This window comes from Pleurodeles waltl, chromosome 4_1, assembly GCF_031143425.1.
Source record: "Pleurodeles waltl isolate 20211129_DDA chromosome 4_1, aPleWal1.hap1.20221129, whole genome shotgun sequence".
NCBI classification, from domain to species: domain Eukaryota; kingdom Metazoa; phylum Chordata; class Amphibia; order Caudata; family Salamandridae; genus Pleurodeles; species Pleurodeles waltl.
The window spans coordinates 108,548,227-108,836,584 of NC_090442.1; the positions used below are offsets into that span (position 1 = coordinate 108,548,227).

The 288,358-nt window shown below is 47.3% G+C and overlaps 1 long non-coding RNA gene across 1 annotated transcript; it reads right to left on the reverse strand.

Annotated features, from left to right (window-relative positions):
* Positions 1–216,855: 216,855 nt before the first annotated feature.
* LOC138287430 (uncharacterized) lies at positions 216,856–226,118 on the reverse strand. The gene is made up of 3 exons (XR_011202214.1): positions 225,773–226,118; positions 222,452–222,553; positions 216,856–218,988 (listed from the first exon to the last, which is right to left on the reverse strand). It is a non-coding gene; the product is annotated as an uncharacterized lncRNA (long non-coding RNA).
* Between the last annotated feature and the right edge of the window lie 62,240 nt (positions 226,119–288,358).

Genomic DNA, 288,358 nt, shown 5'->3' on the forward strand with positions numbered 1-288,358 from the left:
GACGAGTCCATTGGTCACAGGAGGAACCACAGATGGTCACACGGAGCCAGGGCAAAACCCCTCCAGCAAAGATCTAGTGGTAAATCTGTCCTCTAGGCCTTTGTCCTCTGATGAAATTAAGGTACTGAACAAAGGTTTGGGATATGTCCCCACTCCTAAGGAGGATCCTTTTCGCTTACAATGCGAACTTTCTCGGTTCTTTAGAAAAATACGCTTGCAATTTTTCTTTAAAGACAGACCTACCACTGATTCCCCTGAAGACTCCGGCCTTAGAAAACCTTCCAAGTTCATACCCCCTCATACATCAATGCCTTGCGAGGTCCTGGCTTTCGAGAAAGCAGTCACCTCCGACATATTAAATATACGTCCACAACACAGATTTACTAACCTGTCTAAAATTGAGAATGAGGCACTTCGAACTCTGGCAGCTGAAACTAATATCACTATAAAACCAGCAGACAAGGGAGGCGCCATCGTTGTTTTGAACACAGAGGAGTACAGACAAGAGTGTCTTCGCCTCCTTGACGATGCTACCTATTATGCTCAAATTGATCAGGACCCTACGGCCTGTTTGCAAACTGAGATACGGGGCATGTTAGAAGAAGCTGTTAACAATACTTGGATATCACAAAAAGAAGCGGATTTTTTGAATACGGAAGATCCCCGTATTCCTTACTTTTATTGTCTTCCCAAAATTCACAAGGGTATTCTACCGCCACCAGGACGCCCGATAGTCTCTGGCATTGGGTCTGTTCTTGAACCACTTTCTGAATTTTGTGACCACTTTTTACGACCTCTTGTACAACGGTCCTCTACTTATCTTAGAGACACTAAAGACGTCCTCAACCTGATCAAAACCATAAACTCAACAGTGTTTGTTGATGCCCTGATCACCCTTGATGTTGAGGCTTTATACACCAACATCCCACAAGCAGCCACACTGGATGTAGTTGAGTCAGCCCTTACATCTACCAACCTAGAATCAATGACACCTGTTCACTTTATCATGCACTGTGCCAGTCTGGCCCTGACTAAGAATTTTTTCCAGTTCGAGGATAAACTCTTCCACCAGATTCATGGCACCTCGATGGGTAGTACATTCGCCCCCAGCTTAGCATGCTTGTACATGTACAATTTTGAAAAACGCTTTATTTTGCCAGAGTCTAATCCATTCTTCACAAATATTCAGCTATGGCGTCGCTACATTGACGACATCCTTGTCATTTGGCACGGACCTTTAGCCTTGGTAGACTCTTTTTCTACATGGATAAACACTCTGGATCCTTTCCTCAAATTTACCTCCTCTGTCTCTACCACTGAGGTCCCTTTTTTAGATTTGCTAATTAGCATTGAGGAAGGTCGATTAGAGACCCGCACTTTTCAAAAAGCTACAGATCGGAATAGCCTACTATTATATGATAGTCACCATCCTAAGGCACTCAGACAAAACTTACCATTTGGACAATTCCTACGCCTTCGACGGAACTGCAGCAATCTACGACTATACAACACCCAAGCTGCTGATCTACAGATCAAACTACATGACCGTCATTACCCAGAGAGAGTTATCAATACAGCTTACAAACGAGCTAAGTACAGTGATAGAGAGTCATTATTACAACTGACTCCACAACCCACAGACCATAAACTCACCTGTGTATCAACGTTCACTCCCGTCTCAAATACGGTGAAGAAGATAATCAATAAGAGATGGTCAGTCCTCTGCAGTGGTGGTGAAGACATTCCCAAACCTGTGTTTGCGTTTAAAAGGACCACCAACATTAAAGACATGTTGGTACATACTCGACCAAAACCTACCATCACCCCTCCTAGACAGAGGACTTTATGGGACCTTCCCCCAGTCGTGGGCCATTTTCCGTGTGGAAATTGCAACATCTGTTCACTCACCAAACGTACAGACACTCTAGACCTTGAACCCTTCCTCACTTGGCAATTGAGGAAACACACTAACTGCAACACTCGGAATTGTGTGTATTTGATTACTTGCCCGTGTGAGCTACGATACGTAGGGATGACTACACGACCTGTGAAAATCAGGATAAATGAACATCGGAGTAATATCCGATGTGGACGCGCCACTACCAAACTCAGCATCCATTTCATTGAACTTAAACATACACCAGATGACATGTGGTGGGTGGTGCTACAGACTTGTAACTCGACAGGCACACATTCACTTTTTGAATTGGAACAACGCTGGGTGTATCGTTTGAATACCCACCGTCAGGGACTCAATGATGACATCCCCTGGTTCCACCTATCCAAATAGACAGTATGTTCAGTCTGACTACGTAACCCCCCTATATATACCCTTTTTTGTTTGGATAGATTCCCTATGACGACACCTTTCATGTCAGTCTTCAACTTTGTCACCCCCGTTTTTCACCATACGATGTACAAAGTTATCAGACTGTGTGATTTGATGAATGCCACGATCGATATCATTGGCATTTCTAAATGACCTGTTCTCTGTCTGGTCAATCACTGCAGACTAGGCTCACTATTAGTGGCCATTTACCATTTTAAGATGGCCGACACGAACGAGGGTTTCTCACCACCTCGTTTTTTATAGTCCATCGTCTATTTCCAGATATGGTTGCAACTCACTAGGAGGTTGCTAGGATACCGATTCCCCTAATTAAGACATACGCGCCTTTTACGCGTTATATTTAAACTCGCCGGTCCCTGGACTACGATCACATCCGGGACCGCGAACCCCAGGGTAGGTGCTACGGAGGACTTCGGCTACTTGAAAAGTAAGTGCCCTGACCCAGCCTCTCTCGATAGATTCTTTCGAGTGTCTTTGAAGACGTACTCAATCTTGATAGACGGTGCCTGTATCCACAAGTCTATGGGCCGTTTTCTTTCAGGGCGAGTGATATATAAAAATGAGCAATTTGTTTTCCTCGTACCCGGCTCTGTTATGTACTCTACTTTTGGCCAAATGAGACGCCTTACTTGTAAGAGGTGAATTTCAGAATGTGTATACCATTCTTAGATGTATCGGTGCCGTAACTTCATTTTCCTCGCATGGGCGAATTACTTTGTGATGTGTGCCACATCACATTACCTATTAGAGTAAACGATCATTTATTTTATTTTCTACCTAAATATGGTTGTACTGAACACCCTACTTCATATTCGTTTCTAAGGGTGACGTACCAGTAATAAACTATGCATTATCTTTTTCTGCTGTGTGGATATTGTTATTTGTGTGTGTTTATGAGATACTTACACACAGTTGTGAAGCATTACTTTTGAATTTTGTTTCCACGCTATGGCCTACCGATACCCAGCTACTTTGCGGAAGATCCCTTAGACTAATGCTGGACTATAACATGTGGTCCCCCATTCTGTATATATATTGTTTCTTACCAATCAGATTTTCGGTAAGCCAGGCAAGAGGCCAACGTGATCCCATGGAACCTGTTCTTTCAGTAAAGAGGGTAAGCCTCCTTATGTGTTATTAGCATGGCTTGCCTTGCACCCACCTGGTCACTGAGTGTTGCACAGTTTGTCACAATTTGTTTTCTTCATCACAAATCTATCACTCTCTAGTACTGATGGAGTGATTTTTTACAGCGCTAATTTGAGCCCTTGTTTTCCCCTGATTTAGGGTGACTAGTAGGAAAGAGAAGCCAGTCCGGCTTGACCTCAGTAAGTGACTGATGACGCCTTGACTGTGTACGATAGTCAGCAGGAGTATAGGTATATTGATATTTTGAGAGTGATTTCTTGATTTAGTAGGTCCTGAAGAAGCGTCGCTGGATCCTGTTGGACCATCACAGACGCGAAACATGTCGACCGCATACTAATGAGGAGTGGATTATTTCCACCAACCTCGTTTCTTAAATGTTTTGTGTGAGTGTCCGAGCATTACCTCTGTTTCCACTCCCTACATTTTTTTATTTTTGACCATCTCCCAATAGCAAACAATAATGCATTGAGTGAGGGATTTGAGCCAATTTTATCCTTATCTTTCTCTCTCTTGTGGATTTGTTCTTTTCTCAGATCCATATTAGGTCCCACGGCATCATCGAATATATAAAAAGATCTCCGGCAAAGAGCCCCCCCTCGGGGGGTGCCCGTCAGACATTGCAGCGCCGGTCTGACGAGGAGCTGTCCGATGATGAAGCATGACACCAACCAAGGTGTGTGAGGACCATTGCTCCTGAATTTCAGGACTCCTTTTCTTTCCTCTTATTCGGAACAGTGTACCACTTTATATTTGCATACTATTGGGAGAACGTACACTGGACCGCCCAATTCTCCTTTTTTCCCCCCCCCTTGTGTTTTGAAGTTGCCTAAATGTCACCTTGCAAATTGGAAGTCTCACAATAACCTGTACACTAATACAATGCATAAGTTTTAAGGGTTGGGATGGCCTGGGTATGTTCAATTGAACGTTTCTAATACACTTTCATGTTTCAACTCTGCATGGAACTATCATCACACCCCCAGTGAGGACACACGGACACCTGTGTCACAAGTCACAATGCAAGGGAGGGCACACTGTACTTGAGAAACCGATACATCCTGCTGACAAACAGTTAGCCAACAAACACTTGCTCAGCCAAGGAAAAAAAACAATGCCAAAGTTTCCACCAACAACCATAGGTTGTCACATTAGTACACAAAATAGTCACAGACAACACAACACAACTACTTCCATCAAAGATACGTACAACAGTGCCTCTTACATCTAATTGATACCATTCTGTGTTTCTCTTTCAGCTGATCAGGGGTATGGCATCCAGCCTTGGATAATGACACCATATGGGAACCCAAATACTGCTGCTGAGCGGGCATACAATGACGCCCACAAGAGGACACGCAGCATTGTGGAGCGGACCTTTGGGATCCTAAAGTCAAGGTTCCGCTGCCTTGACATCACTGGCGGAAGCCTACTATACTCCCCAGAGATGGTCTGTAAGATCATACTCACTTGTGCCATATTACACAATATTTGTGTAAAAAGGAACATTCCCCTCCTTGAACCGGACCCAGACATGCCTGAGGATGATGATGAGGAGGATGCTGGCCTGCAACAGGAGGGGGAACAACCTAACACGGCAGCAGGAGTGCGTAGGCGCCAACAGCTTGTGAACAATTTTTTTACTTAAGTTATTATAATCACTTGTATTCCACACTTGTAAATAAACACAGATAACAAACACCACATCATGCTTTGGCCTATTCATTTCTGACCACCTTTAGTTTGAAATAGCTGAAGATGAATGTCGTCTCATTGATCAAGAATGCCATTAAAATTCATCACACCAAAAATAAACATCACAACTGTATGCACAGAGGGTAGGATGTGACATGATACATTACCATACACAGAGCCCAACAAGAGTACAAATGTGACAATTACACATGCCGGATCCAAACAACTGAAACAGTCTCTCATCCAGCCCAAAATTGGAGATCATTTGAAAGTCACATTACACGTGTTCAGAGACTGGGTGGGACCATCCATGTGTACGTGACCATGTCATCAATGGCTTCTCTCAAGTGTGTGATATGAGCAATACACAATAGCTACAACATCAGCTGCCACTAACTCAGGAGGAGACCTTGAAGTTACAGTGACAACATACACCCAGACAGGTGATAGTGGATCCACATTCCCACACACATGTACACATATGTCATACAATCAATCTAATATTTGAAAGTAGACCATCACAGTTGTGTCCCAGTCTGAACCTAGCAGGAAGATTGTAACATGACACTAAACCAGTTTATGCAGAAAGGGACACAGACAACCAAAATATTCTTCTCATTATCACATCGGGAACGCTGAGAGTCTTGCAAACATAGTCATAGGAAAATGGTATGCAAGTTTGCTCCAATTCATCATTACTGCAAACGTCAAATGGGCTAATGAGATCAATGAATGGTCAACAGTCATTCATACCATATGGCCTTACATTAGCCCGCTGCTGCAGGTTTGCCATGATATAATAAATATACTCCATGGATACAGTAGCTATTCTGGATGGTCAAATCCTAGGGTGCTGGGGGCCTAAGTCCACCTCTACCGCCCCCAAAACATACAAAAATCATGTACTTGTGAACTAAACACATGCATAAGGCACATGTGTGGCCTCCATGTCACAAGTCCAACACAAATCTGAAACACAAAATCATAATGGGACATGCTCAGCCCCATAAAAACTGAAAGTGACTCTCCCACTCCCTGTTAGGACTACAGATAAAAGCATCACCATCATAAATGTGGACACATTTTGGAGACGGAATACATAATGGTATCCCATCCATCATTTCAAAATAGCCATCAGCAATTACACCAAATATGTCGTCAAATATGGTCAATACATTAGTTAACGTATCCCAAACATTACAGTGTGAATGCCTTCTATACATAAAACAACGGACATGTGTCATATACAAACACATATGTGTATCACATCGCACCGTTTGACCATGACAAATCCCCTTTCCAAAGCTAAAAACATGAAGACATAAGGAAAAATTTGCTCCATATTCTACGCATACAGCATGGCCGTCATAATTTGTTCACGTACATGTGTGCACACCATGCAGAGTCAAATACAAATGTATCCAAAAGTGTCTTAATATTTCGCCTTCAAAGTATAATTTACATCCACAATATTTTTGACTCTGCATCATGTGCACTACTGTACGTGTAAAAAGAATGACGCCCATGCTGTATGCGTGGTAAAATTGACGCTACATGGACAATATGTTGGTCATCTCATGTACATTATAAAATATTAATATTCATATCATATTTTTTCACTCCGCATCATGTGCACTACTGTACGTGTAAAAAAATGACGCCCATGCTGTATGCGTGGTAAAATTGACGCTACATGGACAATATGTTGGTCATCTCATGTACATTATAAAATATTAATAATCATCTCATATTTTTTCACTCCGCATCATGTGCACTGTAATGTGTCAAAAAAAAATGACGCACAACTGTGTATGCGTGAAAATATGACGCAAAACGGGAAAATAAAAACGGCGGCCATTTTCTGCAGGAAGTGATGTAATAGGATATCCTGTTTACAAAATCTGTACTGGGAGTTAACTTTCACTTTCACTTTGCAGTCGCAGATTTATCTAGACTGTGTGGTTGTGTGAAAGGTGTTGTCCTGTGTTTTACTGCTTTTGTGTCCTGTGTGCCTTGTATTTTGTCTTAGTGTCAATCTATTATTGTTGTATAACATTGTCTCAGTCTGTTTAGTGTTATTTTGTCTATACCTGTGATAGTTTGTATTGTCAGTGGGAGTCTGTTGTGGGTAGCATAGTTTGGGGGGTTAGTTGGGCTATTTTTCTCCTTCTTTTTCTTTCACACCTCTACCTTTCCCCTTTTCCCACTTTTACTTTCATATTTATTTTGTCCAGCATTAATCCTCTCAATATGTCAGGTAGGCCTCGCCTGTCCAGGATGGGTGAAGACGAATTGGGGGGGTTCCTATGGCTAGTAAGCCATTTCCTCCCACTAATGCTGGAAGCTGGGGGCCGTGTGATACAGGGGTATCACACGGAGGCAAGGAAAATCCGGTGGGAGAAGGTGCGCCATCACCTGGTCCGGGTCTACGGGAGTCTGAGAAATGTACACCAACTCAAGCACCGCTGGGCAGATCTGATCACCAGGGAACAGGACCTGCTGGACCACCTGGGACTCCGGATTGGTGGCCATGTTGGTGAGTAAAAATCTATTAAATGGGAATGATAGAAATCTTTGTGTGAACATGTGATGATTGTTAGCCAATCTGCAAAATAAGTAGCTGACTGTGTGTAATGCTAGGGAAACCTAGGCCCATGGTTATACACATAAATCCCCATATTTTGCAACACATGTACACGCAATAACAGCATTAAAATCCAACATCTATTTGTATTTTGCTAAGTCGCCCCCCTCTCTGCGTCACAAAATGTTGCAAATGCTGCGCTACCAAGGTATACATATGTGTCCTAATGTGTATTTGTTGCAGAATGTGTATGAAGACCTATGCTACCAGTCCGATGGCTAATTTTTGCAACACATACCAGATGCCTGTAGCTGCATGTAATGTAGTGTTGCGTTAGCGCAGTTTAGCGTCAAAAAGTATAAATACGGGCCTTATACTTTTTGACCCTAAACTGCGCTAACGCAGCTTAGCGTCAAAAAGTTTTGCGCCGGCTAACGCCATTCTGAAGCGCCATGCGGGCGCCGTATTTATTGAATGGCGTTAGCCGGCGCTAGCAGACCGGCGCTGCCTGTTGTGCGTGGAAAAAAACCACGTACACCAGGCGGCGCCGGCGTTGGGGAAAATGGCGTTAGGGCGTCTTAAAATGGTGCAAGTCAGGTTGACGCCAAAAAATCGCCTCCACCCGATTTGCACCATTTTTAACGACGCCCAGACGCCATTTACATGACTCCTGCCTTAGTAAAGACAGGAGTCATGCCCCCTTGCCCAATGGCCATGCCCAGGGGACTTATGTCCCCTGGGCATGGTCATTGGGCATTGAGGCATGTAGGGGGGCACAAATCAGGCCCCCCTATGCCAAAAAAAAATATTAAAAAAATAAAAAATTATACTTACCTGAACTTACCTGAATGTCCCTGGGATGGGTTCCTCCATCCTTGGGTGTCCTCCTGGGGTGGGCAAGGGTGGCAGGGGGGGTCCCTGGGGGCATGGGAGGGCAGCTGTGGGCTCATTTTGAGCCCACAGGTCCCTTAACGCCTGCCCTGACCCAGGCGCTAAAATCCGGCGCAAATGCGGGGTTTTTTGCCCCGCCCACTCCCGGGCGTGATTTTTGCCCGGAAGTATAAATACGACGCATTTGCGTCGCAGTCATTTTTTTAGACAGGAACGCCTACCTTGCATCTCATAAACGCAAGGAAGGCGTTCACGCAAAAAAATGACGCTCTTTCCTCATACTTTGGCGCTAGACGCGTCTAACGCCAAAGTATAAATATGGCGTTAGTTTTGCGCCGAATTTGCGTCGAAAAAAACGATGCAAATTCAGCGCAAACGGAGTATAAGTATGCCCCCAAATTTGAATAATGTTTCTGTAAAGCAATACCTAGTCATCTCTCAGATTGAGGGGTTGTAGCCCATTCAATTAGGGCGGCAATTGGGAATGGTATGACTCATTTGGAATACACTGGTCAATGTTAGACTTGGTCAGGGACTTGCCATCAACTGAGTCTGCATATCAGACTGACAGTCTCCCAGATAGCTTAGGCACATGGCTTTGATGACAAGTGTTTCTTCCTAGTTGAGGATGGACTGTGTACACTGTAGGTCGGATCTTCCAGGGCCATGTACTTCCACAAGGTGAACTCGAAGTGTATGTGACTTGAGTGCAATGGCCTAGGTGTTCAGTTGAAACATGTGAATGGGTGTTCTACCTCCTCTGTGTGTGTTGTTAAACATGCCTCACTAATAGTATGTTATGTTGGGCTAAGTCATATCATTTTGACATGTGTGGACCTGGGATGTGACAAGGTTGGGCTGACTACAACGTGTTGCTAGCCCTTCATAGTTGTTGTGTGTGAAGGCACATACTTGTTGAACTTTCTGTACACTCCTGGGTGTGCATTGAACATGGGATTGTTGGTTGTTCTTCCCACACCACCCACAAAGACTGGGATGTTACTGTGAAACAGGGTACCTAGGACTGTAGCAACCAGTATGTTACACGTACTTAGCACCTTTTGTGACTTGAGTTAGTACCTAGGGCCAGAGTGAGAAAAATGTCTACACGTTGCAAATGGCATAAATATATGTTTGTGATTTGCAAACGTCTGTTTCCTATTCCAAAATGTATTTGGTGGTCATGTACATATTAGGAAAATGCTTTTCAAAATGGAAATGATAAAGGGGTTTACCAGACCTACTTGCAACTCACAGTGGTAGGCAATCCCATTTGCAACCGAGTACGTGGTTGCAAAGTGAGTAGCTGTTATCATCCACTTGAAGTGGATGGTAACCAACTTGCTGACTGGAAGGGGTCCTCATTGTAAACCTTCACCTTTGTGAGTGGACCAAAATAATCCTGCACAAAACAGCCAGTGGTCTAAGGGACCAATAATTACCGTGAAAAATTCCTAGTTGAATTGTTGTGTTTTTAAACTAATTGCAGCTCATTTTCCTTTCAGGTAAACGGCCTTCACTTGGGGAAAAATTACTTGCTTCATTTAAAAGCAGTCACGTCTATGGATTTCTGCTGGTCCCAGCAGGCCTCCATCCCCGTGAGTGCCCATAGTCGCTACGGTGGGGCAACTTCGAACCCACATCATTGATGTTCATGAGGTGGGTTTTCGGGACCCCATAGCGACTCGCAGACGGTGTCTGAGACACTGTTCTGCTTTGCATAATTGCTAGTTGTTATTTCAAGATTCCTACATCTGACCCCTAGTGTGGACATATGATTCTGGGCCAGGGGTTCAATCTTAGCACACAACTAATTCCAAATGCCATTGAGTGAGGAGTGTGATTGTTATCACATAGAATGACATATGTAGTGAAGTCAGTATGCGGAAGAGCTGGTGCCATAATGTCTCATGCCTTAGGTATGATTTGGTTGAGTAATTTAGGGTGATGTCATCCATCATGTAGAGACATGTATATGCTAGGTGTGATATGCCCTTAGGTATGCAGGATTCACATGTACTTCCTCTGAGCCTTTCCGTGAACTATGTTGTAACAATTGCTGCAAAAAATACATTTCTAGTAATGGACAAATGACCCATGGTGGTATTCAACCCACTGTAAATTCAATGCTCAATATTTCCCTTTTCTCTTCACAGCTGCAAACCTGAGTGCCGCAGAGCGCAACCATTTCCAGCGCCGTGCAATGAGGTACAGCCACATCCTGCAGGTGCAGTGTGGGTATCAGAGGATGGCCGCAGATATAATTCGGATCGGGCCTCCGGGGCGTGGTATGTCACACCACAGGCTCCCCCAACGGTGCCACCAACAACCACCGCCACTACATCCACCAGGTCTGCCCAAGGGGACACAGCAACGGACCAGGCATCTTCATCCAGACCTGGACCCAGCCGTGTGTTGGGAGCAGGGCGGTCCCGTGGCCACTCCACTCCAGCAACAACCTCCACCTCCACCGGCACCCAGACCAGCACTGACCCTCCTATTGACCCTGCAGACTTCCAGGCATTGTCCAGAAAATTGGACAGGTTGATCCGCAAGGTTGACAACCTTGCGGAGGACATGAATGAGGTGAAGAAGAAGGTGCGCTCCATCCGGCGCACACTACGGAGGGCAAAGCTGTAGTCATTTTGCCCTCCTGAACTTTTACCCCTCCCCTCTCACCTCTTTCCTTTTTCATACTGTTAGTTGGGTTTGGGGGGTTAGTTATAGGATAAGTATAGGAAATTAGCTTAGTTAGTGTTAGTTAAGAGGGTCGGGGGTCCTTATTCTTTCTATCTAATATTTTTGTGTGGGAGGGTGGGTGGGGGGCAATGTTGGGATTCCTGTTTAATAAAAAAAAAAAAAAAAAGGAAACAAATTCAACAAACAAAAAAAAAATATATATATATATGTTTGTTTAGGATAGTATAGTATGTGTGTAGGTTAGTAAGTGTTGTCCTGCATGTGTCTTGTCTCTTAATGGTGGGTGGGGGGTTGATGTTTAGATCGTTTCGTTACATGTGTAGAGTAAGTTTAGCTTAGGTTAGTTAGGGACAGTTGTGGGTTAGTAGTAGTCAGGTTAGATCAGTGTAGGTTTACCTTTCCCTTAGTTGCCTCTTTTATTACTACTTTGAAATACAAATTTTGTTAACCCTTTACCTGATGCGTTAGTTGCTACCTTTTCATAGCCTTGACATCAGTGTAGCAGAAAGTTTTAGTATGACATTTGTGTTCCATGCTCGCTATCCCCAGGCTAATGAGGTTTAACATGCCAGCTACCCGTGTGCTAACTTGGTAAGTATCCACCATGTGGGAGAGCCAACATTGGTAGTGTGCATTGATCATCAAGGTTTGGGGTTGGTATGTATCCTACTTCACAAAGAGTGCTTCCCGACTTGTTATTGTAGGTAAATAGATAGGTCGGACAGCATTGTGAAGTTCTGGGAGAGCTTTGTAGATGAGGATTTGTTCACACTCTTGTCTTGTTGCTGTCATTGCTGACCTACATCATGTGTGTACTGATTCAGCATGACTTTCCTTCATGGAAGTATACGCCGTAAGGGTGATTGATGCAGTGTAATTTGCTTATCATTCCTTTCATTTTACAGCATAATTTCCAATTTTAGTATCGCATGGTGCCTACATTTCTCAGCCACCATTAGTTGTCTAGAATAGCTGTAGATGGTGCATCATTCTGTCCAACACAGCATGATTGTGTGTGCTTAGTCCCTTCATCAGTTATTTTCCTCAGTATAGTGAAGCTATGATGCAATCCTGGCCACTGCACAGATGTTTCAGTATACATGAAATCAGGACAGTAGTATAGAGAATCTACATGGTTGCCACACAGCCACTTTGGAGTTATCTACTGCACAGTTGAAGTGTGAAATGACACAGAGACACAATAGGTGTGCAAGTGATATTTATTTGTAGGTGGTGTAATGCAAAATGTCTATTCACAATGTTAGCTGAGTCCGTTCTGGTGCATTCTTACATGGTGATCCTACAGATGGGGTGTGGATGATGCTCCTGACATGCTGGGGTGAGGTCACAGACGGTGCAGAGGAACATGAATTGCCAAATGGTAGGAGAGAGACATTCACTGGCAATGGGGAGAAGTCATACAGTGGATTGCCGAACAGTCATTGAGGGTAGTTGTAGTGAGACTGGCATGTGTCAAAACGTAGGACCTTGGTCAGAGTAGGCCATGGTGCAGGGACTAGGGCTTCCGGGTACTCTTGCGTGTGAATGTTATCTGTTCCATGTCTTCTTCTTCTGATGTGTGTGTTGCCTGGTGTATCCTTGTTGTTGTTGGTTGGGAAGGGGCAACACACACCTCAGTGTTAGAAGACATGGAGGCAGACATCCCGGGGGCTGATCCCTGTCGAGTAATGAAGGGCAGTACTGCAGCAAGGAGGGCCTGCTGGTTTTTCAGAATGGCAGCCACATCCCGATGGTAGGCAGCCAGGTCGGCCCTGAGGGGTTCTATGTTGCATTCGTGCACACGTTGACTGGCTTGCAGTTGTAGTTGTTGTGTCAACTGGATGACAGCTGTGCAGATTTCCTTCTGTGTTTTTAGAAGTTCCTCCAAGAGCGATGTTCTGGCTTGCATTGCAGCTGCCTGATCAGCAGTTGACAACATGCACGAACGCACCCCCTCAAGGCTGGCTGCCATAGTTTGCATCCCCACCCGCACCTCCTTGGCCAGCTCCCGCTGGACCCCAACGACAGTTCTTTCGAAGCTGGTGCCAGTGTCGTCAGAGTCCTCAGCTGTGTTGGAGCTGGCAGGTCTTACAATTGGGGTGGCGGGTGGTTCTACTATGGTGGCTGCTTCTTCTGTGCTCCTCCTTGTGACTGAAGGTGGGGTTTGGAGGCTTGCAAGGACCATGTCAAGGGTCTCTTGTGGGAGGTTGATGGTCTCGTCATCCATGTCATCAGGGAACTCATGGACAGGCATATCGGCAGGAGATCCGTGTTCCTCTGCAATGAAACAGGGTACAATTAGTGTGTCTGTGTTGTGACAATTTTGCTTTAAGATACAAGCCTTTGGATGCCTTAACTTTGTACTCTGTGTTTGTCTTGGTATCTGCTGTCCGTCATAGGGCATTGTTGTAGGCCTATGGCCCACCTGTGTGTCACATGTATGCTATGGATCTTTCAGACATGTCTGCCAGGTCGCCTCTAGGTGTTGCTTTGTAATTATTTAGAAATAGGCGTTTTTTTGTCCTACTCCTCCCTCGGTGTTTCACTATTGTTATGGAGGGACATTTTGTTGGGTGGGCTCTCATTATCCTACATGTGATTCTTGGCTTTCTAGGCAGCAGGATAGCTAATGGTGTGGGGGACTAAGTTTGACCCACTTGTATATAACTCTGTCACCCAGATATTCAATTTAGCTCAGACTAACTAGCAGTGCCTCTGGTCTCCCACATCAAAGGAATGTTTAGACATCCGAGCGCATGACATCTTTGGAACTTCTCAGGGAAGTGGTGGTCACTCAGGTCCTACACATTTCTATCTTTTCCGGTATGTTCCCATACACAAATGACAAAGACAGTATTTGTTTGATATGAAGTTTCACCGTACAACTGACTTGTAGGAATTTAGGTGTGAGCCCCAATAACCCAAACAATACACACTGTTAGAATTGAAATAGTCCGCAGGAGACTAATACATTAGTACACAACTATCATGGTGCCTAACAGTTTCTACTCTCCCTCTCCTTGTTCTATGTATAGCACAGCATGTTAAGTTTGGAGCTTGCCTGTCTGAATCACAGGGGAGACATCGTCCCTCATATCAGAGGAATGGGCTGGGATCTGGTTGTGCATCAGCAGCAAGGCAGGCAGCATCTAGTTGTGAATTTATGTTTGGAAACTCCCCCATGCGTGTCTTGGGACAAGGAAGTGAATTTAAAAGACATATGTCATGGTGATGACAAGGTTTCCCTACGCAGGAATGCCTGACCTTCAACCCTACCACATCTATCAGCAACGTACCAGACGGTATCCTTGACTGGGGCACAGAGTGAATATGTTCTGGTAAACTCCAGTGCAGAAGTAGGCAAAACAGGGTGATTTGACTAATTAACAACACCCTAGGACTGACTATTTGCTACATTAACTGATAGGAAGGGCAATGAGAATCATTTAGTGCAAAGTGCTCTGAGGCTCTTAGATGTGAGCAAATGAGTATTAGTACATTCAGGGTAAGATGCACAAAGGCCTCCAGCCTGAGGCTAATGCGCAAAGTATACGTTTCACTTGCCACACTACACTTTGACTGACTGTGGGTGTTGTGACTGCCCTGCCAGCACACTTGCCTCTCAGGCCCTGCCCCATACACTTTTTATTCACATTGCATGAACTGTACATGTTACGTGGCATTACCTATGCATGTCAATGTTAGGATGTGGTATGGATGTAAACATTGTTGATGTTTGTATATGATGGGGTATAATGTGTGTCTTACTGGATTGGCCTGTTTATCGTATGAATGTCCTATTTTTTTGTAAGACTGTGCAGATGTGTTTCAGTGACCAGTTGCCTGTGTCCCCTCCTCAGGTGTTGTCTGAGCAGTATGACATTAGTGATGTAGCCTTGTTAGCCAGGCACGTGAGGGACCCTGACGTATGCAGCATGTGTGTGTCGTTAGTGCTGTGTGGCTCCTATTGCTGTTTACTTAGGGTTATGTATGTGTCAGTTATGGACATTCGGCATTTGAGTGTACTGGTACCTTTGTCTTATTTCTAGGAGTAATTGCAGATGTCATCCTCACCCCCTATTTTAGGTATGTATGTTCCAGGGTGGGGTTCCTGCCATTTGGTGCTATAGCTGCACAGAGATGAGAGGTGTTATTGTCAACTGTGGTGGCAGTTAAGTTGCAGTTGTTGTATTTGCTACAGCATTACAGGTAGGGACCTAGTTGATGGGGAATAGATTTTGCAAAACAAGTGCCTGGATGTGGATTTGAGGTAGTGTCCTTCCCACCTGTCACTGCTTTCCCTTGGCTCTCTTGTTGTAATTACAGGATGTCCCCGTGGGACTGTTGTGGTAGCTGTATTTTGTCGTGCCCCAGCTTCGGTCAGTACTGGGCATGCCCCCCTGCCGTGCCCCTTTCCCCATGCCACTTCATATATGTGCTGACTTACATGCATTGTGTAGTAGGTATCCCCCCCTGCTTACAATCCTCATTATTGCATTTGAATTCCCCATGCGACTTACCCTGCATGTGCGTTGTGTCGTGGTAGTCTGCGCTGTCCAGTCCTTGAATCCCTGTGACGATCTCCTCCGGGATGACGGCTGCGACCATCTCCTCCATGTGGTCCAGGGCCTCCTGTTGTGCTGGACTCCCCCCTCCAGTCTGCATTGCTGCCTTCCTGTTCCTGGCCATTTTCTCTTTGGTCCTACGTTTGCAGTCATGCCAGCATTTCTTACACTCGGTGACTGTCCGGCGTTCTTCAGCCACACTGTTAATCTTGTCCACAATTTGTTTCCAGATGGCCTCTCTCCTACTGAGTGGCAATTTTGAGGAGATGAAAAGTTGGTGCTGGTGTTCCGTCACCTCTTTCACCAGGATTTCCTGCTCCTCTGCACTGAAGCGACACTTTCTTTTTTTTTTTTTTAAATGTTCTGGGTCCTGTATGCTTCCTCCTGTCTGGTTCCTGGTCTGCTCTCATCCTCCTGGGGTCTGTTGGGGCATCTAGGATCCATTTTGGGTCTCCTCTCCTGAAAGGGCAGTTTTCGCGCAAAAATGTAACGCAATAGCGTGAAAAAAAACGGCGTTTTCACGATTGCGCTGTCGTAAATCGACCCACAGTGATGTGCGTCGCATTTACGTTGGTTTCCTTTACGACAGACCGACGCTGTGTGCGTCACGAAATAATGACTCCCACCTGTTGGTTGCGCCGCCGTACGTCAAAGTATATATTTGACGCCCGCATGGCGCTTCCAAATGGCGTTAGACGGCGCAAATTTTTTTGACGCAAAACTGGGTTGGCGCAGTTTTGCGTCAAAAAGTATAAATATGGCCCTATGTATCTGGAAAGGGTAGTTGTCAAACAATATTGGCCTGGGGCCCTTGTGGGCTGATTCAAGGTAGCAATGTCTAAGGGCCATGGGCATGTGCCTGATGAGTGTGAGGTGCCCACAATTGAACCCCAAGTGGGCCCATGGGCCTCAGTGTAGACTCATAAATGACTGAAAAGGCATTGCTGCATGTCACAAATGTAGGCATGTAGCCTTGGTGGGTTGAGTAAGGGCAGTCGTCCTGTCCACAATGCGCAAGGTGCCTGCCCACCAATTTAACCATTGGTCAATAAAGTACTGCAGAGAGCTAGCGTCACCAATTCATAGTGTGTATTTATAAAGGCCTAATTGCTAAGACCTATTTCTCAGTTGGAAAGCCATCTTTATGTAGGCCTGCCAGTGAAAATCCTACAATTGATGTGTGAAAAGTAAACTAAAAGTGTGCAAAACCAAACTATCACACCCACTGAGTCCATAGTGTTCTGGAAGAGTGGAGTAGGGTGCCCCGGCTGGGGCCTCCTCTCGGGACCTAGCACACCAGGTGAGAGTCCCTTCCTCTCCGCCCTGCAAGTCAAATAGAAAAAATGTATCACCAATTGCGGAGGACTGCTAATGCATAAACATCAAGAACATAAGTAAAACAGATGTACATTTTTTAAGTCGGCCCTTACAGATCGCAGCGGTCACGGTACGGTGGAACTGACGGCACCGGTGCCCGGACCTTGCCTCCCACCAGTGCAGAGAGCTGGGCGGAGCTCAGGCTGAAGTGTAATTGGTGCCCGCGGACTTAGAGGTGAGTGGGAGCAGGTGGGCCCTTACAGAGTACGTGGGCCTAGTAGCCCGCTCCTCACCTCTTCTGTGCCACTTGCGGAACCCATCCTGCTTAAGAGATGCAGCTGCCATAATGAAACTCTGCTGGACTGGGCGGGCTGATATTACAGATGCTCTTGTTCTACGGCCGAGGGGGGAACGGGCTGCCAACATACTTTACCCTGCAGTAAACCCTCATCCATATACAGTACATACCAACAGGGGCTGACCTTCATGCATAGCTCCAGCCATACCAATCAGGCATTCAAGAATACGGGCAAGTAAACACTAACCCAACCAACCCAGAACTGAGGAAACTACACAAATCACATTATATGATTGTCTCCACGATACAGCATCGGCTTGACTTATATCCCCCTGCACTCTGGCAAGTACCTCCCCAGATGGGCCCATATAGCACATGAGGGATCCGTCCCAACAGACTGTGTTGATGGCAGTATGACCATCACATCCATTATAAGGCCACTAAACAGCATAATCAGCACTTGCTGCACCTCATGTCTGGGTCCTGCATTACGGGACCCTACTGTAGAGTGGCGCTGTAACATTGAGGACGAGATTATACAGGCAATGCCTATATAACTGGCATTGATTGCATATAAAACAGAGCAGTGCTATACAGAAACATCATAATGAGGGTACAGCACCCTCTTGTGGCTGCTCAGTCTCCTCAATACATCAGAGCCACAATCCCAGAACCCACCACAATGAGGAGGACCAGAACTAAAAACGGCAGACATGGCTCCTGCGCTCGCTCCTGCTATTCTCCTGCAGCGTGATTTCCTCCCACACCTCGGGGAACTGCATTCCTCCCAAGGACCAAGCACCTACCCTTGATAAACTCGATCTCATCCTCCAGGAGATCCGAGACTTGTGCCTTGCCATAGAACAAAGATTAGGAGTCATCACTACAAACATGAATTTGCTCAAACATCGTAAACTGGCTGAAAAAGTAAAAACTAACGAGACGTCTATCACCTCCCTGGTGCCCGACAATGTGGACCATGCTGCACAAATTATTAAGTTAACACATCAAGTGAAGCTCCTTCAAGAGTGCGCAGAGAATGCAGAAGGATGAGCGCGTAGAAACAACATCCTCATTGTAGGCATGCCAGAGGGAACAGATGCCCCCCATGTGACGTAATACATTAAAAATTGGCTCAAAATAGCAGTGGCCCCTGTGGGACTCTCAAACTTCTTCCTCATCGAGTGGGCCCTACCAAAAAGCTAATCCTAGCAACACCGCCTACACCCATAGTGGTCAAAATATTACATTTTAAAGATGATGAGGTGCTTCTAAAAGTAGCCTGTGAGAAGGCACCAATACTCCTGGAAAACAAATATTTCTCTCTTTCCTGATTATACTGTGGCTGTAGAGCACCATCTCTCTTCTATTCAGGAGGTCACATGCAAATGTACATTTGGCTGGCCTCTCATATGCACTCTCAGAGGAGGCCGCGTCGTCGATGCGGGGTGACTGAGCCCCCAAGACCCTTGGTGGAACACTTTCCCCACAACAAGCCTTAGCAGGCCAACTTGAAGCACTCAGATCAACATACAGTTTTCAATCTAAGGTAGTACTTGACAGCTCCAGCTCATCACACAATAGTGAGCCTGACGCCTACTCCATTGGGAGCATGGCTCTGTTTCCATCCATCACTCCCCAAATGGCCAATTACCTATTACGGACAGACATGGCAGAACAAACAGGTTGGTATTAGTGGTTGTTATCAACTGGTAAAGATGACTGTGAGTGATAAAGTACATGGTTTAACTTGCTGGGATAAATTTTAATATGATGTTCCGCAGAGACTAAACACTGTAACTGTATATATGTTGCCACACTAATTGCTAACCGCAATACATTTGCTAACTGGGGGTCCTGGGCCCGGGCGGCCCCACTGTTTCACCCTACACTCTTACTAGAGTATAGTGGAAGGATATTAATTTCAGGCTACTCACGGCCACCCCAACTGCAAAGGCAATAGTTGTCTGTTAACCTCATCTTTAAGGTTTATTATACATTTTGGCTGAACAACAACGCAGCACTGTACCGAGTATTGGGAAGTTAAGTTTATTCAGTTATTGCAGTCACCCACACTGTTTCACACATTTGCTATGCTAGGTACTAGACAGACCTTATCTACCAGTTTCTAACTCATATACCATGGCTACAGTGTTGAAATAATATAATATTCTAGTGTGTGAGGATTGTGTACAATTCATAAATGCAATAGAATACTGGAACAATTGCACAAGAGGCGCAGGCAGATTTTTTATGTACAAGAAACACATCTCCCAGCCATAGAGGCCTAGAAACTCAATATGAAATGGAGAGAACAACTGTTCCATACATCCCATTCCACCTATGCTCGAGAAGCAGCGATCTGGCTCTGGACAGGGATCCCCTTTCCAGCTCAGGACACTGGTATCGATACTCCGAACCGATATGTATTTGTGAAGGGGACACTAGATGGTTCGCTCTTAGTACTTGGCTGTCTATATGCGCCCAACACAGATCAGAAGAAATATTGGTCACATTTAACAACTGTACTAGCAGACTGGGCACATTATCCCTGGATCCTAAGAGCATTAGAACGAGTGGAACAAGCGGAGGCGAGATGTGAAATAGAATTGATGTCACTGCAAACAAAAGTAATAGCACACACAGAATACCTAGAACATCTCAGGATAATAGACTGTAGAATATATCTGCAAAAAACTCACATGGAAGATGATTAATCAGATACCTTATTGGTCCTATCCCACTCCTATCAATAAACTCCCTAACACAGGGAAACATATCCACACAGTTAGATGTAAATACAGCTTTCCGACATTTCTACACTGAAATTGCACCTCCGCCTGCAGATTCAGTGTCCTTCAGCCTCCACAGAATAAAATTGCCTAGGATGACAGCAGCTGACCGCAATGCTTTAAGGTCCTCTATTACGACAGGTGAAATCAAAGGGGCCATCAAAGAAATGGCCCGCAATAAAACACCTGGCTCAGACGGGCTTCCTATTGAGTTCCACTCCACATATGCAACCAAACTGGACCCACACCTAGAAGAATTACACACAGAGTCTTTGCAGGCAGGTAGCTTTCCCCCAATACAAGGCAGCCCATAGTCACATCCCTTCTAAAACCTGGGAAACTGCATTCAGGGTTGTCTTCCTACAGACCTTTATCTTCACTAAACACTGAACATAAAATACTGAGTAAAATCCTGACACGCCGGCCGCTCCCACTCCTTCCCCGGCTAATCTACATAGACCAATGCGGCTTTGCTCCAAAGCAGAATACATTATTAAATATACACTGCTTATTTCACATAATGGACGCAGCTCGGGAGCATTATCCCTATGCTGGTTGTCTTTCATTAGATATCCGTCAGACCTTGATACGTTAAGCTGGGAATTTATTCTCAAAGTGCTAGCCCACAGCGGAGTACCAGAAACCTATATTAAGTGGGTTACACCCCTGAAGCAAACACAGGATCCCATATCTCAAAGTCCTATAAAATCTCTCTGGGAACCCATCAAGGTTGTCCTATATAACCTCTACTGTTTGTGCTGGCAATTGAAGCCATAGCACAATTGCTTCATCAAGGGGCGGCGGACTGGGGCATTCCTATAAATGGTGCAACCCAAGCTGTCTCCCTCTATTCAGATGACATGATTCTGTACTGAAGAGACCTGCGTATGGATTTTACAGTGTCGCAGTTGGACTCTTGCTCCTAGGTGAGACTGCTCATTTAGGGAAAACAGCACTTTTGTTTGAAGGCGACTGAGTAATTCCCACAATAAGTCACAACTGTCGGCCCGACCCTACTGGCTCACAAGCAGTACCTCACCAAAAACCTAAACAGTAAAAGGTGATTTCTGGCAGCCTTATGCATGGACTCCCGATAAGACCACTCAGGGAAGTTGTGGTGGAACGGAAGTTATCTTTTTCTAATGTTAGCAACAAGTCTCAGTCACACACAGGGAATGAAAGAGATGCAGGAAAGTTTTCAATATATTCATTGAAAAAAAATGCATGAGCTGCAATGATATAGGATAATGAGCAGTAAAAGAAGCATAATTATAAAGATGAGAGTTGTGAATACAAAACCCCCCACCATCTTACAATAAACATGAGATGTAAAATTAGTTGCAAAGTGAACTGAATCTCTAACCTAATGAAAGCTAGATATGATAAACCTAACCTCCATGTCCATGGGAAGTGACCCCCAACCCTCATTACCGTGGAGTGAGGTTTCTAGGTCAGACTTCGTGGTGACACAAAGACTGAGCTCTGCAGCGAGGTGATGTACAGCTTAAAAGGCATCTGGAAGGAATCCCTCTAATGACCTTGTCTGTGTGAGATGTATTTATACAGATCATGTAGGACTCCTGACGCAGGTACATTCCCAAACAACTGATATCAACGGGAAGATCAACAGTTCCTTGTCCACAGAAGGCACCGGCTGAACAGCAAAACACCCCAGTGGTAGACACTGGAAGAGGCGCCAGGTGCAATGCAAGACAGGCTGCATGCACCACAGGACTGGTCGGAATGGCAGCGATCAATAATGCTCCAGTTCTTCCAGCAACAGAGCACCAAAGGACTGTACTATGCAATTATGGCAAAGCTTGGCTGGTGGTAGTAGCTCTATTACTCCGCTTAGTTGAGAAAGCATAACCACTGCGTAGAAGGAATAGCAGCAGCAGTATCCCGCCAATCAGTGTCAAAGTCACAGGAAAGTCGCCAAACACCCTTGAAAAGAGTGAATAAATAGTTGATGGAATGGCTCTGGGCACAGTGTACGAGATGGAAACAAATCCAGACCCAACATCCTTAAAGAATTGTACAATCCCGCAGTGCTCAATATTCTAAAGACCAGTTCTCTAAAGTGCTTGGGGAAGTTGGTATTTGATATGGATTATATCTCGGCTGATGATCTCGCTATCTGGGGAGCACATGTCTCTCTGGCTAATGTCAACGTCACTTGTTTTTGGAACAGCAGTGCTGTTAGTCTGCTCAGCTTTTCTTCTACTCTTATCTCTTGTGTGTGGGGGGGGGAACATGTCCACAACAAGTTACAATTTGAGACACCAGAATTACATAGGCAATTCCTGGTCCCATTCCACAGCAGCTCCGGTCACTCAGGATCACATAATGTCCATTCAAAAGTATATGAAATGCTGGGCAAATCAAAGGGACGGGAGTCCCCTTCAGAAAGCATGCCAAGTTTGTGACCCCCGCATTGCAGAAAGCGTGAAGTGGCATCTGTATGTAGATCATTGAATGACTAACAGTAGTCTCACATTCGCTACCACTCAGAAAGACCTCTGTTTCGCCGTTCAGACATTTGACCTCGAAAGGCAACTCCCACTCTTTTTTAATATAGCTCTCTCCTAGCAGCTCGTATCTGCCCACAGCAAAATGTTTCAAACATTTTGTGAAACAAAAGGTGGAAATTGTCAGATTTATAACTCAATGTACGAGCCAAACTGTTGATGGTGTCTGTGCTACATGAAAGGCAGCTTTCTAACTTTTCTATGTTGAGCATGGTGTCACTTGCTTCCTTTTTAGACATTATCTGTTGTTCCCTGGTCAAATTAAAAGCAGCAAACGAGTCACTACTGGTGATGTATTTCCACAGGATGCTGCCATTTTTCAGAATCTGCAAAGTTCAACCCAACTGCATGATGCAGCGCAGCTGACTGCCCATGTTGTAAAAGGGACATGATCTGAATTATATCAATCGCAGAAGACATTATTGAGAGTATATATTCTGTTGGACAGAGTATTCATGCCATTATCGACAACAACTAAAACCTTTTTCATATTTTCCTTATCTATCTGCCATCAACGTGCAGCAGCTTCCATTTGAGAAAGCTTTCTGATCTCATTGTATATTGCATATAGGAATCATTTAGAGCGGGGCTTTCTTGGACCTAGCAAGAAATCCTGCAAGTCTTCTTCCTCTGATAGGAGACTTAGATGTTCTTTAACTGCTGCTAAGGTGTTAGTGCTTAACCATTGTGAGCAAAGTTTACCCACACTGTATGTGGTAACTATACCCGAGTGTTGAACAGAGACATAGCGAGGGACGGGCCTTCTAATCTTGAAACTCCCTGGGGAATTAACAAAATATGCCTGACACCCATTTGTGTCCATTGGCCACAATAATCACCCACCGGGGCTTGAAGGTGTAGAAGAGGTACCATTCTGAACTCAAGCATCCAGTTGCTCCTCTGTGACATTTAGGAATGTTTGCCAATTGGCAAATTTGGGTGGTGTGGGGATGCTGGGCGCATTCATTTCCTTTATTTTTGCTGATCCTAAGCAGGATGTTTGTTGAACTGTGTCAATTAAAAATACCGTTTGGGCAGGAATAAGGCATGCTCTAAACATAGCTTGCCTACCCTGAATTTGCCAATCTTGTGTTCCACATACACTTTTCACATCAATAGTGCTCTTTCAGTATTCATAACCTTCAACAGCAAGTCGGGAAACAAAGGAACCAGAATAGATTAATTTAGTGTCAGTCAGCAAAATCTTCTGCATTTGGGATGGCGGTAATTTGAAATACTATGACTTTTCATTTGTAGTGTCATGCCCAGAAAATTATGCAGATTTGTCTACATATGCTTTGGGGCTCCCCACTGGAGTTGCTGAACAATGTTGCCATTTTGTGTAATTAAAAACTGATCTATGCCTAGTTGCTCGGTGCAGAAAGTAATGTCCCCAATGATTATAAAAATACATTTTTCCATAATTCGCTGTGTTCATATACACATCATCACTTTTGAATACAGTGTAATCCTGGAGCTCAGCAAGCATGAAATCAACTGCTCTAACATCCCAGTCATCAGAAACAACATCAGGTGTAATTACATCAGTCATTGAAGTTTTGAATACATAAGGAATTTGGATAACCTCAGTAGGCCCATATATATAAAAGGGAACTTTATCCCACACAATCCCACATGGAATTGGTATTGCTGAAATGTTCACAAGGGACAGTCTCTTCGGACCTTATGTGAGGAAAGAAAGGGTGTTAAAACTTCATCCACATCTGTTCAGGAAGATAATGATCATTTATCAAAAAAAAATAAACAGTCACAAAACCAATCCATAACAGAAAGGCAAACAATAGCAGAAATATCCACAGATAGTACTATGGATAAACCAAATAGTTATTTTCAAGCGATATGTACAGCTTACATGTCTTTGAAACACTTTCAGTTGTTGGTGCAGATGAAGTTGAAAAAAAGTCATCAAGGTCGATGAAATAACAAGAAACAGTCTGGAAACACAGGAGCCGGAGCAATGCTGGTGGATGGATCCACTTCTGGTGGAGGTTCATGGTAGACGATGTTGTTAGTTTGTGCTGCATTGGAATTAAAAACACCCACATCTTGGACAGTTCTTGTTTGTGAAGTGGTAATAGGAATTAGGAAACGCTCAGTCTCTGCCCTCCTCATGTTTGAGGAAGCCTTTGTAGCATTGTTGTACAAGCTGGTATATTCAGAAGTGTTGATGCTTCTTCTTTGGAGAGATATATCCTGTTGGGTAGTGAGAGGGTACCAAGGACTACCCAAGGAACTCGGAGTCTACTGTGCAAGATCAGCCACATGGTGCAATTTGATGTTGTTGATGGAGACAAATCTGTTCCCTTTGGAACCTGGCAGCAGTGGTAGAATGACAGTTCTGGTACCTTGATTCCCAGGACTGGAACCGGTGCTCTGTGAAATGGGCCAAATTCCTACTTTACTGCAATCTTCTCACAAACCAGGTTTCCAACTTTAGGAATTCAGTCTGTAGATGTTGTTGGTAAATTCCTTAGAGGTGGCAGCACTGGCGGATGAATGATCATCTCGAAATTGTTGAAGCTACTGTCAGTGAGAGGTTCATTTATGTAAAAAGGTGTGTCTGCTGCCACCATACGAGGGCCATCTAGATCTGGGACATACATAGGTATCCCAAAGAGGACCTCATAAGGAATGCGTCCTGCCAAGGACTGTCTTGGCAGATTATTAAGTGCTCTCTAGATCCCATTTAGGTGATAAAACCAACTCCGGCCTGAACCTAATACTCTGGCTGTTAAGGACTGCTTTAGGTCATGATTCCTCCTCTCCATGACAAAATTACCCTCAGAATGATATTAGGAAGAGTAATGGAGTTCAACACCCATCATCCTGAATTCTCTAGAGGCAAAAGCAGGGCTCTGGTCCAAGTGGAATGCTTCAACCGCATATTTACAGATAAAGACCAGCAAGTCTTTTTTAACAGTTTGAACATCAGATCATCACTGTGGCCATACCCGCAAGAATCTAGAACAAGAATTAACAGTGACTAAGATATACTTATATACACCATCAGGTTGTAAGGGACCACAATGGTCCAGGTATACACATTGTAGTGGCCTACTGGATACTAAGAGGGATGTCTGCGGTGGGCGTTTGAGCCCTTTATCTGCTGGTAAATGTCACTACCAAGCACATATTGCTTGGTCTGGTTGTATAGACCCGGCCACCAGAAGTGTTTCTGTAAGAGTGATATTGTGCCCGTGACACCAGCATGAGCAGATGTGACACCCTCATGTGCTGCTTTGATGAGAACTAATCTCTGGTCCCGGTTGGGGATCACTTGTTCTCCCACCCCAGGAATTGTCACAAAGGCAACATTCTGTGCACTGATGTGGTAGGAATACATTTCTGGAAGAGGCTTGCCCTCAGCTAAAGTTTTTACGGCAGCCTGAATTTCATTATCCAATCTTTTGTGAGAACTAGTGACTGCAGCAACAGAAGCCGTAGCTGCTGCTGATTTGGCCGCTTCATCAGCCAAGTTGTTTCCAATAACGTGTACTCCTACATGCTGGTGGCCCAGTGCATGAACTACATGAGAATCTGGTAGCTTATCCTTAAGATCAGCCACCCTTCCTCACAGAGTTCAGTGTTTTATGGTGCTCCCTCTTGAGTCTCTAAGCCCCTTCAACCGCCAATGATTGAGATAATCATTGTAGGACTGTACACAGTAATATGAATCACACACAATCAATGTGAGCTGCCCTAGAGCTGTACATTTCAGTGCCAAGATTAGAGCTTTAAGCTCAGCTAACTGAGCGGTGCAGTTCCCCAGAGTCTGTTTGTAGGTATGCTGAGGGTGGAATACACCATCCTTCATCATTTCGCTCAGAGCTGTGCAAGCCGCTGAATATTGATGCTTTGTACCTACAGCTGGTTGTGCGGAACCATCAATGTAAATGACAGTTTGATATCTGTCAAGGGGCAAGATGCTAAGAGGAGCGGGTACTCCAGTTTGTATTGGAGAAATTCTTGTGGTGGAAGTTTTGTGTCAAAGATGTAATCAGTACCAGTCAGGGAGGTTACCCATTGAAGGCAACGTGGATGTAATACTTTAGCATTAGGAACGCTTGCTTTGGTGACAGCCTCTAAGGCCGGCACCAGGGTAACGACAATAATGCGTTTCCCTTGGGCAAGTGGCCTCTACTTAATGACAGACATCTGTACAGCAGTCAGAATTTTTTCTGTGGGTGCAAAGCGTTGTTCTGTATTTGAGCATAAATGTAATTTAAAGGTGGCATAGGTGAACCCAATGGCACCAGCAATTATTCTGATGACCAAATTTGTTTTGTTGTCATGTGCTTGTAAGTGCTTTGCTTCTAGCATGTCTTGCTGCAATCCTCTAAGGATGCATGTGTGTTCAACTGTCAAGTGTCTGCTTGAGAAATCTGGGCAAATTAAATCATAGAGTGGTTTGATGCGTTGTGCATAATCTGGAATGAAACTTCTGCCAAAGTTGAAGAAACCAAGTAAAGACTGCAGTTTCTTGATAGTGTTTGGTGGTTACAATTGCGCACATTTTTCAAAAAAGTGGGGGCCAGGCTCCTGCCCTCATTTGATAGCTCGTATCCCAGGAACAAATACATATATACAATACAATACAATACAATATAGAAAGGCTATTTTAGTTTTCTTAAAATTTAGGCCCATATTTGTACCCTGTTTGTGCAGAATTTGCGTCATTCATTTAACGCTAATTCAGCGCAAACTTAACTACATATTTATATTATGACGCTAGACACATCTAGCATCAAAATATTGGAGTTAACGTCATTTGTTGGATGCGTGAAACCTCCTTGCGTCAATGAGATGCTAGGTGGGCGTTCCTGTCCAAAAAATGACTCGAAGCCCCTAGCACCCTATTTATCCACCTGGGCTAAAAAGAGGCACGGGTGATAGGCGGAGCCAAAAAATGACTTTAAGTCTGATTTGCATCACTTTTAACACCTGGGTCAGAACAGGTGTTAAAATGAGGCATACACATCACTGCTTAAGGAAAACACACAGAAGCAACATCACAAACCCAGAGGACAAGATGGAAGTGATACTGCTCCAGCTTGCGAGAAGACACAGATGAAAGCAACAACCACAGCACCACCACAACTCGGCCCGCAAAGGCAACGATGAAGACAGGATAGGGTATTCAGAAACAGGACAACCCTCCATGGCCTCAGGGAACAAGACATCATAAGGACATACAGACTGAACCGGCAAGCCAAACTTCACCTGCTGTACCATATTGAGCCAAAAATCACAGCCAGCCTGCAGACCCCACACATCATACCGCCTGTGACAAAGCTGCTAGCTGTCTTGCATATGCTGGCAAGTGGCTCATTTCAATCAGCGGGTTCCCTGGCTGTTGGTGTGTCACAGATATCATTCTCTGTGTTCCTGCCAAAGGTGTTAGACGCAATAATCTCCCTGACACCCCACCAAATCAGGTTCCCCAATACACAGCAAAAGCAGCAGGAGATTAAACAGGGGTTCTACCAATTTCATGATTTCCTGCATGTGCATGGTGCAATTGACTGCACCCATGTCCGACTTGTGCCACCTGCAGCAGCTGAGCACACATACCAGAATCACAAGCATACACATTCCATCAATGTGCAGGCTATAGTGGACCACCAGGGACTATTCACAAACATTTTGGCCAAGTATCCTGGGAGTGTGGATGACGCCTACATATTCCGGCTCAGCAGGATCAATGAACACTTCCAGGATGGACAATATGGAAATGGCCTACTTGTGGGTAAGTCAACAAACCTAGCAATATACACACAACACACCAACCCTGTAGGACACACAAGACACACACCACTACAATAACACATGGCCAGGGTAACACAGATGTGCAGCTAACATCTCATATGCACCATGCTGAAATACAGCACAGTCAGTGCATACCAAAAACACATACACCCACATGTACGTAACACACCCACAACTTGTCAGGCACACCACGTGTAGGACAGGTGCAGAGATGTACCTTTTGCCAACAGTAGAAATACACAAACCACTACAAGTGCCCACGGGTTGCCTACTACGTACTCTTCACACACAGTACACCAAACAAAGAACAGCACAGCAATGTCAATGGCATACACCATGCTCATGTTACGTAAGTCTCACATAGCCACAGATCCCTCAAATCATGCCATGCAAGTCACTGCCAGAACAAACATCAAATGCCAGACAACTGCGGCCAATACCAACTACTTATCATCAACACATACCTGACTTACCTGTAGTGTGCATATACATCTCCCTGAAGTATTGGCTCACACACATAGGTATACAAAATGAATGCCCATTACAGACCATGTGCTAGATTTGTGAGAAGTGGCACCACACCTACTGTGGAGACCCCTCACATGCACCACTGTACATACTGACCCACAACACCATCATGTCTGTACCATAAACAATAAATGGCCCACCATGGGGCAGAGTCACTGTTAGACAGTGCACATCATGGATGGCATTGTGGGACCCTGTAGGAGTATAGAGGACATCATTGACCTTACATGCACTGTGCCAAGGGACACATTTGCTAAGTAGCTGAGCACCATCCCATAGCCTACACTCTGCATGTGTTGACAGTATAAATGCTGAATCATGTTTTGGAAGATAGGAAAGACACTGGTACTAATATTGATCATCCTGAAACAAGGGGATACACACCCTCGGATACCTGATGGTTGGCACAAACATCAGTTGCCACACAGGATCACTAAGGGACTTATGTAAAAGGCCCCGGTGCCATTGTCATGGCCTGCACTGTATGTACAAGTTTGCGTCTGCATACTGCTGCACACACCGAAAGAGCCAATTGTCCATCAAAACAGCATATGTATAGGGACGTGTCCCTTCCTGCACAGACACATCCACCTCCACAGGGTAGCTAGCCAAGCACCCTGGTGCGGGTTTGATAGTGTCAGTGCACGGCTGCATAGGAGCCACTGGCGCAGGGGACAACAGAGGGTTGCCTAGTAACATGTCACACATGGTGCATTCCTGCATATTCAAAACATTGCAGCACAGTGCTGCCAGTGTTGGAGCTGTGTTTTCCATTGTCACTTATTCATTGAAATGGGCCTAAGTGTTGCACTTCATTTGTAATGACACATGTCAAAATGGCTGGGATGTCTAGGCTCTGTAGTGCTACCATGTTGCCACCAAATCTGACCACATTGTGTTGTGAGGATGTGTCATGTCCCCTGTAGGGATAGCACACTGATAGAAAGGTGCACAACACAACACATGGTGTATACACGCTGACCATCAGTTAGGATACCAAATTATATGTCCCAGGTTCTTTAGCCAATACTCAAGATGGTCATGTCCAACAAAACAGTGCTAAGAAAACTTAGCCTAAGGCCAGGACCTCACACCATGCCACAATATGAGTCACAACCACCTCAAAATTACAACTGCCATGCTACATGACAAACCTGATGCAAGCCTTAACAACAACTTACTCCTATTATCCTTTGCCGCGGATCAGGGTTATGGCTTAAAGCCAAGGATTATGACCCCATTTGCAAACCCAAGCACAGCAGCAAAGCGTGCATACAACGAGGGACATCGTAGGACACGAAGTATCGTGGAGAGGACATTTGGCATACTGAAGTCAAGATTCAGGTGCCTGGACATCACAGGAGGCAGCCTCCTATATGCCCCACACATTGTCTGCAAAATTGTCATGACATGTGGCATCCTGCACAACATATGTGTGCAGATGAACGTCCCCATGTATGACCAGGTTGATGACCTGCCTGAGAAGGAGGAGGATGGTGGTGTAGAAATGGTGGGGAACAGCACAACACAGCTGCTGGGATATGCCGCAGACAGCACTTAGTTGAAAACATTTTTACTTAAGCACCACTTAAATCACCTTGTCAATTTTGTCAATAAACACTTCACTTATACAACCAATCCTGCTTTGGTCGCTTCAATCTCCACTACATATACCATAGGATTGTGAGTCAGACCTCAGGGAGCATGTTACAAATATGAATCTGACAAGTACTGTTGCAACATGATTTGTGATGTGTAAGACTGCACTGCCACCACCACAAACATCACTAATCACCTCATCACTGGTATGTGACAACTGAAGTACACAATCTATGGGCCAAAACATATCTTGTACAACCATGTTGCCAACTTGTTCATCAACAGCTCATCACACACAACTACATCATGTCCAAATAGGAGGTATGCAAGGGGCCCACACATAGGGTAGTGGATGACCCAAATTAGAAAGTTAGTCATGTTGGAACAGAACACTGTCACAACTCAGTGTGCGAGTTGCAGTGGCTGCATGGAACATGTGTGATAATGGGGAAACACAATTGGTAACAATGATTATCATGATTTGCCCAGGTCTAACAAGTAATGGAAGAAGTTGGCCCTGCACAGTACATCCATAGTAATCTGTCCTGACACACGGTACACATGACCTCACACATTGCATGGACATGTCTGTGGAATGCACTTCAGTATGGATGAGAACATATGCAGCCAGGGTTGCAGGTCCACCACACAAAACCAACAACCATTGCTAAATGTAATGAGTTGAATCAAACATTTGTGGTCAAAACATAACCTGGGTGGAATGTAGGCAGAGTGTGGCATACATAGTATGTACCAAAGATTTACACGTCAGACATATGTGTAGGCCACACACAAGTCACCATAAACTCCAAATCTACATACAGAGACAGTTGTCTGGTGACATTTCCTAGGTAGCATTGGTTCAGCCATCAGCAACAATGCCTGAGCTGTGTATGTCGTCTTATATATTATGCTCTGTATGACAACATCACACATTACATATGAAAGCACTATTCACAATCACAAACCAGAACTATTGAATTGTACTGACTGCCATACACATGTGGATACTCTATTGTCACACATGCATACATATGCACGACATGCAACTATTTGCATGGTGTTGACTCTGTAACACACACATCGGTGTAACAGACCAATCACACCCTCATCACATTGTTGCATGGACTACCTCATGTGGCCATACACAATATGCCACACTGCAGCACAGCCCATGTTATCTGTATGTTGATACAGGGTGCATCTAAAGACAATGGAACAAAAACACGCAATCAGTAATTGAGTCAAAAACATGTATGCAAATGCGTCTTAAACATCCGCAAAGTATATGACACATAGGCCCTTAGCGTGAATTCCACCTTCGCACTCTTCTAAAACGATGCATATGCATAATTCGTTTAATATACCCACGCAAATTTCAAATGCGCCATATAAATACATGCAAAACAGAAAACATGACACACGGGGACAGGAAGTGATATAATAGGAAATCCTGTTTACAAGCATGGTACAGTGGGTGTACTTTCAATTTTTCTTCATAGTCTGTGCCTCTTTTTACTGTGTGGTTGTGCTCTGGAGTTAGTGGTTGTGATTTCCTTGCATATTGTATCTTGTGTGTCCCTCCTGTCGTGTTTTGTTAATTATTGTCTGTATTTTGTCCCAGTGTTTGTAAATTTGTGTGTTTTTGGTGTATATTTCTATTTGTACTGTGGGGTGTCTGTCTTGGATAGTTGTTAAGTTGGGATAGTTGGGATTAGTTATTGGGCTTAAGTTTCTGTTATTTTCATTACATTTTTCTTTTCAAAGTAGTTTTGGTCAACCTTTCCAGTAATAATGTGTCTGGTAGGGGAGGTTGACCAGGATGGAAGATGAAGAGTTGGGCAGCTTTGTATGGCTGGTAGCCCACTACCTGCTGATGATGTTGGAGATGGGGGGCAGGGTTATACAAGGTTACCGGACCAAGGCGATGCGGTTGCGGTGGAGCAAAGTGTTCCACCACCTGAAGATGGTCTTTGGGAGCGTCAAGAATGAGCACCAGCTAAAGCATTGATGGGCAGATCTGGTGGCCATGGAGCAGGATCTGCTCGATCGTCTTTATGTTGAGATCAGTGGCCCTGTTGGTGAGTCTCCCATTGGCATACTATTTACTATTCACCACTCTTGAATGACAGTAGCAGATGTGTTGGAGTGCTGCATGCAATGATTGTGGACAGGTTGCATGCAACCAGAATGAGGTGTAACTGCGCTAGTCTAGACATGGATTACACATGTCCTACCATTATACCAATGCAGGTCAGATGTCTGGTGAGTCATGCACAACCATCACTAAGTCACACACTTCCGGGGCCATGGCAACATCTGTGCCCCGGCATAGTGTCATGTATGATGGGCCAAGACACCTCCAGCCTAACATATTTACCTGGATTGTGTCAACAAAGTAGTGCAATGCATGTATAGCGCTACTTTGTCATCATTTCACGCACATGATCCCTGCTATTATGTCAGCAAAGGGGACTTACCCACCTTAGGGGGTAAATGGGGCATTTGATACCATAAGACAACTTTGCCACATCAGTCATGGATTACTCAACGCATGATCGTTGCAGACTTATAATTGAGTCGCATGTCCATCACAAGGTGCCTCTGGGTGACTTGCAGGACAAGCTTGAGTACCTCAGTCAATTGTCTTGCAAAGCACCAAGGTAGTGTCATGTATTTGTTACACAACTCCCCCTCATACCATGGAGTTCCATCTTCTATAGATTGCCCGCGTATGGTTGTTGCACGGTGTAGCACTACATAAGTCTCAGGCCCAGTGTAATTATGCAGATGTGTGGCTGTCACTCACCTGAGTGTCTGTGTCATCGTTTGTTTGAAGCGGTGTGTTTGTTGCACTGTTTTACACTAGGATAACTAGCTCACTCCTCTAAAATAGTACAAACTGAAATTTGTTGTCCACTAGTAGTGACAGTGATGTGACACTAAGCATGGTTTTCCATTCATATCTTACAGTTGGACCTGTCCCTACACAATTCGCGAAGTGGTGCGATTTGAGGACCCAGATGTATCCAGTAAGTGTGACAATGTGTGTTCTGTGAAGTAATCCAGGGTTTGGTGTGAGTGAGTCATGTGTGTTACACACAATGCTAGATGTGATAAGCTCTCAAATGATCAGACATCAAAGTAGGCTGGATGGTGACAGTGTGTCCCATTGAAAGGTTCCCCATGCACCACCGGAGGGTCATATCTTGTGAGGCTCGTGGTGCTCAATGGGCAGCATCGTGTAAACAAGGTGATGACAAGCCACATGTAGGGCCATATGTGACTAAGAAGTGCAACGCTGTGAGAATATTGGCAGTGGGGCACTCCGTCATTCTCACAACACAGGGATGCACCATTTTAAACCCAATTTGGTGCATCCATGTATTGTCATGAATATGGAGGACTGGGCTGGCAATTATTGCCCAGCATGGTGCTCTGAATTTTGCGCTCCATGTACGGAACACTTATGTGGAATGTAATAGGCATGCATGCAGGTCAATGTCAAACATGTGCTGGCATGGAAATGGGTGTGTAAGGAATAGTATTGGCAGATCAGGTATTGATGGGTGTCTACACCTGGACACATGAATGTAGATGTGATAGACCTATGGATACCAGCTTCCTAGTTGACAGCCCTCTTAACATATAGTCCACTCCCTGACTCCATGTATGAGTGGGCATGCCTTGGTGGATGACCAGGACAGTTTAGATGATGAATTGCATGCCCATTCCCCCTTAGGCAAAGGGGGAGAGGAATACCAAATTTGTAGGTAGCTGTGATGCTCACAGTGTAGGTGACGGTCATATTGATCAGTCTTGGATTTGTACCGATCAGCACTGACCCCTTATGGTTACCAACTGCATCCCATCCTCCCAATAACATGTTCAAGTTGATGTATGGTTGAAAATTGTCACAGATGATGAGGAAATTTAGGCCTGATCTATGTGAAGTTTACGCTGCCTTAGGATCATTACATTTTGCACAAAAGCAATGGACACCTCATTTGGTTTGGTTCCTAATCTTGTTGTGCATCGCTTTGGTGTCAATGAAATGATGCTAAGGCAGCGTTGTCATTGAATTTATCAGGGCCATTGTCTCTTCCGGAATGTGAGTTGGAGTGCATGTGTTATTAGATAAGCCAATAATCTGTACATACCCCACACAATGATGACACTGATGGTTGCCTGTCCCAATTTTACACCTGCCAACATGAGCAATGAGGAACTGCGAGCAAATTCCAGAAAAGGGCAGTCCGCAACCGGCACGTTCTGGCAGTGGAATTTAGGTTTCGGAGGATGGCTCGCCACTATCGCACTGAGAGACCAACCGGGGAATGGCGGGCATTCACCCAAGGGGGCCCCACACTGGCAGTGGCCACACAGAAGAGCCCCAGCTCCACAGCAGTGCAGGGGGCACAGATGCCACTATGACTACAACCACAGCTGCAACACCTTCGACATCCATGTATCAGCCCACACCACCTGCTGCCATGGACCAGAAAATGCTGCAGGATTTGCAGTGGGATGTGACACTTGTTTGGAAAAGGTTGGACAGTTTGAAGAAGGAGGTGGCAGCCAATATGAAGAGACTAAAGTACATCAAGAAAACCCTCGAGAAGGCAAAGCTGTGATTGTATCTGGTACTCTTACCTCCCAGTTCTGTCCCCTCCCTCCTCATTTGTATTCATGTTTCATAGTAAGTTTTAGGGGGTTAGTGTTAGGTTAGAATAGGTAAGCAGTTTAGTTAGGATAACTGGGTTTGGGGGTAGGTTTTCTACTTTTTACATGTTACTTTGTGGGTAGGTGGGTGGGGGTAACGTTAGGGTATATATGTGTTTTGAAAAGAATTAATAATAAAAAATATATATTAAAAAAATATATATGTATATATATATTTGTTTAGATATTGTTAGTATATGAGTAGTTTAGTATATGTTGTCCTGCATGTGTCTTGTAACATAAAGGGGATGGGGGGCAATGTTTAAAGTGTGTTGTTAAATGTGGTAGGTAAGTTTACCATAGAGTAGTTAGTTTTAGTTGTTAGTTAAGTATAGTTAGAATAGGCTAGGTTAGGTTACGATAGGTTTTCTTGTTTTTTTTTATTTTAGTTTCATTTTTAATAAAAAAAAGTTTGGGTACTCCTGTCGTAGTTTGACTCTTGCTCTAGGCCAGATTGCTGGTTTAAAGGTGACAGTACTTATGTTTGTAGGCGACTATGCCAGTCCTACAACAAGTCACAACTGTTGTTCCAACCCTCCTGGCTCACAAGCAGCACCTCACCGAAAACCTAAACAGTAAAAGGTGATTTGTGGCAGCCTTAACACATGGACTCAAGAGTGTGACATCTCAGGGAGTGTCGTGGTAAAACGGAGATTACCCCTTTCTCACATGAACAACATGTCTCAATCAAACACAGGCAACAAAGGAGATGCAGTGAAGTTTTCAATAGGTTTTATTTAACAAACTGCAATCTATGATAACTTGCATGGGATGCAATGATTAGGATAATGAATAACGCAAGAAGCAGAATGGCAAAGACAAAAGTCATTAATAGAAAGACTCCCACCATCTTGCAATAACATAAAATGACATGAGATATGAAATATGTCCTAATACCCTAATGTCAGGTACCTAATATCTAACCTAAAAGAGAGCTGGGAGTGGTAAATTTAATCTGCCAATGCCATGTCCATGAGAAGAGCCCCCAACCCCTCATCACCTTGGAATGAGGTCTCTAGCTCAGACTTCGAAGGGACACGAAGACTGGGTCAGGTTCAAGGCGACGTGCAGCATCGATAGAAGCAATGACATCTGGTCGGAATCCCTCTGACTATCTATCTAAGTGAGATGCATTTATACAGATCTGCTTGGAGCCCTGACGTAGGTCTGTTCCGAAACAATAGATAACAAGATGTGCTTGGGACTTCTCGAAGGCATGAAGAGGGACAGTATCTAATGTGAAAACCTACAGTTTGTTTATCTTTGTAGTTTGATATTGACGCCTTAGCGTGGTGGCACTGATAACGTGAAACTAAAACATTGGCGTAACTAGAAATGAGGCGGCCATCTTAAAAGATATAAAACTGACCAGTGGCGATTACAGATGAGGTTAACTACCTCTGTTTCACACCAATGTGTTCTACTGGTACTCCGAGCTGACAATACTGCCCAAAGACTGTTTCACAGCCATACCTGCTGTATGTACAGGGTGAACCATACATGTGTTCTACATTTTTGAGATACTCAGTGAATTGCATGTTGAGTATGAGACCAGCATTGTCGTTTATCATGTAGGAACCTTGTGCGTAGATATGTGCACCCATATTCCCGCACTCTTGTACTGACATTCTGACATTCTGTGACTAAAGACATGGTTACACACATCACAATTCCTAAGCGTAGTTGATGTGTCACAATACACAAAGACATGCTAGTTGTGTAGGAGGTGTGTTAGAGGACGGTTCTGACCATCAGGTCTGCCCTGATTTTTCGATTTTTGACCACCTGGTTTTTGACAGTTTACTGTGAGGAAGCCTCCTATGAGGTGACTCGCGCACAATAAACACATGGTAAAATGGACTGCACGTGTTTACCGCTGGTGTCGCCGTGCTAAGGAAAGGCTGCTGTGGCACAGCAAGGCAGGAGGCCCCGGGCAGGTTACATGTGATCATGTTTGCGCATGGATGTGCACCCATGTGAGGGCTGTGGGAGGAGGATTCCTAGTGTGCGCAGCCCAAGAACTGCGCTTAGGTAGTCCTGGTGCAGGAGGAACTATGCAGAGTGGGTGGTGACCTGGAATAGGTCTCATGAGAGGGGTGTATACATGTGAGGGAGAGTCAGTGTGCTTACTGTCTTTTCACTGTAGGGACACCCAGTTCAATGCCGATGTCAGGGTGCTTGAGATATTTGCATTGGGGGGATACTCCATTAAATGTCAATGGGAAAGGAGGGCCTAGGGTGCAACTCCAGTTCTCTGGGGTCCACCGAGACCAGAGTCACACCAAAGTACACTGTAACCTGTAGAAAAGAATGATGCAGTAGGTTACAGGAGCATAGTTGTACAACTTATGGGTCATCCAGGGATGTCCTCTTTCTCTGCCTCAGCTCAGGATTAGGGCCAATTACTGCTATGACCAGTTGCTGGAGCAGGGCCTAGCATCAATCAGCCAGCTGTCATTCCGTGCCAGGAGCAGGCTGGAGAAGCCCTGCAAGGAATGTCAGGGAGGAGGGGCTGAGACTTTCAGAGCACATGTGGCAACTAACTCCAGGAGGATGCCATCTTGAGCTATCCCTGAAGACTGTGCAAGAAGGAGGGGACGGGCAAGGAAGTGATGTGGCACATCTGGATAGGCCAGAGGCGCAGACCTGCTGGACACTTCCGCCCCCACTTAAAAGGTCCTGCACAGGGGAGAGCTCGCTCTCTTGGCTGTGCTTCACTGCTGGACACTGGGACTGCGACGGGCGTCATGGACAACTGGAAGGAAGGACCTCCTGACTGCCCTTGGGGCAGGGACTCTGCCCCTGAAGGATTCCAGGCCAGCGAGGCGAATGCCAGGGCCAGGCAAGCTGGCCCCCTTACCACCCCAGAGGACCAGTTGGGGGAAGGACTGGGCTAGCGCAAGGAGAGCGCGCTGCCCAGAAGGAAAAGAGGGAACCCAGAGGAAAGATTGGCGCAGGAGTCAGTGGGACTGGCTCCCTGATGATCTGGGACCCTTCCAGGCCAGGAGGCCTAAGGAACGTGCTCCTGGTGGCAAGGGCTTGTCACCAGGAGCGGAATGACACAAGAATGATGAAAATCGGCCCTTGGGGGCCCGAGATATCACCAGACAAAGGATGACGACCTTTGACCTTTGGGAAAGCAGCTACGAAGCGCGTGGAGCTCCGCAGCTGCTTTCGACTGTGCCCCCAGGGTGGGCCAGGGCCTGGGGGCTGCCCAGGAGACAGAAGAGCAAGGAGGGTGCCTTCGCACTCCCCATCGCAGATGAGAAAGGGACCCCAGACCCCAACCCGGGGCCCCGTGAAGCCTGGTCCAGTGGAGGTTTAAGATGGGGGGGTGCCGTCGCGCACCCCCTGCCGCTGAGGGAAGGCCGGGGGCCCCATCCCGGGGCCCCCGGCGGCGAAGACAAGCCGGGGAGCGCCGTCCCGCTCCCCGCGAAGAAAGGAGTAATGGGGGGGGCCGTTGCGCACCCCCCAGCAGAAGGGAAGTCGGGGAGCGCCGTCGCGCTCCCCGTGAAGATGGTGAAATGGGGCCCCGGACCCCATCCCGGGGCCCCGAACAGAAGAGGGCCTGGGGGAGCGCCGTCGCGCTCCCCACTAAGAGGAGAGGGGCCCCGGACCCCATCCTGGGGCCCTGAGAAGAGGACAACTCCAGGGAGCGCCGTCACGCTCCCCGTAGTAAGGAGGAGGAGCCCCGGACCCCATCCCGGGGCCCCGACGATGCCAGGAGGAAGGGGGAGTGCTGCTGCACTCCCCCCGCGCGGCCCGTCCGGCCGCGAGGATCCCTGTGTCTGCCCGCTGGAGCGGGCAGACTTCCATGCAGCTGGCCGGCTCCTGCAGCAGCACCTGGAGGTGCTGGCTGCGCGGGGAGCCAGCGGGGGCGGCCAGGGGTGGGCTCCCTGGGCCGCCCTCCAATGAGGGAGCCTTGTTGTGGCGCGGAGGTGTCCGGGTGGGACCGGCACCCCCCAAGAAGATAAATCAGGAAAACGAGCACAGCGGCTCTCCCCAGCACAGCGGGAGAGCCGATCATCCATTATGCAGCCGCCCCAGCATGATTTGCGGGGCAGGGGCTGTTGTTTGAGCCCCTAAAACGCCTGTGGTGGTCCCAGGGAGATGGGGGCCACCACCAACAGAGAACTAGGAGACAGGGGGAGCTGCAGGAGCAGCGCAGCCTCCCCCCAACATCTGTTGGTGTCCTCACCCTAGGTAGGGTGGGACACCTGAGAGATAACCCCTCAAGGGTTGGATGGATATTTGAAGCACAAGCTTCAGTGAACTTTTGTTCCTGTTTGTGTAAGGGGGCTGACCATAGGTGTAGGGTGTTATGGCCCCATGTGTTCTACTGTTCTTTTATGGTTAAGTAGGAGTAATCTAAAAGTAATCCTGATGGTTAAAATGCTAGAATTTGGTTTCTTATGTTCTCTGATTATGCTAGTTTGAATAATGATACTGATAGTCATCTCTTGGCAAGATGAAAGTATTTAATCACAAATGTAGGTGTCATCATTGCACTGTAGTGTTGAATACTGTCAAAATGTTCAAATGTCGCAAGGGGGGCACTGGGATTGTTTTGCCATGTGGATTGTTGGATTATATTCTCCTTTAAGGAGACCTGAGAGATTACATACTGTTTGCCCAGAGTGATTGTATCACTTTGTATATATTTGTAGATTGTTGCATAGTATTGAGTAGTATGTGTGAATAATAAATGTACTTTTACTTTATCAAAAGAAAAAGCACAGACTGGACATTCATTTATTAAGAGTCATGCTTGCATGCTTGTGAATGGGGATTACTAGCCCACACCACCTCCCTTGAGTAAGCCTTGGACTGCTCTGCAACGCTACCCTATGAGAGTCAAGCGCTACAATGGGGTGTTTGGTTCCCAGTGGCGGTCGTGTGCGGACTCGTTACTTGTGCAGGCCACACAACTAATGACCCACCTTCCAACAAGGTGTTTACAAGTGCCGTAGTGCAATATATACATTGTCCAGGTCAATGACACCATTGGTGAAATCCATACAATTGTGACACAACACAAATCCAGGGTTGGGGGACATGTCATGGGACATGTTTGGGTGAAGTGTCATTCAGTGCAAAGGAACTTGAATTGCCAATTGGAAAGTGAGAGACAATTTCAGTCCATAGCAGAAAGGTCAACAGTGTGTCAGTGAAGAGTGCATATCTCCAACTGTGCTAACACCGGCATGATCTCAAGCGCAGGACAAAGGAAAACACTGCCCATGTGACATGATCTGTTCCACATCTTCATCCTGCGATGTGTGTGGTGTCTCCTCTGCCCTTGATGGTGGTGCTGGGAAGGTAGAGGGGGCCACACACACTTCAGTGGTTGGAGATGTGGACTCCCAATTCCCGGCAGCTGCCATCTGTGGAACTACATATGACATGACTGCAGCAAGGAGGAGCTGTTGATTTTTGAGAATAGCAGCAACATCCCTGTGAAAGGCAGCCATGTCTGCCCTGAGGGAGGCCCCTTCCCTGTGCATGGAGTCCAGCTTGTCCTCAATAATGCTGCTGCCAGTTTGGGAGGGCAGTTGTTGTGGCCTCTCCCTCATGGTAGCAGCTATGTCCCTTAGATACTGCTGGACTCCAAGCATTGGGGAGTGTGTGCCTTGTTTGGCTGCAGTCTGTTCATTGGCCGTAACGAGGCACGTGCGCAGACCCTCTAGGCTGGCTGCCATAGTTTGCATCCCCACCTGCACCTCCTTGGCCAACTCCTGCTGGACTCCTGCCACTGTCTTCTCTAAGCTGGTCTCTGGGTCCTCGGAGTCCTCAGCTGTGTCGGTGCTGGCAGGTCATACTATTGGGGTGTTGGGTGGGGCCTCTGGGATGGCTGCTACATTAATACTCCTCCTTGCAACCGGAGGCGGTGTCTGCAGGAATACGAGGACTTCTTGGAGCATCTCTTGGCTGATGGTTGTCAGCTGGTTATCCAGGTCATCGAGGTACTCCAGGACAGGCAGATCTGCAGGAGAGCCATCATCCTCTGCAATGAGATTGTGTAAAATCAATCTGTCTGTGTTGTGGCAGTTGATATGTCACGTCACTGACTTGCTATTGGAGGCTCATTGTCATCTTAGTTCCCAAACATTGTTCCTGAACATCATGGTTGCAGTCTATCAGCCCTTTGCCCTTCCTGCATGTCACATGAAGGGAAGCTCAGGTGGCGCATTCGACTGTGTCATATCTACTAGGTGTGATGTATATCATTTTTGTGGCTTGACACCATCTTGTCATTGTCAACCTTCCCTCTGTATACATTTGCATGGTGAGGCCTTGCAATGGGTGTTGCAGTGCTTAAGCCACAACACCGCACATGGCAATTTGCCCCTGTCCCAGTCTTACATGTTTCACATACACCCATGTGGTGCTGAGACCTTGCACCACCCCAGGGATGGCATTGCTAAAACACTATGCCCTTGTTACCATTGACAGCTCCTCATGTTGATGTATGTGTATGTGTGTTGCATTGCACATCACACATGGACCTAGCAGAGTTCAATTTCATCTTCTGTCTGTGCAGGTAGGTTCGCCTTCGTACACACCTATGATCTACCCCTCAATGCAGCCATCCTTGCAATATGATACATGAGATGCAGCATGATGGCAGTGCAGCTACCTTGACGCAGGCACAGGGGTAGAAGCTTGGATGGCCAGCATGGGTATAATATTTATGCTGTGTACATCATTATGTATGTGACGGTGCCTGATGGTAAATGAGTTTATGGACATAGCCAGTTAACTTGAGTTGAACGTAGGTCAGGGCCTCAAGCTAGTTTGATGGTGATTCTGCAGGTAGTCATACTGGCCCCTCATTTCAAGTGCGGCAGTCCTATTACCACCTGACTGCCATTGTCTATATGACCACCCCCCAACAGCACAGGTGGTAGTGGCAACTGGTGCCCCTGCACAGCCCATGCACCTGGCATGGGCAGCTCACGGGGTCCCATGACCTGCCCCTTTGCGCTTTCCACTGCCTGATTTGCAGTGCTAAGTGCAGCGTGTCCTGTCACACCCAATGCACCCCAAGACTGGCACTGACTCTATTTGATCCATAAACAATGTGGTGCTAAGTGCCCAAAGGAGCTACCATGAGCAGACAGATTTCCACCCGCAATCCCAAAGTGTGACTACTCATGCCAACTGCAAAGGGTACATTGCTCTGGCAGTCTTACCAACACCAGGCTTAGCCATGCACCATCCCCAGCCCGTCAATGTGGGATTATACACCATTATGTTCACAGTCCTATCCCATGTGTTGTATGTGTGTGTTTATTTCCCCATTCCTATGTGTCTCACATGGTTGTGGCACAATTCTGTTCTGCATCAAGATGTGTGGTTCCACATAACACCATTTTACTTGGTCTGGGTGGTGGCATCTTTCCAGTGATACGGGACCAGCCTGCTGTTCCCCCAGCGCCTGGTCAGATTATTTTTCACACCACCGAGGGGGCATCCTGACTGCATGATGGAGTGGTGGCTGCCTTATGGGGATGTGTTGTCAATGTGCAGGGTGGTGGTGCTACCAACACATGTCTGGGGACTGATGGGACAGTTGCAATGACTTGTGTGCTGTAAGAGACAATGAGGCAAGGCAGCTGCAAGGTGTTACTGCAAGGGACACCACCATGACGTAACCCCAGGAATGGTACTGACTGACTACCTAGTCTCTGAAGTCTTGGTCATGTTGGTAGGGTTGATAAGACTATATGCAAGGGATGTTGTGATGACACACCCAGAGGCACAGTCATAATACATGCCATCCATCCCATGTGCTGCATTTGTACATGTAGCTATTTGGGCCTGGTGATGTGATCAACATATGTCCAGGTTGTGTAGATGTTATGGTGCATGTCACTACCAAGGCGTAGGTACATGTGTAGCTTATGTCAGCATGGTGCAACTTGCTTCATGTGCAATGTGTCCCTCTGCGCACCTTTGACATACTTTGTGTGGGTCCTATGTGCCTCCCCCTTCTTGCACTTGACATTTTAGCATTAATTTCCCCCATGCAACTTACCCTGCATTTGTGTTGTTTCCTGGTAGTCTGCGCTGTCCTGTCCTGCGATTCGAGTGACAAGTTCCTCCAGGATGACCGCTGCAACCATCTCTTCCATCTCGTCCAAGACCTCTTGTGGTGCTGGACTCCCACCTCCGGTCTGCTGTGCTGCCTTCCTGTTCCTTGCCATTTTTTCCTTTGTCCTTCGCTTACAATCATGCCAGCGTTTCTTGCACTCTATTACGGTTCTCCTCACCTCTGCCACACTGTTAATCTTGTCTACTATCTGCTGCCAAATTGCCTCTCTCCTGCCAATTGGCAACTTTGAGGTGATGAAGAGTTGATGTTGAATCTCCGTCACCTCTCTCACCAGTATTTCATGCTCCTCCGCACTGAAACAGCACTTTCTCTTTTTCTTCTCCCTCCCCTGGGTCTTGTCTGTGTCCTCCTGGCTGGTTCCTGGTCGACTGGGGTCACCCTGGGGTCTCTCCTGGCTTTCTGGCTCCTTTTTGCCTCTCTGTTAGCGTATTTATTTGATGCTAATGCGGGCAAAAATGGTGCATTTCCATTTGAGACATGTTTACATGTCATAAAATGGGTTAGAGTCATTTTTCTGGCATTAATGTCATTTGCCTAACGACATGGTGCAATGGTTAACGTAAAAAAATGACCCTAAACTATTTTTATCGCCAACCAGCATCATAGTATGAATATGACGCCCGGGTAGCATTAAATAATGGCACTAGACAGCGCTAAGGTTTTTGACGCAAAACTGCATTAGCACAGTTTTGCATCAAAAAGTATAAATCTGGGCCTTAATTGGTAGTCCAGGGCCTCAAAACCTAAACAATCTGATCTACCCTGGCAAGATGAATGCTGAGGTCGTCAGCTGTGAGATAGATGTCATCCACATAGGACAACACCTCAGGATCAATATCATGCAATATTGTTGTTACGCGGGCAGAAAACAACCCTGGGCTGTTCTTTTTGTCCTGGGTCAAATGGCAGAAGTGCCACAGAGAGCCAAATGAGAATGCGCTCAGGTATCGACTTTCATTGGCTAATTTTTGGCAGAAAAACTTTGGAAATATCCAAGGTTGTTTTCTATTTCTTACGCATTATGTTGTTAATTGGCACTGTGCTGTGTGAATTTTGTATTGCATATATGCTTGTATAGTTATTTAAGTGTCTGTAATCTAAAACTATTCTATGTGAAAGATCTGTTTTTTCAACGGGGAATAACAAGTTATTCATTGCAGAGACACAGAGCTCTATTACTCCCTGGTACTTGAGCTGAGAGAGGATCTCTCTCACTGGAGCTTTAGCCTCGTGTTTAACAGGATATTGGGGCTAAAGCTGGGGTGTAGACATAGTAGGGGGAATCCTTATTCCACCCTACGTAGTTGTGGTATAGTGCGGGTGCCTGCGCAAAAGCCCAGTTAACAGCGTAGGCTTCCTTTACCACTTCCGGAACAAGATCAGAGAAAGAAGGCAAAATGACATCTTCCACATTTGGGAGCTTACAGACATGTTCGGGTGGCCATTCTGTTTCTGCCAATAGGATATCACAATTAAGTTAATCCCAAAAAATAACACTAATACTGTGCTCTATGTCTCCCTCAATTTGGATATTTAAATCATAAACCCTGCCATGGTGAGTACGCGCCCGTCCGCAGTCTCGACTACAAGAAAGTTGTTAGGTGCTGTCGCATCCAGATGATCTTTAAGACTCTGTCAACATATTGTGACTTCTGCCGTCACTGCCAACGTCTTATTCCTCAGCACTGTTCTCAAGTTTGCTGGCATGTTTAATTAAAATTGTTGTCACCTTTTTTCCTTTTAAATTGTGGCTTTTGTTGTGGGGATTTGTCTTGTTTCTTGTCTGAACACCGCTTTAAGTCTTTCTTCTGTTTTACGTAGCCACGAAGTTGCTCTGACAGTCCCACTCTCTCACTCCATCTATCTGGTGTGTCTTGAAAGGAACGATTGGGACATGAATCAGTATATCTACTCAGGAGCCTTTAAAGTTTCTCTATTTCTGAGATTATATCTCCTTTCGGAGCTCTCTGGATGCGGAGAGTCTGCTCTCTGACTACTTTCTTAATTTTGTTCTAGTTTATCTCAGCGTTTTTTAGAACCCTCTTGTGCTTGTTTAGTACCGTCCTTAGGGGTGGTACGCTGAATTTCAGGCTTCCTTGGCTTGACTCCCAAACCATCCCCTCATATACTAATATCGGTGTCTATAATAATTTTCTGTAGTTGATGCTACTGTTCCAACTGTGGAATCTCCCGGAGCCACCGGTCTATGGCGAACGCTACTGCTTCCCCTTTATTGTAACTGAGTATTATTGAGGAGACTGTGTCAAAGTTACATACATCCCCAAATCTAGGGCTTGAGTAGCCCCAGGTTCATTTTGAATTTGTTTTAACACTTCCAGCGATTTGGCAAGTGTCGGGGTACCATGTGTGGTTGTGTAAATTGCAGGGAAGACTGTACCCTATGTGGTGCAGTCATCCACTGAGGGAACCATTCCGAATGGCAAGAACATTGTGAGAATGTTATATTTATCTTGGGGTCCCGTATAAGGAAACAGTTCCATGGGCACTTTGCCCATGATAGAATGTACTGTTTGTGGGTTAATCCCACTAACAGCCAATTAGTGGCCAGCTGTTGCAGCTACTGCTGGGGCGGTTTTCAACATCCGCATAGCGAATTGTTCTAATCGTCTGTAAAGTTGTTCTTACTCATTATAAAGTGTGCGTACATCAGCTATTTTCATTGCCTGCACACCAGGATGTGCGTATATGTGGCAAACATGGGCCACTTTGGTCCGTCATTACTGAAGGGACCTAATCTCACGGGTTGTATTACATGTGGTAGGGCGCCATTGAACCAATTTTGATGTTCTTGATAGGAAAGAGGTATCTCAAAATACCTCTGTGTTACGTCCGCTATTTTATATGTGTGAAATGTATGTGTTCTGTCATCTTCTTTAGGAAAGGTGACCCAGGAATAGAATGGTTCTGTCTGGTAAGCTTCATGAGCTTCCACAATAAATGTGACATCCCCGCCCTCATTTGTTAAGCCATGGGCTTCTAAGTGTTGTTTTAATGCATGTGTGACATTTTCTGGAATGTTTATGGCATTATTCATGTTGAGTAATGGGAACAGAGAAGGAACACCAGATGGGGAGAAATATTTTTAAGAGTTCAAGCTTGAACAACCTACAGCCTAATTAGGTGCTCCCTGTTCACCTGAGGGTGATTGTCCCCAAGACCACGGATGTCTCTGTATAATCCATAAATTAGTGCCTAAACACCATAATAGGTGGCGCCATGTCGTAGTTGGACTAGGGGAGACTGACGATTTAGGGGAGACAGCACTTTTGTTTGTAGGCGAGTGAGCCACTCCTACAACAAGTCACAACTGTCGGCCCAACTCTACCCGGCTCACAAGCAGTGCCTCACCAAAAACCCAAACAGTAATAGGTGACTTTTGGCAGCGTTATGCATGGACTCTAGATGAGACCTCTCAGAGAAGTTGTGGTGGATCTGAAGTTATCCTTTTCTCACGTTAGCAACACGTCTTAGTCACACACAGGCAATGAAGGAGATGCAGGAAAGTTTTCAATATATTCATTGAAAAGACTGCAATCGACAATAAAATGCATGAGCTGCAATGATAGGATAATGAACAGTAAAAGAAGCATAATTGTGAACATGAAAGTTGTGAATACAAAAAACCCCACCATCTGTCAATAACCATGAGATGTAAAATTCCTAGCAAACAGAACCAAATCTCTGACCTAATGAAAGCTAGATAAGATAAACCTAATCTCCATGTCCATGAGAAGTGCACCCCAACCCTCATTACAGTGGAATGAGGTCTCTAGGTCAGACTCTGTGGTGACACAAACGCTGAGTTCTGCAGCAAGGTGATGTGCAGTGCAGAAGGCATGTGGAAGGAATCCCTCTAATGACCTTGTCCGTGTGAGATGTATTTATCAGATTGTGTTGGACCCCTGAGGCAGATACGTTGCCATACAACTGATAAGGAAGCAGACTTGTAGAGGCAATTATATAAACAATCTCCAACAAGTGTACATTATGTTCCTGTCACACATAATTCAGGAAGGGACATGATGTTCATACCTACGTACATCACTGATCATGATGCTGATAATGATGCCTTCAAAGAGTGGAACTGATAATGCAAATCAAAACATTTCTATGAATTAAAAACAATGGCAGCCATCTTAAAAGAAATAATACAAATAATGAACTAAAACAGAGCAAGCTAAGTAGGGTAAAAGTCACTAGATGACCGGGGCACAGGCATGCAATCCAAAGAGCTAAGCTAATCTCCTGAGTCCCAATAAAAAGTAAATTGCATTCGCCTCAATGGGTGCAGCCAGAGCACTGTCTGAATTCAGTCAACTATCTGGCCTACAGATCAATGCTGACCAATCCGTTGTCTTTTTATGCCTGCGCAATTGTGCAAATACCACAAGTGTTCGGGCCCGCATCAGTCTAAATAGCACCACATTTGTTCTGCTACTTGGGAATCCACATATATCGAGAGACACAAGATTTAGTAGAAGGCAATCTCATGTGTGCGGTCGACCCTTTCAAACCTCAAGTTTCTGGACCGTTCTACCTCTTTCGGTGGCTAGATGATTAGCATTGGTGAAATGGTCTTTCTCTCAAGGTTACTATATCACTTTGTAAATTTGCCTGTTGTGATACCGGCTTGGGTGTGTCAAGTGATGAGCACATTACTGATTGAACTGGCGTGGGGAAGAGGCCGCCGTAGGGTGAGCCTGGCGAAACTCCAGTTATCAGTGGTGTGGGGTGACATGGGTGCCCTAGGCCTCAAAGTATACTGCATTGTGGAACAGATGCAATGGCTGGCATACTGGCTTGATGGCCCAGATTAATTCTAGGCAATTTCATAGATTGCTATGTCCCTGAGCATCAGCCCCCTATACCACTTAATTACTGCTGCGTGTGGCATTGGCATATTGGAAAAAGGCCCTATGCTACATACACACGCATAACCCACAAGTACCAAATATACCACTGCGTGGTCTTCCACTTGCCCTGTGCACACTATCAACACAGCGATTGACTGTGTGGGAACAGGTGGGAATGGTGACAATTTCTGCACTGTTCTCAGATGGGAAATTAATGATACACTCAGATTTCATACATACGCATGGGTTGCCCAATATCTTATTTTTAATACATGCTAACATCCTACATTATACTTGACAACACTGGACACCTGGCGGAGGGAACCTAACACATATGAATTCCTCCAGGCGCTACACATGATGGGACACAGCAGGCATCTGGTTCGGTGACTGTACTGTGGACTACGGGCACACTTGGGGACCCCTCTGGAGACCTTACGTACCAAATGAGAGACACCCCTATTGTTGGAAAATGGGTTATTGGTAAGGGCAGGTCAGTACCTACACTTAGCAATAGGCCACTGACCTCCACTTAGGTCCAGTTAGGTCTCAGTAAATTAAACTCAGCTCAACCTTTGGTAGCTTGGCAACGAGCAACAAGGCTTAACTTAGGAGACAGAGGGCCTGATTTTGACCCTGGCGGACGGCGGAGGCCGTCCGCCAAGGTACCGCCGCTGAATGACCGCACTGCGGTCAAAAGACCGCGGCGGCCATTTAGACATTTCCTCTGGGCCGGCGGGCGCTCTCCAAAAGAGCGCCCACCGGCCCAGAGGAAATGCCCCTGCAACGAGGACGCCGGCTCAGAATTGAGCCGGCGTAGTTGCAGGGGTGCGACGGGTGCAGTTTGCACCCGTCGCGTATTTCAGTGTCTGCTTAGCAGACACTGAAATACTTTGCGGGGCCCTCTTACGGGGGCCCCTGCCGTGCCCATGCCATTGGCATGGGCACGGCAGGGGCCCCCAGGGGCCCCGCGGCACCCCCTACCGCCATCCTGTTTCTGGCGGGCGAACCGCCAGGAACAGGATGGCGGTAGGGGGATTCTAAGGGCAGCGGTAAACCGGCGGGAGACCGCCGGTTTGCCTCTTCTGACCGCGGCTGAACCGCCGCCGTCAGAATGCCCTGCAGGGCACCGCCGGCCTGTCGGCGGTGCTCCCGCCGACCCTAAGACCGCCGGGGTCAGAACGACCCCCAGAGTATAAAGCATTCAAATATCACAAAACAGTAATTAAATAAAACACAGGGAACAGTTTAAAAATCCAAAACCAATTTATAAACATAGATAATATTTTTATCTTTAAAATGACACAAAAACGAATAAAATCGGATAAGGGGAACCGGAGATATGAATTTTTAAAGAATTATTGTTTTCTAGCACCTAGAAACAAAAAGCGCCAATCTGGTCATCTGGTCACACCTCGACCGGGGCAAAGTCAAAGTTTAAGGCCGACCACGATGGAGCCCGGCTCGGCTACAGCCCGCGGGAGGCCTCGGTCAAAAGTTTACCTTCGGACTTAGTCGTTTTTCTGAAGATTTTCTTCAGGAGACGAACCTGCCAGTCCAAACCGACCTCCTGGAACTCTTCTCCGGATACGTGTCGCAGGAGTCCACGGTGGAGATTTTTACCTTCGGACTTAGTTGTTTTTTTTAGGTGAAAATCCTTCAACCAGGGCAAACCTGGATCTTGATCCAACGTCCTTGGAGCCCTCCTCGGATACGCTGGCTGGGAGGTCCCGGTCAACTTCCCACGTTCGGACTTAAGGGGTTATTCCAACTTTGGAGGAAGTGGTAATCTGTCCCAAAAGTGACGGTAAAGTGACGGATATACCACCAGCCGTATTACGAGTCCATTATATCCTATGGAACTCGTAATACGGCTGGTGGTAAATCCGTCACATTTGGGACGGATTACCACCTCCTCCAAAGTTGGAATAACCCCCTTAGTCTCTTTTTTGGAGATTTTCTTTGCCGGGACGAACATGCAAGTCAGGCCAGGTCGCGGTTGAGGCAAGCCGGCTAGAGTTGCCGAGGTGGTTCGGTCCCTCTAGGGAGCTTTTTTTCAAAAGTTCTCCAAATGTCTCCAAACTTCTGGATCATCCTCCAGATGTCCCTTTAAGGTTCTTTTGGGGTCCACAGCTCACCCCAAGGTTCCAGAAGCTCTGAGATGATCCTTGGGGTGTGGACTACAACTCCCAGAATGCACCTGGGGCAAACTCCTTTTTGGCCACTGGACAGTGGTCAGCTGGTTGGTTTCTTCAGGAGTTGGTGCAGGGGACACTGTTTAGCAATTTTTCACCTGTAGCAAACAGGGAGTCCCTCCTTGAACCAGTTGAAGCCAGGCAAGGTCCTTCTTGTGGTGAAGCCCAAGTGTGCAGCTGGTGCAGTCCTTCAGAGTGCAAGGTCCAGGTACAGGCCAGAGGTCCAGCAGGGCAGTCCTTCTTCTTCTGTAGTTCTTCCTGGTAGGGATGTGGTAGGGAACTGAGGTGTGGGTGCAGGTCTGCCAGTTTTAGCCTTGCTCCTGGGTGAAAAACAGGGGGTCCTGGCTCTCCAATCAGGTGCAGGGTCCTTCCCCCTGTGATGACCACTTCCTGGGAAGTGTGGCAAAAACAATCCCAGGGAGCAACATTCCTCAAAAATCCATCATGGCTGAAAGTGATTTTTGGAGGTTACATCTGGCTGGGCCCACCCACTGGTGTGGCTAAAAATCCTAAACACACCCTTCTCCTGCCCTCTCCTAATCTAATCAAGGGGGCACCTAACTGTCTGGGTTTGCAGGATGTGGGGGTGTTGCTGGGTTGCTCCAAAAGTCCTTCTCTGCCTTTGAAGACCAGTTTGACAGCCCTCCCCCTTCCTGCCTCACCATCTGCTGAGGGGAGATCTCCTCCCACAGGCACATCTCTTTTTGTGAAGCCAGGCCAATTCACACCTCATCAAGGCAGACTGGCTAATCAGAGCACAGTAGCAAAAACACTGCAGGGCTGAAGTTGGCAACTTTTTAGGTAAAGTTTAAAACTCTTTAACTGAACAAATTATATTAAATCCAACAACTGGAAGTTGTGGGATTTATTATAACAAATAATTTGATACCAAACTCTTGGTATCTGTTACTTAAGGGGACTTTTAAAATTAAAATAAAGTCTCCCCATTCTAGCCTATGGAGGCTACTCACTACAATGACGGAAAAACAAATTTGTCTGTTTTACCTCACCAGGGCTTATAAAACTATTTTATAAGGTCCCTGCTTATAGTTACATGGCACCCAGCCCTAGGGGCACATAGGGCACACCTTAGGGGTAAAAATAAGGTAGTTTAAGACTTTGGAACTACTTTTAATTCCAAAGTCGAATTTGCATGTAACTTTAATTTAAAAGCAGCCAGCAAGGCAGGCCTGCCTTTAAAATGACACTGGGCACCTCAGCAGTGCACCTATGGGGGCACTACCTATGCTGGGGATTCTAAACCTGCATGCCCTACCATATACTAGGGACTTATAGGTAGGGTAACTTTGCCAATTATAATTAGCATAATTTGCATATCCACTTTCTGACATGCAGACTGAAACATGCACTTCCAACACAGCAACAGACTGCCAGATAACTCCCTGGTGTTCAGCAGAGCACAGTGTTCTAATTAGAAACTAGAGTGATACCATTAAAAATGTATGCCTAAAGTGTGGCACACCTGAACACCGTCTTTATGGAATCGAAAGTGGAAAACTGAAAAACAATTCTACTGAGGATAATGTAGCAAACAAGGTAATTAGGGAGCTTCATAACAAATGAGTCTCCCAAGTTGGCCACTAAAGAAACAAGAGCCCAAATGTAGCTGAGGTGTGCAAAACATTTTTTTAGTTTTTATGCAGTTTTATGCAGCACAGACTTGATCCGGAAGTATTGGAGTGCTTTACATGAGCATCAGTTATGTTGCACAAAGACACATTCATTTTGTTTTTAGGCATGGGGAAATTAAGTGATTTGCCCAGAATCACAGGATGTCGAGCTGACGCAGAAACTCAAATCTGGTTCCCCAGTTGTAAAGTCTGCAGCTCTGGCTGTAACACCACATCCTCTCCCCTAAGTTTAACATATAATTAGGTGATCAACTGGATAAAAAACATAAAGATAGCAAATAATTTAAAAGTGCTTTGTCACTATTTGAGATCTCAAAAATATGTTGTGATTTTAGTTTTTAGAGAAAAAACATAATTTCTATGAGAATAAGACCCTTTTATTTATATAATTTCTAAAGGAAATACTTTAGGTATTACAATTTTCAATACATCAAGAGGATGTCAGATGTGCCACACTTCTGTAATAATATAGAATGTTAGCAATCTAGTTGTTCATTAAAATACTGTGGGGAGGCAGATGTCTGGGGCACAGACTCAAGAAAAGACGAGCAGTGGCAACAAACCAACCATGCAGGACAGGCAAGAGAGACTGTGGCAATGTAACAGACCATTGAGGGCAGAAGGAAGAGGCAGTGGCAGTACAACTATACATGCCAACAGGCCCTATTCAGGCAGGAGACTCCCAATGTTTTTGAGCCTAAAAGGGATTTATTTTATCTGCCTCCTGCCTAAATTCTCCTCTTTTTCAAAGTAAGTCAATTGGTGAAAATTAATTCCCCAGGCTTTTTGTAAACTCTCCCTCTTACCACGTTCCAAATGTTGGGAAGTACGGTAAAGTGGATCTTGGAGGGCAGGATGAATGGGGAAATGGACTCGGATAACAGAGGCCAGGAGGGAGATGGGCGCTTACAGGGCAAGCATCAGGGGTTACAGCAGCACAATACACCACACAGGGTAACCAGGAAAGCAGTGCAGCACAACAGACCATGGAAAGCAATAGGGAGGGGGCAGGGCCATGCACATGGACAACAGAGAGCAGAGGGGAAAGAGGCAAGTGCAGCAAGCTGACCATACCAGACAGACAGAAGGGACAGTTGTAGCATAAAGGACCATGAAGGGCAGGAGGGAGGGGAGCATTGGCAGCAAATCGGACCATGCAAGGCAGGAGGGAGTTGGCTGGTACATGGACTTAGACAACAGAGGGCAGGGAGGAGGTGGATGGGGCAGCAAGCTGACTGTTCATGGCAGGCTGGAAGGGCAGAGGCAGAACAACAGCCACACAGGGCTGTAATGAGGGAGCAGGGGCATGGAATTGGACAATGGATAGGAAGGAGGAGTGGGAGCAAGAGCAGCAAGCTTGGATGGGAGCAGCACAATGCCAGGCCACGCCCTGCGTTCACTCCTTACTGTGCATTGTGATGGGCTTCTTAACGTTAAAAGAACCCTAGAAATTCACTGAAAAAAACAAAGGTTATTGGGACGTCATTGTTAGGTACAGATTTTACATGCACAAAACCTGAGAAATTCAGCTGGTATAGTTAGTGTTATTTCGGGTACCTATAACTCGTGCCCTAAGGTAACTATAAGGCGCACCCTTGCCATGCACTGCTAATTACCCCAGTTATTAAATCACTCATGACATCTTCTTTGACATCATTGATAATATCACTGTAACATTTGCAGAAAAATTGTTAATGAGATAACTCTGCATGGCGAGGGCGCAAGTTATAGTTACCTTAGGGTGTAGGAGGCTGACTCTATATAGTGTATAAAAATGATGTGCACTGTGCAGAGTCAAAGCAATCCCACCTCGGTTTACAGATGTAAAACCTAGACCACTAATGCTCTAATTTTTTTGGTAGCTGGTTCGAGCAGTTAGGCTAATCTTGGAGAAGGGCTAAGGATTTGTTGTACTCACAGTATCAATAAATGTAGTCACACACGCAAAAGAATAACTCAAGACCAATTTACCGAAATACTTCAGATTTTTATATTATTTTTAAGACCAAGATCATCAAAATTGGGTAAGTACTATTTCAGTTAGATTTTTCAAATTTTAGAAAAGTGTCTGTTTCTGTGCGCAATTACGCACCATAGGAATCAATGAGAGAAAAATGCAGATAAAATCAGGCAGTGTGTTTACCAATGTCTCCTTTTGTTTTAAGGTTGAGGTCATCAAGATGTCCTGTGGGCCAGCTGGAGAAGTTTGGGCGGCTCCCAGTTGTGGCGGAAGTGGCTGCTGAAAGTCTTTGGAGCTGGCACAGGACCACGGCAGAGGACCACTTGGAAAAACGCTGCACAGGAGGATTTCAAGGTGAGTCCGGTGGGTCCCCTTGGAGTATATAGGTCTTAAGGAGTGGGGGACGCTTAGAGCACAGCTGGTTCTCCTGTGCAGGGGCCAGGGAGGCTGGGTTCAGAGCAGATAGGTCAGCCAAGAGATGTGTGCAAGGATGCCCTTGGAACCAGGAGGCAGGTCACTTTGAGGGTAGCTTGCAGTTCAGCAGAGCCACTCTGGGGGGTGGTTCTTATGGGTCCTGTAGTTCCTTGACTGGTGCTTGCTTCTGGTCCTTGGAGATTCTGGAGTCGACTTTTCTTCTGGGTGCCCGACGCTGGGGATCCAGTACCCCTGGCTATTGAATGGTTCAACCACTGGAGATCACAGTGCCACCAAACGTAGCACACTTGCAGCGTTTGTCCTCTCAGTCCATTGAGTGGAGTTTGGTCTAGCTGCTGCATCTGGTTCATTGGTCAGCAGCTGGTCAGTGAGCTAGGCTTCACTGGTCTTTGCTTCTTTGTTGCAGGGAGTGATGCCTTCACTCTGGAGGGAGGTCCGTGGCAATCTTCAGAAAAGTGGAGGTCTTCTGGGGTTTTGTAGAGGTTGTCTGATGTCCAGTCGACCCTTCAGTGACGATTGTCATGCCCTGGGTTCAGCAGTCAGGGTTTAGTGCCTTTTTCTTGGTTCAGCAGGACTTCTGTTCTCGAGCCTTGGGTCTTCTTTGTTGCTGGCCTTTTAGTTTCCATCGAATTTGATCTTCAGGTCTAGGGATGCCCACTGAATACTATACTTTGTAGGCGGTAGGAGGAGTTCTTGGTAGTGGCCAATGGGCCACTTACCTTTGGGTGGCCACACCTACTAAGTGACCACTTCCTGTGTGTTACCCCTATCCCTCATTGGCTATTTTCCTAACATCCTAGATGGAGGAAAATGAAATGGAGGGTTCACCTCACAAGCAACCCCTTAGGGGTGGTGTAGGCTGGGGGGGGGCGACTCCTTCTGTCCTTTGTGCATTTTCACGCCATTGCTTCCACCTTAATTGGGGGTTTACAATGGAGGTGGCCATCTGCTGCTAGCAGCAGGGCTGAAGGTCGAGGGTCAAGCCCTTTGAAGCTCATGGGCAGGGGAAGAAGTGGAAACACCTCTGCCCAGTAAGAGCTTTTGTTCTCTGAACCCAGAGAACAAAAGCTCTCACACCAGGGTTCCAGAAGCTTGTCTGGTGGTGGCAGGCTGGTTGTGACCGACCAGCAACTATGCCAGGGTTAGCTTTTGCAGGGGTCACTTCTAAAGTGGCCCCTGGGTACGTTCTGCCATCAATCCAATACTGGTACCAGTTTGGATTTATTGTTCTGAGTTGTTTGATACCAAACCAACCAGGGTTTAGAGTGGCCATCATTTAGCTCTGAAATTCGTACTGACCAGTGTCGAGCACATGCATTTAAAACACTGCTCTGTTCACTTACTATGTCCCAGGTTTGGCATGGACACAGTAGGGGCATATTGCTATGCCCATACATGCAGTATAGTGCACCCTGCCTTACGGCAGAGAGGACTGCCAGAGGGGTGAGGTACCTGTATTGCATGCAGTGTGTAGTGGACAGGTCACACATGGTGTGTGCCATGTCAGTTTTGCATTTTAGGATTGCACCAGGACACTTAGGCCTATATTTATACTTTTTTAGCTCCCCATTTGCGCCGCTTTTTGATGCAAAAACGGCGCAAATTTACAAAATGCAATTGTATTTTGTAACTTTGCGCCGCTTCTGCATAAAAAAGTGGCACAAATGAGGCACTAAAAAAAGTATAAATATGGGCTTAGTCTGCAATGACAGTGCTGGGTGTATTTGGATGCAGGGTCCCTGAGGGTAGCACAATCTGTGCTGCTGCCCTCAGGGGCCTACCCTTAGTATCCTATGCCCTGGGTACCTAAGTACCATTTACTAGGGAATTATAATGGCATCTAAAAGTGTTGCCAATTGTGCCAGTGTATCACAACAGTTTTGGGAACCAGATCTAGCTTAGTGAACCTGTTTAGCAGGGGCCATGGGTATCAACAACTTTGAAACCTCATCAAATACCAGGCAAAAAGTGGGGGGGCTAACCATGTCAAAAGAGGCACTTTCTCTCACTACCACCACCCCCAAACAAAAGAGGGTAAGACTACTCTTCCTCTAGTGAGTCTTCATCATCTAAATGGTAGAACCTGGAAAGGCCATCTGCATTGGCAATGCCAGTTGAAAGCCCATTTCCTTGTAGGGAAATAGACCACCTAAACAGTTTGGGGTTTTCACTTTTCATTTGTTGCAAACATCTGAGAGACCTGTGATCTGTCTGAACTATGAAGGGAGAGCCAAACAGGTATGGCCTCAGTATCTTCAAGGCCCAAACGACAGCAAAGGCTTGCCTCTCTATGGCACTCCATTTTTGTTCCCTAGGGAGTAGTCTTCTGCTTATAAGAGCAACAGGCTGGACATGTCCATCATCATTTTTCTTTGCTAGGTCTGCTCTTGCTCCCAGTTTTGAGGCATCAGTTTGGACAATAAACAGTCTGGAGTAGTCCAGAGCTTGTAGGACTGGAGCAAAGCACATTGGATTCTTCAAACTGTCAAAGGCTCTTTGACAACTCCCTGTCCAGTTAACAGTTTTGTTTGGGCATTCTCTTGGAGGTCAATTTTTGTGGGGTGGACCACTATGGTGCCATAATCACAAATCTCCTATAGTACCCAGTCAAGCCAATGAATGCCCTGACCTGAGTCTGGGTTGTGGGAGCTTCCCAAGCCAGAATGGTCTAGATCTTGGGTTGGAGGGGTTGGACTTGGCATCCACCTACCAGGTGGCCCAAGTAAACAACTTTTCGCTGCCCTATCTGGCACTTACTGGCCTTGATAATGAGGCCTGCCTTTTGCAGAGCCTCAAGGACCTTTCCTAGGTGGATCAGGTGATCCTGCCAGGTGGAGCTGTAGACAGCTATGCCATCCAAATAACCTGCACTAAAGGATTCCAGCCCTGCAAGGACTTGGTTCACCAACCTTCGGAAGATGGCAGGGGCATTCTTTAATCCAAAAAGCATAACAGTAAACTGATAATGCCCACTTGGAGTGGAGAATGCAGGCCTCTCTTTTGCTCCTGGGGTCAGACCAATCTGCCAGTCCCCAGATGCCAAATCAATAGTACTCAGATACCTGGCTGCCCCTAATCTATATATGAGCTTGTCAGCTCTTGGAATTGGGTGTGCATCTGTTTTATTTACTGAATGAGGTCCCTGTAATCCACACAAAACATAATTTCCTTTTTCTCTCCTTTGGAGTTAGGTTTGGGGACTAAAACTACTGGGCTAGCCCAGGCCTCTCTGAGGCTTTAATGAGAGCAAATCCAACATGTTCTTGGCTTCTGTCTGGATGCTGTCCCTGACATGGTCTGACTGTCAGTAAATTTTGGATTTGACAGGCAAGCTGTTATCAGTGTCCACATCTTGCGTACACCAATCAGTCCTACCAGGGGTCAGTGAGAATAACTCTGTATACCGGTTAAAGACTTGCCTGCAATCAGCCTGCTGTTGTTCTATTGAGGGTGTCTGCGAAGACCACTCCATCCACAGAACCACCTTGTGGGTTGATAGAGAGGAGATCAGGGAGAGACTCACTCTCTTCTTCCTGTCCCTCATCTGTAACCATGAGCATGGTCAAATCAGCTCTGTCATAAAAGAGTTTTAGGTGGTTGATATGAATTATTCTTTTGGAATTTTTGCAAGTGCCCAGGTCAACTAAGTAAGTGACGTCCCCTTTCTTTTCAAGTATGGGACAGGGCCCAGACCACTTGTCTTGGAGAGCCCTAGGAGCCAAAGGCTCCAACGCCCACATTTTCTGCCCTGGCTGGAATTCCACAATAGCAGCTTTTTGGTCATACCAGTGCTTCTGAAGCTCCTAGATGACCTGAAGGTTTTGGCTTGCTTTTACCATATACTCTGCCATCCTGGATATAGGCCAAGTACATAGTCAACTATGTCCAGCCTTCCCGTACAAGAATCAGTGGATCCCTAACAGGATGCCCAAACAAAAGTTCAAATATAGAGAATCCTACTCCCTTTTGTGGCATTTCCCTGTAGGCAAAGCAGGCATGGAGATAAGACATCCCATCTTCTTCTGAGTTTTTCAGGGAGTCCTCCAATCATGTCTTTTAGGGCCTGGTTAAATCTTTCAACCGACCCATTTCGCTGTAGATGGTATGGGTTGTGACCTTATAAGTTACACCACATTTCATCCACATGTGTTTGAGGTAAGCAGACATGAAGTTCGAACCTCTAGAACCTGGGCTTTTGCTATTGCAGGAGCAGTGATAGTCCTAAGGGGTATGGCTTCTGGGTATCTAGCAGCATGATCCACTATCACTAGGATATATTTATTTCCTGATGCTGTCTGATGGTCACGGGGGCAACAATATCAACCCCTACCCTTTCAAAAGACACCCCACCCACAGGTAGTGGAGTAAAGGAGGCCCTTAGTTCGCCGCCTGCCTTACCACTGGCTTGACAGGTGACACAGGACTGACAAAAGTCCTTCACCTTCTGGAACATTCCAGGCCAGTAAAAATTATTTACTAGCCTGCTCCAAGTTTTATATTGGCCCAAATTCCCAGGCAGGAGAATGTTGTGGGCTAGAGAAAGGAGAAACTCTCTGTACAGCTTAGGCACTACTACCCTCCTGGTTGCACCAGGATTTAGTTTTCTGACCCCAGTGAACAGGAGCTCACCTTCCCAGTAAACCTGCTGGGTACCACTGACACTACCCTTTTTGTTTCCTGGGCAGCTTGCTGCCTCAGACCTTCAAGAGTGGGACAAGTTCTTTGTACCTGGCACAAATTCTCTCTGGAGGGTCCCCTGGGCTGAAGAGCTCTAGCTGGTAAGGCCGAAGCTCTGCAGTCTCAGTTCCCTCTGGGAATAACAAGTCCTCTTCCTGGGAAGAGGGCTTCTGACCTGTGAGCTGTATACAAGCTGGCTCCCCAGCCTTTTTGCCTTTTCTCTTGAAAGATTGGGCACTATTTCAGGATCCAACACTTCTTTTTCACCCTGAAGCTCTCCCTGTCCCCTATTCTTAACACAGGCCCATTCTGGGATCCCAAGCATAGTTGCATGGGTCTTTAGTTCTACTTCAGCCCAGGAGGAATTCTCCAGATCATTTCCAAGCAGTCAGTCTACTGGGATGGATGGGGACATAACTACTTCCTTCTGTGCAACCATTCCCCCCAGTCAAATGTTACCATTGCCATGAGATAGAACTTTGTCTCATTGTCAGCACTGGTGACGCGATAAGGCAACCCTACCAGGAATTGATTTGAGTGGACCAGTTACTGGGCCACCATGGTGAAACTAGCCCACGTGTCCCTTAAGGCTTCTACTTTATCCCCATTAATCCAAGGGTGCTGCCTGTAATTGTGCATATTACTAGGCCAGGCAGCACAAGATACATCTACCCCACACTCTGTGACTACTGTTGCCTCTGTGGGTTCACTGACATGGTCAGTCCACAACTATGATCCTATCTGGAGATTAGCAACTGCATTTACTGCAGGTTGGCAGAGAGGCATGTGTCTTGTTTTTACAGCTAGGGTATTCATTTTGATCCCTTTTATTTTTGCAGTCATGGCACCAAGCCTTCTCAGGATCAAGGTTTTTCTCTTTGTACCCACCCCTGAAATGTGAGGAGTCTCTAGACCCACTTCCCTGTGCAGGGTTTTGGGGGCCTTGAGACAACTCTGTCTTTTTGTTCTGGCTCCCATCTTTCCCTTGGAGGGCTTTTTGGCTTCTTTCTTTGGCCAGTTGTGGATACACCAATATTAGCATATTTAATGAACAGAGCAGATGCACTTTAGCACTGGTTAGCAATGGTAAAGTGCTCACAGTCCTAAAGCCAACAAAAACAAGGTCAGAAAAAGAGAAGGAAAAAGGCAAAAGCCAGGGGAGACTAATCAATAACTTGATGTACTTCCCTGCTTAGGGCGAAAGAACCTGGACAATGGCCTACTACTGCAGGGGTACTTGCCAGTTCCATGCGTTTCTGAACTCAGTCGGATCCCTCTGCTGAAACTCTCTGGGGCCACTGAACTGACCCATGGAGAACCCTTCTCCTCATCCATGGACCCCATCTGTGTAGCACCTAACTTTAATTTGTTCAGAGATGCATCCCAGTACGTAGAAGGCACCTCCAAGGCCAATAAAGTGGTGTGGCCCTTTCCACATCTTTGGTCTGACTTCTGTCCCCAACCCAAGGAAAACTCTGTCCATAGGGTTAGCAACCAATAGAGGCAACTGACAGCTTTCAGGATCAGGAGCCAGGCCACAGGCCACTCAGGGGTGTCTCTCATCTGTAGTTTCTCACAGTGGTGGGGCAATGGCCCCAGGTGCCTTGCATCCTTTCTCCACTCCCCCTCCCACCAGTTCAGGGGTGGTGTCCTACAACTGGTCTTTCAAACTAGGATTGGTACCCTTAGGCAGAACAGAAGTCAGGGGTGAGTCCTTCCTCCCCCTGTCCCTACATCAGGGGTTCTGTCCCCTCCATTTGAGAGGGGTACCCTCAGAAAGCTGAACTGTCAGGATGCTTGTGACAACCACCCTGCCCAGTTCTCCCACCAGTTCAGGGGTGATATTTTGCAACTGGTCCTCCAGCCCAGGGTCTGTGCCATTAGGCTGAACATGTACCTAGCAAGCCAGGACTTCCAGGGGAGTCCACCTACCCTCCCCCAAAATAACACACTCTGCTTGTTTTGTGTAAGAGTCTGCCTGGTGCAGGTCTCCCAACCCCTGTCCATGTGACAGAGGATGGAGCCCTGCCTAGGCCAGAAGTGGCATCACCAGGGTAATCTCAATGCCCTAATATAATCTGATGGTCAAATGGTTCCACATGTTAATGAAATAAGCTAACTGAATTTTGAACAGACTGAACCATACTTTTAAACTTTTGCTTCAAGATATCTTTAAAAATGAAGGTGTGCATACAGTTGAGCGGTGCAGGACACCCTAGTTATTTCCTTTCTTGAACTTCAATTAACCTTTAAATAAATGCTTGTCTATTTATTTAGCATCTTTTAATGTTAGTGCTGAGCAGAATAAACAATAGCTCAGTACTGCTCTAGACCAGGGGGCCGCATGCAAATGTCAGGAGGACCGGAAGAGGCCCCCGGGCTGTACTTTGAGTATCAGGGGGCTAGAATGTGCTTTGTTTGAGTATCACTGGTCTAAAGTGCTTTCGCAGTGTTCTTACAATATAATGTAAAACTGTTGAATAAAATTACAAATTATTTTAAGCAAATAACCACGCGGCACAAGAAGTCCGGGCACATGTATTTGTTAGTTTTCCTCTTTTCTGGTTGTTCTCACTAAGCCTCATTAAATGGCACAAACAACATGATGTTTTATTTGTCTAGTTAAAGAAATGTGAAGGAAGAAAAGAAAAGACTGTGCTGTAAAATATCAAGAGCAGAAGAGAAGACAGCTTGAGAACAAGTAGGAGAAAACAAGAACATTTTCAACACGTTCGCAATTCAAATCCAACAGCTATATCACAATAATTGTACTGCCTCTAAATTCAGGTGCAAATGTTTAGCCCGTTGATTTGACAGAAGACTCCACTTGCAAGTAAATGATAGAACAACATGATTCTGAAAGAATGGCAGATATAACACAGAGGAATCAGGAGTCGTGTCTATTGCTGCAACTAAAGTTGTCACTAATGAGAAGGAGTCACAAATCAGTACTTCTGCAACACTTGGAGCAAATGTGGAGGAAGCAACAGAGTCCAGTGCAAAGGCTACTCCAGTAGTGGAAGCAACAAAATCCACTGTGTCAGGTAGATCTGTAAAACAAAAGAGGGCCCCTGAAGGAAATATAATGACAGAGAGGCAGAACCAGGGGAAGTAATCTTCAAAAATAATCAAACCTGTCTACTTAAGAATATATACTCTTTAATTTTAACTGATAATAATAAATCAACAAATAACAAACATCAAAAATATGCAGTAACTCTTGACTTATTGCCATTCAATTTATTTATTTATATGGAACATTGTTTTTTCATTGAATGTACATAATAAATAAACCAAAGCCAAACCATGATTTTAACACAGACCACCCGACAGTCCACCCACACTACAGAACAACATAACATTCAAACTCATACATATGCCAATCCTACCCCATTCACACAACACTTGTCAATTGACAACACATTAAGAGCATAAAGCATGTGGAACGAGAAGACATCAAAGGTACGAAAAATACACACATCAGTCTTCAAGTACAGTGAACAATGAGCCTAACAATACAATCATACAATTTGCAAATGAGTAATTTAATATGGTACATAAATATACATTTGTCTATCACCACAATTTTCTTTTTGGTTCTTATAAAAATCGAAGGAGGGCCGATGCGCTTTTCGGTGAAATACCAAAGTGCGGAATCATGTTCTTCAGGGTGCTACAATGCTCAAAAAATAAAAGACCTAAAAAAGGAGAAAGACGGGGGTAATCATAGAACACTTCCAAATATATGGAAGAAGAAAAATCTCAAATTAGAAACTTAAACTCGTTTTGATACATTCCTTTTGTTCCCGACCTCCAGGGTTTTGAAAACAACAAAGAAAAGGAGAGCATGCCCATGCATTGTATCACGAGCCTTGAAGTTTCTTACCTGAGACCCAAAATGTAAGTCATCTATACCTATTCAGGTAACAATTGTAGTAATGCGTGCCACAAACATACTCTAGGTAATACAAAGGAAGAAGAGGTGGATGACTGTACCCCTAGACATATAAACTCAAAGATAATGACCAGGGCACACAAACAGACACATCGGGGGGAAAACACTGTCTCCAGTGCATGAGAGCTGTAGGATAAAACTAGTCAGAAGACCCTAACAACCGCCCACAAGTCAATCACCTGGTAGGCCAGAACCCGCACTTGTACATGCATTCAAGTGCCAATATCAGTTCTATAATCTGTCAAAATTCTCTCGCCCGTCCCACTGCATTGCGTAACCATTGCAAACCTTAAAACGGGTGAAGGCCATCCCATCCTATAGGACACCTCAGGGACAAAATACTTTATGCGGTACATGCAGGCTGTAGGATAAAACTAGTTAGAAGACCCTAACAAACAGCCCGCAAGTCAATCACTGGAACGCCAAAACCTGTGCTCATACCTACATTACCCTTCTGAGTTGGAAAAGAAGAGAGTCCCAATACTGGGGATCCTCAAGAAATGCAGACGTGCCTATAAAAACTAAGGGACATATTTACAGGGATTGATGCATTGCTGCATTGCGTCAGTACAGGTTACAATGTCTTGGATGCGTCATATTGACAATGCAAGGCACCTTGTCATGAGGTCCCCAGTATGCGTCAGAATTGCAATGCATCAGCCCCAAAAGTGGTGCATTACTGATGTTGGCCTTATGAGTGACGCAATGCATCATAAAACAGAGACGATGCATCAGTTCTAACTGACGCAAGTAGCTTGTGTGTGGGGGCCAATGTAATAGAGTACTATTACTCCATTACATAGGTCCTGGAGGCAATACAGACAAGGATGGAGTATGTCTATGTGTCACATTACAGTGGGCATAGTCTACTTATTTGCACACACATACCTATGTTTGTGTGAAATAGTTAATGACAGTATGCAAGCGGCCCCAAGTATATGTTGTAATTTAAAGTGGGAAATCATATGTACTTACCTGTTGAGCTTTGGCATATGCTTGACTGGACTTGCGACCCATTCCCAGTGGAGATGTGACAATCCTGGCCCATCCCTTTCATAAGTTAAGAGTTACTGCATATTTGTTGATTTATTATTATCAGTTAAAAGTAAAGAGTATATATTCTTGATTAGGCAGGTTTGATTGTTTTTGTAGTTCAGGTAGATCTGCATCCATCTTATTGAATTTGCCAGAAACTCGGATCAACTGAGACTCAAGGAATGAACCAAGCATACATAGCAGACATTTTATTTCAATGGCCAAAGCATGATCAACTTTCTGAATTCTTTCAGAATCACCGAATCCAGCCTTCCAAAAGTCAACAGTTTTATCACAAGTTGGCATTCATGAGTAAAGATGGGAGTACGTGACACTGCTTAAGCTTTTTAGAAATCCAAAAAGCTTTCTTTTGCACAGTTTGCTTGGAATTTAGCAAATGTGAAGGAAGTGAAAAATTGTAGGTACCTGTACATGCACATTACAGAGCATGAGGCATCCAAATTCCACAAAAGATGCACTGGTTTGTTTATATTGACTATCTGTGGAGTTGACATAACCACTTCCCTCTTCTCTCAGAGGACAATAACTTGTGCAGTACAAGTCAGAAGAATTAGAGAAATACTGTACGGTTAAGGTTATTGAAGTGATTGGCAAAAGAGGCTTCAGCTATCACAGGAAATCAGACTATTTTTGAATTGGAATCCATTTTGCTTGACCATGGCAACTTTCATGAACTCATCCTTCTCCTGTCACAATATGACAAACACATTGAATCTTTCACTTCTAAAGCTAAACAGAAAGGTGCCTGTGGTGAGTCTGTGATTTTCATATCAAAGACCACTATGGGCTATGTAATAGAAACACTTTCTAAACTCATAAAAAGGATACATTACTAAAGAAATACACAATGCAGGTATGTACTCAATCCAGATGTACTCAACTCAAGATATAACTGTTATTGACCAGTGTTCAGTTATCATCTGATATGGCACAGACACTGTACATGAACGCCTAATGGCAGTCGCTAATTGCACTTTGTCGACATAAAAAGGATTGTTCAAGCTGGTCCAAACTGCAATTTAAAAAAAATGGCCTTGGCATAGCTGAATATACAGGACATTTGACTGATGGTGCTTCTAACATGCAATGAAAGTACAACTGACTCAGTACTTGGCTAAGCAAAGAATCCCAAAGTCACAAATGTCTGGTGCTATGCACATGCATTAAACCTTGTAGTTATTGATGTGACCTGAGCATCTAAGGTGTCCACTTCATTCTTTGGACTGCTACACTCTTGTACAGACTTCCTCTGTGAGACAAATAAAAGGATGGAGGTGTGTCGTGAGCTGGCAAAGGATGGTGGGACAGTCCAGATCATTGGAGAAACAAGGATCTCAATGCTCTCAAATGGACTGCCTCCTTCCTCACTGGAAATACCCAGAGAATCCACCTACCTCCTTTCACCTTGGAACCTAAGAACATCATCTGTGGCGTCCTGCAGGGCTCGTCTCTCAGGCCTACACAGTTCAACACTTACATGACCAACATCATCAGAACCCATGGACTAAACATCATATTCTACCCTGACGACAACCAGCACATCCTCTTGTCACCATGATGGACAGCCTCCACAGGTGCATGACAAGTGTCACCTACTGGATGGAAGACTACTGCCTACAAATCAAAACAGACAAAACTGAAGTGCTATTCTTCGGGGACAACACCTCCCTGGGGAAAAACCCCTGGTGGCCCTCCAAACTCGGACCCTCACCCATTCCGACAGACCATGCCTGCAACCTTGGCATCATCCTGGACATCAAAGGCACCAAGAAAAGCCAGATCAGCGCAGTCTCCTCCACCAGCTTCATCACTCTTCGCATGCTCTGTAACATCTTCAAGTTGCTCCCCGTCAACATCAGATGAACAATCAATTAAGTCTTAGTCACCAGCCAGCTGGACTATGGCAAATGACTCTATGTAGTAATTGCCGTGCATGCCCTAAAGAGACTGCAGACCACACAGATTTCAGTTGCCAGACTCATCATCTGGCACCACATCACCCCCATCATAGGAAGACCCACTGGCTCCCTATTCAGAAGAGATGTAATTTTAAGATGCTGATCTACACCTACAAAATCCTGCACAACCAAGGACCAGCATACATAAACCACTGCCTGAACTTCCACCAACCCTCTAGACACCTGAGCTCCACCTGCCATTCCCTCGCTCATACCCCTGTTTCTGCCGAACCAACAGTGGGGGAGGCTCCTTCTCCTACCTTGCCAATAAGTCCTGGCACAACCTCCGCCTTCACATCTGGACCTCATCTTCTCTACTGGAATACAAGGCCTTGAGAAACTAAACCCTCCTTGAGGAGCTGGTACCTGGTTACCCTCATGGGTGATTAGCTGTGCATTATGAGCGCTGATCTTACCTTACCTTATGTGGTGGGCAAAATATGTTGCTCTCAGGAAAGTTTTTGGCTTTTTCAATAACCCCGCCTATGTTTATTGATTTGGTCAAAGTCCTTCATAATATTTCTTAGATTTGTTCCAAATCTACAGCACCAAGCCTTACAATTTGCAAATTTCAAACAGTACTAGCAGCCCAATTGTGAGACCTGACAGCCTTGGGGTGGTCTTCCCCCAAACTTTTTGCCAGCTTGCCTCGCATTTTTGCTGATTTTCTTTGTTGGCCTTAGGACTCTGAGAACTTCTCTGAGCACTTCACCACTGCTAACCAGTGCTAAAGTGCATGTGCTCCCTCCCTAAAACATGGTTTGATTGGCATACATCCAACTGGTATATTTAATGTACTTATAAGACCCTAGTAAAGTGCACTACGTGTGCCCACAGCCTGAAAATTAAATGCTACTGACCCACTTAGGTAGCACTGTAAAATATGTAAAATGTGTCCCAATTCTCCCATTGCAGCCTGTTTGCAGTGCCATACCATGTCGACTTGACATTTAAAACACCTTGCCAAACCTTAAACTCCCATTTTATTACATATGTGTCACCCCTAAGTTAGGCCCTAGGTAGCCCATTGCAAAAACAAGAGATGATAGACAGAATGCAGAACAAATCAAACATTCACCCCAAGTCACAGTTCTGGGTTTAATCCATCAATTTTTTTGCCCGCCATGCCATTCCAGTTTGGACCTTTGGACCCAGACATATGCAAATCAGTCTTGACCCAGCTCCCATGGGAACAGTCCAGCCAGAATTGCCAGGACAGGTCTGCCCTTCAGGTGGCTCATAGGTCAAAGTACGATGGGGCTATTTACAAACCCTTTGGCCTCCGCTGTGTAATTTTTTTTGACGCAGCAGTGGTGCATGCATAACTCCATATTTACAAAGTGATGCTAGAGGCCTCTACCATCACTTTTACCCCCTGTAAGCCATTTTTCATCGGCGTCGGATCTGGCTGCATCAGATGCCAACAATGATGTGCAAGATAGGTGTTCCCCCTCAAAAAATGCTGCAGGTTAGACACAGCCATATTTACAAGCTTTTAAAAAACACGATGCACCCTCAGGAAAAGTCGTGCAAAGTCTGCAATGTGTCAACAAATTAATGCCTGTTTAGACCAGGCATTAAAATGACGCATTGGCACAGGCATGTAAAGAGAACAGACCCAAAACCCTCTGGCAAGCTCTAAAATGGATCTATTGCTGCTACAGCTTGCAGGACCAAGAAGAACACCACAGCTCCCAGCTTCACCACTACCTCCACCAGCACCACCACAATCACCACCACCCACACCACAAAGATAGCACAGGAGAAGGGAGCACATCTACTGGCACCTGATTGCCCTCAGAGTGGAAGAGCTCATCAACTTTTACCAGCTGCGTCAGGAGTCCATCATCAAGCTGCTCCTCCTCTTTGTGCCTAAGACTACAGCCAATGGTCGACAGGGTGACCAACATACCACCACTGACCAAGCTCCTGACTGTACTGCATATGCTGGCTCCTTCCAGATCACTGCAGCACGAGTAGGAGGATTGTTGCAGCTATCCTTCTCAGCATTCTTCCCCTCTGTCCTGGATGCCATCATTCGCCTCACACCCCATCACATCCTCTTCCCTAACACCAAGCAACTGCAGCAGGAAATTAAACAGGGCTTCTACAGCATTCCTGGCTTTCTGCATGTGCTGGGTGCCATGGACTGCACACATGTGCAACTCGTCTCGTTCCCCCTCGTTCATACTGCTGCAACTGAACTGAAATAGGAAACATGCCCAGTCCATCGATCCTCGTTGACCATTGTGGGTTGATCCTGAATGTTGTGACGAAATACCCGGGCAGTGTACATGATGGCTTTATCTTCCGTCAGTCCATCATCAACCAGCGGTTCCAGTATGGACAATATGGAAATGGCCTGCTTGTCGGTGAGCAAAGAGCAAGTACCTAACACACACAATAACAAATAGAAATGGGGGACACAATACACAGATCTCTCTCTGCCTGCCTGCACAGATAGGGACTGCATGATGAGGCCTGTTACACGTATATGCACCACCATGCTTCAGTACAAATATATAATGCAAGTCATCCTACCATACAAGTCAGGAAATCCCAAGCCCAGTTTTTCACATTTCCATGATGTAAAGGCACACAACCATACATGGTAGCCAGGATATCTGCCCAACATCTCTGTGTGCAAGGAAGGTGTACCATGTACACTGGGGGGTGTCCACATGCAACACACATGAGCCATCAGACGAGTCATGGCTCCTACATCAGGGACTAGGGTGCACAAATACGAGGCCCACCAAAGCAATATTTATTTGACGCTTCTGTAGCACAGTGTGCCACTCTATATTTACAAGGCCATGCAAAGTCAGCTTGCATGGCTTTTCACGGTCTTGTAAATATGGACCCCTTTCACGGATAACACTGTGAGAAAGGGGAGTTCCATGGGTGTTGCTTGGGGTGTACCCACCCATCACCCATGGAAGCCCATGGAATCAGACGCATTCCCAGATTTACAAGGCTGGGAATGTGTCAGATTCATACACCACCTTAGGGGTGTCATAAAAGTGTAGCAACAGGGAGAAATATCTTCACACCTCCCCATTTTATTCCTAAGTGTGATTCATCCTGTTGCACACATAGAAGGAGGGAAACCTCTTGTGGTGGTTTTATGTGCAGGAAGGTGTCCTGCAGAAAAACAATAATCCCCACAATGCAAGCACCCTAGCACCATGGTGCAAGCCTGCTGGCATTGGCATTACGTAGCAATTTGTGCACCAGCACAGGGGGACCGGACAGAAAGGTGCTGTATTTTGTAGATATGGTGCATTTCTTCCCTTTCCCAGTGGTGCATGGCAGTGCAGCAAGGCCCTAGGTACAAGATGACAAACCACAGCCCATGGGCAAGGGACATGTAACTGTACAAATGTATAAAGTTATGCAAATTAACTCTCATTGCATATGTATGAAGTGTAATGTCACATGATGAAACTTATTTGGGATGTGTGAGTGCATGCTGTGTGGATGGCATCACATCAACTGGCATGGACAATGCAGGACATTCAAAGGCATGGGCAAATGTAATGTAGGCTAACACCAACTTCTGGGGATGACCATGGGCCCATACATGTGTCAGTGTCAGACATGTCTGGCATGTGATCAACAACCTAGGCTGGACTTCCAAAAAAGATTCACATCCACATTCTGTCTCACCAAACATGTAGTGTGGACACAAAACATTGAGTGGACTAGAGCGATGGGTATCAGTCACCATCAAATTGCTGCAGAAATATGACAGTTAGGAAGTTTAAATGTATGCTGTATCTGCTCATGCACTGCATGTGGTATCACATACAGTGAGTGAACAGGCTCCTGGAAACAGCAGTACACTGGCATGATTGACATATCATGTGGTTATAAATGGGAGAAGTGAATGACACATAACACACATGTGCAGGATGTGTGCAAATACAGTACAGCAATCCAACACAATGACACTGTTGCCATTTTTTTACATTTCAGTTGCCCAAGGATATGACATGTAGCAGTGGGTGATGATACCATTCGAAACCCACAAACTGAGTTGGAAAAAGGCCTACAACCAGGTGCACATCCACACAAGAAACATCGTTGAGTGGAAATTTGGCCTAGTCAAGGGACGGTTTCGCTGCCAGGACGTTTCTGGGGGGAGACTCTTGTATTCCCCCCCAAGTCTGCAAAATCATATTGGCCTATGCAATACTGCACAATATTTGTGTCAGGCCAAATGTCCCCGGGACGAAGAATAGGAAGCCCCATGGGATGAGGAGGAGCCACCACACCATTGTGACATCCAGAACACTGTTGCAGGTGCTTGGAGAAATTGTGGAGAATTTATTTTCCTAAACACATGTGAATGAAGGCATGACATTGCCAAACCCGTAAATAAATGATTTATTCTAACATACGAGTGTTTGTCACAGTCGCACAAAAAAAAAAAAATACACCCACATCCATTAAACTATGGGAAGGACAACAGTTGTCAATCATGTGTGAACACTGTCACCATACTTAAAGTACAAGACATAATTTACTGATCTCTGAAAAGTGTGGTGTGTAATGTTTTCATTTCTTGTCGAACAAGCATGTGGAACTGAAAACACTAATATCCACCAATTACCTGTTGGTACAAACGGATAACAGATAGCTATAAATCAGTATGCAATGCACTGGAGCAAAAATGTATGTCAATGTCTGTAAATAGTAGCCATAAACTGCAACAGTGGATCAGAGAGATAGGTGTCAACTCAATGGCTGAAAGATTCATAACACTGGAGACAATTCACAACATCCACATCATTAGCACTCATATGTATGACAAATAGAAAAAGCCTCAATCAGTAGGAAATGGTGCAGCAATGTGGTGCCTCAAGCAATATTGCTGCACTGAGCTTCATCATTTCCAAAACGCCGGGATACGCCATATTTACAAGAATACAGCGCATCCCAGTCTTATCGCTTGCGCTGGCGCTAAATCAGCTGCCTAGCCAACGAAGCCAAACTTGTGCCCTGGGGCAAGGATGCCTGCTCTGCTGGGGTTATTATTTATGTACAGGAACGGAGACCTTCCTGCACATAAACAATTATTAATGAAGATTTGCAGCACACATAGAAAGAGCAAGAAACGGGAAGAAATAAAAGCATTTCTCCTTGTTACGCCACTCTGGGGTGGTGTTACATTTTGGTGCTCTTCAGGTTTATGATTTCTTGTAAATCTGCATCAGCGTCGAAAAGGATTGGGTGTTATGTGGGTATGCCCACAGCAACACCATTTGCATGCCCCTTTGCCGCAGAAAACAGTATTGGGGTTGCACATATTAACAAGGCTGCGTAAAGCCATATAAAGTGGCTTAGCACCACTTTGTAGATATGGCAGAGGGCATAGAGCCACCTGAGCGTCACTAAAAGTGACACTCTGAAGGCACAAAGGCCTCTTAAATGAGGCCCTAACGGTAACCCAGAGGACAGTTGTAGGAGGCTGGCCCTCAATGTAGTGTGCAAAGCTAGGCACACTGTGCAGGAAGTCCAGGCAACCATGTGTTGGTTTACAGGGGTAAAAACTAGATCACCTAATGCTTTAATTTTTAAAGTAGCTTGGTCCAGTAGTTAGGCGAATCTTGAAGAAGTGCAAAGCATTTGTTGTACTCACAGCATCAATCTTGCAACTCACACTCTCAAAGGAATAACTCAAGACCAACTTATAAAAATACTTCATATTTTTATGCAATTTTTAAGATATTAATTTTTTAAGTTTAATAAAAATAGTCTTTTTGTGTGTAACTACGCACCATAGCAATCAATGGAAGATCACCTTTACAAATACGTATAAAATTGTACAGTTGGTTTACCAAATTCTTCTTTTGCAGGTTGGTCGAGGTCATCAGTGGGCAGACTGTGCCAGCTTGAGAAGTTCAGGCGGCTCCCAGTTCTGGCGAGAGCAGCAATTAAAGTTCTCTGGATCTGGTGCCAGGCCACTCTGGGGGCCCACTTGGAAAATAACTGCACAGGTAAGTTTAAAGATGGTTCCTTGGGGTCCCCTTGAAGTGTTGAGGTCGAAAGGGATAGGAGACCCTTAGGGCACAGCAGGTTCTTCGTTGCAGGACACAGGGTGGCCGGGTGCAGAGCGAATCGGTGAGCCAGGAGCTGTGCGCAAGGATGCCCTCGGGAACAGGAGATAAGTTGGTTCAAGGGTCATTTGCAGGACAACAGGGGTACTCTGGTGGGAGGTCCAGGGTGTTCCTGAAGTTCTTTGACTGGGTCTTCCTCCAGGTACTTTTTCAGCCCCAGGCAGGCTGGTTTTCTTGGTGTCTGGTGTTAGCTGACCAATACCAAGGATATTGGTACGGTTTGAACACTGGTGGGCACAGTGCCACCAAACTTGGAACACTTGCAGGGTTTGACCCCGTGGTCATTGGTGTGTTGTTCGGTCCAGCTGCAATTTCTGGTTCAGGAGTTGTGAAGTGGCCCTCACTGGTTTGCTGATTTCTTGCTGTTGTAGAGTGGTACCTCCATTCTGGAGGGAATTCTATGGCGATTTTCAAAGCCTAGAGGTCCTCTGGGGCTCTTTAGAGTTTTTTCAGTTGTTCAGCAGCTCCTCAGCAGCGATTGTCTGGTCCTGGGTGTAGCAGGCCGAGTTTGGCACCTTTTCTTTGTTGCAGCAGGCCCACAGTTCTCGTGCCTTGGATCTTCTTGGTGATGGTCTTCTTTTGTCTGTCAAATCTAATTTCCTGGTCTAGGGGTGCCCACTAAATACTGTATTTAGTGGGTGTTTTAGAGGGAACCTGGTAGGGACCAATGGGTCACCTACCTTTGGGTGGCTACACCCACTACAGTGACCACTTCCTGTGGGAAGGGTCACTTTCCTCTCCCTAATTTGCTATTTTCCTTCCATCTAAGATCTGAAATGGAGCACCCACCTCGCAGGCAACACCTTAGGGGTGGTGCATGCCAGATGGGACCACTCCTCCTACTCTTTGTTTGAGTTTCCTGCCGTTGCTCCCCTCAAAAGTAGGGGTTTGAATGGGGGTTACCATCTGCTGCTAACAGCAGGCCTGGGGGGGTTAAGTTTCAAAGGTGGTTAGCCCTTTGAAGCTCGCCACTAAGGCAGTGAGCATTCCTGAGAGATGGAGTATTGGCACCTCCACCCAGGAAGGGCTTTGTTCCACAAACTAGAGAGACGGATATCTCCCCCAAGGTTTGTAGGTTGGCTGGCTTAAGGTGGCAGGCTGGATAGAACCAGTCAGCAACCATGCCAAGGTAGTTAGCTTTTGCAGGGGGCACCTCTAAGGTGACCCCTGGGTACATTTAGGGATAAATTCAATACTGGTACCAGTTTAGATTTATCATGCTGAGTTGTTTCATACTAAACAACCCATGGTTCAGAGTAGAGTGGCCATCATGTTTCTGGGAAACTCATGTTGACCAGTATCCAGCACATGCATTAAAATGGCTGCTCTGTTCACTCACTATGTCCCAGGTTTGGCAATGACACAGTGGGGGCATATTGCTCATGCAGCTATGCCCTCACAATTGATATGGTGCACCCTGCCATTGGGATGGAAGGCCTGCAAGAGGGGTGTCTTACCCATAGTATGTGCAGTGTATGGTGGATTAGGCACACAGGCAGTGTGCCATGTTGAGTCTGTGTTTTAGGTTTGCACCAGGGCATCCAGCCTGTAATAGCAAAGCTGGGTGCATCTGGGTGCATGGCCCTAGAGGGCAGCACAATCAGTGCTGCTCCCCTCAGGGGCCTACCCTTAGTACCCCATGCCCTGGGTATGTAAGTACCTTTTACTAAGGGCTCATAGTGGTAACTAGAGGTGTATCAAATTGTGCCAATGCATCACCACAGTTTTAGGGAAAGAGATCTGGCCCAGGGAACCTGGTTAGCAGGGGCCCTGGGCATTACAATGTCTAGGCTACATCATACATCAGGCAAAAATTGGGGGCAAATCATGTCAAAAAGGGGCCTTTTCTCACAACAGTACACCTGTATGTGTAACACAGTATCCAACAAATCAGTGATCATCTTGCATGGATGTCAATCAATGTCATAGCACATCTCATACTACTGGCAATATGTCTGAGTAAATCAGGACACAGAATGACTTGTATATGTATTTGGGGCCATTATCTGTAATGACCACTCCCCCAATCCAACCCCACTCACTGTGCAGCTGACAAAGGATATAGGTCCTCATAACAAACCTGGCGGTCGGTAATAAAGCAGCGGTAATACCGGCAACAAGCCGGCAGTAAAAGAAATTGAATTAGGACCACGGCGGAAACCGCCCAGACAGACAGCCACTTTAACATACCGACCGCCACGGCGGTAGCAACAAGCACTGCAGTGGTAACCGCCAACAGCCAGGCAGAAGACAATGTACCGTCCACACTATTACAAGAGGCCTATCCGCCACCTCTTCCGGGGTGGTACCAATAACATCAAAAGCACGGCGGAAACAGAACACAGAAGGTTAATGACTCACCTCTGGACACTCTGGGAAGAACCACGCCACCATGGAGCCCGAAATTCAGGTGTGCCCCATGCTGGTCTACCTCCTCCTACAGGAATACTAACACCGGTGAAGACGACCACGGTGAGTACTGCCGCCTAGCACACAGGGGAGGGGGGAGGAGGAGAAGGAGAATGACAGACACACACAACACGCAACACCCCCACCCCCAACACCATACACACAAACAGATGCAACAACATTACACATCCACCCCCTACCCCTCAGGAATAATGCAAGGACAAAAGGAAGTGATTGAGGTGAGTGTAGTAAGATAAAATACTAGAAATACGTCCTCAAAAATCAAAACAGTATTTACATATATACAAATGGAGGGACACTGCCCAGTCTATAATAGCAGTGGGCCACAGGGCCACAGGGGCACATCACATAGGCTAAGGCCCCACTTGACTCATGCACGGAGAGAACACTGCAGGGGCATCAGGTTGAAAATACACAGGCACCTCAGGGGGACGGGGAATGGGGGGGGCACCTCAGCCTGAAGATAGTACAACACAACTTGTCCTGGAGGGGGCAACATGCCATTTGCTTGGTCCTGGGGAGTGCAAAGCCACAGTCTCTCTAGTGGGTGGTTTGCCCAGTGCTTGGTCCTGGGGAGTGCAAAGCCACAGTCTCTCTAGTGGGTGGTTTGCACACTGGTTATGGAGGGGGCCTTGTGCCCAGTATGCTTCATCCTGGCAAGGAGGGGGTGAGAGGATGCCTTCTTCCACTGGTTCTGGAGGGGGCTTTGTGTCCAGTGTGCTTCATCCTAGCAAGGAGGGGATGAGTGGATGCCTTCTTTCACTGGTTCTGGAGGGGGCTTTGTGCTCAGTGTGCTTCAACCTGGCAAGGAGGGGGTGAGTGGATGTCTTCTTCCACTGGTTCTGGAGGGGGATTTGTGCCCTGTGATGCAGATCTTGGGGAGTGCAAGGTCACAGTCTCTCACCTGGGTGTCAGACTCACACGATTTGCAGTGGTCAGGATGCATTACAGTCCATGGAGGCAGGACTACACACTGTCTCCCGGTGGTGATGGCTGCTCAGTGTTAACAGTGCCGGTGCTGGAGTTGGTGCTGCCAATGGTGGGGGGAGGCTCCAGCCCTCAAATGACTGCCCACTGGGGCTGCTGCTGCTGGCGGCGGTGCTGGCGGCGGTGCATGTGGCGGTGCAGGTGCCAGTGGTGGTGGCGGTGCTGGTAGCGGGGCTGCCAGTGGTGGGGGGACGCTCCAGCCCTTCCCCTGCAGCCTTGGACGGCTGCCCACTGGGGCTGCTGCTGCTGATGGCGGTGGTGGCAGCAGTGCAGTAGGCAGTGCAGGTGGCAGTGCTGGTGGCGGTGCTGGTGTCGGGGCTGCCAGTGGTGGGAGGAGGCTCCAGCCCTTTCCTTGCAGTCTCGGACGGCTGCCCACCGGGGCTGCTGCTGGCAGTGGTGCTTGCGGCGGTGCTGGTGGAGGTGCAGGTGGCGGTGCTGGTGTCGGGGCTGCCAGTGGTGGAGGGAGGCGCCAGCCCATCCCCTGCAGCCTTGGACGGTTGAAGCACCAAGTTTGGTGGCGGGAGCTCAGAATCAGTCCCAGCACCAGGCCTCCTGTCCTTCCTGCCTGCAGGGGTAGGCCTTTTGCCCTTGCCATTGCCATCTGGTGGTGCATCCTTGCCCTTGCCATCTGATGGTGCCTCCTTGCCCTTGCCATCTGGTGGTGCCTCCTTGCCCTTGCCTTCTGGTGGTGCCTGCTTGCCCTTGCCTTTGCCATCTGGTGGTGCCTCCTTGTCCTTGCCCTTGCCATCTGGTGGTGTCTCCTTGCCATCTAGTGGTGCCTCCTTGCCCTTCCCCTTGTACGCTGGTGGTGCCTCCTTGCTCTTGCCAGCTGGTGGTTCATCCTTGCCCTTCCCCTTGGCAGCTGGTGCAGGCACACTGCCAGTGCTGATGGGTGTTTCCTTGGAGCCTCTCACACCTGCAGTAGCTGCCGACACTACTGTGGCCGTGGAATGGGTGGCTGAGGTGCTAGCCTGGGTTCTGACCACCTTCGCCCGATGTGAAGGACAGTCGGGGAGGGGTAGTGCAGAGGTCAATGACGGAGAGGAAAAGCTTCTTAGGGACACTGGGGTGGGAGGAGGGTGAAGGTTTGGGATTGGAGGAAGAGGGAGTGGTTGTTGGAGGTGTCTGTCTGCTGTGTTTGGGTGCAGGTGCGTGGGCTGGATGCTGTTGTGAGGTGGATGGTTTTTGGGTGTCTGAGTGCTTGCGTTTGTGTACTTTGGGAGGAGGGGGAAAAGACACAGTGGGAGAGGACACAGGGGACGTGTGCATGGATGTGGGGGTGGTGACTGCCAGTGAGTGGTGTGTAGTGATAGGCGTGATGGTGATGGAGGCTCTGGATGTGGATGTAAAGCATGCAAGTGTGAGTGGAGACGTTACTGGGAGGGAGGTGGACGAGGAGGAGGAGGGGGACACAGTGGAGGCAGTTGATGTTGGTGTGTCTGCATCTGGATGGTGTTTGTGTGAGTGCCTGTGGGATGATGTGTGGTGCTTGTGTTTGCCTGAGCCCCTCCTGTGCGTTGTCTTGGGTGCATGCTGGTCTGAATGTGTGCTTGGGAAAGGTTGGGGTTCAGGGGAATGGGACTGGGCAGAGGAATTTGGAGGGGGGAGGCTAGAGACAGGAACAATGGCTGCCATCCTGGAGGAGGTCAGAACCTGGATTGATCTCTGTTGGGCCGCCATGCCAGAGTGAATACCCTCCAAGAATGCATTTGTTTGTTGCAAATGGCCTGCCAGCCCCTGGATAGCATTCACCATGGTTGACTGCCCAACAGAGATGGATCTCAGGAGGGCAATAGCTTGCTCAGTCAGGGCAGCAGGCCTAACTGGGGCAGGGCCTGAGGTGCCTGGGCGAAGGAGATGCCCACCCTCCTGGGTGAGCGGACATCGGAAACTAGCTGAGGGGCTGCTGGGAGGGCAGTGCTGGTATGGGGGTGGGGGGTGTACCTGTAGTTGGGATGGCCACAGAGCTGTCCGCCACCACTAGGGAGCTTCCATAGGAGGAGGTATCACTTTCTGAACTGTCCCCTCCTATCGCCGGCGTGGTGTCCCCCCGCCCTCCGTCCACTGGTGCCCTCACCGTCGGTGGATTCGGCCTCATGGGCCCTGTGGAATGCAGCTCCCTCCGTCGCCGGTGCCTCTGCTCCTCGGCCAGATGATTCTAATGCACATAAGGATAGGATGACAAAACAAAAAGGGGGGGAAGAGACAGAGGATACACTTGGTTGATGGCAGCAACAACACCACCTTTAGCGTACACAACACACACACACAGGGAACCTCCCTACGCACTAGGTAATGCACTACCAGTCACAATGCTAGTCATCATGCCATGGACAGTAATACCTAACGCCAATTGCAGCATACCTGAGACCCACAGAGCCCTGCCCATTAGTGGATGCCCACTAGCTTGGTTGGAGGTGGAGTTCACCAGCCCCTGCCCAACATGGAACCTACCCTGCAATGTTCAGCCTGGCCTAGTGGCACCAACGGGTTCACATCCCTTACCAGAAGGCCACTCCACCACGCACAAGTAGTATAATGTGAAACTCTGATCAGCCCCTTGTAGCTGCTGTGATGCCCTCAAGCGCCCATCCAGCTCCGGATAGGTCAACAGTATGCAGAACATCAGGGGGTCAGGGTTTGACGGGCACCCCTTCCTCGTTGGGAGGCCATCCCCAGCTGGGCCTCCACTGTCTTCCTTGCCCGTCGTCTCAGGTCCTCCCACCGTTTGCGACTGTGGGTGCTCCGCCTGCCGTAGACTCCAGGGTCCGCGCATCCTTGGCGATGGCACACCATATACCCTTTTTCTGATGGGTGCTGACCTGCAGAGAAATACACATAGAAAAAATGTATCAGTCATACCGTCCGGCCTGTTACACTCATGGCCCACCATATCCCTCCCATCCCTTTACACACATAATTTGCCCACCATACATGCAGCACGCTGCCCAGGACCCCTCAACCACCTACCTCTTACACAAGGCCCTCACAAACAGCACTCCATGCATTCATGCCCCATGCATCGTGCTCACAGTGTACTCACCTTTTGGTCTGAAGGCCCGTACAGCATTTGGTACTGGGATAGGACCCCATCCACCAATCTCTCCAGCTCCACGGCAGTGAAGGCAGGGGCCCTTTTCCCAGTGATACGAGCCATGGTCAGTTCCAGACACAGGTCACAGCAGTACATGCAGTGTAGGTCCTCTCCTGTTGAAGGTCAGGTAGCAAGTGAGTGAACAGATAGAAAATGGTGGTCACATCCGCAGCAGAGTGTACCGTCACCGCCGGCATACATCACCATTGGCTACTGTAACCCATAGGGCCCAATGACAAACAATGTGGAGTTGCACTGTGGTACTCCTCCGCCTCCCGCAATGGCGCACAACGTCAGCGGTATTACCCCATTTCCACATGTCCATCCACACAGGACAGATGGACGCCATATCATGGGGGGGAAGGCCATGGCACCTAACTACATCACAGCACACATAGGCACCTTTTGGGCATATACAACAACATACTGTTTTAGTCACAACATGCAATGCACTGTACATTTAGGGAATGTTGAATACTGACCAGATGCTCATCGTTTTGCCCCCTAGATTACAACCGCTGAAGATGAATAGGAGATGGAGACACCCCCCCCCCATGTACCGTGTACAGTACAGGCCCCTGGTGGTCTTGGCAACAATGGAGGACAGGCACATTATCCTCACCTACAGACTTGACAGGGCCACAATCCAAGAGCTGTGTGCCCAGTTGGAGCCAGACCTGATCTCTGCTATCCGTCACCCCACTGGGATCCCCTCTCTTGTGCAAGTCCTATCTGTGCTCCATTTCTTTGCAACTGGTTCTTTCCAAGTGACAGTGGGCTTGGCAGCAGGATCGTCACGGTCAATGTTCTCAATAATGCTAATAAAAGGGTTGTCGGCTCTGATGAAACACATGCGCAGCTACATTGTTTTCCCCCAGGTGGATGATTTGGCCACAGTGAAAGCTGACTTCTGTGCAAAAGGACATATCCCCAACATCACTGGGGTGATGGCACACATATTGCATTTGCCACCCCCCCCCGGAGAAATGAACAGGTGTTCAGAAATCGAAAGAGCTTTCACTCAATGTGCAGATAGTGTGCCTGGCGGACCAGCACATCTCTCATGTCAATTCAAAGTATCCTGGGTCCGTGCATGATGCCTTTATCCTGAGAAATAGCAACATCCCATATGTGATGGCTCAACTCCAGAGGCGCCAGGTGTGGCTAATAGGTGAGCCCATGGTCCCCACCCAGTATATGTTGGCCTATGGGTATGGGGTTGGCCCTAAGGGTTGGTGTCTAGTTAACAGGTATCCCTTAATATTAGCAGGTGACTCTGGTTACCCCAACCTCTCATGGCTACTGACCCCAGTGAGGAATCCCAGGACAATGGCAGAGGAACGTTACAATGAGGCACATGGACGAACAAGAAGAATTATAGAGCGATCCTTCGGCCTCCTGAAGGCCACGGTTTCGGTGCCTCGATCTAACAGGTGGTTTCCTGTGCTGCTCACCCCAGAAGGTCTTCCAGATCACCGTGGCATGTTGCATGTTGCACAACCTTGCTTTACGTTGCCAGGTGCCTTTTCTGCAGGAGGATGAGGCTGGAGATGGGCGTGTGGCAGCTGTGGAGCCTGTGGAGAGTGATGAAGATGAGGCAGAGGATGAGGATGTGGACATCAATCATACAACAGTACTTCCAGTGACACACAGGTAAAACACTGTAACTTCACCTTCCATTGCAGTTTTGTATTGGAAATTGTCACTGGCAGGCTGATATTTCCACTACTATGGCCACTTACTGTACCCTTTGACATGTCTATTTACAGATATATGTGCCCCACTCTGGCTCCTCGTGTATTGACTGCAGCAAACTACATGTCATACCTATGTATACATTACTGTACAGTTGAATTGCAATGTCTGCAGATTGTTAAACGAAAACATAGTTCAATCAATTGACAGACTCAATACTTGTATATTTTACAAGGGTGTTTTTTTATGTTCTAATAAGTGGATGGGGTATTGCTATAGACTGGGGAGTGGTAGAGGAGAGTCCAGGTAAGAGTTCCAGTCTATTTGTATCACAAATGCATTGTCCAAGGGGGCATAGGAAGGGGAGCAATGGCAGTTCAAGGTGGATAGGGTGACAGAGTGGGACACAAGGGTGACAATCAGGAGAGTCTTATTTTCTGGCGGGGGACTTAGCAATGTTCTCTGGCTTCTGCCTGGATCACAGGGGGTGGGGTGCTGGTGGCCAGTTGGTCCTGTGGCGGGGCCTCCTGTCCACTAGCGGCAGCGGAGGTGGAGGGCTGTTCATCTGTGTGGCTAGTGTCAGGGGACCGGTGGTGTGCCACTGCCTCCCTCATGGTGTTGGCTATGTCTGCCAGCACCCCTGCAACGGTGACCAGGGTGGTGTGGATGTCCCTCAGGTCCTCCCTGATCCCCAAGTACTGTCCCTCCTGCAGCCGCTGGGTCTCCTGCAACTTGGCCAGTATCTGGCCCATCGTCTACTGGGAATGGTGGTATGCTCACAGGATGTTGGTGAGTGCCTTGTGGAGAGTCGGTTCCCTGGGCCTGTCCTCCCCCTGTCACGCAGCAGTTCTCCCAGCTTTCCTGTTTTCCTGTGCCTCTGTCCCCTGAACTGTGTGCCCACTGCCACTGACCCCAGGTCCCTGATCGTCCTGTGTTTGTGGGGTTGCCTGGGGGTCCATGTAGTGGTGGACACACTGCTGATTGACGTGTCCTGGTGAAAGAGGTATGGGCCCGCTGGGTGAGTGCTGTGATGGTGTTTCTTGAGGGGGGAGACTCTGTGGTGGTATGGGACTGTGCCTGGGTAACCCACTGTCCAGAGGTCCCTGATGGGCTAGGTTCGTCATCCTGATCCAGGCGTGCAGAGCTACTGTCATCACTGTGGGCCTCTTCTGTGGGGGGACAGGATGTTGCTGGTACCTCCTCTCCGATGACATTGTGTGGGGGACCTGTGGGGATGTAAATACAGTGTTATTGTTTCTGTGTGTACCATCTTGTGCATGGGTGTGTTGCCCTGTATGGTTGTGATTGCCCTGGCAGCTTAGGCTTGTGTGAGTGGTGATTTGGTTGGATCGGTGATTGTCCCAAGTGTGTATGCTTTGGTAATGGTTGTCCATGCAGGTCTGTGATGGGTATCCATGCATTTGTGTTGCATGCAGCGCTTGGTAGTGGGAGGGGTGGGTTGTGTTGGTGGGGTGCATGTGAGGCGGTAGAGTGATTGGGTGAGGGTAGGAGTGGGGGTTTGTGATGGCATGCAAATAGGGGGGTGATAGTAATAGAGATTTAACTTACCAGAGTCCAGTCCTCCTGCTACTCCTGCCAGGCCCTCAGGATGCATGATTGCCAAGATTTGCTCCTCCCATGTGGTTAGTTCTTAGGGAGGAGGTGGGGGTCCACCGCCAGTCCTCTGTACAGCTATCTGGTGTCTTGCTACCACGGAACGCACCTTCCCCGTATGTCGTTCCACCTCTTCCTGATGTCATCCCTTGTTCTGGGGTGCTGTCCCTCGGCGTTGACCCTCTCCATGATTCTCTGCCATAGCTCCATCTTCCTAGCAATGGATGTCTGCTGCACCTGTGATCCAAATAGCTGTGGCTTTACCCGGATGATTTCCTCCACCATGATCCTTAGCTCCTCCTCTGAGAACCTGGGGTATCTTTGTGGTGTCATGGGTGTAGTGTGAGTGGTGTGTGTGAGGGTGTGTGGGGTGATGTGTTGGGGTATGTCCTGGGAGGTGCCTGGATGGTGTATGGGTGTTGGTGTTCTGTGACTCTGGTTTTGTGGGTGCTCTTGCTGTATCTCTCTCTAGTGGCAATTCTTTCTAGTAATGGGTTGTGGGTAATGTGGGTGGGTGTTTTATATTGGTGTAGGTGTGGTGTGTGTATGTGTGTCAGGTGTGTGTACTTTGAATTGTCCAATGTGGTGTTGTTTTGTATGTGTGTGTGAGCGTGGCGGTATGTACCGCTAATGATTTATCGCGGTTGAATGTCTGCTGCGGTGATTCTTGGGTCATAATGCTGTGGGCATAGTTCTTTTGGGGTAAAGGTGTGGGTTTTGCTACCGCCAGTTTATCACTGATCTTTGGGCTGTTGGACTTATGTGTGTGTCTGTATAGTGACTGATTGCTATGTGTGTGTCATAATATGGGTAGCGGTAAACCGCTGCAGTGGCTGTATGTTGGCGGCAGTCAGCGTGGCTGTAAGCGGGACTTACCGCCAATGTCATAATGAGGGCCACAGGGTCTAATTTACAAGAAAATGATGCACCACTGCTGCAGCACGCTATTTACAAACCAGGACAACCCCAACAACCCCAGTACCAGCCAGGATGTCCAGGTAGACTCCCAGGAGAAGGGTAAGAGGAAGGGCAGATTCAGTGAGGAGTAGAACATTATCTTGATCACTGAGGTGACAGAGCATCAACACCAGATTTTCGTCACCTCCAAATTGCTGTTAGGGAGGAAAGAGCTACTGTGTCAGTCCATAGTGGACAAAGTCAACAGTGTGGCAGAGGTGAACATAAAAGTCATCAACTATAAGAAGCCCTGGCACAATTGCAAGTGCAGAACAAAGGTGATACTGTCCAGCACCCGTAAGGTAGCATTGCAGACCAGAGGTGGAAGTCCAGTACCCCAGGAAGAGCTACATGACTTGGAGGACATGGTGGCAGCTGTCATCCCTGAGGAGTTGGTGACAAGAGTCCCAGGACATGACAGTGCAGCACTTGACAAACTACAACAACTACAGGGTAAGTTGCGGAGGTGGCAATGTGGTAGCTATGTAAGGTCAAAAGGAGGCGGCAGCCATGTCTCAGTGCTAAAATGCACTGTCTGCAGGCTAAAGGGAAATGAGCTGGGACACTTATAGATAAACAGCAAACAGATGTAATGTGCACTGACCTCCCACAGTTAACACATTCCAGCCTGGAACCATCACCTGACTTTCTTCATTGTGCGACATGCAGCATCATTCCACGTTTACCTGATTTTGTGCCTCATGTAAGAGGAAATGATTCAGTGCAGTGCAGCAGCCAGCTTTTTGTGATGTGCTGTGTCATATACAATGTGAAGAGATGTGTTGTACGTACTGAAATTCAAGTTATCTCTGTACAAACTGCTGCCTAGCCCCAATAGAGGCATCCTTGCACCATGTAGCTACTCTGTCTCACTTGAGCCTATGAACACTAATCTAGGATGTAAATCTTCTGAATGGAATGGTTGTGTCACAGGACAAACAACTCATTTGAGAGGAGTCAGGTGTTGTCAATGGATGCACGCACACACACAGACATGGCAAGAGACCTGTCTATTGTATCCTGAAGAAATCTAAAGTGCACTCAGCTGACATGGCAGGCAGGGAAGTGCACACAGGTGTCAGCTGCCATGGAAGAGACCACATTAACACATAACAAATAATCAATTGGAGGATGGGTAATATGCAAAAAATGCACAACACTGGACCGTGTATGTACAAACTAATGATTATGTGTGGGCATGGTGGGACACTGCTACTGCTCTGCATGGTCGCTGCTGACTCCTCATGGCGAAATTACATTTGGGTTGAACGGGGAGCCTGTACATACGGGGGAGGTGGGAATGGACATTTGTACTGCAAGATACCTACACAAATACATATGTGCCACTGGGTCTGACTGGGCATCCCTTGTGGCGCACCTGGAAAGGCATTGCAGAAAGAAAAAAACATTGGAGGACCACAACCTACATGTCATGTGTACTGGGGGTAGCATGTGGAACCTGCCAGGAAGAAGTATGATGTGACAATGTCTCATAGTGCCACATGTAAAGTTTGGAATATGTCTATCAGGGATTTGACAAAAGGATACCAAGAAACATCTAACCACTATAAATCATGGGGCACATGGAGGAACTCAGGCTGAAGTGGGTGGGCCCACTGATGTGGGATTCAGATGTAGGGACTTGCCACCAATCACACCACCGCTACAATGTGGAGTGAGGCCCCAACAATTGCTGCCTATAACAAAAAAATATAGTCAAACTGTATATGGACATGCATGATCAACATGTTGTAGTCATGTGAGAGTGAATGCATGTGTTGGGCAGGATCACAGTGTGCCACTTACCTGTGCACCAGACATGGATAATCTGAGGAGGTCTCTACAAATACAATGGCATGGGCCTGAGTCATATGATGTGTGACACTCTGTAGATAAACAACTCACATCAGGATGTTATGGGAGAATGCAAGTGAGCTAAACTATACAGTAGGATAGAGTCCATCCCCTCAGATCAGGCACACAGTGCCTGTGAGAACAATCAATTTGTAATGCAAATCTTTGGAAACTGTGCATCAATACCCTTGCCCAACATGATGCAGGACACATTGAAGCAGATGGTCCAGGTTCACATCAATTCATACATCCTTGTTGATGCTCTCCTGGGGATGACTGACAAGTTTTCAACTGAGCCTGGTAAACGTGAGTCACATTACCTATCACAAAGCTTAAAAACATTGCATTGTAGATGTACACACACTGCAATGCCCAACCAACACCACTTTGATGCATAGTGTAATAACAGTTTGAGGTCCGTCACCTTGCTGTCCTTTGTATGTTTTAGGTCACGCAAAGACATGCATGTTGTGTTAATATTACACCCTCAGCATGAGTGTCAATCACGTGCACCACAGATCATGTGAAATATATTTGGCAGGACACCTTCACATGTTAACCCTTTTGGAAATGGCACCTTAAATCCAACAGTATCCCCACTGATTCCAGCATGATATGACCAGTGCACATTGGCCATTTGCATACACTGAGCTCTCCCCTAATGTCCCTGCAAATGCATGAAGGTTCTGCACATGTATGTGCAGACATTCATAACAAAGCTGCAGTGTACAGACACTCAAAATGGCTGTGGCACGCTCTCTTATGCAGGGAAGCATGGGCCCATGCTATTGTGAGCAACACTCTGATTTGGGCTGTATGCTGTATGTAAAATGTGGTGATAGGTACAGAGACAATCTCCGGAGGCAAACTGACAGTGTGTCACCTGATGGGAGGCTGATGGGAGGCCCCTGGATAGGGGGAACATGAGCAAACTGCACCATTCATGTATCCCTTCACATGTGTATACTAGCTATCACAACACTTGGCTGCACTGGCGACTGTAACCACCCCTAAATTGCCAGACAGCCTGCTGTCTGCACTTTGGGACACAGCACATATTGGCAGATATCTGCACTGTCCTGGATGTGGGTGTTTGGCCCACATTTTAGGGCAAGTAACTGGCATCCCTAAGAGTAAACTAAGCAACGGACACAGATGCCAACACATGGGGCAACCCTTCAAACGTGTAGTGTCAACAAAACATAGTAAATGTGCCCTATGCATGCTCTGATCCTTGTAATGTATGTACTTTCACCCATGTACACTTAGAAAACAAACATTGGACACATGGAAAGAGAGGAGTGTGGTAAACACAACTATTCACAGGCAACACAGCAATCTATATGACTATAAAAATGAAATCCACATGACACAATACATTTTATACACATATTTTAGTCATTGCATCAAAAAAAGTGACCCATTGTCCCAATGCATGTTTTTTAAACCATCGCGCATGCCAACAATTATGCTACCTATGCAACGCGTCATAAATTCTTCATGGTTCTTCATCACGTGTCCTGAAAAATCCATGCATTGGCATGAAGCATAAAAAAAAAAATGAAGTGATGCAATGGATCAACCTTGCTGCAAACCCCAAACTGTAAAGTTACTTTCACTTTCTTTTACACTCACAGCCTTTGTGTCTGTGCTTGGGAGAGGTTGTGTGGTGCTGGTGTTGGATTGAGGAGTCTTTTGTGCTATCTGCTGTCTCTGTTGTGACCCCAACATCTGTTCTGTTGTGTCTATATGTATCTTGTGCTGTAATTTACCGTATATTGACAGGTGTTTGCCCTTGGGGTAGATTAGTTTGTTGGGGGTAGTTTGGTTTGTTTTTCTTTTTTTACGTCAATTGTGGGTTTAGGGTGGGACATATTAGGGAAGGGAAAGGCCTGTCACATGTGTGCAGATAAGTTGGGGGGCTTCATATTGCTGGTCACCCACTACCTTCCAAATATGGTGGCCGTGGGCCATTGAGTGATTCTGGGGTACAAGACGGAGGTACTCAAGCTGGTGTGGGGGAAGGTCCGCTTCCACCTGCAGCGGATCTTCGAATTGAAGTGGACGACCCACCAACTTAAATATTGATGGGCAGACATTATCTCCCGGGAATGTGACCTCCTTGACTACCTTGGAATCAAGGTTGGTGAAACTGTTGGTAAGTACACAGTCTTTGTGGGTGATTCCTGTTTCACATTTGCAAATAGATGTCTGGTGTCGTAAGGGCCTCCTTTACTAAGTTAGGACACATAGTAGGGTTGCAAGTCATGTTGCTGCACCAACCAGCATCCCTGACACATGCAGCAATGCTTCATAGATATGACATATGGCACATTCCTGTCCTATTCCTCTTTCCTTACCCCCAAATTCCTGATGAGCACCAATGAAGGCCCCCTTGTGTCATTGTGCAAGAGTACATTGTTGCCAGGGACAAGTGTTCATGTGCAGGAAAGAACACCTTCCTGCCCATACACAATCAACAATTGTGTTTTTCTATTTCTATGTGTTCTGTAGAAAGCAGCACACATAAGAAACGGAAAAATGTGGATAAATAAGAAATGTCATTCCCATTGGGCCACTGTGATGCTCCCTCTAAGGTGTAGTATGACTCTGATGCATTACCAGCCTTGTGCTCATTGTCTGGCACACTGTGCCACATAATATCACCACACATGCTGCTCTCGTGGTGCAGGGTGGCACTTGGGCTGGTAATTGTGGGCCATTGTGTCAGTGGTTGACATATGTCAGGACTGAAATTCCAACACACACCAAACAGTCATTTCAGAGACAAAGCATCAATCAATCAATCAATCAATCAATACATTTATATAGCACACTATTCATCCGTGAGGGTCTCAAGGCGCTAGGGGGAGAAGGGGTGTTGGAGCTGCTACTGATTGAACAGCGAGGTCTTGAGGTGTCTCCTGAAGGTCAGCAGGTCCTTGGTCTACTGTAATGGATGGGGGGGTGTTCCAGGTATTGGCGGCAAGGTAAGAGAATTATCTGCTGCCTGCTGTTGTCCTGTGGATGCGAGGGACGGTGGCGAGGTCGGCAGATCGAAGCTGTCGGTTCGGGATGTAGAAGGAGAGTCATTCATTGAGATATGCTGGTCCGGTGTTGTGGAGTGCTTTGTGGGCATGGGTGAGGAGCTTGAAGGTGATCCTCTTGTTGACGGGGAGCCAGTGTAGGTCTCTTAGGTGGGCTGTGATGTGGCTGTGGCGGGGGATGTCGAGGATGAGGTGTGCGGAGGCGTTCTGTATGCGTTGTAGTCTTTTCTGGAGGATGGCTGTGGTTCCCACGTAGAGAGCGTTGCCGTAGTCCAGTCTGCTGCTGACAAGGGCCTGGGTGACCGTCCTTCTGGTTTCAGTGGGGATCCATCTGTAGATCTTGCGGAGCATGTGGAGGGTGTTGAAGTAGGAGGATGAGACGACGTTGACTTGCTGGGTCATGGAAAGCGGTGAGTCTAGGATGAAGCCCAGGTTGCGTACGTGGTTGGTGGGTGTCGGAATGGCTCCCAGTGTGGTTGGCCACCAGGAGTTGTCCCAGGCGGAGGGGGTGGGGCCAAGGATGAGGCCCTCCATCTTCTCCGAGTTCAGTTTTAGGTGACTGTTCTCCATCCAGTTAGCGACGGCCTTCATCCCTTCACGGAGGTTGGATTTGGCGGGTGCTGGGTCCTTGATGAGGGAGAGAATCGGCTGGGGTCATTGGCGTACGAGACGATGTTGAGGTTGTAGGATCGGACGATGTTGGCGAGCAGTGCCATGTGGATGTTGAAGAGGGTCGGGCTGAGGGAAGAACCTTGGGGTACGCCGTAGATAGTCTTGGTGGCTTGAGATCGGAAGGGAGGGAGGCGGACTTGCTGGGTTCTGCCGCTGAGGAAGGAGGTGATCCAGTCCAAGCCTTTGTCGCGGATGCCTGCATCATGGAGGTGTGTGCGTAGGCTGTGGTGGTAGACGGTGTCAAAGGCGGCCGAGGGGTTCAGGAGGATGAGGGCTGCGGTTTCACCTTTGTCCAGCAGGGTTCTGATGTCAGCGGTGGCAACGATGAGGGCGGTTTTGGTGCTGTGGTTGCTGCGAAAACCGGATTGGGATGGGTCCAGAGTGTTGTTTTCCTCAAGGAGGTGGGTCAGGTGCCTGTTGACGATCTTCTCGATGACCTTCGTCGGGAACGGGATTAGGGAGATAGGCCGGTAGTTTTTGAGGTCCTTTGGGTTTCTTGACTAAGGCGTTGATCTCGGCGTGCTTCCAACTTTCCAGGAAGGTGGTGGTCTCGAAGGAGCTGCTGATGATCATCTGGAGTTGGGGGGCGATGGTAGAGCTCACTTTGTTGAAGATGTGGTACGGGCAGGGGTCGGAGGGTGAGCCAGAGTGAATGGTGTTCATGACTTTGGCGGTGTTTTCGTCGCTGACGTGGGTGCATGAGAGTAGGAGGTTGGTGTGGCTGGGGGCGGTGAGTCTGAGGTGTTGGCAGCTGCCGGTGGGGTCTTGGAGTTGAAGCTCTCGTGGATGTCTGCGATCTTGTGGTGAAAGAAGGTGGCAAGGGAGTCGAAGAGGTCTTGCGAAGGTGGGATGTCGTTGGTACTGGAGCTGGGGTTCGAGAGTTCCTTCACGATGTTGAAGAGCTTGTTGCTGTTGTGTGCATTGTTGTTGAGGTGTTTCTTGAAGGAGGCTCTCTTGGCGGTCCCGATGAGCTGGTGGTGCCTGCGGATGGTGTTCTTGAGGGCCGCGTGGGTGGCCGGAGTCTGTTCTTTGCGCCACTTTTTCTTGAGTTTTTGGCAAGTCTGTATGGAGGTACGGAGGTCAGTGGTGAACCAGGTGGCCTTTCTGACGGTGCAGTTGCAGGAGGGTTTCTTGATCGGGGCAAGGGTGTTGGCGCAGTCGTTGATCCACTGTCTGAGATTGCGGGCAGCTGTGTCGGTGGTGTTGGGTGGAGTGGCTCGGGCGAGGGTGGAGATCAGCTGGTCATTAGTGACCTTGCTCCAGCTGCGACGAGGAATCGGTTGCGGGTGGTGGTGCGTGATGGGTTTGTCGAAGGTGAAGTGGATGCATCAGTGATCGGTCCAGTGGAGTTTGGTGGTGTGGCTGAAGGTGACGTGGCTGCTGGCAGAGAAGATGGGGTCGAGCGTGTGTCCGGCAGAGTGGGTGGGTGATGTGACGAGCTGTTTGAGTACGAGGTTGTCGAGCAGGGCGGTGTAGTTGCTGTCATTAGTGTTCTCTAGGTGGAAGTTCAGGTCTCCGAGGAGGATGTAGTCTGTAGACGCAAGGGCTTGACTGCTGATGATGTCGGCGATGGAGTCACTGAACTATGGTCAGGGCCTGGGGGTCTGTAGATGAGGGTGCCTCTGAGGGTGGTCTTGGGATCGATGTGGATTTGGAAGTGCATGTGTTAGGCTGTGCTGAGGGTGTCTTCGGTGTTGGTCGAGATTCTATGGACGATGGCGATCCCTCCTCCCGGTCTGTTGGTGCGGTCTCTGCAGGTGATCTTGTAGCCGTCTGTGATGGCTATGGCGATGTCCGGTGCTGAGGATGGGTTCATCCAGTTCTCCACCAGGAAGGCGATGTCCGGGGAGGATGAGTCAAGAAGGCCCCAGAGTTCGATGGCATGCTTGTGGATTGAGCAGGTGTTTAGAAGGATGCATCTGAGGTGGTTGCGTCCAGCTCTGGCGGGCTGGACGGTGGCTCGGCTGCTGGTGAAGCTGCAGCTCCGGCAGGAAAAGGGTCTGTAGATGAGCTTTGGTGAGACCTGGAAGCAGGAGGTTGATCGGCTGGCGTTGAGGGCGAGGAGGGTGTTGGTATCATAACAGCGTCTGGCGAGATGGCGGTCACGGGGGCCATGGTGTCTGGCGCTGGGCGTGGTCCAGGCGCACACCTGCACAGACGGGCTTCGCTCTGGTGCACTGGCGGCACGCCAGCGGCGCGGCCGCACAGCGGCCACCATTAAGAAAGGGAGGTGAAAGGGAGGAACAGCTGGGAGATGGGAGCGCGAATGGGCGCGCAAGGGGGGTGGGGCCGCAGGTGACGCAGTGGCGGGAAAACCGGCAGAAGAGAGCAAGAAGGGCAGAAATAAACAGAGGAAACAACAGGAAAAAGTGCCAAAAACAGAGAAAAAAAAACAGTAGGAGGCAAAAAAGTAGACAAAAGTGGACAAAGACAGACACAAAGGCGGTCACACAAAACTTACTGGTCACCACTGGCCACCAAGGATGAGGTGCAGGCAGGAGCCTGCGGGTGGAGGAGGGCCTCGAATTCGCACCAGCAGTGAGGGCGGGGACAAGGACATTGGCGCAGTCGGGTGGAGCTGCATGGCTTGGGGAGCTTCTCCCGACCTGAAATGCAGGTCAAGGGTCGCTCTCCTCACCGCGCTACCGCTGCCATTAAGAAGGGGAGGTGGGAGGGAGGAATAGCTAGGAGGCGGGAGCAGAGCGTGAATGGGCACGCGAGGGGGACGGAGTCGCAGGGGAGCAGCGGTGGGAAAACCGGCAGCATGGAGCGAGAAGGGCAGAAAAAAACAGAGGAAACAACAGGAAAAAGAGGCAAAAACTGAGAAAAAAATCAGTAGGAGGCAAAAAAGTGGACAAAAGTGGACAAAGACAGACACAAAGGCGGACACACAATACTTACTGGTCACCACTGGCCACCAGAGATGAGGCGCAGGCGGGAGCCTGCGGGTGGAGGAGGGCCTTCGAACTCGCAGCAGTAGCGAGGGTGGGGACAAGGACACGGGCGCAGTCAGGTGGAGCTGCACGGCGTGGGGAGCTTCTGCCAACCTGAAATGCAGGTCAAGGGTCACTCTCCTAAACGTGCAGCGGGCGCCATTAAGAAGGGGAGGTGGGAGGGAGGAGCAGCTGGGAGGCAGGAGCCGAGCGTGAATGGGCGCGAGGGGGACGGGTTCACAGGGGACGCAGTGGTGGGAAAACCGGCAGCAGAGAGCGAGAAGGGCAGAAAAAACAAGGAAGCAACAGGAAAAAGAGGCAAAAACAGCATGACACAAAGGATTCCGAATACTGGGCTGTCATGCGCCCACACTGAGCAGTGTCCCTAGCATACCAGTTGGACACTTTCCTCTTACCACCACAGTGCACATGTCACCAGATCTACTGTGGGCAGCCTGAGGAAGTGTGCACATTTTTAATACATGGTCTTTTGCCAAGGGTAGGTCGCTCCCCCTGCCGCTGCAGCTCCTCCAGCTCCTCCAGGTTCCTGATTTCCTGAGACCCACGTCACAGTAAGTACCCCCCACCTCCCAGCCCCTCGCTCTGCCCCGCGCTACTCACCCTCTCTCCTGCTCCTGCTTCTTTTCTTCTTTTCTTCTTTTCTTCTTCTCTGTTCTTCCTCCTCGCTCCTCGTCTGTAATCTTCTTCTGTACTCTTCTTTTCCCCGTCTTCTCTCTTCTTCTGTGTGCTTCTCAGCCCCTCCTGTCGCCTCTCTTCTTCCTCATCTTCTTCTGTGGTCTTCTGCCTTCTGTTCTTCGTTTTCTGTATCTTCTTCTGTGTTCTTCTGTGTTCTTCTGTGTTCTTCTGGTCTCCTGCTCTTCTGTTCTTCCGGTCTTCTGTTCCTCTGTTCTTCCGGTCTTCTGTTCTTCTGTTCTTCTGTTCTTCCGGTCTTCTGCTCTTCTGTTCTTCTGTTCTTCTGTTCTTCTGTTCTTCTGTTCTTCCGGTCTTCCGGTCTTCTGTTCTTCCGGTCTTCCGTTCTTCTGTTCTTCTGTTCTTCTGTTCTTCTGTTCTTCCGGTCTTCCGGTCTTCTGCTCTTCTGTCTTCTATCTTCTATCTTCTGCCTTCGGCTCTTCTGCCTCCTCCGTCTTCTTCTCCCCGCGCCTGCCCTCCTGCTCCTGCCTCATCCCCCTCCCTCACTCGCATCCCCCTCTCTATCTCCCCTAACCCGTTCACTATCTACCTCCCTCACTCCTCCTATCTACCTATCTCTCTATCCCACTATCTAACTCCCTCACTCTCCACCTCCTCCTATCTTCCTATCTCTCTATCCATTTCTCTATCTATCGATTTCTCTATCTATTTTCTCTATCTATTTCTCTATCTCTCCCCCCTTCCCGCCACCCCCTCTATTACCTATCTTCCTATCCTCTCACTCTACCTCTCACCCTCACCCACCTCTACAACCCCCCCTCCCCTATCTTCACAACCCTACTCCTATCTTTCTCCCTAATCTCCTAAACCTCCTAACACTCACCACCCTCCACCCTGAAACCCCCTCCCCCAGCTCTTCTCACTCTACCTGTCCCCCCTCCCTCGCGCTTTCCCGCCGCGACCTCCTGCACGCCCGCCCCCCAGCTCCCATTCGCCCCCAGCTGACCCCTCCCCCCCCTCCTACCTCATATGGCGGCCGCTGCGCGACAGTGGTAGCGACCCTTGACCCAAGGGTAGGTCGCTCCCCCTGCCGCTGCAGCTCCTCCAGCTCCTCCAGGTTCCTGAGTTCCTGAGACCCACCTCACAGTAAGTACCCCCCACCTCCCAGCCCCTCGCTCTGCCCCGCGCTACTCACCCTCTCTCCTGCTCCTGCTTCTTTTCTTCTTTTCTTCTTCTCTGTTCTTCCTCCTCGCCCCTCGTCTGTAATCTTCTTCTGTACTCTTCTTTTCCCCGTCTTCTCTCTTCTTCTGTGTGCTTCTCAGCCCCTCCTGTCGCCTCTCTTCTTCCTCATCTTCTTCTGTGGTCTTCTGCCTTCTGTTCTTCGTTTTCTGTATCTTCTTCTGTGTTCTTCTGTGTTCTTCTGTGTTCTTCTGGTCTCCTGCTCTTCTGTTCTTCCAGTCTTCTGTTCCTCTGTTCTTCCGGTCTTCTGTTCTTCTGTTCTTCTGTTCTTCTGTTCTTCTGTTCTTCCGCTCTTCTGCTCTTCTGTTCTTCTGTTCTTCTGTTCTTCTGGTCTCCTGCTCTTCTGTTCCTCTGTTCTTCCGGTCTTCTGTTCCTCTGTTCTTCCGGTCTTCTGTTCTTATGTTCTTCTGGTCTTCTGCTCTTCTGTCTTCTATCTTCTGCCTTCGGCTCTTCTGCCTCCTCCGTCTTCTTCTCCCCGCGCCTGCCCTCCTGCTCCTGCCTCATTCCCCTCCCTCACTCGCATCCCCCTCTCTATCTACCCTATCTAACCCGTTCACTATCTACCTCCCTCACTCCTCCTATCTACCTATCTCTCTATCTCTCTATCTCTCTATCCCACTATCTAACTCCCTCACTCTCCACCTCCTCCTATCTTCCTATCTCTCTATCCATTTCTCTATCGATTTATTTATCCATCTATTTTCTCTATCTATTTCTCTATCTCTCCCCCCCTTCCCGCCACCCCCTCTATTACCTATCTTCCTATCCTCTCACTCTACCTCTCACCCTCACCCACCTCTACAACCCCCCTCCCCTATCTTCACAACCCTACTCCTATCTTTCTCCCTAATCTCCTAAACCTCCTAACACTCACCCCCCTCCACCCTTAAGCCCCCTCCCCCAGCTCTTCTCACTCTACCTGTCCCCCCCTCCCTCGCGCTTTCCCGCCGCGACCTCCTGCACGCCCCCGCCCCCCAGCTCCCATTCGCCCCCAGCTGACCCCTCCCCTCTCCCCTCCTACCTCATATGGCGGCCGCTGCGCGACTGCGCAGCGGGCGCGCCAGAGGCAAGCCCGTCTGCACCCGTCCGCGCCTGTCCCGCGCCCAACGCCACGACCCCTGGTCCCCAGCTCTCCCAAGCCCCGCTGATCCGCTACGACCCCACCACCCTCCACGCCCTCAACCCAGGACGCTCCAACACCTGCTTCCAAGCTCACCCCAAACGCACCCATGGACCCTTCGCCTGCAACTCCTGCAAACACATCTTCCACCACACAACTACCACGACCACAAGCCCACGCGCCATCAACCACCTCAAGTGCATCCTAGTCAACGCTCGCTCCGTCCACAAACACGCCGTTGAACTCTGGGACCTCCTGGACTCCACAGCACCGGACGTCGCCTTCATCACGGAGACCTGGATGAACGCCTCCTCTGCTCCAGACATCGCCACCGCCATCCCCGAAGGCTACAAGATCTCCAGAAAAAACCGCACCAACCAAGTAGGAGGAGGTATCGCCATCGTCTTCAAAGACTCCATCAGCGTCACCACCTCCACCGAAGACGCCCCTCTCGCTGCTGAACACCTGCATTTTCAGATTCGCACCGACCCGAGGACCACCCTCAGAGGATCCCTCGTCTACCGTCCTCCCGGACCACGCCCCCCTTTCAGTGACGCCATCGCCGACTTCATCTCCCCGCACGCCCTCGCCTCACCGGACTGCATCCTCCTAGGCGACCTCAACTTCCATCTGGAACAAAACAACGACCCCAACACCACCACCCTGCTCGACAACCTCGCCAACCTCTGCCTCAAACATCTGGTGAACACCGCCACCCACATCGCCGGACACACGCTCGACCCTATCTTCTCCGCCAGCAAACACGTCTTCTTCAGCCACACCTCCGCCCTACACTGGACCGACCACAGCTGCGTCCACTTCACATTCCGACGCGAGACCCGCCACCTCCACACTCAACCCATCCCTCGTCGACAGTGGACCAAGATCCCTGAAGAGCAACTCTTCTCCGCACTCGCCGCCAACCAACCCACCCTCACCACCGACCCCAACGACGCAGCCCTCAACCTCACAAACTGGATCTCCAACTGCGCAGACAACCTTGCTCCCCTCAAACGCACGCATCGACAGACCAACACCAAAAAACCTCTCTGGTTCTCTGACACCCTCAAAGAATCAAAGAAAACTTGTCGCGCCCTTGAGAAAGCCTGGCGCAAGGACCACACCGCTGACAACATGACCGCCCTCAAGAACGCTACCCGCGAACACCACCACCTGATCCGCGCTGCCAAAAGGAACTTTTTCACCGACAGACTGGACAAAAACAGCCACAACAGCAGAGAACTCTTCAGCATCGTCAAGGAGTTCTCCAACCCCAGCGCCAACGCCAACGCCAACGCCGTCACGCCCTCACAGGATTTGTGCGAATCCCTCGGCACTTTCTTCCATCGCAAGATCAGCGACCTCCACAACAGCTTCGGACACCAGACCCAACCAAACACCACCGAACCCGCACCCCCGTACATCACCCTCAACAACTGGACCCACATCAACGCGGAAGAAACCAAATCCATCATGAACTCTATCCACTCCGGCGCCCCTTCGGACGCCTGCCTGCACTTCATCTTTAACAAAGCCGACGACATCATCGCCCCGCACCTCCAGACCGTCATCAACTCTTCTTTTTCTTCTGCTACCTTCCCCGAATGCTGGAAACACGCCGAAGTCAACGCCCTACTAAAGAAACCTACGGCTGACCCGAGCAACCTGAAAAACTTCCGCCCCATCTCTCTTCTGCCTTTCCCAGCCAAGGTAATAGAGAAGACCGTCAACAAACAGCTGACCACCTTCCTGGAAGACAACAACCTGCTCGACCCTTCACAAACCGGATTCCGAACCAACCACAGCACTGAAACCGCCCTCATCTCAGTCACAGACGACATCAGAACCCTGATGGACAACGGTGAAACAGTCGCCCTCATTCTCCTCGACCTCTCGGCTGCCTTTGACACCGTCTGTCACCGCACCCTAATCACCCGCCTCCGCTCCACCGGGATCCAAGGCCAGGCCCTGGACTGGATCGCCTTCTTCCTCGCAAACCGTTCCCAAAGAGTTTACCTCCCTCCGTTTCGCTCAGAACCCACCGAGATCATCTGCGGCGTACCTCAAGGCTCATCACTCAGCCCTACACTCTTCAATGTCTACATGAGCCCCCTCGCCAACATCGTACGCAAGCACGACATCATCATCACCTCCTACGCCGACGACACCCAACTTATACTCTCCCTCACCAAGGACCCCGCCAGCGCCAAGACCAACCTACAAGAGGGTATGAAGGACGTCGCAGATTGGATGAGGCTCAGCCGCCTAAAGCTGAACTCTGAAAAAACTGAAGTCCTCATCCTCGGCAACACCCCGTCTGCCTGGGACGACTCCTGGTGGCCCACGGCCCTCGGCACCGCACTGACCCCCACAGACGACGCCCGCAACCTCGGCTTCATCTTGGACCCTCTTCTCACCATGACCAAGCAAGTCAACGCCGTGTCCTCCGCCTGCTACCTCACCCTCCGCATGCTCCGCAAGATCTTCCGCTGGATCCCAGCCAACACCAGAAAAACCGTGACCCACGCCCTCGTCACGAGCCACCTGGACTACGCCAACACCCTCTACGCCGGGACCACAGCCAAACTCCAAAATCGCATGCAACGCATTCAAAACGCCTCGGCCCGCCTCATCCTCGACGTACCCCGCAGCAGCCACATCTCCGCACACCTGAGACACCTGCATTGGCTCCCAGTCAGCAAAAGGATCACCTTCCGACTTCTCAACCACGCACACAAAGCCCTCCACGACAAGGGACCGGAATACCTCAACAGACGCCTCAGCTTCTACGTCCCCACCCGCCTCCTCCGCTCCTCTGGCCTCGCACTCGCTGCTGTCCCTCACATCCGCCGCTCCACGGCGGGTGGGAGATCTTTCTCCTTCCTGGCGGCCAAGACCTGGAACTCCATCCCCACCAGCCTCAGGACCACCCAGGACCACTCCGCTTTCCGGAGACTCCTAAAGACCTGGCTGTTCAAGCAGCGATAACCCCCCCTTTTCCCCTAGCGCCTTGAGACCCGCACGGGTGAATAGCGTGCTTTATAAATGTTAATGATTTGATTTGATTTGCCAGGGCACATGTCAACATGTGCCGCCCTGGGGGATATCCCTTAGCATTAGCAATCCTTTTTAGAGACACTTCACTGGATTATGTCTTATGTATTTGAGGCATTATGTATGTGATAATATGGACTGTCATACACCTGTATATGTCACATACATGTCTCTACCTGAAATAAAAATGTTGTGGTTTGGGGATGGACAGAACATGTATGTTTGTTGTCCTTAAACATGCAGCGTTGACATCTACTGATGTGTTATTTGATAAGACAAGGATGTCTAACTACTGTTGTACGTTGCATAGTCATGTACATGTGGTGATAAGAGTGAGGCAGGAGAATTGGTAGCCATGGCTTAATTTTGATCTGTGAGTCATGTTGGTGCAGAGTGCCATTACACTCAGCTAGCCTTGAAAGATTTTTGAGTAGGAAGTCATTTGAAAGTCTTAAACAATGTACCTGAGACATCTATGTATGGTTCTAGCACATATGTATAGATGTCAGCCTGGCCTACCAATGTATGTCATTCAGACATGTCCAATGGCCTATTTGAGTTGTTATAACTATAAGGCTTTTATGGTAATTTGAAAGTCATGTGTAATGTGCAATATTTGACCACAGTGTTCATTGTTCAACATTTACAGTTCTATGCCTTATGTTATTTTTTGCAGGTGGACACGAGCCGTACATGACTGGGTGTAAGAGGCAGGCCCTCTATGTAGTGTACAAACTAGACACACTGTGTAGGGGGTCCAGGCAACCACACATTAGTTTCAGGGGTAATTATTAGATCACCTATACCTCTAATTTTTGAGGTAGCTTGGTCGAGCAGTTAGACTAATCTTGGAGAAGTGCAAAGCAGTTGTTGTACTCACAGTATCAGTCATGCGGCTCACACACTCAAAGGAAGACCAAAATTACTCCAGTTTTTTATATAATTTTGAAGACCAAGATTATCAAAATTGGTTAAGTACTTTTTAAGTTATGAATTTTTCAAGTTTTAATAAATGCAGTCTTTCTGTGCGTAATTACGCACCATAGGAATCAATAGGCAGCCACTTAAAAAAATGCATATAAAATCGTACAGTTGCTTTACCAAGTTCAGCTTTGGCAGGTTGGTCGCAGTCATCGGTAGGCTCCCAGTTCTGGCGGGAGCAGCACTGGAAAGAATCTTGGAGCTGGTGCAGGGCCACTGCGAGGGACCACTGGGAAAAGGTCTGCAGGGGCAGGTTAAAAGGTGGTGCCTTGGGATCCCTTTCTGGTGAGGGACCCTTGGGGCACAGCTGGTTCCTTGTTGCAGGGCGCAGGGCGGCCGGGTGAAGGGCGAGTTGTTGATCCAAGGGATGCCTCTCTGGTCCACATGCAGGTCGTGGTCAGTGTCGATTGCAGGACAACAAGGGCACTCTAGCAGGTGGTCTAAGGTGTTCCTGAAGTCTCTCAACTGGGGCTTCCTTCTGGTCCAGTTGCAACTCAGAGGGAGCTGTTTTACTTGGTTTCCAACATCCACTAGCGAGTACTCAGAGTATTGGCACGACTTAGCCACTGGAGGGTGCAGTGCCACCAGACTTGGCCCACTTATGGGGTTTCTCCTGGTGGTTGTTGGTGTGTTGTTGGATCTGGCTGTGGCTTCTGGTTCGGGAGATATTGGCCAGTCAGTGAAGTGACCCTCACTGGCTTGTTGGTTCCTGGTTTGTTCCAGAGTGGTGCCTCCACTAAGAAGGGAGATCTGGGGCGATTTGTGAAGCCTTGAGGGCCCCTTGGTTTCTTAGGGTCAGTCCAGCTTCTCCGCAGCAGCAATTTTCGGGCTTTGGGTGCAGCAGGCAAGGTTTGGTGCCTTTTCTTGATGCAGCAGGTCCACGGTTCTCTTGCTTTGGATCTTTTTTGGTGCTGGTCTTCTTTGTCCTTTCAAATCTGATTTCTTGGTCTAGGGGTGCCCACTAAATACTGCATTTAAGGGGAGGTTTAGGGAGAACCTGGTACATCCAATAGGACACTCAACTTTGGGTGGCTACATCCACTATAGTGACCACTTCATGTGGGAAGGGTCACTACCATAAACCTCATTGGCTATTTTCTTCTGTCCCAAGATAGAGGAAACTGAAAAAGAGGGTCCACCTCCCAGGCAACACCTTAGGGGTGGTGCATGCCAGATTAGGCCATTCTTCCTACCCTTTGTTAGGTTTCCCGCCTTTGCTCCAGCCAAAAGTGTGGGTTTGCAAAGGGGGATGCCAGCTGCTGCTAACAGCAGGCTTGGGGGTCAAGTTTCAAGGGAGGGAAGCACTTTGAAGCTCACCAACAGGACAGTGCAGGTTCCTGAGGAAGGGGGTATTAGCTCCTTCACCCAGGAAGGGCATTGTCTTACAAACCGGAGAGGCAGACCTCTCCCCCAAGGTTTGTAAATTGGCTGTCTGGAAGTGGCAACTGGATAAGACCAGTCAGCAACCATGCCAGGATAGTTAGCTTTTGCACGGGGCACATCTTAGGGGGTCCCTGGGTACATTTAGAAATAAAAACAAGACAGGCCCCAGTTTGGATTATCATCCTGAGTTGTTTGATACCAAACAACCCAGGCTTCAGAGTGGCCATCATGTAGCAGGGAAAATCTTGCTGACCTGTGTCCAGCACGTGTATTAAAATGGCTTCTCTATTCACTCACTATGTCCCAGGTTTGGCAAGGACACATTGGGGGCATATTACTCATGTAGCTATGTCCTCTCATATAATATGGAGCACCCTGCCTTAGGGCGGTAAGGCATGCCAGAGGGTTGACTTACCCATAGTAAATGCAGTGTATGGTAGACAGGGCACCTAGGCAGTTTGCCATGTTGAGTTTGTATTTTAGGTTTGCACCTGGACACTCAGCTTGCAATGGCAGTGCTTGGTGCATCTCTATGCATGGCTCTAGAAGGTGGCACAATCAATGCTGCTGCCCTCAGAGGCCTACCCATATTACCCCATGCCCTGGTTACCTAGGTACCCACTTATTAGGGACTTATAGTGGTAGTTAAGGGTATATCCAATTGTGCCAATGCATCACAACAGATTTAGGGAAAGAGCTTTGGCCCAGGGATCCTGGATAGCAGGATCCCTGGGTACTACAATTTCCAGAACACATCAACATCAGGCAAAAAGTGGGGGGATAACATGGTCAAAAAGAGGCCCTCTCTCACACTCGGGAGGTGGAAAGCTTCTGCAACCAGTTAGTGTTATCCTGTATGTTTAACAGCTATTGTAAGGATTGTGTGTGATGTTGTATGCTGTGTGCAATGCCATGGACAAAGTGTATGTATACAAAATCAAACTTCATATGCTATACATGTCTATGGACAGTAAGGTAGAGGTTGGGTCCAGGGTGTGCATTTCCGTCTGACTAATTTTAAGCAGGATCAGATTGCTATCACCGAGGACCCAGAGATTTGCTGGTATGGCCAAAGAGTAGTGACCACAGTGCCAGGATATGTGAATGTATGTGGTAGTGGAACCGTGACTGAACATGGCAGGGCACTGTATACCTGAGAAAAGCTTTTCATATGCACAGATAGGCTGTTGTTACACACAGTGCAATCTTTGTCTGATGTGTCTGGCTAGCCCACATGAGTCAAAACACAGTGATGACAGTAAGAACACATGCCAGAAGTACAGGGTCCTACACATCTGTGCAGGGTGGCAATATGTTGTTCACAGAACATGTTAATGCTGTTTGTGCCACAGGAACATCACAGTAAATCATGTTCTTCTAGGACTGAGGACCGTGTGAAAAGGGCCCTAAGATTAGAAGGATGGTGGTCAACATACCACACTTGAAATTGCAGTTGAATTGCCCACCCATGTGGTGTGATGCACATACTCTGTGTTGTATGTAGCAACATTGACATCACCTGTTTTCTTCAAAGATCTGGAAATGTGTTAGACCAGTGGGGTGTGTACAACATTGTCATACGACATGCCGATACATGGATATAATCCAGCTTCAGATAGTGGTGGCCCTGATAGTCTACAGGATGTAATGCAAACAGGTTCCCACTGCCGTTCCAATATCCCTGTGCAGATGAGATGTAGGGCATGCATGCATCCACATATCAAGTGGCTATGCTACGTGCTGCATGCTAGTGTGCAGCAAGGCGACCTGAATTTTGGACACATGTACAGGCAATAGCTGCATAGTGGGACATATTCAGTTACTCAGTGAGTATGCAAGAAGTCATGGCGCAGCCCACCATGCACTGACATGAGTGGATATGGTGGTAGTTTCATCCATCTCTGTGTGATGTGAGTGAGCTATCCACTCTCCTTTCCCACATATACCTGGCACATTTCGATTCCATGTAGCAGTGAGTCTAAATATGTGTCCTTGACATATCAGGCACATCACACACATAATGTTGTGAGGCAGGAAATTTAACTTGCAGTCCTTGCTCAGATGATTTTGGTACATGCCAATGGATCTAAGGGCAATGGTGTATGTAGAAGAGACATTGATGAGCAATACAACATGATGAGTGTGCCCTACCATGGTCACAAAACAGCTGTTTATCCTGACCATAGTCAATGATGACATGCTCATTCGAAGATGTCTCAAGACGGGGCATTGCTATTGCGCAACATTTGCTGGCCTTGGTACCTTGATAATAATCAATATGGAGATGATAGATATTGTGCAGATGTATGTTAACTGCAGATAGTATTTGCATGGCATGCTCGATGATTATCTGCCTACTAAACCTTTGTAAGTCATGTATTCTTTTTGTTTAATCAGGAAACATAACCCCATGCCAGAGGTTAAAATAGGAACAGAGGACCGAACAATATTGCCACATACGCCAGGTGCAGAAGGCCTTCAGGAAGATGGGGAAAACATATGGGCGGAAGAAAGCATCGGGGTCCTAGATTGCTTTTCCTCAAGGGGCTCCCACCATGGAATAAGCAACCTCCACGCACCATGAAAAGGGCAAGGCTCGGGCCACATACAGGGGTGGGCATGCAGGGGCAGGTCCATCCATTCCTACAGCCACATCTACTGCCCCATCAACATCACATACCACACCAAATGTACTTTGGGCTGACTTTGAGAGGGACGTTTGTAAAGAAGCAGCTGATTTAATGTACCTGGTGTCCAGCCTCGAACCCAAGACTGACCAGATGCTTATCCTGCTCAAGGCAGCCGTCACGAAGCCCTGAGGAGCAGGATGGGCTAAATGGACCTTTACATCCCTTCCCCTTGTTTTTTATTTTGAGGTTTTAGATAGTTTTAGATAAGTTTGTGTCGTGTAGGTTAGTTGTAGTACATAGTCGTTTTTATTAGGGGTGGGTTCTTTTTTAGGGGGTTCTTTTTATTGGGTGTTTTTTAGGGGGTGGATGATGTTTTAGGTATGTTTCTTATGAGAATAAAAAAATGTTCTAAAATGTAAGATAAATTACAAAAAAATATATTTGTTTAGGCCTAGATGTTGAGTTAGTTCATGTATGGCTGTAGTAACTGTTGTCCTTCTCTACTTTTGTGTTTTAAGGGGGTTTATCATGTGGTGTTAAATGTATAGGATACGTTATGAAAAATTAAGCTAATTTTAGGTATGACTTAGTATAAGGTAGTATAGGTTAGGTTAGGATAGATAGGTTAGGTAGTTTAGGTAGTTTGAGAGAAGTATTTATAGTTTTATTAAATCATGTTGTTTTCTATATTATAGTCTCCATCATGATTTACTGTGTAGGAGGTAACATGTCTACACAGGTCATATTAGGTACATGCCTTTGGCTTTGCAAGCAGTATTTGGAAACATGTGACTAGGTGTATTCCCAAGGTGCAAGTACCAGTTAGGTTGGCAATGGAGTCACATCAGCTATATACAAACATCGTTGAGCAATGTATGTAACAATCTGGATGTGAATGGATACACATCCCAAAACAGGTACTCTAACGCAGTTATTCTGTGTTGGTAAGACATGGGACATGCCTTGGTGGAATGTTGTTGTTATTGCACTCACTCTAAATTTGTCCCTCACAGTCTTCAACTTCTGTCATTTGGTTGTAACATCAACGTGAGATTGTTGCTACTGTTCTTGCTTATACTAGCCACTTGTGGTGTGAGTTACATTTGCTGTCACAATGACTGTTTGCATGACAATGACGGAGTGCATGATACCTGTTGCATTACTTGCTTAGGAGCCTCAAAAACGTTTTATCAGTGTACATATCATATTCATCAAGTATGTTCACTCACTCAATGTGGCTTTGTCTCGGACTGCAATCCGCACATATCCCTTTGGTAAGCAGTCAGTTTATTTGCTTCACACAATGCAACATGTTCATGTTGTTCCTGCTTCAGACACACATGCAACACCAAGGTTGTAGTAAGTGATTTCATTTACATGTGTTAATGAACGTGCAGTACTGATGTACATTCCATGAGACAACAACCTCAAAAGATGTATTTAGCCATTGGATTTCCAGACTAGTCCATGAGGGTGATCATGTCATGGGACATGAAGTAGGAGAGGAGTGCTTCAGTGAGGATGAGGACCACATTGCCATTAGGGAAGACTGGCCACAATGACACTTCACATATGTGAGAGGTCAACAGTGGGAGAGTCCAATTGAGGACGGTGCCAGGTGTTTTGACACTGGAATGATCTTACCTACAGAGCAAAGCAGAAAGGGGCCATGTGCCACAGAGAAAAGGTACTGGGAAGTTTTCCTGGTGAAAGATGTTCCTTCCACATCTTCATCCTCTGATATATGTGGTGCCTCCTGTGACGGGAGTGTTGTAGGTGCTGAAGTAGAGGGAGGCACAGACACATCAGGGGCTGAAGATTTGGATCCCGTGTCAACGCCAGCTCTCATTTGTGGCAACACATGATGCAGCACAGCAGCAAGGAGGACTTACAGGCTCTGCAACAGTGCAGCAACGTCACGATGAAGGGCACCCAAGGTGGCAATGAGGGAGTCCTGCCTCCGCTCCATGGACTCCAAGACATTTTATATTGCCCCAGCCTGTTGGCAACCTCACTGGTGCCACTTTGGCTTGGCATTTGCTTGTGCCTCTGACTCATGACACTAGTGATATCAGCAAGGGACTTCTGGAGCTCACAAAGCAGAGAGTAGGTGCCTTGAATGGAAGCTATGTTGCCCTTATTCGGACTGAGGCACCTATGGACTGCCTCTAGGGTACACGCCATGGTCTCCATCCCCACCCGCGCCTGATCTGCAAGTTCCAGCTGGACTCCTACTGCAGCTTGTTGGAATGTAAGTCCTGGGTCCTGGGAGTCCAAGTCTCTGGGTGGGCTGGCAGGTGGTGTATGTTGGATGTTGGGTGGATCATCTGGAGACACCACCAACACTGTCTAGCCTCCCTGCAACCAGAGGTGGATCTGTATGCTACCCAGGATTTGCTGGAGGGTATCCGGATGTATGGTTTGCAGCTGATAATCCACATAATTGGAGAAGTCTAGGACAGGCAGCTGGTCAGGAGGTATTGTGCCATCCTCTTCAATGAAATAAAGGTAAGTTAATGTTGAGCTCTGCTAGATGTCGACATGAGTAATCAGGTTTATAATTGAGGTTTCCAAGAAAGCATTTTCAGCGTCTCATTTCCAAGGCCCTAGTAGCACACTGTGCAACTAGATTGTCATTGTATTTGATGCTGCAGTAGCACAGTGTGCAGGTCCCTAATTTACAAAGCCACACCATGCCAACTTGTGTAGCTTGTCATGGCCCTGTAAATGTGTACCTCTTTCACGCATTACACTGCATAAAAAGTGAGTTCCATGGGTGTTGCTGTGGGTGTTCCCCTGCAACACCCATGGAATCCAAAAGAATGTGGCGCATTCCCAGATTTAGACATCTGGAAATGTGTCAGATTCCTTCACAACCTCAGGGGTGGCATTGAAGTGGTGCAACAGACAGAATTGACATTCTAGTCCCCATTTTTTCCAATTTCAATGTGTGCTGCAGAATGGGTATTGATGCATAGTTTCCTAAGATTTACATTACAAATGGATTGTTCCTACATGTACAGTATGTATGTCTGCTCTAAGGGAAAGGGTTCTGTTCTACTGGGTAGTTTAGCTCTCTTACATTCCCCCATAACATCCTGATGTAAGTTATTTATCTGCAGAGTGTCACACTTCATATGACATAGGCTCACATCATTGTACGTGTACAGACCTCCTCAGATTACCCACTTTTGGGTCCTGGTAAACAAGTAAGTGGCACACAGTGATCCTACCCAGATCACATATGCATTCTCACATGCCTACGACGTGTCAATCATGCATGTCCATATTCAGTGGGACTATGTTGTTTTGTTATAGATAGCAATTGTTAGGGCCTCACCCCACATTTTAGTGCTGATTTGATTGGTGGTAAATCCCTACATCTGAATCCCACATCAGTAGGCCCACCCACTTCAGTCTGAGTTCCTCCATGGGTCCTATAGTTTGTGGTGGCTAGATGTTTCTTGGTATTTCTTGTCAAATCCCGGTTTGACATCCTCCAAATTGTACATGTGGCACCGTGAGACACTGTTGCATCAGACTCCTTCCTCGCATGTGCCACATGCTCCCCCTGGTCTGCATAACATATAGGTTGTAGTCCCCCAATGGGCTTTTCTCTACCATCCCTTCCCAGATGTGCCACAAGCGTTGCACAGTCAGACCCAGTGGCGCATGTGTAGATGTGTAGGTACCATGCAGTACACATGTCCATTACCACCTCCCCAGTATGCACAGACTACCTGTTCAAACCAAATGTAATTTTGCCATGAAGTCAACACCTACCATGCAGAGCAGTAGCGGTGTCTCACATGCCCACAAATAATAATTCGTTTGTACACACATGGTCCAGTGATGTGCATTTCATAATTCACCCACCCTCTAATGGATTACTTGTGATGAGTTCATGTGATCCCTTCATGGCAGCTGACACCTATGTGCACTCCCCTGCCCGCCGTGTCAGATGGGTGCAATTTAGTGTCATGCAGGGTATAATAGACATGTTTCTTGCCATGTCCCTATGTGTGTATGCCTCCTTTCGCCCACACCTGGCCCCTCTCTCAGATGAGTTGTTTGTCCTGTGACACAGCCATTACATTCTAAGGATTTACATCCTAAATGAGTGTGCATAGGCCCAAGTGAGACTGAGAAGCTACATGGTGCAAGGATGCCTACATTGGAGCTAGACAGCAGTTTGTGCGCCATCGCTGAAGAAGGTACATGGATGCACTGAATTTCTACAACTCATCCCTGCACTCTCTAAAAGACACAGCACAGCGCAGAAAGCTGTCTGGCTGCTCTGCACTGCATCATTTCCTTGGACACGAGGCACAAAGTGAGGTAAACTTGGAATGATGCTGTACTTCACACAATGAAGAAAATAGGTGATGATTCTCGACTGAGATGTGCTAATTGCTCAATGGCGGCTGCTGCGCAGTGAGAGGGCGACTCCACTGACCTCCTGGTCAGCGTCTGCACGCTCCCATCTGCATAGCTCCACCTGTAGCTGCTGCTGATCAGACTGACTGCCTGTCTGAATCTCAGTTCGAGGCCCACCTCCACCCACAGGCACCCGTCTGCACCTCATCCCTCATCAGTGGCCATCTATACCTGTCTGAGAATGACTCTGCTTTCTGTCATCTATTTTTCGTCCTGTCTCTTTTTCTCCATTTTTCATTTTTTGCTCCTTTTCCTCTCCCAGCGCTTCATCCCTGCTACTGCTGCCCCTGTGGCCCCTACCTGTGAAGTGCTTTCCCAGCCTCCTGCCTCCCGGCTGACCAGATACTCCCACCTCCTTCTTCTTCTTAATGGTGGCCACTGCGCTGTGAGAGGGCGACTCCTCTGACATCCTTGGCAGCGTCAGCTCGCTCCCCTCTACACAGCTCCACATGTTGCTGCTGCAGATCAAACTGACAGCCTGCCTCACTCCAGTTTGAGGCCCACCTCCACCTACAGGCACTCGCCTGTGCCTCATCCCTGGAGGCCTAATGGCCATCATTACCTGTCTGTGTGTGTCCCTTTGCTTCCTGTCATCCATTTTCCTTCCTGTTTCTTTTTCTCTTTTTTCTCCATTTATCACTTTTTGTGCCTTTTCCTCTCCCTGCGCTCTGTCCCTGCCGCTGCTGCCCCTGCAGCCCCGCCCCCTCCGTGTGTAGCGTTTACCCGCCCTCCTGCCTCTCAGCTGACTGGACCCTCCACCTCCCTCCCCTTCTAAATGGCGGCCGCTGCATCCTCCTTAACATACACTCCCTCCACAAACACATCGTAAAACTCTGGAACCTGCTAGATTCCTCCCGCCCTGACATTGTCTTTCTCACTGAAACATGGACAAACCCAGCATCAGGCCCGGACATCGCCACTGCCATGACCAGTGACTACAAACTGCTCTGCAAGGACTGGCCCTCTAGGCCAGGCGGTGGCCTGGCCATCGCACCAAATCCACCCTCCGCCTGACAACCAGCTCAGAAGAACACTCCCCCATCATGGAGCACCTCCATTTTCGGATCCACATCAACCCAAACTCCACCTTCCACAACACCCTCATCTACAGGCCACCTAGCCCCCCTTCAGTGACTCCATTGTCGACATAATAGCACCCCATGCACTCACATCCATGAACTATTTTCTCCTTGGCAATCTCAACTATCACATCGACAACTGCAACAACCACAACACTGCTTCCCTGCTCGAGAAGCTCGGCCCTATCAGCCTCAGCCAGCTGGTCACTTCGCCTCAAGCAACTGGTCACATCGCCGGCCACACACTTGATCCCAGCTTCTCTGCCAGCAACAACATCACCTTCGGCAACACCTCCACATTACACTGGATCGACCACCACTGCATACACTTTACCATCCCCACACCTATCCCCCGCCTCGTCATTCTCCGCTACCCATCTAGGAAATGGAACCAGATCACCAAGGAGCAACTCACCAGCACTCTCAGCAAGTCACCCCCCCTGCACCATGAACGCAAACATCTCGGTACATAACTTTCGCCAATGGCTCTCCGAACGCGCCAACACCTCAGCGCCACCCCGTATGACCTCAGGCAAACATAACCCCAAGAAGGCCAGCTGGCTCTCCACCGCACTCCAGGACTCCAGGGGCACCTGCAGAGATCTAGAAAAATGTAGGAACAGCAAGAACCCGGAGGACCTCACGGCTTTCAAATCTGCCATTAACTCTCCCCACCACCTCATCAGATCCACTAGGAAAACCGCCCTGCAGGACCAAATCAACAGACAATACCAAAGAGCTCCTTGCCATGGTCAATGAGTTTGCCAAACCCCAATTAGAAGTTGCAAACATCCCTCAATCCAACAACCTCTGCCAGCCACCTTCTTCCACCAAAAAATCAAGCACATCTACGACAGCTTTGGACCCCAAAACCATTTGAACCACCTACAACCATCCAGTCCAGATCCCCTGAACCTCTGCAGATCCTGCACTGCTGGGTCACCTTCACCATGGACGAGGCCCACTCCATCATCAGTAGCATCCACTCCAGAGCCCCCACGGATCCCTGTGCCCATCACATTTTCAACAAAGCAAACACCTCCATTGCACCTGAGCTCCGCCATACCCTCAACTGCTCCATGGAGATGGTTACCTTCCCCAAAGACTGGAAGCATGCCGAAATCTGCTTGCTCCTGAAAAAAAACACAGCCATCCCACTGGATCTCAAGATCTACTGCCTCATCTCACTACTGCCTTTCCCAGCCAAGGTCAATGAAAAGGCTATCAGCGCACAGCTCCGACAAACACATCGATAATACAACATCCTGGACATCTCCCAGTCGGGCTTCAGGAGTAACTACAGCATGGAGACCACCCTTCTCGCCTCCACAGATGATATCGATTCACTCCTCGACTGAGACCAAACAGCAGCCCTAATCCTACTGGACCTCTCGGCTGCCTTCGACATGGTCTCCCGCCACACCCTCTGCTCCAGACTCCACAAATCTGGCATCCATGGCAAGGACCTGCATTGGATACGCTCCTTTCTGACCGGCAGAACACAGAGAGTCAGACTCCCACCCTACCTGTAGGAATCCTACAGAGAACAGCTGCGGAGTTCCCCAGGGCTTCTCCCTGAGCCCCATGCTCTTCAACATTTACATGGCCTCCCTCGCGTCCATCATCAGAAGCCATGGACTGAGCATTGTTTCCTATGCTGATGACACCCACCTGATCATCTAACTGATTGAAAATCCTGCAACTGCCAATAAGAAATTCTACAACGGAATGGAAGCTGTCGCTGCCTGGATGAAGGAGAGCTTCTCTCGAGCTCAACTCAGATAAGACCGAGATCCTCATCCTGGGACTCTCCACATCCACCTGGGATGTCTCCTGATGGCCTGTGACACTCAGCACCCCCCACGCCAATGAACCATGCATGCAACCTCGTCTTCATCCTGGATTCATCTCTCGCTATGACCCACCAAATCAACTCTGTCACATCCTCCTGTTTCCACACACCGATTTCTCTGGAAAATTTTCAAATGGATCCCAAATGACTACTGCAAGGCCGTAACCTGTGCCCTGGTCACCAGCAGGCTCGACTATGGCAACGCCATATACGCCGGCAGCCCCCAGAAGAATATGAAGAAACTACAGCATATCCAGAAGGCCTCCGGTAGACTCATTTTGAGCATCACTGCCGGTACTCATTGCAAAACACCTGAAAGACTTCCATTGGCTCCCCATTGAGAAAAGGATCAACTTCAAACTCCTCATCCACGCATACAAAGCTCTCCACGACTTAGGACCTACCTAACTCAAACATTGCATCACTTTCTACTTCCCCGCCAGACCTCTCTGCTCCACTCAACAGGCACTGGCCATCATACCCCGCACACAGAAGCCCTCAGCTGGAGGAAGATCCTTCGTCTATCTGGCGGTAAAGAGCTGGAACACTTTCCCTCTTCACCTCAGGCAATCACCATTGTTACCTCAATTCAGGAAGGACCTCAAGACCTGCCTATTCGACTGAATCACAGAGTACTGAACCCCCACAGCTCGTTGAGTCCCTTACGGTGAGTAGCTGTGCTTCATAAAAGCTAATTGAATTAATGTATTGAGCTCCTCCTGGGGTGCTGGACTTCCAACTCCAGTCTGCAATGCTGCCTTGAAGTTGCTGGCTAGTTTCTCCTTTGTTCTGAGCTTTCAATCGTGCCAGTGCTTCTTACAGTCAATGAGTGTCCTCTTCACCTCTGCCACACTGTTGACTTTGTCCACAATGGACTGCCATATGGCCTCTTTCTTCCCTAATGGCAATTTTGATTTGACAAGGAGCTTTTGTTGGTGCTCCGTTGACTCAGTAATCAGGATGTTGTTCTCCTCCTCACTAAACCTGCACTTCCTCTTCCCCTTCTCCTGGGAGTCTGTCTGGGCATCCTGGCTGATACTGGGGTTGTTGGGGTTGTCCTATGTCTCTGGTCTCCAGAGGTCTCCATATTTGCTTCTACAGTGTCTCCTGTTAGTTTATTTTTTTAGATGCAGCGTTGCCTGACTATTTTTTTACGCTTTTAGGTACAAAAGTGAAAACTAGGACTGGTTGTGTCAGATAATGTGCCGCAAATCAGGCTAGTGTCGCTTTTGCAGCAGTACTGTCATTTTTTTAGCAACACGGCCAAAAGGCTACCACCATTTTTTTCACGCAGCCCAAATCCTAACGCCATGGTGCGCTGTTTCGTAAATTCAATGCAAGCATGGCGTTAGGATCCATTGCACTGCTGCATTAGAAACTTTGCTGCATTGCTGCATTGCGGCAACAATGTGTTATTTCTTGTAAATGAGGCCATTTATACTTAAAAAGCAGGGCATATCCTTTTAAGTTTTAGATGTCGTTGAAGTCTCAAATTCGTTTTCGCCTACCCTCTCCCATAGGTTAACATTGGGGATTCCTTATTACATTTAATAAGTAGTAATTCCTAATTCGGCAGGAGTAGACCTATCATGTTTAGTATCTATAGAATTGTAATGATAAACGATCTTTAACGGTAAAGCCAGATTTATTATTATAATTCTGAAAATGCCACTTTTAGAAAATTGGCATTTTCCTGCCCTTATCCCTATGTGCCTGCCGCCTACCTCTAATGCACATCTGGGGTGAAGTAACATCTGGGCTTGTGCATTCTATCTAGTAAGTCACACACAGAAGGTGCTTAGGTGTGACTGATGGACCATCAACATCCTGGTGGACCATCCTGGGCAGGATGAATGGGAGGAGCTAACCACAGCCTCACAATTATACCTGCTGTGTCCTGATCCCACACAAAGGACTGCTTAACCTGCTATAGTGAATCTGGAAGCAGTGCAGGAAGGGCAGACCTCTGCACACTTTAAAGACAACACTAGGTATCAGAACTGGAATTCTGACCCTACCAACCTAGTACATTTCTGGACTGTGCCAGAAAGAAGGACAGCTTTGCTTCTACAAGGACTGCTACTCTGCTGGACTGCTGCTCTAAAAAAATTGCTTTCTTGCTGAGCTGACCTGCTGCCTGCTGCCCTCCTTGCCTGGGTGAGAAACAAACACTGGACCCACAAGACTTGAACCCAGAATCAGAATGATTCTAAGGGCTTTTTGGCTTGCCTCCTGTTCTTCTGGAGTCCCCAGGGACACAAACGACTTACAACTCATAACCTACAGCACCTGTTCACCTGTGAATCTTGCCCTGTCAAGTGGTACCAATCCAGTCCTTGGAAACAGTTATAAAGCACTGTTTCAGTCAAAACTCCACACATCAACTCTGTTGTGCCACTCCGACCCAGCGTATCTCCATCAACAGACTCATTGCTGCTGCTGTGAGGATCAAGGACACTACATCACCGTTGACCGTGGTGCATCACAGCTGCTGCAAGGATCGGGAACACTGCATTGCCGAGTAGCGCAATGCATCACCTCCATTCCTGATGCATCTCTGACTTTGGGTGGCTCAGAGCCACATCTTCAGGATCAATGCCAACGCATCACCTCCTTTGCTCCTCGCATCTTTTTCTTAACATCGACTCAACTCCAAATCAAGGTACCATTTCAGTGGGCAAAGGCTGGTCTCTGTTTCTGACCCACACTTTATCACAGTGGGCTGACTTTTCAAATTTGACCCAATCTAGCACGACCAGATTGCCTTTGGTTAGTGCTTTATGCTTCAATGCACTACAAGTTTATTCTTTAAAAATTCATACTGAGACTTCTACTTATTTTTGACGTTTTGGTCTTGTTTTGTTCATTAAGTTAATGTTATTTTTCTAAACAGGTGTGGTATTTTTTGTGTGGTGTGTCCACTGCTTTACTGCATGAAGTGTTGCACAAAGACTTAACACATTGCCTCTTAAGAAAAGCATGAATGCTCTGTGCCAAGCTACCAGGGGGTGAGCACAGGTTAATTTAGGGGTATGGTGACTTAACCTCACTAGGACTGTGATTCCTGCTTCGGCAGGGTGCATACGTCTGCCAACCAGAAACCCAATTTCTAACACCAATTGTTTCTTCACATTTTTGCTTCAACCACACCACTGTCTACAGACAAATGGAATGGATATCCTGAGAGCACCATTTTCTGTGCTTTCAGGCTATCCATTACATTTGTCTGGAGACAGTGGTGAGTCTCCCAGGCAATACTCTTGTGAAACTTTGCTCCTTGCTGCAAAATATAGATAGCACCCTAGGTCCCAAACAAGTGTTATTTTCTTTCTACAGTTCCTTTTCTCTACTAACCCACTCTTCTATCCCTTGTGAATTAGGAACTGACAAAGATCTACAGAAATTCTATATGCACTCTAGCCCTTCAGGGATAATTCTGTGAAATACTTTGGAGAAAAGATGCATACATTCAGAAAAAGATCAGGTGTTGTGATTGAGCTATATGGTATGTTTTGGAGGTTTTGTAAGGATACTTTCTACAGGTGATACTTAGATATTATTTTTGTTCTTTTTATATTGTTCCAGTTCTGTTTTCTAGAGTCCTCCACAGTGAAGCTGGACAAGGGCATTACTGATGTGAATGCCTGAGTCTTTGGTGCTAAGATAATCTAGCCTTGCAGAGCAAGGCCAGTGAAAACCTTGGACATGCAGTTGTACACTCAGGTAATAGACTTCACATTGGTATTGATCTAGATATCTTGTTTATGGATCTTTACAGTATATATTTGTTGTCTCTAAACAAATATATATTATTCACCCCCTTGCAGGTTATATTTTCTACAGTGTCTTCTCTATTGATCAGGGAAAAAAGGGATGCTCAGAAATTTCAAATCCACTCTAGCCCTATGGACATTATCCAGCATATAAGTAGGGCAAAATATACATACTTTTCGATAAAAGACCAATCATTGTGAGTAGCCTTAATTTTGTATATCTGTGAATTTGGTGTAGGTGCCATTTCTTTTTCTGTTTGTGTTATAGGTTCTTTTTTTAATTAATCAGGAGTGAGGAATCGTTTGCTTGAATTAGAAAGTCGCTGCAACCAATATAAACTATACTTGCAGGTACAATGATAGATTTCATCTGTTTTTTCCAATCTGCAAGATCTGTTTTATGTATATATAAAAAGCAAACTTAGGGGGTGATTCTAACCCTGGCGGTCGGTGTTAAAGCGGCGGCCAACCCGCCAACAGGCTGGCGGTAAAAAAAATGGGATTCTGAGCCTGGCGGGAACCGCCAACACAGACAGCCACCTTAACACTCCGACCGCCACGGCAGTACAAACAAACAGCGCGGCGGTCACCGCCAACAGTCAGGCGGCAGACAATGTACCGCCCACACTATTCCAACTCACCAATCCGCCACCTTTTCCGGGGCGGGAGCACCGCCGATAAAAACACGGCGGAAACAGACTACGAACGGGAAAACGCTCACCACTACGCACTCCAGGAGGAAGGAGGACAGCATGGAACCCGAATTAAACATCCTACCTGCTCTCGTCTACCTTCTCATCTACCACGAGTACGAAGTCCGGCGCAGACGACAACGGTGAGTACTGCACCTACGACACACGGGAGGGGGAGGACGAAAGGTTACGGGCACACACATATGCGACCACCCCCCCCTCCCCCCCCCAACTATGTACTCACCAATGCAGAGCACCAAGTCACAGTGACACCACCCAAACACCCCTGAAAAATGCTAGGACATAATCATATTTGGAATAAATATTTATGTACCAAAAAGCTCCAGAAAATTAGCGTACAACCATGAAAGATATCCACAACAAAACTAATGACATACACATCAGTGTATAACTGAAGTACCAAGTCCTGCACATCCTACGAATTCAGCATGTCCGTGGGCCAAAGTCTTGAGAAACAAGGGCAAAGCCCACACAGGAGACCTGAGTCCTTTGGAGAGAACACTGCAGGGGCATCAGATGTAAAAACTACAGGCACCTCAGGGGGAAGGGAAGGGGGGGGCACCACAGCCACATGAGTCCACGACACCAGATCCACGAGGAGCCACCATGCCCACTGGACCATCCTGGGGAGTGCAAAGCCACAGTCTCTCAATGTCTCTACAGTGGGTGGATTGCCCACTGGACCATCCTGGGGAGTGCAAAGCCACAGTCTCTCAATGTCTCTACAGTGGGTGGGCTGCCCACTGGACCATCCTGGGGAGTGCAAAGCCACAGTCTCTCAAGTCTCTGCAGTGGGTGGATTGCCCACTGGAAAATCCTGGGGAGTGCAAAGCCACAGTCTCTCAAGTCTCTGCAGTGGGTGGATTGCCCACTGGACCATCCTGGGGAGTGCAAAGCCACAGTCTCTCAATGTCTCTACAGTGGGTGGGCTGCCCACTGGACCATCCTGGGGAGTGCAAAGCCACAGTCTCTCAAGTCTCTGCAGTGGGTGGATTGCCCACTGGACCATCCTGGGGAGTGCAAAGCCACAGTCTCTCAAGTCTCTGCAGTGGGTGGATTGCCCACTGGACCATCCTGGGGAGTGCAAAGCCACAGTCTCTCAAGTCTCTGCAGTGGGTGGATTGCCCACTGGACCATCCTGGGGAGTGCAAAGCCACAGTCTCTCAATGTCTCTACAGTGGGTGGGCTGCCCACTGGACCATCCTGGGGAGTGCAAAGCCACAGTCCATCAGGTGGATGACAGTCTCCACTGGTCAAGGAGGAGGCATGGTGGGCACAGTGAACCATAAACGGTGCTTGAGACGGCGGTGCCCAGCGGAGCGGTGCTTGAGACGGCGGTGCCCAGCGGAGCGGTGCTTGAGACGGCGGTGCCCAGCGGAGCGGTGCTTGAGAGGAAGGGCCCAGCGGAGCGGTGCCTCAGAGGAAGGGCCCAGCGGAGCGGTGCTTGAGACGGCGGTGCCCAGCGGAGCGGTGCTTGAGACGGCGGTGCCCAGCGGAGCGGTGCTTGAGACGGCGGTGCCCAGCTGAGCGGTGCTTGAGACGGCGGTGCCCAGCGGAGCGGTGCTTGAGAGGAAGGGCCCAGCGGAGCGGTGCTTGAGAAGAAGGGCCCAGCGGAGCCGTGCTTGAGACGGCGGGGCCCAGCGGAGCGGTGCTTGAGAGGAAGGGCCCAGCGGAGCGGTGCCTCAGAGGAAGGGCCCAGCGGAGCGGTGCTTGAGACGGCGGTGCCCAGCGGAGCGGTGCTTGAGAGGAAGGGCCCAGCGGAGCGGTGCCTCAGAGGAAGGGCCCAGCGGAGCGGTGCTTGAGATGGCGGTGCCCAGCGGAGCGGTGCTTGAGACGGCGGTGCCCAGCGGAGCGGTGCTTGAGACGGCGGTGCCCAGCGGAGCGGTGCTTCTGCACCGCGGGCCCTGTTCAGCGGTGCCTATCTCCACGGCGGGGCCCTGTTCAGCGGTGCTCTTCTGCACCGCGGGCCCTGTTCAGCGGTGCTCTTCTGCACCGCGGGCCCTGTTCAGCGGTGCCTATCTCCACGGCGGGGCCCTGTTCAGCGGTGCTCTTCTGCACCGCGGGCCCTGTTCAGCGGTGCTCATCCAGCAGGTCAAGGGAGCCAGACCTGGCCTCGACTCCCTGCTCAGTCGCCCTCGGACCGTGACGTTTCTGGACCCTTCGGGGACGGACTCCTGGCCTCCTTAGTGTCCTCCTTCCCAGCTGGGATGTGGCATGTGGGGTCCACCTTCTCCGCGCTCCTGCTGCCCTTCCGCTCCTTTGATGGGGCTCTCGGGCCCTTGCCTCCCCTAGATGGTGTGGGTGGTGAAGTGGCCGCACATTGCTCCTTGGGGGCAGCCCTGTCGGTCCTCGCACGGCGGTCCTTGTTTTTGCGGGTCCTCTTGCCGGGGGGGGGGCTGGACGTGTCCTTGCTGCTGATCGATGTGTCACTGCTGGAAAAGGGTGGGCTCCAGAACCCAGGCACAACAGTGACACCCGAAGCTGGGCTGGTGGTGGCTGCGGTGCTCTTGGGACTCTTTGAAGATGGATGGGGGAGCTCATCGGGGGGAAAGAGGTTAAGGTTAGCCAGGAAAAGTTTTTTAGGGCCAAGGTAAAGGGTAGGAGAAGTGGAGATGGAAGTGGAGGTAGAGGAGGTGGTTGTAGGAGAGTCAGGTGTGCTGTCATTGGGTGAAGGTGCTGGTGCTGTAGGCTGTCGTGAGGTGGATGGCTGTTGGGTGGGTGGCTGCCTGCGTTTGTGTGTCTTGGAAGAGGGGGTGACAGACACAGTGGGAGAGGACACAGGGGACGTGTACATGGCAGTGGGGGTGGTGACTGCACGAGTGTGGACTGTACTGGAGGGTGAGGTGGTGATGGAAGCACTGGCTGATGTTGGGGTGCATGCAGGTGTGAGTGTAGACGTCACAGGGAGGGAGGAGGGAGACGAGGAGGAGGGGGACACAGGGGTGGCAGTGGCTGTTGGCATGTCTGCATCTGGGTGTTGCTCGGGTGAGTGTTTGCGGGATCTGTGGTGCTTGTGTTTGGATGAGCTGCTCTTGGGTGTTGAGGTGTGTGCAGGCTGGTCTGATGGTGTGGATGGGATAAGCTGAGGAACAGGAGACAGAGACAGGCTGGAGGCAGTAAGAAGAGGGAGGCTGGAAACAGGGACAATGGCTGCCATCAGTGCTGAGGCCAGAGCAGTGAACGCTCGTTGATGGGCAGCCTGACCCGAATGAATGCCCTCCAGGTACGCATTGCTCTGTTGCACCTCCCTTTGCACACCCTGGATGGCATTCAAAAGGGTCGTCTGCCCAACAATGAGCGTCCTTACCAGGTCAATGAGCTCCGCACTGAGGGCAGCAGGGGCAACAGGGGCAGGGGCTGAGGTGCCTGGGGCGAAGGAGACGCGCGCCTTCCTGGGCGAACCGGCACGGAGCGAAGACTGAGGGGCTGCTGGGAGGGCGGGGCTGGTGCTCTGGGTGGCGGCTGTACCTGTAGAGGCGGGGGGCACGGATGTTGCCGCCACCCCTAGGGAGCTCCCATCCGAGGACGTGTCGCTTTCGCTGCTCTCACCAGCGGTCCCCGTCGTGGTGCTCCCCTCGCCCTCCGGATCACTGGTGCCCTCGGTGTCTGTTCCTGGGCCCACCGGGGCCTTGTGTCCTGCAGCTCCCTCGTGCTCCGATGCCAAATCTCCTCCGCCTGATGATGCTAATGCACACATGCACAAGAAGATGAAGAGAAAGGGTGGGGGGAGAAAAAAGAAGACCAGGTTGAGTGCATGCAATGTCAACACCGTTGGCGGAGAGGACAGACACAGGTGCCTAATGCACTAAGCCGCGCATTCGGGGTACACTACTCAGTACTACTGACTAAGACAACAGGCCAAGAGACGTCAAACGCGCACATGGGAGATGCTGGACCTTCAATGGCTGTACTTGTCACCCTACCGAGGTGGGGCCGGGGGCACAGGGCCATGCCTAAGGGAGAGGACTACACTACAGAAAGCGCCCTGGCCTAATGTCACCCACAGCCCTCCTCCCCCACCCAGACGCCTCCACTGCGCAGAAAGATAGGAGAATGTGCTGATACTCACCCCCTTGTGTCTGCTGTGATGTCTTAAAGCGCCCATCCAATTCAGGGTAGGCCACCGCCAGGATCCGGGACATCAGGGGGGTCATGGTGCGACTGGCACCCCTCCTAGGTTGGGAGGCCATCCCCAGCAGTGTTTCTGCGGTCTTCCTTGTTCCGCGGCGGATGTCCTCCCACCTCTTGCGGCAGTGGGTGCCCCGTCTGTTGTGGACCCCCAAGGTCCGGACTTCCTTGGCGATGGCACGCCAAATCTCGATCTTCTGATGGGCGCTGACCTATTAGAAATGTACAGGGTGGAAAGGAGGAAATCATCAATGACCTGCATGTTAGATGTAATTGCCCCCCCCCCACCCACTTTGCCATATGGCACATGCTCTCATCTGTCGGGCGTTGCACTCCTCATTCGCCCCCCACCCCACCAACTTACATCCACCCCAATCCACACAGGCATAGCCCATTCCATTAGCACCCGGTGTACTCACTTGTTGGTCTGGAGGACCGTAGAGTAGCGCATACTGGGGGAGGACCCCATCCACGAGCTTCTCCAACTCTTCAGACGTGAAGGCAGGGGCCCTTTCCCCAGTCGCAGCAGCCATTGTATCTTCCAGACCGAGGTCACAGCAGCACTTGCAGTATAGGTCCTCTCCTGTGGATGATCAGGTCTCGAGTGATTAAGCAGATAGAAAATGGCGGTCACGTCCGCGGCGGTGCGTACCGCGGCGGTGCGTACCGCGACCGCCGGCGCACTTCGTTATTGGCTCCTGAAACCCATAGGCTTCAATGTTAACCAATGCGGCTTTGCGCCGCGGTCTTCGACCGCCTACCGCCACGGTGTGCCCCGCCAGCGCATTGACCTCACATCCCATTGTCCCACTTCACAGGTCAGGCAGCCGCCATTTCAAGGGCCCACATGGCTTAATTTTGACTGCGACACACAGGCCTAGGCCTTGCATTGCCACACATACACGCCTTTCAACCCATTGCCATTCTTTAACTGTGCAAGCTGTCTGTACGTACCTGTGGTTTGGCTGACTCTGTGCTCCATGTTGTCCTTCCTAGGCACCGTCCGCTGGGACTTGCGATGAGAAGGAGGAATCCTCGCGTGTACCGACCGCTGGTGGACCTGTCGACAATGGAAGAACGCCATATAATACTTCGATACAGACTTGACCGTGCCACTATCCATGAACTGTGTGCCCAGCTGGAGCCAGCCCTGATGTCCCCCATCCGCCAACCCACAGGGATTCGCCCTCTGGTGCAGGTTTTGTCAGTCCTCCATTTTTTGGCCAGTGGGTCATTCCAGACCACAGTGGCCATGTCATCTGGAATGTCTCAGCCTATGTTTTCTAAGATTTTGAGCAGAGTGTTGTCTGCCCTGATGAAACTCATGCGGAGCTACATCATTTTCCCCGAGGAGGGTGACTTGCCTACAGTGAAGGGTGATTTCTATGCCCTTGGACATATCCCCAACATCATTGGTGCCATTGATGGGACCCATGTGGCTTTGGTACCCCCAAAAGACGATGAGCAGGTGTACCGAAACAGAAAAAATTATCATTCGATGAATGTCCAGGTGGTCTGTTTGGCTGACCAGTACATCTCCCATGTAAATGCCAAGTTCCCAGGGTCAGTGCATGACGCGTATGTGATGCGAAATAGCAGCATCCCCTATGTGATGGAGCAGCTACAGAGACAACGTGTGTGGCTAATAGGTGACTCTGGTTACCCCAACCTGCTGTGGCTACTGACCCCAGTAAGGAATCCCCGGACAAGGGCAGAGGAACGCTACAATGAGGCCCATGGGCGTACTAGGAGGGTGATTGAGCGAACCTTTGGCCTCCTGAAGGCCAGGTTTAGGTGCCTGCATATGACTGGTGGATCCCTAATGTACTCACCAAAGAAGGTGTGCCATATCATCGTGGCGTGCTGTATGCTTCACAACCTGGCTTTGCGACGCCAGGTGCCTTTCCTGCAGGAGGATGGTCCAGATGGTGGTGTTGTAGAAGCCGTGGAGCCTGTGGAGAGTGAAGAGGAGGAAGACTCAGAGGACGACACAGACAATAGGGATAGAGTGATACAACAGTATTTCCAGTAACACCCAGGTAAGAATCACCCACGCCATTTCCCAATTGCTTCTAGCCTCCTGCATCTGTACTTTCTGTAGTTCCCCACAGATGTTTTTCAGTAATTTTTGCCTTTCCCTTCCCTTCTCAGTGCTGTCTGACTCAGTACCTGACTTCTGCTTGGTTCGCCCATGAAATACAGCGTATTGACATTGGTATGTTGTCATGACTAATTGACAGAACAGAAATTGAACAGTAATATGTAATACATTTGTTAATAATACAGCATGACTCAAAACAGATTTGTGTGCAAAATGTGATTTATTTACAGTGCTAGATATCGGTACATGTGATTCTAAGGGTGATGGGTGGGGGTGGAGGAATATCCATGGCAGAGTCCAGTTCTCAGTCTCACAGGTGCATTGTTCTTTTGCCTGTGGAAGGATGGAGCATAGGCAGTTCATGGTTGGACAGGGTGGCAATGTGGGACAGTGGGAAGAGTTCAGGGGGTATGTCCTGCTGGCGGGGGTCTTGACATCCTACTCTGTCTTTTTCTTTGGTCTCAGGCTCCTCTTACGGGGTGGTTGTTCTTCAGCAGGAGGTGGGGTTCTGGGGGGCTGTCGAGGTGTTGGGACCTCCTGTCCACTAGCGCCGGCGGAGGTGGTAGGCTGTTCCTGGTCCGGCCTAGTGACAGGGGCCCTGTGTGGTGCACCATGGTCCCGCAACGCGTCCTCTATCCTGTGGAGGGCCAGGACGATGGTCCCCATTGCGGTCCCGATGATTCTCAGCTCCTCCCTGAACCCCATGTAGCGTTCTTCCTGCTGTGCCTGGATCTCAGTGAACCTGGCCAGTACCGTCGCCATCGTTTCTTGGGAGTGGTGGTATGCCCCCATGATGGTGGTGAGGGCCTCTTGGAGAGTGGGTTCCCTGGGCCTCTCCTCCCCCCCCTGTCGCACAGCAGCCCTCCGAGCTGCCCGGTTTCCCCCGGCCTCTGTCCCCTGGCCGGTGTGCCCGCTCCCACTGCCCCCAGGTCCCTGTTGTTGTTGGGGTGTTGGGTTAGCCTGGGTGCCCTGTAGTGGCGGACACACCGCTGATTGAGCTGTCCTAGAGACAGAGGCATGGGCCCGCTGGGTGGGAGCTGTGCTGGTGTCGGCAGAGGGGGTCGGGTCTGGTGTGGCCTGTGGCTGCCTGAGGGGAACCGACTGCCCAGAGGTCCCCGATGGTCCGGGCTGGTCATCAGGTTCACTGTCGACAGAGCTGCTATCCTCAGTGTGGGCCTGTTCCGGTGGTGGGATGGACACTTCTGGACCCTCCTGGCTGGTGTGTTGTCGTTCGGGTCCTGCATGGGGTAAGAGAGTTTGGTTATTGTTTCTGTGTGTGCAATAGCATGCGTGTTGTGGGTGCCCTTGTCCCCCAGTGCAGGCATTCCCTGGAGGGAGGTGTTGTGAGGGTATTTAGTGGGGGGGAGGGGTTAGTGCAGTGGTCATGCTTAGGTGATGGGTGCCCATGATTTGTGTTGGCATGCAGGAGTTGGTGTTGGGATGGGTGGGTTGTGCTGGTGAGACATTGTCAGGGAGGATGTGTGCTGGGGGGTTGGGGGTGAGGGTGGGGGTGTGGGTTGGGGTGTGGGTTGGCATGCTGGTGGGGTGGGGGGGATATAGTAGTTGAGATGGGACTTACCAGAGTCCATTCCTCCGGCTACTCCTGCGAGGCCCTGAGGATGCAGGATGGTCAAGACCTCTTGCTCCCACGATGTAAATTCGGGAGGGGTGGGTGGGGGTCCGCCGCCAGTCTTCTGGACCGCGATGTTGTGCCTGGAGACCATCGATCGGACCTTCCCCCGTAGGTCGTTCCATCTTTTGCGGATGTCCTCCCTATTCCTGGGATGCTGTCCCACCGCGTTGACCCTGTCCACGATCCGCTGCCATAGCTCCGCCTTCCTGGCTATGCTGGTGTGCTGCACCTGCGAGCCGAAGAGCTGGGGTTCCACTCTTAGGATTTCCTCCACCATGACCCGGAGTTCTTGGTCCGAAAAGCGTGGGTGCCTTTGGGGTGCCATGGGGTGGTGTGGGTGAGGTGTGGGGTGGTGTATGTGATGAGGAGTGTGTTGGTGAGTGGTGCTTTGTGCTACTATGTGGTGTGTGTGATGATGTAGTGTGCCTCAGTGTGTCTTGCTTTGGATTGTCTGCTGTGTCTCTCTCTCCTTCTCTCAGTAATTAGGCTCGCAGGGGTTTGTGGGTGATGTGGGTGTGTGTTTTATAGTTGGTTGATTGTGTGGGAGTGGTGTGTGTATGTGTATCAGGTGTGTGTATTTCAAATTGTCCAATGTGGCTGTGTTTAGGTGATGTGTTTAATGATCAATGTCCAGCACAATGTTGGTTTGGAATGAGTATCTTTGAACCTTGTGTAAAATGTTTAGTCTTCAAGTAAGTAAACAAAGGTGTTACATTTTCAGCTCCAGTCATGAAGATGTCCCAGAGAACACTTTGGTCACAATCTACATACATTCGAGCTAAAGCCAGACTTGCGAGGGCACTAGATTTTATTTATTTTCCAGAGCTTTATATTCAGCTTTCCATAGGTGACTTATACACTTTTTTATCTTTCAGTACTGTCACAGGTTTGATTCTTAGTGGTCAAAACAAGTGGTCCACAGGAGAGCTAGCACAATCAAGTCGTGGAGCAAAAGGTACTTAGGTTGAGGGAAAAGTACAACATGTGTGAGGGAGCTAGATTTTATTTCTTTTGAGTGGTTTGCAAAATGTTTTCATGGCTAATATCCAAAATGTATTTCTTTACTGTTCATCATTAGAGTTTATGTTCTCCAAGAAAGTTTCAGTGGTGCTCTGTCTCTTAGTTCTGTTATTACAGGTTCTGTTCCCAGAGATTCCAGACTTTATCTTTCTTCTTGGCTTTGTACTAGATTTCTGATTCATGTGATGATTATTACCTAGGACATAGTTGGTTGGGAAATGGTATATATCTACATTGTGCAGGGCGTTAAGACTGTAAGTAACTGTTCTGTTTTCGGAACTTCAGTGCTTCTAGTCTTCATCAATGTTACTGGCTCTATAAGCTGTGAGATGCCTAATTTACCAAACATTGCTCTAAAAACGAGACCTAAGAGTAACCAAATGGTGTTTCATGAAAAGGCATGCACTGCAAATATCGGCCACTTTTTTGGGCAGTGCCCAGGCCAAATTGGGATCTTGGTCAGACTCTGGCAGTGAGAACGCTTCTCTGAGTAATGTACTCCATGCCTCTTGTGCCATACCCTGTTGCGACACTCCTCCGGGCCCAGTTTTCAACACTCCAAAGTGAAAAGAAAGTGGTGGGTCCATGAGTTCATGCTGAGGAAAAGGAATTGGCTGCTTGTAAACAAGGGGGCAGAGAGTCCAGTGGTGCACAGACTACTCAAGTTATCAAAGGTGATCAGGCATGTGTTGAGACTAAAAGAAACCATTTTGCCCCAAAACTTTCCCTGTCCTGTTTCTTCTTTCTCCCTTCCACACCCTATGACCTCTTTGCTCGCGTTCTATCCTCCTTCTCTTCTCCCATTGAGGGCCAGATTTACAAGGCTATATTGCTACCGGATTGTCACTTTTTGCCATGCTCCGATGGTGCTGACCACTTCTCCATATTTACGAGGAAGTGTAGCATCACTTTTTGTGGCTTTACGCCTCCTTTTAAATATGGGCCCCTCTGATGCAGTTTTCTGCTTCAGAGGAGCATGCAATAGGTATTGCAGTGGGCGTTCCACTGCAACACCCATTACTTTTGATGCTGCCCCAGATTTGCAAGAATTCGTAAATCAGAGGCAGTGCCACAATCTAACCCCACCCCAGGGGTGGCATTAGCATGGCACAATGAGGAGGAGTAATTTTACTCCTCGTTTTTCGCTTTTTCTATGTATGCTGCATTCTGCAAAACAAAATATTCCTCACCAGACAAAGAAAATAGAACTTAGTTTAATAAATAAAACAAGACCAAAACAGCAAAAGTTCAATAAGTAGAACTTCAGTTATGAATCTTGAAATAATAAACTATGAAATAGCGCTTCAAACGAGAGGTGCCAAGCAACAATATCTGATTGCGCTGGATCGGGACAAAGTCGAAAGTTCAAGCCAACTGCCATAAAGCACGGGCTGGATACAGGGACAGAGGGAGACGTGCTGAATAAAAGCACCTTAATCCTGGTTGAGTTGACAAAGATGCATGGAGCAGATGAAACGATGCACAGGTGTTGATCCCCGCAGCAAAGGAGATGTGTTGATTTTCCCCACATAATAGATGTGATGAGTTGATTTTCTCCATGCAGCAGCAGCCATGCATCGGTTCCAAGACGCAGCAGATCCAAAGGCAATGCACCAGGTCTGTTCCTGCAACAGCAGAGATGCATCAGAGTCAAGTCCTGCAACAAAGGGGATGCGCCGGTTCTGACTACGCAGCAGGAGTGATGCACCGGTTCCAATCCACACAACAGGAGCGATGCACCTGTTCTGATACACACAGTCGTGGCAATGCATCGGATTGACAACAGATGCTTCATTCTGCTGAAACAAGCCACTTCCAGGGATCAGGACTGGGGTGGCATCACTTGGCAGGGCAGTCTCACAGCTGGCATAGACCAGAAGCAAGTTGGTTGGAAGTCCTTATTGTCCTTGAGACTTCGGATCAGGAGACCAGTCCGATGGCCCTTGGAGTCACTCTGGGTTCTGGGTTTGAGAGATGTAGGTCCAATATTTCTAACTCCCAGGCAAGAGGTCAGCAGGTTAGCACAGCAAAGCAAGAGTCCAGCAAAGTAGCAGTTTAGCAGAGTGGCAATTCTTGTAGCAGCACAGCAGTCTTTATTCCTGATAGGGTATCCATAGATCCAGAAGTGTACTGAGTTGGTGGTGTCAAAGATTCAGTATTTATATGTAGGAAAGTACCCTCTTTCTTGGCATGGTTACCCCCATTTTCTGTCTGATGTCAGTGTGCTTGGCTGTGTCTACTGGAATCCTGCTAATCGGGACCCACGTAGTTATGCTCTCTCTTTTAAAAATTGTTTTTTGGTTACTATTAACACAGTATTTCACCTACAATTGGCATATTGATGCTGCCTTATAAGTCCCTAGTATATGGTACCTAGGTACCCAGGGCATTGAGGTTGCAGGGGGATCCCTAGGGGCTGCAGCATATATTTTGCCACCCACTGGGAGCCCATGCAAAGGCTTCTGCAGGACTGCCATTGCAGCCTGCGTGGAAAGGTGCAAGCACCCTTTCACTGCCATTTACACTGCACCAGGTCTCTTATAAGTCACCCCTATCGCAGGCCATCCAGCCCTGAAAGCAGGGTGTAAAGTACCTGTGTGTGAGGGCACCCCTGCACTAGCACAGGTGCTCTCGCGACCTCCATGAGCATTTTCCCAGACTTCATGAGTGGGGGGTGCCATTTTGCACGTGTACTGGACATAGGTCACTACCTATGTACAGCTACATAATGGTACCTCTGTGTATGTTGTGTTGTGTGAATGTGTGTGTGCTTGTATGTATGTCAGTGTGTGTGGATATGTGTGTGAATGGATGTATGCATGTGGGTGAATGTAGGTATGAGTGTGCGTATGCGTGTATATGTCGGTGCATGAATGTGCGTGTATCTTGAGGGTTCAGGAGGGGAAGGAGGGCGGGGGAGAACCCTATCAGTGTCAGGGAAAGAATTCCCTGGCAATGATAGTGCCTACCGCCATGGTTTTCGTGGCGGTAAGGAAGCCATGAAAACCATGGTGGTAGGCAGGGTCATAATCCCGCAGGTGGGAAAGGCCCGGCCGCCTGTCTGGATACTGAAGTCTCCAGCCCGGCGGCTGTTACCACCCTGGCAGACAGAGTGGTACATTGGCGGTTTGGCTTGATCCAAACGGCCAATGTCATATTTTGGGGAAAGGTACCGCCAGCCTGTTGGCAGTACCTTTCTCCAAAATACCGCCGTGCGCCAGGGTTGTAATGAGGGCCTTTATGTCCTTATTTTGACCAATGTTCCACCACTAAAAGGGGGCGATTCTCATCAGCCTAAATTTAAGGTAATTCATTGGTTTGTGAGCCCAGTTGGTTCTACGTCATCCTTATTTGATGAGATTATTATGCCACAAAGGGTTGGTTGGATGGGGAACCCCTGCAGACAAGGGAAGCACAACTGTATAGTCATTAACTTTCTGAACCTCAATTGGGTGGAGTATATTCAATTTAACTGGGAGTCAAATATGTCTATAAGAAGTAACATCTCTGTTCATCCCCTGGGTTTCTTCTATCCCCCCTCCTCCTGCAAGGTCCCTGTTGGAGGACAGGGGTCTTAAACTGGATAAAGACTGGGGGACCCCTCACTGCTTCTTCTAAGAGATATAGCCCAAGTATCCAACTCGCCAAAAGATTTGCTCCCTTGGCCCGGTTTGATGTAGAGGACTGACTCCCTATTCCGGATGAGTGAGCTCCTTAGGGTGAGGCTGATGCTTCCCTCCTGTGTAGGTCTCTGAAGGTGGTCAGTTGGATTGTAGCAGGAGCTCAGGCCAAAGTCTTAGAGGAACATTGTGTGAGGAAGTTCAGTTGTAATGATATTTCCGGCTATAAGAGATGTGGGATGTTAAGGTGAGTTTATATTTAGACAGGTTTGTTCCTTTTTTTAATAACGTGACATCCTCAACACATTCTAGACCAAAGGGTCTTGTGACTTTTTTGAGTCTGGGTTTGGGCTGCAAAGTGGAGAGGGTTCCTTTCAACTCTTTGAACATTCTATGTGTCCCTTTGACCTTTCCTAATAGTTTAAGGATGTTAATAATTTATGTATATAACTCTGATACAATGAGGGAAGCTCATGTTCTGGAGCTCAGAATGTTTTTAGAAGAATTGTTCTTGGATCTGCCTACATATACGCTGATTTTGTTATTAGATGATTTTAACCTGCATCCCTGTAAGACATGCAATTACCTTGAGGATCTGGGTGTCTCCTCTAGTGTCTGATCAGGTGCATTTTCATCACATACTACAGGGGAAGTAGTTAAACAATATGTTATCTGACTTTAATTTGGTTAACTTATTGACTTGGAAAAAGTTTAACTCTGCTGTTCCAACATTCAAGGGAGAGGCCCTGCTAGTCTTTTTTTCTCTGTCTTGAAATTTTAGACAGTTTGGGAAGTCCGCAGCGACCATAATCTGTTATTAGCCACTTTTTGCTGGGAGGACTCTAGGAGTGTTACTCTTTTTTTACATAAGGAGCCTGTTGTAACCACGGCCCAGGGAAACAGGATTATTTGAGCCAAGATTGTGCCTACTCATCTCCAGAAAGTTTGATTGTAGAATGTCGCTTTGATTTCCCTTTGTGTCTAAGTGAGGAAACCCCTGACTCTGCTATCTAGGATTCCTTCCTTAATATCTGTAATGTAGTGAAAAAGGCCTTCAGTAGGGAGTGATTTCCACTCCAAAGGCCATAAAATGATTTGACAAAAGCTGTTTGAAGGCCCACTAAGTTCTGTCGTCGGCCCTACCACCAGGAGTTAAGAAAGAGGTGCCAGAGGCCAGTGCCTTATAGAATTCTGTATGTAAGGAGTGGAAAAATGCTCTTAGAATGGAAGCCAGGGAGAACGTACTTGTTGCATGCTTACTAAAGGAGAGTTTGGCCTTTTGGAAGGTGAACCAGCCCCTCTTTGACTCAGAGGGTTTGTCAAACGTGGCGCCAACAGTCCCGGCACATGCCTGGGCTACTCATTTTGAGTCCAGTTACAACCAGGAGTGACCTACAACTCTTCCTATACGCTCCAGAGAGAAGGGTGAGCCACATTATAGCTTGGGGGGAGGTGAAAGAAGTCATTTTAGCACTCCCCTTGGCTAAAACTCGGTCCCCAATTGCGTTCCTGTAGATTTATTCAAATCATGTGTTGATCTCTAGGCCCCTATAATTACATTACATTTAATTGCTGCAGCCCAAGGACCTATGCCTCTGTCATGGCATAAATCAGTGATTTTCCCAGTTTTAAACAAGCATTTGCAATGCAATGGGTCTCGCGTTAGGTCATGTTAGAGCTATTAGCATTGTAAATTCCTAACTGGACTTTTCTTGCCACATAAATTGAAAACAAAAAGTGAAACCGTTGACACAAGCAAGCCAATTCAAAGCATCACAGCCGCCATTAGAGTGAGCGCGAAGGAGAGGCACAAAAGGAAAAAGACGTTTGCTTGCAGTCTAACGTATTGGCCAACATACAATTATCTATGTAACAGGGTCGATGGCCAAGGCGGCAACATGCATTACCAACAGTAAAAAAGGCGTTTTGTAAGACATGCCCATGAAAGAGTGATAGTGATGGGCGTACGGTGGGTGTGGTTAAAAGCCCACAGATAGATTACAACACGTCACAGCGCTTGCGCGCTCGACCTAAAAATCACAAAATTCATTATGTTTCCGTTTCTCCTTCAATTCCTTTTTATTTATTGGAGAAAAAAGCAGATTACATTTTTGTGGGGGGGGGGGGATTTAAACAAGGTGCGCTTGGGTATGCTTCACCAAAAGTGCGCCAATTTTTTACACAACCTGACTTTTAACAAAAAATCATCTCGCCTCTAATGGTGCTACCTAGACATATACTTTCAAAAAATTAACCCACCCAGAATAACATCAGGATAATTTTACTTGTAATAACAGTGAACAGTATCTACCTCCCTACACTCTCCCTCCTATATCTTCATTTTCTATCTGTCCCTCTCCACCTTCTCTCTTTTCTCCGTGCACAGGTGTTTTTTGAGAGACACAACAAGAATATGCTCTAACTACTTAATTGTTTATTGATTAACAAATAAACTACTCTTGTATTCAAACGCTAAATGTAGACATAACCTGCCTGTTTTTACTACGTTACCTCAATTATATGCTGTGTATTATGAAAACAATAATAAAATTGTATGAAATCAAAGTAGTTACATATTTTGAAAAGGTGACTTTTTAATGCGGATGTGATCCATATCACGCCACGTACGCTTGCTCTTTACAAATTGCTTTGCATCGTAGGGGAAACAATCACGACACGTTGTTATACATTTAGGGCCAGATGTAGGAAACGATTTGCAAGTCGCAAACGGCAAAAAATGCCGTTTGCGAGTCGCAAATCTCAGTTTCCTATGCAGAAATGCATTTTGCGAGTCAGGGCCGACTCGCAGAATGCATTTCCGAATCGCAAATAGGAAGGGGTGTTCCCTTCCTATTTGCGATTCGCAGTGGTATGCAATACCATTTGCGACCGCATATGCGGTCGCAAATGGTGTCGCAGTTACCATCCACTTGAAGTGGATGGTAAACCACTCGCAAATTGGAAGGGTTCCCTATGGGACCCCTTCCTCTTTGTGAATGGACCACAAATTATTTTTTCAGGGCAGGTAGTGGTCCAAGGGACCACTAACTGCCCTGAAAAAATACCGAAACTAAAGGTTTCGGATTTTTTTTTAAGTGCAGCTCGTTTTCCTTTAAGGAAAACGGGCTACACTTAAAATAAAAAAATAAAAAACTGCTTTATTTATAAGCAGTCACGAACATGGAGGTCTGCTGACTACAGCAGGCCTCCATGTTTGCGAGTGCCCATAGTCGCTATGGGGCCGCAATTTGCGACCCACCTCATTAATATTAATGAGGTGGGTCTTTGCGACCCCATACCGACTCGCAGACGGTGTCTGAGACACCGTTCTGCATACCAATTTGCGAGTTGCAAATTGCGAGTCGAAGGACTCGCAATTTGCAACTCGCAAATTGGATTTTTGCTACATCTGGCCCTTAGTTACTCTAATCTTAAAAGAGTGTGCTTTGGTGGAATTAGAACAAATGTTAAAGAGAAAGATCATCTATAAAAAATAGATGCAAATGTTATTTTTAGCACATACATTCAGGGTGGAGCATATACCGAATTTGCCAAATTCCATTTCAAATAATTATGTAATCATCTGACTGTGCTCTAACAGAATACCAGCATTCACATGCCAGGCTGGCAGGAGTGACTGATCTGCTAATAGTCAGCTGACGAGGTGGAACATTGTGACTTTTTCCCCCTACTGGCCATAAGCAATGCTGAAAGACCTCGTGATTAGACACAGCTTCACATGAATGCATGAAATGTTCACATCAGGACTCCCGCGGAAAGTCAAACGGGGGGTCGAACAGTTCATGGCCGCCGATGTACAATGATCTCCGATTTTATGTCACTATTTCACATGGATGCCGCTGCCACCTGGGTTTGTTAGCTGCAGCCCTGCGCACAAGCCTCACAGAGCAAACCCCGCTCGCACTGACCAGGAGCTACATTCACATTGTAAAAATACTATGCAATTAGGTTTCAACGATTAGTGAAACCGTTACAGCCTGACAGACCATAAGGGTAGTGTTTATGTAGTTAGAAAGAAAGCATTCACAGTTTTCACAGTAGTCCACCTTTCTCTTAAAATCTATTCAGACTGATGCTCGAGATAGAGCTATTAGCGTTGTAACGAAAAAAAAAAACGCAGCGCAATCGCACTATGTAAAAGCAGCACGATTGCGCTGCGTAGATAATAAACAGATAAAGTAGTCCGGACCCCAGGCTGAAAACATCGAGCCTTGTATGTTTTTAGTAGTTTACCGATGCTGTGTAGGTGGGCTAAACACATGAAAAGGCATGACGTATGCATACCTTTCACAAATGAAAGCAAGCGGATTTTAAAAGGCAAGCGCACAAACCAATGTAGGTGACTGACGTGACATGGGCGTGGTTTGAAGCCCAAAGAGAGATTACAGAATGGACAGAGCGCTTTGCGCTCGCCCATAAAAAAGGGAATAGAGATGGCCTTGCTTGTTTCAGGTCCCTTTGTAGGGGAAGAAGTTACAATCTTTGGCCGGGTCCTGCAGAATCTTTTAACAGCTTAGGCAGATGGACACAATATCCTCTCAGATTTTCAATGAGGATTTAGACCAGGGCTGGGGATGACAGAGCAGAACTTGAATTTAGATTTGCTTATTAGCAAATATATGAAAGCCAGAAAGGCAGCTATTCACTTGACCTTGATGGACTTCAGCACGGCCTTTGACACTGTTAACAGAACTAAGCTCTGGACTGAGCTGGAGTTCACTGGGGTTGAGAAGTCACTGGTCACTTTTCTGTGTAATTTGCACGAAGGGTTTATTGTCTTTGTGAGAAATGGCCCCAATGGGGGGTGCACAATGCACTTCAAGCTGAAGAGGGGAGTCCGACAGGGCTGTATCCTTGCACCTTTTCTTTTTATCCTTTATATTTATGGGCTGAAGACCTTTTCAACTGAGCAATGTCAAGACCTTTCAATGGTTGCAGGCAAACCGGTGTCCTTGCTGCTTTACGCGGATGACACAGTTTTTAATTGAGCGCAATGCTAAGGGTCTGCAGCATCCACTAGAACATTTTATTGTCTTTATGGATAGCATGGATTTGATTTTTTTTTAAAATCCCACATTATTGTAATTGTGCCAGTGTTAAAACCAGAGAACATATGATGATTAACCATCACATTAGTAGAGTTTATATTTTTCTATATTTGGGTACTTTATTGGACTCTCAGCTGGAGTGGAACTCTTTGATAAACAATAATTTACAATCATTCAATAGAGTTGCACATAGCATAGGTGATTGCTCTAGGCGCTTGGGACGTACTCACATTAAGTCGACCATTGACACTTATAAAATGTATTCCCACAATAAATTTTGGGTGTAAGATTTCGGGAGACGTGACTTGTACACCTATCCAGGTTGCAGAATTAGTTTTTTAAGGTGAGTTTTAAAGATCCCTCAAAGTAAACCCACTGAGATTGCTCATGAGGAAGTGGGTTTGGGCTACATTTTGGATTTTATTCAAATCCACCCACTGCTTCTGTGGATCTCTGTTTGACTAAAAGACAAGGGGGGTTATTACAACTTTGGAGGAGGTGTTAATCCGTCCCAAAAGTGACGGTAAAGTGACGGATATACCACCAGCCGTATTACGAGTTCCATAGGATATAATGGACTCGTAATACGGCTGGTGGTATATCCGTCACTTTACCGTCACTTTTGGGATGGATTAACACCTCCTCCAAAGTTGTAATAACCCCCAAGCTCCCCTTTAATAGACTTATTTTATTGTATTGATCTGGAACCCCGTAATTGTTTACCTTGGTTGTCTTATAGTATGCGCATTTTGACTGACCTTTTTAGACCCAAATGTTTTTTTTGATCCAGACTGTATTAACAAAGCAGACACCTTGTAGATCAAACACACTTTTTTTTACCAACGCTCGTGTGAAAAGGCAAGCTCTTGCGCTGACTAAGAGTTCTGTGACCCATTATTTTATAGTTAAATCCACGAGTAGTTTTGATTTTTATCTGACCTTAGATATGTAATGTCATCATAGAAGACATTTGACCCACTTAAAATTGAATCTGTTCAGTCAGCTTATGTTAGGACATCTGAGTTTCCTGTATGCACTTGTGATTTAGGCGGTCATTCTGACCGCGGCGGGCGGCGGTCGCCGCCCGCCATGCGGTCACCGCCAAATGGCCGCTCCGCGGTCAGGAGACCGCGGATGCTATTCTGGCTTTCCCGCTGGGCCGGCAGGCGACTGCCAAAAGGCCGCCCGCCGGCCCAGCGGGAAAGCCCCTGCAACATAGAAGCCGGCTCCGAATGGAGCCGGCGGTGTTGCAGGGGTGCGACGGGTGCAGTAGCACCCGTCGCGGTTTTCACTGTCTGCAAAGCAGACAGTGAAAATCTTCATGGGGCCCTGTTAGGGGGCCCCTGCACTGCCCATGCCAGTGGCATGGGCAGTGCAGGGGCCCCCAGGGGCCCCACAACACCCATTCCCGCCATCCTGGTTCTGGCGGTGTAAACCGCCAGAAACAGGCTGGCGGGAAGGGGGTCGGAATCCCCATGGCGGCGCTGCAAGCAGCGCCGCCTTGGAGGATTCCCTGGGCCAGGGGAAAACCGGCGGGAAACCGCCGGTTCCCCTTTTCTGACGGCGGCTTTACCGCCGCGGTCAGAATGGCCCTGGAAGCACCGCCAGCCTGTTGGCGGTGCTTCCGTTGCCCTGACCGCCAGGGTTGGAATGAGGGCCTTAGGGCCATATTTATACTTTTTGACGCAAAACTGCGATAACGCAGTTTTGCGTAAAAAAAATTTGCGCCGTCTAACGGCATTTTGAAGCGCCATGCGGGCGTCAAATTTATACTTTGACGTACGGCGGCGCAACCAACAGGTGGGAGTCATTATTTCGTGACGCACACAGCGTCCGTCTGTCGTAAAGGAAACCAACGTAAATGCGACGCACATCACTGTGGGTCGATTTACGACAGCGCAATTGTGAAAACGCTGGTTTTTTTCACGCTATTGCATTACATTTTTGCGCGAAAACTGCCCTTTCAGCAGAGGAGAGCCAAAATGGATCCCAGATGCCCCAACAGACCCCAGGAGGATGAGAGCAGACCAGGAACCAGCCAGGAGGATCCATACAGGAACCAGGACATTTAAAAAAAAAAAAGAAAGTGTCGCTTCAGTGAAGAGGAGCAGGAAATCCTGGCGAAAGAGGTGACGGAACACCAGCACCAACTTTTTATCTCCTCAAAATTGCCACTCAGTAGGAGAGAGGCCATCTGGAAACAAATAGTGGACAAGATTAACAGTGTGGCTGAAGAACGCCGCACAGTCACTGAGTGTAAGAAACGCTGGCATGACTGCAAACGTAGGACAAAAGAGAAAATGGCCAGGAACAGGAAGGCAGCAATGCAGACTGGAGGGGGGAGTCCAGCACAACAGGAGGCCCTGGACCACATGGAGGAGATGGTCGCAGCCGTCATCCCGGAGGAGATCGTCACAGGGATTCAAGGACTGGACAGCGCAGACTACCACGACACAACGCACATGCAGGGTAAGTCGCATGGGGAATTCAAATGCAATAATGGGGAGTGTAAGCTGGGGGGGGGATACCTACTACACAATGCATGTAAATTAGCACATATATGAAGTGGCATGGGTAAAGGGGCACGGCAGGGGGGCATGCCCAGTACTGTCTGAAGCTGGGGCACGACAAAATACAGCAACAACAACAGTCCCATGGGGACATCCTGTAATTACAACAAGAGAGCCAAGGGAAAGCAGTGACAGGTGGGAAGGCCACTACCTCAAATCCACATCCAGGCACTTGTAGTGCAAAATCTAATCTACATCAACTAGGTCCCTATCTGTAATGCAGTAGCAAAAACAACAACTGCAATGTAACTGCCACAACAGTTGACAATAACACCTCTCATCTCTGTGCAGCTATAGTACCAAATGGCAGGAACCCCCCCCTGGAACATACATACCTAAATTAGGGGGGGAGGATGACATCCGCAACTACTCCTAGAAATAAGACAAAGGTACCAGTACACTCAAATGCCGAATGTCCATACCTGACACATACATAAGCCTAAGTAACCAGCAATAGGAGCCACACAGCACTAACGACAGACACATGCTGCATACGTCAGGGTCCCTCACGTGCCTGGCTAACAAGGCTACATCACTAATGTCATACTACTCAGACAACAACATTGAGGAGGGGACACAGGCAACTGGTCACTGAAACACACCTGCACAGTCTGACAAACAAATAGGACATTCATACGATAAACAGGCAAATCCAGTAAGACACACATGACCCAACATCATCTTCAAACATCAGCAATGTTTACATCCATACCACATCCTAACATTGACATGCATAGGTAATGCCACGTAACATGTACAGTTCATGCAATGTGAATAAAAAGTGTATGGGGCAGGGCCTGAGAGGCAAGTGTGCTCCCAGGGCAGTCACAACACCCACAGTCAGTCAAAGTGTATTGTGGCAAGTGAAACGTATACATTGCGCCTTAGCTTCAGGCTTTAGGCCTTTGTGCATCTTACCCTGAATGTACTTATACTCATTTGCTCACATCTAAAAGCCTCAGAGCACTTTGCACTAAATGATTCTCATTGCCCTTCCTATCAGTTAACGTAGCAAATAGCCAGTCTTAAGGTGTGGTCAATAAGTCAAATCACACTGTTTTGCCTACTTCTGCACTGGAGTTTGCCAGAACATATTCACTCTGTGCCCCAGTCAAGGATACAGTCTGGTATGTTGCTGATAGATGTGGTAGGGGTTAAGGTTTGGCATTCCTGCGTAGGGAAACTTTGTCATCACCATGACATATGACTTTTAAAATCACTTCCTTGTCCCAAGACACGCAAGAGGGAGTTTCCAAACAGAAAATCACAACTAGATGCTGCCTGCCTTGCTGCTGATGCACAACCAGATCACAGCCCATTCATCTGATATGAGGGATGATGTCTCCCCTGTAATTCAGACAGGCAAGCTCCAAACTTAACATGCTGTGCTATACATAGAACAAGCAGAGGGAGAGTAGAAACTGTTAGGCACCATGATAGCTGTGTACTAATGTATTACTCTCCTGCGGACTATTTCAATTCTAACAGTGTGTATTGTTTGGGTTATTGGGGCTCACACCTAAATTTCTACAAGTCAGTTGTACAATGAAACTTCATATTAAACAAATACTGTCTTTGTCCTTTGTGTATGGGAACATACCGGAAAAGACATAATTGTGTAGGATCTGAGTGACCACGACTTCCCTGAGAAGTTCCAAAGATGTCATGCGCTCGGATGTCTAAACATTCCTTTGATGTGGGAGACCAGAGGCACTGCTAGTTAGTCTGAGCAAAATGAAATATCTGGGTGACAGAGTTATTTACAAGTGGGTCAGACTTACTCCCCCACACCATTAGCAATCCTGCTGCTTAGAAAGCCAAGAATCACATGTAGAATAATGAGAGCCCACCCAACAAAATGTCCCTCCATCACAATAGTTAAACACCGAGGGAGGAGTAGGACAAAAAAAAGCCTGTTCCTAAATTATTACAAAGCAACACCTAGAGGCGACCTGGCAGACATGTCTGATAGCTCCATATCATACATGTGACACACAGGTGGGCCATAGGCCTACAACAATGCCCTATGACGGACAGCAGATACCAAGACAAACACAGAGTACAAAGTTAAGGCATCCAAAGGCTTGTATCTTAGTGCACAATTGTCACAACACAGACACACTAATTGTACCCTGTTTCCTTGCAGAGGAACACGGATCTCCTGCCGATCTGCCTGTCCATGAGTTCTCTGATGACATGGATGACAAGACCATCAACCTCCCACCAGAGACCATTCAAATGGTCCTTGAAAGCCTCCAAACCCCACCTTCAGTCACAAGGAGGAGCACAGAAGAAGCAGCCACCACAGGAGAACCACCCGCCACCCCAATTGTAAGACCTGCCAGCTCCAACACAGCTGAGGACTCTGACGACACTGGCACCAGCTTTGAAAGAACAGTCGTTGGGGTCCAGCAGGAGCTGGCCAAGGAGGTGCGGGTGGGGATGCAAACTATGGCAGCCAGCCTTGAGGGGGTGCGTTCGTGCATGTTGTCAACTGCAGATCAGGCAGCTGCAATGCAAGCACGAACATCGCTCTTGGAGGAACTTTTAAAAACACAGAAGGAAATCTGCACAGCTGTCATCCAGTTGACACAACAACTCCAACTGCAAGCCAGTCAACGTGTGCACAAATGCAACTTAGAACCCCTCAGGGCCGACCTGGCTGCCTACCATCGTGATGTGGCTGCTGTAGGAGGCTGGACTGGCTTGTAGTGAGTACCTAGGGGTACTTGCACCTTGCACCAGGCCCAGTTATCCCTTATTAGTGTATAGGGTGTCTAGCAGCTTAGGCTGATAGATAATGGTAGCTTAGCAGAGCAGCTTAGGCTGAACTAGGAGACGTGTGAAGCTACTACAGTACCACTTAGTGTCATATGCACAATATCATATGAAAACACAATACACAGTTATACTAAAAATAAAGGTACTTTATTTTTATGACAATATGCCAAAGTATCTTAGAGTGTACCCTCAGTGAGAGGATAGGAAATATACACAAGATATATATACACAATAGCAAAAATATGCAGTATAGTCTTAGAAAACAGTGCAAACAATGTATAGTTACACTAGGATGCAATGGGGACACATAGGGATAGGGCAACACAAACCATATACTCCAAAAGTGGAATGCGAACCACGAATGGACCCCAAACCTATGTGACCTTGTAGAGGGTCGCTGGGACTATTAGAAAATAGTGAGAGTTAGAAAAATAACCCTCCCCAAGACCCTGAAAAGTGAGTGCAAAGTGCACTAAAGTTCCCCTAAGGACAAAGAAGTCGTGTTAGAGGAATAATGCCGGAAAGACACAAACCAACAATGCAACAACGCTGGATTTCCAATCTGGGGTACCTGTGGAACAAGGGGACCAAGTCCAAAAGTCACAAGCAAGTCGGAGATGGGCAGATGCCCAGGAAATGCCAGCTGCGGGTGCAAAGAAGCTTCTACTGGACAGAAGAAGCTGCGGTTTCTGCAGGAATGCAAAGGGCTAGAGACTTCCCCTTTGGAGGACAGATCCCTCTCGCCTTGTAGAGTTGTGCAGAAGTGTTTTCCCACCGAAAGAATGCCAACAAGCCTTGCTAGCTGCAAATTGTGCGGTTAGCGTTTTTGGATGCTGCTGTGGCCCAGGAGGGACCAGGAGGTCGCAAATTGGACCAAGAGAGAGAGGGGACGTCGAGCAAGATAAGGAGTCCTCTCAGCAGCAGGTAGCACCCGGAGAAGTGCCAGAAACAGGCACTACAAGGATGTGTGAAACGGTGCTCTCCCGAAGTTACACAAAGGAGTCCCACGTCGCCGGAGACCAACTTAGAAAGTCCTGCAATGCAGGTTAGAGTGCCGTGGACCCAGGCTTGGCTGTGCACAAAGGATTTCCGCCGGAAGTGCACAGGGGCCGGAGTAGCTGCAAAAGTCGCGGTTCCCAGCAATGCAGCCCAGCGAGGTGAGGCAAGGACTTACCTCCACCAAACTTGGACTGAAGAGTCACTGGACTGTGGGAGTCACTTGGAAAGAGTTGCTGGATTCGAGGGACCTCGCTCGTCGTGCTGAGAGGAGACCCAAGGGACCGGTAATGCAGCTTTTTGGTGCCTGCGGTTGCAGGGGGAAGATTCCGTCGACCCACGGGAGATTTCTTCGGAGCTTCTAGTGCAGAGAGGAGGCAGACTACCCCCACAGCATGCACCACCAGGAAAACAGTCGAGAAGGCGGCAGGATCAGCGTTACAGAGTTGCAGTAGTCGTCTTTGCTACTATGTTGCAGTTTTGCAGGGTTCCAGCGCGGTCAGCAGTCGATTCCTTGGTAGAAGGTGAAGAGAGAGATGCAGAGGAACTCGGCTGAGCTCTTGCATTCGTTATCTCAAGTTTCCCCAGAGACAGAGACCCTAAATAGCCAGAAAAGAGGGTTTGGCTACCTAGGAGAGAGGATAGGCTAGCAACACCTGAAGGAGCCTATTAGAAGGAGTCTCTGACGTCACCTGGTGGCACTGGCCACTCAGAGCAGTCCAGTGTGCCAGCAGCAACTCTGTTTCCAAGATGGCAGAGGTCTGGAGCACACTGGAGGAGCTCTGGACACCTCCCAGGGGAGGTGCAGGTCAGGGGAGTGGTCACTCCCCTTTCCTTTGTCCAGTTTCGCGCCAGAGCAGGGCTAAGGGGTCCCCTGAACTGGTGTAGACTGGCTTATGCAGAATTGGGCACATCTGTGCCCAAGAAAGCATTTCCAGAGGCTGGGGGAGGCTACTCCTCCCCTGCCTTCACACCATTTTCCAAAGGGAGAGGGTGTAACACCCTCTCTCAGAGGAAGTCCTTTGTTCTGCCATCCTGGGCCAGGCCTGGCTGGACCCCAGGAGGGCAGCTGCCTGTCTGAGGGGTTGGCAGCAGCAGCAGCTGCAGTGAAACCCCAGGAAGGGCAGTTTGGCAGTACCAGGGTCTGTGCTACAGACCACTGGGATCATGGGATTGTGCCAACTATGCCAGGATGGTATAGAGGGGACAATTCCATGATCATAGACATGTTACATGGCCATATTCGGAGTTACCATTGTGAAGCTACATATAGGTAGTGACCTATATGTAGTGCACGCGTGTAATGGTGTCCCCGCACTCACAAAGTCCGGGGAATTGGCCCTGAAAAATGTGGGGGCACCTTGGCTAGTGCCAGGGTGCCCTCACACTAACTAACTTTGCACCTAACCTTTACCAGGTAAAGGTTAGACATATAGGTGACTTATAAGTTACTTAAGTGCAGTGTAAAATGGCTGTGAAATAACGTGGACGTTATTTCACTCAGGCTGCAGTGGCAGGCCTGTGTAAGAATTGTCAGAGCTCCCTATGGGTGGCAAAAGAAATGCTGCAGCCCATAGGGATCTCCTGGAACCCCAATACCCTGGGTACCTTAGTACCATATACTAGGGAATTATAAGGGTGTTCCAGTAAGCCAATGTAAATTGGTAAAATTGGTCACTAGCCTGTCAGTGACAATTTGAAAGAAATGAGAGAGCATAACCACTGAGGTTCTGGTTAGCAGAGCCTCAGTGAGACAGTTAGGCACCACACAGGGAACACATACATATAGGCCACAAACTTATGAGCACTGGGGTCCTGACTAGCAGGGTCCCAGTGACACATAACAAACATACTGAAAACATGGGCCCGTATTTATACTTTTTGACGCTAAACTGCGCTAAAGCAGTTTAGCGTCAAAAAGTTTAGCGCCGGCTAACGCCATTCTGAAGCGCCATGCGGGCGCCGTATTTATTGAATGGCGTTAGCCGGCGCTAGCAGACCGGCGCTGCCTGGTGTGCGTGGAAAAAAACCACGTACACCAGGCAGCGCCGGCGTTGGGGAAAATGGCGTTAGGGCGTCTTAAAATGGGGCAAGTCAGGTTGAGGCAAAAAAATCTCCTCCACCCGATTTGCGCCATTTTTAACGACGCCCAGACGCCATTTACATGACTCCTGTCTTAGTAAAGACAGGAGTCATGCCCCCTTGCCCAATGGCCATGCCCAGGGGACTTATGTCCCCTGGGCATGGTCATTGGGCATTGTGGCATGTAGGGGGGCACAAATCAGGCCCCCCTATGCCAAAAAATAATATAAAAAAAAAACAAAATTATACTTACCTGAACTTACCTGAATGTCCCTGGGATGGGTCCCTCCAACCTTGGGTGTCCTCCTGGGGTGGGCAAGGGTGGCAGGGGGGGTCCCTGGGGGCATGGGAGGGCAGCTGTGGGCTCATTTTGAGCCCACAGGTCCCTTAACACCTGCCCTGACCCAGGCGTTAAAAAGAGGCGCAAATGCGGGGTTTTTTGCCCCGCCCACTCCCGGGCGTGATTTTTGCCCGGGAGTATAAATACGACGCATTTGCGTCGCAGTCATTTTTTTAGACGGGAACGCCTACCTTGCATCTCATTAACGCAAGGAAGGCGTTCACGCAAAAAAATGACGCTCATTCCTCATACTTTGGCGCTAGACGCGTCTAACGCCAAAGTATAAATATGGCGTTAGTTTTGCGCCGAATTTGCGTTGAAAAAAACGACGCAAATTCAGCGCAAACGGAGTATAAATATGCCCCATAGGGTTTTCACTATGAGCACTGGGCCCTGGCTAGCAGGATCCCAGTGAGACAGTGAAAACACCCTGACATACACTCACAAACAGGCCAAAAGTGGGGGTAACAAGGCTAGAAAGAGGCCACTTTCTCACACAACCCCCCCCCAAACGAAGGACAATAAGGCTAACCTTGGCCAGTTGAGACTTTATTGTCTAAGTGGTGATAAGTAGAGAGTAGCTCTGCAATAGACTGGTTACTCCCTTTATCATCCACTATATGGTTACTTCCCTGTGGGGATGTAAACCACCCTGTTTGAAGTTTTTTAGCTAAGCAACAATGTGAAGATGTATTTTCAGAGTTTCTATCAGTAAGTTTTAGTTTAGAGCAGTGGGAATTGTCCACTGAACCTATTTGTAGTGATGGAAATGCCAGACAGGGATGCTGTCTCAGAAAAGCCATAGCTGGGCAAAAACTTTGTCCATATGGCTGGAAGAGAAAACAGGGATGCTGTTTCTCTTGATTTGGAGCAGGGCAGGGATGCTGTCCTATGAGCTCCACACTAGGGCAGGGATGCTGTCCTAAGTGTTGTGAGGCAGTGCAGGGTTTCTGCACTAAAGTTTCTCTGGGAGGGTTGGAGGGATGCTCCGTGTTAACTAAAATGGTGCTCTTTTTGTCACCAATGTTAGTTATCCTACAGAGAGGTACTTCCACCTCAGGGAGTACAGCTTTGCCAGCTGATGCTTCCCTTGGAACAGGTGCCACCCCAGGAGAGGTTTCTCCCACCACAGGAATGGTATCCTGAATGGCAGGGTGGTTAGGGGATACTGTGATACCCTTTTTACCTGTTGATGGAGAGGGATCCTGAGTTTTCAGGCCTTCTCTCCTATGCTTTTTCATTTCAGTAGAAATGAGAGGGAACAATTCCTCTGGGATGCCCAGCATGGCTGCATGGGCATAAAACTCTACATCAGCCCAACCTGAGGCTTCTAGGTCATTACCTAAGAGACAGTCTACAGGTAAGCTAGGTGATACCACCACCTGCTTAGGGCCAGTAACTCCACCCCAACTAAACTGAATTATAGCTAAGGGAAGAAACTTAGTGGAGTTATGGACATCAATAATTTTATACTGTTGTCCAATGATGTGTTGTTCAGGAGGCACTAGGTTTTCAGTCACCAAAGTGATACTGGCACCTGTGTCCCTGTAGGCCAAGGCCTCAACACCATTTATTGAAACTGTCTGCCTGTACTTATCCATTGTAAGGGGACAAGCAGCCAGTGTGGCAAGGCCAATGCCACTAGGTGTGACAGACACTGTCTTGGGACTGACTACCCCAGTTTCTATGATGGACCCATAAGTGAACCCAACTACACCCTTTGCTTGACTGTTGCCAGCAGTCCCACCACTAGTACCACTACTGCTAGGGGCACTAGAGCTTGATGTATTAGTGGTGGTAGGCTCAGGGGGTTTACCTGGACAGGACTTATCCCCTGGCCTATGGCCTCTGTTTTTACACACAAAGCACCAAGGCTTTTTAATGTGTGCAGGTTGAGAACAAGAGGAAGAATTAGTTTTATCCCCACCCTCTGAAGAGTGTTTAAGATTTGAAGTAGGATCTTTGGTTTTACCCTTATCCCCATGCTTATCTTGAGATTTTTCACCATCTTTCTTCTTATTGCCATCTTTGTCACCCCCTGTATGAACTTTTCTGTTCACCCTTGTTCTGACCCATTTGTCTGCCTTCTTTCCCAATTCTTGGGGAGAGGTCAGATCAGAGTCTACCAGGTACTGGTGCAACAAATCAGACACACAATTATTAAGAATATGCTCTCTCAGGATCAAGTTATACAGGCTGTCATAATCAGTAACTTTACTGCCATGTAACCACCCCTCCAAGGCCTTCACTAAATGGTCAATGAAATCAACCCAGTCTTGTGAAGACTCCTTTTTGGTCTCTCTGAACTTTATCCTGTATTGTTCAGTGGTTAAGGCATAACCATCCAGGAGTGCATTCTTAAGAACTTTGTAATCATTAGCTTCATTTTCTTTCACAGTAAGGAGCCTATCCCTACCTTTTCCACTAAATGATAGCCATAGGATAGCAGCCCACTGCCTTTGAGGGACATCCTGTACAGCACAGGCCCTCTCAAGTGCAGCAAACCACTTGTTAATGTCATCCCCCTCCTTATAAGGGGGAACTATCTTGTGCAGATTCCTGGAATCATGCTCTTTTGCAGGATGACTATGGGGAATACTGCTGCTGCCACCATGGGTTTCTAAACCCAGTTTCTGTCTCTCCTTCTCTACTTCTAAAGTCTGTCTATCCAAATCCAGCTGTTGCTTCTTGAGCTTCAGTCTGGTTTGTTCCACTCTCAATCTATTGAGCTCCCTTTCTAACAATCTGTCATCAGGGTGGGTGGGAGGGGACATGCCTTGAAACAGAAGTATGGTGAGAATGGACAGAAGGAGACCTGTCCCTTACAGAGGGCACCCTAACAGCTTGGCTAACAGAAACATCAGTACCACTGTGGTGTGAATAAATGCTTTTGCTATGATGTGAGACAACACTATTTGTATGGTGTGGCTCTCCATCATTACCAACTATGCTAGACTGTCTAGTAATGGGCAGGCTAGGAAGTTTCTTTCCAGAATCTTTTCCTGGGGGAGTCCCTGGATCAGATTGGGAACCATTAGATACTTTTTCAACAGATGGGGCACTTCTTGCCTTATCTTGTTCTCTAAGCATGTTAAGTAACAATTCCAAGGAAGGATTCTTCCCTACACTCAAACATCTCTCTATGCAGAGACTCCTTGCTCCTTTCCAGCTAAGGTGATCATATGCAAGTTTGGACAGATCAACATTTTGGCCTGTGCCAGACATTTTTAGAGAGAGTTGAAGTGATAGAAAAAGAGAAAAAAGTTTGTCACAGCTTTTAGAAAGACAGAGAAAAAAACTTTTAAAACTTTTTAGAACTTTTTAGAAAGTTAGAAGTACTTTTCAGCACTTAGAAAAGAGTGAAAAGAGGAAATGCAAAACTTTTTGGCTATGTGTATATACACTGAACTTGTTTTGTATATTTTTCTCTTATGAAAAGTAAAATGACAAGAGTGGTAAGTAGTCTCAAAGCACTTATCCCGTCACTGCTTCCAATGTAGGAGGCTGGACTGGCTTGTAGTGAGTACCTAGGGGTACTTGCACCTTGCACCAGGCCCAGTTATCCCTTATTAGTGTATAGGGTGTCTAGCAGCTTAGGCTGATAGATAATGGTAGCTTAGCAGAGCAGCTTAGGCTGAACTAGGAGACGTGTGAAGCTACTACAGTACCACTTAGTGTCATATGCACAATATCATAAGAAAACACAATACACAGTTATACTAAAAATAAAGGTACTTTATTTTTATGACAATGTGCCAAAGTATCTTAGAGTGTACCCTCAGTGAGAGGATAGGAAATATACACAAGATATATATACACAATAGCAAAAATATGCAGTATAGTCTTAGAAAACAGTGCAAACAATGTATAGTTACAACAGGATGCAATGGGGACACATAGGGATAGGGGCAACACAAACCATATACTCCAAAAGTGGAATGCGAACCACGAATGGACCCCAAACCTATGTGACCTTGTAGAGGGTCGCTGGGACTATTAGAAAATAGTGAGAGTTAGAAAAATAACCCTCCCCAAGACCCTGAAAAGTGAGTGCAAAGTGCACTAAAGTTCCCCTAAGGACAAAGAAGTCGTGTTAGAGGAATAATGCCGGAAAGACACAAACCAACAATGCAACAATGCTGGATTTCCAATCTGGGGTACCTGTGGAACAAGGGGACCAAGTCCAAAAGTCACAAGCAAGTCGGAGATGGGCAGATGCCCAGGAAATGCCAGCTGCGGGTGCAAAGAAGCTTCTACTGGACAGAAGAAGCTGCAGTTTCTGAAGGAACGCAAAGGGCTAGAGACTTCCCCTTTGGAGGACAGATCCCTCTTGCCTTGTAGAGTTGTGCAGAAGTGTTTTCCCGCCGAAAGAACGCCAACAAGCCTTGCTAGCTGCAAATCGTGTGGTTAGCGTTTTTGGATACTGCTGTGGCCCAGGAGGGACCAGGAGGTCGCAAATTGGACCAAAAGAGAGAGGGGACGTCGAGCAAGACAAGGAGCCCTCTCAGCAGCAGGTAGCACCTGGAGAAGTGCCAGAAACAGGCACTAAGAAGATGCGTGAAATGGTGCTCACCCGAAGTTACACAAAGGAGTCCCACGTCGCCGGAGACCAACTTAGAAAGTCGTGCAATGCAGGTTAGAGTGCCGTGGACCCAGGCTTGGCTGTGCACGAAGGATTTCCACCGGAAGTGCACAGGGGCCGGAGTAGCTGCAAAAGTCGCGGTTCCCAGCAATGCAGACCAGTGAGGTGAGGCAAGGACTTACCTCCACCAAACTTGGACTGAAGAGTCACTGGACTGTGGGAGTCACTTGGACAGAGTTGCTGGATTCGAGGGACCTCGCTCGTCGTGCTGAGAGGAGACCCAAGGGACTGGTAATGCAGCTTTTTGGTGCCTGCGGTTGCAGGGGGAAGATTCCGTCAACCCACTGGAGATTTCTTCGGAGCTTCTAGTGCAGAGAGGAGGCAGACTACCCCCACAGCATGCACCACCAGGAAAACAGTCGAGAAGGCGGCAGGATCAGCGTTACAGAGTTGCAGTAGTCGTCTTTGCTACTATGTTGCAGTTTTGCAGGCTTCCAGCGCGGTCAGCAGTCGATTCCTTGGTAGAAGGTGAAGAGAGAGATGCAGAGGAACTCGGCTGAGCTCTTGCATTCGTTATCTCAAGTTTCCCCAGAGACAGAGACCCTAAATAGCCAGAAAAGAGGGTTTGGCTACCTAGGAGAGAGGATAGGCTAGCAACACCTGAAGGAGCCTATCAGAAGGAGTCTCTGACGTCACCTGGTGGCACTGGCCACTCAGAGCAGTCCAGTGTGCCAGCAGCACCTCTGTTTCCAAGATGGCAGAGGTCTGGAGCACACTGGAGGAGCTCTGGACACCTCCCAGGGGAGGTGCAGGTCAGGGGAGTGGTCACTCCCCTTTCCTTTGTCCAGTTTCGCGCCAGAGCAGGGCTAAGGGGTCCCCTGAACCGGTGTAGACTGGCTTATGCAGAATTGGGCACATCTGTGCCCAAGAAAGCTTTACCAGAGGCTGGGGGAGGCTACTCCTCCCCTGCCTTCACACCATTTTTCAAAGGGAGAGGGTGTAACACCCTCTCTCAGAGGAAGTCCTTTGTTCTGCCATCCTGGGCCAGGCCTGGCTGGACCCCAGGAGGGCAGCTGCCTGTCTGAGGGGTTGGCAGCAGCAGCAGCTGCAGTGAAACCCCAGGAAGGGCAGTTTGGCAGTACCAGGGTCTGTGCTACAGACCACTGGGATCATGGGATTGTGCCAACTATGCCAGGATGGTATAGAGGGGGCAATTCCATGATCATAGACATGTTACATGGCCATATTCGGAGTTACCATTGTGAAGCTACATATAGGTAGTGACCTATATGTAGTGCACGCGTGTAATGGTGTCCCCGCACTCACAAAGTCCGGGGAATTGGCCCTGAAAAATGTGGGGGCACCTTGGCTAGTGCCAGGGTGCCCTCACACTAACTAACTTTGCACCTAACCTTTACCAGGTAAAGGTTAGACATATAGGTGACTTATAAGTTACTTAAGTGCAGTGTAAAATGGCTGTGAAATAACGTGGACGTTATTTCACTCAGGCTGCAGTGGCAGGCCTGTGTAAGAATTGTCAGAGCTCCCTATGGGTGGCAAAAGAAATGCTGCAGCCCATAGGGATCTCCTGGAACCCCAATACCCTGGGTACCTTAGTACCATATACTAGGGAATTATAAGGGTGTTCCAGTAAGCCAATGTAAATTGGTAAAATTGGTCACTAGCCTGTTAGTGACAATTTGAAAGAAATGAGAGAGCATAACCACTGAGGTTCTGGTTAGCATAGCCTCAGTGAGACAGTTAGGCACCACACAGGGAACACATACATATAGGCCACAAACTTATGAGCACTGGGGTCCTGACTAGCAGGGTCCCAGTGACACATAACAAACATACTGAAAACATAGGGTTTTCACTATGAGCACTGGGCCCTGGCTAGCAGGATCCCAGTGAGACAGTGAAAACACCCTGACATACACTCACAAACAGGCCAAAAGTGGGGGTAACAAGGCTAGAAAGAGGCTACTTTCTCACAGCTGCCATTCTGAAAAACCAGCAGGCCCTCCTTGCTGCAGTACTGCCCTTCATTACTCGACAGGGAGCAGCCCCCGGGATGTCTGCCTCCATGTCTTCTAACACTGAGGTGTGTGTTGCCCCTTCACAACCAACAACCACAAGGACACACCAGGCAACACACACATCAGAAGAAGAAGACATGGAACAGATTACATTCACACGCAAGAGTACCCGGAAGCCCTAGTCCCTGCACCATGGCCTACTCTGACCAAGGTCCTACGTTTTGACACATGCCAGTCTCACTACAACTACACTCAATGACTGTTCGGCAATCCACTGTATGACTTGTCCCAACTGCCAGTGAATGTCTCTCTCCTACTATTTGGCAATTCCTGTTCCTCTGCACTGTCTGTGACATCACCCCAGCATGTCAGGAGCATCATCCACACCCCGTCTGTAGGATCACCATGTAAGAATGCACCAGAACGGACTCAGCTAACATTGTGAATGGACATTTTGCACTACACCACCTATAAATAAATATCACTTCCACACCTATTGTGTCTCTGTGTTATTTCACACTTCAAATGTGCAGTACATAACTCCAAAGTGGCTGTGTGGCAACCATGTAGATTCTCCATACTACTGTCCTGATTTCATGTATACTGAAACATCTGTGCATCGGCCAGGATTGCATCATAGCCTTACTATACTGAGGAAAATAACAGATGAAGGGACTAAGCACACACAGTCATGCTGTGTTGGACAGAATGATGCACCATCTATAGCTATTCTTGACAACTAATGGTGGCTGAGAAATGTAGGCACCATGCAATACTAAAATTAGAATTAATGCTGTAAAATGTAAGGAATCATAAACAAATTACACTGCATCAATCACCCTTACGGCGTATACTTCCTTGAAGGAAATTCATGCTGAATCAGTACACACATGATGTAGGTCAGCAATGACAGCAACAAGACAAGAGTGTGAACAAATCCTCAACTACAAAGATCTCCCTGAACTTCACACTGCTGTCCGACCTATCTAGTTACCTACAATAACAAGTCTGGAAGCACTCTTTGTGAAGTAGGATACATGCCAACCCCAAACCTTGATGATCAATGCACACTACCAATGGTGGGTCTCCCACATGGTGGATACTTACCAAGTTAGCACACGGGTAGCTGGCATGTTAAACCTCAATAGCCTGGGGATAGCGAGCATAGGACACAAATGTCATACTAAAACATTCTGCTACACTGATGTCAAGGCCAGGATAATGTAGCACCTAACGCATCATGTAAAGGGTTAACTAAATTTTTATTTCAAAGAAGTAATAAAAGAGGCAACTAAGGGAAAGGTAAACCTACACTAATCTAACCTGACTACTACGAACCCACAACTGTCCCTAACTAACCTAAGCTAAACTTACTCTACACATGTAACGAAACGATCTAAACATCAACCCCCCACCCACCATTATGAGACAAGACACATGCAGGACAACACTTACTAACCTACACACATACTATACTATCCTATACAAACATATATTTTTTGGGGATTTTTTAATGTATTTTTTTTTTTTTTTTGTTATTTTTTTATTTTTTTATTTAAACAGGAATCCCAACATTGCCCCCCACCCACCCACCCACACAAAAATAGAAGATAGAAAGAATAAGGACCCCCCACCCTCTTACCTAACACTAACTAAGCTAATTACCTACACTTATCCTATAACTAACCCCCCAAACCCAACTAACAGTATAAAATAGGAAAGAGGTGAGAGGGGAGGGGTAAAAGTTCAGGAGGGCAAACGTACTACAGCTTTGCCCTCTGTAGTGTGCGCCTGATGGAGCGCACCTTCTTTTTGACCTCATTCATGTCCTCCGTCAGGTTGTCCACCTTTCTAATCAACTTGTCCAATTTCCAGGACAATGCCTGGAAGGCCGCTGGGTCGATAGGAGGGTCAGTGCTGGTTTGCGTGCCTGTGGAGGTGGATGTTGTGGCAGGAGTTGTGTTGCCACGGGACAGTCCTGCTCCCACCACACAGCTGAGTCCAGGTCAGGAGGAAGATGCTTGGTCCGTTGCTGGGTCCACTTGGGCAGACCTGGTGGATGTGGTGTCGGTGGTTGTTGGTGGCACCGTTGGGGGAGCCTGTGGTGTGGCCCACCACGCCCCGGAGGCCCGATCTGAATGGTACTTGCGGGCCATCCTCCGATACCCACACTGCACCTGCAGGATGTGCCTGTATCTCATCGCACGGCGCTCAAAATGGTTGCGATCAGCGGCACTCAGGTTTGCAGCTGTGAAGAGAAAAGGCAAATATTTAGCTTTGGATTTCCAGTGGGTGGAATACCACAATGGGTCGTTTGTCCATTACTAGAAATGTATTGGTTGCAGCAATTGTTACAACATAGTTCACGGAAAGGCTCAGAGGAAGTACATGTGAAGCATGCATACATAAGGGCATATCACACCTAGCATATCCATGTCTCTTAATGATGTATGACATCACCCTAAACTACTCATCCCAATCATACCTAAGGCATTTGACATTATGGCACCACCTCTTACGCATACTGACTTCACTACATATGTCATTCTCTGTGATAACAATCACACTCCTCACTCAATGGCATTTGGAATTAGTTGTGTGCTAAGATTGAACCCCTGGCCCAGAATCATATGTCCACACTAGGGGCCAGATGTAGGAATTAGGAAAATGCAACTAGCAATTTGCAATGCAGAACGGTGTCTCTGACACCGTCTGCGAGTCGCTATGGGGTCCCTAAGACCCACCTCATGAACATCAATGATGTGCGTTCCAAGTTGGGCCACCTTAGCGACTATGGGCACTCACGGGGATGGAGGCCTGGTGGGAACAGCAGACCTCCATGGACGTGACTGCTTTTAAATAAAGCAGGTTATTTTTCCCCAAGTGTAGGCCGTTTACCTGAAAGGAAAATGAGCTGCAATTAGTTAAAAATCACAACAAATTCAATCTTGGATCATTTCACGGTAATTAGTGGTCCCTTAGACCACTGGCTGTTTTGTGCAGGATTATTTTGGTCCACTCACAAAGGTGAAGGGTTACAATGGGGACCCCTTCCAGTTAGCAAGTGGGTTACCATCCACTTCAAGTGGATGATAACAGCGACTCACTTTGCAACCACGTACTCGCTTGCAAATGGGATAGCCTACCACTGTGAGTTGCAAGTAGGTCTGGTAAACCCCTTAATATTTAGCAATTTGAGAAGCATTTTGCTAATATGTTCATGACCATCAATAACAATTTGGAATCGGAAACAGACGTTTGCAACTCACAAACAGAAATTTATGCCATTTGCAACGTGTAGACATTTTGCTACATGTGGCCCTAGGTACTCACTCAAGTCACAAAAGGTGTCAAGTACGTGTAACATACTGGTTGCTACAGTCCTAGGTACCTTGTTTCACAGTAACATCCCAGTCTTTGTGGGTGGTGTGGGAAGAACAACCAACAATCCCATGTTCAATGCACACCCAGGAGTGTTTTGAAAGTTCCCCAAGTATGTGCCTTCACACACAACACCTATGAAGGGCTAGCAACACATTGTAGTCAGCCAAACATTGTCACATCCCAGGTCCACACATGTCAAAATGATATGACTTAGGCCAACATGACATACTATCAGTGAGGCATTTTTTACAACACACACAGAGGAGGTAGAACACCCATTCTGATGATTCCACAGAACACCTAGGCCATTGCACTCAAGTCACACACACTTCTAGTTTACCTTGTGGAAGTACATGCCCCCGGAAGATCCGACCTACAGTGTACACAGTCCATCCTCAACTAGGAAGAAGCACTTGTCATCAAAGCCATGTGCCTAAGCTATCTGGGAGACTGTCAGTCTGATATGCAGACTCAGTTCATGGCAAGTCCCTGACCAAGTCTAACATTGACCAGTGTATTCCAAATGAGTCATACCATTCCCCATTGCCGCACAAAGGGAATGACCTACAGCCCCTCAAACTGAGAGATGGCTAGGTATTGCTTTACAGAAACAGAAGTCCTATTTGAGATCACACTACAACAACAATGCCAATGCACAGCGAGCGCATCAAATCATGAATTCTCTTGAACACACAGTAATCCATCATGCTTCTTTACCAAACAATGAAAATGGCACTCAGGCGACACTCACTGTAGGTATCGGGTTCGTCAAAATGTGCCACCTCTCCCACGGTGTACGGGGCTGGTCCACCTGTAAAGCATGAAAGGAAGAATATACTCAGACTGGGTGAACTGACAATTAATTTAAGTTACAATGACACTGTGTGAATATGACATGGTAATGATAGACTTTCAGACATGCTCATACTGCATGGATGACTTTGTATTCAACATTATCATTGGATGAGTCTCCTGCTACAGTGACACACCCTACTACACACATGCAGTGGCCAGGACAGTCATGTGTTGGCCAAGTTAATCCTCCATTAGTATGCCCCACCAATAATGTTATCCATACATCTCAGCATGTGCATCCCAGAGAGACATTCCAAAACTGGTTCCATGAGGACTGCATGACCACTCACAATCAAACAGGCTAGGTGGACATGTTCAACACACAGCAACCACACACACATGTGACATATGTGTGGACAACATAACTAACTTCATGTGACGTGAAGCCAACACACATGTATAGCATCATCATGGGTATCTAATTTTCTGTCTAGCTATGGCGTCTACATATGTAGGTATGTTGTTTCAACATGACTTACTCACTGGCCATTATGACCAGTAGAGTACAAATAGAGCCGTTCACGTGTTGCTTTTCTGACACAAATGCAACACTACATTACATACAGCTACAGGCATCTGGTATGTGTTGCAAAAATGAGCCATCGGACTGGTAGCATTGATCTTCATACACATTCTGCAACAAATACACATTAGGGCACATATGTATACCTTTGTAGCGCATCATTTGCATCATTTAGTTACGCAGAGAGGGGGCTACTTAGCAAAATACAGTTAGAAGTTGCAATTTTCTGCTGTTCTTGCGTGAAAATGTTTTTCAAAAATGGGGATATATGTGTATAACCATGGGCCTAGGTTTACCTAGCATTACACACAGTCTGCTACTTATTTAGCAGATTGGGTAACAATCATCACATGTTCCCACAAAGATTTCTAATTTTCCCATGTAATTGATTAGTACTCACCAACATGGCCACCAATCCGGAGTCCCAGGTGGTCCAGCAGGTCCTGTTCCCTGGTGATCAGATCTGCCCAGCGGTGCTTGAGTTGATGGACATTTCGCATGCTCCCGTAGACCCGGACCAGTTGATGGCGCACCTTCTCCCACCGGATTTTCCTAGCCTCCGTGTGATACCCCTGTATCACACGGCCCCCAGCCTCCAGCATCAGTGGGAGGAAATGGCTAACTAGCCATATGAATCCCCCCAATTCATCTTCACCCATCCTGGACAGGCGAGGCCTACCTGACATATTGAGAGCTCGAAAAATGGACAAATGAAATATGAAAGTAAAAGTGGGAAATGGGGAAAGGTAGAGGTGTGAAAGAAAAAGAGAAAGTAGAAAAATAGCCCAACTAACCCCCCAAATTATGCTACCCACAACAGACTCCCACAGACAATACAAACTATCACAGGAATAGACAAAACAAGACTAAACAGACAGAGACAATGTTATACAACAAGATTAGATAGGCAAAAAGACAAAATACAAGGGACACAGGACACAAAAGCAGTAAAACACAGGACAACACCTTTGACACAACCACACAGTCTAGATAAATCTGAGACTGCAAAGTGAAAGTGAAAGTTAACTCCCAGTACAGATTTGGTAAACAGGATATCCTATTACATCACTTCCTGCATAAAATGGCCGCCGTTTTTATTTTCCCGTTATGCGTCATATTTTCACGCATACACAATTGTGCGTCATTTTTTTTAGACGCATTACATTGCACATGATGCGGAGTCAAAAAATATGATATGATTATGAATATTTTTTATTGTACATGAGATGACCAACATATTGTCCATGTAGCGTCAATTTTACCACGCATACATTATGGGTGTCATTTCTTTTTCCACGTACAGTAGTGCACATGATGCGGAGTCAAAAAATATGATATGAATATTAATATTTTTTAATGTACATGAGATGACCAACATATTGTCCATATAGCGTCAATTTTACCACGCATACATCGTGGGGGGCATATTTTTTCCACGTACAGTAGTGCACATGATGCGGAGTCAAAAAATATGATATGAATATGAATATTTTTTAATGTACATGAGATGACCAACTTATTGTCCATATAGCGTCAATTTTACCACGCATACATCATGGGCGTCATATTTTTTCCACGTACAGTAGTGCACATGATGCGGAGTCAAAAAATATGATATGAATATGAATATTCGTTAATGTACATGAGATGACCAACATATTGTCCATGTAGCGTCAATTTTACCACGCATACATCATGGGCGTCATTTTTTTTCCACGTACAGTAGTGCACATGATGCAGAGTCCAAAAAATTGATGATGTAAATTATACTTTGAAGGCGAAATATTAAGACACTTTTGGATACATTCGTATTTGACTCTGCATTGTGTGCACTCATGTACGTGAACAAATTATGACGCCCATGCTGTATGCGTAGAATATGGAGCAATTTTATCCTTATGTCTTCATGTTTTTACCTTTGGAAAGGTGATTTGTCATGGTCAAACGGAGCGATGTGATACACATTTGTGTTTGGATATGACACATGTCCGTTGTTTTATGTATAGAAGGCATTCACACTGTAATGTTTTTGAGACGTTAACTAATGTATTGACCATATTTGTCAACATATTTGGGTTAATTGCTGATGGCTATTTTGAAATGATGGATGGGATACCATGATGTATTCCTTCTCCAAAATGTGTCCACAATTAGGATGGTGATGCTTTTATCTGTAGTCCTAACAGGGAGTGGAAGAGTCACTTACAGTTTTTATGGGGCTAACCATGTTCCATTATGATTGTGTGTTTCAGATTTGTGTTGGACTTATGACATGTCGGCCACACATGTGCCTTATGAATGTATTTAGTTCACAAGTACATGATTCTTGTATGTTTTGGGGGCGGTAGAGGTGGACTTAGGCCCCCAGCACCCTAGGATTTGACCATCCAGAATAGCTACTGTATCCATGGAGTATATTTATTATATCATGGCAAACCTGCAGCAGCAGGCTAATGTAAGGCCATATGGTATGAATGACTGTTGACCATTCATTCATCTCATTAGCCCATTTGACGTTTGCAGTAATGATGAATTGGAGCAAACTTGCATACCATTTTCAAATGACTATGTTTGCAAGACCCTCAGCGTTCCAGATGTGATAATGAGAATAATTTTGTTGTTGTCTGTGTCTCTTTCTGCATAAACTGGTTTAGTGGCATGTTACAATCTTCCTGCTAGGTTCAAACTGGGACACAACTGTGATGGTCTACTTTCAATTATTAGGTTGATTGTATGACATATGTGTACATGTGTGTGGGAATGTGGATCCACTATCACCTGTCTGGGTGTATGTTGTCACTGTGACTTCAAGGTCTCCTCCTGAGTTAGTGGCAGCTGATGTTGTACCAATTGGGTATTGCTCATATCACACACTTGAGAGAAGCCATTTATGACATGGTCACGTACACATGGATGGTCCCACCCTGTCTCTGAACACGTGTGATGTGACTTTCAAATGATCTCCAATTTTCGGCTGGATGAGAGACTGTTTCAGTTGTTTGGATCCGGCATGTGTAATTGCCACATTTGTACTCCTGTTGTGCTCTGTGTATGGTAATGTATCATGTCACATCCTACCCTCTGTGCATACATTTGTGATATTTTTTTTTGGTGTGATGAATGTTATAGCATTCTTGCTCAATGAGACGACATTCATCTTCAGCAATTTCAAAATAAAGGTGGTCAGAAATGAATAGGCCAAAGCATGATGTGGTGTCTCTTATCTGTGTTTATTTACAAGTGTGGGATACAAGTGATTATAATAAATTATGAAAAAAAATTATTGACAATCTGTTGGCGCCTACGCACTCCTGCTGCCGTGTTAGGTTGTTCCCCCTCCTGTTGCAGGCCAGCATCCTCCTCTTCGTCATCCTCAGGCATGTCTGGGTCCGGTTCGAGGAGGGGAATGTTCCTTTTTACACAAATATTGTGTAATATGGCACAAGTGAGTATGATCTTACAGACCATCTCTGGGGAATAGAGTAGAGCACCGCCAGTGATGTCAAGGCAGCGGAACCTTGACTTTAGGATCCCAAAGGTCCGCTCCACAATGCTGCGTGTCCTCTTGTGGGCGTCATTGTATGCCCGCTCAGCAGCAGTATTTGGGTTCCCATATGGTGTCATTATCCAAGGCTGGATGCCATACCCCTGATCAGCTGAAAGAGAAACACAGAATGGTATCAATTAGATGTAGGAGGCACTGTTGTACGTATCTTTGATGGCAGTAGTTGTGTTGTGTTGTCTGTGACTATTTTGTGTACTAATGTGACAACCTATGGTTGTTGGTGAAAACTTTGGCATTGTTTTTTTCCCTTGGCTGAGCAAGTGTTTGTTGGCTAACTGTTTGTCAGCAGGATGTATTGGTTTCTCCAGTACAGTGTGCCCTCCCTTGCATTGTGACTTGTGATACAGGTGTCCGTGTGTCCTCACTGGGGGTGTGATGATAGTTCCATGCAGAGTTGAAACATGAAAGTGTATTAGAAACGTTCATATGAACATACCCAGGCCATCCCATCCCTTTAAACTTATGCATTGTATTAGTGTACAGGTTATTGTGAGCCTTCAAATTTGCAAGGTGACATTTAGGCAACCACAGTCATTAATGTCTTCACACTAAGCTGTAGAGTAAATTCCAATGTGTGAGAGGTTCAATGGTGACTTGTGAAACATGGCTAGTGATGTGAGTACCTCAGTGTGTTCCTGTCTAGGTGTTGCTATTGTGGTGTATGTGTTGTTTATCCTAGAGGGTTTCTGGGCAGTGTGTATATGAGTTTGATTTTTGTCCTTACCAACAAGTAGTCCATTGCCATACCGTCCATCCTGGAAGTGTTGGTTGATGGTGGAGTGACGGAAGATGAATGCGTCATGTACACTCCCAGGATATTTAGCCACAATGTTGGTGATCAGTCCTTGGTGATCGACTATGGCCTGCACGTTGATTGAATGTGTGTGCTTCCTGTTGCGGTAGAGGTGTTCACTCGCAGCAGGTGGCACAAGGCGTACGTGTGTGCAGTCGATTGCACCAAGGACGTGCGGAAAGCCACTGATGGCGTAGAACCCCTGTTTAGTTTCCTGCTGCTTCTGCACTGTGTTAGGGAAGCAGATGTGGCGGGGTGTCAGGCGAATGATGGCATCCAGTACTTTGGGTAAAAAGGCGGAGAATGATGGTTGTGATATTCCACCAACCAGGGCACCAGTTGTCTGAAAGGAGCCACTTGCCAGCAGGTGAAGTACGGCAAGCAGCTTTGTTTCGGTTGGGATAGTGCGTGGAGTCACTAAAGTGGGGGCCAATTGCTGTTCAATAGTTGTCAGCAGCTGCTGAATGGCCTGCCAGTTCAACCGGTACCTCTGGATGATGTCCCGTTCCCTGAGGCCATGCAGGGTTGTTCTTGGGCGGAATATCCTCTCCTGCCTTCTGCACTGTCTTTGGGGTCCCTGCTGTTGTTGTTGTAGCTGCTGTTGTTGCTGCAGGGCTCTGCGTCTACGTGCACGCTGAAGAAAAAGCACCTCCATGTCTCCCTGTTGCTGCTCTGCTGCTCTGTTGTTTGTTCTGTGTGTTCTGATTAAGTTCAGGTGTGTTTGCCCCATTTTAACGCCTGCCCTGACCCAGGCTTTAAAATTTCACGATATTCGTGCTTTGCGCCATTTTTTTGCGCCGCCTGCCACGCGGGAGTGATTTTTGCCCTGAACCATAAATACGATGCAACGCTGTGTGCGTCTGTTTTTGGACGGGAACGCCTACCCTGCATGTCATTAACGCAGGGCGGGGTGCCGCTTCCAAAAACTGGCGCACATAGCGCCAGTTTCCTTGTGCGCCGGCTCGGGCGTCAGGGTTTAAATATGGGGCAACGTTTGTGCTGAAAGTGCGTCAAAATTTTTGGCGCACATTCGGCGCAAACGGAGTATAAATATGCCCCTTAGTCTCTAATCTGGACACTTTGCATATTGTCTGTCCGAAATATAATACATTGCAACATAATTGTGTCTGCCTGCTCTTGTTGCTGATTAATTTTATACAAGTGCAGCCAGCTTTACTATATTTGCAATTTCTATCCATCCCAAATGTTTGTTTTTGTGTATCCTAGTTCTTATATGGAGTTTTAAATTCAAGTTGTTGATATATGTTATATCCCTGGTCTATGAATTGTATGTTCCTATGTACATTTATGATTTGCATTGTTCAAATCAAATAAAGTGCTATTTGACTTGACAGACTGCAGGCACCAAATGGCTAATGGCTAAGGTAAGAAAATGCCAACTTCCTAAATGTGGCATTTTCAGAATTACAATTTTAAAATCATACTTTACCATAAGCTATGATTTTAAATTGTGATTCCGGAGACAGCAAACTCAAAAAACGAATCTGTTAAAAATGTGGTCTCTAGTTGGCAGAGGTAGAGGTATATACCCTTGCCCAAGAAGGGACTACAATCCTAGTCAGGGTAAGTCATAACATAATCCAAATTATCCTGTGCCCACCCTCTGGTAGCTTGGCACTCAGCAGTCAGGCTTAACTTAGAAGGCAATGTGTAAAGTATTTGTGCAAGAACTTAAACAATGACATAGTGAAAACACCACAAAAATACACCACATAGGCTTAGAACAATAGAGAATACTTATCTGAATAAAATATTGTTGCAATGATAAAAATTCAATGTTCAGAAGGAAAGTTATGAATTTTTAAAGATTACATCCCACTAATGCGCTTAGAAATACAATAGTTTCATCAGGGGCTATCACAGCGGAATCGTCCCCAATAGGCGATGAGGTGTCATTGGGGCCGGTGCAGCATCAGTCCCTTAAGGCGTCTGGGGAGATGAGGCATCAGTTCCGCACTGCGAGGCAGGTGGAGGCGAGGCTTTGGTTCTGTCCAGTTGCAGGGGGAGCTGACACGATGTTGGTGGCATGCGTTGGTTCCTTGTGATCTGGTGGGGTTGATGGATTCAGTAGGCCAATACATTTTGTGGTGACTTCGCAGTGTCGCAATGACCCTGAGTGATGTCAGTGGTGTCGCGGCAACGTCGGACTTGCGTTGCAGGCTGCGGTCGTTGAGTGCAGGGATGTCCATGGAATGGAAGCAGGCTGAAGCGTCGGTGCTGGCATCACTGAAGTCGTTCCAGGCGTTGCTGGAGTCGGAAAATTAGCTAACAGCCAGTATATGAAGCCTTTGCTGTCCCTGAGGCAAGCTCAATCCAAGCCCTTGGAGATCACTTTTGAGGAAGGCAGAGTCCTTCCAGCACAGTCACAGGCCGGCAGGTCAGCAGTCCTTCTCAGCAAAGCAGTCTATTTGAGTCCTTTCGGCAGCCAGCCAGGTCTTCTTGACAGAGTTCAGGTGTAGATCCAGAAGTGTCTAATTTGGTGGGTCAGAGTCCCGGTTTATGTACCCAAAATGCCTTTAAAGTGGGGGAAACTTCAAAGAGTGGGTTTGAAGTGCACAGGTTCCCCTTTCAGCCCAGTCCTGTCTGCCAGGGTCCCTGGGGGGTTTTCAGGCCTTTGGTTGAGGGCAGGCCACTGGCCTTTCAAATATAAGTGTGACCCCTCCGCTCTTCCTGCCCAGAAAGGCCCATTCAGTATGCAGATGAATGCAGATGTGACTGAGTGTCTTGTGTTGGTGGTTGTCTGGATGGAATGCACAAGGGGAGATGTCAACCAACACAGTCAGGACATGGACTGGAGACAGGCTGTAAGACACAGATGGTAGTAAATGCCGAGAAATGCCCACTTTCTAAAAGTAGCATTTCTAAAATAGTTATATTAAATCCAACCTCACCAGTAAGCAGGATTTTCTATTACCTTTCTGGCCATATTAAAGATGACAGGGCTACTCCTTCCAGATCAGAATCTCCCACTCAAAAGTATATGAGGGAAGTTCTAATGCTAGTCTATGAGAGGAGCAGGCCTCACAGTAGTGGAAAATGACTGTGAGTTTTTCACTACGAGGACATGTGTAACACATAAGTACATGTCCTGCCTTTTACTTATTAGCACCCTGCCCTATGGGGTATCTAGGGCACACATAAGGGGTGATTTATATGTAAAAAAGGGGGTTTAAGGCATGGCAAGTAGTTTTGAATGCCAAGTCAAAGTGGCAGTGAAAGTACACACACAAGCCTTGCAATGACAGGCCTGAGAGATGGTTAAGGGGCTACCCATGTGGGTAGCACAATCAGTGCTGCAGGATCACTAATAGCATTTAATTTACGGGCCCTTGCCACATGCATTTGAGTTTACTAGGGACTTAGAAGTACATTAAATATGCCAATTGAGTATGAGCCCATGTTACCATCTTTTAGGGAGAGGAGGCGTGCACTTTATCACTAGTTAGCAGCGGTAAAGTGTCCAGAGTCCTAAAGCCAGCAAAAAGGTGGTCAGAAAAAAAGGAGGAAGGCAAAATGTTTGGGGTGACCCTTCAGAGAGGGCCATTTTCAACATTATCTCTTTCAGATAGTAAATTACACTTATAAAATGTACTAAGGTAATCCCAATGTTATCTTATAGGATAGATGGATCTCGCAGTAATAAAAAAAGAATTTAGGAGTTTTTCATTACCAGAACATGTAAAACTTAAAAGTACATGCCCGATTTCTTAAATTCACTTCACCCTGCCCTTGGGGCTGTCTAGGGCCTACCTTAGAGGTGACATACGTTTTAAAAAGGAAGATTTGGGCCTGGCAAAAGGGTTATTTTGCAAGGTCAACAATGCAGTTTAAAATGCACACAGTTTCTGCAACAGCAGGCCTGAGGCATGTTTAAAGGGCTACGTAGGTGGGTGGCACATTCAGTGCTGCAAGCCCACTAGCAGCATTTAAGTTACCGACCCAGGGCACATGTACTGCACTTTACTAGGGACCTGTAGGTAAATTAAATATGGCAATTGGGTATATTCCAATCAAACCATGTTTTAGGGAGTGAGCACAAGCACTTTAGCGCTGGTTAGCAGTGGTAAAGTGCACAGCGTCCTAAGGCAAACAAAAACGAATTCAGCAAAAAGTGGAGGGAAAAAAGCAAAACCTTTGGGGGTGACCATGCAGAAAGGGCCAGATCCATTACTATACATTAATACTATACTAGAACATTAATATTCTTAATACACACAAAATACCAGCGGTGGGAACCAGATTCCGTTATTCCATTAATAGCAATAGGGCTCAATAGATTCCACTGAAGTCTACCAGAGGTAAGGGTGGCTACCAGATACCACACATTGGCATGATATGGCAAGTATGTCTACAATTTCCCAGGGATGAACACCTTTTACTGTGGAGGCCAACATTTTACAGCTTTAGAACCTGATGCCTAAGTCGGTGACAGTATTCCAGCAATGTAAAATACCAGTGATGCCTCCGATTTGACAAGGATATACACCATTTGCCTGTGATGCACACCATTAACCAGGGACACAATCACACAAACTGGCTCAGGCACATATGCATAGATAATCACATATAAAGAAACACACACACATTGACACACACACAAGGAGAAAACAGCAGCATCTCAATGACGTGGCACTTCTTGCTCTGTAATGAATGGTGCAGAGCTCTTCAATGGCCACCGTTCTTTCTACTCCAGTGCAGCAGCAATGTGTGGATCAGGGTCTCAGGGATCTCCTCAGAACAACCCTTCTCACATTGCAACCAGTTGGTAATGCATCAGGCTTGTGGATCTTAGCACTGCACTGCATAAGTGCATGTCTTGGGAAGGTATGATGGCACTGCGGATTTCTCTGGCATCAGAAGATGTGCAGGAGCTTTGAGGTTCTCCACACGTTCCCACAGTCCATTATAACAGCAACTTGGCACCAGCAACCTGTCCAGTGTGTGTCAAAGAGTGAACAAATTGCTAGGACTTGCAGCATACAAACTTCATGATGTCTCTGTTTCCATGCTGTTCAGTACTAGGGAAAGATGCGGAAGACATTGTAACGCGAAGGGTTAATTAGCTTGAGCAGTGTAGATGAGCGTAATGCCTGTTGAAACACCCTCCCAAACATCGTGGAAAAGTTCATGATATTATTTTCACGCTTGTTTGTGTAGAAGACTCCGTCTCAACCTTGAGAACGAGAGTACAGGGAGAAGATAGAATGAAAACAAAGGCTGGAGCAGAGCAGAGCAGCGAAGTACTGATAACATAGCTCAAAAATGCCAGAATGAGATAGAATACAAGCTTTGAGTTATTTAAGCACTGAACTGTGGGTGAGGGATTTGGAAGCTCGCAGATGGAATTGTGGAAGCTGCCATGGCCCAGCACTGCCTCCCTGTTTGCTCGTGGTGCTTGAGGGGGAGAGAGATCCCCCTGTTTGCTCGTGGTGCTTGAGGGGGAGAGAGGTCCAAGCAGGCGGTAGAGGGCTCCCCAGCATGTCGTGGATTAAGTTATGTTTCCACACAGGGATAAAACACCTTTGTTTCTCTGCTCTATTATTATGACTGATTATTTATGCCGGCACTGTGTTTATAACCTGAAGTATTCAGCTCGTTTTTATTTTGCTTTCTAAACCTATTAGTGTGAACTGCTGCAATAACTGAAACATGCATTTAGGTGTGCAGTAAATCAAAGCTTATCAGAAGTATTTAGTTCGTTTATATATTGCCTCCTGAACATCGTAGTGAGAGCCTGCTGCAGTAATTGAAACATGCATTTTGGTGTGCAGTAAATCAAAGCTTATCTGAAGTATTCAACTCATTTATATTCTGCTTCCTGAATATCATAGTGCAATGCATTTTAGTATACAGTTAATCAAAACATATCTGTCAATTAATTCTTTGCCTATATATATATAAATAGATGCTTTTCATTGCTATTCTTATTCTACTATTGTTAATGTGCTAAATGCTTAAATTTTACCTGCAATTCTAGTAAAGCTAAATTGTATTTATTATTGGCGTGTGGTCCTTCAATGAGCGTCCTTATTGACTTATACCGAACAGGTGTCAACCAGACACCTGGATAAGACATTTGGTACCAGAAGTGGGGTATAAGTCAATAATGCCTCTTTGGGGACGTAAGAAGAGTGAGGCAGAGAGCGGAAGGCAGCATGGGGCAGAAGCCAGATCAATTCCCGGGTGGTTAGCAACTGACCCGTTCTCTGGTGTGGCAGGACTCCTGAACCAGTGGGCAGCGCCGGTGGTTAGATGAGAAAGTGACTCCTCTCTTAGTGGAAGATGCGGTTGAGAGTGTGAAGCTAAAAGGGGCAAAGCTGGAGCTGAAAGCAGCAGGGCAAGTGGGATGGCTTTACCTGTCTGCGCTCCGTACGGTAAACAGGAAAACATTAACACACAATGCAGAGATAATAAAACTGCGGGATGAGGTTGCAGCCTTGCAGGAAAGGTAGTTACTTATGAAAGAGACCATAGAAAGTGCAGTGACTCGGGGTGATCAAATGGAGGCAAGGTGCACCGCATTAGCTGTACGAGTAGCAAAACAGAAGAGTAGGCAGAAGCCTAAAATGCCCTCAACTGTGCAAGTGAGGGCACTGATACGCAAACAGAAGAGTAGGCAAAAGCCTAAAATGCCCTCAACTGTGCAAGTGAGGGCATTGATGCGTAAACAGAAGAGTAGACAGAAGCCTAAAATACCCTTAACTGTGCAAGTGAGGGCATTGGTACGCAAAGAAAATTGGGATCCACATACTTGGGAGGATGAGGTGGAAGTACGTGTAACAGAACTAGGTGGAGTTGAAAGTGGAGAAGGACGTGTAGGTGAAATTGAAGGTGAAAAGGGAGCGAATGGCTGGCAAATACAGAATTCTTGTTTGGTAAGAGATTATACGCAGAATGAGTTGTTGCAGAGAACCCGTATGTTTAGGCAGATGCCCTGTTTAAATGGTTGGTGATATTGTGGGACACTGGAGCAAAAGATGCATTAGAGAATCCTTTTACGTTAGGTCCCATCACAGAAGGAGACCCGTTTGAGCTGGAAATGATAGTACAGGATGATGTAGATGATGTAGTGATGTGGAGCCTATGGCAGAGGCAGGAAAAAATGAGGGTGCCACAAGATTGGGCCTTAGTAGCAATAGAACGCATAACTGATGATCGGCCGGTCACTTTAAAAACATGGGTCCCCTTACTAGGTTGGACAAGAGATAGAGGGGTTGGCAATAAAGTAGGCAGAGCGCAGAAGTTTGCCATCGTGAAGTGGAAATGGTATCTGCAGCAGAGGGCAAAACCAGGACCAGCAGGAGTGTCGAAGTTACAAGAAGATAAACTAGGGGCAGTGGACTTGCAGGCAATGGTCCCTGCACTAGAGCCCTATGAAATAGAATCCTCACCATTTAAGACAGCCCCGCCTTTTGAACAACTCACCGAAGAAGAACGGCAAAATGCATGGCTCACAGATGGTACCGCCCTGTACTATCAAGGAAAAAGACAAAGGCAAATAGTCGCATTCCAGCCTGCTACAGAAACTATGTTGCTGCGAGAAGGGGATAATGAATCAAGCCAGCTTGCAGAACTGCAGGGGGTAGCAGCAGTGATCGAACCAGCCCCCATCAGAGAGAAAATATTAGTGCACACTGACAGTCGGGCCACTTACCAAGGACTAGCAAGCTGGGCCCCAACTCGGCACAAGGATGGGTGGAAAATTAAAGGCACCCTCATTTCGGGAGGCGAGCAGCTATGGGAAGAGATGTGGGAGAAAGGGCACAAATGTCAAATCTATGTGGGACATGTGGGAATATGTATATTATACTTTTAAAGAACTCAAATGTACCTGTATTTGTACTTGCAGTGAGACTTACCCCACGGTCGTAAATTATGACATCTGCATCGATGACGTGGTTCATGATTATAACCGGAAAAAGTGTATGAGTCCAACCGAATATAGTCCGTCATGTCACTTGTGCACCTCAAGCAGCTAACATAACTGATGACCAGGGAAATGTTTTACTTTGCAATGTGGAGGTACCTGGAGGCAAGTGGATGGCTGCCAAAGCTGTGACCTGGAAGGTAACTGGACAGAAAATCCGACATGCCAATGGACTGAACAAGGTGGAGAGGACGCCAGCAACAGTACAGGCTTTGAGTTACATGCTAAACATGATATGTAAATATTGTGATACCAGGACACATGGTGGTTGTTACATTGAACAATAGAATACCAGTCTTCATGTTTTACATAACCGAAAGACGCATGGTTAACAACTTAAGGAACGTTTCTATAATGCGATATAGAATAGGATGTAAGCAAGTTCTGCATGCAAGCATAATTAATCGTATTGTGTTACAGATAAATTTTGTCAAGGGGAATGTCTCAAAAGTATGATCTATTATGTGCACCATGGACATCACAGTTATGGCCCTTGCCAAAGTTACGCAATATGAGAGATCTAGGGTCCTTGATAGCTGGGGCCACCGGAATCGGGATAGGGGCCCTGAATTCTTTTGATGTTGAAGCCATTAGGAATAAGCTATCTTCTACAGGATATAGTACAGGAGAGGCCATAAAAGTAATTTCTCCATGGGGGCCTACACACTCACAAGAAGTATGGAAAGTCCTGCGTGGGTTGTATCATGATAGGCAATGGCATAATTTCACTTATGAACAATTTTATAAAAGGCTTTCAAAGCACCCAAACAATGTCCAAAGGAATTCAGTGCATACTATGGCAAAGTTTTGTTAATCAACAGTATGTAGACTTCAAAACGGAATGGGGAGAGCTTCAAGGTGAATATTGGAGACAACAATTGCATTTGCCTGAGGAAATATGGGTAAAGCCTATACAATTCCATTGTGAGGGAGAGATGTGTTATGCTCATTTTGATATAGCTAGAAGTAATCTTCCTCCTGAAATATGGTGCCCCTTTATATTGCTCCCTGTAGTAATAGGTGAAGAATGGTGGATACCTCACACTGACAAAAAAATGGATTGATCAAACAAATCACACCGTAGATCCCACTAGATGTGCAGATTGGTCTAAGGGGTGGGTACGTACCCACACTGGACGGGCGCTAGACCCATGCCTTCACCCAATACCAGGAGAATGCGAATGGTTACCTTATACTATTAATGGCACAGACTTATATCAGATAGGAACAGAGAGTATATGTTACGTTACTAATCATCCCTTACTTATTAACGGATTTATACAAACCACCGGAGAGCAAGTAATGTGTACGCGCAATATTACCAGCATTATTGACGTAAGCACTCACATCTTGTACCGACCAAGTTCACCATAACCACATTACAGACGCAAATGCGTGCGCAGTTAGAGTGGAACATCTCGCTTGTTGTTAAGCTACCCAGACAAGAGGCAATCAAGCACTACGCACAAGTTACCTTTGCTAAATTTGATATGGCAGCTAAATACACCAAGGATACAGCCATATTGATGACCATAAACACTAAACAGCTTATGCACACTGCTTCATGCATCCAGCAAATAACTGAGCACCATTGGTATGACATCTTCTTAGGCTGGGCACTAGGATCCATAAAGACGCTAACTATAGTGTTGCAACAGCTAATTTGGTTATTGATTGTTTGTGTTACGCTAATGACTATACTATGTAGACTATATGTATGCACAAAGCAGTTTTCATACTAAAGATGCAAGCGCTTAGAATAACGTCGACCAGTATTAGTAGCAACCTAGCTAGCGGAATGTCAAAGCAAATGATATCCGTTTCAACATGCATCACGCTCATCTAAGGGGTGGAGTGTTCAGTATTAGGGAAAGATGCGGAAGACATTGTAACGCGAAGGGTTAATTAGCTTGAGCAGTGTAGATGAGCGTAATGCCTGTTGAAACACCCTCCCAAACATCGTGGAAAAGTTCATGATATTATTTTCACGCTTGTTTGTGTAGAAGACTCCGTGAGAACAAGAGTACAGGGAGAAGATGGAATGAAAACAAAGGCAGGAGCTGAGCAGAGCAGCCAAGTACTGATAACATAGCTAGAAAATGCCAGAATGAGATAGAATCCAAGCTTCGAGTTATTTAAGCACTGAACTGTGGGTAAGGGATTTGGAAGCTCGCAGATGGAATTGTGGAAGCTGCCATGGCCCAGCGCTGCCTCCCTGTTTGCTCGTGGTGCTTGAGGGGGAGAGAGGTCCCCCTGTTTGCTCGTGGTGCTTGAGGGGGAGAGAGGTCCAAGCAGGCGGTAGAGGGCTCCCCAGCATTTCGTGGATTAAGTTAAGTTTCCACACAGGGATAAAACACCTTTGTTTCTCTGCTCTATTATTATGACTGATTATTTATGCCTGCACTGTGTTTATAACCTGAAGTATTCAGCTCGTTTTTATTTTGCTTTCTAAACCTATTAGTGTGAACTGCTGCAATAACTGAAACATGCATTTAGGTGTGCAGTAAATAAAAGCTTATCAGAAGTATTTAGTTCGTTTATATATTGCCTCCTGAACATCGTAGTGAGAGCCTGCTGCAGTAATTGAAACATGCATTTTAGTGTGCAGTAAATCAAAGCTTATCTGAAGTATTCAACTCATTTATATTCTGCTTCCTGAATATTGTAGTGCAATACATTTTAGTATACAGTTAATCAAAACATATCTGTCAATTAATTCTTTGCCTATATATATATATATAAATAGATGTTTTTCATTGCTATTCTTATTCTACTATTGTTAATGTGCTAAATGCTTAAATTTTACCTGCAATTCTAGTAAAGCTAAATTGTATTTATTATTGGCGTGTGGTCCTTCATTGAGCGTCCTTATTGACTTATACCGAACAGGTGTCAACCAGACACCTGGATAAGACACATGCTGTAACAACAAGATGATGTATGGAAAGCTTGAATTTTTCGCAGCCACTGGCTATCGTTCAGGGCCACATTTGAGTCCATTGTTTTTCACTCATCATGCCACTCTAGAGAAATACCAGCATTATGCAAATCATAATGCAACTCCTGGGAACAGGCTACCCCGGACTGCCATGCAAGGTCCCCTCCAGAAGAGACCACAAACAACCCCGGACCAGTTTCAACCAACTTAGGCCCTCATTTCGAGTTTGGCTGGCGGCGGCAGCCGCCAGCCAAACAGGAACCGCCACTTGGCCGCTCTGCGGTCAAAAGACCGCGGAGGCCATTCTGGCTTTACCGCTGGGCCGGTGGGTGCCCGCCAAAGGAGCGCCCGCTGGCCCAGCGTGAAAGGCCCTGCAACAATGAAGCCGGCTCCGAATGGAGCCGGTGGAGTTGCAGGGGTGCGACGGGTGCAGTTGCACCCGTCGCGATATTCACTGTCTGCAATGCAGACAGTGAAAATCTTTCTGGGGCCCTGTTAGGGGGCCCCTGCACTGCCCATGCCAGTGCAGGGGCATGGGCAGTGCAGGGCCCCCCAGGGGCCCCACGACACCCGTTCCCGCCATCCTGGTTCTGGCGGTGAAAACCGCCAGAAACAGGCTGGCGGGAAGGGGGTCGGAATCCCCATGGCGGCGCTGCAAGCAGCGCCGCCATGGAGGATTCTCCCAGCCGGGGGTAATCCGGCGGGAAACCGCCCGACCCGGCTGGGCGACCGCGGCTTCACAGCCGCGGTCGGAATACAAAAGTAAGCACCGCCAGCCTGTTGGCGGTGCTTCCGTGGTCGTCGACCCCCTTAGTCTCTTCAGTGAGGTATAGCTTTAGACCTGAGGCACAGTGAGCATTGGACCCAGGTCTGAGCATACCTGTCACACTTAAGCCCAAATTTATTAAGGATTTGCATTTTCCTTGTGTGAAGTAAGTCTTTACAAGGCAACATAAGTCCTTTAATAAAACGTACAAAACTATGGAAGGGCCTACTAGTGCCACCTTTTGTCAAGACATTTAATAAAATGCAGAAGCTTGCACTGCATTTCATTACACTCCATTATGGTAGGTGATTCATGGGTGGAGCATGGGTGTTCCCATTCAGCCATCTATGTAATTTAACACAATTCCAGATGTCCTAAAGGTACCATATCTGGGATTGTGCCAATATGGTGCAGCTATCACAGAGAGGTTTAACAAAGATAAATATGTTTATTTCTCCTAGTTAATTCCTTCTTCTATGCATGATGCATTCTGCATCACACTTATAAAGAGGAAATTGCCTTTTAGGATTGTTTTTGTGCAGGAAGGTGTCACTTCCTCCACAAAAACTATCCTGCTTGTAATGCAGGATTACCTATAGCATGACACAAGGGTGCCTCTGTTGGTAGTAGGCAGTCTCAAAAGTGCCAGTAAAGGTAGAGAGCTAAAGAGCACAGTAGCTTAGAAGATATGTTGATGTTCAGCTCTCGCTCATTCACATAAAGCAGCACAGCAACTTTGCTTGCTGCAATATGTTGTTTGAACCTTTAGTAAATATATCCATTAGGGCATAAACTACAACAACAATGTGTTAGATGAAATGCTTGAATTAATCTCAGCCGCTGGCATTCACTTGGGCTGCATTCCACTACACTGTTGTACACCCAGCAAGCCTCTCTAGACGAAGGCCCACCTTACGCACAGTACTGACCATGCTCCTTATGGGAACAGTCCATCCTGAACTGCTTCCTGGTGAGGTCAACTGATAAGTTTCAAACAGGGCGAAACCAGCCTTGGCTTGCTTGTGTTCCAGTTCTGGGAAGACCTGGGCAGGCAGTTTGGAAAGGACTGTTCCTTGTGGAGTAGGGCCAACACTGATTTGCATATGGCTGGATCTAAATTGAGGTGGCATGGTGGGCAAAACAAAGATGGTTTTGAATGCTACCAAAAGTGTTTGCAAGTGGTTGGAGATATCACGGGCATTCCTCCCATTACCTTCTATTTGGTTGATGCCCGAAATGGCCAAAGCCATGCCCAGATGTGGATCCCGTGCTCACTGTGCCACTGGAACCAAGCTACCCCCAACTGATGAGCTTCACATGAGGCATAGTGAGCAAAAGAATGACGCGTTGGAATGCTACCCCAATCGACAGCCAATAGTTTATCTTATTGTAAGCATTCAAAACCAGTCTTGGGAATCTTGTGTTCCGGTTCAGGGTGGACCTGGCCCAGCAGTTTAGGTTAGAATCTTCCTATTGGAGCAGGGTGTAGACTGATTTGCATATGGCTGCGTGCAAGCTGAGGTGGGCAAAAGAACATTGGGTTAGAATGCCACCTTCTGTGAATGCAAGTGATTAAACGTATTGCAAGCAATCCTTCCATCACCTTTTCTGTATTTTATGTAAAGCGCTAAGTTGCCAAGGGTATGCCCAGATTTGGGTCTCGTGCTCACCGTGTCAAAGGAATCAAGCTGCACCCAACTGATAAGCCCCAATCAGGGTGAAACTTGCCTGTGTTCTTTGTGTTCTGGTCAGGGAGGATCTGGGCTGCTAGTTCTTGATGGACTCTTCCTATTGGAGCAGGGTCAAAACTAAATCGTATCTGACTTGGTATAAATTAGCAATGGGATGCAATGCTACCCCGAGCAATTACCGGTGGTTAGACTTATTATAAGCACTCCTCCCAAAATGTTTTGTGTTTTTGATGTAACAAGCTAAGTGGCCAAGGGTACGCTGGGATGTGGATCCCATGATCACTGTACCACATACACCAAGTTATACCTGTCTTTCAAGCCCCAATCAGAACAAAATTGGTGTTGGGTTGCTTTGTTAAATTCCAGGGAGAACCTGGCCAGGCACTTCAGGCAGTCACAGAAGGACGGATTGGAACACTATTGCGAGCGATTGCCAGCGGTCACACTTATTGCAAGCATTCCTACCCTCAACTTCTGTGTGTCTTTTTCAACACTGACCTATGCCAGGGCCACTCCAAACTCCCATTCTCTTCCTCCATCCTGCATCTCTGCTACAGTCAGAGACGGAAGTAATTGCAGTGCTGTCGCTAACACTAAGCAAGCCAAAGGCAGTACTGCGGAGTGGAGACATGGACTGAGCTGATTGCAAATAATTCAGACTAGGAAATGAAAGGCCCCAAGCTGGCAAACTCTGGCTCTTAGCCATGGGATCAGTCATCGTCTGCATATATTTACCCATATTGTTAATGTTTGTTTAGGCAACTCCTAAACTAGCACAAATACTGCACAGCGTGATCTGTATTTCAGTCTTTGTTTGTTTAGGCAACTCCTAAGCTACCACAAATACTGCACAGCGTGATCTGTATTTCGGTTCTTTATGAGTATTAGGTAAGTGCTGCCCTTTTTTCAGTTTTGGCTGAGAGAATTGACCCATAGGATCAATCTGCATTCTTGCCCTGGTGAAGAATCCGAGCTCCAAAAAAGTGGCCAAATCCAAATGTAGAAATATTCAATAGGCAATGGTGTGAAAAGCATTCGGCCAGAAAGCAACCTTCTCTTGTAATTTACCTGACAAAAATCGGGGGCTTAACTGAGACTTCGTCCAGTGGCTATTCAACAACGTGGCAGCAATCTTCGGCTACAGACTCCTGCCTTGCCCTGCTGAGAATTGTTGTAAGTCCGAAGGTAAAACTTCCAACTGGGTCGCACCTGGTTTCTGTATCACCATTGCAGACAGCATTAACTTGCACCAATGTACCAGTCAAGGACAACTGGAAGACCACAGTAGGCACTTAACACCTTTGGCACTTTTTTCACATTTAGGCCCTCATTACAGCCCTGGTGGTAAATCCCGCTTACCGCCGTGCAGAAGACCGCCAACATACTGCTGCTGCAGCGGAATTCCGCTACAGGTATTACGACCCACAGCCCGGAATCCGCCACAATACAGACACCCACACAAGTCCACCACACCAAAGGTCAGTGATAAACTGGCGATAACAAAACTGACACCGTCAAGCCAACAAGAATACGCCCACACTATCACGACCCACGAATCAACGCGGCGGTCTTTCAGCCGCGGTAAGCCATTGGCGATACACACCGCCGCACTCAAAATACACACACATATACAAAACACAACCACATTGGACACTTCAAAATATACACACCTGATACACATACACACACCACACCCACACACCCAATCCAATGTAAAGCACACACCCACATCACCCACAAACCCTTACTACCTGAAATTTAAAAACAGGCCAGAGAGAGACGCTACCTAAAACAACACCAGCATCCACAGACACACAACACCATCAATTACACAACATCCACGCACCTCAAACAACACACACCAACACACACCCTCACACATCACAACAGACACCACCTCACACATCACCCACACCTCATCATGGCACCTCAACGACACCCCAGGTTTTCTGAGGAGGAGCTCAGGGTCATGGTGGAGGAAATCGTCCAGGTAGAGCCACAGCTATTCGGATCACAGGTGCAGCAGACGTCCATTGCAAGGAAGATGGAGCTGTGGCGTAGAATTGTCGACAGGGTCAACGCAGTGGGACAGCATCCAAGAACTAGGGATGACATCAGAAAGAGGTGGAACGACCTACGGGGGAAGGTGCGTTCCGTGGTCTCCAGACACCAGATTGCTGTACAGAGGACTGGCGGTGGACCCCCACCTCCTCCCCCACAACTAACAACATGGGAGGAGCAAGTCTTGGCAATACTGCATCCTGAGGGACTCACAGGAGTAGCAGGAGGACTGGACTCTGGTAAGGCAAATCTTTACTACCTTATCCCCCCCACCCCACCTGCATGCCATCACATACTCCCACCCTTACCCTCACACCCATCACCACAACAACCCACAGATACCCCACCAACACAACCCGCACATCCCAAAACCAAGCCCTGCATGTAACACCGATGCATGGACACCCATCACCCAAGCATGTCCACTACAGAGACTCACTCATGCCCCAAAATAACCAATCACACAAGGACCAAGCCAATAATGCAAGCAGTAGAGGGTCAACCACCCATTGCACACGATGGCACACACAGATACAATAATTATGCATTTACACCCCAACAGGACCCCTACCCAACGTCACCGGACTAGAGGTGCCAGACATATCCAGTCCCCCCACAGAAGAGGCCCACAGTGATGAAAGCAGCTCTGCACGCCTGGATCAAGATAACCAGCCCGGCCCATCTGGGACCTCAGGACTGTCGGTTCCCCTGACACTGTCACAAGCCACCACAGAGCCTCCCCCCTCAGGAAACACCAGCACAGCACCCACCCAGCGGGCCCATCCCTCTGTCCCCAGGACACGTCAATCAGCAGTGTGTCCACCACTACAGGGAACCCAGGCAAACCCACCAACCCAAGGAAATCAGGGACCTGAGGGCAGTGGCTTGGGCTCACGGTTCAGGGGACAGAGGCACAGGATAACAGGGAAACTGGGAGGACTGCTGTGCGACAGGGGGAGGACAAGCCCAGGGAACCCACGCACCACGAGGCACTCTCCAACATCATGGGAGCTTCCCATCATTCCCAGGAGACTATGGCAACGGTCCTGGACAAGTTTCAGGAGACCCAGCTGCTGCAGGAGGAACACTACCTTGGGATCAGGGAGGACTTGAAGTCCATTAACACCACCCTGGTCACCATTGCAGGGGTGCTGCCAGATCTTGTCAACACCAGGAGGGACACAGTGGCACAACAAGGGGCCCCTGACACTAGCCTGGACGATGAACAGCCCTCCACCTCCGCCAGCGCTAGTGGACAGGAGGCACCGCCACAGGAACAACAAGACACCAGCACCCCTCTGCAGATGGAGAACCACCCCGCAAATGGTCCCTGAGGTCCAGGAACAAGACAGAGAACATTGCCAAGACCCCGCCAGGAAGTGAGACCCCCCTGAATGTCACCCTTCTGTCCCACTATGTCACCCTTTCCATCCTTAAACTGCCATTGCTCCACTTCCTATGCCCCTTTGGACAATGCACCTGTGAAACAAATAGACCGGACTCTGCCATGGACATTCCTCCACAATCCTCCCAGCCCATTTTACAACCCCCTTCACTTATTAGCACAGGAATAAACACACATCAATCACAAAACAATCTGGAGTCAGTCTGTGCTTTCACAAGTGTGTAATTGCAATAACTATGGAGTATAGCAATGTCAATTTACTTGCTCACATACAAATGTAACACAGCTGTAGGCCAGCAGTAAACATAGCAGAGGGCACAAAGTGGGACCCAAATCTGTGAAATGGAAAGTCAAAGTGACAAGTCAGGGTCCATACACTAAATGAAAATGACACACTTATGCTAGTTCCCACCATCTGGCCCATCCTCCTGCAGAAAAGGCACCTGCCGTCGCAAAGCCAGATTGTGCAGCATACAGCAGGCCACGATTATCTGGCACACCTTCTTCGGTGAGTAGTATAGGGAGACACCTGTCAGATAGAGGCACCGGAATTTGGCCTTCAGGAGGCCGAAGGTGCGTTCGATCACCCTCCTAGTTCGCCCATGTGCCTCATTGTAGCGTTCCTCTGCCCTTGTCCTGGGATTCCTCACTGGGGTCAGTAGCCATGGCAGGTTTGGGTAACCAGAGTCACCTGCAAATGTCGAGGGACAACAGTTAGACACACACTAACCCTTAGGGACAGCCCCATACCCAGACACCTATGTCAACTGTATTGGGACCTTGGCCTCACCTATTAGCCACACACAGTGCCTCTGGAGTTGGCCCATCACATAAGGGATGCTGCTATTCCTTAAAATGTAAGTGTCATGCACAGAGCCAGGATACGTGGCATTCACATGGGAGATGTACTGGTCTGCCAAACACACCATCTGCACAATCATAGAATGGTAGCTCTTCCGGTTTCTGTACACCTGTTCATTTCTGCGGGGGTACAAATGCCACATGTGTACCATCAATGGCACCAATGATGTTGGGGATATGTCCCAGGGCATAAAAATCACCTTTCACTGTGGGCAAATCTTCCACCTAAGGGAACACAATGTAGCTGCACATGTGTTTCAGCAGGGCAGAACACACTCTGGACAACACTAGAGAGAACATTGACTGGGATATCCCTGATGCCATGGCCACTGTTGTTTGAAAAGACCCACTGGCCAGGAAATGGAGTACAGCCAGGACCTGCACTAGAGGGGGGATTCCTGTGGGATGGCGGATAGCTGACATCAGGTCCGGCTCCAACTGGGCACACAGTTCCTGGATTGTTGCACGATGAAGTCTGTATGTGACCAGGATGTGTCTCTCTTCCATTGTCGACAGGTCCACCAGGGGTCTGTACACCAGAGGATTCCGCCATCTCATCACCTGCCCCAGCGGGCGTGCCTTATGGAGGAGAACAGCGAGCAGAGAGTCATCCAACACTGAGGTATCACAATGTCTAATTTTCTGAAACGTTATTAATCTGCAATGTGCCCGTATCTGTCTATATTCCCAGCCTAGATAGGTGTGACGCAGTTAACATCCATCCCATGTGGCCTCCAGAAATGGCGGCTGCCTGACCTGTAAGGTGGGACAAGGGGATATGAGGTAACTGCGCTGGCGTTGTACACCGTCGCGGTGGGCGGTCGAAGACCGCGGTGCAATTCTGCATTGATTAACATTGGGCCCTGTGGGTCCCAGGAGCCAATGACGATGTACGCCGGTGGTGACGGTACGCACCGGCGTGGATGTGACCGCCATTTTCTGTCTGTTCCCTCACTTGATACCTGACCTTCAACAGGAGAGGACCTACACTGCAAGCGCTGCTGTGACCTCAGTCTGGAAGCGACAATGGCTCATGTGTCTGGGGAAAGGGCCCCTGCCTTCACTTCGGAGGAGTTGGAGAAACTAGTGGATGGGGTCCTCCCCCAGTACACGCAACTGTACGGTCCTCCAGACAAACAGGTCAGTACACTGTGAGCATGCTGCATGGGCAATGCCTGTTTTGAGTGGTGTGGATGGAAGATACATGGGGGTGGCTGAGGCCTGCATGTGCAGATGGTGAGTGTATGTGCATCAGGGCAAGGGTGGGAACTGGGGGGCAATGAGTATGATGGTCCGGACGGGTAAGTAATTTACTTTCCCCCATTCCTCTAGCTCAGCGCCCACCAGAAGAAGGGTATTTGGCGTGCCATCGCCAAGGACGTCCGCACCCTGGGGGTCTACCACAGACGGAGAACCCACTGCCAGAAAAGATGGGAGGACCTGCGCCGTTGGAGCAAGAAGATGGCGGATGCCCAGCTAGGGATGGCCCCCCAACGTGGGAGGGGTGCCCGTTGCACCATGACCACCCTCATGTTACGGATCCTGGCGGTGGCCTGTCCAGAATTGGATGGGTGCTTGAGGGCATCACAGCAGCCACAAGGGGGTGAGTACACTCTCATTCAGCTGACTCTACGCGCATTACGAGGTGTCTGGGTGGGGAAGGTGGGCAGTGGGTTCCCCTAGGCCAGGGCGAACTTGGTAGGCAAGGTCCCTTGTGAGGCAGGCTATGTGGCATCCCAACCCCACCAGCGGTAAGAGCCATCTACACCTAGTCAGGCTCCTGTGACTTCCAGGTGTCCAGCAATTGGTCATAGGCCTCATACCCCATGGTCAGCTGAAATTTCCTAGGAACTGTTAGTGCATGGCGTAGTGCAGAGGGCTGCTCCATGTGTGTTGTGTCCGCCATGTGGTGTTGCATGCACTGACCATGTCTTTCTTCTGTCTTCCCCCTCCCCTTTTTGTGGTATCCCTGTTCTTGTGTGCAATAGCATCATCAGGCGGAGGAGCATAGGCACCGGAGCAGGAAGGAGCTGCAACCCACTTGGCCCTGGAGTGCGAAACAACGGAGTCTGAAGCCACCCGTGGGACGGAGGGCGAGGGGAGCTCCACGGCGGGGACAGGAGCAGACAGCAGTGACAGCGACTCCTCCTCTGATGGGAGCTCCCTTGCGGTGGTGGGCACCTTGTGCCCACCGCATCAACAGGTACAGCCTCCACCCCCCCACTGCACCGCCATCCCAGCAGCCCCTCAGCATGTGTCCCGTGCCCGCTCACCAAGGAGGGTGGGCATCTCCTTCGCCCCAGGCACCTCAGGCCCTGCCCCAGTCAGCCCTGCTGCCCTCAGTGAGGCTATTGACCTCCTGTGATCCCTTACTGTTGGGCAATCTACCATTGTGAATGCCATCCAGGGTGTAGAGACGCATTTGCAACAAACAAATGCATACCTGGAGGGCATTCATTCTGGCCAGGCAGCCCAACAGAGAGCATTTCAGGCTCTGGCCTCAGCACTGATGGCAGCCATTGTTCCTGTGTCCAGCCTCCCCCCTCCAACTTCCTCCACCCAGACCCAATCCCCTGTACCTCAGCCTATCCCAAGCACACCATCAGACCAGCATGCACACTCATCAACACACAAGAGTGGCTCAGGCAAACATAAGCACCAACCATCCCATGGGCACTCACACAAGCACCATCCACATGCAGACACAGCAACATCCACTGTCTCCACTGTGTCCCCCACCTCCACGTTCTCCTCCTCCCTCCCTGTCTCATCTCCACTCACACCTGCATGCACTACATCCTCAGCCACTGCCTCCATCACCAGCACGCCTATGACCACATACCGATCACGTGCACTCACCACCCCCACTACCATTCACACATCCCCAGTGTCCTCTCCCAGTGTGTCAGTGAGCCCTCCTCCCAAAGTACACAAACGCAGGCACACACCCACCCAACAGCCATCCACCTCACCACAGCCTTCGGCCCATGCACCTTCATCCAAATTCAGCAGACGTACACCTCCTACAACCACTACCTCTACCTCCAGTCCCAAACCCCCTCCATCTTCCCGTCCAAAGGGTGTCTAAAAAACTTTTCCTGGTAAACCTTGACCTCTTCCCTTCTCCTCCCCCCCGTCCTTCCCCTAGGGCCAGGCTTTCCAGGTCCCAGCCCAGCACCCTAGCCACCAAATCCCCAGGCACAGTGGTGGCAGCAACTGCGGGGTCATCGAGTGCACCACACATCAGGGCTGCCAGTGTGCCACATAGCGAGGGCAAGGACATTACGCCACCTGCCACGGTGAAAAAGGTGCCCACATCCCAGAGGGAGAAGCCGAAAGTATCAGCCACCAAAGGCTCAGCAAAAACCAAAGGGTGATAGTGGCAAGACAACTGCGGCACCATCAAAGCTGGGGAAGGGACAAAATCTGAAAAGCAGGTCAGAAGAGGGCATGGTGGCACCGACTGAGGGACCAGTGTCACACTTTCTGTCTACGACCACGCCAACCTGTATGGCGTCAAACACCGATAGCTGCCCCGCCACCACAACCGCCACCTGCACCGCCCGGCACATCTACAGTCTCAACAACAGTCCCCAGCCTCTTCCCCAGTGGGCAGCCGTCCGAGGCTGCAGGAGACGTCCTGCGGTGTCCCTCAGCAGGAGCTGACCCATGAACCTCCGCCAGCACCGCCGCAAGCACTGCCACACATCAAGGCTGCCAGTGTGCTACATAGCGAGGGCAAGGACATTACGCCACCTGCCATGGTGAAAAAGGTGCCCACATCCCAGAGGGAGAAGCCGAAAGTACCAGCCACCAAAGGCTCAGCAAAAACCAAAGGGGATAGTGGCAAGACAACTGCGGCACCATCAAAGCTGGGGAAGGGCCAAAATCTGAAAAGCAGGTCAGAAGAGGGCATGGTGGCACCGACTGAGGGACCAGTGTCACACTTTCTGTCTACGACCACGCCAACCTGTACGGCGACAAACACCGATAGCTGCCCCGCCACCACAACCGCCACCTGCACCGCCACCTGCACCGCCCCCGGCACATCTACAGTCTCAACAACAGTCGCCAGCCTCTTCCCCAGTGGGCAGCCGTCCGAGGCTGCAGGAGACGTCCTGCTGTGTCCCTCAGCAGGTGCTGACCCATGAACCGCCGCCAGCACCGCCGCCAGCACCGCCGCCAGCACCGCCGCAAGCACCGCCGAAAACACCGCCGCAAGCACTGCCACGAGCACCACCGCGACAGACACCACCGCAAGCACCGCCACCTGCACCACCCCGGCACGTCTACAGCCTCAGCGACCGTCCCCAGCCTCTTCCACAGTGGGCAGCCGTCCGAGTCTGCAGGAGACGTCCTGCTGTGTCCCTCTGCAGGTGCTGAACCATGCACCGTCGCAAGCACCGCCGCAACAGACACCACCGCAAGCACCGCCACCGGCCCCGCAGCGTCCTCGGACACAGGCACCACCGCTGACATGGCTACCATCCCCAGTGGTCAGTCGTCTGAGGCTGGCGGAGAGTTCCTGGACCCTGGGCAGCTTCCATGAGGCAATTCTTCCATCACTGTTTACACCTGCAGGTGGAAGGCGCAGCCGCAGCCGCAGCAGTGTGGGGTATGTCGCTGCCTCCATGGCGTATCATGCTACCTGAACCTCGCAAATCTTATGGCAAGCACACCAGGTGAGGGAATTGTACCGCCCACACTGCACGTGGAGCACTCTGGGCACAAAGCCCCCTCCAGAACCAGTGGAGAGATACATCCACTACCTCAGTCCTTGGCAGGATGAAGCACTCTGGGCACAAAGCCCCCTCCAGAACCAGTGGAGAGATACACCGACTAGCTCAGTCCTTGGCAGGATGGAGCACTCTGGGCACAAATCCCCCTCCAGAACCAGTGGACAGATACATCCACTACCTCAGTCCTTGGCAGGATGAAGCACTCTGGGCACAAAGCCCCCTCCAGAACCAGTGGAGACTGTTATCCACTTGAGAGACTGTGGCTTTGCACTCCCCAGGATAAAGCAGTGAGCAAACCACTCACTTGAGAGACTTGAGAGACTGTGGCTTTGCACTCCCCAGGATAAAGCAGTGAGCAAACCACCCACTTGAGAGACTTGAGAGACTGTGGCTTTGCACTCTCCAGGATAAAGCAGTGGGCAAATCACCCACTTGAGAGAATAGAGAGACTATGGGGGTCATTACGACCCTGGCGGCCGGCGGTAAGGTGGCGGTAACACCGCCAACAGGCTGGCGGTGTTCCGCCAGCAATTATGACCGTGGCGGAATTGCCACGGCCATACCGCCGGCCCCTCCAATATCCCACCAGGATTCCGCCTGGCGGTCATAATCCCCAGGGCAGCGGTGCAAGCACCGCTGCCCTGGGGATTATGAGTCTCCGACCGCCAGCCTGTCTGTGACGGTAGACACCGCCATTGAAAGGCTGGCGGTAAGGGGACTTGGGGTGCCCCTGGGGGCCACTGCACTGCCCATGCACTTGGCATGGGCAGTGCAGAGGCCCCCAGTCATAGCCCGTCGCGCATTTCACTGCCCGAATTCCAGGCAGTGAATGCGCGACGGGTGCTACTGCACCCGCTGCACATCAGCATTGCCGCCAGCTCTATTACGAGCGGGCGGCAATGTTGATGTGACATTTCCGCTGGGCCAGCGGACGGTAACACTGTTACGTCCACTGGCCCAGAGGAAATGTCATAATAGGGAGCCAGGAATACCGCTGGCAATGGCGGTAGTCTGTCTCCCGCGGCCTCAGCGGTCTTTTTACAAGACCGCCGAGGTCGTAATGACCCCCTATGTCTTTGCACTCCCCAGGATAAAGCAGTGGGCAAACCACCCAGTGGAGAGACTTGAGAGACTGTGGCTTTGCACCCCCCAGGATACATCAATGGGCATGGAGTTCCCTCGTGCAGCAGTGGCGTTGTGCGTTCATCAGGCTGAGGTGCCACCTTCCACTCCCCCTGAGGTGCCTGTATATTTTCGATCTGATGCCCCAGCAGTGTTCTCTCCGTTTACAGTCAGGTATCATGTGTGGGCCACGCCCATGCGTTTTGGGCCCTGTGGTCCACGGACAATGATTAGTACACTATCCGGACTTGTGTAGTTGGTGTACATATTTGTATATACTGAATTTTGACTTTTGACTAATGGATTTTTAATGATTACAATGGTTATAATCATTTCCTTTTGTCCTTGGGTTCTTCCAGGGGGAGGGGGGATACGTGTAATGTTGCTGCATGTATTTGTGTGTATGTTGTGTGTGATGGTGAGGGTGGGGGTGTTGCGTGTTGTGTGTGTGTGTGTCAATCTCTTTCCTGCCCTCTCCCCTGTGTTGTAGGTGCAGTACTCACTGTGGTCGCCGCCACCGCCGTTCGTACTCCTGGTAGAAGAGGAGGTAAACCAACATGGGCAGTACGTGTAGTTCGGACCCCATAGCATCCTAGTTCCTCATTGGGTGTTGAGAGGTGAGTGTTTCCCCTTCTGTGTACTGTTTCCGCTGTGCTTTTGATAGCGTTGGTTCCGCCCCGGAAAAGGTGGCGGATAGGCCTCTTGTGATACAGTGGGCGGTACTTTGTCTCCCGCCAACAGGGCGGTGTCCACCGCGCTGTTTGTTTCTACCGCCGTGGCGGTCGGAGTGTTAAAGTGGTGGTCTATGTTGGCGATTTCCGCCACGGTCGTAATCCCATTTTGTTTTCCGCCGGCCTGTTGGCGGTATTACCGCCGCTTTAACACCGACCGCCAGGGTTGTAATGAGGACCTTAATCTTTATATATTCATAGCTCTGTTTGCCCTTGTTGGATCTTAGTCATTTTAGTGCCATTTTATTTATTGAAATGCAATCTATATTTCTAAATTGGTGTGAGATGTTTCTTGTGTTGTGTTTTAACTTTACTACTGTTTTGGTAGTGCATAAATACTTTACACATTGCCTCTAAGTTGAGCCTGTCCGCTCTGTACAATAGCTAATGAGGGTTGAGCTTAGTGACTTTAAAGGGTTCACCCCGGCAAGGGTTGTGGTTATTACTTAAGGTGAGTACTTACCCCCCTTCAATTAATACCCCATTTTTTGCAGAGACCCTTGTCTGGGACACAGTGTTTACTGCAGGAGGGGATCATCAATTGGTCTTCACACCTTGTACCCCTAAGGAATGCCTGCTTTCTGCACCGCACAAACTCTTACTGGTGGTGGCATGTTTATAGCTTATAGTTTTGGTGAAGTACCTGCACTGAGGGGAGCTGCCTAATGCCCTTGTAGGGTAAACTAATTCCAGGGGACCGAGGCACACATGGGCCACTTTGCATTTAATATTTAGTTTTTGGGTGTTTGCAAACAATACAAGCATAAGCTAAGGTTTTGTAATAACTAATTTCAACCATCGGAAAATGTGCACATGTTAAATTCTCTAGCTACGTTACTGGGGCATGTGTCATTAGGGCTACTCATAGCTGTTCACAAACATTTATTTTTGTGACAATTATGGCTTCAAGATATAGGGTGGATGCAGACCAGAGAGGACAACTGCAATCACCAGTTCTTTGTCCCCTCTTCTGTTTAATACAGTGGCACAAAGAGAATGAATAGGGTCTCCCATCAGAGAACCCCTATAGAAGACATACTTGATCATCTATACAGCTTTGCTGACTGTTAGACCTGACAGCCTTAGGGTGGCCACCCCTAACTTTTTGCCTGCCTCCCTCTACTTTTTGGATATTGTTTTTGCTTGCTTTAGGACTCTTTTCACTTTACCACTGCTAACCAGTGCTAAAGTGCATATGCTCTATCCCTTTAAACATGATGACATTAGATCATACCCAATTGGATTATCTAATTTACTTATAAGTCCCTAGTAAAGTGCACTGTATGTGCCCAAGGGCCTGTAGATTAAATGCTACTAGGGGGCTTGCAGCCCTGATTGTGCCACCCACTTAAGTAGCTCCTTAACCACGTCTCAGGCCTGCCATTGCAAGGCCATGTGTGCAGTTTCACTGATAATTCGACTTGGAATTTAAAAGTACTTGCCTAAAACTCCCCTTTTTCTACATATAAGTCACCCCTAAGGTCTGCCCTATGTAACTCATAGGGCAGGGTGTTGTGTAGGCAAAAGGCAGGACATGTACCTGTATAGATTACATGTCCTGGTAGTGTAAAACTCCTAAATGTGTTTTTACACTGCTGTGAGACCTGGTCCTTTCATAGGCTAACATTGGGGCTGCCCTCATATACTGTTTCAATGGTAGCTGCTGATCTGAAAGGAGTAGGAAGGTCATATTTAGTATGGCCTGAATGGTGATACAAAATCCTGCTGACTGGTGAAGATGGATTTAATATTACTATTTTAGAAATACCACGTTTAGAAAGTGAGCATTTCTCTGCACTTAAATCCTTCTGTGCCTTACAATCCACATCTGGCTGTGTTCAGTTGACAGCTCCCATGTGCATTCATTCAGACACACCCCAAACACAGCATACTCAGCCTCACTTGCATACATTTACATTTTGAATGGATCTTCCTGGGCTGGGAGGGTGGACGGTCTGACACTTACATGTCAAAGGAGAGTAGCCTGCCCTCACACAAAGGACTGCCACACCCCCTACTGGGACCCTGGCAGACAGGATTGACCTGAAAAGGGACCTTGTGCACTTCTAAGACACACTTTGAACTCTCCCCCACTTCAAAGGCACATTTGGGTATTTAAACAGGGCCTCTTCCCCTACCAACTCAGACACTTCCTGGAGAAGAGAACCTGAACCAGAACCTGCAACCTGCCCAGAAGAACTGCCTGGCTGCCCAAAGTACTCACCTGACTGCTGTCTGTGAAGGACTGCTGCCTTGCTGTTGCCCTGCTGCCTTGCTGCTCTCTGGCTGTGCTGAGAAGTGCTCTCCAAAGGCTTGGATAGAGCTTGCCTCCTGTTCCCTGAAGTCTCAGGACCAAAAAAACGTCATCTCTACAAGAAGGACTCCTTGTGCGGCGAAAATTGACGCACAGCCTGCCAGAAATGATGCACAGCCTGCATTGCATGCCAAACCGGAATGACGCAGCCTGACTTCGCAACAAAAAGATCGACGCAGCACCAGCATAGCGACCGGAAATCCAACCCACGGCCCACTGGATCGACGCACAGCCGAGCCAGAGCAACGCAGCCGACTTCCAGAGAGGAATCGACGCAGCGCCTGCCATGCGGTAGAAATTTGCACACAACATCAACCGGATCGAAGCAGTCCCTGTGACTTTGTCCTGTCAGCGCCGGAAATCCATGCATCGTCTCCAGCACGTAGGAAAACCCTGCAACCCGAAGAGGATCCAAGACCGAGTGGAGGAACTCGACGCAAAGCCTTCCCTGCATGAAAACTAAACGATGCATCGCCGTGTGCGGCCCGAGAAATCGATGCACACCTCCCTGTTTTCCACGCATCTACTCCTCTGCGGTTCTTTGCAGGGGTTTTGAACCCAAACCAGGTTCTTTGTGCTTGAAAGAGACATTTATTGCTTTTAAGAGACTAAAGACACTTTATATCATATTTACAGTGATATTTCAACACCTACTTATTGAATTTTAATCGTTTTGACCTGCATCTTATCAGATAAATATTACACATTTTTCTAAACACTGTGTGGTGTATTTATGTGGTGTCCTACTATGTTATTGCATGATTTATTGCTGTCAGCTGTCACACAGTATGGGATTTGACTCAGTCCCTCACACTCGGTGATGCTGCGGCCCAAAATCCAACAGTCTTGTTACCTTAACGGAAGTCTACGACATGGCACCACGAATGTTGGTTAGGCACTAACTTTACAGATCTCCCAAGTATCTCTGTCTCATTTCGTTTAAAGTCACCCGAATCACCTAATATGGAGACATCAATGGTACTAGGGAATATCCTCCTCAGCTAGATATTTAGTACCTTGTTGACGCTGTTGGTTGTTCAAGCTTGAACTCCTATAAGGATTCCTCAATTGGTGTTTCTATCTCTGAACAATCTAATTCCATTTTAAAATATGGTGTACCAAAACAGGGATGTAATTGCAGCAAACATGAGACTCCCCCTCATAACACATTTAAGAAATAATGGCCTCACATATGAGAGAGGAGAAGTTACATTTGTCGTTGAGGCACATGCAGCATACAGAACAGAAATATTTTACTCTTGGGTCATCTTTCCAGCAACAGATGAGATCACACACACATTCCACTATTCCACTCCAGTGAATGCACCAGCACAATATAGACCATATGTGTATTTAGAAATACCACTATCTTATCAAGAACACCAAAATTGGCTTGATGGCACCCTACCAAATGATCCACAGAATGTTAAATTAGGACCTTTAAGTAATGACGGACCTACATGGCCAAAATTGTCTGTGCATCACATCATGATGTACATACAATGGCAGATATATGCTACCTATACACTAATTTAGTAGAAATAGATAGACAATGTTAGACCTGACAGCCTTGGTGTGGTCATCCCCCAACTTTTTGACTGCCTCACTCCACTGTTCTGACAGTTGTTTTGCTGGTTTTAGGACTCTGCGCACTTTACCACTGCTAACCGGTGCAAAAGTGTATATATTCTCTCTCCCTTAAACATGGTAACATTGGTTCATCCCCAATTGACATATTTGATTTACCTATAAGTGTCCCTAGTAAAGTGCACTACATGTGCCCAAGACCTGTAGATTAAATGCTACTAGTGGGCCTGCAGCACTGATTATGCCACCCACATAAGTAGCCCCTTAACGTGTCTCAGGCATGCCATGGCAAGAACTGTGTATGCAGTTTCACTGCCACTTTGATTGGTAAGTCGTAAACTCCCCTTTTTCTACATATAGGTCACCCCTGAGGTAGGCCCTAGGTAACCCATAGGTCAGGGTGCTATGTAGGTAAAAGGCAGGACGTGTACATATGTGTTTTATATGTCCTGGTAGTGAAAAATGTCTAAATTCGTTTTCCACTACTGTGAGGCCAGCTCCTTTCATAGACAAGCATTAGGTTTGCCCTCAGATACTTTTTGAATGGTAGATTCTGATCTGAAAGGGGTAACCAGGTTATATTTAGTATGGCCAGAATGGTAATACAAAATCCTACTTATTGGTGAGGTTGGATTTTATATTACTATTTTAGAAATGCCACTTTTAGAAAGTGGGCATTCCTCTGCACTTAAATGCATCTGTGCCCCACAGCCTGTCTCCAATCAACATCTGGTCTGTGCTGGTTGGCAGCTCCCTTGTGCATTTCACCCAGAAAAACACAAACAGAGGACACTCAGCCACACCTGTGTTCATCTGCATACTGAATGGGTCTTCCTGGGCTGGAAGGGTGGAGGGCCTGACACTTACATTTCAAAGGCCAGTGGTCTGCCCTCACACAAAGGACTGCTAACCCTCCACTGGGGCCCTGGCATACAGGACTGGTTTGAAAGGGGAACTTGTGCTCTTTAAAACCACCCTTTGAATGAAGTCTCCCCCACTTCAAAGGCATTTTGGGGTATATAAACTGGGTCTCTGACACCACCAGCTCAGACACTTTCTGGATCTGCACCTGAACACTGTTAGAAGATCTGCCTGGCTCCCCAAAGGACTCGCTGTACTGCTCTGCTGCAAGGGATTGTTGCCCTGCTGCCGTCTGACTGTGCTGGAAGAACTCTACCTTCCCCCAAAAGTGCTCTCCAAGGGCTTGGATTGAGCTTGCCTCCTGTTTTGGAGTCTCAGGGACTTTAAAGACCTCCACTGCTAGCTTTTTGTTACTACACCGACTTCAGCAACATCCGAACGACTTCAGAGATGCAGCAGCCTGCTTCTGCTCTGTTGACCTTGCTGCACTCAACAACCACAGCCTGCAACGCAAGTGTGACATTGCAGCGAGTCCGCTGACGTCACACAGGGTCATCGCAACACTGCGAAGTTGACACATCATTTCCTAACGGACCAGCGACCCCACTGGGCCACAAAGGATCGATGCATCTCTGATGCCACTGCATCATCTCCCCCTGCATCCGCAGTGTGGAACCAACACTTTTTTCCCAGACACCGCAAGGGACTGGCGCCGCACCGACTCCAGCAACGTCTCTCTCCGACTCCCTGCGGCACACTTGTTCTTCGTTTGCTTCAATTTCACAAGGTACTGGGGGTCCATGCAACTACGTGACCGGCACCAGTGGTGTCAGATTGTTGGGAACAACTCCATTAGCGACACCGTAATAACTCCAGAGCTATTGTGTCTTCTCTGTACTGTAGTTGGATTTAAACCTCAAAGAACTCATAATTTGAATACTGCACATTGATTTTGCATCGTTTTATCAATAATTTAACTAGATGAATATCATATATTTTTCTAGTGTCTTTTTGTGGTGTTTTCACTGTGTTACTGTATGATTTATTGCACAAATACTATACATATTGCCTTCTAAGTTAAGCCTGACTGCTCAGTGCCAAGCTACCGGAGCTTGGCCACAGGATAATTTGGATTGTGTTGTGACTTACCCTGACTAGGATTGTGATCCCTACTTGCACAATGGTACATATCCCTGCCAACTAGAAACCCCATTTCTAACAGACAAATAATACAATTCATAATGCAGACTTTAAAATCCACCTCACAAGGGCTGCTCCAGTGCAACTACATATGGCCACAGCGGGAATTAATCCTGCTACTGTGCATTCAATTATGGGTAAAGTACCCACCAGACATGAAGAGATTCTGTTTTGTTTAGCACAAAACATTAGTGCCTTGGTAACAGTGTTTCTCCATACGGGACCCCATGATAAAAATAGAATGTTCACATTGTGCTTGCCTTTTGGAAGGTTTCCTTAACAGCAACTGTGCCACGTGGGGTGCAGTGTTTACTGCACTCTACACTACTGCACATGGTACACCGACAAATGCAAATCTTCCGGAAGTAGTAAAACAAATTCAGGATGAATACGGGGCTGCCCGGCCCTAGATCTGGGGATGCAATTAATGGACAACTTTGCCACAGTATCTGATAATGTTAAGTGACCTTAAAGGGGAAGCAGCAGCATTGGCAGTACGCCAGAAGCTCCAGGATGTTCCTGTACAGGATCAGGAGCACAAGCTGCCAAAGATTATAGCTGAGAACTATTCTAGCATATATATTGTATATAAATTATGATTGGTACTGAGTACATGGCCCAGCCATCAAAACCTGGTCATATAAGGTTCCCCAGAAGCTTATTGAACACATTTTGAAATGGACCTGTGTGGACAATGCTGTTGGTGATGTTTCCAATACAAGATGGTAAGCTCTGTTCATTTCTTCCTGGGTAGAAGCAACCTTTAAGGCCCCTACTGATTCTCTGACAAAGACAATGCCAAACTCTATCCCTCAACAGAGACCGGAGAAGGGCTGACCCAGAAATCTCTTACTTCAGTGTAGGTGAGTGGTGATGTACCCCTCACTAAACCACCTCTTGTTACATTTTGCCTTCATTCAAACCTGTTTCAATTATTTTGGTACAGCAACATTTCGTCTTTCTAGTAGGCCCTTTGGGGAGTCTATCCTTTTATGTGTGTACAACAGTGGTCTGCCCATATTATAACTGATGGTTATTCCTTCTGAGTGCGGAGTCACTGTCTCCCAACGCCCTTTGGGCTTTCAGGAAGCAGAATATGCCCACCATTGACGTCATTTAGGGGTTGCAGCTGTTACCGCTGGCTTGTCCTTTGCAACCCCTAGCACTGCCTTAGTGACCCCTGGCCTCAGAGGAGGCAAAATTAGTACCAGGAACACAGTGACAGCTCGCCCGTATGGACGTCGGTTGGGATGCAGCACTCTTCTTTTCTCAATTTTTTAATTGCAGTAATAGTTAATAATGTTTCATGATTCACTATTAGTGTAATAAAAAAATGGAGTATAGTTAGCTGGATACTGACCTTCCCTGACAGCTGATGTAAGTAAAAAAAAATGCTTTTAAATGTATGTTGTGAACGTGCTGGTGGGTGGGTATGTGTTTACATGAGAGCGTTGCGTAAGTGTGAATGTTGGGTTATGTGTAAGCATGTGTGTGTGAGTGATGTCACTTCCGATATCCTCGGCATTTTGGTGAACTGACGTTCATGATCCCTATTATCGGCAACAGGTACTATAAAACCTAAATTATTTTGGTTGGAATTGCCTTTTTAGGTCAAGAATTGCAACGCGCATGCGCTGCTTTTCCGACGTGTTGGTGTGTATCTGGGCTTTTAACAACGCCCACCTCACGCCCATCACTACCACTCGTTCGTGGGCTTGCCCTTCAAAAATCCTTTGATAACATTGGTAAATGGTTTACCTTTGTCCCTCCTGGGGGAGGTTTTGTTACCGCCTTGGCCATCGCCCCTGTTACATGGCTAATTGCACTTTTGCCGATAAGTTTAACTGTGAGTGAACTTCTTTTCCTTTTGTGTATCTCTTCACGCTGATGCTCATGGCGGCCGTGGCGCTGTGAAGCGGCTGCCTTATGTGAAAGTGTTTAACTTTCAATTTTCAATTTATGTGGCAAGAAAAGTTGGGTTAGTAGTTTATAACGTTAATAGCTCTAACTTGTTTCTTTCTACTATGTCCAAAACTATAGATGGGGACTGTTAAAAAGTTAAATGCATTTTGGTGAGAGGAGTGCAAATTGTTTATGTTGCAGTGCAGTATTTTTTAGTGCATAGGTCACAGAGAGTAATCATTGTATTGTAACTGTTTCCTAAATTAATTTTCATGGTATTTCACTCATTGCAGCTGGAGCGTGTTGATGTTTGCCTTCATCCATTAATCGGGAACAGTGCATGGGAGCTTCCGGAGTGGTCTAATTTTCAACTCAAATTTGAGCTGCAGACGTCTGGAATTTGGTCTTGTAAAGCACTCACTTGCCAGCCAGTACACATATGTAAAAAGATTCAAATCCACAACCATAACATTTTAAACCAACCGATATGGCAAGAAATAAGCAATGGAACAGCTATCCCCCAAACAAGAAGCTAGTTGGAACATTCTCTGAACACACTGAAAATCAAAAGGCAGAAAACAAACTCATGGTTGCTCCATGATTGCTAGAGCTTACGCTTTTGGGCCTGATATAGAGTTTGGTGGACGGGTTGCTCCGTCACAAACGTGACGGATATCCTGTCCGCGGTATTATGATGTCCATAGGATATAATGGAATCGTAATACGGTGGACGGTCATGTTAATGACAGCGTAATCCCCCTCCACCAAACTCTAAATCAAGCCCTTTATTCTCTAAGCAATGCCACACATTTATGCTAATTCAAAATTACGAAACCCTCACTCCTCAGCCCTAACTAGAGGAAGGCTTCTCTATTAATCTAAACCAAAGTTTATGAGCCTCCCTTCACTTGACCACACGTGTGCATGGTTAAAGCTTATAGAAAATGGTGGAGCGTATTTATCAGAGGTTTGCACCGTCGTTGCATCACATTTAGCGATGCAGCAGCGGCTCAAACCTCTCAACCATATTTATGAGGCCACGCATAGCCGCTTTGCGTGGCTTTCAAAGGCCTCATAGATATGGAGTACGGCAAGGCAGTGCAAGTCACTGCGTTGCCTTACTCTGTGCCAGGGAGGCATTCCACTGGTGTTGTGGGAGGATTTTCCCACGGAACAACCATAGATCTTGACTCATCTCCAGATTTACAAGAGCCCCCCGCCCCCAAGGGGAGGCGCAATGAGGAGAAGTATCTTTATTTCTCCAAGTTTTTTTCCTTCATTTCCGCAGCACACATAGAAAGAGGAGAAAGACTCTTGGGCTTGTTTTTGTGCAGGAAGGTGCTCCTTCATGCAAAAAAAAAACAACATGGTGCAAGGATGCTTAGTTGGAGCTAGGCGGCCGGAACAGAGCCAGGGCAGGGGGAAAGGACAGGAATGCGCCATATGCCATAGATACAGCACATTCCTGCCCTTTCACTTTGATGCACGGCAGAGCTGCAGGGTGACTTGCTGCTCTGCCCTGCGCCAAATTCCCATACATTTGGGTACAGTATACACAGTGGCGGTTTCTGCACGAGGGCGTCGGGGCTCCGCCCTCAGAAACATAACAACAAAAAAAAAGGTGAAAACAAACTCCCCTAACTCCCTCCCTAAAACAAATGCACACACCTCTTTCTTGCTTGGGGCTGGGGCCTGGCTCGGGGCTACTGGGTCACGTGAGATTAGACTGGCAGGATCAGGCCAGGCCCTCCCCTGACTGAGTCTATGTTTGCCAGGCTGATAAGCTCAGAGCCTGAGGCCTGTGAGGTGATCAGCTCGGCAAAGACATAGCTCAGAGGACCCATCTCCACCCCCTAATGACGTGTGGATAAACTTAGCCCCGGGCGCTTCAGGTTGAAGCCCTGTAGCGCTAGGGGCTTCACGTCAGTCAGGGTAGTGGAGGATGGTCACCCCACCCTTTCCCAATTCGTCACAGAGGGTGGGTCTAGCCCTGTGACAAGTTGGGAAATGGTGGGCGCGCCTTCAGGCAGGAAGGCAGCAACTCCAGCAAGCTCAAAATCGAGTCTGCCCACTGCGCAGTTTATGCACTGTCAGCAAACACGAGGTGTTTGCTTCCCGCGCCTCCTGCTCCTGAGCAGTCCGCACCAGCAGCAGCACGGCTTCCAGGTGCCTCATGGCCGTGCTCCGGCACCGCTGCCGCCCTCGCCTTTCTGCTCCTCTCGCCCCCAGAGGACCAGGCGGATGAGGATGGCACCTGCCTGCCCCCGGCCTTCCGCGACTCCTTCTGTGGGTAGCCGGGACCCAGAGGAGCCCCTGGGGGCAGAAGAAGACGCCACGTCGCCGCAAAAGACAGGGCTGTCTCCGTCTTCAGTAGGTGAGTGACTCACCCATCATTTAACTTTTTTCATACTGTATGAGGGAAGAATTTTGATGAACTGATAAAAGTACTGATTTCGTCAAAAAGCAGGGTTTCTAATGGGGGTGTGATCTCGTGGCACGGTTACACCTTTCACTGGCAGTGAGCCCGAGGTCTCCACAGCTGTCAGACAATCAGGGTCAGTATTGGCAGCATGGATTCTGCAGCTTTGGCATTCCCCACCCACCACCACCAGCAGCGAACAAAATATTTTCCCTGATGAACACAAGCACCCTTGCGCTTTGGCCCGCTTACTAGACTTTAGATATTGTATTGTATTGTATTGTAATCGTATTTATATAGCGCTTACTACCCTTGACGAGGCATCGAAGCGCTTTTCGATGAGTAGCACGCTACTCCGGTACCCAACAAGAATTAGTGATGGATTAGTATAATTTAATAATGAGTACAGTTTTAGTATTATTATGAGTTAATTTGAGTTGCGGATATGAGAGTTTGTTAGTTAGATTGACTGGAGTAATGGAGGGGTGGAGAAGAAAAGAAATCCAGAAGTGTTAATTGGGAGTTTATCCTTCATTTACTCAATCCAAAGGCTTGGGATGAATAAAAGGGGGGCGGAGGGGAAAGAGGATGTGGAAGGGTTAGGGAGAGCATAGTAGCAGGGTGAGATGAATGCAGGAGAATTTAGTAGGGTTGTGTGGGAGGTCACAGAGGTAGAGTGAGGTTTGGTGAGTTAGATGTGGAGGTGGAGGGAAGAGTTTAGGCAGAGATATTTAGGAGATGAAAGTGGTCGAAGGGATTTGGGAGGAGTCAGAGTGAGAATGGAGGATACTTTGATAGAGACATGACATAAGAGTGATGAGTAGATAAGTGTGATAAAAAGAGAGCAGAAATTCATAGATATCTAGTATAACAACCCAAAAAAACCAAAAAGAAAATAAAAAAAAATAAAAAAAAACAGGAGCCATGCAATGATCCACAAACATGCCAGGCACAGAAACAACATATACACATACATACACATATATATATATTTATATACACACACACATGAATACACACACATATGCACATACAATACATAATTAGAATTATGGGTAAAAAATACTTAGTCAGACAGGTTTAAAAGAGTGAGTGTGTATTTTATTGTTATGACAGTAGCAATACATATTTTCCAAAGAAACTATAAATAAATAGAAATATACATATAATCTGAAAAAAATAATTATCCACATAGGCATATGCAGTTCATAGTTGTTTGAAAAAGGTGGTTATGAAGGAAAGAGCCAACTCTTGAGTAGTTTCCTGAAAACAAGAAAGTTATCTGTGGCTCTTATAGTTGGGGGTAATGAATTCCATAGTTTGGCTGCTTGGACGGAGAAGGATGTACAACCTACAGTCTTTTTCTTGTATGGTGGTGTTCTAAGGCGGGGTGCCAGTCTTGAGCGGAGGTTTCTTTGTTGGATGTATTTGGTAATTTTCTTTCTGATAAAAAGTGGTCCTGTTCCATGTATAGCTTTGTGGGTGATACAAAGCAGCTTGAAAGTGCATCTTCTGGCAACGGGTAACCAGTGTAGTGCTCTCAAGGCAGGGGAGATGTGGGCTTGCGGCTTTATATGTAGTAGTAGCCTGGCTGCGGAATTCTGGATACGTTGTAGTTTTTTCATAACAGAGAGAGATGATCCATGGTAGAGGCTATTGGCATAATCCAGTTTGGATAATACACGTGAGATAGTAGCTTGCACCTTGTGTGGAAATCCGAGGTGGGGGAAAATGCGTCGTAAAGTCTTTAAGGTGATGAAGCTTGTGCGTGCTAATTTGTCTACTTGGGCATTCATAGTTAGTTTGGAATCCATGGTGATTCCTAGGTTTTTCACTTCCTTGGATAATTGAGGAGGTGGTCCGAGATCGTCAGGCCAGACGCACAGAGGGTCATAATGTTTCCAGTCACCACATATGAGTATTTCAGTTTTGGAGGTATTTAGTTTGAGATGGCTCCAGGTCATCCACTGATCAACGGCTCTGAGGCAACTGAAGATTTGTGAGTTTTCAATGTTTTTGGGGTCTTCTAATTGAAGTAGTATTTGTGTGTCATCTGCATAGTTGTAGCATGTGAGATGGAAATCATTGATCAGTTCTGGTAAAGATATCATGTAGATGTTAAAAAGCAAAGGTGAGATGATTGACCCTTGGGGGACCCCTGTTTTTGTGAGGTAGGGTTCGGATGAGAAGGGGTGTGAGTGGATGATATTTGCTCTTTTTTGGAGATAGGAAGTAATCCAGTCGAGAGCAATCCCTTGTATGCCGGCTTCGTGGAGTCTTTGAGTTAGGGTGTCATGGTCAACCGTATCACAGGCAGCTGAGAGGTCCAAGAGAAGTAGTGCAGCAACTCCATTTCAGTCAACAGTGTTTTTAAGATCGTCCCAGATTGTCATATGAAGATGGGCGTGCGGCGTGCGCCCACACTTCTTTAAACATTTCAAAACAACGTCTATAAAATCCAAAATCATTCATTTTGTATAATTAAAACTTTTGTCGACAAATACTACAGCAGTCAGTTCACGCCTGCTGCCTCGGCCAGTGTTTTTCACTCACTACTTTGCAACGATCATGCCCGGAGTTTTTCTATTCCATAACAAGAGCAATAAAAGGAATGCTGCGCAGCAGCCACAAGTGGTTTCCAAATTGTAAATACTATTCTTGTTTCACACATTCGTGTGCAGGGATTTAAAAGTCACTGACACCATTTTCTGTAACGTGTGTGTAAGTTGTCTCTCTCTCTCTGTTCGCCTGTTTGTCACCCGCTGGCTCTTTCTCTCTCTCACTCTGTCTCTGCCCTTTCTCGTCCTCCGTCTCTCTCTCTCTTCCTCTCTCTATCTCTCTGCCTCGCCCTCTTCTGTGTCTCTCACTCACTCTCTGTCGCCGCCCTTTCTCGTCCTCCGTCTCTCTCTCTCTTCCTCTCTCTCTCTCTGCCTCTCCCTCTTCTGTGTCTCTCACTCACTCTCTGTCGCCGCCCTTTCCCTTCCTCTGTCTCTCTCTCTCTTCCTCTCTCTCTCTCTGCCTCTCCCTCTTCTGTGTCTCTCACTCACTCTCTGTCGCCGCCCTTTCTCGTCCTCCGTCTCTCTCTCTCTGCCTCTCACTCTGTTTGTCTCTCTCACTCAATCTCTGTATGTCTCTCATTTCTCTCAGCCCTTTCTCTCCTCCTCTATTTAACTCTCTGTATTTCACCTCTTTAAGCCCTTTCTCGCTCTCTCTTTCTCTCCCGTCTGCCCCCATCTATCTCTCCGTTCCCCTCTTTGTCACCCCGCTCATTCTTCACCTCTCTCTGTCTCTCCTTTCTTTCTTTCCTACCTCCGCACTTCTGTCTCTCACTCTCTCTCTCTCTCTCCTACATTCTCTCTCTCTCACCCTGTCGCTTTGTTTTGCGCTCTCTTTGCCTCTTGTTTCCTGGGTTATACATTGTCACACCAAATTCACACTCTAATAACCACAAATCACCCGCTGTCTGTGTGCATTTACGGCTGCCACTGGAAAAGACATGGACATGGAGCTAAAGAGTAGATAGAACAAATCAGGAATTAATTCCTCAGAAAAAAATAGTACCAGCAAAACAAAAGAGTATATACAAAATACAAAAGCACATTATTATATTAGTAGCATAACTGAAGCACTCGTCCACTAGAAAAGTGTTCCAACAGAGGCAATGTCGTTTTCCACTTGGTTGGTGGGAGGGGATAGCTGGGAGGTGAGGGTGGGCAGAGAGTAGGGGGGATGAAAGCCATGGCGAACAACGCAGCTGTTTCCAAGATAGATGACACACACCTAGGTCACAAAGAAAAAACATCCGAAAAGGATAACGGAATTGGTGCAACAAGAATGAATATACAAAAAATCACCACTCAACCATACAGGTGCAGCGCCTAAGATCACAGAGCTGAGAGCTAGGCACTATGGGGGTCATTCTGACCCAGGCGGTCATCGACCGCCAGGGTCGACGACCACGGAAGCACCGCCAACAGGCTGGCGGTGCTTCCTTTTGCATTGCAGACAGTGAAAATCGCGACGGGTGCAACTGCACCCGTCGCACCCCTGCAACTCCGCCGGCTCCATTCGGAGCCGGCTTCATTGTTGCAGGGCCTTTCCCGCTGGGCCGGTGGGTGCTCCTTTGGCGGGCGCCCGCTGGCCCAGTGGGAAAGCCAGAATGGCCTCCGCGGTCTTTTGACCGCGGAGCGGCCCAGTGGCCAAGCTACCGCCGCCAGCCAAACTCGGAATGAGGGCCTATATATGTAAGAAAAGAGGCAGAGATTTTTGCACCGAACCATGGATGGGAGGAGGGTGGGCAGAGAAGCCAAGGAGGCTGCTGCGAGCCGCAGTTACTAGTACAGTCACGTTTTTTCTATTAAGGTTTTCTCTTTAAACAACCTCAGCCCTCTTCCTGTTCAATCCAGCCTTTAATCAGACTTGTCAGTACAGGAATTGTTTCGCTTTGCATTCGCTGCATATAATGGTCGGGCGCACAGACTTTCAGAAATTCTGCTTTTTGAGTAGGGCGATTAATTATCCGCCCTTGGTGCATGATCCCCCCTTTTTTGGTGACCAAACAGCAATCCGTTTTTAGGACTTAATTTGCCTTTCATATTTTGCGTGCTCTACTGCTCTTTTTCGCTTCCTTCTTGGCCCACCCCAGGGCCCTTTTGAGAGGTTTGCAATTGTGTAATCTCCCTGTGCATAAAAAGAAAATTACTGGAATGTGACCTTGTTGGTGTAATCTGGCGCTCATGTAAAGCGCTCTAATGCTGTCGGCCCTATCTCGCGCAGCCGTATATAAAACTGCAAAAATGTCATGCAAAAACGGCAAAATGCGGCATGTACTTATAATGTTACAGGAACAATCTGTCAAATAAAACATCAGTGAGGAAGGAATAGGGAGATGCATACATGTCAAATTAAGCCAAAATTAAGATTTGCCTGGCTATTAGTATGTTGAGTTGAGGAAAGAAATCATACCTCATAAATCAGAAGTACCTGTCAGTGTCACTGGATTAAAATTAACAAAGGTAGATTTGATGGTCTAGTGGCTGACTTGTCGACTTTTGAGTCAGAAGAATCTCACTTCTAAAGGTATATCAATAAAGAAATCTGTGAGGTACTAGAATTGTTATCTCACACTCTGTGATGAAGTTGTATGGTAATATTAAATAAGCAGCTACCTTTGTTATTATCACATGAAATCCCTTTATTGATGTCATAACTACACTTTCACAATTGCTTTTTATTAACCTCCTTGCTTTCTCAAATTTGATTGAAAATGCACCATTTGCCCACTCTTTTTTCAAATTTTCTTGGTGGAGAACCCCCCTCGAAACCCCTTTATGTTAGTCAGGCTGGCTCGCTACGCTCGCTCGTCACAGTGCACTCACCAGCAACTTTTACGCCCCACCACTTTTAAATGTCACCAGTCGCCACTGAGTATACAGACTGTGAGGGACGACGAGGGAACACAAGACCCATTTGGTGAGTATCTGTAAAGACCTAGAGGCATATTTATGAGTCCCTTGATCTTCTGTTGAATCACTTCTTGTAACGCAACAGCAGCACAAAACTTTAAATCATATCTATGAGGGCATGCAAAGCCACTTTGTGTGACTTTAAATGGCCTCAAAGGTATGGAGTAAAACCAGGGAGCGCTGTAGGAAGCTGCTGGCTCTTTATAGAGTGAACCAAAAAGAGGTACACTGTGTAAAGAGTCCAAGCGAACCCCAGATGAAATACAGAGGCACAAATGACACCCCAAATGCTCTCTTTTGTGATAATGTGGATGAGCAGTTAGGCTTATCAGAGGGTAGTGCTAAGCATGTAATGAACACACATAGGCAGTAAATGAGACACACCCTCAATAAAGGAATCCTACACCAATTTATAAAAATCAATCATACTTTTATATACATTTTGATACTAAGATCATCGGAATCAGATGAGTACTAGGGGAGAGCTAAGCATGTAATGCACATACTTGAGCAGTAAGTGAGATGCACACTCAGCAAAGGAATCCAACATCAATGTATAAAAATAACACATACTTTTATATAAATTTTGATACTAAGCTCGTCAGAATCATGTGATTACTTTTCGAGTTATACATTTTCACAGTTTTGAAAAGTCAACAAAGTGCATTTTTCTGAAGCTGTAATGTTACCCTATGGGGAGATAACATATACGGCAAACAGGTTCTTCACAGCAACTCACAGGACTGTTCTCCAGGACTTAAGTTGAGTATGGGGCAGGGTCAAAGTCCACAACAACAGGTCACCTCTGGTGGCCCTGGGCATCCCAGTGCAGGGGTGTGTTAAGGCGTCAGTGTTCTACTCACTTCAATGGGGAACGGTTCCGTTAAAAAGATGCTGCAGGTAGGGACTGGAGGTTCAGGCCAGGTGAACCACCAAGGGGGTTTGATTCTTATGATGCTTGGGGGCATAGGGGCAACAGTCCTTGGTCAGGGATGGCCGGGTGCAAAGGTGTCTTTTACCATCGGGTTCCTGTCACTGGTGGCAGTTGCGGTGGGGGGGGCCTGCAAAAAGAGGCTGAAGGCAGGGACTGGGGGTCGAGTTCAACTGAACAAACAAATGGGTTCAGGTGCCACGAGGCTCAGGGATGTAGGGACACCAGTAGTCCTCTTCGCCCTGGTCTGGGATGGCCCAGAGCAGAAGTGCAGTGGATCATCCGGTCTCGATCGTGGTAGAAGGAGGGCCTGCAGAAAGAGGCTGCTGGCGCCACCAGGAAGTCCACAGTGGGCGGACTGTAGATGGGCTTTGTCTCTGAGGAGACTGGGAACCATGCTGGCACCATTGGGCTACTTATGTTATGAGGCACAGGTGCAGGGGTCTTGTCTGGTGTTGGATTTCGGCAGACCTGGGTACTCGTAGTTATTATTGGGAAGTCTACTGATGCAGGGAAGCAGCTCTTCTCCAAGGGAAATTCTTCAGGTGATTTGCAAAGCACTGGCAGCTCTCTGGGTTTCTTGGAGTCTGCACAGCCAGAGGACAGGTCAATTGCTCCATAAGATCCGGGTGAAACAGGCAGGCTTGCAGGATTGGCGCCGTCAGTCATGCTATTCAGTTCTCTAGTCAGTAGTCTTCTTTGTCCATTTGTTCTTTTGTGTCCACAGGTTCCTTGAATACTCTGCTAATGAAAAGTTCATTTCCTCTAATCCACAGCACAGTACCAGTTTTAGCTGACTAGACTTTACTTGCAGCCTATAGGTAAATTAAGTCCTGCATTCCTTTTCATTTTTCCTTTTTAAAACAAGTTTTGTGAAATTTTTTCTACTGTCACATATATTTTAAAGTGACACAATAATAATTTGCAAAAAAAAATGACTGTAAATATTTCTATCTATCTATCTGTATATATATATATATATATATATATATATATATATATATATATATATATATATGTGTGTGTGTGATCAAGGCTACGGCTGAAACGCGTTGGGAGGAATAACCTTGTGACAGTATAAATATATTTGCAACTTGTCAAAAGTGTCCTGGAAACGCTTTGCCCTATATATATATATATATATATTTATATATATATATATATATATAAAACCTAGTGGTGGTCGCAACTAAGTAGTTATAGTTAGGACCATGTTTCCATGGAAAAAGCGTTTTGTAACTTGCCTATATCTTTGGTACCTTTTGACGAATCATCACGAAAATTTCCCCCAAAAAATTTGCAATGATTCTTGTTGTGCACGGAAAGTTTAGGGGTGATCAAGAAAAAGAGGGGGGGAGTTTTCTTTCTCATCTTTATTCCCATAGGACCTTTAGACACATCTACAGCCCAAACCACTGGACGGAAGTACACCAAATTTGGCAGAAAGCTAGCTTTTGGTACGCAGAGTAATCTTTTGCTTATTTGGTGTAAATGTGTTCAGTAGTTTTGAGAAATTTAGTGAAATCCCAATTTGTATATCTCTTGCCGCAGCGTCTTCACGCATATTTCCTGAAAATTCACAAATTTTCATAGATATTCATGCAAAGAGAAGCGCTGTAATTGGCTGACCACAACCTGACAAGAAAGTTTTAGCTGCCATTTTATTTCATGGCACAAGGTCCCCGGGGATGAAGTTACAAATTGAAAGTGGTATAAGAAGTCATGGTGAAGGTAATCTGACACCAGAGGTGTGATATTGGTGTGTTTTAGGGGAAAAGTATGGGTTTGAAATAATTTTTTCGACACCACGAGCAATATTTGTGAAAATCTGCTCATTTTCGAGAATTTCACAAAATATTTGTGAATATGTAAAAAATGAAAGAAAACCCACAAACTCATTCACACCCTAATTCATTCACTCATACATGCACTCAGAGACTCATGTGACCACTCACACACCCACCCAGACACTCATTCACCCACTCAGACCCGCTTATAGACTTACACACCCACTTTCAGACCCACAGAGACACTAACGCACCCACTCACAGATCCACTTACAGAGACAGGCCCTGCATGGCGCGGGGTTGGGTGGCTGTTTTGTATTTACTCGTACAAAACCATAGAAATTCAGCAGTTATAGTTAGAGTTCTTTGAAGTAACTTCAACTCGCCCCTAAGGTAACTATAACTCGTGCCTTAGCCATGCACAGCTAATTACTGCACATATTATATCATTGATATGATCTTGTATGGCATCTTTGATATTATCACTGCAGCATTTGCAATAAACTTATTGATAAGAAAACTGTGTAATGCGTCAGATTCCTTCGGGTTCCATGGGTGTGATACAGGAACACCCCAAGCAACACCCATGGAATGCCCCTTTCACAAAGTGTTCAAGGTGGCTTTGCATGGCCTAGTAAATATGGACTGGCACACTGTGCCACCAGCGCAGTGTGCCACTAAGGCCTAGTAAATGAGGCACCTAGGCCCGTATTTATACTTTTTGACGCTAAACTGCGCTAACGCAGTTTAGCGTCAAAACATTTTGTGCCGGCTAACGCCATTCTGAAGCGCCATGCGGGCGCCGTATTTATTGAATGGCGTTAGCCGGCGCAAGCAGACCGGCGCTGCCTGGTGTGCGTGGAAAAAAACCACGTACACCAGGCAGCGCCGGCGTAGGGAAAAATGGCGCTAGGGCGTCTTAAAAATAGTGCAAGTCAGGTTGACGCATAAAATCGCCTCCACCCGATTTGCGCCATTTTTAACGACGCCCAGACGCCATTTACATGACTCCTGTCTTAGTAAAGACAGGAGTCATGCCCCCTTGCCCAATGGCCATGCCCAGGGGACTTATGTCCCCTGGGCATGGTCACTGGGCATTGAGGCATGTAGGGGTGCACAAATCAGGCCCCCCTATGCCACAAAAAAATATTTTTTAAAAAAAAATGTATACTTACCTGAACTTACCTGAATGTCCCTGGGGTGGGTCCCTCCATCCTTGGGTGTCCTCCTGGGGTGGGCAAGGGTGGCAGGGGGGGTCCCTGGGGGCATGGGAGGGCAGCTGTGGGCTCATTTTGAGCCCACAGGTCCCTTAACGCCTGCCCTGACCCAGGCGTTAAAAAGTGGCGCAAATGCGGGGTTTTCTGCCCCGCCAACTCCCGGGCGTGATTTTTGCCCGGGAGTATAAATACGACGCATTTGCGTCGCAGTAATTTTTTGGGGCGGGAACGCCTACCTTGCATCTCATTAACGCAAGGAAGGCGTTCACGCTAAAAAATGACGCTCTTTACTCATACTTTGGCGCTAGACGCGTCTAGCGCCAAAGTATAAATATGGCATTAGTTTTGCGCCGAATTTGCGTCGAAAAAAACGATGCTAATTCGGCGCAAACGGAGTATAAATATGCCCCCTAGTGCCTTAGCGGTACAGAATGGAGAGACATGGGCACAGTTTTATTATGTCCATTACTTGGCATTGAGGTGTAATGGTGATAGCAGCAATGAACAATTTGATACACAAAAAAAGTTGAAAAATACTCCTACGTTTATGACTCAGCCGGAAAGGACAAGTTTTTGGGGATATGCGAATAGAGCTAGGACTGGGCGGAACTCGTGGATTTTAACTCCCCTTAATTCTGCAGAGTTACATAAAAGCTCTGTGAGATTCTGCAGAGTTCCGCAAACAGGCGGCATGCAGGCACATTGGGTTGCTCGCATTGACTTTTACTGCCGGGACCTTGTTCCACACTGTAAAATCTGCACCGTGCAGTGCGCCAGAGGGTGTTGCTTCTTCCGGCCTCTTGAGTAGACTCTCTACTCGAGTGGCAGCTTCTTCAGTGTAAACGGTCATGCCATGCCGCAAATGCCTTGAGAATTCTCATTGGGGGGGGCGTTCTAGCACCCAGAAATTGTGCTAGGGGATGCAAATTCTAACTCATGCTAGCCAACTTAAAGTTGGCGAACCACGCACAAGACAAAACTCCACCACTTGAAGTTTGATGGAGTTTCAGCAGAGTGGGCAAAACTCCACTGTTGGAGCGGAATTTTTCACTCACCAGTAAATAAAGCGAGGTACCCGATGTACAAAATTATTCTGAAGGCGCAAAGAATCAGAAGTCACAATGTACTAAAGGTACTTTGAGAGTCAGAAAGTCTTTCACATTCATAGTGTCTTTGGCGAACTATTCCAAATCATGAGGAGACTGCATGAAAGCTCCCCCCCCCACCCCATATTTGTGATTTAAATAAAATGTATCAATGGGTTGCAACTGTAATTTCAACTCAAGAGAAACCTTCACCCTACTTAGGGTACCATACAATTTGTGAAGAGGAAAGTGTGCCCATGGGACAGCCTTCACTTTGCAAATGATGGTGAGAGGCCTTGGGAGGAAAAGACAGAGGGCCGTGGCACTTCTGTATGCTTCTCCCCATGCCATTCCCTCCGTGTGAACATTTGCTTTAAAAAGAACCCTGTTTTTTCCAATACAGGTCCTGTTTTTAAAAATAATTCACAAGCCAAAAATAAGAATGCAGAAATGATATCTCTTGCTGGTCCTCATCCACACATTCATATCGCAAAATGCCTGCTGCATCATGCACATTATTGATGGTTTGTGATCTACTGTGAATGTGTATTTTGCAGAGCAACTTATTAGTACATAAGCCTCATTTTAAAATGAAACCCTATTCGCAAGCCAGCCACTGTGCAAAGTTTGGACTTAGTACATGGGGCTCTAGGTGGGGTGCTTGGTACAAAAGAAGAGGGAAAAGAGAAGCCCTCAATTTTGGAGGAATTCATCTTGAGGGCCTTGAGGTTCATTAAATGATGAGTGGCAGTGAAACATTCTGAGTTGCATGACTGGGTGATGAGAGAGAAGATATGAAATGGAAAGTTTCACATTTTGTTGTTGTAAAGATGATTCGGAAAGCCAAAAAAAAGTGTATGTCCTCAAGGCAGATGGTGAACAAAGATAATAGGAGAGGAACTAGCACTACTCCTTTAGAGACCTCAACAGGGAGAGACTAATGGGGGGTTCTTGTAGTCCCACTTTACTGTGACAGAACAGTCAAGTAGATATTTGGAAAGTCATTGTAGAGCACAGCTTGTAATGCCAACGGTATGGCAGAGGAAAGTAATATGTTGTAATTTACAGTATCAAATGCTGCACAAAAAATCAAGAAGAATCAAGAAGACTGAGGGCAGAAGATGGTTTATTGCAATGAGAAGGTGGTGATATCCGAGACTGTGGTTAAATTTGAAGGAAGCAGAATCTAGACTGCAAGAAAAGACAAGGTTAGAAGCAGAAAGACAGGTACTGAGTCATTCGAAAACTGAGCGCCAGATTTATCAAAGGCTTGCATTGCCTTTATGTTACACAAGGTGACACAGGAGCAATGCCAGTTGTTAAGTGAGATTTACTATGTCACGCACAGTTACCTTGCAGTGGTCAGTGTGGCACCGTTAATCTGGAGTAACAGAAGGTAGAGCAAGTAGCTGTCTGCGTTACTCTGCATTGGAAAGGCATTCCATGGGATGGAGTGTGAGTGTTCCCATGCATCCACCCATAGTTTTTGGTGCATTCCCAGATTTACTAATACTAGTGAACCCAGGAATATGTCAAAAAGGTACACCTTCCCAGGGGAGGCGTAACAAGTAGAGATATGTTTATTTCTCCTTGTTTGTTGCTCTTTATATGTCTCAGATGATTGTCTTTCTTCAAGATGTCCCTTCCTGCACAAAAAAAGTCCTGGCTGTAACACAGACATCCTTGCACTATAGTGCAAGGGTGCCTGTTTTGGTGCTTGGCAGCCACAAGTGTGCTAGCACAGAGGGAGAGTAGGAATGCACCATATCTTAGTAGGTATGATACATTCCTGCCCTCTCCATTTGACACAGTACAGCACAGGAACTTGACTTGCTGTGTTGAGCCAAAATTAGTAAATCTGCCCCTAGATATTTCAGTATTGTGTAGAAATAACAGGGTAGGAATTCTGGGGGGGGGAGAGGAAACATGAGCAGTGGGTGTTTGTATTGTCATAGTTCATAGTTATTGTGTGTTGTATATATTCAATCATTGGGCATATCATTTGTGTTGCAGATGGATTTGTGTATCACTGAGTTACTATTAAAGTGTTGAGGACTCAACGCATGACAAACCTCTCCAAGGAACTAATAATCCATCAAGAGAAACCAAGCCCCTTTATCCTACAAAACACAAACAGTAAACCTAAAAGACAACTAACCCACACCCTTGAAACAACACATTAATGGCGAGAAAGAAAAATTACAAACAAAAAGACTAAAGTCCTGATTATGAGTTTGGAGGTCCGGGGACTGCCGTGGTGGCGGCTCGACCGTTGGAGTGTTGGTGGTCCTACCACCGTATTACGATACATGCGGTTACATGGACGAAAGACTGCTGTGGTCCTACCCACACCACCAGCAAATGAAGACCATGCTGTTTGCAAGATAGGCCATTGCTCCTATCGGATAGCAGACCGCCAGTGCAACTGCCATCTCAATCATGATGTCGCTTTCCGCTGATGTGAGCGTGGCGGTCCAACCACCACATTTTAGCTGGTGAAAACAAAGGGATATAAGGCTGAAACTCACCTGTAGGCAGCCTTCCATACCCGGAGCTGCCATCGAGACAATTCTACATGTTCTGCTGCTGCTTGGGCTGCTCAATGGTGTAGGAAATCGATGCTGTCATGGGTATAACTGACAGTAAGTGAAACACCTACCCATTTTCCGCAACTCTACAGGCTCCCATTGACCTGGTATGTGGACTATGCTCCATGTCCCAAATATATGTTATGTGTCCAGGTTCAGAGTTGTACACAGTGTATGTCCCAACACAGCCCCATAATGCCCCCTTTGGCCAGGTCACTGACACTGCACTGCCATACTCTACTTAACTTGATATGTGTGCACATCCCAGTTTCAGGGATAGTGATGTGGCCACAATATTGTATCACACAGCAACAAATCCACATCATTATCACACCTTCAAATTGAAGTGATACCTTCCCATTGTGCACCTGCCATGGCCTGTTGTGATAGAATACATACATCTGTATGTAGGTATCCCCTGCAAAATCATTGTAACGGACGCACACATATCACTCACATTGCAAGAGAATGTAAGATACATGGGATGCAGAATAATTTGTGTAACAAGCATCCAAAGCACACAATGTGAACAATCCCTGCCGAATAGGTATGGTGGCATTAGGGGGACCCCAGGAAAGCTGTGCAAGGACAAATTTCACTTTGCACAAGCATCAAAAAACATTATTTGCACAGGAACTGAGGCTTGATGAATTTCAGGGACAGCCAATGGCATAACCAAGTGTCATGCCCATGTGTCAAATGTGTAAGTGCAAGTCTAGAAAGCAAATATACCAGTTACACCAGTAACAGCATGATTCACACATTTAGGTAAAGTCAGTGTAAGGTACACACATTAAAATGGAAATATGTCCATTCAATTGTATAGGAAGGTAGCACAATTGAACACCCTCCATGCGTGGACAAACAAACCTCTAGCTTGCACACATTAAACAAATGTCCAATCTACATCAGGGGGAGAAATGTAACCCAATAGACGTTGAGAGCGGCCAAGCCAATAAGAAATACTTACCATATGAAACAACACCCAATGCAATGCCATCCCAATTGGATCACAGCCCACCCATCCATCCATAGAACATTTTCCCTTGTCCTGGGTGACTCTACCACTGGTTCAAAAGTCAGATATTACCAACCACAGCAAATGGATCCTCAGTCAGGGTGAAACAAACACAACTAAAGTCATATCTCACAAATTATTCATGCACATCAAAAAGGTAGAAAAGTAATGGCAGGACCAATGTATAGCAAACCAAACAACTGAACTTTATTTACAAGCCTCCAAAAATGGAGAAGAGGCCAATAGCCAGTCTGTGGTAGAGGGTGTGTTGAGCACACGGTTGTGCCCCACAACCTGTCTCACAGATCACTGCCACAGAAACCTTCACAGGAAGGGGCATCTAGTGGGCATTCTGAGCACCTCAATGATCACTTTTGGGTGGGGTGGGGTCCGATTTTGGATGGGGGGTTGGTCATGGGAGGGATGGGCCTCACTGTGGGAAGGGTTGGCTTCTTCTTGGACTTGGGTAGGATATGGCTAGGCCTGGGGTTGGCAGGTGTCACAGTGGAGGACTTGGACGTTGAAGGCGATGGGTTGGGGTGTTGTCGGGGTCCTCTTTGCTTTGGGAGAGGAGTTGGGCAAACATCAAACTTTCTTTGCGAAAATGGGGAGGGTGTACAGGAGGTACTAGGGGTTGGGAGGTTAAGGAAGTGCTTGTGTCAGGTGTGGCTGTGGGTGTTGTTGGTGCTGGTGTGTGTGTGTCTGAAGTATGTTTGTGTTTAATTGGTGTCTGTTGCTTGAATGAGTGTGGGCATTTGCGTCTCTTGCGGGCTGTGATGTGAATGTTATGGGTATGGTGGGACTGGTGGATGTGTCTATGTGTGGGTAGGGAGTGTGCCTGGAGGTATGCCAGATGTGGTAGCTGTTGTCTTTGGGTGTTGGGGTGGTGTCTGGGGGTATAGTGGATGTGGTGGTGGTTTTGAGTGGGGTGAGTGACTGTTGAGTGCTTGTGTGTCTTGTGGTGCTTGTGTTTATGTGTGAGTGTGCTTTGGACAGGTATGGGAATAGGGAAACTGGATGGGGAAGAGGAAGGTGGTGGGGGAGGGGTTTGTGGTGAATGGAAGGCTGCCATGAGGGAGGAGGCCAGAGCCTGAAAAGATCTCTGTAGGCCAGACAAAGCACTGTGAATGCCTTCCAGGTACTCAACTATCTGTTGGAGCTGGGTGCCCTGCACCTGAATGGCATTCACAATAGCAGTCTTACCCACAGAGATGGTCCTCAGGAGGATAATAGCCTGCACACTCAGGGCAGCAGGGATAACAGGGGTAGGGTGTGAGGTGCCTGGCTCGAAGGAGGCAGATACCCTCTTAGGGGAGCAGGCCTGGCCAACTTGGTGGGGTGCAACAGGGAGGGTAGAGATGGAACTGGGGGTGGCGGACAAGGATAGAGCAGGTGCAGGTCCTGAGTGTTCCCCCACCACTGGAGGTCGACTCAGAAGAAGATAATGTGGAGCCGGTCTCCTCAGTGGTGCTCTCTTCACCCTCTGAGCCATTGGGTCCCTATGTGTCTGATGTCTCATGACCGGAGGTACCATGGCCAGCTGCTTTCCCACAGATGTCAGCCCTGTCTGTTTCACTTGCCTGTGATGATGCTGAAATGATAACTACAAATAGGGTCAGTCCATGAGCAGGAACACACTTCAACAACAGCTTTGAATACAAGAGGTTACCATAATGTACAGTAGCCCACAGCCACAAGGTCCTCCAAAGTGAATCCAACACTTGCAACACCACATGCATGCATTCTACATGAATTGCAAACATTTGCACACAGGAAAATCATAATCACAAACAAATTCAGTTGCATGAGTGATGTTATCTAATCACAATGCCAATGGATCAAGTAGGAGACCTGGTCACCTTAAATGGTTTGGTTCTTGTAGCACCACTCACTAACCTAATCAATCAATCAATCAATCAATCACAATATTTATAGAGCGCACTACGTACCCTTTAGGGTTTCAAGGCGCTGAGGGGGGGGGGGGGGGTGCTGCTACTGGTCGAAGAGCCAGGTCTTGAGGAGTCTCCTGAAGGTGAGAAGGTCCTGGGTCTGCTGCAGGGGGGTCGGGCGGGTGTTCCAGGTCTTGCCAGCAAGGTAGGAGAAGGATCTGCCGCCGGAGGTCTTGCGTTGGAAGCGGGGAACAATGGCGAAGGCGAGGTTGGCGGAGCGGAGTTGGCGGGAGGGGACGTAGAAGTTGAGTCTGTTGTTCAGGTAGGCTGGTCCGGCATTGTAGAGTGCCTTGTGAGCGTGGGTGAGGAGCTTGAAGGTGATCCTCTTGTCCACGGGGAGCCAGTGGAGGTCTTTCAGGTGGTGGGAGATGTGGCATCGGCGGGGTACATCGAGGACCAGTCGGGCGGAGGCGTTTTGGATGCGTTGGAGGCGTCAGGATGTCTTTTGCTGGGATGCCTGTGTAGAGTGCGTTGCCGTAGTCTAGTCTACTGCTGAGGAGGGCCTAGGTCACCGTTCTTCTGGTTTCCGTCGGGATCCATTTGTAGATTCTACGGAGCATGCGGAGGGTGTTGTAGCAGGAGGAGGAAACAGCGTTGACCTGCTTGGACATGGTGAGGGTGGAGTCGAGGACGAAACCCAGGTTGCGTGCGTGGTTGGCTGGTGTTGGAGGGGGTCCCAGCGCGGTGGGCCACCAGGAGTCATCCCAGGCCGAGGGGGTGCGTCCGAGGATGAGGACCTCCGTCTTGTCGGAGTTCAACTTCAGGCGGCTATTTCTCATCCACTCGGCGATGGACTTCATTCCCTCGTGGAGGTTGGCTTTGGCGGTGTGTGGGTCTTTGGTGAGGGAGAGGATGAGCTGGGTGTCGTCGGCGTAGGAGAGAATGTTGAGGTTGTGCTGACGGGCCAGTTGTGCGAGGGGAGCCATGTAGACGTTGAACAGCGTCGGGCTTAGAGAGGAGCCTTGGGGTACGCCGCAGATGATGTTGGTGGCTTCGGAGCGGAAGGGTGGGAGTCGGACTCTCTGGGTTCTGCCGGAGAGAAAAGAGGAGATCCAGTTGAGGGCTTTTTCTTGTATTCTGGCTTTGTGGAGGCGTGTTAATAGGGTGCGGTGGCAGACCGTGTCGAAGGCTGCGGAAAGGTCCAGGAGGATGAGGGCTGATGTTTCGCCGTTGTCCATTTGCTGTCTGATGTCATCTGTGGCGGCGAGGAGAGCAGTCTCGGTGCTGTGGTTACGTCTGAAACCGGACTGGGAGGGGTCCAGGATGGAGTTGTCCTCGAGGTGGTGGGTAAGCTGAGCGTTGACGATCTTCTCAGTGACCTTCGCCGGAAAGGGGAGGAGGGAGATCTGGCGGAAGGTTTTGAGGTCGTTGGGGTCTGCCTTGGGTTTCTTGAGGAGGGTGTGGATTTCGGCGTGCTTCCAGCTTTCCGGGAAAGTCGCGGTTTCGAAGGATAAGTTGATGACCTTTCGAAGTTGGGGGGCGATGGTAGAGTCGGCTTTGTTGTAGACGTGGTGGGGGCATGGGTCTGAAGGGGATCCTGAGTGGATGGAGTTCATGATCTTGCAAGTTTCAGCGTCGTCTATGTGGGTCCAGGCGGTTAGGCGGTTGGTGCAGGTGGAGCTGTCGGGGGTGGGGTCTGACGTAGGCGTGGTGTTGAGGCTGTCGTGGATGTTGGCGATCTTCTGATAGAACAAGGTGGACAGGGCGTTGCAGAGTTCTTGGGATGGTGGGATGTCGTTGACGTTGGCGCTGGGGTTGGAGAGCTCTTTCACGATGCAGAAGAGTTCTTTGCTGTTGTGTGCGTTGTTGTTCAGGCGTTCTGTGAAGTGGAACGTTTGGCGAGTCTGATTAGCTGGTGGTGCTTGCGGGGGGCCTCCTTGTGGGCTGCAAGGCTGTCGGTGTGTGTTCGAGGAGCCATTTCTTCTTTAGTTTCTGGCAGGTGCGTTTGGAGGTGAGGAGTTCGTCAGTGAACCAGGTGGCTTTTTTCTTTCCTTGGTTGTCGGTGGACCTCTTGAGTGGTGCGAGGGTGTTGGCGCAGTTGTTGATCCACTGTCGTAGGTTGAGTGCGGCGGTGTCTGGGTCGGTGGAGTCGGTGGGCGGGTTCTGGGCGAGGGTGCTGGTCAGCTGGTCTTCGGTGACTTTGCTCCAGCGGCGGTGTGGTGGTAGTTGGGTGCGGTGGTGTTCGATGTGCTTCTTGAATGTGAAGTGGATGCAGTGGTGGTCAGTCCAGTGGAGTTCGGTGGTGTGGTTAAAGGTGACGTGGTTGCTTGCGGAGAAGATCGGGTCAAGTGTGTGACCTGCGATGTGGGTGGGTGTGTTGATCAGTTGTCTGAGTCCAAGGTTGGAGAGGTTGTCGATCAGAGATGTGGTGTTGGCGTCGTTGTTGTTCTCCAGGTGGAAATTGAGGTCTCCAAGGAGGATGTAGTCCGTGGAGGTGAGTGCGTGGGTGCTCGTGAGGTCGGCGTTGGAGTCGCAGAAGGGTGCTCGTGGTCCTGGGGGTCGGTAGATGAGCGTTCCTCTGAGAGTGGTGTTGGGGTCAGTGTGGATCCGGAAAAGTAGGTGTTCGGCGGTCTTGAGGGTGTCGTCCGTGTGGGTGTGGATTTTGAGGGTGGATTTGTGGGCAATGGCTATTCCTCCTCTGATTCCGTTGGGGCGATCCCTCCTGGTGACCTTGTAGCTGTCCGGGATGGCTATGGCGATGTCCGGTGCTGAGGAGTCGTTCCACCAGGTTTCGGTCAGGAAGGCTACGTCTGGGGCGGTGGTGTCGAGCAGGTCCCAGAGCTCGTTGGAGTGCTTGCGTGCGGAGCGTGTGTTGAGGAGTATGCAGTGGAGGTGGCTTGAAGTGGTTGTTGCAGGTTTCCTTGTTCTGTTGCAGGTGAAGTTGCAGGCGTGGCAGGAGAATGGTCCCTTGGTGTTCTTTGGGGATGACTGGAAACATGTTGTGGAGCGGCCGGGGTTGAGGGCGATGAGCTGGTTGGCCGAGTAGCGGCGTCTGGTTATGCAAGGGTCGTGCGGACCAGGGGGGTGGCGCTGGGCGCGGTCCAGCCATTAAGAAGGGAGGGGGGAGCAGCTGGGAGGCGGGAGGGAGCGGCGAATGGGGGCGCGAGGGGTGCGGGCCACAGGGAGGCAGGGGAAAGCGGCAAGGGGGAGCGCACAAGGGGTGAAAAAGCAGTTACAACAGTCTAAAAAGGCACAAATGGAAGCAAAAACACAAATGGAAGCAAAATGGAGCAAAAGGCACAAAAAAGCAAGGCACAGAATACAGTCACAAATACGGCGAAAATGGCACAATGCACACGAGTCTAGCGACGCTTACCAGAAGCCCACTAGACACCAGGGATGAGGCGCAGGTGGATGCCTGCGGGTGGAGGAGGGCCTCGAACACGCTAGCAGCAGCGTGGGCGAGGGTCAGGGACACAGACACAGCAAGGTGGTGCTGCGGAAGTGGGGGGCGAGCTCTTGACCGAAAACAGGTCAGAGGTCGCTCACCCTCGACGCGCAGCGCCAGCCATTAAGAAGGGAGGGAGGAGGGTGGAGCAGCTGGGAGGCGGGAGGGAGCGGCGAATGGGGGCGCGAGGGGGGCGGGCTGCAGGGAGGCAGCGGCAGGAGAAAGCGGCAAGGGGGAGCGCACAAGGGGTGAAAAAGTGGTTACAACAGTCTAAAAAGGCACAAATGGAAGCAAAAACACAATTGGAAGCAAAATGGAGCAAAAGGCACAAAAAGCAAGGCACATAATACAGTCACAAATACGGCAAAAACGGCACAATGCACCCGAGTCTAGCGACGCTTACCAGAAGCCCACTAGACACCAGGGATGAGGCGCAGGTGGATGCCTGCGGGTGGAGGAGGGCCTCGAACACGCTAGCAGCAGCGTGGGCCGTGGTCAGGGACACGGACACAGCAAGGTGGTGCTGCGGACGTGGGGGGGCGAGCTCTTGACCAAAAACAGGTCAGAGGTCGCTCACCCTCGACGCGCAGCGCCAGCCATTAAGAAGGGAGGGGGGAGGGAGGAGAAGCTGGGAGGCGGGAGGGAGAGGCGAATGGGGGCGCGAGGGGGGCGGGCCGCAGAGAGGCAGCGGCAGGGGAAAGCGGCAAGGGGGAGCGCACAAGGGGCAAAAAAGCGGTTACAACAGTCTAAAAAGGCACAAATGGAAGCAAAAACACAAATGGAAGCAAAATGGAGCAAAAAGCACAAAAAAGCAAGGCACAGAATACAGTCACAAATACGGCGAAAATGGCACAATGCACACGAGTCTAGCGACGCTTACCAGAAGCCCACTAGACACCAGGGATGAGGCGCAGGTGGATGCCTGCGGGTGGAGGAGGGCCTCGAACACGCTAGCAGCAGAGTGGGCGGGGGTCAGGGACACGGACACAGCAAGGTGGTGCTGCGGACGTGGGGGGGTGAGCTCTTGACCGAAAACAGGTCAGAGATCGCAACCTATTGACTTCAAATATAATGGTAATGCCAAGGACATTCTCACAGATTCCACACAAGGCCCTGTAATCAGCAAATGTCCATATACACAATACCACATCATGATGAAATTATGGTAAAATAATCCAGCAATGTTGCAGTAAGAAGTAAGGTAGCCCGGAGAAGGTGACATAGAAACACCCATGCCACACAGAAAAAACTCACCAGTGGTAATTTCACATTGTCGAAATAGTGTAATGGAAGTTGTACTAATGTTGCTTTGCTAGATAACACTTCTTGCACAGAAAAGATCACTGAAGACCATCTTGTCAAAATGTCTGGTAGATTTGTCTACAAATATTCACAGCCAAACAAATCAGCCAGGTCTAGGGAAATCACCTGCTTCGATTGGTACTGCTGAGAACACCCTTCCAGCATTGCATTATTTAAAGGCAATAGTCCATTGAATGTTGTTGTGGATTAGGGAATCACCAAATATGAAGAGGGCCTTTACCATCTTTCTCAATGTGAAGGTATATCTCTGAACCTTTGTGTCATGCAAACACAGATTCCATTGGATTACTGAGTGTACACATTCACAAATTATTCTACCATTTCTGCATGTCCCTCCCTGATGCATGTCAACAGTCAGGTAATGAACGTTCGACAACTGACATGTGCAAAGCACTTAGCCAAATGACACAACATCAATGGCATGAAAATGCACATTGTGAGGAAGTACTGTAGGGCTACCTGTCATGTCCTTTATTGTTTCTGCAATTGTTCATGATAGTTCAGGATTGTTTGGCACTCTGAAAGGCTCAGTGAGTTTTACATGGGTCTCATACCATGGTTTGAGAAAGGCTTGATATGGGTGGGACACTTTGATAACAGCATCCTCAAATGACTCAATACATACACAGCTCATGCTGTAATGCAAATATAGGTACTGTGTTATTTGCCATCATCAAATAAATCATTGTTTGGCTGTAAAGTTTACTTGCATAGATAATTGAATGCAACAGAAGGAAGATCATACATCACACAACGCAATGGTCATTTGAAATGCTCAGAGTACAGGGCTCCACAATCCACAACCTGCACACCCTATGTATGGACCACAGATGGTGACAACAGTCACCCAAGTGACTCACCGGGACTCAGAGGCACATAGTCAAATATGTATGTTAGACGGTTAACTATTCCTCTGGTGAGCCATAGAGTTGACCATACAGGGGAAGGACGTCTTCAACACATTTCTCCAGCTCTCCTGAAGTGAAGGCAGGGGCCCTTTCAACTGATTGGCCTGACATGATTGCTCCCAGAGGCGGTACACAGGAGCTGAAGTGCTGGGGGTATTGATGGCAGCAGTGTCAGGAGGCAAGTGAGTTATTTTCCAAACCGATGCGTACATGTATGCCACATACACGGTCATCGCCGTTGATGGGCACAGCCCGTGGGCAGCGGCCATCAAAGTCAACAACTTTAGCCTATGGAATCGGCCACCTTTCGGTTGACTTCTGCTGGCGGCAGGAGGTTCCTAAAGTCCAATGAACGAGGCCAGGCATCTGCCTTTTTAGCAGTTAAAACTAAATGTGTCACAACATCTATTAATGTGTAGTACACAATCATCAGTGTAGTGCATTGCTGGTCACAATACCATAGAACCGTGGTGCACTGTACCCCGCCAGTGACTGTATTTATGGCGGTCAGAACATACTTCACAATATCAAGGGGCACAAGATGAGCAGATAGGTGTGTTAGGTGCACATGTATATGCAGTAGACACATGTCTAGACAACTTTGGGGACCATAGCTGGACCTTGAGTAGTAGACAGTTTTAATGTGTAATGGGTGTAATGTATTTCCAGCCAGTAATGTTTTGTTGCATGACTTTGGTCTTAATCATCACATATGTTGGTCTGGACACAGTGGCTAATCCTTCAACTCATTTCATTCCACAAATAGGTACCCTGGGAGAGGGAGAATGTGACAACCTCCAGTCTATCGTCCAATATCCAGACATCCAAACCATGAAAGAACGTTACATAATAAAGCAGTTCTGTGTGAATAGCCGAACAATCCAACATCTATATAATCAGTTGGAGCCACATTTCAGGCCTTAAAACAATGATCCAACATGTGTGCCACCGATTGTGAGACTCATGTCAGTGTTGCACTTCCTGGCCACAGGGTCATTTCAATATACAGTAGGTATATCTGTTGGTATGTCACAACCTATGTTCAATAATGTTTTAAGAGACGTCCTAATGATGAAGCATATTGACAGCTATACCAGGTTCCCTAGACATGAGGGTTTAGCCAATGTGAAGTTTGAATTCTTTGGATTTGGTCCCCTGCCTCATGTTGTGGGAGCCATTGATGCCTCCCATATTGCATTGGTGCCACCGCATGCCAGTGAACAAGTCTATCGCAACAAAAAACACTTCCATTTTATCAATGTGCAAGTTGTCTGCTTGTCAGAACTGTAAATTTCAAACATCTGTGTCTGGTTCCCGGGTTCAATCCATGATTCCTTTGTAATGTGGAACAGAACCATACACCAGCTGATGTCACAGCTGCAATCGGAGAGGGCTTGGCTTGTTGGTAAGTTACATCTGTCATGATCTTGTGCGTGCAATGTCAGGTGCTACAAGCAGGAAGCTTGTGACTCATTTTTACACTTATGTCTCATTACAAAACAGGAGACTCAGCATATCCCAACAGTCCTTGGTTGTTAATGCCACTGAGGAATCTAACTATGCCAGGGGAAGTCCGCTTCAATGAGGCCCATGGAAGAACACTGCGGCCAGTTGAGCAGGCTTTTGTGTTCCTCTAGACCAGATTTTGCTGTTGAGACAAGACTGGGGGAGCCCTCCTCCACTCACCCGGGAAGGTGTGTCAAATCACTATAGCGTGTTGCATGCTCCTGAACCTCGCCCTGCGAAGGAACATCCCTTACATCCCACAGGAGGGGGAGCTTGCAGTGCCGCCTCATGAGAATCCGGTAATGGCTAGTTAAGATGATAGTGGTGAAGAGGAAGGAGCTGACTTGCGAAAAGATCTCATCAAAAGCTTCTCTCCTCAGTGTAAGTGTATCATGAGATGTCATTACTTTGCTGTACAATGAACTCTTGTTGTAATGATGTGAGGAGTATACTTGTTGGAAAAGTTCTGAAGCTAAAGCTCTGGCAAATACTGGAAAAGTGTGACTGATGAGGAAGCTTTTGACACAGTCACATTTTGGAGCTGTTGCTTTGTTTATGTGAGATTTATAACATGGAAACTGGATTCTCTAGACATTTGCTATGTGAATTGTGTCATATGTATGGTTTCATAGCTATACTCTTTGTTTTTGTGTTTTTTCAGGTACATTCACCCTGCCATCTTCATTTGAACATTTCATCTCCTGGAATGTAGGTCACAGAGTTAGGGTATACAAGACCCATGCCAGGACAGCTTGTACAATGATCGGATGGAAGTTTGAAAGACTCCATTGGACTTGTTCCTTGGCGTGTGGTGGCCCTAATGCATCATGTGTGTCATCATGTGGTCAGAAAATATGTAGTCCTAGGTCAAATTCATGCTAGTTTCCCTTCACATTGGCTAAACTCTCTTTTTGTATGAACTGTATTTAGCTGTTGATGTATTTCATCATTGTAGGCTAAGGTGCCTGTGGCACATCACTGCCATTTGTTTGTGTCATACCACCAGATGCAGAGGCAATGGATTGTAATGACCCTGTGATCAGAAACTGTTGAGCTGCCAATGTCTGAGTCTTGCATTACATGACGTTGGATTCCTTTTGTGAGGTAGGCGATATGGCTCCAGCTAATGACATCAACCAATTTCAGGCTTGTCTGGAGGTCTGTACCTGAATATTTAATCATTTACCCAGTATGATTTATTCGTTATTTAATCATGTATAATTTGCTATGTTTCAGACACAGTGACAGCTTATGAGCTGAACTATAGAATGGTTGTAATCCTCAGATGAACACTGTGTACATGCAACATATCCCTGCTTCCACAAGTAACTTTTTTCATTGCATGGTTCACATATTCTTACATATATACATTGCTAAATATGAAATTTAGGACAGCAGACAATGAGTTTGTGACTTGTGAATTTATTACAGTGCTAAAGCTGAAAACAATCTTGTGGCAAAAAGTAATATACTGAAAAGTGAAGGGGTCTAACATGGTGCATGAACTCATAGGAGTAGAAGCCACACCATCAGATATCCAAAGTCCAGAAAACTCCTCCCATTGGAAATGGAATGGGGTTCAGGATCAGTCCACAGAGTGAATGTGAGACACACAAAGGAGGATATTAAGTATGAGGTTTCTTGCTGGCAGTGGTGAGTGTCTTGCCATCCGCACCTCCTTGATTTTTACATGGACGTCCCAGCTTGCGAGAATGGGGGTGGTGGATTCAGCTGATGCATAGCCAGGGGTCTCTGAGGGTGGTTAGCCCTCTGGCAGGGTCTCCCTTCCTGTCTCTGCTACAGATGTACTTGGAATTGATGTAGTTGGCCCACAGGAAGGGGTAGATGTTGGTGGAAAAGTCCTGCTCAGAGTTGTATGGATGTTCCTGTTAGAGTGTTTGGTTAGAACCTGGCCCATCACGCTTTGGGACTCATGATAGATCCCCAAGACTTGGCTGGTTGTGAGTGGCCTCACTCTGCCTGCTCACAGCATCCGTCCCACAGACCCTACCCCCACGAGCCTGTGTCCTCTCCAATTGGTTCCTGGACCCTCAGTGTCAGGATTGTTGATTTGCACCTCAGGATCCAGGACTGGGAGCACAAGATGTTAGCAACGGTGCTAGATAAACAGGTTGCGGGCACGTTGTTGTCTGTGATGTTGAAGCAACTTGGGTGGGAGGTGTTGTTGTGGCACAGTGTGGCCCCCTGTTGCCATCTTACCCGGCTGCCCAGATGGGCAAGGAGCGTCATCCACATCCACATGCCCAGGAGTGTCATCATCACTGAGGGCTTCATCCAGAGGTGGATTGGGAGGCTGGTCGGTGGGTGATGGCTGTCCAGGTGCTGTGCTAGTTCGACCTGTTAAGAAATATAATACAACGTTATTGGCTGACGTGTGGAATCTACATCCAAAGGTTTTGTTTGACTGTAAGTAGAGACCTTGGACACTCTTAAGTGGTAGGTTTGCTGATTGTGCTCTGTTACCATGGTATTGAAGTTGTTGACATGATGTGTGAAGCTTGCAGAAACTATTAGACTCAAGCAGCTCATTAGATGTGGTCCTCAGTTGCACTTTAGATGAGGGAATGAACATGACATCTTAGAAACAGTTAAGTCAACACAAAGGAGAGGAGACATGTCTATTTGACCATTCCAAGGCCTGGGTGTGTGATATACAGCAGAACACACAACTTTGTGGTGTATGTAGCTGTAGCCATCATATGAGCAGTGCCGAGTCAATGTGCTAACTGCCACTACCAATCTGTGTTGTATTGCCATCAAGTCAGTATGTGCCACTCAACTTGCTCAAACCACATGTGTATGTCTAGCCATAGCATACTGTTCTTCCTTCACATTGGCAACATCTTCAATTTGTGTTCACCGAAGGTAGCTGTTTATGTGCCTCCTTATAGTTGATAAAAAAATGTTTAACACACTACTGAATGGTGGTTGTGTCATTGCACCAGATACTACCACAGTGTCCTGTAATGGTAATGTGGCCTAAAGTTGTGTTACTGCCATGATGTAGACTATTGGTGTTATTGATGTAGGATTCCTGTTGTGAGGGCAGGATGTATGGCTCCAACTGAGGTTATTCATCAATGATAGTTTGCCCATTTTATTTGATCCCACACAATATTCCCTTTCTTTCATGGTGTTAAGGCCATGGAGCATCCACCCTTGAATGGCACAGACTATTGGAGTTTTGCAAAGTTTGTGAAACTCATCACTGATTTTGTCTAAGACTTGTTACCTACTTAAGTATGTTACCAACACATTGGGATTTCAATTTGTTTTGTTTGAATGAAATGGGGAACACATTACCTCTTTGTCATTTCTAATTTTCCTTTGCAAATAATCGTTCAAAAGATTTGACAAAATGATGGTGGAAGACAGACATGAAAATTGAAATGCCACAATAAATGCAAAAATGGTTTTGTAACTTGTGTCCAAATTATTTATTTGCGTGCCACAAAGGAACAGAAAGGTGTTTCAAATAAAGAGACAAATGGACTAAAAATAAAAGTCTATCATGGTGGGTGAAAGTATAGAAGTAGCATCAAAAACAGTTTGGAGTCCAATATACAAAATACAACTGCTCTCAAAAAAGGTCAGTTTGTCTCTGAAATAGTACACAGAGTGAATGCTAAACACACAGTGGAGGAAATTAGGATATACATTTCTTGGAGGTGGTGGTGGGGTCTTGCCATACTCTCTTGGTTACCTGGATGACCGTCCCCACTGGGGAAGAGGGGAGAACAGGTGCAGGGACTGGGGTGGGTGGGGCAGGTTTCTCCTGTGGCAGGGTCTTCCTGTCTGTGGCTTGCTGTGGTGTAGTTGGTTCAGATGTAGAAGGACCACGGACAGGGGCAGATGGTATGAGAAAAGCCAAGTACATATGATGGTAGATTTCAAAAAGCACCCCAGAGAGGGAGCTCATTTTGTCATTGTGATTATGTATTTCCAACATGAGCACCCTCTGCACCTCCTTGATCAGTTACGACATGGCCCATCACGTCTTTGGACTCTTGTACTGCTCCCAAGACTCAGTCTATGGTGGTCTGGCTGATACACCAGTGGCCTCACTTTCCTGGCCCTCTGATTTCTCCCCACGACACCTACCCCCACTACCCTGTGCCCTGGAGGCAGTGTGCCCCATCCCACTGCGTCCCGGCACAACTGGAGACCATGTTGGTATTGTCTCAACAGCAGCCAGGACTGGGGGGCACAAGATTGGGGTGATGTTCCTTTGGACACAGGAAGTGGAGGTATCCATTTGCTGAGGTGTTGTTGCAGCTGGGGTGGGAGGTGTGCGACTCAATGGAGCTGTCTGGCCAGACAGACCAAATGGATCAGGCTGCACCCAATCATCCAGACCTGCAGGAGTGGAGTCCTCACTGAAAGCTTGATCTTGGTCTTGCATGGAGGTGTCTTGAGTGGCAGAGGGTGGTATATTCTGGTTTGTACCTCATATGTGTCTTTAGCCACAAATAGGGCAACCTAAAAAAAGTAAAATTATGATAGAATGATTATGTGTTTGTGCGATCCTCATTGCTTTACACATGCAGGCTGATTTACCCAGATGCAAACTTTGGTGATGATGTTCTAGAGATTTCCTTGAATACAACATGCTATTTCAATAAGTGTACATTAGATGTACAAGACATTCGACCCAACACAGTGGTGAGTAGAGTAGAGTACTGGACCATTCCACGGCCCAGCATGCTACAAAACAGTAGACAAACTGTGGCTCAACTTTCTAGTAAAACTGACATTGGTCATTATATGGACAGTGCAAAGTAAATGGTGTGTGGATATTACTTCTATTCAACATGCCACATCACATGGTAGGAAATCTTGGATTAATTATGTGAGCATTTACATCAATTCAATGTAGCTACAAAATGGTGTCAACATGCTTGAGGTACACAACAACTGACATTTTCACCCATAGCATGACATGGTGACTGTCAAATGCACAAGGTTTTGAGATGTGTGCACATATGGAAGTAAAGGAATGTAGAGCTACATCACATTGCACTATTGTTTTGCAGATACAAAAACAGGGCCTCATGGTAATTGTAGTCATCTATTGACAACATAGATAGTTGTTAAAAAGTTAGTTACACATATTTTTGTCAATAATGTGGGAGGAGATGAAACACATTTACAACACGTACACACATACAGGTATAATCTAAATAGGTGAAAATACCACTTACAAGCAGTACAACTTCATGTGGAAAAGAATAGTTTTGGACCTCTTTTTTGAAGAAAAACAACATACAATGATAGAGTACAAGGGACTAGGCAAATGCAAGGAATGATCCATGGGGAACACCACACAATCTGACTAAAAATATTTTAGAAGAGAGATGCAACCCTGATGTTAGTAATTGGTCTAACACAAATTATTTTGTGGAGTCAAGTTTAGGAATATTAGTTTTGATAAGGATGTTGGACCATTCTAAATGTGTGACCCAAGGGCGTGACTCCCTCTGTCAATGCTAAGATGTTGCTAAGTGCAACGTAAAACTTTCCACTTCACCAGGGACTCCAGTCAGGCCTTCAGGATGTTGTATCTGCAAGACCTTCTCTTCCCAGGGAAACAGTTGTAATGGGGGGGGAGAGCACCACCGCCAGTCCTCTAGGCCTCCAGGTGATGCTTGGAGGCCAGGAAACATACTCTCCCCTGCAGGTTGTTTCATCTTTTCCTAATCTCCTCCTGTGTGCACAGGTTGTTAGATAGAGCATTCACTCTGTCCACTATTCTGTACCACATTTGCGTTTTCTGAGATATGGTTGTATTTTGTACTTGTGCTCCAAACAATTGTGGCTCTACTTTAATTAATGATTTTACCTACCATGACAGACAACTCCCCCTCTGTGAAATGTGGCTTTCTCCTCCCTGCCATAGTGAATACTTGTGAAAAAACTAGTGTCCAAATAGATGAAGGATAATCCACAAAACAATATTAACAGAAAACACAGACACAGAGAAAAAAACCTGGCTCCAGTGTGGCAATCCCTGCATCCAGATGGTCTCCTGCAGTGTGATGGCAAAGGCTCATCCCCTGAAATGGAGTGTGTTTTATAATGTGTTTTGCAGGTGTTCACAATTTTCCAATATACAACAGGTTGGACAATTGTGAACACCGCTAGCTTCCAAATATTGGCTACAGACATAATACTATACTGAATGGGTTCCATTATGGACTCCCGCTGTCATGGACCCACCGCTGATACACCGCCAGCACGGCTGTATTATCTAAATACGCTCTGCGAGATCCCACCGTCAAGATGGTGACTGTAACATATTCATCAGCATTGGAGTCTGCCGCTTCGGCTCCAGGATGCAGCTGGCACAAAGGAGTATACTCTGTCATGGCGGTCTTCAGCTCAGCCGCAATACTTTTAAATATGGCACGCGGAACACTGTCGATTTGATGTTTTTTTTGGGTCCACCGCTGACGCAGCTTGGCAGAAAGACATTCAAGACCTAAATCAGGCCAACTAGCAGAGACAGGGGAGAATGTGGCACATGCTTTTTCCTCAACACACATTTCCAATGCAGAAAACCCACCACACTTCTGAAAAAGTATGAGAAGGAGGAATGGAGTTAGATTAGGGATCACCATCATTGATAAACCAGTTCTGCCCCTTATAAATCCATACAAGAGAGAATGACAAGAGAGAAAAATAAAAATATCAAAACCCTTACTCTCTCCCGGATACTCTTGTGGAGAGTAGTTCCCTTTTCTGACTTGAATCTCCACCTTTACATTCACGATTCCTCCCTGGATCAATCAACAGACACATTTGTATCTCCTTTTACTTTGAAAAGAGTTCATGTTGGAGAACCTTTGCAAAATGTCTTGGTGCTCAAAAGGCCAAGGCGATGGAAGGGATGGCTCCAACAAACATGTGAAACATCAGAGAGGCAGGATACTGAATTATAGGTCTGCAATATGATAGAACAAACCACTACCATCTAACAAGGCATCCTGTCCTATCTGCATATTCAGCTGGTTAATGGCAAACGTTGATCACTTGAGTTGAAATGTATATTAATGCATGGCTCCCTAATCTACAATTTTGCTTGATGGACCGTCGATCTAGCCTTTAAACAAAATGTACAGCTGTACCTGTGTAGAGTGTAGGATTACTTAAACTACATAAACCAATTCCCTCCTGCCAAGCATGTTTGGTTCAGAAGGCTACCACCATGAGCAATTTCTATGCTATGGAAAAAGTCTCAGAAAAGAGGTAATATGATGAGGAAGTGACTGAAACTGTTAATTACTATTTTTTTATGATTAGGAAATACATTCCAGATCATGCTCTGGCCAGACAGCGAGTGCTATCTACACTGTTTCAAGATGCACAACATAGCTGAAGTCTAGCCTAGGCTATTCCAAGATGACACAAAGACACCAAGGGCCTGATTTATGAAAAGTTAGTGCAGCCTTTGCGTCATTTTTTATGCAAACGTGGTGCAAACTTACAAAATACAATTATATTTTGTACATTTGCACTGCTTTAACATAAACAATTGACGCAAAGGCAGTGCAAACTTTTCGTAAATCAGGCCCCGAATTTGTAACAAGGAGAAGCTGCTCTTCTCTATGCCCTGCCAAAATAGAGAGACTGCTTGGATGCAAAACTAATTTTCAAAGTATAGTGAGATATTCTTATATTCTCCTCTCTTTTAAGCTAAAGAATGTCCTGCCTAAATCCACTGTGAGCCAAATATAAAACGTTTATCCCCAGCCTCTCACTCTAAATATGGTGACATAACCATGCTTTTTCTCAATTGTGAAACCATCCAAAAATTACCTGTCAAGATGGATTAAAGCACAGTGGTCCCCATAAAAAGAAGCTATCTACCTTTGGAAAAATGTTATGGAAGCCCATTTATTGTATTTAACTTAGGGTAAAACTGGTCTGAATCTTTCATATTTACCTTCATTCTGCTGCATCGGTTCCTGTTTCATGATGCTGGCCTTAGAGAGCTCTGAGGATCGAAAGAAGCTAGAGAGGCTTCTCGCCCAAAGTGTCCCTGAGTCTATGAGGGTAAGACAAGAAAGGAGTCATTTTATATCTCAGCCTAACCATTTAACCATCACTTACCAGATAGGAGCTAGTAGACTTCAAGGAGACCATAAAGAAGATTGCAGGAGGAATGCAATGATCTAGGCCAAGGTGGTGAAAAGGGAAATGATATCAGGTGAAATTAGAAGTTGTCTCTAAGAGAAATCCAGCAAGTTGAAAACGTGGTACAGAGAAGCTGCAAGAGACTCAGGAGAAGGAAATGGCAAGGCTGGAAGAAGTAACACAGGCAAGAGTGTAGGCCAGTGGCGGCTGGTGACATTTAAAAGTGGTGGGGCGTAAAAGTTGCTGGTGAGTGCACTGTGACGAGCGAGCGTAGCGAGCCAGCCTGACTAACATAAAGGGGCTTCGAGGGGGGTTCTCCACCAAGAAAATTTGAAAAAAGAGTGGGCAAATGGTGCATTTTCAATCCAATTTGAGAAAGCCAGGAGGTTAATAAAAAGCAATTGGGAAAGTGTAGTTATGACATCAATAAAGGGATTTCATGTGATAATAACATAGGTAGCTGCTTATTTAATATTACCATACAACTTCATCACAGAGTGTGAGATAACAATTCTAGTACCTCACAGATTTCTTTATTGATATACCTTTAGAAGTGAGATTCTTCTGACTCAAAAGTCGACAAGTCAGCCACTAGACCACCACATTTACCTTTGTTAATTTTAATCCAGTGACACTGACAGGTACTTCTGATTTAGGAGGTATGATTTCTTTCCTCAACTCAACATACTAATAGCCAGGCAAATCTTAATTTTGGCTTAATTTGACATGTATGCATCTCCCTATTCCTTCCTCACTGATGTTTTATTTGACAGATTGTTCCTGTAACATTATAAGTACATGCCACATTTTACCGTTTTTGCATGACATTTTTGCAGTTTTATATACGGCTGCGCGAGATAGGGCCGACAGCATTAGAGCGCTTTACATGAGCGCCAGATTACACCAACAAGGTCACATTCCAGTAATTTTCTTTTTATGCACAGGGAGATTACACGATTGCAAACCTCTCAAAAGGGCCCTGGGCTAGGCCAAGAAGGAAGCGAAAAAGAGCAGTAGAGCACGTGAAAAATGAAAGGCAAATTAAGTCCTAAAAACGGATTGCTGTTTGGCCACCAAAAAACGGGGGATCATGGAACAAGGCCAGATAATTAATCGCCCTGCTCAAAAAGCAGAATTTCTGAAAGTCTGTGCGCCCGACCATTATATGCAGCGAATGCAAAGCGAAACAATTCCTGTACTGGCAAGTCTGATTAAAGGCTGGATTGAACAGGAAGAGGGCTGAAGTCGTTTAAAGAGAAAACCTTAATAGAAAAAACGTGACTGCACTAGTAACTGCGGCTCGCAGCGGCCTCCTTGGCTTCTCTGCCCACCCTCCTCCCATCCATGGTTCGGTGCAAAAATCTCTGCCTCTTTTCTTACATATATAGTGCCTAGCTCTCAGCTCTGTGATCTTAGGCGCTGCACCTGTATGGTTGAGTGGTGATTTTTTGTATATTCATTCTTGTTGCACCAATTCCGTTATCCTTTTCGGATGTTTTTTCTTTGTGACCTAGGTGTGTGTCATCTATCTTGGAAACAGCTGCGTTGTTCGCCATGGCTTCCATCCCCCCTACTCTCAGCCCACCCTCACCTCCCAGCTATCCCCTCCCACCAACCAAGTGGAAAACGACATTGCTTCTGTTGGAACACTTTTCTAGTGGACGAGTGCTTCAGTTATGCTACTAATATAATAATGTGCTTTTGTATTTTGTATATACTCTTTTGTTTTGCTGGTACTATTTTTTTCTGAGGAATTAATTCCTGATTTGTTCTATCTACTCTTTAGCTCCATGTCCATGTCTTTTCCAGTGGCAGCCGTAAATGCACACAGACAGCGGGTGATTTGTGGTTATTAGAGTGTGAATTTGGTGTGACAATGTATGACCCAGGAAACAAGAGGCAAAGAGAGCGCAAAACAAAGCGACAGGGTGAGAGAGAGAGAATGTAGGAGAGAGAGAGAGAGTGAGAGACAGAAGTGCGGAGGAAGGAGAGAAAGAAAGGAGAGACAGAGAGAGGTGAAGAATGAGCAGGGTGACAAAGAGGGGAACGGAGAGATAGATGGGGGCAGACGGGAGAGAAAGAGAGAGCGAGAAAGGGCTTAAAGAGGTGAAATACAGAGAGTTAAATAGAGGAGGAGAGAAAGGGCTGAGAGAAATGAGAGACATACAGAGATTGAGTGAGAGAGACAAACAGAGTGAGAGAGGGAGAGGCAGAGAGAGAGAGACGGAGGACGAGAAAGGGCGGAGACAGAGAGTGAGTGAGAGACACAGAAGAGGGAGAGGCAGAGAGAGAGAGAGGAAGAGAGAGAGACAGAGGAAGAGAAAGGGCGGCGACAGAGAGTGAGTGAGAGACACAGAAGAGGGAGAGGCAGAGAGAGAGAGGAAGAGAGAGAGAGACAGAGGAAGAGAAAGGGCGGAGACAGAGTGAGAGAGAGAAAGAGCCAGCGGGGTGACAAACAGGCGAACAGAGAGAGAGAGACAACTTACACACACGTTACAGAAAATGGTGTCAGTGACTTTTAAATCCCTGCACACGAATGTGTGAAACAAGAATAGTATTTACAATTTGGAAACCACTTGTGGCTGCTGCGCAGCATTCCTTTTATTGCTCTTGTTATGGAATAGAAAAACTCCGGGCATGATCGTCGCAAAGTAGTGAGTGAAGAACACTGGCCGAGGCAGCAGGCGTGAACTGACTGCTGTAGTATTTGTCGACAAAAGTTTTAATTATACAAAATGAATGATTTTGGCTTTTATAGACGTTGTTTTGAAATGTTTAAAGAAGTGTGGGCGCACGCCGCACGCCCATCTTCATATCTAAAGTCTAGTAAGCGGGCCAAAGCGCAAGGGTGCTTGTGTTCATCAGGGAAAATATTTTGGTCGCTGCTGGTGGTGGGCGGTGGGGGGTGGGGAATGCCACAGCTGCAGAATCCATGCTGCCAATACCGACCCTGATTGTCTGCCAGCTGCGGAGACCTCGGGCTCACTGCCAGTGAAAGGTGTAACCGTGCCACGAGATCACACCCACATTAGAAACCCTGCTTTTTGACGAAATCAGTACTTTTATCAGTTCATCAAAATTCTTCCCTCATACAGTATGAGAAAAGTCAAATGATGGGTGAGTCACTCACCTACTGAAGACGGAGACAGACCTGTCTTTTGCGGCGACGCAGCGTCTTCTTCTGCCCCCAGGGGCTCCTCTGGGTCCCGGCTACCCACAGAAGGAGTCGCGGAAGGCCAGGGGGCAGGCAGGTGCCATCCTCATCCGCCTGGTCCTCTAAGGGCAAGAGGAGCAGAAAGGCGAGGGCGGCAGCGGTGCCGGAGCACGGCCACGAGGCGCCTGGAAGCCGTGCTGCTGCTGGTGCGGGCTGCTCAGGAGCAGGAGGCGCGGGAAGCAAACACCTCGCGTTTGCTGACAATGCATAAACTGCGCAGTGGGCAGACTCGATTTTGAGCTTGCTGGAGTTGCTGCCTTCCTGCCTGAAGCCCCGCCCACCATTTCCCAACTTGTCACAGGGCTAGACCCACCCTCTGTGACGAATTGGGAAAGTGTGGGGTGACCATCCTCCACTACCCTGACTGACGTGAAGCCCCTAGCGCTACAGGGCTTCAACCTGAAGCACCCAGGGCTAAGTTTATCCACACATCATTAAGGGGTGGAGATTGGTCCTCTGAGCTATGTCTTTGCCGAGCTGATGACCTCACAGGCCTCAGGCTGTGAGCTTTTCAGCCCGGCAAACATAGACTCAGTCAGGGGAGGGCCTGATCCTGCCAGTCTAATCTCACGTGACCCAGCAGCCCCGAGCCAGGCCCCAGCCCCAAGCAAGAAAGAGGTGTGTGCATTTGTTTTAGGGAGGGAGTTAGGGGAGTTTGTTTTCACCTTTTTTTTTTTTGGTATGTTTACGAGGGTGGAGCCCCGACGCCCTCGTGCAGAAACCGCCACTGGTGGAGGCGTCGATGTCAATACACTCAAATGTAGTGAGTTGGGAGGAGTTACTTCCAAGATCTTTTGACCCTTGATGTGAGGATAAGGTTGATAGCTTGACGATCTCATTTCCCATTCCTGACCCATCAAAGTGCCTTAGTTTAGCTGCTGATGGTTGGTAGAAAGAGCAGGAAGTAGAAATGAAAGAAAGTAAATACAGCTTGTTTTACTTTTTCTTCCAGCCACTCTCTTCACAAACACTGAGATGTATGATGAAAAGGGCAGTGCCAGAGGTGCCAAAGGTTATGCCTAGCTTCTCCACATGACCACCCATAAGGATTTATGGATAAAAAGATTGAGATATAATGTTTCATAGAGAATGAAGAAAAATTGTAATTTAGAGGAATATACAGATAGAAATAGCAAGTGAAAAATAGTCCATCCTATATTCCTTTTCGATGTTTGTTGACACATTGCAGACACTGCAGTAGGTTTTCCCAGATTTCTATGCCTCCTACGTATCCTTTCTTTTTTGTATAGAAATACAAAGTGATTCTTAGATAAACTTCATTTGCATAAACATTTACAGAAGACAACCATGCTTATCTACTATGAAGATATAATTTATGATAGTGAATTGAACTTGCGGGACTTGATGCATTCCTGGAAAGGTCCAAGGGATAGCACTTATCCAATTAGAAGGGTGCCCCCTTCACTGACTGTTTGCCACCTAAAAATGGCAAATAGTCTGGGCTCCTCAGCCTCTACACCTGCATCTATAACATGGTACAGACACAAAGGACACACTCCATGCACAGGAGGAAGCATGAACTTGAGTTAGCACTGGCACATATGTAGCAGAGGCATGATCTGTATAACAGAAAGAGCCTGCCTTCTGCACCCCTTTGGCACTTTGGTATCATAGTAAGGGCTGCAGTGTCGCCCCATGCAGAAGAGGACACACTTTGCCCCTGAGTATTACAGGCATGGTTGCAGAAGAAAAAAGATCTGTCAGGTGGCCCTCTACCAGTGTGCTACAATGAGGCAGTCTACAGTCATCAGAGAGCCAACCAAGCGTGCCCCTTAAAAAGGATGATTGACCCATAGACATCCCCCTGAAGAAGGGTGCAGTAAATCACTGCACCTGATTTCAGGGAATCTCTACCCCTCTTTCAACTGAGAGCTGAGTTGTCGCCTACACAGTAAAATGAGAGCCAGTGGATTGAAACAGCCAATTCATCTTTCACTAATGCGCTGTTTCCAATGAAGGTTTGGGTTCACATCTGCACTGGGAAAAGTTAATTTCTTTTGATACTGCATACTGTCCCAACCTGTGCCTGGTACACAGACTTTAGTATTTAAAGTGTGTAGTAATTAAGTGAGCACTACATCATGGAGTAGAGTGGGATAACTCCCCTTATCCATAATATGATCTCTGGGGCTATTTTACAATGAGGGACCCAGCATGCAATGGACATGTGCACCAGCTTTCTGCACGCAGGGACACTTTGGTATTAGGGAAGAGGCTTCAGATGCTTGTGCAGCGCTTTCTGCAATGGAGATCATGCCATTGTTAGATGTGTAGTGACTCAAGTTGAAGGGATGTTCCCTCATTTGCATAGGGGCATGGCTTGATGTAAATGAGGGAATATTTTAGCTCCACACCTGTGCTATATAGACAGGCAAAGGAGCTACCAGGAGGCACCCAGTTAATGTGCCCCCTATGGGTGTCCATGTGAATGGGGAAAAGTGGGTCCCAGGGGCACCTCAGGCATCTTTCTGATGAAAAGTGCAGTAACTCACCAAAGACGTCTGCAGGGCAATTTCTGTCACCCTACAAATACAGGCTACATTTTACCTGCGCAGTGAACAGTAGACCGGCAGTTTCAAAAAGCCGGTCTGTCATTCTCTGAAGCACCGTTTCATGTGCAGGTACAAGTTCACAGCTGCACTGTGTGAACAGCACATTGTCATGATACAATGCAACGTCCCACTTTGCTCCCAGCGCAGACTTAAGTGTAAAACTATTTTCTGAAATGTTACTGTATGTGCATTTTACCATGAGTTTCATTTTTCTTTTCGTCCAGTGTCTATGAGACAAACTCCAGAAGCAACCTATTTTATTTACCTCTTTCCTCTTAATGGCAGGTCTATAGCTCAATTTTCTACATAAACCGTGGAAATCCATTACATATGGAGGTTCTCGTGGATTCCTGGCCTGATTTTAAAACAGCAATTTGCAAGAAACAGCCAATGGTGAGTAAAAGGATTGATCTTGGTATGAGTATGCCCATACAGTGCCCATATGTGTTTTAAACAATAATTTAATATTTATAGGCACTATCAGAGCTGGAGAGCGTTTCATGCTTGAACAACAATTTGAAACTGCTCCTATTTAGTAGGGAATAAAATAACCTACCATCAGTCAGCTCTTTGATAGACGATGTGCAATGTGTTTGGGAGTCTCATTACAAAGTCCTAGGTCATTGGTTTTGAGTGAGGGGCTCCATTGCACATTTTGCCTCAGACCTATGTCTAAAAGAGTCGAGACCTGGTGAGTATTTGTAGAGAGTGACCTCAGCAGTACTTCGTAGGGAAAAACCTCAAGAGCAGGTGTTGGATCTGACCCTGTCTGCAGGGTCACCCCCAAATGTTTTGCCTTTAACACTCAACTTTTTGCTGAATTAATTTTCGTTGGCCTTAGAACTCTGTGTACTTTACCACTGCTGACCAGTTCTAACTTGCTTAAGCAGTCTCCCTAAAACACAGTGAAGTTGGCTTCTACCCAATTGGCATATTTAATTTACTTGTAAATTGCCTATAGAGTGAAATGCCATATACCCATGGTCTGTAAATTAAATGTTACCAGTGGGCATGTGGCACTCATTGTGCTACCCACTTAAGTAGCACCTTAAAACATGTCCCAGGTCTGCCAATACAGCCTGAAGGCAATGTTAAATTGCCATGCCAACTTGGCATTCAAACCCCCTTGACAAGCCTTAGCTGTTCCTTTTATTACATATTAACACTTCTAAAGTACGCACTAGATAGCCCATAGGGCAGGGTTCTGCAGGACTTTTAATGATAACCCCTCTTTAATGGTAAAGACATACTTTTCCTTACAGTTTTGTAATTGACACTTTTAGAAACTTGGCATTTTCCTGCCCATTTGTGCCTGAAACCTGCCTTGGGTCACATGACTCGGTGTAACTGACTGTTAGCTTTTTGAATTCCTCCCAGGCAGTCACACAATATAGAAATTAGATGTGCCTGAATGGACCATCTGCTAGCCGGATGGTGGGGTGGAGAATTGCAACTGGATAACCTGTGCTCTGCCTTCGCATAAAGAGCCTAACAACCCCACATTGTCACTGAAGCCAGCTTGGAGCCAGGGCAGGGGAGGCAGACATTCCCACATGTTTCAAAACCACTGTGTAGAAGCTTCTCACACCTTCCAGAACCAGAGCCCCAGGGTGTAAAAGTAGGATCTCAGACGCCAGCCCTTTTGTACACATCTGGACCAGTGGATTCTCTGTCAAGAAGAAGGACTGTTGTGCTGCTGAAAGGACTACCAGTCTGCTGCACTGCAGCTCTAAAGGAACTGCTGCTCTGCTGTGCTTACCTGCTGCCCTCTTGCCTGAGTGAGAATAGAACTAGACCTGCAACTTCACCCTTACTCCCAAGACACCAGAGTAACTCCAATGGCTAGTCTGAGGGCCTCTGATCTGAGACATAAAAGGCTCCCCAACATCCTGCACTAATGCCTGGACCCAGTTGAAGTAAGTTCCTGACTCCCTAAGTGATGCCCCTCAGGTCCTGGACCCTTGGTGTAGCTCGGAGAGCTGCATATGTATGTTTTTGGGCTTTTCACAACTGCAAACAGGTCCATTCTCACAAGACCTCACCACTTTGCTCATGATTCTACGCAAAGCTCCAGCAGCCCCCTTTTGCACTACAGCATCAACCACTAGAGGTGAAAAGCAAAACTCCAGTGACGCCCGTCCGGGATGACTTCAGTGTCTTTGCGCTACGCCGGCAGCTTCACCTGATGTTCTCCCTGCTCCTCGCTGCGCCCCCTCCACAAGTGAACAGTACCCTAGGCATGGAGTTGAGAAGGTAAGTGGGCCTAACCTGGTGATTGTAGCCGACCTGCCCTCCACTGCAGTCATCCTGAACTTGTGACTTTGACCTGGTCCAGGTCGACCACATGTCCAAAGTTGGTGCTTTGTGCTTTTTGGCACTATTTTCACTAAAATCTTTAAGAATTCATAACTCCAGTTGTACTGATTGGAAGGTGTGACAAGCTATCCATAGCTGTCGCTTTGTGCTTTTTGGTACTATTTTCACTAAACCCCTTTAGATTGTATAACTCCGGTTCTACTAATTGGATTTTGGTAATTTGGTGTCAAATACTTTATCAACGTTTACTCTTTTTCTAAATTGGTTTAGGATTTTTCTCAAGTTGTGCTTTCACTTTATCTGTTTGTGCGCTGCAGGAATATTTAACACATTGACTCTAGGTTAAGTCTGACTTCTTTCTGTGTCAAGCTACCTGGGGTTAAGCACAGGTTAATGTAGTGACTTTTTGTGGTTTCCACTGCAAGGAATTGTGCCTGTTGCTTGACCAGGGCTCACATCCCAGTCAACCAACAACCCAATTTCTAACAGTGGGGCACTGCTGGCCTCTCCCTTGCCTGCACTGTCCGTACCATCCCTGTACCCTAGGGGAAAATGGAGCCAAATGTTCAGCGATCTGTAGTACTGCAGGGGACATCTGGATCCAGCTGGACTCCTTGATACCTCTCGTGTCTCCTGGTATTGAGCACTGTCATACTTCTCATCAATATGTTTTGGAAGACATTTTCTCACAGAATTGGTATACTATGTATCAGTTGTGCATGTAAAGCATTCTAATAACATTGAGTGTAGCAGTACTATATAAAAAACTAAATGTATTTTGTACAAGGGGATCACTTTCAGTAGTTACTTTCACCAACTACTTTACTAGTGCATGAGTATTTGGGCCACCCTCCGGCATTCTCTAGTTCCCTAAACATTTCCACCAGCATTCTCCATTATTAGACTCCACTGTTAAGTACTTACTCGGTCAGGTTTATTTGTGCCTCTGACTCTTGATACATCACAGGAGCCCAGGCTTCTCTTTCACTTACATGTTTGTAGAATATTTGGCAACAGGCCTCTCTCTCCTCAATGCTTGTTCTCTTTATCAACATACATCAATACTCAGCTCTGTGGTGTCCCTGATACACAACTAAAATCCTCTTTCGGTGAATGTACTGGTCAGGGACTGTCCATTTAGTCTTGCAGTTGAGATGCACAGTCCTAGACCACTTAACATGATTTCCCCATAAATGAATGGTAAAGGACGTTATATGAAGAGTGAACAGTGCACTTATATGGGAAACACAACTCTCTAACACAGAATCACAAAAACGGAGGGGAGACCTGGCCAGAAGGGTGATTAATAGTAGAAGATCCCATCAACATCCTAACGCTTGGGGCCAGCACATTCAGGGAAACAGTGAGCAGCTGCCTGCACTTTTTAGAGGGGAGAGAGACCTTTTTGCAGGTAGGAGCAGTAAGTGGCTGTACCTGCCTGCTGGTAATCTCTGGGAAGTCCATGGGATCTCCTTTGCCCTTCCAGAGCGCTGGCTTCAGGTGGCGGACTGAGAGGGTGCCTTCTTTTTTCTGGGCCCTATAAGTGAGCCTCCTAAGGACCTGTTTGCCCATCCGCCCTTTTCCATAATACGGCGCGGGTACAGAGGCAACTTGTTTCCCTCAAAATGCAAATGAGGGAATGTACTCTGAAGAGGGAGCTGCACTACGTGTTCTCCAGTGCTATCAGTATGACAGAAGGGGCCACACAAGCAATTTCTTCTGTAATATCATAGTGCCCAGGAGGATATTATCACCTCCACACCAGAACTAAGAGGTCTGCAAACAATTACATTGATCTCAATATACTTTCACTGCACTGACAGAATATGCTCTAGCGTGTCTAAAATGGTGAAATCGTAAGCAAGGAGCAAACTGAGTGAGCTTCCGGTGGCCCATATCCAAGAGAGAGAAGCACAAATCACCATGCTCAGCATACGTGATTAATAGGAGCATGTTGTGAATACTTCCATTTAGCATCACGAATCCATTCACTACCTACGTCTAGGAACTATACCACTCTGATTATCCAGTCATGCCACAGGCAACGAAAATTCCTCGAGGGAGTACACCTCCCTGTACTATCAGGTGAAAGCAGTGCGCTACTAGAATGCAAAATCACAACTGAAGAGATTGAGAAAGTGGTTTTGGAACTCTCTGATGGTAAAGCTCTGGTATACAAGGTTTTATCAGAAACGATCTATAGCATCTTCCCTGTTTTATGTAAGCTATTCAGTGAGGCAGATTCCACAAGGGGGATCTGCAGAGAATTTATTAAATCAGTCATCGGTCTCTATTTAAACCAGTCAGAGACGCACAGCATTTTAATCATTACCGACTCATCCCCGCTATAAACACGGATGTCAAGATCCTAGATGAAGAGGTTGAGAATTAGGAAATTATCCAAGCTCTTATTCACAACACTCATCTAGGCTTTGTACCTGGATGCACATGCAAGGGCTCCAACCGCAGGACTTGAAGGGTAACCTTTACGTTGCAGTAGTGGTCTTACTTCATGCATTGAAAAGAGTTTCCCTTTTCACAGATTACAAAGCCCAGGGATTGGCTCAAATGTTCTTGCAGAAGTCAAATTGATGTATGATGCACCAACAAAACTGATAGATGTGTAAGCCTTCAGGCCTGACACATTTCACATACTCAGGAGAACAGGGGTGCACACAATATCCTCTCACTCTCATTGGAACTTCGTACTGGAACCTCTGACAGCAGTGATTGGACAATTGCAAGAGGCCAAGGGGATAACACCATCTGCAGGCCAATCCAAAGTGATGTACTATACAATTGAGATCTTGCTAACCTACAGAGATTTAAAAACATCCCTCCCTAACCTTATGCACCTAACATGATACTTCTCCTCATTGTCAAGTTATAAAATTAATTGGCAGATGACCTGAGATATGACCGCTTACCAATGCATCTGGTAGGATGACTGAGGAAAGTCTGGGATTCAAGTGGCAGTTGTCATGGATTAAATATTTTGGCATCTTTTTTTACAGGGTATCGAAAAACACGATAAAGGGAAATGCACACCCCCTAATGAACAAGGACGATAATGACTTCGCACAATGGTCCTACATACATGGATTTCTGCGGGGGAGAGTACAGGTCATTAAAATGGTGGTTGTCCCTAAATGTAGTTACCTATTTTGAGACAGAATATCGGAAATATAAAGATAGTGGTACAAAATATTGTGTCAAGAATATTAAGGGCAAAAATATTGTGAAGGTAGGTTTCTTTAGGTAGGTTTCAAAGTACGTAGACATGGAGTTAAGAATAGTAAATCTATACTTACCTATTTACATTCTCAATATTTTGGTCCTTGATATTTTTGACACAGTATTTTGTCCACACAATATTTTTGTTTCAGATGTTCTGTCAGTAATCCACTAAGAATGTTACCACTTCCTATCCCTAGCAAGGTGTTGAGATCTATATCTGAAAAGATTCCGAAATTCATGTGGGCAGGAAGAAGAGCAGGATTCCAGCCATGCAAGTTACATGCAGCCACTACTTCGGGAGGGCTGAGACTCCTGGACATGCATCCTAAATGTCAAGATCAGGACCATAGAGATCAGCCATTATGCAAAGAGCCTACCTGGCCAGCCTACCTGGCCTTTATTACCTAAATTACGAGAACAACTGTCCGACCCACCTCTTCCTCCATTAGTTCCTCTGGCACACAAGCTACACAATGTTAACAAACACATCCACAACTAGGTCCCGCTCAGGCCCAAGGCTGGATTGATGACTTGGGTTTGAATGTTTTAGTGGCCGGATTGGGCATTTAAAGGTATACACACAATAGACAATTTGCTCCAAAGTGACACCCCAAAATTCTTTGAGGTCATTAGACAGGAAGTTTATTTCCCTTCCTCACAGGGCTGGTGACACAGGCAACTAGTTCACTGCTTAAAGAGTAGATTTGGAGAGCGACCAATTGAAGTCAAGTCCCCATTCCCTCACATGTAACAAATAGGACAATCACAGAGGTGTTCTTTTGCCTTTGTGACAGACCGATCTCCAACTTACATTTAAAATAGGAAAGCAAGAAAGTAGACTCACACAACAGACATTCTTGCACCTGTCCTGAACACTGGAAGAATGTGCCTTCCTACTGAACACATGTGGCAGGGACCTGATATAACCGCACCTCAAATACACATATTTCAAGATACTTCTCGTATGGTACTGGTCAACAGCCAAGTCATAAAGATCAAGACTATCCCTAAACAACCTCTGCTGGAGGTGCAAATCACAGGAGTGTGATCTACTGTATACAGGGTTGTCCCTAGCTTTTGCCTATTGGTTGGAAATCTGGCAGGTCATGCAAGCCACCATTGACTAGCCCTTGACTTAGGCAACTTCAAACTGGTGCCGATGAATGGCAATGGCACTCTCTACTGCCGAAATCTACATCCTCAGACTCTGGAGAGTGGTCAAAATACCCACATGCATGGATGGAATGGCAGGCATTGTTGCTTTTTCTTGTGACATGTGAACAAATAACACTATTTGATCGCATTTGGGGACACTATCTGAATTACTGATATAATCATCACCTCTGATGTCCTATGCCTCCATTTCCGTATAGCCATAGAAAACCATCACAGTGTCATCTCAGAATCAGTAAGATTGAGGCTACTGATTGGTGGAATAGGATGATGATGACAGTAATCTGACCCAGGCAATGAAAGGAAAGCCCCGTCACCCTCTTTCTTACTTTCTTGTTTTTTCTTATGCTAGGTATCTTGATACAAACCATGATACACCATCATGCATTACACAATACCAAGGGTTGTTGGATACCGTAAAGCCCTGAAATTCCTTTCCCCATACACTGTCCACTCCCCCACCTTCTGTCCCTTTTCCCCAAAGGATGCTACATAAATTACCCCAGGCAGTCCCAAAAGGTGATACAGATGCAAGGGTCCTGATCCAACATGGGTCGTCTAGGGGATATTACCTGTGTTGTCTTCAAAGAGTTTAATTAGAAATACCTGCCTGTTAACTAACCTGAAGAGAGAATGATTATACTGTGATTGTTGAAAAATCTTGTCATCTGTAAAACTATCCATATACCTTTCACACATTTGCACCCCTTACAGACAGACAGACAGACAGAAACACACACATACACATAATGTAACGCTACTGAATCTCATCACCCACGCTACAAGTACCCTCCTTAGCATTAAACAACATTGGACTGTCCAGCACAAACCCTGGGTTGCCAGGACAATACATTTTGAGGCAGTAACAAAAACATGTAAGTAGGTGTGAGATCAGTTCTTCCTAAGGACCTGATTTAGATCTCAGTGGATGGAATACTCCACCACAAATGTGACGGATATCCCGTCCACCGTGTTATGATCTTCATAAAATATGATGGGATCGTAATACAGTGGACGGGATATCCGTCACATTTGTGATGGAGTATTCCCTTTTGGCAAGATCTAAATCAGGACCACCAGCGGACCACCAAACTCACAGGGGGGACGCCACCACCATGGCGGTGACGTCCCCCCTAATCGTATTACAATGTTCCCCCCGGACTGACTGGCGGGAACATTGTAATACGCTTTCTCGCCAGGCTGACTGGTGAGAACAGTGCTAGGATATTGACCTCGGCTCCTTTAAGAGAGCCGAGGCCAAGATCCTAGCACTCCAGGACCCTCGGAACGTGTACTGTCTGCAGTGCATACCGTGCGTATTAGACCTGGCATCCTTGACGTAGTCTCCCCTGTCTTTTTGCCTCTGCTTCCTATGTTTTGACTGTGTGCTCTACTTTGTTTTTGCTGGTTTTGGTACTCAGGGTACTTTACCACTGCCGTCCAGTGCTAAAGTGCAAGGTCTCCCTGTGTAAATTGTGTGTGGAATTGGCTTTTCCGTGACTGGCATATTTGACTTACTAATAAGTTGCTAGCAAAGTGCATTAGAAGTGCCCTGGTCCTGTAAATAAAATGCTACTGGTGGGCCTGCAGCACTGATTGTGCCACCAACATGAGTAGTCCTGTGAAACATGGCTCAGACCTGCCACTTCAGTGTCTGTGTGTGCAGTTTTAAACTGCCAGTTTGAGTCAGTGCACTTACTAGGCCCAAACCTTCCTTTTTTGTACATGTAAGGCATCCCTAAGGTAGGCCCTACGTAGCCCCATGGGCAGAGTGCTCTGTGTGTTAAAGGTGGGACATGTACTGGTGTGTTTTGCATGTCCTAACAGTGAAATACTGCCAAATTCAGTTTTCATTGTTGCAAGGCCTATCTCTCTCATAGGTTAACATGGGGGCTGCCTTTAAATATCTTTTAAGTTAAGTTTCCCTTTGGGAGAAAGTAGAGATGTGGAGTTTGGGGGTCTATGAACTCACAATTTAAAAATATATATTTTGGTGAAGTTGTTTTTTAAATTGTCAGTTTGAAAATGGCACTTTTAGAAAGTGGGCATGTTCTTGCTTAAACCATTCTGTGACTCTGCCTGCTTGTGTATTCCCTGTCTGGGTCAGACTGACAGTTGGGCTGTTTGTGAATCTCTACTAAACAGTGACACAAAGGGAGCTGGAGTGTAACCTGGATATCCTGATAGGTCATCTGGGCTAGAGTGGAGGGAGGAGCTGACACTTACACCTGAATGGGCTAGCCTGCCCTCACACAGTGCAGTCTCCAACCCCCTTGAGTGAGTCTGGAGCCAGGCCTGTGCAAGGCAGGATCTTGTGAACAACAGAGACTTTCCTTTGAAGTTTGCCTACTTCACAGGCAGAAAGGTGTATAAGTAGTGGACGCAAAACCCCAGATTTTCAGATTACTTCTGGATTCAAGAGCAACCACTGCCAAGGAAAAGAGCTGGAGGAGGAGTACTGCCCCCTTGCCTGTGACTGTGCTTTGCTGGGTGGGCCTGCTGGTGTTGCTTCTGCCTGTAAGAGGACAAAGACTGGACTTTGTGGTATATTCCTGCTTTTGAAGTGTCTCCAAGGAATGGACTGAGCTTGCCTCCTGTTTTGAAGTCTCAGGGCCACCAAAGACTTCCTCTGCCAGCACCTGGACTCTCTGCTGTGACTCCAAGCCGTGCCCTATCCAGTCCCTGGGCCCTTGAAATTTGAAGCTGATAGAACCAAGGTGAACCAAGGTGGAAATCCATGCACAGGAACTGTACAGGGAACATTTTGATGCACCACCTGTAAAACGGCTGTAAAAATGATGCACCACCTGCATTGCGGCTGAAAAAATGATGCATCACTTGCATCGCGACTGGAAAATCGATGCATCACCTGCATTGTGACTGGAGAAATGTTGCAACACCCGCTTGCAGCTGATGAAAACGACGCAAACCCCATGCAGAGTGGTTTTCCATCACTATGCAGCCAGATTTCGCATGCATCGTCGCTGGGCTTCAAAATCAACGCGAGCCTGCACGGATCCGACGTGCCCCGTCCGGAAATAAACGCATTGCTCTCTTGCGGGAGAGAAACACTATGCATCTCCTATCTGACCGGAGAAGAAACGATGACGGCCTTACCTGCATCGCTGACTTTCCTGGTGCACGCTTGCCCGTGCAGCTTTATTTTTAACACATATCAGGTACTTTGTATTAACAACATAGTTTCCATTGTTTTCTATGGAGTAAGACTCTATTATTTTAAAAATTCATAACTTTACTTGTGTATGTTGGAGTTTTGTAATTTTGGTCTTGTTTGATTTAGATAAATATTGGCTATTTTCCTATACTGGTGTGATGTCCATTTTGTAGTGTTTTCTCTGTATTACTGTGTGTGGTGGTACAAATACTTTACACATTGCCTTTGATGTAAGCCTGACTGCTTGTGCCAAGCTACCAAGGAGGTGAGCAGGGGTTATCTTAAGTGAGTATCTCCCTTGCCCTGACTAGAGTGAGGGTACCTGTTTTGACAGAGTACAAACTGACTGCCAACCAGAGATCCCATTTCTAACAGTGTGCATTCCGGGGATGCTGGGCAGGGGGCAGTGAAGGGCAGTGCAGGGTGCCCTCCGAGGCCTCCTGGCACTGGCTTTCCGCAATCCTTTTCATGGCAGGGTCCCGCCATAAAAAGGCTGGCAGAAAGTTGGGTTGTAATCAGCCAGGTGGCGCTGACTTCAACCAGGCCATGGTTGGTTAAAAGTCTGACTGCTGTCACCCCGTGGGGATCTAGGATCCTGGCGGGGACAGCAGTCTTTAAGCGAGTCCGCCCACCATAGTTGTAATTGGGCAGTCGGACAGCCTGGAGTGTGGCGGTCTGATTGTCAAAGTGAGTGTGGCGGTCCTCGAACCACCACACTCGTAATGAAGCCCTAAGTCTTTTAATTTCCACCAAAAGTATTGGCTATGCCGAGCAAGACCCTCCTGAAAGCTGTGTTGCAACATCTTCAGTAGGACCTATCGCTGATACAGTGAGGTAGGATTTCTTCAAGCATTTGGCATGGTACTAATGAAAGTAGTAATATGTAGCTCCTGACCTATAGAGTGCCTACAAAGGAATCAGAGGGCCCAGGTTCCACATCTTTTCTTTATGCTCTGCAACTCAGTCCTTTTGAAAGTAAATGAGTGTGGGAATCTGCTTGCTGGTGGCATGGATGTTGTCAAGTGGCAAGCCTGAGGGTCCAAAGCAACTTCAAGTAGGGAGCCTGTATCTCTGTAGGCGTCTTGAGTGGGAGTATTGCTGCTTTCTGAAACCCATGCCTGGCATGTAAAGCTAAAATCCAACAAAGTTGAACCAGGACATTTCCCTGATAGTACATTGCTTCTGTCTCCCTGGTGTCGTGTTTAGAATGGTTGCATTAGCAGTGACCCCTCGGAAAGTGATGCACTGTTCCCCACATCCTTGCCATGTAGTTTCTGAGATTCACATAGAAGTATAATTGATATACTCTCTGCATGATATTCCATGCTTGATTTGAAACAGCTGGTCTAAGTTTCCTATGGACTTAACCGGAACATTTCGGCATCACAGTTCCATTTTTTTTCGGAATTAAATGTCTCAACACAAGGGCTAAAGTACAGCATAGGAAAGGACAAAGATGTATGGATGAATGTATGTGGTGTTTACTCTCTTTTAAATAGGAGCAGCAACTTGGGCGGTCGTAGTGGATGTATGAATGGTGTTTCAGATCCTTGACGCATAAATGGAATAGGCCCTCTGCCTTTTTTTTATGGTGTAACGTCCTGCTCCATGGCCTCCCAGACTCCACACGGCCATCCATAAAGGGCATCCTACACTCTGCAGTATGTCTTTTCCATGGCCTAACGATATATGATCTCATCTAACCTTGCTTGATGGAAGTCCATTGGCTCCTCTTAACAGCCTGCACCATCTTCAAAATCAGCTGCATCATTTACAAAAACATCACGACCAGGACGCACGCTTATCCTCTCATGGTTCTCAGCACACCTGCAGCCAGGACACTATCACACTGCATACTAAGATGCACAAAAAATAAAATAATTTTATCTAGACCTTCAAGAGGACTGTGAGGTGGATACTACCTCTTACGCAGGGCTGGGCTTTTTCACTGGCCTTTCAAGGAAGAGTCAGTTTCGTTCACTGTGGTCATTAGATAAGCAGTTGAAGTCTTCTATTGAATTAAAAGCCAATATCCTCCCAGAATTGTTACAACCCTAGCACAGACCTTATCTTATCCATCTGATCCTCTACTATTGCTCAAGCCCTGACCGACACTCTCATTGGCACTTGGGCTAAATTCACCACCTGTGAACCTACAGGTGGCTCGTCAACAAAGAGCATTTCTGGGTTAAACTGCCTACCATGAACAACTACTTAGGTAGAGCAAGAGCACTAGTGTGGTAGCCTGGCATCATGCACAGATAAGGTTTACAAGTTTTCCAGGCAATGTTTAAGCATCACTCATGCATGTACATTTTAAAATGTCTCACCTTTCTGGCAAGAAGGTCAACTCCACCTACAAGTACTTCAAAGAATATAGAGTCAACTCCCGGTCACACAATCTCTCCACACCCATAAAGCAGTACCCACAACAATGTCACCCCTTTTGAGGCATCTCAGGGGCTTTGCCTTTAGGTGTCAGGGTCCACCACTCCAACAAAATGAACCTCAGCTCGATTGGGTAGAGGTAGGGGATCCAGAAGACATCGTCCAGGCTTGCAGGACCAGCAGCCTCCAAGAAACTTTACTTTACCCTCAGCAGCACAAGATCACCTGGTGGAAGGCCAGATCAGTCAATTTCTCCATTAGTTGCAAGCCATAACATCCAACAGGTGAGTCCTGCAGATAATCTTACAGGGCTATGCCCAGCCATTACGTTCCGCCCCATTGCATCTTCCTCCCAGAAAACCACTTGCCCAATTGCTGCAAGAAATTCAGGCTGTTTCTTAGAAATGAGCTCTACAGAGGAGTTCCAGCCACAGCGATCAGAACTGGCTGTTTCTAGCATTATTTCCTAGTGCCAAAATAGGATGTAGGCCTGCATCCTATTTTCGATCTTAAAGCCGTATTTATACTTTTTTTAGCGCCGCATTTGCGCCGCTTTTTGACGCAAAACGGCGCAAACCTACAAAATACAATGGCATTTTGCAAGTTTGCGCCGTTTTTGCGTCAAAAAACGACGCAAATGCGGCGCAAAAAAAGTATAAATACGGGCCTTAGACTTTTCAATTCTTTCCTGTTGAAGGACAAATACGCTGGTCCAGGTTCTATCTGCCTTGGACTGAATGTGGTGTTGGACCTACAGGATGACTATTTACATATATCCGTTCTCCAGGCCCACAGGTGCTACCAGGGCTTTAAAGTGTGGCACAAGCCTTTTGATGTGGTCCCTTTCAGCCTTGGGCACTCACAAAGATGATTGTGGTAGTTGCAGGGTTCCTCAATGGTAGAGGGTAACAGTCTTTCCCTACCTCAATGACTGGCTGTTGAAGCCAACAGTCAGTTATAGACTACCTCCAGGCAATGGTGAATCTTCTTACATGGTTGTGGTTCACAATAAACATGCCAAAGTCATGTCTGACTCCTTTGCAGGGGCTTCCTTTCATCTGACCCATCCTGGATATTGTGCATTTTTGGGCTTTCTCTCTGGATCAATGAGTCTAGGACATTCAAGCTATGATTCTGATGTTTCATCAGCAGTCCTGGGTCTCAGTGAGGATGGCTCTGAAGATTCTTAGAGCTACTTGCCACCTGCATCCTGCCTGTTGACCATGCCAAATGACAAACCTTGAAATGAGTCTCAGTGGGCCCAGCACCAAAAGAACCTCTCAGATTTCATCCGGGTTTCAGAGTTGACTTCACAAGAGCTGCAATAGTGGTGGCTTGAACACAATTGGAGCAGTGCCAGACTATTCTCACTACCCCACCCAGAGCTGAAGGTGGTGAGAGATGTGTCATTCCTGGGATAAGGAGGTCGCCTGGGGGAGGAATAGATCAGAGGACTCTGGTCTCTCGTGGAGACCTGCCTCCACATCAACTTGCTGGGGATGAGGGCTATTTGCTTGGCTTTGAAAATCATCCTACCATCCATCAACGGGAGGCTGGATCAGAACCTCAGGGAAAACATCACTGCCATGTGGTAATGTAATAAAAAGGGCAGGGTGTGGTCCTGGGTTCTGTGCCAAGAATCCCTGCACCCCTGGACCAGGCTGTATCATCAGTGGATCTCCCTGATCATACACCACCTAAAGGGATCTTTAAATGCCAGGGTGAAGGATCTCAGCTAACAATACCTATTGGATCACCAAATGACAGCTACACCTGGAGGTAGGACAGGGTATCTTTCAGCAATGGTAAAAAACCCTGATTCAATCTTTTACCTATTGTTCAGAACACACAGAGTCAACACTTTGCACATTTCAGTTCCTAAGAAGGCTTTCTCTTGAAGATGCATTCTGGCAAGAGAGGAGCACAGGCCTCTTGAATGCCTTCCTGCTGCTACCTCTCCTGCCCTAGTTCTAAAGATGATAAGGAATGAGCAGGTCTAGTGGCTCCGGACTGGGCAAAGAGAATGCAGTGCCTGGAACCTCTAGGCCTGAGCATCTGTTCTCCGAGAAGGCTGTAGCTTAGTGAGAATCTTCTGTTGCAGCAACAGGGTAGGGTCATGCATCCAGGCTTGGACAATCTACAACAGACTGTATTCGATCTCCCTCCCAAAGTAGTGGATGTTATTCTGACAGCCAGGCATCTTCTTTAAATTCTGGTTGCACTGGGCGTTGGGACACGTTTTTGGCTTAGTGTGGCACCCGTACTGTTTGTTTTGTGTTTGGCCCAGCAAGGCCTTGCAGTAGGCAATGTTAAACATTATCTGTTAGCCCTTTCAGCTATTTTACATTTATAGGACAAACTGTCCATGTTCAAATCACATGTTGTGATGTATTTTCTCAAACTTTTGGTCCCATTTCCTCCTAAATCTTTTGAAAGGGCACAGTGGGACTTTAATGTGGTCCTTACTTTCCTCATTTGTACACCGTGTGAGCCACCACTGCACAGCTATTCTCTACATCTGTTGCCCCTTAAGATGACCTATCTTTTTGTGATCACCTCAGTTCATTGTGTGAGTGAGCTTGAAGCTTTATCAGTCCAGCAACGCTACACCATCTTCTTCCTGGACAAATTTGTGCTGAAGACCAAAGCAGCTTTTCTACTAAAAGCCATCACTCCCTTTCACAACATGCAGTCCATCACTCTTCTGATGTTCCTTGTCCCACCACACCCCTTGAGAGAGGAGGACATGGTCCATTGCTTGGACCCCAAAAAAGTGCTCAGCTTATAACTGATTTTACCAGTGATCATCAGCCGGACAATCAACTCTTTATTGGGTTCACTGGTGCAATCAAAGGCAGTGCAGTGCAAAAGAGGACCTTATTCAGGTGGATAGTCATCAAGATCGACTAAGCTTTGTCCATGCTGCAGGCATCTGAAGGACTGAGGGCCACTCCACCTGGGCCATGGCTGCTACCACTACGTCAGCACGTGTAAAGCCTGTCATGGACATTTGTCAGGCTGCTACATGAGCATTTGTGCATACGTTCACAAAGCATTATAGCCTTGACAGTAAGGTTTGATGGGAAAAGCAGTAAGGCCAATTGGTCTGGCAGGATTTCTTTATGTTAGTCTTTCCACAGACTCCCCACTGGGGAAAGTACCACTTTGGTATCTATTCCACAAGTGAGAAATCTGTAGTTAGAAGTATCCATCGCAAGAACCTGCTACTGAAGCTCTTTCTGGTGCATACTCTTTCTAACTGTAGCTTCCTCACCACTCTCATGCCTCCCCATTCTATGAATCAGACTCTTTTGCTTCTAAAAAGGTTCCAAGTTAGGGATCTGCACATTGGCACAAACAATTAGGGGCATATTTAAGAGCCCCTAGCACCTCCTTGCGCCACGTTAGCACAATTATTTTGTTTACGCTAATGTGGCTCAACTAGGCCAAACTCTGTGTCATATTTATAAAGTTGCACAATGTATGCATTGCGTCACTTTGTAATCCTTTGTGCTACATTGTACCTGCGCCAGGCATATTGTATGCAAAGGGGGTGTTCTAAGCGATTTCTTTGCATCATTTTTTTGGTACTTTTAGTGTCTGCTCAGAGCAGGCTTTAAAAGGAGGCCCACCATTGATTACCATGAACCTCAATCTGTTTTGCAGGATTAGCTTCAAAATGTTTGACACTAATCCTACAAAGCTCTAGACTAGCGTAAAAAATGGTGATGCTAGTCCCCTAACTATTGCCATGGTGCGCCATATTTTAAATATGATGCACACATGGTGATGTTAGGGGGATGCGAAGGGGAGCAAGAAAAGTGGTGCTGCACTGTGTGCAGCCCCACTATTCTTAAATATCCCTCTTACTTTGCAGGCTTTGTTTCCAAGGGCACGGACAGCTTGCAAAAAGAAACTGACATCAGCACACTTGAGTGGCACCTATTTGCTGCTCCAAGTGTCACTATCAGGGCAGAGTTGCGCAAAGCCGCACATTGCAACCAACTGACACACATGGGCTATGAGGAAAAAGATTCATGATCCATTCTGGTGCCTCAGAATCTCGTAAAGGGGAAGAACCAGTGGTTAAAAGGTATGTTTTTTGTTCAACAGCAACTAAAAAATTCAAAGAGAATATGGAGTGATGAGGCTCATGCCTAAGCATCCAAAACTACAACTATCAGATCGAATCTGACAGATTTAGAAGAAGAACAAGCAAATGCAGGTACCAACTGTTGGTATGAATGTGTGTCACTTACCAGAGGCGTTTGGCCCAGCACCATAGGCTTAGTGAAGTAGGCATGCTTATAGCACAGCACTGTGATGTGGCTGGCCATGCTATAGCAGCACTTTTAAACTAAGATGAGTCGCAACAGTAAAGGGCCTGCTCTGATGACCGCACAAACTATGCAGTGGCTGCGGGAGTGAGAAAGAGCACCAAGGCTGGCAGGACTCTGACCTGAGAGAAGTATCCAGCAAGAGAATTGAGGAAACTGTCGGTTTTGACACAAGAAGAGACCATCAACATGAGCAGAGGGTTCTGAGGTTAGTGGAACACCAGTCTGCAGCAGTGGAATGAACTGATGGCCTCTCTTTACCTAGGTTTGTCACCTGGTTGCTTTTTACCAGTTTGGCCTTTATTTTTAAACACAGGCCAGTAAACATACTACAAAATCAGTTAATTCTATTATTTTTTCCATTCTGAGACATAATCCTAAAACAGCAAACACAGAAAGAAAGTATTTGCCAATGTTTGTTTACATTGAGTGGGTAATCAACCCCAACTCTTGTGCCTACTGCTGTAAGCCATGAGATCCCATGTCCATGATTTAGCACATTGTAATTCAGCTTCTATGCTCACAACTCTCACTCAGTTAATTTATGACCTTTCCAATCTGACTAATCTTGCATCCTAGTTAAAAGTCACTCAAAGATTGATGAAACTGTTTCTGAAACTAAATCCCAGTAAAACTGAGATCCTTCTGACTCTTAACAAAGGTAACAGCTGGGATCTTTCTTCCTGGCCATCTTCTCTTGGCACTTTCCCAGACTCTGTATCTTCTACTGGAAATGTGGGCATCATCCTACACTCATATCTGAAAACCAGATTTCCGCATTATCAAATTCACATGATTTTCATTTCAAATATTTACAAAGAATTCACCCTTTCCCTTCAATTCCTCTTGAAGTGATCACTAACAATGGCTCTATGCAGTCTAAGAATACTTTGCTAAGAAGGCTCTAGAGTGCCTACAGAAACTGTAAAATGCACCAATTAACCTTGTTTTCAATATTAAATAAGTTCAATAATGTATCCAAGTACTTTATTCAACGTAATTGGTTGACCATCAATAAGAGCAGTTACTTTAAGGCCATCTGATTGGTGCATTAAGTTTTCAATCAGAGCATACAAGCATTTGTCTGGTAAACTTTAAAACAAAATATATATCCCCTCCAGTTGAATCTTATTTAAAATCTATGATAAAGGTGGAAGAGCCTTCAAGTTCCTGGCACCCTCCTTGTGGAACACATTAGCATTATCCATCTGATCTGAACATGATTATCATAAATTCTGAAGCTTCATGTACAATCTGTCCTTCCAGTGCTGTCAGTGCCAGGTATTGCTATAACCAAGAGAAAGTATACAAAAGAGACAGTGGGATTTACGAATAAAGTGAAATAAAATATATAGTAATATTCTCCTTTGAGCATTTATTGCCTTTAACACATGGTTTTCACAGTGCGTAAATGAGGCCTTCTGGCTTTGTCATGACCTTTCTCATCAAATATATCAGTGTTGTCCAACCTTTTTATCGCCGCGGACCGGTAAATGTTTGATAATTTTTCCGTGGCCCGCTTGTCCCATTGTGTGACAAGCGGGCCACGGAAAAATGATCAAACATTTACCACCCGCCACAGTGGGGCGGCCCGGTGCCGATTGATCCACGGACCGGCACCGGTCCGCGGCCCGGGGGTTGGGGAACACTGAAATATATCACACTATAGAGGCTGACATATCTTTTCCGATTGAACCAATAAGGCCAACAGTATCTTGATGCCATAACTAACACAGGTCTACTGAGGTTGAGTAAGCTGGCATCCATTATGTATACAGGTACTAAATCACAAATATGTACAAAATTACAGTTTGCAAAACAAAATACAGTGACGATTTTGTCAGAGGGTGTTCAATAACAAAGCACCTGCCTACTACTACTGTGGGATTTCATGTAAAAAATACCAATCTACAGCTTTAACACAGAATGAGAACAATCCATCAATAAAGTGTTTTGACCTTAACAAATGCATTTCACAATAACTATACCTTGAGATAACTTTTCATAAAAACACATCAGAACTGTAACATCAAACTGAACGTTTCATGGAGAATCAATCAGAGATATGGCCTTTATCATTGCATAGTCACCATAACAAGCATAGGCCTGATGTATTGAGCATGAGCTTTTCCACAAGACAACCATCAGGCATGCATTATTATTAAATTACAAATGCATACAAAATAGATCAGAATTGTTTCCAAAGTCTATCTGCACAGGAATTGACATCTCTGGATTTCCCATAATCCCTATGCATAAGAAGTAACATCACTGGATTTTCCATCATTTACCTACACAGGGCATGACATCACTGGTTTCTTACCAAAAATGGCTTCAAAACAAGAAGGTAACCTAGAGGATTCATTTTCATCATCCATCTGCACAGGAAGTGACATCACTTGATTTTACATCATTCATTTGCACAGGATATAATGTCACTGGATTTTACATCATTTTTCTGCATAGAGAGTGACATCACTCCTCTACTCTCCCAAGGCCAACTGAATTGTAGAAGAGGGGTGGATGCACAACGAATGTGTCTAATAGATGCACTGCTGAAGCACCAAAGGCAAGCCCATCTCTGCACATCTGCGGCTGGACCGTGCCCACCACCAGGAATCATGGTGTTCCCTTCCCCCCCTGCTGTGTCCCTTTGCACTCAGAACCCTGGCTGCCACTTCCCACACTGCTGCAGAACAACACACAAAGAGAGGGTTCTCTTGTGCTTCCTTTGTGCTTTCTATGTGTTTTCATGCACTTACACAACACTCACTGCACCCACACCGACAGTACCCAATTCCCCACTCTCTCACACTTTCCTGCAACCCCCATACAACACTCTGCACCCACATGAAGGCTCCTCAACACCTGGCCATAACCCATATGCCACAGAGATCTGGGATGGGCTACACAACAATGCCCTGTACCTTCTGTTCCTCACAGAAACCTGGCTGAACCCCGCATCAGCACCTGACATCACCACAGCCACCCCCCCCTACAAGATTGCCATGCATGTCATACTTCACAATCCCGGAGGCAGAATCACTATCATCTGCAAAAATGCCATCAGCTGCACCACCGCCACAGACATGTCATCCTTCAACATAGAACCCCTGTCATTCAATGTCCATTCACAGCCAACTTCACCAAAAGTGGTACTCTCCGCTACAGACCACGCACCAACTTCCCTTACACCTTCACAGACTTCATTGCACCACTCACTGTTAATGCTATCACCTAGAAGACTACACCAACACTTAACCCAAAACATTCATCAAGACCTTGGAATCCTGGGCCTCAACTAATGAGTAAAGGAACTTACCCCAAGTAGCTGTACACCTCTTAGCCTCTACTCAAATCACTTTCAATAACACCTGAATCAATGAGGCCACACCAGTCTACCGGACAAACCACATCCTCATTAAGTTCAGCATTCCCGTTCTGGTCCAATGTACATGCACTACTGCCAGATCAGCCCACCAATTAGAACATAGCAACAGCCTCCCAAAAGACATTAAGAATTTCAACATTTGGATCACTCGTTTATCTAATTCCTGGCCCCTTTAAACACAGCAATGCAACAATATCTAGACCTTAGGCCAGTTGGAATACACAGAGGAACTCAGACTGCTGAAATGCCACTACAAACAACTGGAGTGCTAATGGAGAACTGTCCAGGACAATGCATGCAGGAGCGTGCTCAAATCTGCTTTAAGATGCTACCACCAAACTACTCAGACCATCAAACGCACTGCTCTGGCAGACCACATCTATGCCAGCACCAACAGAAACAAAAAATCTTCCACCATTGTGAAGGATGTCGGCTAACCTGGAACTACCTCCAGCTTCACCATACCCTCACAGAACGTATGCATCAATCTCTCTCAATTTTTCAGCAACATAATCATCACCATTTATAGCATCTTCAGCCACAATCCGACCCAAAATACCTCCCCAAACACCTCCTTATTTTATCCAAATAACCAATACTAACCACATGGTCTGTCATCAATCCAGAAGAAAATGTTGCCAACACAAAGTCCATCCACTCAGGGGCCCCATTAGATCCCTGCCCCCACCACACCTACTCCAGAGGCCTGAAACCCATAATGCTCACACTCATTCTGAATGCCTCCACCCATTCTGGGACTTTCCCAGATGCAACTGTCCTCCCACTGCCGAAAAAGCCCTCCACTGTCCTTTCAACGCTTGCCAACCCCAGACCAATCTCCCTGCTACCGTTCCCGGCCAAGGACTTAGAGAAAGCAATCAACAGATGCCTCACCTAATACCTTAACAACCACAAAATCCTTGACACCACTCAGTCTTATCTAAGACCCAACCACAGCATGAAAACATCTCTCATTGGCACTGTGAATGACATCCAAATGACTCTGGACAGAGAAGACATGGTGGCCCCCATCCTTCTGGACCTCTCTGCAGCGTTTGACACAGTTTCTCACCCCATCCTCATCCAGTGCCTACACAACATCAGTATCAAAGGACACACACTTCAAGGGATATGCTCCTTCCTGACTGGAAGGACCCAGGCTGCCACCATACACCACAGACCCCCGCCACCATACACCTCAGACACCCACGCCTCCGTTACCCTCATCTGCGGATTTATGCAAGGATTCTCCCTGAGCTAGATGCTCTTCATCGCTTACATGACTCTCTAGCCAGCATAGTCCACTTTAACTACATCAACATTCTCTCCTGTGCTGATGACATGCAACTCATTCCCTCCCCCCTGGGCAAGACACCCAGTACCCAGATCAAATCCTGTGCCTACATGACTGAAATTAAACACTGGATGAAGACCAACTCTCTGAAGCTGATCACTGACAAGGCATGAAATGTTGATCTTTGGGTAGAGCACTTTACCCTGGGACTTCACCTGGTGGCCAATAGAGCTAGGACTTACAAATGCTAAGAACCCTCTTATCGTCATTGACAGAAAACTTGACATGACCGCCCATGTCAGCGCCGTCACTGCCACAACCTGAGATGCTGAGCAAGAATTTCAAATGGCTCCCAAGCAGCACCCAGAAAACTGTTATTCACGCCTTAGTCACAACACAAGTTAGACTATGGGAATACCCTCTAGGCTGGGATCTTGGTGGTCTACATCCCTCTCAATCTCTCACTCCACATTCACATCACTCCACACCTGAAGGAGTTCCACTGGCACCCCACACACAAACAAGCAAGTACAATTCAGACTTCTCACCTCCACTTTCATGGCACTACAGAGCACTGGACCAGCATACCTTAACTTTCACAAACCTTCCTGACAACTCTGCTTCTATTTGCAAACATCACATGCACATGTCCCATACATATAGTAAGCCATACCCAGCTGCCAACCTTTTTCCTACACTGCTCATAAAGTGTGGACAGACCTGCCACTCATCAGTTTTTTGATTCTTCAAGAACATGGAATGCCTGAATTTTCGAAAAGTCCTACTAGCCCCTAGGAAGGTTTAGTCAGACTGACACCTGCTCCACCTGCTCAGCATCAAGATACCCACTGAAGTGATAGTGCGCTCTACAAATCAGTAGAACATGGCACAGCAACATATTATTTCTCCTAGGAGGGCACAATAAGGATTATCACAGTGCAAATTGTCTATACCCATAGCTTGTTGGGAAGGGGGGCTAATACCCAACGCCTGTCTACTACAGTAATCTGTGAGATACTACATTCCCAACAAGGCAAAAAGTGCAGCACAAACATTTCAGGAAATGCACTCAGGTTCTCCCCAATACAATGGTGTACTCAAGTAAAGCAACATATGGGTAGATCCTAAACCCTGACTCACTGATACTGCTGAAAGCTCTTTTTCTGTTGATCACATAGGACCTGGCTGAAGAGGCCCTGTCAACACAGTCATAACATTTATGAACCTGCTTCTGAAGTATCCATATTGTAAATTTTTAAACCTCGAGAACTATCAGCCATTATAGAACATACCTATTAGCCATGTTGTTATAGAGAATGGAATGAATGTTGAGTAACTCCATTCATTACTTGTGGGTCATGGATAGGCCTGTTCCAAGTTTGAGGTATGCTGGCATAATCTCTGTTATTTCTCGTTATGCTTGTTATGTGAAATTCCCCCAAACAATGCTATTATCCAACGTCACGTAATTTTATGTGCCACAAACATTTATCGCAAGTGCATGGAAACAACATGAACAAGCAGAATGAGCAACTGTTGTTTGGGGAATGCTATTATTTTAGCTCCAAAAGAATCTATTTCATTCTAAAATATAGCGCCAGATGTGAATTCTGCATTTCACAGAATTACGTGTAATTTCCCTGAAATTACATGTAATTGTGTAGATGCATTATTCACAGTTGTCAGCTGCCAGGAAAATACTTATGTCCTTCCAAGTATTTGGTTGTCTGTTCGAGACAGCAGGATTCTTTCTTCTAGTTAGCAAGAAAGCACTGCCAAAGACACCAGTTCTGGCTTACAACTTCATTTACAAGCCAAACCTGTCCCCTTTGCTAATGCTTATCTATTATGATTGCCCTCCACTACTGGAAATCTACTGCTGTTACCCCTGTGAAAATGTAACCTACTGTTTATCTTTGCTAAGTCATAATCATTTCAAAGTGTTCTGTCTCAGCACTGTACCTTTCTTGAACTTTTTCACTTCTCTATTTTATTATTGTATTTTTAACAACAAATTATAAATATTGGATAAATACATGATTATTCGACTTACCTAACTTTGACAATAAATATTTTCTTCTGCAGTGTGTTTAGTGGGTTTGGGGTTTGTGGCATGTTCATAAGATTCTTTTAGAGGAGCAAAGCTACTGCAATTATCATAGATTTTGCACATTTCAATTTGAATTTCTTTTAGTGGGTGAAGATGCAATGTTTCATAATTGCATATCTTTACTACTGGACTACACACTGTGTGATCATGTGAATGTCATACTGTGTGCACATGTTTGCACTTTGAAGTGATCACCTCTGACCCATTTTTAAGCCACATTACAATGGCTCACAAAGTTTGCCAGATCTCAGAAATAGGTGCACATCTTGTAGATCTAGAACTTCCATAAATTCATCTTTTTTCAAGTGAAGTTTTTAAAACAGTTGTACTTCTGGATAACAAATTATAAAGGTATTCCTGTATTACAGTTTTTAGGGATTTAGCCCAGTAAAGAGACTGGAAAATTACACCATGGCTGAACATAAGTGATGCAACTGCCATTACTTGCTGTAGTGCAAAATTACAGATCACTCATTCCTGAACGGCACATGAAAAGAGGTGGTGATGCTCAAAGTGTTTGTAGCTTCTTGCCCTTGGATGTTTGACAACTTGAAAGCTGGGGGTCTCAGCAGCACAGTTATTGTCATGCAAGCCAAAGAGCCATGCCATGCTATCACTAAATACCATTTGTGGTTTTCCAAATGTTTGTGTGGGAAATGGTGGACGATACAAGCCATTACACAAACATCTTCTTGGTCTTCATCAAGGATCCAGAGAACCTCAGGGAGATACTTTGGACCACCGATGTAATCAACTGGAATCAATGCCTGCAGATGGAAGGTAAGAGGAGCTGACGTGTGAACTGGAATTTGTGGACCACATTGGCTACATTCAGGACCACTGGAATCATGCAGCAGGGGAGCACCAAATTATGCGGCTGGGTTGGCTAAATTATGCAACAAGAAAAGGCAAATTATGAGTCATAATGCAGCACATTTTTTGATTATATTAACTCACTATATATTTTTTTTTTTCACACATGGTAATACTGTCTGGGCAAAGATTTCTCCTCATTAGTACTAGTTTAACCACCAAATACTGAAATAAGCAACTGAAAGATGACCAGTTATTCTTTGCAAAGGGCCTTCAACTGTGGATGAACATGTTGCATAGTTTTAGTAACTTTTGATCCGTTTGAGCAAGAAACCAATTTTTGTTAAAATCTGTAGATTATGAGGCAGAAGATGAATTCTGTGGCAAATATGGCAAATCCATAACTATGCAAAAAAAGCTGTGGCAGCAGAATCACATAAATCCGGGCTATATTCAACACATATATGTTTTAAATGGTTCCCTTGAAAAGTGATGCCCATTTTTCTTTGGTACCATGTATAAGCACAATAGGTAAATACAGAAGGAAGCATGAGAGAGTTCAAAGGAACAAGTTTCCCAAACATCTAGCTAAAGATCAAATGACAAAAATTGCAACCTCTGAAGAATGATAGTTGGGAGCTCATTCTTTAGGTTTCACATTTTCAAAGCAGTACCAAATGAGAATGTTAGTATCCATGGACTCAAATGCTCTGGTGCTGTAGGAATGAAACCAAGCTTTATTTCTGTGTAATATTTGATGAAGAGATATCTTCACAGGGAAGATGGTTGTATTGTTGACATCAGGAAAATGTATCCTTAAATTGAAGAAAATGTGCGAATGACCGGAGGTTAAAAACTCACTAAAGCAGATATGTTGGACTAAATTAGTCTCGGGTTGATGAATTCACTGTTCATGAGGATCAGCCATCATGAAAAGGTATTAAGTCTAGCATTACTTTGTTACCTAAGATCCATTCGAATACATTTATACTTACCACATAGTTTACATGGATCTTAAAATTCCTGCACACATTTGCAAACTATGCCAAGCAGGTGGTGAATGGATGCAGATTTTGGCAAGGTAAGTGGGAAGAGATATTGAAAAACATGCTGGTAAATAAATTAAAATTCCCATTTTCAGGTGCAGAGATACTGGTCGGAATAAGAGATTCCTGCCTCTCCGTGTTCCTGCTTCTAAATGTAGGAAACTCTAATGAGGCTGGATGCAGATGTCATAAATCATATATTGACAAAAGACAGATTAACATTTGGACATGCATCTTCGAAGATCTCAGTATTATCAACATAGAATGCATCAGAGTCATGCACCACAGTGTCCCAAAGTCACTGACTAAAGAAAGGCTCAAAGCTATGCACCATTGAAGGACCCATGTCATACAGCACAACAGTGGGAAAATCATGGCATATGGGCCGGGTCTGGCACCCTAGACTAATACCACCCCCTCCACTCTGCCTGAAGCATACTGATAGCTGCTGAGCTGCTCAGCATTTGTTCTCCTGGTGGGATTACGATTTTTTAAGGGAGCTTGCTCACTGATTCTGTTAGCGCAATAAGGCCTTTCGCACACCTATGCCCTTTTAAAGTAATGAAGTATTAAATAGTAATTACTTGCATGAAACAAGAGCTGAGGTTGGTCATGCAGTCCATCCCTGTAAGACCAGGGTGACTTAACAGATCAGAGTAAGAAGGAGAAGAGTCTAGAATCCAATGCCCGTTTCTCCTTGATTTATGTCCATGTAGGTCACCCCTACCAGCCAGGTTACAAGAGGCTGATTGGCCACTCAATCTTTTTCTCATGTTTGGAGCATCAACTGTAGTGGTAAGGAATGAGACTAGTCTTCTTTTTGGTAAGCCATGCATTTCTTGTAAGGATTCTTGAATGACTGATGGTGACTTTAAACAAGAAGCTACTGCCCATCCCTGCTGGTGGACAGGTTGGTGTGTGTCCCCACAATCACATTGGGGTATGTCTTGTACAAATGTATTTCAAGGTTAGTCCCTATGGGTACTCTGTCCAACAGACCACACATGGAGCTTCCACTTATGGGAATGACGTGGAAACCCATGTCCATCAAATTCCCGGGCATTTCCAGGGACTCTCATACACTGGCAGTTGATATTGATTCAAACATTGAAAAGGATCTACAGGGAGTGGAATGTTATCTTCTTTATTGGCAGAAAGTACCACTATCAATTACAGATAGGGTGACCCTCAGTAAAATGATCATACATCCCAAGATGCCTGTATTGATTAAAGGTTACAATGTGCCCCCTGCCTACATCTATCTTTTGTAGAATTGATACCATGCTCACTGTGCCGTCAAAGGATGGCACAGGCCTAAAAACTAAACTTAGGGCTCTACAGCTTCCATACTGGGGGGTGCACTTTCAAATTTTAAGTCTTACTACATAGCATCTCACTATGAGCACCTTCCATTATGGATGGACGAACACTATCAGTGAATTCCCTGGTAGACTGTGTAGAAAGGCCAGGCAGAGCCATACATGGTGGCCCTACTGTCACAAATGTTGAAATTATTCTGTAAGTATGTAGTGAGAGGAACCCCTTTTAAGTCTAACATGGAGATATAGAACCACACAGGTTTTTGTAAACTGAAACAGGTGGCTGAGACTTGGGGGGCGGGCGGGGTGGATGGAACGAAGGTGCCAGGAACTATGGGATTTACATGGATGGTTGACATTTATATCATTTGAAAAAGCTCAGCACAAAGTTCTGGTCAGTTTTGAACAGTTGCCCAAATGACTGCAGTATTGTGCCAACGCCAGTGGTATTTCCCAGGACACCCCCTAGAATTGACCACAGTGAATATAATAGCTGAGCTCACAAGTGGAGGCAGGATTGGATCCTTATCATAGAAAGTAAAGTTCCTGTCCCGACAGGATTACATCACCGTAACTACTGACTATTTATGTACTCACAATCTTTCTCCTATATGATATTACCCTGAAAACAAGTATTAAGAGATCCTGATAGGATAACGAATGTGCTGTGACCATTAAACAAATAGAAACATTTACTAAATAAAACAAATAATATTCTGCTATCCTTGATCCTAGCCAGCATACAGATGAAAAAAGGCTTGAGCTACTGAGCATCAGAAAAATAACAGCAAATGTCTTAATGCAGTTCATAGTCTGACAAACTACACAACTGAAATCTATTTTAAGAGGAAAACATATATGTGCAAACCCAAGTGGAAGAAATCCAATACTTTTTATAGAATGTTGGAAGGACCTATCTTGAGAAATTAGACATGTCTCACTGAATTCTGAAGACCCAAAATGTTGGAAGTTAAAGCCATATTTACTACAGTTTGCATGGGGGATACGTGTGATCCAATGAAAAAAGTTAGAGCCTACTTCTTTACTATTGCAAAGACTGCATCTTGACTTGCACGCAAATATACAAACTTCAACAAATGTGGACACAAGAGTCTGTTAGTCATTATGCAGGACTTCATATTGTAGGCTTGGTTTTAGGCCAATCAATGCTAGAGTGTTGGATGTTAAGTCAATATCCATGTTGTCATTTTCTTTAGGAACTAGCACTATGCACAATTTGGGTATGTCTAAGTAGTGATCAGGCATCTACTCACTTATTGCCAATAAGTATTGACTTCAAGTAAAGCATTCCTTTATGAGTGCTACAGAAAAAAGGAAACAGTTATGTTCTTCCACATTGTTTGTTAGAATGGTCTTCTCCTGAACTGACTCTCCAGTTTTCAGATACATTGTAGTTTTTGCTGTGCTCGCTGTTTTTCAGAAAGGGGCTCTGTACTGCTCATGCTTTCATTCTGTAATGTTGCCATGATGTATCTCTGGTACAATGCCTTGAAGTCATGTTTGCAATATTTACACTTTATTAATATTAATAACTATGAATGATTAATACATTTCAGTATTCTTATTTCTCTCTAGGACTTCAGCAGTGCATAGATGATGTGAACACGAGCATTGCGAATCTAAAGAGTTTGAGGTGAAAAGAGACAATTCACTCCTGTTTGTCAGAAAGATACACCTGGGTGTCTCTGGGCAGAGTCTAAATGTGAACCTGGAAGCAAATGCAGCTGCTAAAACCAGCAAAGAAAGGTGAGTATGATGAGAACAAGACACAATAGGTAACGAATACAGTCATGTTTAGGTCCATACGGCTGTTGCACTGTTTCCTTCCATGACCCGTTTCTGGGTCAAGCAATAGAGGAGGGTCCACTCATACATATCTTAACCATCTGCTGAATGCCTTAAGACTGAGGGCATCTGATTCCGAACAAGAGTTTACCAGAATGTAAATAACGCTGCACAAAAATAGAAACTTGCATTTTGCATAGCGTTTCATACTGCAGTTTTCTAGTCTTTACGCACTGTAACTAACTGGGGTTACTATTACCCACATTAATAGTTGAATGGCATCCGAAAGATGGACAGTTGAGTTAGCCTTGCTGGAGTTCAAAATCATAACAAAAAACAAGAGCTTGAGCTCCAAAGACTCAGATCTGGTAGCCCATGATGGTGGCGTTCATACTCACCACACTGTCTGCAGCTATGCCTGTAGCCTTACTTATAGAAAGTATTTAAATGATACCAGCTGAATGTTGAACACTGTCAACCACCATGCATCTTGATAGAATGCTGCATGATGATTGACCCCTATTTGTCAGTCTTCACGTTGACTGTGGAGGGCTTCAACCAGTCAGATAATTCCAGTCCTGCTCCATACAATATAGGCACAGCAGCAGGAGTTTCTACTGATCTCTTAATGCCATAGCACTGCTTCATGAGCAATCTTGAAGCTGTGATCTAGACTCACAAGCATGTTTATAAGGGAGAGCACAAGCACTTTACCATTAGTTAGCAGAATTAAAGTGAGCAGAGTCCTATGGCCAACAAAAATTGATTCATATACAGATGGGCAAAATCTGCAGTGACCCTACATACAGAGCAAATTTGCAACATAACAAACATAGGGCCTGGTTTAGATATTGGTGGACGAGGTACTTCGTCACAACAGTAACGGATATCCTGTCCGACATTAAAACTTAGAAATCAACAGTTGTCTCTTGTTTGCACAAAGTACCTGGTTTGTGTCAAAAATAACATGCATGGAGACCGTAGAGGAGGAGATGCGTGGAAAAATAGGGTGTACGTCAGAATTTACGGGGTGGCACAGACAACGCGTTGTTTCTTTCCATGTCACAAGAGGCTTTGTGTCGATTTCCGGTGCGTAGTCTTTGTTCTTCACTGTGATGCAGGGATCCTTTTGATGCACAGGGATGATGCGTGGAAATACTGGGCATGTGGGACGTAGTCACAGGCATTGCGTCAATCTGGTATGGAGATGCGTTGAATTTTCTATCGTACGGCAGGCACTGCATCGATTCTTCACTCTGGAACTCAGACTGCATCATTCCAGTTCGGCTGTGCATTGATCTGGTAGGGCTGTGCATCGCATTTCCGGTCGCAAGGCAGGCGCTGTGTTGCATTTTCACTTGGGAAGTCGGGCTGTGTTGTTCCGTTTCGGCTGTGCGTCGATTTTCTCATCGCAAAGCAAGCTGTGCATCGTTTCCGCAGGCTCTACATTGATTTTCTGAGCACAAGGAGTTTCTTCAATAGGTGAAGTCTTTTTGGCCCTGACACATCAGAAAACAGGAGGCAAGCTCAATCCAAGCCCTTCGATAGCACTTCTCAGCAAAGTCAGAGGGCCGCTAGGCAGCAGAGCAACAGCAGTGCTGCAGTTCTTCTCAGCAAAGCAGCCCAGATGAGTCCTTTGGGCAGTCAGGCAGTTCTTCTTGGCAGGGTGCAGGTGTAGGTCCAGAAGTGCCTGGTTTTGTTGGGTCCGAGACTCAGATTATATACCCAAAAATGCCTTTGAAATGGGGGAGACTTCAAAGAGTGGTTGTGAAGTGCACAAGTTCCCCTTTCAGCACAGGTCTGTCTGCCAGGGTCCCAGTAAGAGGTTTGGCAGTTCATTGTGTGAGGGCAGGTCACTAGCCTTTGAAATGTAAGTGTCAGGCCCTCCACCCTTCCATGCCAGGAAGACTCATTCAGTATGCAGATGAGTGCAGGTGTGACTGAGTATCCTGTGTTTGTGGTTGTCTGGGTAAAATGCACAAGAAAGCTGTCAACCAGCCCAGCCCAGACGTTGATTGGAGCCTGGTTGTAAGGCACAGATGGATTTTAAGTGCAGGGAAATGCTCACCTTCTAAAAGTGCAAACAGAACATTTGATGGACAGAATGCAGAGCAAATCAAACATTTACCCCCAGTCACAGATCTGGGTTTAATCCATGAGTTTTTTTGTTCACCATGCCATTCCAGTTTGCACCCAGTCATATACAAATCAGTCTTGACCCTGTTCCCCATGGGAACAGTCATGTACGAGCTGCCAGACCAAAACTGCCAAAATATCAGAGTTTGCGTCATTTTCTGGATGCGTGAAACCGCCTTGCATCAATGAGATGCATGGTAGGCGTTCCCAGCCAAAAAATGATTCAAACACCTGTGCCCCATATTTATCCAGTCTGGCCAAAATGACGCATGGCTGGGATGCAGACCCGAAAAATTATGCAAAGTCTGATTTGCGTCAAATTTTAACACCTAGGTCATGTTTATACAGCAAACATCACACACAGTTTGTATGAAAACCATATTTTGTATTTCACATATGAAGAGCAAAATCATAGGACTACAACTATGACAGACATCCATGTTGCCAACATGGTCTACTGTAGCACATGACACATAACTATGACATCTTCAATCATAAGGTAAATAAGCGCATCACACATGTGCAAGTGGATGTGACATAGCATTGGTAACAGGAATGTATGAACAGACCCTTGACATTAGTAAGTGTGACATTAGCTATCTGTTGGAAAATGGGTTATTGGTAAGGGCAGGTAAGTACCTACACTTAGCAATAGGCCACTAACCTCCACTTAGGCCCAGTTAGGTCTCAGTAAATTAAACCCAGCTCAACCCTTGGTAGCTTGGCAACAAGAGACAAGGCATAACTTAGGAGACAGAGGGGGTCATTCAGAAGACCGCCATAACACCGCCGCGGCCGCGGAAAGCCGCCACGGTCATTCTGACCCACAACGGCCAAACCTCCAAAAATCCGACCTCCACTGCAGGCCGCCACATCAGCGGGCAGCGATAAACTGGAGATGACCAAACCTCCACCGTCACGCCAACAGAAAAACGCCCATGCCATTACGACCCACGAATCAACACGGCGGGCTTTCCAACGCGGTATTCCATTGGCGGTACACACCGCCGCGGTCAAAATACACACACAGCACCAAAACACAGGCACATTGGACAATTACAAATACACACACCTGATACACATACACAACCCACTCCCACACAATCAATCAACTATAAAACACACCCCCACATCACCCACAAACCCCTACGACCACAATTACTGAGAGAAGGAGAGAGAGACACAGCAGACAATCCATAGCAATACACACTGAGGCACACTACACCATCACACACACCACATAGTAGCACAAAGCACCACACACCAACATACTCATCATCACATACACCACCCCACACCTCACCCACACCACCCCATGGCACCCCAAAGGCACCCACGCTTTTCGGACCAAGAACTCCGGGTCATGGTGGAGGAAATCCTAAGAGTGGAACCCCAGCTCTTCGGCTCACAGGTGCAGCACACCAGTATAGCTAGGAAGGCGGAGCTTTGGCAGCGGATCGTGGACAGGGTCAACGCGGTGGGACAGCATCCCAGGAATAGGGAGGACATCCGCAAACGATGGAACGACCTACGGGGGAAGGTCCGATCGATGGTCTCCAGGCACAACATCGCGGTCCAGAAGACTGGCGGCGGACCCCCACCCACCCCTCCCGAATTTACATCATGGGAGCAAGAGGTCTTCAACATCCTGCATCCTCAGGGCCTCGCAGGAGTAGCCGGAGGAATGGACTCTGGTAAGTCCAATCTCAACTACTAGATCCCCCCCACCCCACCAGCATGCCAACCCACACCCCCACCCTCACCCCCAACCCCCCAGCACACATCCTCCCTGACAATGTCTCACCAGCACAACCCACCCATCCCAACACCAACTCCTGCATGCCAACACAATCCATGGACACCCATCACCCAAGCATGACCACTGCACTTACCCCCCGCCCCCACTAACTACCCTCACAACACCTCCCTCAAGGGAATGCCTGCACTGGGGGACGAGGGCACCCATAACACGCACGCTATTGCACACACAGAAACAATAACCAAACTCTCTTACCCCATGCAGGACCCGAACGCCAAAACACCAGCCAGGAGGGTCCAGAAATGTCCATCCCACCCCCGGAACAGGCCCACAGTGAGGACAGCAGCTCTGTCGACACTGAACCTGATGACCAGCCCGGACAATCGGGGACCTCTGGGCAGTCGCTTCCCCTCACCCAGACACAGGCCACACCAGACCCGACCCCCTCTGCCAACACCAGCACAGCTCCCACCCAGCGGGCCCATGCCTCTGTCTCTAGGACACGTCAATCAGCGGTGTGTCTGCCACTACAGAGCACCCAGGCTAACCCAACACCCCAACAACAACAGGGACCTGGGGGCAGTGGGAGCGGGCACACCGTCCAGGAGACAGAGGCCGGGGGAAACCGGGCAGCTCGGAGGGCTGCTGTGTGACAGGGGGGGGAGGAGAGGCCCAGGGAACCCACTCTCCAAGAGGCCCTCACCACCATCATGGGGGCCTACCACCACTCCCAAGAGACGATGGCGACGGTACTGGCCAGGTTCACGGAGATCCAGGCACAGCAGGAGGAACGCTACATGGGGTTCAGGGAGGAGCTGAGAATCATCGGGACCGCAATGGGGACCATCGTCCTGGCCCTCAACAGGATAGAAGATGCGTTGCGGGACCATGTGGCACCACACAGGGCCCCTGTCACTAGCCCGGACCAGGAACAGCCTACCACCTCCGCCGGCGCTAGTGGACAGGAGGCCCCAACACCACGGCAGGCCACCAGAACCCCACCTCCTGCTGAAGAACAACCACCCCGTAAGAGGAGCCTGAGATCCAAAAAAAAGACAGAGTAGGATGTCAAGACCCCCGCCAGCAGGACATACCCCCTGAACTCTTCCCACTGTCCCACATTGCCACCCTGTCCAACCATGAACTGCCTCTGCTCCATCCTTCCACAGGCAAAAGGACAATGCACCTGTGAGACTGAGAACTGGACTCTGCCATGGACATTACTCCACCCCCACCCATCACCCTTATAATCACATGTACCAATATCTAGCCCTGTAAATAAATCACATATTGCACACAAATCAGTTTGGAGTCATGCTGTATTATTAGCAAATGTATTACATATTACTGTTCAATATCTGTTCTGTCAATTAGTGATGACAACATACCAATGTCAATACGCTGTAGTTCATGGGCAAACCAAGCAGAAGTCAGGCACTGAGTCATACAGCACTGAGAAGGGAAGGGAAAAACAAAAATTACCCAAAAAGATCTGGTGGGAACTACAGATAGTACAGATGCAGGAGGCTAGAACCAATTGTGAAATGGCGTGGGTGATTCTTACCTGGGTGTTACTGGAAATACTGTTGTATCACTCTGTCCCTATTGTCTGTGTCGTCCTCTGAGTCTTCCTCCTCTTCACTCTCCACAGGCTCCACGGCTTCTACAACACCACCATCTGGACCATCCTCCTGCAGGAAAGGCACCTGGCGTCGCAAAGCCAGGTTGTGAAGCATACAGCACGCCACGATGATATGGCACACCTTCTTTGGTGAGTACATTAGGGATCCACCTGTCATATGCAGGCACCTAAACCTGGCCTTCAGGAGGCCAAAGGTTCGCTCAATCACCCTCCTAGTACGCCCATGGGCCTCATTGTACCGTTCCTCTGCCCTTGTCCGGGGATTCCTCACTGGGGTCAGTAGCCCGGCAGGTTGGGGTAACCAGAGTCACCTATTAGCCACACACGTTGTCTCTGTAGCTGCTCCATCACATAGGGGATGCTGCTATTTCGCATCACATACGCGTCATGCACTGACCCTGGGGACTTGGCATTTACATGGGAGATGTACTGGTCAGCCAAAGAGACCACCTGGACATTCATCGAATTATAACTTTTTCTGTTTCGGTACACCTGCTCATCGTCTTTTGGGGGTACCAAAGCCACATGGGTCCCATCAATGGCACCAATGATGTTGGGGATATGTCCAAGGGCATAGAAATCACCCTTCACTGTAGGCAAGTCACCCTCCTCTGGGAAAATGATGTAGCTCCGCATGAGTTTCATCAGGGCAGACAACACTCTGCTCAAAATCTTAGAAAACATAGGCTGAGACATTCCAGATGACATGGCCACTGTGGTCTGGAATGACCCACTGGCCAAAAAATGGAGGACTGACAAAACCTGCACCAGAGGGGGAATCCCTGTGGGTTGGCGGATGGGGGACATCAGGGCTGGCTCCAGCTGGGCACACAGTTCATGGATAGTGGCACGGTCAAGTCTGTATCGAAGTAATATATGGCGTTCTTCCATTGTCGACAGGTCCACCAGCGGTCGGTACACGCGAGGATTCCTCCTTCTCATCGCAAGTCCCAGCGGACGGTGCCTAGGAAGGACAACATGGAGCAGAGAGTCAGCCAAACCACAGGTACGTACAGACAGCTTGCACAGTTAAAGAATGGCAATGGGTTGAAAGGCGTGTATGTGTGGCAATGCAAGGCCTAGGCCTGTGTGTCGCAGTCAAAATTAAGCCATGTAGGCCCTTGAAATGGCGGCTGCCTGACCTGTGAAGTGGGACAATGGGATGTGAGGTCAATGCGCTGGCGGGGCACACCGTGGCGGTAGGCGGTCGAAGACCGCGGCGCAAAGCCGCATTGGTTAACATTGAAGCCTATGGGTTTCAGGAGCCAATGACGAAGTGCGACGGCGGTCGCGGTACGCACCGCCGCGGTACGCACCGCCGCGGGCGTGACCGCCATTTTCCATCTGCTTAATCACTCGAGACCTGATCATCCACAGGAGAGGACCTATACTGCAAGTGCTGCTGTGACCTCGGTCTGGAAGATACAATGGCTGCTGCGACTGGGGAAAGGGCCCCTGCCTTCACGTCTGAAGAGTTGGAGAAGCTCGTGGATGGGGTCCTCCCCCAGTATGCGCTACTCTACGGTCCTCCAGACCAACAAGTGAGTACACCGGGTGCACATGGAATGGGCTATGCCTGTGTGGATTGGGGTGGATGTAAGTTGGTGGGGTGGGGGGCGAATGAGGAGTGCAACGCCCGACAGATGAGAGCATGTGCCATATGGCAAAGTTGGTGGGGGGGGCCAATCACATCTAACATGCAGGTCATTCATGATTTCCTCCTTTCCACCCTGTACATGTCAAATAGGTAAGCGCCCATCAGAAGATCGAGATTTGGCGTGCCATCGCCAAGGAAGTCCGGAACTTGGGGGTCCACAACAGACGGGGCACCCACTGCCGCAAGAGGTGGGAGGACATCCGCCGCGGAACAAGGAAGACCGCAGAAACACTGCTGGGGATGGCCTCCCAACCTAGGAGGGGTGCCAGTCGCACCATGACCCCCCTGATGTCCCGGATCCTGGCGGTGGCCTACCCTGAATTGGATGGGCGCTTTAAGACATCACAGCAGACACAAGGGGGTGAGTATCAGCACATTCTCCTATCTTTCTGCGCAGTGGAGGCATCTGGGTGGGGGAGGAGGGCTGTGGGTGACATTCGGCCAGGGCGCTTTCTGTAGTGTAGTCCTCTCCCTTAGGCATGGCCCTGTGCCCCCGGCCCCCACCTCGGTAGGGTGACAAGTACAGCCATTGAAGGTCCAGCATCTCCCATGTGCGTGTTTGACGTCTCTTGGCCTGTTGTCTTAGTCAGTAGTACTGAGTAGTGTACCCCGAATGCGCGGCTTAGTGCATTAGGCACCTGTGTCTGTCCTCTCCGCCAACGGTGTTGACATTGCATGCACTCAACCTGGTCTTCTTTTTTCTCCCCCCACCCTTTCTCTTCATCTTCTTGTGCATGTGTGCATTAGCATCATCAGGCGGAGGAGATTTGGCATCGGAGCACGAGGGAGCTGCAGGACACAAGGCCCCGGTGGGCCCAGGAACAGACACCGAGGGCACCAGTGATCCGGAGGGCGAGGGGAGCACCACGACGGGGACCGCTGGTGAGAGCAGCGAAAGCGACACGTCCTCGGATGGTAGCTCCCTAGGGGTGGCGGCAACATCCGTGCCCCCGCCTCTACAGGTACAGCCGCCACCCAGCGCACCAGCCCCGCCCTCCCAGCAGCCCCTCAGTCTTCGCTCCGTGCCGGTTCGCCCAGGAAGGCGCGCGTCTCCTTCGCCCCAGGCACCTCAGCCCCTGCCCCTGTTGCCCCTGCTGCCCTCAGTGCGGAGCTCATTGACCTGGTAAGGACGCTCATTGTTGGGCAGACGACCCTTTTGAATGCCATCCAGGGTGTGCAAAGGGAGGTGCAACAGAGCAATGCGTACCTGGAGGGCATTCATTCGGGTCAGGCTGCCCATCAACGAGCGTTCACTGCTCTGGCCTCAGCACTGACGGCAGCCATTGTCCCTGTTTCCAGCCTCCCTCTTCTTACTGCCTCCAGCCTTTCTATGTCTCCTGTTCCTCAGCCTATCCCATCCACACCATCAGACCAGCCTGCACACACCTCAACACCCAAGAGCAGCTCATCCAAACACAAGCACCACAGATCCCACAAACACTCACCCAAGCAACACCCAGATGCAGACATGCCAACAGCCACTGCCACCCCTGTGTCCCCCTCCTCCTCGTCTCCCTCCTCCCTCCCTGTGACGTCTACACTCACACCTGCATGCACCCCAACATCAGCCAGTGCTTCCATCACCACCTCACCCTCCAGTACAGTCCACACTCGTGCAGTCACCACCCCCACTGCCATTTACACGTCCCCTGTGTCCTCTCCCACTGTGTCTGTCACCCCCTCTTCCAAGACACACAAACGCAGGCAGACACCCACCCAACAGCCATCCACCTCACGACAGCCTACAGCACCAGCACCTTCACCCAATGACAGCACACCTGACTCTCCTACAACCACCTCCTCTACCTCCACTTCCATCTCCACTTCTCCTACCCTTTACCTTGGCCCTAAAAAACTTTTCCTGGCTAACCTTAACCTCTTTCCCCCGATGAGCTCCCCCATCCATCTTCAAAGAGTCCCAAGAGCACCGCAGCCACCACCAGCCCAGCTTCGGGTGTCACTGTTGTGCCTGGGTTCTGGAGCCCACCCTTTGCCAGCAGTGACACATCGATCAGCAGCAAGGACACGTCCAGCTCCCCCCCCCCGGCAAGAGGACCCGCAAAAACAAGGGCCGCCGTGCGAGGACCGACAGGGCTGCCCCCAAGGAGCAATGTGCGGCCACTTCACCACCCACACCATCTAGGGGAGGCAAGGGCCCGAGAGCCCCATCAAAGGAGCGGAAGGGCAGCAGGAGCGCGGAGAAGGTGGACCCCACATGCCACATCCCAGCTGGGAAGGAGGACACTAAGGAGGCCAGGAGTCCGTCCCCGAAGGGTCCAGAAACGTCACGGTCCGAGGGCGACTGAGCAGGGAGTCCAGGCCAGGTCTGGCTCCCTTGACCTGCTGGATGAGCACCGCTGAACAGGGCCCGCAGTGCAGAAGAGCACCGCTGAACAGGGCCCGCCGTGGAGATAGGCACCGCTGAACAGGGCCCGCGGTGCAGAAGAGCACCGCTGAACAGGGCCCGCCGTGGAGTAGAGCACCGCTGAACAGGGCCCGCTGTGCAGAAGAGCACCGCTGAACAGGGCCCGCCGTGGAGATAGGCACCGCTGAACAGGGCCCGCGGTGCAGAAGAGCACCGCTGAACAGGGCCCGCCGTGGAGTAGAGCACCGCTGAACAGGGCCCGCGGTGCAGAAGAGCACCGCTGAACAGGGCCCGCCGTGGAGATAGGCACTGCTGAACAGGGCCCGCGGTGCAGAAGAGCACCGCTGAACAGGGCCCGCCGTGGAGTAGAGCACCGCTGAACAGGGCCCGCGGTGCAGAAGAGCACCGCTGAACAGGGCCCGCCGTGGAGATAGGCACCGCTGAACAGGGCCCGCGGTGCAGAAGAGCACCGCTGAACAGGGCCCGCTGTGGAGTAGAGCACCGCTGAACAGGGCCCGCGGTGCAGAAGAGCACCGCTGAACAGGGCCCGCCGTGGAGATAGGCACCGCTGAACAGGGCCCACGGTGCAGAAGAGCACCGCTGAACAGGGCCCGCCGTGGAGTAGAGCACCGCTGAACAGGGCCCGCGGTGCAGAAGAGCACCGCTGAACAGGGCCCGCCGTGGAGATAGGCACCGCTGAACAGGGCCCGCGGTGCAGAAGAGCACCGCTGAACAGGGCCCGCCGTGGAGTAGAGCACCGCTGAACAGGGCCCGCGGTGCAGAAGAGCACCGCTGAACAGGGCCCGCCGTGGAGATAGGCACCGCTGAACAGGGCCCGCGGTGCAGAAGAGCACCGCTGAACAGGGCCCGCCGTGGAGAAGAGCACCGCTGAACAGGGCCCCGCCGTGGAGAAGAGCACCGCTGAACAGGGCCCCGCCATCTCAAGCACCGCTCCGCTGGGCCCTTCCTCTCAAGCACCGCTCCGCTGGGCCCTTCATCTCAAGCACCGCTCCGCTGGGCCCTTCCTCTCAAGCACCGCTCCGCTGGGCCCTTCATCTCAAGCACCGCTCCGCTGGGCACCGCCATCTCAAGCACCGCTCCGCTGGGCCCTTCATCTCAAGCACCGCTCCGCTGGGCCCTTCCTCTCAAGCACCGCTCCGCTGGGCCCCGCCATCTCAAGCACCGCTCCGCTGGGCCCTTCCTCTCAAGCACCGCTCCACTGGGCACCGCCGTCTCAAGCACCGCTCCGCTGGGCCCTTCATCTCAAGCACCGCTCCGCTGGGCCCTTCCTCTCAAGCACCGCTCCGCTGGGCCCTTCCTCTCAAGCACCGCTCCGCTGGGCACCGCCGTCTCAAGCACCGCTCCGCTGGGCCCTTCCTCTCAAGCACTGCTACGCTGGGCACCGCCGTCTCAAGCACCGCTCCGCTGGGCCCTTCATCTCAAGCACCGCTCCGCTGGGCCCTTCCTCTCAAGCACCGCTCCGCTGGGCCCTTCCTCTCAAGCACTGCTCCGCTGGGCCCTTCATCACAAGCACCGCTCCGCTGGGCCCTTCCTCTCAAGCACCGCTCCGCTGGGCCCCGCCATCTCAAGCACCGCTCCGCTGGGCCCTTCCTCTGAAGAACCGCTCCGCTGGGCACCACCGTCTCAAGCACCGCTCCGCTGGGCCCTTCATCTCAAGCACCGCTCCGCTGGGCCCTTCCTCTCATGCACCGCTCCGCTGGGCCCTTCCTCTCAAGCACCGCTCCGCTGGGCACCGCCGTCTCAAGCACCGCTCCGCTGGGCCCTTCCTCTCAAGCACCGCTACGCTGGGCACCGCCGTCTCAAGCACCGCTCCGCTGGGCCCTTCATCTCAAGCACCGCTCCGCTGGGCCCTTCCTCTCAAGCACCGCTCCGCTGGGCCCTTCCTCTCAAGCACCGCTCCGCTGGGCATCGCCGTCTCAAGCACCGCTCCGCTGGGCCCTTCCTCTCAAGCACCGCTCCGCTGGACACCGCCGTCTCAAGCACCGCTCCGCTGGGCCATTCCTCTCAAGCACCGCTCCGCTGGGCATCGCCGTCTCAAGCACCGCTCCGCTGGGCCCTTCCTCTCAAGCACCGCTCCGCTGGGCACCGCCGTCTCAAGCACCGCTCCGCTGGGCCCTTCCTCTCAAGCACCGCTCCGCTGGGCCCTTCCTCTCAAGCACCGCTCCGCTGGGCACCGCCGTCTCAAGCACCGTTTATGGTTCACTGTGCCCACCATGCCTCCTCCTTGACCAGTGGAGACTGTCATCCACCTGATGGACTGTGGCTTTGCACTCCCCAGGATGGTCCAGTGGGCAGCCCACCCACTGTAGAGACATTGAGAGACTGTGGCTTTGCACTCCCCAGGATGGTCCAGTGGGCAGCCCACCCACTGTAGAGACATTGAGAGACTGTGGCTTTGCACTCCCCAGGATGGTCCAGTGGGCAGCCCACCCACTGTAGAGACATTGAGAGACTGTGGCTTTGCACTCCCCAGGATGGTCCAGTGGGCATGGTGGCTCCTCGTGGATCTGGCGTCGTGGACTCATGTGGCTGTGGTGCCCCCCCCTTCCCTTCCCCCTGAGGTGCCTGTAGTTTTTACATCTGATGCCCCTGCAGTGTTCTCTCCAAAGGACTCAGGTCTCCTGTGTGGGCTTTGCCCTTATTTCTCAAGACTTTGGCCCACGGACATGCTGAATTCGTAGGATGTGCAGGACTTGGTACTTCAGTTATACACTGATGTGTATGTCATTAGTTTTGTTGTGAATATCTTTCATGGTTGTACGATAATTTTCTGGAGCTTTTTGGTACATAAATATTTATTCCAAATATGATTATGTCCTAGCATTTTTCAGGGGTGTTTGGGTGGTGTCACTGTGACTTGGTGCTCTGCATTGGTGAGTACATAGTTGGGGGGGGGGGGGTCGCATATGTGTGTGCCCGTAACCTTTCGTCCTCCCCCTCCCGTGTGTCGTAGGTGCAGTACTCACCGTTGTCGTCTGCGCCGGACTTCGTACTCGTGGTAGATGAGAAGGTAGACGAGAGCAGGTAGGATGTTTAATTCGGGTTCCATGCTGTCCTCCTTCCTCCTGGAGTGCGTAGTGGTGAGCGTTTTTCCGTCCGTAGTCTGTTTCCGCCGTGTTTTTATCGGTGGTGCTCCCGCCCCGGAAAAGGTGGCGTATTGGTGAGTTGGAATAGTGTGGGCGGTACATTGTCTGCCGCCTGTCTGTTGGCGGTGACCGCCGCGCTGTTTGTTTGTACCGCCGTGGCGGTCGGAGTGTTAAGGTGGCTGTCTGTGTTGGCGGTTCCCGCCAGGCTCAGAATCCCATTTTTTTTACCGCCAGCCTGTTGGCGGGTTGGCCGCCGCTTTAACACCGACCGCCAGGGTTAGAATCACCCCCAGAGTGTAAAGCATTCAAATATCACAAAACAGTAATTAAATAAAACACAGGAAACAGTTTAAAAATCCAAAATCATTTAATAAAAATAGGTTATATTTTTATCTTTAAAATGACATAAATCGGATAAGGAGAACCGGAGATATGAATTTGTAAAGAATTATTGTTTTCTAGCGCATAGAAACAAAAAGCACCAATCTGGTCAACTGGTCGCACCTCGACCGGGGCAAAGTCAAAGTTTAAGGCCAATCGCAAAGGAGCCCGGCTCGGCTACAGCCCGCGGAAGGCCTTGGTCAAAAGTTTACCTTAGGACTTAGTCGTTTTTCTGAAGATTTTCTTCAGCGGGACGAGTCTGCCAGTCCAATCCGACCTCCTGGAACTCTTCTTCGGATACGCGTCGCGGGACCCCTCGGTGGAGATTTTTACCTTCGGACTTAGTTGTTTTTTCGAGGTGAAAATCCTTCGACTGGGGCAAACATGGATCTTGATCCGACGTCCTTGGAGCCCTCCTCGGATACGCTGACAGGGTGGTCCCGGTCAACTTCATATGTTCGGACTTAGGGGCATATTTATACTCCGTTTGCGCCGAATGTGCGTCAAAAATTTTGACGCACAATCAGCGCAAACGTTGCCCCATATTTAAACCCTGACACCCGAGCCCGCGCAAGGGAAAAATCCGCAATGTGCGCCATTTTCTGGATGCGGCAACCCGCCCTGCGTTAATGATATGCAGGGTAGGCGTTCCCGTCCAAAAAACGACGCACACAGCCGTGCGCCGTATTTATGCTTCCGGGCAAAAATGACTCTCGGCCGGGAGGCGGAGCAAAAAAATGACACAAAGCCTGATTTGCGTCAAAATTTAACGCCTGGGTCAGGGCAGGCGTTAAAATGGGGCAAACACACCTGTATTTAATCAGAACACACAGAACAAACAACAGAGCAGCAGAGCAGCAACAGGGAGACATGGAGGTGATTTTTATTCAGCGTGCACGTCGACGCAGAGCCCTGCAGCAACAACAGCAGCTACAACAACAACAGCAGGGACACCAAAGGCAGCGCAGAAGGCAGGAGAGGATATTCCGCCCAAGAACAACCCTGCATGGCCTCAGGGAACACGACATCATACAGAGGTACCGGTTGAACTGGCAGGCCATTCAGCAGCTGCTGAGAAATATTGAACAGCAGTTGGCCCCCACTTTGGTGACACCCCACACCATACCAACAGAAACAAAGCTGCTTGCCGTACTTCACCTGCTGGCAAGTGGCTCGTTTTAGACAACTGGTGCCCTGGTTGGTGGAATATCACAACCATCATTCTCCGCATTCCTGCCAAAAGTACTGGATGCCATCATTCGCATGACACCCCTCCACATCTGCTTCCCTAACACAGTGCAGAAGCAGCAGGAAACAAAACATGGGTTCTACGCCATCAGTGGCTTCCCACACGTCCTTGGTGCAATCAACTGCACACACGTACGCCTTGTGCCACCTGCTGCAACAGAACACCTCTACCGCAACAGGAAGCACACACATTCAATCAATGTGCAGGCCATAGTCGATCACCAAGGATTGATCAGCAACATTGTGGCAAAATATCCTGGGAGTGTACATGACGCATTCGTCTTCCGTCACTCTACCATCAACCAACACTTCCAGGATGGACGGTATGGCAATGGACTACTTGTTGGTAAGTACAAAAATCCAACTTATATACACACTGCACAGCAACCCTCTAGGACACACAACACATACAACACAATAGCAACACCTAGCCAGGAACACACTGAGGTCCTGACATCACTAGCCATGTTTCTGAAGTCACCATTGAACCTGTCAAACATTGGAATTTACTCTACAGCTTAATGTGAAGGCATTAATGAGTGTGGTTGCCTAAATGTCACCTTGCAATTTGTAAGTGTTACAATAACCTGTACATTAATACATTGCATAAGTCTTAAGGTATGGGATGTCCAGGGTACATTCATATGAACGTGTTAACTACACTTTCATGTTTTAACTCTGCATGGAACTATCATCTCACCCCCAGTGAAGACACACGGACACCTGTATCACAAGTCACAATGCTAGGGAGGGCACACTGTACTGAAAATCCAAATACATACTGCTAACAAACAGTTAGCTAACAAACACTTGCTCAGCCAAGGAAAAAAACTCAATGCAAAAGTTTTCTCCTACAAGTATAGGTAGTCACATTAGTACACAAAAGAGTCACAGACAACACAAGACAACTACAGCCATCAAAGGTCTGTACAAGAGTGCCTCCAACATCTACATGATCCCATTCTGTGTTTCTCTTTCAGCTGATCAGGGGTATGGCATCCAGCCTTGGCTAATGACACCATTTGGGAACCCGACTACTGCTGCCGAGTGGGCATACAACGACGCCCATAAGAGGACACGCAGCATTGTTGAGCAGACCTTTGGGATCCTAAAGTCAAGGTTCCGCTGCCTTGACATCACTGGCGGTAGCCTACTATATTCCCCAGAGATGGTCTGTAGGATCATACTCACTTGTGCCATATTGCACAATATTTGTGTAAAAAGGAACATTCCCCTCCTTGAACCAGACCCAGACCCAGACATGCCTGAAGACGATGAAGAGGAGGATGCTGGCCTGCAACAGGAGGGGGAACAACCAAACACGGCTGCTGGAGTGCGTAGGCGCCAACAGCTTGTAAATAATTTATTTTCTTAATTTCTTATATCAACACTTATTGCACAATTGTAAATAAACACAGATAACAAACACCACATCATGGTTTGGCCTATTCATTTCTGCCCACCTTTAGTTTGAAATTGCTGAAGAAGAATGTCGTCTCATTGAGCAATAATGACATCACACTCATCACACAAAAAATATACACCACAAATGTCTGCACAGAGGCTATGAGGTTTCATGATACATTACCATCCACAGAGGCCAACGGGAGTACAAATGTGGCAATGACACATGCCTGATCCAGACACCTGAGACATTCTCTCACTCAGCACAAAAATGTAGCTCATTTGAAAGTCTCATTACACGTGTTCAGAGACAGGGTGGGACCATCCATGTGTACGTGACCATGTCCTCAATGGCTTCTCTCAATTTTTGCTACAAACAATGACCAATTGGAACAAGAATAGCTGCCACTAACTCATGAGGAGACCTTGAAGTTACAGTGACAACATACACCCAGACAGTTGATAGTGGATCTACATTCGCCCACACATATAAACATATGTCATCCAATCAACCAAATATTTGCAAGCAGCCGATCACAGTAGTGTCCCAGTTCGAACCTAGGAGGAAGAATGTAACATGCCACTAAACCAGGTAATGTATAAAGGGCCACATACATCAACAACCTATTTGTCATCAGCACATGAGGAACGCCGAGAGTTCGAAAACAAATTCAGTGCAAAATGGTATGTCAGATTGCTCCAAATAATCAATAGGGCAAACGTCAAATGGGCAAATGGGATTATTGAATGGCTAACAGTGATTCATACCCTATTGCCTTCCATGAGCCTGCTGCTGCAGGTTTAGCATAACAGAATAAATGAAAGCCATGGATAAATTAGCAAATCTGGAAGGGCAAACCCTAGGGTGCTGGGGGCCTAAGTCCACCTCTACCGCCCCCCAAATATACAATAATTATGTACATGTGAAGTAAACACATGCATAAGGCGCATGTGTGGCCTACATGTCAAAAGTAAAACACATATAAGATACACAAAATCATTATTAGGACATGGTTAGCCCCATAAAAAGTGTAAGTGACAATTGCACTACCTGTTTGGACTATAGATAAATGCATTACCGTGATAAATGTGGACACATTTTTGAGAAGGAATACATCCTGGTATCCCATTCATCATTTCAAAATAGCCATCAGCAATTACCCAAAATATGTGTACAAATATGGTTAATAACCATTTTGAGCAATCATTGATATTACAGTGTGAATGCCTTCTATACATCCAATAAGGGACATGTGTCATAGCTAACCACAAATGTGTATCATATAGCACCGTTTGGTCGTGCCAAAATTCTTTTCACAACTTGAAAAAATTAAGACATTTTTGACAAAATGCGTCATATTTCCACGCATACAGCATGGGCGTCATATTTTTTTGACATACAGGAGTGCACAGAATGCAGAGTCAAAAATGTTCCTATTAAAAATAATAGAATAATAAGCTGCATTACATGTCCACCATATTTTCTATGATGCGTCATATTTCCACGCATACAGCATGGGCGTCATAATTTTTTGACGTACAGGAGTGCACAGAATGCAGAGTCAAAAGTTTTCCTATTAAAAATAATAGATTAATAAGCTGCATTACATGTCCACCATATTTTCTATGATGTGTCATATTTCCACGCATACAGCATGGGCGTCATAATTTTTTGACGTACAGGAGTGCACAGAATGCAGAGTCAAAAGTTTTCCTATTAAAAATAATAGATTAATAAGCTGCATTACATGTCCACCATATTTTCTATGATGTGTCATATTTCCACGCATACAGCATGGGCGTCATAATTTTTTGACGTACAGGAGTGCACAGAATGCAGAGTCAAAAATGTTCCTATTAAAAATAATAGATTAATAAGCTGCATTACATGTCCACCATATTTTCTATGATGCGTCATATTTCCACGCATACAGCATGGGCGTCATAATTTTTTGACGTACAGGAGTGCACAGAATGCAGAGTCAAATATCATATTCATATTTGGTTCTCATATTTGCCAGCAATTTACATTTCTACTCTAGAACTGTAAACTCAGCCTCACACAAATGTAAGGGAACAATGAAGAAAATAGTTTTGACTCTGCATTATGTGCACTGTTATGCGTCAAAAAATATGATGCACAATCTGTATGCGTGAAAATATGACGCATAACGGAAAAATAAAAACGGCGGCCATTTTATGCAGGAAGTGATGTAATAGGATATCCTGTTTACAGAATCTGTACTGTGAGTTTACTTTCACTTTCACTTTGCAGTCTCAGAGTATTCTAGACTGTGTGGCTGTGTGAAAAGTGTTGTCCTGTGTTTTACTGCTTTTGTGTCCTGTGTACCTTGTCTATTGTGCTTTTGTGATCATAGTCTTGTTGTCTAATATTGTCTTAGTCTGTTTTGTATACTTTTGTCAAATCCAGTGTTTCTTTTTTTTGTCTGTGGGAGTCTGTTCTGGGTAGTTTAAATTTGGGGTTAGTTGGGCTATTTTTCTTAAGTTTTCTTTTTCCTTCACTACTCTACCTTTCCCCATTTCCCCCTTTTACTTTTTGTTCTAATTTTTTCACCTTGCTAATAGTTAAGATGTCAGGTAGGCCATGGCTTTCCAGGATGGGTGAGGAGGAATTGGGGGGATTCATTTGGCTTGTTTGCCATTTCCTCCCACTCATGCTGGAGGCTGGAGGCCGTGTGATACAGGGGTATCACACGGAGGCACGCAAAGTCCGGTGGGGGAAGGTGCGCCATCACTTGGTTCGGGTCTACGGTAGCATGAGGAATGACCATCAACTCAAGCACCGCTGGGCTGATCTGATATCCAGGGAGCAGGATCTGCTGGACCACCTGGGAATCAGGATTGGTGGCCATGTTGGTGAGTACAAATCATTTACATGTGAATAATTGATAGCTGTGTGGGGACATGTGATGATTGTTACCCAATCTGCTAGATTAGTAGCTGACTGTGTGTAATGCTAGGGAAACCTAATGTGTATTTGTTGCACAATGTGTAGGAAGACCAATGCTAGCAGTCAGATGGCTCATGTTTTCAACACATACCGGATGCCTGTAGCTGTATGTAATGTAGTGTTGCCTTTGTGTCAGACAAGCGACACGTTAATGCCTCTATTTGAACTCTACAGGTCATAATTGCCAGTGAAAAAAGGGATGTTGAAACATCATACCTACATATGTAGACGCCATAGCTAGACAGAAATTTCTAAAACCATGATGATGCTATAAATGAGTGGTGCCTTCACGTCACATGGAGTTAGCTATGTTGTCCACACATATGTCACATGTGTGTCTGGTTGGTGTGTGTTGAAAATGACCACCTAGCCTGTTTCAGTTTGAGGGGTCATGCAGTCCTCAAGTAAACAGCTTTTGGATGTCTCTCTGGGATGCACATGAAGAGATGAATGCAACCCGATATTGTTGGGGCATACTAATGGAGGTGTATCTTTGACACCACATGACTGTCCTGGCCACTGCATGTGTGAAGTAGGGTGTGTAACTGTAGCAGGAGACTCATCCAATGTAAATGTTGATTAAGAATTCTTCCATGCAGTATGAGCATGTGTGAAAGTGTATCATTACGCATGTCATATTCACACAGTGTCATTGTAACTGCAATTGTTTGTCAGTGCACGGAGTCTGAGTATATTCTTCCTTCCATGCTTTACAGGTGGACCTGCACCGTACACCGTGGGAGAGGTGGCTCATTTTGAGGACCCCGACACCTACAGTGAGTGTGGCCTGAGTGCTATTTTTATTGTTTGCTAGTGATGCATGATGGACTACTGTGTGTTCAACAGAATTCAAGGTTTGATGCGCTGCCTGTTCATTGGTATTGTTGCATTAGTGGGATTTCAAATATCACTTCAGTTTCTGTAGACCAATTCTTAGTCATCTCTCAGATTTAGGGGCTGTAGGTCATTCCAGTCGGCCCGCTATGGGGAGTGGGATGAGTCATGTGGAATACACTGGTTAATGTAAGAGTTGCTCTGGGACTTGGCTTGGACTGAGTCTGCATTTCAGACTGACATTCTCCCAGACAGCTTCTGCAAAAGGCTTGTATTAAATATGCAGCTTCCGAGTTGAGGATGGACTGAGTACACTGTAGGTTGGATCTTCCGGGGCCATGTACTTCCACAAGTTGAACTAGAAGTGTGTGGGACTAGAGTGCAATGGCCTAGGTGTTCATTCGACTCATGATCATGGGTGTTCTTGCTCCTCTGTGTGTGTGGTAAAATATGCCTCACTGGTAGTATATGATGTTGGCCTGAGTCAGTGCATTTTGACATGTGCGGACCTTGGATAGGACAATGTTTGGCTGACTCCAAAGTGTTGCTAGCCCTTTATTGGTGTTGTGTGTGGAGGCAAATACTTGTTGAGCTTTCTATACACTCCTGGGTGTGCATTGAATCTGGGATTGTTGGTTGTTCTTCCCACCCCACCCTCAAAGACTGCCATGTGATTGGGAATAGGGTACCTAGGACTGTAGCAACCAGTATGTTACACATACTTGTGACCTTTTGCAACTTAGTTTAGAACCCAGTGTACACATTCGGTTAGGGCACATGGGTTCAATATTTGCAAACAACAATTTACAAATGGCATTGAGTGAGGGTTGTGATAGTTATCACATAGAGTGACATATGTAGTGAAGTCAGTATGCGGAAGAGGTTCAGCCATAATGTCAGCTGCATTAGCCATTATTTGGATGAGAAGTTTAGGCTGATGTCACCCATTATGTAGGGACATGGATATGCTAGGTGTGAGATGGCCTTTTGTATGCAGGCTTCACATGTACTTCCTCTGAGACTTTCAATGAACTATGTTGTGACAATTGCTGTAACAAATACAGTACAAGTAAAGTGCAAATGACCCATTGTGCAATTCCACCCAATGCATTTCCTATGGTAAATAGTTGCCATTTCTCTTCACAGCTGCAAACATGAGTGCCGCAGAGAGACACCAGTTTGAAAGGCGTGCCATGCGATACCGGCACATCCTGCAGGTGCAGTCGGGGTACAAGAGGATGGCCCGCAAATACCAAGCAGATCGGGCCTCCGGGGCATGGTGGGCCTCACCACAGGGTGGCCCTACATTGCCCACAACAGCCACCACCACCCTTCCCCAAGTGGCCCCAGCAACGGCGGGGACAGTTGACCCTGCTTCGTCAGCAAGACCTGGACCCAGCCATTTTCAACACCCAGGACAGTCCAGTGGGCATACAACTACTGCCACACCTCGGCCAGCACACAGACTGCAGCAGCCCCTCCTGTAGACCCAGCCGCATTTCTGGCATTAAGCCGTAAAGTGGACAAAGTTTTTTCAAAGGTGGACAAGCTAAGCCAGGATGTGGCATATATTAAGAAAAGGGTTCGGTCCATCAGGCGGACCCTACGGAGGGCCTAGGACTTTTGCCATGTTTAACTTTTACCCCTCCCCTCTCTCCTCTTTCCTATTTTGTACTGATAGTTGGGTTTTGGGGATTAGTGTTAGGTTAGTGTAGGTTGTTAGCTTAGTTAGTGTTAGGGAGGAGGGTGGGGGGTCCTTATTCTTTCTATTTTTCTTTTTTGGGTGGGTGGGTGGGAGTCAATGTTGGGATTCATGTTTGTTTAAAAAAAAAATATATATATATATATATATATATATAAAAATCACCAAAAAAATATATGATTGTTTAGGATAGTATAGTATGTGTGTAGGTTAGTATGTGTTTTCCTGCATGTGTTCTGTCTCATAATGGTGGGTGGGGGGTTGATGTTTAGATCGTTTCGTTATATGTGTAGAGTAAGTTTAGCTTAGGTTAGTTAGGGACAGTTGTGGGTTAGTAGTAGTCAGGTTAGATTAGTGTAGGTATGACTTTTCCCTTAGTTGCTTCTTGTGTGAATAAATAGGAATAAACATATAGTTAACCCTTTGCATGATGCGTTAAGTGCTACTTTATCATGGCCTTGACATCAGTGTAGGTGAATGTTTTTCTATGACATTAGTGTCCTATGCTACCCACCACAGAAAATGGAGGTTTAACATGCCAGCTACCCATGTGCTAACTTGGTAAGTACCCACCATTGGTAGTTTACATCGATCACCAAGGATTTGTGTTGATGAGTAGGTATTCTACATCACAAAGTGTGCTTCCAGACTTGTTATTGTGGGTAATTGAATAGGTCGGACTGCAGTGTGATGTTCAGGGAGATCTTTGTAGATGAGGTGTTGTTAACACTCTTGTCTTGTTGCCTTCATTGCTGACCTAGAACATGTGTGTAATGATTCAGCATGACTTTCCTTCATGGAAGTATACTCAGAAAGGGTGATTGATGCAGTGTTTTCTTTTTTTCTTTGCTTAGATTTTGCTGCATAATTGCATGTTTTAGTATTGCATGGTGCCTACATTTATCAGCCACCATTAGTTGATTTGAACTGCTATAGATGGAGCATTATTCTGTCCAACACAGCATGATTGTGTGTGGTTTGTCCCTTCATCAGTTAATCTCCTCAGGATGGTAAGGCTATGATGCAATCCTGGCCACTGCACAGATGTATCAGACTACATGATGTCAGGACAGTTGTCTTGACAAGCTACATGGTTGCCACACAGGCACTTTTGAGTTATCTACTGCACAGCTGATGTGTCAAATAACACAGAGACATATTAGGTGTGCAAGTGCTATTTATTGATAGGTGCTGTAGTGCAAAATGTCCATTGTCCATGTTTGCTGAGTCCGTTCTGGTGCATTCTTACATGGTGATCCTACAGTAGGGGTGTGGATGATGCTCCTGACATGCTGGGGTGATGTCACAGACAGTGCAGAGGGACAGGATTTGGCAAATAGTAGGAGAGAGACATTCACTGGCAATGGTGACAAGTCATACAGTGGTTAGCAGAACAGTCATTGAGTGTAGTTGTAGTAAGGCTGGCATTTGACAAAACGTAGGACCTTGGTCAAAGTAGGCCATGGTGCAGGGACTAGTGCTTCCAGGTACTCTTCCGTGAGAATGTGATCTGTTCCATGTCTTCTTCTTCTGATGTGTGTGTTGCCTGGTTTGTCCTTGTTGTTGTTGGTTGTGAAGGGGCAACACACACCTCAGTGTTAGAAGACGTGGCGTCAGACATCCCGGGGGCTGCTCCCTGTGAAGTTCTTAAGGGCAGTACTGCTGCAAGGAGGGCCTGCTGGTTTTTGAGAATAGCAGCCACATCACGATGGTAGGCAGCCAGGTCAGCCCTGAGGGGTTCAATGTTGCATTCGTGCACACGTTGACTGGATTGCAGTTGTAGGTGTTATGTCAACTGGATGACAGCTGTGCTGATTTCCTTCTGTGTTTTAGCAAGTTCCTGCAAGAGAGATGTTAGGGCTTGCATTGCAGCTGCCTGATCTGCAAATGACGTCATGCACGAACGCACCCCCTCAAGGCTGGCTGCCATGTTTTGCATCCCCACCCGCACCTCCTTGGCCAGCTCCCGCTGTACACCAACTACAGTTCTTTCAAAGCTGGTGCCAGTGTCGTCAGAGTCTTCAGCTGTTTTGGAGCTGGCAGGTCTTACAATTGGGGTGGTGGGTGGGTCTTCTGTGATGGCTGCTTGTTCTCTGCTCCTCCTTGTGACTGAAGGTGGGTCTGGAGGGTTTCAAGGACCTTTTGGATGGTCTCCTGGGAAATGTTTATGGGCTCGTCATCCATGTCATCAGGGACAGGCATATCGGCAGGAGATCCATGTTCCTCTGCAATGAAACAGGGTAAAATTAGTGTGTCTGTGTTGTGACAATTTTGCCGTAACATGCAAGCCTTTTGCTGAGTTTACTTTGTGCTCTGGTTTGGTATTGGTATCTGCTGTCCTTCATATGAGCATTGTTATAGGCCTATGGCCCACCTGTGTGTCACATGTATGATATATAGTTATCAGACTTGTCTGCCTAATCGCCTCTAGGTGTTGCTTTGTACCAATTAGGGAATTGCCATCTTTTTGTCCTACTCGTCCCTCCGTGTATATCTATTCTTATGGAGAGACATATTGTTGCGTGAGCTCTCATTATCCTAAATGAGACTACTGGATTTCTAGGCAGCAGGATCGATAACGGTGTGGGGGCCTGAGTCTGACCCACTTGTAAAGAACTCTGTCACCCTAAATCTTTTTTATGGCTCTGGCTAACTAGCAGTGCCTCATGTCTCCCACGGGGAAGAAATGATTAGGCAGCCGAGCGCATGACATTTTTGGAACTTCTCAGGGAAGTGGTGGTCACTCAGATCCAAACCAACTCTCTCATTTCCACTATGATCTCATATACAAATGACAAAGACAGTATGAGTTTTATATGATGATTTCATTAAACAACTGTATTTTAGATAATAAGGCGTGAGCCGCAATAACCAGAACAATACAACATAGTAGAATTGAAATAGTCACCAGGAGAGTAAAACTTAAGAACAAAGCTATCATAGTGCCTAACAGTTTCTACTCTCCCTCTGCTTGTTCTATTTAGAGCACAGCATGTTCAGCTTCTAGCTTGCCTTTCCGAATCACTGGGGAGACATCAGCCCTCATACCTGAGCAAAGGCCTGTGATCTGGTTCAGCATCTGCAACAAGGCAGGCAGCGTCTAGTTGTGGTTCTCTGTTCGGAAACTCCCGCTTGTGTGTATTGGGACAAGGAAGTGATTTTATAACTAACATGTCATCGTGATCACAAAATGTCCCTACGCAGGAATGCGACATGTAAACTCCTACCACGTCTATCGGCAATGTACCAGACTGTATCCTTGACTGAAGCACAGAGTGAATATGTTATGGAGAACTCCAGTGCTGAAGTAGGCAAAACAGTGTGAAATGAATAAAAAACAAGACTGTAGAACTGGCTATTTGAAAAATAACAGTACGAAGCCTAATAAAAAGCATTTAGTGCAAAGTGCACAGAGGCTCTAAGCTGTCAGCAAATGAATAAAATACATTCAGGGCAAAGTGCACAAAGGCCTAAAGCCTGAAGCTAATGCGCAAAGGATACGTAAAACTTATCACACTACACTTTCACTCGCTGTGGGTGTTGTGATTGCTCTGGCAGCACACTTGCCTCTCAGGACCTGCCCCAAAATCTTTTTATTCACATTGACCTAAATGTAATTGTTATGTGGCATATCCTATGCATGGAAATGTTAGGATGTGATATGGATGTAAACATTGTTGATGTTTCCAGCTGATGTTGGGTAATGTGTGTTTAATTGGATTGCCCTGTTTATCGTATCAATGTCCTATTTGGTTCTCAGACTGTACAGGTGTGTTTCAGTGACCAGTCGCATGTGTCCCCTCCTCAATGTTGTTGTCTGAGCAGTATCACATTAGTGATGTTGCCTTGTTAGCCAGGCACGTGAGGGACCCTGACGTATGCAGCATGTGTGTGTCCTTAGTGCTGTGTGGCTCCTATTGCTGTTTACTTTGGCTGATGTATGTGTCAACTATGGGCATTGGCATTTGAGTGTACTGGTGCCTTTGTCTTATTTCTAGAAATAGTTGCAGAAGTCATCCTCACCCCCTAATTTAGGTAGGTATGTTCCATGGGGAGGTTCCTGCCATTTGCTACTATAGCTGCACAGAGATCAGAGGTGTTAGTGTCAACTGTTGTTGCAGTTACATTGCAGTTGTTGTTTTGGCTACTGGATTACTGATAGGGACCTAGTTGATGTAGGATACATTTTGACTGTCGAGTGCCTGGATGTAAGTTTGACATAGTGGCCTTCCCACCTGTCGCTGCTTTCCCTTAGCTCCATTGTTGTCATGACAGGATGGCCCCATGGGACTGGTGTTGGTGCTGTGTTTTGTCGTGCCCCAGCTTCTGTCTGTGCTGGGCATGCCCCCCTGCCGTGCCCCTTTACCCATGCCACTTCATATATATGCTGACTTACATGCATTGTGTAGTTGGTATTCCCCACCCCGGTTTCAGTTATCATTATTGCATTATAATTCCCCATGTGACTTACCCTGCATGTGCGTTGTGTCCTGGTAGTCTGAGCTGTCCTGTCCTTGAATCCCTGTGACGATCTCCTCAGGGATGACGGCTGCGACCATCTCCTCCATGTGGTCCAGGGCCTCCTGTTGTGCTGGACTCCCCCCTCCAGTCTGCAGTGCTGCCTTCCTGTTCCTAGCCATTTTTTCCTTTGTCCTACGTTTGCAGTCATGCCAGCGTTTCTTACACTCGGTGACTGTTCTGCGTTCTTCAGCCACACTGTTGATCTTGTCCACAATTTGTTGCCATATGGCCTCTCTCCTGCTGATTGGCAACTTAGAGGTGATGAACAGTTGTTGCTGGTGTTCCGTCACCTCTTTAACCAGGATTTCCTGCTCCTCTGCACTGAAGCGACACTTTCTTTTTTTTCTAAAAATGTCCTGGTTCCTGTATGGATTATCCAGGCTGGTTCCTGGTCTGCTGTCATCTTCCTGGGGTCTGTTGTGGCATCTGGGATCCATTTTGGCTCTCCTCTGCTGAAAGGGCAGTGTTCGCGGGTGAATTTGACGCTATTGCGTCAAAATTTACGGCGCTTTCCGGGTTGCACTGTCGTAAATCGACCCACAGTCATTTGCGTCGCGTTAACGTTGGTTTCCTTTACGACTTGACGCCGCTGTGTGCGTAACGAAATAATGACTCCCACCTGTTGGTTGCGCCGCCGTGCGTCAAAGTATAAATTTGACACCCGGACGGCGCATCGAAATGGCGTTAGCCGGCGGTAATTTTGTTGACGCAAAACTGCGACGGCGCAGCTTTGCGTCAAAAAGTATAAATATGGCCCTTAGTCTCTTTTGTGGAGATTTTCTTCACCGGGACGAACCTGCAAGTCAGGCCGGGTAGCGGTTGAGGCAAGCCGGCTAGAGTTGGCGCTGCAGGTCGGTCCCTCTTTGGAGCTTTTTTTTCTCCAAACTTCTGGATCTTCTCCCAGATGTTCCTTTAAGGTTCTTTTTGGGTCCACAGCTCACCCCAAGGTTCCAGAAGCTCTGAGATGCTCCTTGGGGGTGTGGACTACAACTCTCAGAATGCACCGGGTGCAAACTCCTTTTTGGCCACTAGACAGTGGTCAGCTGGTCGCTCTCTTCAGGAGTTGGTGCAGGGGACTCTGGATAGCAATTTTTCACCTGTAGCAAACAGGGAGTCCCTCCTTGAACCAGTTGAAGCCAGGCAAAGTCCTTCTTGTGGTGAAGCCCAAGTGTGCAGCTGGTGCAGTCCTTCAGAGTGCAGGGTCCAGGTACAGGCCAGAGGTCCAGCAGGGCAGTCCTTCTTCTTCTGTAGTTCTTACTGGTAGGGATGTGGTAGGGAACTGAGGTGTGGGTGCAGGTCTGCCAGTTGTATCCTTGCTCCTGGGTGAAAAACAGTGGGTCCTGGCTCTCCAATCAGGGGCAGGGTCCTTCCCCCTGTGATGACCACTTCCTGGGAAGTGTGGCAAAAATCAATCCCAGGGAGCAACATTCCTCAAAATTCCATCATGGCTGAAAGTGATTTTTGGAGGTTACATCTGGCTGGGCCCACCCATTACTGTGGCTAAAAATCTTAAACACACCCCTCTCCTGCCCTCTCCTAATCTAATCAAGGGTGCACCTAATTGTCTGGGTTTGCAGGATGTGAGGGTGTTGCTGGGTTGCTCCAAATGTCCTTCTCTACCTTTGAAGACCAGCTTGGCAGCCCTCCCCTTCCTGCCTCACCATTTGCTGAGGGGAGATCGCCTCCCACAGGCACATCTCTTTGTGTGGAGCCAGGCCACTTCACACCTCATCAATGCAGCCTGGCCGGGCTGCCAGAGGCTGGCCAATCAGACCACAGCAGCAAAAACAATGCAAGGCTGAAGTTGGCAACTTTTCAGGTAAAGTTTAAAACTCTTTACCTGAACAAGTTATATTAAATCCCACAACTAGAAGTTGTGGGATTTATTATGACACTTAATTTGATACCAAACCTCTGGTATCTGTTATTAAGGGGACTTTAAAAATTAAAATAAAGTCCCCCTATTCTAGCCTATGGAGACCATTCACTACAATGAGGGAAAAACAAATTTGGCTGTTTTACCTCACCAGGGCTTATAAAACTATTTTTATAAGGTCCCTGCGTATAGTTACATGGCACCCAGCCCTAGGGGCACATAGGGCACACCTTAGGGGTGACTTATATGTAAAAATAAGGTAGTTTAAGACTTTGGAACTACTTTTGATTCCAAAGTCGACTTTGCATGTAACTTTAATGTAAAAGCAGCCAGCAAGGCAGGCCTGCCTTTAAAATGACACTGGGCACCTCAGCTGTGCACCTATGGGTGCTCTACCTATCCTGGGGTCCGTAAACCCACATGCCCTAGCATATACTAGGGACTTATAGGTAGGTTGACTTAGCCAATTAGAATTAGCCTAATTTGCATACTGATGTTACACAGAGCACAGGCCCTGGGACTGGTTAGCAGTACCCAGGGCACCATCAGAGTCATGAAAACACCAGCAAAAAGTGAAAAATGGGGGCAAAAAGTTAGGGGGCCTCAGCAATCAGCCATGTTCTCTCACACTATCTCTGCAAGGAGCGTGTGTGACAAGAGGTGGAACAATCCTTAAAATGGATAGCACGAGTGTCCCAGGTATGACAAGCAATACTCACAAGACATGCCCTGCGCAGTCCATCCCAGGTAATAAGTCCTGCCACAGCCATGTTTTAAGTCTCTGCCCTCCCTTCTCTAGGGGGCACTGTAAATGGACTATCTGTACCCTTGGAATCATCATCAACACTCACCCAGACTCCCATTCTGACTCATGTTTGCTTCCCTTTTCTATATGGCATGCCATAGTACAACTATATTAGCCTGCATGGACCTTAGGTCCCATAATGTACTGCCTTTTAGTTGGTAAGACCTGTAAACTTCTGTCCATAGCCTACCATGGAAAAAGTCTGGTTGGCCCCTTATTCTGGATTCGCTCCTCCAGGACTTGTGAGAGACTGAAGATACACACACATGTGGGTGCTTGTGTGACAAGTGGTGCATCAATCCTGAAAATGGATAGCACAAGTGTCCCAGGTATGACAAGCAATGCTCACAAGACATGCCCTGCGCAGTCCATCCCAGGGAATAAGTCCAGCCACAGCCATGTTTTAAGTCTCTGCCCTCCCTTCTCTAGGGGGCGCGGTAAATTGACTATCTGTACCCTGGGAATCATCATCAACACTCACCCAGACTCCCATTCTGACTCCTGTTTGCTTCCCTTTTCTATATGGCATGCCTTCCTACTACATTAACCTGCATGGACTTCAGGTCCCATTATGCACTGCCTGGTAGTCGGTAAGACCTGTAGTCTTCTGTTCATAGCTTCCCATGGGAAATGTCTGGTTGGCCCCTTATACTGGATTCTCTCCTCCAGGACTTGTAAGAGACTGAAGACCCCACACCTGTGAGCTCTCTCATGCAGCCCAGCCATTTGGCTCTGCCCTGGCCTCCTTGCTGACTGGAACTGCTTAGAAGCTGCCATTCCCTGAAGCCCCTCATTGTGCATTGGATTACAATTCATTTGTGTACCAGAGCCCTTGTTGGATTGTGTGACAGTTCTGAGTACCCCTGGAACTGCTCTCTGTTTCCACAGTGGTTGGTTCCCATGCCCTCCCTTTCCTCTTGAGGTATTGTGTCTGGTAAGTGTACGATCAGTCCTCAATTGTATCGAATTGTTTAATTTTGTATTTGTACTGGCACATGATTTCCAGGAGGCTAATCCAGCACCCATCCTTTGTCTGGTTTTGCATGCATTAATTAGTGCCAAACAGTGACAGTGTGCGATGGCTGTATTCCTGGATTTGTTACTGTGCCTCCAGCCCAACAAGCAAGGGCTGGTCTTGTGTATGTAAGGACAATCCATGTTTGTGCCCTGAGGGTCCAGACACAGATTCACTTCTGCCGCCACCTTTCGATGGGGCTTGCGTGGTGACTAGCTGTGAGATTAATCTGCACAGAGGCACTGATGTCCCCTATTGCTGTGGGAAGTTCAGAGCCCTACCCTGTGTACAAACGTAGTGATGAACTATATGTGTTTGTCTATTACTGATCCGCTACATATTTGTCCACACTAAGGTTGCTCTGTCTTCACTCTTCTGTATTATCTGCCGTACCATAGCTGCCCTATCCCCTTGTATGCCTTTAGCAGATCTTCGGCTTTAAGACAAATCAGCTTTGAAAGATACTCTGTGAACTCAAGGGTTGCCCCAACAGACTCCTGACTAGACCTGCACGAAACTGTAACACCATGGAGACCAATACTGACAAAGGCTACACATGTCCACACACTTGAACTGGACACTTTTGTGCAATGCACCTCTGAAAATAGGTGAACACATGCAGCCTGGGCTGCTAGTCCACCACAGCCACAGGAGGAGCATAGGTAATTTACATTAGTCAAACTGACGTGTACATGACAATTTTCTGATTGGAATTGAGGCTCTGTGTCTCAAACACTGTACCTACCAAACATGTTCAAATGCCTGATTTATGGGTAGTATACACACAAGTGACCATGAAGTGGTAGGCAACAATTAATGGCAGGTGAGGGGTAACATATCCGACATAGCCCTCATCAGCCATCCTCGATCTTCCCTGTGTATTGTTTGTCGTGGGAAATGTATTATCCCCAAAGTCAAACAACTACACAAAGCAAAAGAGTCGACACATATTATAAATACATATCATAAATGTTGTACCTCATTGATTGGCATCTGATGTTGATACCCATGTGTAACACATTCATACATGAACATCACGCCTAATGTGTTGCATGCCGTTCCAACAGAAGCACACAAATAGTTGAAACAGTCAATTGACACACAAAACATGGATATGATTTATATTTCTGTAGCGCAGCCTTGCCATCATTTATTGACGCAAAATCTGCGCAAACTTACAAATTCCATTTAAACTTCCTAACTTTGCGCAGCTTTTGCAGTAGATATGTGGTCCCCAGTTGCATGGTCTACCACATGTGGTCAAACACTAGAACACACACTGCAGGCCTTACCATCCTATCTTCGTCTAGATATTGGCTGCATGCATGTTAAATAAAGAAAAATGACACGAACACAGTTTGAGTCAGAAATATTGAGACAAATGCATCGAAAAATGACGCAAGTGCACACTAAACATCAATGGGTCCCTAGCGTTAATTTCACCAGCGCACCCCACGCATGCAGATATCCATAAAAATAGTAGTTTTCCAGTAATGCGTGGGATTTTGATGCATATGTAGCTTATGCATCAAAAATATTCACGCAAACTACGTAAGCGTCAAAACATTTACACCCAAGACGAAAAACGGGCGCAAAGGGGGCAGGAAGTGATGTAATAGGAAATCCGGTTTACACACATGGTACAGTGGTTGTACTTTCACTTTCACTTTGCAGTCTGTGATTTTTCTTGACTGGGTGCCTGTGTGTTGGTCTTGCTCTCTTGTGAATCGTCTATTTTGTCTCTTGTATGGTTTATCTTTTGATGTATCCTTATTGTATATTGTACCTGTGTAAGTGTTTTTGTGTCCTTTATTGTTGTCAGAATTGTATTTGTACTGTGGGGTGTCTATTTGTGGGTAAGATTAGTTGGGGTAGTATGGGTCTGTCATTGGGGTTTGTAAGTTTCCTTTTTTCTATTTTCTTTTCCTTTCTTTTTCATTTATTGACAAAAATATTGTACTGTACCATGTCAGGAAGGGCGAGGCTGGGGCGCATGGGTGAGGAGAAGCTTGGGGCATTTGTGTGGCTGGTGTGCCACTTCCTTCCTATGATGCTGGAGGCAGGGAGCTGTGTGATACAGGAGTATCACACGGAGGCAAGA